Raw genomic sequence first — 288,358 nt, 5'->3', positions numbered from 1 at the left:
TTTAAGCTGCACCAGCCAAAAAATGCACAACGAAGAAGAAAAAAACATATATAAGTCATACCGCACTTTTTGGGGAACTGTATTTTATAAAATCAGAAACCAGGAACCAACATTTCATCCTGAAAGGCAAATAAAGTAATAACAGAACAGAGAACAACAGACTGAATCGGCGTTAATATGTTAACGTAACATATGAACAGTTATTCAGATAATTATAACATAAACAACAGAACATAAGTTTACCAAACTCACGATCTCACTCCAAATCATTAAATCCATTGAATTCGTCATCCTCAGTGTCACTTCTGCTTGACCTCCGGAGATAAACCATAGATCCATGATGTAAACAGAGCACCTCTTCCTCTTCTGTGTCGCTGTCGTCAGACTCAGCATCAGTTCCAGTTAGAATTATTCCGGGCTTTCTGAATCCCGACAGGATGGTTTCGGTGTCATTGAAGTTCAGGCTTTGTCGATTCATCCAGTGACTTCCAGGAAAGTTTCACGGTGCACTCGCCCGGGTGCCGTGAAGTTGTATTCTCCATCGTCAGTTTCCATCAGTCCCTCATGAGTTTCTCGTTCATTCCAAACTTTCTTTCTGTTGCTCGATTACTGTTTTTGGCTGAATATTTCACTATTTGCAGCAAGACAGCAACTTTTTCTGCAGGAGACATGCGCAGTAGAGTGACGTGACGGTGGTACAGGAGTAATAGTCGTACTAGACACTGACACACAAGTTTAGAGCCTCTCATGGCTGTCAGTGTGAAAATTTTAATATATAAGTCGCTCCGGAGTATAAGTCACAGGAAACACCCAAACCATGAAAAAAAGTGCAACTTATAGTCCGAAAAATACGGTATTTTCTTGCTACGGTATTTGTACTTTTACTTAAGTAACAAAATTTAAATCTTTACTACTGATACTTAATAATGGACGTAATCAGCCATAGTATCAGCAAAAATAAAGTACCAGCCTAATACCACTTTTATAATACCTCAGTTATACTTCTTCTTACTACTAGTTAATAGGTTAATTTTTTCTTAATTAGTACTAGTTAGGCCTATTAACTAGTCTTATTCTGTATATCTTTATTCTACACATAATGGGCTATATTAGCGGCTAAAAGAACATGTGACTCTTATACCACAGTACTAATACCTCCTGTACTTCTTGGCTGTGTACTTTGTGTAACTGTGTGTCTGGCGGCTGCAGTTCTTCCTGTTTGCATCTGCGTTGCAACATAGCAGAACATATGAGAGCTGTTTACCAAATAACTGTGAGCAAAGCCGTCCATCTGGAGGAGGGAGCGCGCCCAAATGCATGCTGGGACGCCACGCTGAGCCCGCCGTGGCTAAATTCAATATTTACAGAGGAGGCTGCTGTCAGCACCTGTCTGTTACTGCCAACGGGTGTGTGTGTATGTGTGTGCGTGTGTGTGTGCGTGTGTGTGTGCGTGTGTGTGTGTGTGTGTGTGGTAGGCATAATAGTAGTAGCTTGTAGGTACTAACAACAGTAGTATTAAGTTTTTGCCATTAAATAGATAGATGTAAACATGCAGGTCCTCCAGCCTCTTCCCTTTACAAATCCATTACTGGGAAGAGGTAAATCATCTATTGTAATCCTCTTTTTTTCATGGTTTGGGTGTTTCCTGCGACTTATACTTCGGTGCAAAATGTTCACACTGAAGCGGCGAGAGGCTCTAGTCTTGTGTGTCAGTATCTGCTGCTCCTGTTCCTCCTGTACCACTGTCACTCAGCTCTACTGCGCATGTCTCCTGCAGAAAGAGCCTCTGTCCTGTCTGTATCATGTCAGTCGATTGCACCGTTACTTCTGTACCAATTGAAACAAACTTATAAAGACGACTGAGAAGAATGAACACAAATGCCCCCAAAAAGAAAATCATACTTTTAAGATTTCAAGCTGCAAGTAACGAAATCTGCAGCTGAAAACGGTAATCAAGCAGCATAAAGAAAGTTTGGAGTGAGCGAGAAACTTGTGACACTGGGAGGATGCACCATGAAACTTTCCTGAAGTCACTGGATGGATGGACAAAGCCTGGACTTCAGTGACAACAGAAACTGTCCTGTCGGGATTCAGAAAGGCTGGAATAATTACCTGGTCCTTGAAGAGTTGACCAGGTTTTGTTCACCCTGTGTCTGTGTCTGTCTGTCCACCTGCGATAATTCCACCATTTATGGACCGATTGTCACCAAATTTGGTACGTGGCTCAAGCCCGTGTGCCCGATGTCACAAAAAAAAAAAAGTTTGGTGACGATCCGAAGTCATTTGAGGTCACACGGTTCAATGGAAGGTCACGCTATTATAAAGGATAGGTAATTTCGGCAATTTCTGAACCATCTGTGGGCCAAAATATTCACCCAAGCATCACACAAGTTGGCACACACATAACTCCTCATAAGCTGCTTCTGTGGTGATGAACTGCCCCCACCGATGCCTCATGGGGGACCAGGTTGCTCTCTCTGACTGCGCTTGTGCTAACTGGAACTGTCTCTGATTTTATAAAATAAATTTCCCAAAAAAGTGCGACTTATATATGTTTTTTCTTCATTATACATTTTTTGGCTGGTGCGACTTACACTCCGGAGCGACTCATAGTCCAAAAAATATGGCGAGTGTCCTTTTGTTACTATTTTGCTTTTGCCTTTCCCTTTACATTCCCCATGCTATTCACCTGTTCATGTATTTATCTGTTAATGAGCATTAATTCAAGAAATCAGGATACATACAGTAGCAAACTCCCATGAATTAGTACACTACATTCTAGTTTTTTCATAAAGATTTGAGTTTGTGGAATAGTACGATATATGTAAACGGACCTTTTCATTCAGCTGTAACTCTCACTGAACAACATTAAAGGCGCATTGTGTAACTTTTCTGGTGGAGGGTCCGTCAAATGCTTTTCTCCATGAAGAGGCGACCCCGCTTCCAGTAAAAATTTCATTTTTCTAAGTAATTTTGAGCTACAAAACCACCTGTAATTGGATAAATGTGAAAAGGTAGAACTGCATAATGTCACAAGCAGAGCAATGACGTATCCATGGAAACGAGCAGGTGACAGACCCCAAATTTTAAACATTTTGGTTACTTTACTGCGTTGTTTTTAGATGCCATTTCACTAAACAGAGTCTGGGCTCTAATCGTCTCTTCATGTTGATCACTTTCACATGTGGGCCCCAAATCTGCACAAACAAATCACTTTTATTCACTCAAAGTTGCCAGATTTTCGATGCAAGATGTTCTTACAGTCTGATGTTTGATGTGGGTTTGTGTTTTTTGCCAAAGATATTTTCATTCTTAAAACTGGGAAACGATGACTCTTTGCTTAAACACGAAACATTATGTAAAATCGAGCAAGTTAGGATGATTTCCCTCGACATTTGCTTACTCTAAGTTTTCATAGATTCGTGTTGGAGTAATTTGATGTTGTTCTACATCATCGAGCGCCCAGAAAATGTCTGTTTTCATCTACCCCATATCTCCACCGACCACCACGTTCACTTGCAGTTCTTAAAAAATATTTGACACCCAGTATACACAAGGTTAAAATAATTTCATAGCAATAAAAAAATAGTTTATAATTACAATAAATTCACCTACAATTGGCTGTATTTAAAAAAAAATTCACCCATTTTGTCACCTGTGGAAACTTTGTCGCCTCCAATTTACAAATACCTTAAAAACATATTGAAAATGTATTGGGCCCGGTCAAGCAGAAGTAAACATCAAGGCCAAAAATTCAAGTTAATGCATCTGATATAAAAATGTATTGAACAGATACATATGTACTCTAGTTTATGAAACTGTTGACCTTTTTTCTGTACCATTTTTGGTTCTAAAGTTACATATGTTTTAAACAGACCATGTATGAAACATGGAACAAAAATTATTTCCCAAATTTCAAAGATCTGCAAATCATGTAAATAAATGGATGTATTTCATCGTATCTTGTGTTATTCCATCTTTGAACTGTTGATGAAGGAACATGATTTAAAAAAAAAAAAAAGTATTTAAAATGATAAAAATTTGCTTTGAAGGACTGACATATTTTATAGAAATAGTTTCCTTTCATTTTGAAGTAATATTAAAGTATTCAGAAGAAAAAAGTGACAAATTATGCAAAATCATGCAGCTTCTACTTGTTTGCACGATTTTCCCTCCGTTACCATGACCTTTCTTAATAAAAAATCTCATGACTCAAAAAGTAAGAGGTTTTTCAACCTAATCTTGTACCATATGGTAGAAAACTATATGAAGCAAATATTCAAACCAGTTTGTTAAGGATATGTAAGTGAGAACCAAGAGTTATCACTGTTTGTATTTATTGCCCAAAAAGTGCTGCATATTTCATTCCCTCCGTTACCGACATCAGTTTTTTAATTTTTTGTCAATAACTTGAAAGAATATCACAAGTTTAACTTTACCCTGTTGGAATGTTAACTCTTTCCTACATTCTGATACTTTACTTATTTCAATAGTCCCTCTAGTTTCTGAATAAGAGACATTTGAATGTAAAAAATCTGCCCCTGTTTCCCTCCGTTACCACTTGACCGGACCCATTATCTAATGGTCCTGTTTAAACAAGAACACTTGGAGTAAAAACGACAAAATATTTTATCGAAAGTGCCTTTTGTTTAGACGGTGACGGCGTTTTTGGGGCTTAAAAATGGAAAAATCTGAAACCACCCTCCAGAGTGGAAAAGTTGAATATGCTCCGCCGTAGTGTTTCTGTCTACACTGCCCAAGATGCAAAACTCTGGTCAGATCTGCTCACGTCGTGTACGCATTTACGTCACGTACATACAGTACACAGAAACAAACATGTCGGATCATTTCCATGTGTCGGACCTTCAAGCTGCTCTAATAAACTTACAGGAGACATTCTAACAAATGTCGAGAATCTGCAGCGATACTATTAGTGAACAGAGAAGGATCTGCAATCACCTCTGTCAAATTCTGGATGCACCAGGTCGTCGCAGGAGAGTCAGACGGATATGAACGAGACCTGGAGAACCAGTCAATGGTGGGACGACTTTGTGGAAGGAGGAGCTGATGAAAATGGTCCAAGACTCAAGTAGGAGTAAAACAAAGAGTAACTGTTGAGGCATAACAGCTGAATTATACTTTGATGATTTGGAGTTAATGTGATTAGAAACACACAATATTAAAGTCTGGTATTTTCTAAAGATACCAGATTTTAATATTGTGTGGTTAATAATATTACCTGACCAGCCAATGGGACAATAACTCTCAGCGTCCAGGGTAAAGGAAGTCTGGAAGACTAAACCATGACTAAGCCGTTTTCAGTCCTGGTCTGGTCCCAGTTTCAGTCGCCGTCTCAGTCCCAGCCTCAGTCCAGGTCTGGTCCCGGTCTGATCCCAGTCTCAGTCCTGGTGTCAATCACGGTCTGGTCCTGATCTGTTCCCGGCCTCAGTCCTGGTGTCAGTCCCAGTCTAGTCCCGATCTCAGTACTGGTCTCGATCCCAGTCTAGTCCCGATCTCAGTCCTGGTCTCAGTCCTGGTGTCAATCATGGTCTGGTCCTGGTCTAGTCCCGGCCTCAGTCCTGGTCTCAGTCCCAGTCTAGTCCCGATCTCAGTCCTGGTCTCAATCCCAGTCTCAGTCCTGGTCCTGGTCCCGGAATCAGTCCTGATCTCAGTTCCTGGTTCTGGACCTGGTGTAGTCCTGGTTTAGTCCTGGTTCAGTCCGTATGCGGTGCAGAAGTCCGGCATCTCAGTTTAAGTCACGGAAACGGCAAACGTTTGTTATCTGTTTTTTCCATTCTTCAATTGAAAACTGAAAAAAATTAATCATTATCCGTTTTTTCATTTCGGTTTTGGAGACAAATAATGAAGAAAATAGTAGGTTTTTTCTTAATTTTGGTTTTATATTGAAAACCGAATGAACAAATGATACACGGATTCATGGGCCCTTTAATGTAACTGAGTAAATGTAACTGAGTAAATGTAACTGAGTACTACCCACCTCTTCTTAAGTCTAATTACGAGGCTTTTTCTTTGTCTTTACGTCTGCCTCATGTAAATTCAGCGACAGAGCCCGAATCAATCCTGCGTCTACTAAACACACACAACGCCATCGGACAAAGACGACCTTTTATTTACCAAATCTGCCGTTTCCTGTGGTTTATTTATGTCCCCGAACGCCACACAACTGTCGCCCATTCAAACCATCTGTCTGCGCTGAAAAGACCTGAAGAAGAATGAGCTAGAGGACTAAAGAAAAGCATTATCTCCTATAGGGACGTGTTTAGGGAGAGGAGATACTTAAATCGATGGAGATTCTGCATGGAAAACTAAAACCAACATGTTTTTTAGAATCACTTTGCAAAGATGTTATAGTCTGGAATAATTTCAGATAGTTGTGATTGACAGACAGATTAAAGAGCTCATATTACACTATTTTCTGATCTGTTGTAATGTTGTTTTCTCATCACAAACAGACCTGGAGTTGTGTTTTATTTCATTCTCACATATTTCACACACAAACCTGCGTGATTTTAAACTCCACACATTTTCACTCGAATCATTTGGATGATTTCAGTCCCGGAACTGCCAAACTCTACTGAACAAAAGGTAAAAGGAGCTGTTAACTCAAAAACTACCGCTTTATGACATCACAAGGTGGGACAGAGCATTTTGAGCTTTAGATGTAGGCAGACTAATAATAAAGAGTTACTCAAACAAGTAAGAATGCAGTAGCCTGCAAGTCCTTCTCTGCTATCTGATATATCTGAACCACAGACTGATGTTAATTATATTATTATTAAATAATTCCAAATGTTCTGTCCGGTTCCTTTCAGAGCTTTTCCGGTGCTTGTGCTGCTTCCAGACATGTATTTTCATATTGAAACATTTGACCAATCACATTTCAGCCGTCACTTTTTGCTAGGCAGAGTCAAAGTCAAAGAAGTCTGAGGCCTTTACAATCCGTTCTAAAGGCCCTCGAACACAAAAGAAATGTCCATGAAACTGTTGCTTCAACCAGTCAGATGTTAAGTTGGTATCGAGAGGGATTTAGCAGCGAATGACGTCACTGGATTCAGACCCGCTGATTGGACAGAGAGCGAACCAGCCAAAGCAGAAAACTGCATCTGTAGCGGAACCAGGAATAAACCAGGACTAAACCAGGACTAAACCAGGACTACACCAGGTCTAAACCAGGACTACACCAGGTCTAAACCTACAGGTCTAAACCAAGACTACACCACCAGGACTAAACCAGGTCTAAACTGGTCTAAACCAGTGACTAGATCGAGAGAGAGAACCCCCGAAACAATGGAGTAGGTTTTGCTCTGAGCCCTGTGCGGCTCCGTTCGGCGTGGAGCTGAGCCCCGTGAGGTGCGGAGCCCTGGCCCCGGCGCGGTCCTTTCGTCTGCGGTCACCCGACTGTCTATGCGAGACATTTACATGGACAGTCTGGTGTAATAATAGATTTTCTTCAGGAGTTTTGTGGAGTGGGTGAGACTGTTTTTAGTGGCAGGAGAACTATGACCATTGACATGCACTAGTCTAACACCAGCGACCTCTGCAAATACAAGGACTGGATGGATTTTAAAAAGTGTCTCCACACGTCTCCAACACTCTGGCTCACTAAGAAATGAGGTCCTATGTCCAAAATTCCAAACTGTCCCTTTAATGCCATACTGTGAAACCTTCCAGACAAAGCAATAACATCTCCATTAAGAAAAGCTTAAGGGTCATTTGCACCACCGTTTATTTCTTTTTAAAAACACTGACACCTGTCCCCGTGTCACGTCCTCCTCGTCCTCTCCATCCTTGCCTCCTTACCGCTTGTTTCCACAGACACGGTTACCAAGGAAACCCCTCTGCCGTGAGGTCAGAGGTCAGATGTGGTGCAGGACAGGGCCATCTGGACGAGTGACCCCCCATGTAAACAAACCAGTCCAAAGCCCCAAGTGCACAGAGAGATGATGACAAGGACTCTAGACATCATGTTTTTTTAATTTCACTTTGTATTATAAGGGATTTATGTAGATTTATTTTTACTTTGAAGAAAGAGGAGGTTTTAGCGTGCCATTTGTGCATGTTTAATAATTTTAGCAATCTCTCCCAGGCACTATTTAAAACTTTATCTCTAAGATTCTGTACAATGTTCCGCCCACAAGCCAAATCACCCATGCTGTCAATTCTCCATAAATATACATAAAACATGACACAAAACTGTACACTACAACTTCACAAACCTGATGTCATGTGCAGTAGTTTCATTAGCAGGATGCACTCTGATTGTGTTGTGATAGCGCTCTGAGGGGCACAGGACTTACGATGATCTTCCGACTCCCACTTGGACCTTGGATTTGACGTCCAAGCTTGAAGCGTATTATTATGTTTGGACTACGTGGATTATGATTATGACTATGAAAACACTGCCACCTTAATTAATCTAATTTTAGAAATTTGCACTTCATTTTATGTTATGATTTCTCTTCCGTTACAACCATAGGGATGTTAATGCCTGTTAAATCTTGAATTCTGACTCGGAATCCTTGCTTCGGTCTACTTTTTTTGCCACCGAGTTCCAAGTCGGGCCGTCCCAGGAAAAGGGGCGTGTCACGTGTGTCGCTAGGAAACTTCCTTGGAAAATCGATTCGGAAGGATAATCGAACGCAGGGTTAGCACAAGGAGCAAAGGGAGGGGAGACGAAAGCAAAACTTATAAAACATGTTAATAAATTGTTTTTGTTTAGCATTTTCAAAACAATAGAAGGTAACGCGGTGATCTAGTTACCCCAGAAATAAAATACGCCCTCTTCAAAAAATAGAAACTGGTCTGTTAACATTCCGTTCAATTTAGTGACATTAAACAGTTCCAAGCAGCAGATTTTCATTTGTGTGTTTTAATTGTTGATAAGAGCTAGTGGAGATGGATAGGGGGTAGGTGAAAACTGACATTTTCTGAGCTTCCAAGGCTCAGACAGGTAAAAATGCAGGATCACCCAAACATGCAGAATCCATACAAAATACAACTCTTATCTAAGTAAGTTTATGGTGAGGGAACACAAATATTACATGGTTAAAATCGCATTAAAAGACTTACACAATATGTACGTCTCATTGAATTTACATTATTATACAAATATACTTGCTTTTGAGCACATTAACCTCATGAAACAATTAAATGAGGTCCATGTACCATTTGTTCTTTTGAATTTCAATTACAAGCGAAAAACAATAAAGCTGAAAAACAGTTTGTTATTTCATTATTCCGCTTTGGTGTCAAACAAAAGAAGAAATTTCGACCTCTGTTCAAAAAACTGTCATTGTGTTTCTTCGGTTCAAAAGATTATAATTTGTTTTTAGAGTCAACAACAACAACAACAACAACTGCAGAAGAATACATATATATTACATATGTCAAACCAAGTCATTTCTGGACTATCATTCACAAAAAGAATATACAATAAAACACTTTATCAGTTGCAAAACATTTGTAATTTACAGACATGTTTGCCCTACTTGCAAGGTGTTCTATGTAGTAATGACCAAAAGGCGCCTGCAAGGCGCTTGGCTGAGCATAAATATGTTATCCACACAGCCAATACCAACTATCCTATGGCCAGACACTTCTTGGACTTCCATGACAGAAACCCATTTAATCTGCAGGTACAAGGAACTGACCATATACCAGATTCTTTGCGAAAAGGAAACAGGATTGCAAAACTCAAACAGTGTGAAACCTACTGGATTTATAAATTACAGGCAACAAAATATCGTGGGCTTAATGAAGATTTGGACTTCTCTGTGTTTTTATAACTGCATGGTATATTTTGTATATATTTTATAGTTTTGTAAATAATAAGTTTTTATATTGCCTATCATGTCCCACTGTTTTATCACTTCATCTTGTGGCGTTATTAGGTGGTGTCCACAGGTGAATCTCCACTCCTCCTTTTCCAGGTGGAGCAGCCCTATTGGTGGGTTTTTTGTATTAAATTCACATGATTTACTCTCAATTCTGTTTGTACCCTGAGGAAAGCCATAGGCTGAAACACGTCGGGACTTTGTAAGTTGTCCATTAAGACATGCAGTAAATGAATAAAGGCATTTTATTTTAACCAGTAAGTGCCTTGTTTTTTTTGCATCTTTGTACTGACTTCCCTTCCCAAAGAGCACCACTGAGTTGGATCTACTGTGTATTATCCTCTGGAGGTCCAGGAAGTGCTTCTTCTGAAACCTTTTTTAAACTGTTGAAGAATGTTGAATTAGTGTATAAATACTGTCTATTGTTACACGGTAAAATATATAACTCAAGTAGGAGTAAAAGTGGTGTCTGAAAACGACTAAACATGTGATTTTATAGTAAATTAAAATGTAACCTGCTTTTGATTGTGCCAATACATAAACACAGATTGAACTTTTAACTTTATCTTTGAGTATCATATCACAGAGAGAAAGAGCCCTGGACTGATGTTTGTGAGTTCGTGCATCCAAAGACAAAGTGCACGTGCGGCAGGAGCGTGCACGTGGGGGTCATTATCAGAATCATTATAGTTTAAACTCAGAGCCGCGGGCGTCTGTGCGGAGAACTAAACACTCTCACATGTTCTTCTCACACTTTCGGGCCGGTCTCCAAACCCATATCTCCTACATCCTCTCCCCAGCCCCCTGCAACACTTTAACCTCATCTCCACCTCTTCTCCTGCCTCTTTCTACCTCCTGCCTCCCCTGTGCTGCTCCAGTTTACCCCCTGTTAACCTGAAACATGCACTGGGCCTGACCAAGATCACCGAACTGCTCTCTGGAATGGACTCTGAGTTTCTACTGTCGGACCACACCTGTAGAGAGCGGGTGAGTGGTTAGCGTTCTCATCCTTACATCAAGAAGTTCTAGGTTTGATTCCCAGACTGAACCGGCCTTTCTGTGTGGAGTTTGTATGTTTCTTTGTGTGTCTGGGTGGGTTTTCTTCAGGCTCTTGAGTCAACCCAAAACATGCAAAAAGGTAAAATCCTCCAGCTAAGGTAGTCCCGACTCCTGACCAAGACTAGCTCAAGATCTGAGTCGAATACAAAGAATGAATCTTCCTCCTACACAGCAAAAACTGGAGGGTTAAAATTTTAGGGTAAAATATTTCAGAGTTGTTTTTAACACCAAAAGTGTTATTTTAACTATTTGAAAGTTAAATGGGGGTTGGAGTTGGGGTTATTTGCCAGAGTTGATGTGGTTGAGGTTAATTCAACTTCACTTGGTGTTAATTCAACTTCTCTTAGATTTAATTTGACTCCTCCCATTCACCACTTCAAACTCTTGCGAGAGAAGACCAGTTTGAACCATTTTTACATCATTTCATCTTAAATGAACTAAAATAACGTAAAAATGAAATAAAATAAAACTCCTCTGTGTGTTGTTTAGCTAAATCAGGATAACCCTACAAACTGTTATCCGTTTACTCTCAAAACGTTAATCTAATTCTGGATTTCGGGGTTAAACAGGAACCTTGGTCCAATGTTACTTAATTAACATTTCCAAAAATGTTAAATTAACTCTAGAACAGATTGGACTCATATAAACTCTGAGAAAATGTTAAAATTGATTCTGTGAGAGTCAGTTTAACACTCCACTTTTTGCTGTGTAAGTGTTTAATAAAGTGCATTACCTTCCTCCACCCACTATGTAATGGTGACTGGTGGTGGTTGATGCCAGATTGATGTTTATCACTCTGAATTGAGTTCTACACTTTATCCATCTGGAACAACTCTCACTGAAAGCGTTTAGAAAAAAGAGGCACTTGCAGCAGAATGCCCCGATTGATTGAGTGAACCACCCCAAAGTGCCCACCCACCAGTTTCTTTTTAGCCAATCACAGCAAACCTGTCAAAAAGATGCCTCCAACTTGTGCCAGGTAAAACCAAGACAAGTGTCATGCTGCAGAGGGAAGATGTCAATAAACCAATTTAGCCGGTTTTGCAATACAATTTTGCGCATTAAGGGTGTTATAAGCCACCATCACCATCCACTGCCATGTTTGTTTTGTTCTGTGTAGCCCATAGATTGTATATATTATAAATTTTAATGTTTATGGTGTAGGCCTGGCACTGGGGTTGTCATCATGTTGCTTGAAACTCCTCCCCCTGTGATTGGGCCGACCACTGCTTGGGTCAAATTTAAAGCATACAGCAGGAGAACCTCAAGATAGATTCTCGTGAGTTTGTGAAGTCACAAAAATCCACCTACCTCAAGAGTGTCAAACTCAAATTCACAGAGGACCAAAATTAAAAACTAGGGACTAAGTCGTGGGCCAAACTAAATATTTATTGAAAAATTTTCAAGAACATCTGCATGTTTTCTCTTCTTTCAAGATAAGAAAAGATTTAACATTACACATTAAAATAAATGTTTAATAATAGGTTTTGCTTAAACATTGAATCTGCCATGGTTCATGTTTTGTAGTTCTTGTTTTTTGCTTATTTTGGTGGATCTTTTCCTTTAGTGTTGTGTGCCCTTGGCGTTTTATTTTGGCATTAGTCCTGTCTGCTTGTAGTTTGAGTTTTACTTCCTGTCTGTGTGTTGATTGCCCCGCCCTAATGTGTTTGTGTGCTTTTATACCCCGAGTTCTTCTCTGCTCTTGGTTGGTCCATTATATTTGCCATTGTCTGTGTCTTGTTCTTTCTTGGCAGTTTAGTTTCTATTTTTGGATTTGTTATTAAATACTTTAAAGCAATCCTGCATTTTGGGTCCTCCCTCTGTTTCTACCTGACAGAATCCAGAACAAGCATAATATAAAATAATAACCAACATTTTCATATAAATAATGTCTCTATAGTCTATCTGTAGCTGGCGAGCAGCTCTAATACACTTTGATATTTTCTCATGGTCCAAATATAATTGTATCGCAGGCCAAATTTGGCCCCTGGGCCTGAGTGTGACATGTCTGATCTAGTGTGACAAGACTGTTGGTGCAAATTGGCAGACCGCATTCATTTAATTCTCTCCCAGGTTTGTTGATATTACTCTATTTTCTGATCTACTAGTATGTTCTAATGTCGTCATTTCTTCATCAAAAACATACCCAAATCCTGCTGATCCTTCTTCTCTATTCTATCTTGTGATTTCATGTGGTAGAACAGGAAGTGCTCCACTGGATTCATTTGGACACTCACAATCTCCAATCTCTTCTGAACAAAAGATAAACATTAGCGGTTAACCTGAAAAATACTGAGCATACTGAAAAATTTTGAGCTTTGGAGATGGTAGACAGACTAATAACGCAGGATCACTCAAAGAAAATGAAACAAAACACAATTCCAGGTCTGTCTTTGATGAGTTAACAACATAATAACATGACTTCAAGTTCACAAAGGTCCATTTCACAGATTTCGTCCAATATTTTGATGGAATTTGTTTTCACTTTTTTCTCGGGTGAACTTTACTTGTCCTCTTTAACTTAAGCAGCCTCACATTTAGAAGACCTTTGCACACGGTCCGGACCCTGTGGACTGCAGAGTATAATGTGGTTTTGGCCGAGTCAAAACAAATGAATAAGCTCTCCTGTTTTATGGAGCAGGTCTGCGCGAACACACGGAGCGGTTAGCATCGCATCCACTCACCTTAATGAAGACGAGATCCAGGTGTTAGGAGGTCAGACTCATTAGACAGGACACGGGGCTGAGGAAGAGGAGGAGGACGAGGTGTGAACTAAGCACTGTTGACTAATTAGGAGACAATTTAACAAAGTGTGAGTAATTAAAATGTGAAGTGTCAAAGATGAGAACTTTTACAAAATATACACTGAATACTCACTTTGGACTTTGGATCAGGATCATAAACAAGTACACACTGCATTATAATTAAAAGTTTCAGGATTATGGGTGTGTTTATAAGTGCTTTTCATCAACTTTCCAGACCAGAGGGGAGTTTTACCAACACTGTATCAACAACAACTAGCAAGCTAACCAGCGCAGTTCCTGATTCTGCACTATTGTTCCAAGATCTAGAACAAATCGTTTTAAAAAGGAGCTTCGTTCCGGCTGCTATCGTACTTATGAATAAATTGTAATCTATTTATCTAAAATTGTGTGTTTTTATCATGTTTAATATTTATTGTGATTTTTTTGCCAAGCGTGATGGATGAATTTAACTAATTGTTTATGGAACAAACCATTCTGCACTGGAGCACTGTAACACTTTATTTTGTAATTGTGTTTTTATACGTGTTTTGTGGATGAATGAAATGTGGAAACTGCCTCTCAAATCTGCAAAGCGAATTTACCTACGGGTACGAATAAAGCAACCTAACTATTGTTCCTGACAATATAACGCTTTACAATTAGGACCTGTTTATATTTTATCAGAAGTGCCTTTTGTTTAGACGGTGACGGCATTTTTGGGGCTTAAAAACGCAAAAATCTGAAACCACCCTCCATAGTGGAAAAGTTGAACATGCTCCACTGTAGCGTTTCTGTGTACACGCAAAACTCTGGTCAGATCTGCTCACGTCGCGTACACGTTTACATCACATACATCACAACCTTGTGTCACCACCGAGCCGCCTGGCATGCAAACCCAATCGAATTCCACACACTTTTGCGTCACCGTATGCACGCAGATTTCCTCCCGAAAACGCTCGTCTAAACGCGGAATAAACTTTTGCGTCTTCTGTTCAGACCATTGTTCGGAAGCCGAGAGGGGTCACAACAAATGTTAACGCCGCAACAAATACAAATGCGACAACACAACAAAAAGCCACAACAAACCAAAAAAAGCCACAACGGAAATAACCGCGGGACTCTATTTTAATGCAAACGCCACGACAAATTCAAATGCCGCAACACAAACGCAAATGCCACAACACATTAAAAAGCCACAACACATCTAAAAGCCACAACTGAAGTGACCGCGAGACTCTATTTTCCGACGGACCGATCAAGCGGCAAGTGAAGAAGAAGAACTACAACGTGAAAAGTAAAGGAACGGAGAAGTTGGAAACGTAAGTAAAAGTAATTTATTGTTTTATCATTATTCATTTCACGTTGTAGTTCTTCTTCTTCTTCACTTGCCGCTTGATCGGTCCGTCGGAAAATAGAGTCCCGCGGTCACTTCCGTTGTGGCTTTTTGATGTGTTGTGTCATGTGTGTGGCATTTGCGTTTGTGTTGTTTTGTATTGTTGCGGCGTTGCATTAAAATAGAGTCCAGCGGTCATTTCCGTTGTGGCTTTTTTTGGTGTGTTGTGGCTTTTTGTCGTGTTGTCGCATTTGTATTTGTTGCGGCGTTTGCGTTTGTTGTGACCCCTCTCGGCTTCCGTACCATCATCATATAAACATAACCTGAGATACAGAGAGAAAAATAAAATTCTAGGGCCTTTCAGTGAAGAGTAAATCTTGTGAAACTGAATCCACCTCAGTGACAGCTCCCTCTGCCCTCACCCACTTTACAGGATCAGGTTGGTTTAGTCCTGCTGAGAGTTTAACTATAACCTCTCCTCCGTCTTTCTCTCTTTCTCCTCTACTCTGTAACCCTCTGCCTCCCCTTTTTTCTTACTCTCTCTCTTAAATTTTCTTAAACGAAGACTGTTTTAAATAAAGCTCTGAGGTCCCATTTCACGCAGGTGGCTGGACAAACAAAATAAATCACTCTGGGGTATTTAGTTTTGAAATACGGAGCTCTGTTCAAATCTTGAGTAAACACTGCAAATCTTGTCGTTCTTGGTTCTCAAAGAGGTATTGTGTAAAAATCAATAAAACTCAGCTTTTTACTGGTTCAAAATGTTGGTTGTTTTTAAGAGTTAAGAGAGTTAGTTGACAGTAAGAGTTTCACTATGGAAAATTTGCTTGTAAATTATTATATTGCAGAGGGTTTGAGCTGATTTATTTCTCTGTAAGTACTGATATACATTCACATAAAACAAAAACTTACACAAAAGGCTATTTTCTCTGTGAGTATCAGTTAACTACAGTCAGTGGTAAAAGCTTTGCCATAGATATTATATTTGTAAGAGTCATTTTGAGGTATTTAATTTGTTTTGCAGCACCAGTCAAAGTGTGGCACTGTATTTTCTGTTTAGTCTGTGTAGGTGCGTCCAGGTGTGTCCGGGCGTGCTTATTTAAGGGTTATTTCGGCTACGTTTATATGGTGATGGTCGAACAGAAGACGCAAACGTGGCGTCGCGTCTTCACTTTTTATTCCGTGTTTAGACGAGCGTTTTCGGGAGGAAATCTGCGTGCATACAGTGACGCAAAAGTGTGTGGAATTCGATTGGGTTTGCATGCCAGGCGGCTCGGTGGTGACTCTGGGTGGTGATGTATGTGACGTAAACACGTATGCGACCTGAGTAGATCTGACCAGAGTTTTGCGTCTTGGGCAGTGTAGACGGAAACGCAACAGTGGAGTGTATTCAACTTTTCCACTCTGGAGGGTGGTTTCAGATTTTTACATTTTTAAGCCACAAAACGCCATCACCGTCTAAACGAAAGGCACGTCCGATCAAATATTTTGTCGTTTTTACCCGCAAACGTTCTCGTGTAAACAGGCCCTTAGAGTGGTCTCAGTGCGACAGAGTAGAGGCACATTTTTTAACAGTCATCAATGTGATGGTGTGAGAAATGACAACAGGTGCCAATAAAAGGACTGAAGACACATGAGGTATTGGGCTCTTTACTCTTCTCTCTCTTACTCTGTTCTAACTAGTCTACGATATTGTTGTCAGCTGAAAAGACATTAAACTTTACGTTAATGTGTCAAGTTGGTACATTTGGTATACTACCGGTCAAAAGGTTTTTGAGCACCACACTTTCACACTTCCATTTTTTTTACTGTTTACTGTTGACCAAAACATATTCTAAACTTTTGATTCATGAAAGTGTCCATCTTTGTCAGATAGAACGGCTGAACACACTCGTGGCTCGTTCTTTTTACAACAGAAATCAAATATTATTCAGAAAGTTCTTCCCAAGTCTGTTGCAGAAGTTTCCATAAATGTGTGGCACTTGTAGGTTTCTTGACTTTCACTCTTCTGTCCAGTTCATCCCAAAACCAGCTCGATGGGGTTTAAGTCTGGAGACGGTGCTGGACACTCCATGTTTTCAAGCTTTACCATCTTGTTTTTTTTTCCTGAGGTAGTTTTGACAGAACTTGGACTTGGTGTTTTTGTTATATTTTATCTTTTTTTTAAAACCTCTGTCTGTTCAGTATTTACCTTTGTACCATTTCAAGCTCTTCATTGGACTTTGCACAACTTGAATTGTAATAAATAACTGGAAAAATTAGGGTGTTCTAAAACTTTTGACCGATTTTGGGGGAAATTATTGGAAATGATCTGTCAAAACATGCAACATTAAAGGTGCTGTGCCTCATTTTTACTGTCTTAAAAACACAAAAACTAGTTCATTTTTAAATGGTTTGCAGTGGTCCAAGTTATTCCTCATTTACCTTACACATTCTGATCATCCTGATTCTTCACCACAATGAGTTCTAAGCATTTTTCACAACTTTCCAGACTAGAGCAGTTGGAGTTTTGCCATCACAGTAATTCTAACAACTAGTAGTGCAGTTCCTGATTTTAGGATACTAAAAAGCTTTATAATTAGATGCAGACACTACACCAGACACCAGATTTTGAGCTGTTTATACAAAATACTGCAGCTGTACTGGAGCAAGACACTTAAATGCTTAAAAACGTTGATTCGAGTATTGAACTGATAACTTAAAATGTACTAAAATCAATATAACTACTATTTTAGTCAACCATATTGTATAAGAATCATATTTTTTCCCCAGTATTTCTTGTCATGGCCCTCTGTTTCACATCTGAAATTTGGACATCTTCATTTTCTGCCACTTTACCCCAACATTAACTCTCTCATTAAGCCTCTTCCGCTCTGAACTCTCAAACGTTTTAGTATAAATAGCCTCTCCTTGGGTAACAGAACCTGCCCGATCCGCTCCCTCCATACGTCTGCATTAGACACAGACTGTCCCAGGTCCAAATGTGTGACGCTGAAGCCGACTGTGAGCGATCCGACTGGGGTCAAAGTTCAAGGGTCGTGGAAGGGCTGGGGCAGGTTGTGAGAGTTCAAGACCTCTTATTTACAGAGATGGGTCGACAGATTTGGACTTTTTAAAATCCACCTTAAATCTGTAATTCACTCTGAGTGGTTTAAATTTTTACATTTATTTGGACAGGTTGACATTTTTAAATATTATTTTTATTGTGCATTTTTAAATTAAACAAAAGAACAACAAAACAACAGCACAGCATGTTACCTCAGCAAATGAATAGCATAAGTATTATTTTTATTTTTATGTTATTAGGTTCTTTTTGCAGACCAAGAGTTTGTTTTCATACCTGACATTTTTGACTGCTCACTTTCGTCTTCCTAAGAGTCACGTGATGTTGCTGTGACAGGTTTTGGTGCTGTTTTCCTAAAGGAGGAGGCAGGACGACAGCGCCATCTGCAGTCAGACTTCCTCAGGACAGTATCCCAGGTGTGTGAGAGTAAAAAAGCCCCCTCGTCCCGGTTTATAGTCCCGGGGGCATGTTTCTGTATTTCGATTGCCTCTTTAATCCAGAGATGATGTTTGTTTTCCTCTGTCCCAGTGATGTTTGCTCTGTCCCAGTTCATAATGTGGTTCTGTCTTTTACAGTGTCAGAAATGGACGATTTGGGTTGTTCCTGTTCTGCTTTGTGTTTTGTTGCTCGTGTTTCGCCTTCACTGTTTCCTTCCTTCTGTTATGAAATACCCTGCATGTCCTACAATAAAACATACATCGGGGAAACAGGGAGGGAGTTCAGTACACGAAAAAAGGAGAAACATAGAACAGAATGCGAGATAGTTTTTCTGGCCAGCATCAGGAGAAATCAACATTTTTGTGAGCTTTGTTTACTGTTGTGCTGTTCCACAAAAGGGACCCAGACAGGCGCTTGAGATTGACGTCATGGCTTCACAGCTCTTCACTGATTGGCCCGTGCGCTGTTTACAACTTCTGGGGTTCTTGTAAACTGTCTAGTGTATTCTGATTCCTGACCTAGTTGCTGGAGAGAAATGAAACTGAGCAGAGGCACTAGTTGGCCTGGATCAGCCTAGTTAGAAAAGGCCAGCCACAATCACACAAAAGTACATAACACCAGCTCACTCACCTTACATACAATTCATTTCAGACAGTTCATTGAAGTTCGAAGTCGAGAGTCAAAAAGTTAAACCAACTCAATATAAAAATTATATTGAATATTTAAAAAAATGTTTATTAAAAGGTCTACACCTGATTTTTCCCATGTATCTGAGCAAAATTTGTTTCACCCCACAGATAAATTACAAGCAGCTCTTAAAGGGACAGTTTGGAATTTTGGACATAGATCCTCATTTCCTCGTGAGCCAGAGTGTTGGAGACGTGTGGAGACACTTTTTGAAATATTCCATCCAGTCCTTGTATTTGCAGAGGTCGCTGGTGCTAGACTAGTGCATGTCAATGGCCATAGTTAAAACAGTTGCCACTAAAAAGTCTTACCCACTTCACAAAACACCCGAAGTAAATCTATTATTACACCAGACTGTCCATGTAAATGTCTGTGTTGATAGAATAATGTTTGAAGTAAAACCAACCTTGCATTTGAAGGATTTATGTCTGAGCAGCAGTGAGTTCCTGATAGAAAGCTTGGCAGCGGCGGACTGATATATGAGAAAATAGTCCCTCAACATCCAACAATTCATGCGACGCAAGGTTAGTTTTATTTCAAACATTATTCTATCAACACAGACATTTACATGGACAGTCTGGTGTAAGAATAGATTTGGTTTGGGTGCTTTGTGGAGTGGGTAAGACTGTTTTTAGTGGCAGGATAACTATGGCCATTGACATGCACTAGTCTAGCACTAGCGACCTCTGCAAATACAAGGACTGGATGGAATATTTAAAAAAGTGTCTCCAAACATCTCCAACACTCTGGCTCACTAGGAAATGAGGTCCTACATCCAAAATTCTGCCCCTTTAAGGTCAAAACAAGCCTACTGTGTGTTATCTGCATCTATTTATAAAGCGTTATATTGTCCTTTAGTTAGAAAGTGCAGGTTTGCTTGTTAGTTGTTGTTGCTTTACCATCACAAAGCTCTGATCTGGTCACTGTGAGTTGTGAAAAGCACTTAAAAATATTTAGAATGCTCTGAATGCTCAAGGTAAGTGAGAAACAACTTTGCAAACCATTTAAAATTTGTTCTGTTTTTCACATTTTTCAGATATCTATATAGTAAAAAATCAGGTACAGCTCCTTTTAGCAGCATCTCCAACTTCTCTATTTGAGCCAAAAACTTCAACACCGTCATCGTGTCAACAAACAACTCTCCACAGAACGGCTCACCGGACAGCGGCTCCATCTGCTCCCTGCTCTGCGCGCTTTACTGCAGCCTCCTCCTGTAAACACTGCGTTGTTTATTTGTTGTTATTGACACTTATCTCCCACAGCTCCACATTTGTGCTCCAGGCGGCCGTGCCAAAACAAAAGACGCTTGGATCACGGAACATTTTATTCTTTCGGTGCATTATTTTTTGTTTGGGTGTCGTTTCACGGGGAGTTTTCACTGTTATGGTTTGTTTGCTGAAGACGGGCCATCTGTTGCTACGTCCCAGCAGTGAGGGAATTTATACAGGAATTTTGGATTTGAATTTACGGATATACATGGGTGGAGTAGTATTCAAGTAAGAGTACAGGCTTTGCAGGTCTGAAGTAAGTCTCAAGTCTTTGACCTCAAGTCCGAGTCAAGTCCCAAGTCAAAGACAGGAAAGTTCAAGTCGAGTCTCGAGTCACTGACCCATAAGTCCAAGTCAAATCCAAGTCGTTTGCTTTGAGTGTCAAGTCATTTCAGGTCTTTAAACTAAATATAGCTTAGATTTTTGCAATTTTTATGAATTTTAAACTAAATTGTACTGAAAAAGTCATGGTATTTTTATATAAGAGTATTTATATAGTTGTAGAAATGCAGTTTTCCTTTTTAAATGTTTTGTCAAGATCTTAGTGTGAATCATTACAGTCAGAATAGAAAGAATTCAGATTTTAAAGTGTTTAGTATCAGTTATTTTGTCACGTAGTCTGCTCTGAAATGGAAGGATCATGTTCTATGTAGTTCCCTCTGTTTTATATTACTGTATATACTGTATATTACTGTACTGTACTGTATATTACTGTAGTACATTTGAGGATATCACATCACAGTACTTCAGTTCCTTCCAAAGTAACAAACAGAAGTGGGAGCGAGATGTTCCAGTTTGTTTCTGTAAAACAACTGTAAAGAGAAAAGTATTTTCTAAAAGCATGTATTTTTTTTTTTTTTTGGAAAAACATCAAGTCTTCTCAAGTCACAGGATTAAGTCGCAAGTCACTGAACTTCAAGTCAAGTCTTGAGTCACTGGCCCATAAGTCTAAGTCACGTCTAAGTCGTCTGATTTGAGCTTCAAGTCATTTCAAGTCTTTAAACCAAAATACCAAATATAGCTTAGATTTTTGCAATCTATATGAATTTTAAACTAAATTGTACTTAAAAAGTCATGGTATATTTATTTAATCGTAATTATATAATTGTAGAAATGCAAATTTTTCTTGTCAAAATCTTAGTGTGAATCATTACAGTCAGAACAGAAAGAATTCAGATTTAAAAGTGATGAATAACAGTTATTTTGTCTTGTAATCTGCTCTGAAATGGAAAGATCATGTTTTATGTAGTTCCCTCTGTATTACTGTATTGTACTTTATATTACTGTATATTACTGTAGTACATTTGAGTATCACAGTACTTCAGTTACATTCAAAGTAACAAATAGAGAAGTGGGAGCGACATGTTCCAGTTTGTTTCTGTAAAATTAAGCACCGCGTTTATCAACAGAAAAAAGAAAAGTATTTACTAAAAATATATTTTCTTAGGAGAAGCGTCAAGTCTTCTCAAGTCACAGGGCTCAAGTCCGAGTCAAGTCCCAAGTCACTGAACTTCAAGTGGAGTCTCGAGTCACTGGCCCATAAGTCTAAGTCAAGTCCAAGTCGTGTGTTTTGAGCATTTTGAGTCATTTCAAATCTTTGAACCAAAAAAAGTACCAAATATAGCTTAGATTTTTGATATTTATATAACTTTTAAACTAAATTGTACTTAAAAAGTCATGGTATATTTATATATGAGTATATACGAGTATATATAATTTTTTCTTTTTAAATGTTTCGTCAAGATCTTAGTGTGAATAATTACTGTCAGAATAGAAATAATTCAGATTTAACAGCGCTAAATAACAGTTATTTTGTCATGTAGTCTGCATTGATATGGAAGGATCATGTTCTATGTAGTTCCCTCTGTTTTACTGTATTATACTGTGTATTACTGTAGTACATTTGAGTATCACAGTACTTCAGTAACATCCAAAGTAACAGAGAAGTGGGACGGACATGTTCCAGTTTGTTCTTGTAAAATTAAGCACCACATTTATCAACTGTAAAGCGAAAAGTATTTTGTTAAAACATATATTTTTTAGAGAAACATCATATCTTTTCAAGTCACAGGCCTCAAGTCTGAGTCAAGTCTCAAATCAATGAACGTCAAGTCTTAGTCCATTTTATCAAGTCAAATCTCAAGTCCTAAAAATAGTGACTCAAGTCTGACTCGAGTCCAAGTCACTTGCAAGTCCCCGTCTCTGCAAAATAGGATTACTCTAGGATAAGTTTTGGTAAAAAGAAATGGGACCATACATAATACGTGCCTAAATACATATTTGTTAGTATTTATAAAGTACTTTCAATGCATTTTAAGGCTAAAATTAAGGCTGTATTTTGCAAGTTTTAAGCCATGAACTGTTTTTTTTCTCATTACGGTAGTGGAGATTACAATAGATGTTTTTGTGCATAAACTAAAATCTTAATAAGCGTTAATAAGTGCTTGATAAACACTAACTAAGTGCTAAGTAACAGATAATAAGCATAAAAATAACCACTTAGTTAGTGATTAATATGTGGCACCTAAACTAAAGTGTCACCAAGAAATGTAATAAAAAAAACAACAAAACTTCAGAAATATTACAGTTTGAACTATGGATACAGCTGATGTCGTCAAGTGAAGCTAACTAGAGGCACTGCTCGGTCTGAAGCTCTGTTACTCACATTAAACTTTAATCTGAGTTAGTTTAAACTTTTTAAAAAATGGCCATAAAGAAGTGACTTAGCTCGAACTGCAACATGTGAGCTGAGTTTTCAGACAATATAAAAATGGTTTTGTAATGTGTGCATTGTGTCACCGTGGTAACTGCTGAACAGAGGCATGTAGACACTGGCTCTGTGCTGTCAGTCCCCCCACCGCGATGTCACTGTAAAGTATTAATAACATGCAATTTTTTTGATGAATTATGCGAAGAAATGTGCTCTCTTTGGCGTTCACTGTAAATAGTTCATACAAATGTGAAAAAAAATGAACAACTTTTTGGTGGAGAGTCCGTCACCTTATTGCTTTGCTCAAAATGCTCCACAATATGGCATTAAACATCTTGCATGTTGCATATTGCTCACGATTTCCTTAAGTAAACCTGCATTCTTATTGACTTACATAGGCTCTATTCACGGATACATCACAAACCAGGAAGACGTTTGGAAACATGCGATGACGACTTCCTGTGGGCTCTGTTCGCAGTAGTAAGTCTGACAAAATCAAAGAAAAATAAGAAAATGTCCCAGTTTTCTTCATCTTCATGTCATTGTCGTATTCCGTTATGTTCGGCTAATCAACAATTACAACCACGCCTCAGTTTTCATCATTTCCGCCCTGACACACAACTCCGAGCGCACTGGGTACATGTGATTAGAAGAGATGAGGCTCCAAATTCAAGATTATTCCAAACAGCACATTTTTTACAGTTTTATTACAGTCAGTCAGTGAGCCCCGTGTCGGGAACTACACCTCATTGCATGTTTCCAAACAGGCCCCATCCACACTAGTACATATTCGAGTTGTTTTCGTTGCAGATGCCGTGTTCGTCAACACTAATCCGATCCAGAGACGGAACGATCTGGTGCCGCCAACTCCCACGAATTCATCTGAGTATGGATCTGACCCAACACTGTGTGGACGCTTGAAAACGCTGATACGCTGATGTAGGTCTACACGCCACAAAGTAATTCATAGCCAAAATGCTGAGAGGCTAGAATATATGTCCATTTATATATACGGTCTGTGTGTACGACCTGTAGATGTATAATCTCTGAAAAGTTTAACATGAACCATCTCCAACGATAGAAACACAGAACAGACTCACCATCAGCAGAACACCCCTCTGTCACAGAAAGAACACTCATATTCCACTGAGTCGTGTCCTTTAGTCTGGCAGAAGCTGAACCACATCAGCGCACACTGTTTTTTTGAGCACTCAGTTTATGCAAATTAGTCATGTGGTTTTAAGTTTAATTTCTGTAAAACCTAAACAAATACGCTCAAAGCTGTGTGGATAGTGAAGGATTACGGACACAGAAACGACATGTCTGGACACAAATCATTTCCGATACAGTGATTTGTTTCAATGTAAATGTAGACTTAGCGTGAGTGGGGTCGCCTCTCCACAGATTTGACCTGTAACTTGGCCTGAAAGTGTCACCTGTTTTCAGTTTTTAGTCTAGGATTAATCCCATACTGCGTAACGGACTAAACAAAGCAATAACATCTCCATCAAGACAAGCAGGAATAGACAAAAAAGTTACATAGTGAAACTTAAACAAAAGATATGGACACATTTTTGAATATTTTGTCACAGTGGAAAAATAAGACATCTGTTTCTTGATTAAAACTTAGTAAATGTTTGGTATCAGAAAACTCTTCCGTAGCAACATTGCAAGAACTTTACAATTACTTTACATTTACTTTACAATTACATCATTTTTAATACAAACTAATGTGTCTGGATTGGTTTCGGTGGGTTGCCATGTCAGAGCTTTTGTCCCGGGCCCGGGTCAGTGAATGAGCCCCCTGACCCCCCCCCCCTCCCTCCCTCTCTCACCCTCCTCCCCCCATGTCAAATTAGGCTCGTGACTCTGCAGACCAAACACGAGATTAGTGAGATTAGCTGCTTTTTGGTGATCATCTGGCAAATGGTTTTGAAATTATGTTTTTGCCAATTGCGCACGACAGGAACAGAACAGGAAAATTGAGCAAACCGGACACAGAAAAAGACACTTTATACATCTCATTATTATTATTGGCAGACTTCTATGACTTTTTTCATTTGATTATTTTTTAACTTGTGTTGTGTATTTCATACTGTGAGGCACGTTTTTTGTTTCATCATAAGCAATGATTATTAAATGGCAAATAATAATGAGGAAAATGAAATGTTATTAGATTGGTGTCTGCTGCCATCTGCTGGATAAAACTTAGAATGACACATTATAGATAGTTACTGAATAATTTGGGGTTCTGTTGTTTTATTCAGCTATAAGACAAAGAGTATATGCAGATTGTACTTCTTTTTTTTTTCTTTTTTTTTTAATTGGGTAATTTTGCAGCTCTACAAAACAAAAACAAAACAAACCACAACTACATCGATCGTGAAAGAAAAGGTCCAAGCTAAAGCAAAAGTAGTCTTATTAAACAATGACAAAATTCCAAGAAAGAAAGCAGCGCATGAAAAACAAATTTGCATTTACAACTTCACTTACGACTCACTGTACATATAAGAGACAAAATATAAATTAAAACAAAATTTAATGCATAATTCATTCATTCCAGAGCTCCATATCTTTCAATACATAACAACATAACACTTTATACTCTTTTTTTAAGGCTTCTACACTGTTAGACTTTATAAAATCATCACTCAAGTTGTTCCATAAACTAATCCCTTGAACAGAAATACAGTCACTTTTTTCTTAGTTCTTATCTTCTTCTCTTTTTTTTTTGCTAGTTTTGCCAAGATGCCAGTTTTGATTTGTTTTTTGTTTTTATCATTTATGGTCGTACAAACTAATTTTAACAAAGGCACAAAAGTTTATCATTTATGATCGTGCAAAATAAAAGGTAATGTTAAAGAAAATGTTAAAGAAAAGCATATGTTTGGTCAATAGTCGTGGTTTAGTGCAGATTGTACTGAAATATATTACTCTATTTTCTGATATATTGTTGTTTCCTCTTCACAAACAGACCTGGAGTTGTGTTTTGTTTCATTCACACATTTTAAAAAAAAACCCTGCAGATTTAGGCTGAGTTCTTCTCTCAAACAGAAAACACCCGGTTCCACCTTGTGATGTCATGTGCTAATATAAGAAGTGCTCCACTGTGTTTTTAAACTCAATACACCTTCTCCACAGTGGTCATACTGGCTTGTGTGGTCATACTGGTTTGTCAAAGCCTGATCCTGTCAGATCTCAGAAACTAAACAAGACCAGGCCTGGTTTACTTGGATGGGAGACCTCTGGGAAAATCAGGTGCCACAGTGGGGCGCCAGTCACAAAAACTGTCGTTGTGTCCTTAGGCAAGGCATTTCACCCACATTGCCTAGTATGAAAGTGGAGTGTGTGTTGGTGGTGGTCAGAGGGACCGATGGTGCCGATTGGTTCACTACTACTACTGAATAATGCTGAATAATTCTCTGTAAAGCGTCTTTGTGACATATGTCTGTGAAAAACACTATATAAATAAAAGACTTACTTATTTACTTACTTCACAGATCCGACCTGTAACTTAACCCGGTGGTGTCACATATTTAACACCACTGAGATGACTAACCTTAATTTCAGAGGAACATTCCAGCCAGGTAATAATATCTTCATGGAGACAAGCAGGTGAAAAAGTTACAGTGTTTCTTTAATGTAGTCTGTTTTATTACCTCTTAGCGGTGGGTCTTTGGGCTCTTGTGCTTTTAATGTGAAACGCAGACAGTGAATCCTCTTAGCACCGGCCGCAGATTAGAGCTGGAGAAACAGGCCTTGAGCCGCCGCGCTGAACTCACTGTAAATAAACAGAATGAGAAACACGTTTAACCATGAACGACAGAACACAAAGTGAAGAAGAGGAAGAGGAGGAAGAAGACAGCGACAGTGACTCGAGTGAACAGCAAGGATTCATCTCAAGATTCTTTAACTGGTTATTTTCAGGTGAGTGTGGAAACAAACTCTAGGCCTGTTGTAAGATCCATATGTTAATTTATAAAAACACACTTCTTTTGCTTTAGCTTTTAATTCAGTGTAGACCAGATCATCTTTTATATTCAAACTTTTAATATTGTACTGTATTTATTATTTATTTATTATTATTATTATTATCATTGTTGTGTATTTTTACTACTATATTGTCTTAGGTATACATTTAACTGTACACAACTTTGGTTGCCTTTGGTTGTTTTAAATGTGCTTTATAAATAAATTTCACATTGACATTATAATGTGAATATATTTAAATTTGTAGACCATACATTTGAAAAAGAAAATCTGCTGTAGGCCAATACTTAATATTTTGAACCTACATGTTGAAAAAAACCCAGATTCAAAAGCAAGGTTATGAAGTGAAGCATTGCTGTGAAAGGAATTAATTTGTAGAATCGTCTTGACAAAGAAATAAAAGAATCAAGTACAATAATGACATGTAAAAAACACATAAAATCTAATGCAATGTGTATGTATGAAAAAGGAAACTAAGTTGTTGTGCATAATAGTGAAGGTTTTTGTTTGCAATTGATTAATAATTGTGCCTGAACTGAAATGTACTGACTTGAAATGTTTTAAAGTAACAATCGGTGTTGATGTTTTGTCTTGAAAAGGGAAAAGGGGACAAATAACATAAGACGACTCTTCTTTTTGCTTCTTTTCATTCATTTCTTGTGTGTTTCATGTTGTGACACTGTTGATGTGTTTTTACACTATATGTAGTAGAAGTAGTAGTAATAGTAGTAGTAGTAGTAGTAGTAGTAGTAGTGTATTTTCTTTGATCAATTAACAGAATCATATATCATATTACAATGATTTAACTCAAAAAACAAATTACGCAGTTAATGCATATCAATAAGGTTATTCTATAGACTGAAGGGGTTTAGGCTGAAGTTTAACACTTATTTTGCCAAATCCTATTAAGATATAGAACATATAGATACAAGATGGCTGAACTATTTACCGAAAACAACACAAAAAACCCTCCTCTTTTATGAGAGCAGGAAAAGGAAATGTCCCTGAATCTTTTAGTATACACATACACAATACAGAACACAATCCAATATACGTCGATGTTCATACACACACACACACACACACATACACACACACACACACACACACACACACTACACACACACACACACACACACACACACACACACACACACACATACACATACACACACACATACACACACACACACACATACACACACTGACCCTGTACATGTTAATATTTATGCCTATTGGTTATAAATACACTTAAATATATAAGTATAATTGGGGGTTACAATTAATCTGTAGGTTCGATGGGGTAAAATATGATTAATTGTATTTCTCTATATTTCTCTATAATTTTAGTCTTATATGTTTTTTTTAAATGTGTAAACTGAATATGAATTAAATATATAAACAAATAATACTACTAATAATAAAAATAAATAAATAAAATACGCGGAGAATTGCTTACACGATCTGGCAACCCACACGTCACCTTACGCGACCCATTTGTAGTTTTTTACAGAACAGAGACGCTTCCGAAATGAGGCATTGCGCCGGAATTACACCACAATACTGAAGCTATGCGCGCTGTTATAAGGATCTAACTCCAGCTGTCGTGTATTTAAGACAGAAAAACCTTAATAACACTTCGTAAATCGTTGTTAAATTCAACTAGAGCTAATCCGCGGTGATGTTTTGTTAGCTTAGCCTAGCCGCGTCGCTAACAACATTGCAGTTTTGACAGAAATGCATCACAAAATAACCCCGAGCAAAACGGAGCGACTGAAACCAGGAAGCCATGATGAAGACCGCTCTTTAATTTGAGCTTTGATGGTCATTTCGGGTTTATTTTGACAGATTTCATACGGAATTGGAGCTGTTTTAGAAACGTCCACAACATGTTGAATATACCGACCCAGGCTTTCCCGGCTCCGAGCTCCCAGCAGCGGGTTTCACCGGGAGGATCCGCCGGTACCGGGAGGAACAAGGTGGGTTACGCAGCCACAGACACTGACCGTGTTGGGAAGGTGACTTTTAAAATGTATTCCCCTACAGATTACAGATTACATACCTCAAAATGTAGTTTGTAACGTAATCTATTAAATTACTTAAAATGAGTAACGTAATCTGAATACTTTGGATTACTTTATTTTCTGTAGAGAAGCAAAGACCAGGATGGTTCAGTCCTGGTTTAGACCTGGTTATAGACCTGTTTTAGATCTGGTTTAGATCTCGTTTAGACCTGGTTTAGATCTAGTTTAGAACTGGGTTTAGTCCTGGTTTAGACCTGGTTTCGACCTGGTTTAGCTCTAGTTTAGATCGAGTTTTAGTCCTGGTTCAGACCTGGTTTTAGACCTGTTTTAGATCTGGTTTAGATCTAGTTTAGACCTGGTTTAGAGCTAGTTTAGACCTGGTTTTAGTCCTGGTTTAGATCTAGTTTAGACCTGGTTTTAGACCTGTTTAGACCTGGTTTAGATCTAGTTTAGAACTAGTTTAGACCTGTTTTTAGTCCTGGTTTAGAATCTAGTTTAGTTTCCAGCAATGATTGGAATTTCCCCCCCAAAAAAAGAAAAAAAATGGAGGATATAGCCCGAAATGTGAAAACAGGAAAATTCTGCCGTGTAATCCATTTATTTCAACAAAGTAACTGTAATCCAGTTACCACTCACTGAAACAGTAACTGTAACTGAATACAGTTACTCATAATTTGTACTCTGATTACGTAACCCCGGTACATGTAATCTGTTACTCCCCAACACGGGACACTGACCATGGTTTGTGTGTTTAAAAGCATGAAAATAAACCAAAATCAAGTTAGAAATCATCATTATGTATCATTGTTGCGCTGTTTTCCTATGAGATTTTATATTTTTTATTACTTATTTTTCTATTTTATTTTGACTTGTACGTTTACTTTTATGTAATTATGCCTTATTTGACACCTGTCTCTTGCTCTTTTTTGCAATTTATTTTGAATTTATTACTATTTATACTTTTTACTCTTTGTTATTATATTATATTGTGAAGTGTGAGCTACTGTGTCCAAATATTTTCCCTTGTGGATCAATAAAGTTTGTCTAAATCTAAGTCTAAATCTAGAAATGCTCTATACTACCATAATTTAGACCAGGAGTGTCAAACTCAAATTCACAGAGGCCAAAATTACAAACTGGGACTAAGGCGTGGGCCAAACTAAATATTTAATGAAAAATTTCAACAACATCTGCATGTTTTCTCTTCTTTCGAGTTATGTAACGTTAAACCTTTTCTTATTAAAATAAATGTTTAATAATAGTTTTGTTTAAACACTGAATCCAGAACAAGCAAAATATTAAATAATAACAACATTTTAAATAAATAATGTCTCTGTAGTCTATCTGTAGCCGGCGGGCAGCTCTAATATATAATTAATATGATCTCGCAGGCCAAGTATAATTATATCGCGGGCCAAATTTGGCCCCTGGGCCTGAGTTTGACATGTCTGATTTAGACAGTAATGCTTGGATCAAAACACTCCATAATTTATGTTGATTAGATGTGTCATTTTGTTTGGGATTAGGTCCACAAACTTGCCATTGTTCATCTCATGGCCTGAAGAATCTTTGTATAGTTGTATAGTTGTAGTTGAGTTACTGATCATTTTTTTTTATTCTTAAACTAATTTCTTCTTAGTTAATTTGAGCTGTCAGGGAGGAGACTTCATTAACTGGTTTTCCTTTATGTGCTAAGGCTCAGAAATTACACAGATATTAATCATTAATAAGAACATGTGCAGTTTGTCAATTTAAACTTAGAACTCTACCATAAGATTGCCACTTGTCCTTCTTCTGACATAAAATTTGTCCTCCAGCTCAATCTGAAACTTTTGGACCATGCTATGACGTAACATGAACCAAACCCACTGACAAACTCTTTTCGTTCTTTCCTATGACAGGTTGCTTTGAAGCCGGGCCACAGTTTGATGGACTGGATCCGATTTGCGAAAAGCGGCAAAGATCTGACAGGTTTGAGAGGGAGACTCATAGAAGTGACTCCAGAAGAACTGCAGAAGCACAACACCAGAGACGACTGCTGGACCTGCATCAGAGGTGAGCTTATCTCTCAGGAACAGAGGAGCATGGATAAATGATGATAAGGGAAAATTCAGGATAGAGTGTTCAGATGGATGTAAACAAAATCTTTTTAAGGTTAATTTATACTTTCTATATACAAGCATACTGGCTGGTATAAATAAAATAAAGAAATTCTGCTTTATAGACATTTTAACAAGTGGAGAATACATACATTATGGCTATATTGCTACTAGTAATTTCCATATTGGTGTGGGACCAATTTTTGTTTTTACTATTTTGCCATTTGCCATTATTTATTATTACTATTTTACTATTTTTACTTGGTTTTACTACTACTACACCACTACACCACCACTACTACTACTACTACTACACCACTGCTACTACAATTTTTCCTGTATGTATCAGATATGTCTTCTTAAACAGACTGATTTCCTACACCAAATGCCATGGTCAAACCTTTGTTCAAGAAGGATAACTTGGAGCCCTCGTTGCTCGATAATTAAAGACCCCTGTCCAACTTTCCATTTTTAAGCAAAATAAAAAAACAAACAAAAAAAAAACAGGTAAATTATTTTATTAATTCCAATAATATCAATCCGGTTTTGGAGGACACTTTAACGCCGAGACCTCTTTGGTAAAGATCCTGAATAATATAAGATCCAATATGGTCAAGTAAGTTATAAGACTTAAAATGGAATTAATAGTGCAATTATGGTAAAAATTGTATTATTTATTGTGTTTATTTGTGGCCATACCGGTTTGTCAAAACCTGATCCCGTCAGATCTCAGAAGCTCAGCAGGGCCTGGTTAGTACTTGGATGGGAGACACTGGGAAAATCAGGTGGCACAGGGGGGCAACAGTCGCAAAAACTGTTGTTGTGTCCAAGACACTTCACCCTCATTGCCTAGTATGAAAGTGGTGTGTGTGTGAGTGATGGTGGTGGTCCGAGGGGCCGATGGCGCTGATTTGCAGCCTTGCTTCTGTCAGTCTGCCCCAGGGCAGCTGTGGCTACAGTAGTAGCTTACCACCACCAAATGTGGAGTGAAAGAATAATGAACGGTAAAACGCTTTGGGTATCTCGAAAGGCGCTATATAAATGCAATGATTAATTAATTCATTCATTCATTCATTTATTTATTTATTTATAAGAAAAATGCAATTAGTCATTAATCATTAAACAAGTGAAAAGTGAATTTATGAACCTTATGGTGGAAAAGTGTTCAAAGTTCATCTGAGTTCTGAATTCCTGGGCCTTGCTTTGATTATAAACCTTTGTATATCACAAATATCAATTATCAGCTACAACAGCAGACTTTATCTTTTGATTCCAAATTGAATGAGTCTGTTGATTGTGTTTTCAGGTTTGGTGTATAACGTTACTCCGTACATGGACTATCACCCTGGAGGAGAGGACGAGTTGATGAGGGCAGCGGGCATCGACGGCACAGACCTGTTCGACCAGGCAAGTCTCCATAACACCCAGGAACTCTATAAAACCCAATACTCATCATTTTTACTGATGAATGTTTGTGTCCAGGTCCATCGGTGGGTGAACTATGAGTCCATGTTGAAAGAGTGTCTGGTGGGAAGAATGTCCACAAAACCTGTTATCGCGAATAATGGTATTTAGAAAGAACCTAAATGCATTTGTGGTTCATTGTTTAGAATTTAGTTTAATTTTTATTATTTTGTTTGCAGCTGTTATTGCCCCTCCTCCTGCACCCACCACCCTCGCCCCACCTACCTCAGTCGCTCCGCCCCCAGAGAAAGACGGACGGCCACGGTAATTACGATACGATTTAATATAATTAAATTTAAGGATGTCACAATAAAGTTACAGTGTGATATTTGTATAACTACAGAACCTTTAAGAAACATGTTTTTGTATATTAAATACCAGAGGTGGGGACTTGCAAATTGTGACTTGGACTTGAGTCAAACTTGAGTCACCATTTTTAGGACTTGAGACTTGATTTGATGAAATGGACAAAGACTTAGGACTCGACTTGGACTTGAGCCCTGTGACTTGAGAGTTGACTTGGACTTTAGGCTTGTGACTTGAGAAAACTCGATGCTTCTCCTAAAAAAAATTTTTTAGGAAAGACTTTTCTCTTTACAGTTGTTACATGCGGGGCTGAAATTTACAGGAACAAACTTTAACATGTCCAACTTCTCTATTTGTTACTTTGGATGTAACTGAAGTACTGTGATGTTGTATCCTCAAATGTACTACAGTAATATAAAGTAATATACAGTAAAACAGAGGCAACTACAAAAAAAACATCCTTCCATTTCAGTGCAGACTACAAGACAAAGTAACTGATATTACACACTTTTAAATCTTAATTCATTCTGTTCTGACTGTAATGATTCACACTAAGATCTTGTCAAGATGTTTAAAAAGGAAAAAAACTGCATTTCTACAACTCTTATATAAATACTCATTGTATAAATAAGTACAGTTTATCTTAAAAATCATATAAAACCAAAAACCAAAGCTATATTTGGTACTTTGGTTTAAAGACTTGAAATGACTTGAAGCTCAAAGGAGACGAGACTTGGACTTATGGGGGCAGTGACTCGAAACTCGGACTTGGACTTGTCTGTATTTGACTTGGGACTTGAGTCGGACTTGAGGTCAAAGACCTGAGACTTGCAAAACAGTGATTTGGTCCCACCTCTGTTAAATACACATATATAACTACAGAACCTTTTAATAACCACATTTTTATATTAAATGCACATTTATAACTATAGAACCTTTAAGAACCACATTTTATTTTGAATACACATAACTACAGAACCTTTAAATTTTTGTATTAATACTATGCAAAAATATCTAAATATCAATATATCGTATCGTTTAATGTAATGATACAGTATTCATATCATGGGCTGCTGTATCGATATATCACCAGATTGTTTTTTTTTTGGTATATTTTACTAAATTATTTTGTTAGAGCTGTTTTTGTTAAACAGCTACAGTTTTGTTGCTTGTTTAGAGGAAGGAAACTTGTTTACGCAACAAATTTGACATTTTCACTGTTTTGATGATTAAAATGTTTGTGTTTCATATGAACTTTGCACAAGAAGTGGTTTAAGAAATACTTTTATTATCACTGACATGATTTAGTCATTATTTTTATTGAAATATATGGTGTCAAATCAAAAGTGCACTGTATCGAGGTATGTATCATATCTGCAACTTCGTAATGATACCCAGCCCTATAAAATACACATATATAACTACAGAACTTTTAAGAACCACGTTGTTATATTAAATACACATATTATCTCTTCAATATCTTAGTAGTTTGTGACCTCCAGAAAAAAATCACCGTGATACATTGACCTTAAACTGCCTTGTCTGAATGTATATGTGTAAATAGTGGATGTGGATGTCTCACGTTCTTGGGAGTGGTTTTACTTTATTTGACTGACTGGATGAGTCATTGGATTAATATACTTCTACTTTGTATTGTACATTGTATTTTATGCCCCATTTTTACATCAACCTGGTAGAAATGAGCAATTTTGGCATAATCTGGCGCAAACATATTACCTCTTTTGTCCCTGATAGATAAATAAACAAACTTCACACCAGAGTCCTGCAAAAGTCCATTTTTAGAGACCCGCTCCCACGCAGATCAGCACCACACCCCGCCCGTAAACCCGTTAACATTCCACCCGTTACCCGCCCGCGCCCGTGATAAATCATGCACAGATTAAAAGCTTTCTAACTCAAGCATCCATCAGAATACGAATTGAAAAGTTATGACTTCGAGAATTACAATCACAAAATGAAATTAAACGGTTTTGCTTTCTTCAGTACGAACACAAATTCACAGACGCGACTCGACTGTCATCACTTCACAGGATTTATTTACTGAGCAGAAAAAACATTGATCGAGATGCCGGACTGTTGCGCCGCTCACGCCACGGACTAAACCAGGACTAAACCAGGACTAAGCCAGGACTAAGCCAGGACTAAGCAGGACTAAGCCAGGACTAAGCCAGGACTAAGCCAGGACTAAGCCAGGACTAAGCCAGGATTAACCTAGGACTAACCTAGGACTGATTCCCAGATTGTACCAGGACTAAACCAGGACTGAACTAGGATTAAAACGGGCTCGACCAGGATTAAACCAGAACTGAACCAGGACTCACTCTCGGGAGAGGTCTGGAAGTCTGTTGAGTGACCGCAGGCGAAACCCAAAACCTGACCCGGAGCAGGACTTTGCTTCTATTCCTAAATTTGTGTGTTTCAAGGAGACTTTGTGCAGAATTGGGGACTTTTTTGTGCTTTTAACCATTTTATAGTTGTTTCCCCCTCTCAGTTCTCTCGATGTTGTATTAAGATTCATGCATATTTTTTTTATCTTTATCTTTGTCTTTATGCTGTATTCAAGACATCACCACAACCAGTACACACCCACTGCTCTGCTCTAATTAGTCATACACGTATGATTCAGCTGCATTGTGTACCCAGTTATGCAATTTAAAATGTCCAAAATATAACAAAATGATCCAACAGTGTCACGAATAACTATATAACAGACCAAAGAACAACACGTCCTCTTTAAATTTAATGTCATTTATTAACTCTAAATCATATTATAATTTTATCTTTGTGATTTTGCTTCAGGTACGACTGGTTCCAGACAGATTCTACAGTTCATCTTGTTGTTTATGCCAAAAGAAAGGTGACACACAAAGCTGTTTAATGTCAGTGTTTACATTTTATTTTGTACTAAATGTTTTTGTTGTTGTTGTTTTTTTAGATTCCCAGCTCAGGTTGCACAGTTGTCGATCTCCGAGAGGGCACGTTACGAATTGAGGTTCTTCTGCAGAAAATGTCCTACATGATTAATTTAAGTGAGTTTAATTTTGTTTAAGTTTGCCTTGAACTAGTAGATGTTTGTTATTATGAGAATACAATGTGGAAAACTGTGTAGTATCTGAAAACCACCAGGAAACTTTAAGCTTTGATAAATATTCTTTTATTTTTACTTTCAAAAGATAAAAAAACTACTATCATACTCATATTTCATTTAATTTTGGCTACACGCACTTTACTGTCACTTCTGTTCTCTCAGGGCTCACAGAGGAAGTGGAGGAAAATGTTTCAGGTACGATTCATTTCTTACGACTTTTTAAATCAGTTTGACAATGTTATGGGCAATAAATTGAACCAACAGATTTGTTATTTTTAAATCACACGAGTCTTGTTGATTACAGTTTCACAGTTTGACTTGTTTTCTTATTTGTCGTCAGTTCAAACCGCCTGCTCCGTGGGAAAGATCCAGGTCATGTGTCGCAAACGAACAGCCGGAAAATGGGCGAGTCTCGGTCAGCCGCTCGAGTCGCACAACACATTTCTACGAAAACAAGACAGAGGTGAGACTTAAAATCTGTGTTATTAAAATGTTTATTGATTGATGAAGAGATAAACCATGTTAATTGATGTTTACAAAATCATTATGATAATTATTATAGTAATACATTGGATAAAACTCCTTTTCAGACACTCAAAGCACATTTTTTAGAACAATTTTGTGCATTTTAAGATACTTTTGTAGCCACTGCTGCCCCACAGTGGTACCTACTCTTCTTAGCTGTATTTATGGTTTAGCCACAAATGTACTAAATCATGTTTTCTGTGTTCCAGCGGTGTTTTACAGAGACTGTGTGCTGGTGTCTCAGACTGAAGTGAACCACAACACACAGATTTACAGACTGCAGCTGCCTCCAGGCACCGTGATGCAGGTGCCTGTGGGAAAACACGTCTACCTCAAAACTCACATTCAAGGTGAGGACAGAATATTAACACGTCGCGTTATTACGATACGATTTTCAGGGCAGCCGCAGGGTCTTAAAAGTCTTAAAAAGGTCTTAAATTTCATGTTCCTAAATTAAGGCCTTAAAAAGTCTTAAATTATGTTGCCCAAGTCTTATTTTTTTCACAAAGGTCTTAAATTTCATTAGGCTATTTTTTACAACCGGGAGCAGGGCAATGTTAAAAGGATGGAGGAAAAAAAAACAACAACGTGAAATTATGTAACGTGAATGAACGTCTAATTTGGAGTTTGCGCAAACAATACTTTGGTTTCTGGCGCCGGCGGCAATGAGTAAACAAACAGTAGAGTGGAGGAAGACGTTGGATGGATCATGGGGAAGTGTAGGTTTAATCCACAATGACTCTTAGATTCTACATAAAGTGCTGTAGTTGGTTGGTCATTATTAGAATCGAATCTGGTGTTTTTCGCCTGCATAATGGGTGCGATGTTGGTCTTAATTTTCATTTAAGTGGTCTTAAAAAGGTCTTAAAAAGGTCTTAAAAAACTCTTAAATTTGGGGTAGTCAAACCTGGGTATACCCTGTTTTTGTGCTCTCTCTCTCTCTTTAGACGCAGAGGTGGTGCGGCCGTACACTCCTGTAGACCGGACCCTCTGGACTCCTCAGGATTCAGCTCCAGACTCAGATCTCTACCTCATGATCAAAGTCTATCCTGACGGACTGTTCACGCCTCACCTGCACCGGATGAACCCAGGTAATGTCCGCCACACCGTAAACGTTTGGACCTATTTATGGTTAATATCTCCATTGGTCTGATAGTGTCATTCTTATCACAAGATTGCAATATTACTTAGATTAAACCAGGACTAAACCAGGACTTATGGTCTGATGAGGATCAAATTACTAATTGCAATATAATTACAATTACACAGTTTGCATGATCTTATTTTTGTAGGCCGGATTTCACATTTCATTTACTGATTTATTGAACCAGATAAACTACCGTATTTTCCGTACTATAGTTCATGCTCATAAGCCTCCAACCCTGTCAAAAAATGACTGTGTGCCCCACAATCGAGCGCCCTATACACGAATTTACTCGGGTGTCCCAGCACGACTTCACTAAACTACAAAGCCACACGGAGCAGACAGCAACCGCACAGCGAAACGTACTCGCGGCCACACTCATCAGTCCATGCCGATGAGGAACAGAACGGAGGAACGAACTGAAAAAGCGAGCGCGATGTGCCACTTCTAGACACAACTGAACAACTGAGTCACTGCGAACACGCCGACAATCCGTTGGTCCCAGACAGCACCCTCCCTACACGCCACAACTGAACAAAGCCCAGAGTCACCGTGAATGCCACAAACAAACAAAACCACTCACCCATCACACTGTTGTGTTTCCTTTAATGCGCCTTATAGTCCAGTGCGGTTTATATGTGAAAAAAGTTTGAAAATAGACCATTCAGTGACAGTGCGCCTTATAATCCAGAGCGCCCAATAGTGTGGAAAATACGGTACAATATGATTACAATTACAGATTTTCTATGACCTTATATTTGTTGGACGCATTTCACATTTCATTTTCCGATTTATTGAACTAGAAAATCTACTGAAAACCTGCACCACAAATTGTGACATGAAGTGTGCATAAAAATAAAAAACTAATCTCCCACAGGGGACAGCATCAGTGTGAGTGGTCCTGAGGGCAGCTTCAGCCTCCGTCCCCTTCGTGATGTCACTCACCTGTTCCTCGTTGCCGCGGGAACGGGCTTCACGCCGATGGCCCGCCTCATCCACGCCGCACTGAGGGACATCGACACTATCAGGTGAGCAACGTACAAGACACAAGGACTATTATAGTTAATCATTATTATATATTGTTATTATAGTTAATTAATAACTATAATTTAGATAGAGAGTTTGAATGTTATACTAAGAAATGATCATATTTTCTTCTGCTTGCAGGAAAACAAAGCTTCTGTTTTTTAATCGAAAAGAGGAAGACATTTTGTGGCGGACGGAACTGGACGAACTGGCAGCTACAGATGAAAGGTACACGAGTCAATACAGATCTGGGTTTGAGTAGTTTAATCCAGGTATAATTAGTACGTATATTTATATTTCATGACATTTTTAGCAAAAAAAAACAAAGCATGTGATATAGGCTAAAAATAACTATGTGGAGAATCATTTTTGTTGTTTATTATGACCACTTCTGATCAATACTGACCACTGCTGACTAGAAACACTCCACGAAAGCTGCACTAAACCGGGACTAAACCAGGACCATCCCATGTCAAAACTAAGTCTAAAGCACCCCATGAATACTAATCACTATTACTTCAAGAGCTTCATGTTGTTATAGTAAATGCATTTTAATGTTTTGTGCAGGTTTGAGGTGGAGTACGTCTTGTCGGAGCCGTGTGAGAGCTGGAGTGGAGCGAGGGGCAGAGTGTGCGAGACTTTGCTCAGAGAAAGTGTCTCCAAACCAGACGAGACCAAAAGTTTCGCCTGCATCTGTGGCCCCAGCGCATTCACTGAGATCACTATAGAGTACGTATGTGGTTATTTAACATTCAGCCAAGTGAACAACACATTTTTACTCATAAATACATTAACTGGATATAATTGGTTTGTGTTAAAGACGCTGTACCTGATTTTTACAAGAAAAAAAATAACTAGTTGTTTAAAATGTTTGCAGTGCTCTGAACTTATTCCAAACTTTCATAATGCATTTCTTGCATCCTGTTTATTTTTTATTCACTGCTATAAGTTTATAAATGCTTTTAAGATGCATTGTGTAACTTTTCATGGTGAGGCTCTGTCACCTGCTTGTTTCTTTTGAAGATGTTATTGCTTTGTCTGGAATGTTCCACAGTTTGGCATCAATTTTATCTATCTGTTTTTTATTTTATTACAGGTGTTTTTAACTACAAAAAAAATCTGAATTCTTACTGTGAGCAGATCTGACCTGTGGCATAGTCGTGACTTGGACTCGAGTCAGATTTGAACTCAAGGCACTATTTTTAGGACTTGAGACTAGACTTGATAAAATGGACTAAGACTTGGGACTCGACTTGAACTTGAAGGTCAGTAACTTTGGTCTTGACTTGAGGCCTGTGACTTGAGAAGACTTGAGAAGCACTTTTAAATCTGAATTCGTTCCGTATTCTGACTGATTCACTCTAAGATCTTGTCAGGACATTTAAAAAGGAAACATCTGCATTTCTTCAACTCTTATATACTCTATAAATACTCATATATAAATATACTATGACTTTATAAGTACAATTTATCTTAAAAGTCATATAAATTGCAAAAAATCTAAGCTATATTTGGTATTTTTTTGGTTTAAAGACTTGAAATGGCTTGAAGCAGATGACTTGGACTTGACTTGGACTTATTGGCCAGTGACTCGAGACTCGACTTGGACTTGACTGTATTTGACTTGGGACTTGACTCGGACTTGAGGTCAAAGACTTGAGACGTAATTGAGATGATTTGGTCCCACCTCTGCCTTGTGGTGTTAACGACTTGTCTCCATGAATAGACAAATGTAATTCAACACTGGAGGACATTTTAGGCAAAATAATAACATCTCCATGGTGACAAGCAGTTAACAGGCCCTCTACCAGAAAAGTTACTCAGTTTATCTTTATTTTTTTATCCATACATTGTTTACTGTTCATCTTTTTGCGTAGCGTGACCTGGACTTTCTCTTTTCTTTGCAGTTTGTTGAAGCAGTTGGGCTTTGATGAGCAGGAGCTTCACGCCTTCCTGGGCTGAGCTAAAGATGTGCCTACAATGAGACGAGATTTATTCATTAAAAAAAAAAAGTTTTATATTTCTATGCACAGAGCGGGAGTGAATGGACTGCCACTGCCACCACGGACATCACAAACTGGGCATTTATAAAAAAATAAAATAAAAATCTGTGACAATATGCAACAAGTTTCAACAGGATGTCTGCTCTGCACTTTTGAATATTGTTTTGTGAATGCATTTATTTATCTGAAGAATGCTGCTGTCTATTAAAACGTCATATATTCTGTCTGAGACGTCTGCAGATTCTTGCCTGTTAAATAATTTTAGTGCCACATTCATTATTATTTGTTTATGTTTTATTGTGATGCATTTTATTTGTTATTTTTATTATTTTTGTCGTATTTATTCATATATTTGTGTGAGTGAGAAGCAAAAGTGGAAAGGGTAACCACGATGGACTCTGTCAGGAAAATAAAACCTGTTAAAAATATAAAAGGCATGTATTGAGCTGGGGCTTTGTAGACACATATAATACAAAGAAATGCAGCAAATTAGACTTAAAACTTAGATTTAGACAAACAAGGGAAATTATTTGGACTCACACATTTTTATTTTTTATTAAAATAGCAAAAAGTAAAAAAAAAAATACACAAATGGTAATAATAAATTCCAAATAAATTACATACAGACACAAATATTAGTTTTAATACTTAAATCAAACTAGACTCTATATATAAATATGATAATTTCCTTTTGATTTCTTGAATAAAACTGATATACTGTTTATATTATATGATATTTGTTTTTACTTACTGTACATACATTTATATAATTTATGTCTTACTGATACCAATCTCTTACTATTTTTTATTGCTACTTATTTAGAAGTTTATTAGCTTTTTTTTTTTTTACTCTTTGTTATTATATTATATTGTGATGTGTGAACTCCTGTGTCCAAGTAATTTCAAAATCTGTCTAAGTCTTAAGTCTAAAAATCCATTAACAAACAATGAGAGATACAGGAATACATTAATACCATTCTCTATACAGATGTACAACAACTCACCTTTATGTCACAGATAGTACTCCCTACTACGTCCTTGATCCTCTTGGCCTCCTCAGAAGGTTCCTGCCACAAGAAATTAATAAAATAAACAATGTTCTTAATTTCCTTTTGAACGACAGACAAATGTGTTTAGAAACATTACATTTAGACCCCTCAGTTGAATTTATACAACATGTACACAGATTTTTTAAATGACTAAAACATTTTAGGTCTCTTTTAACAAACTCACAGAATATCAAATGTGAGTAGTTCATTACATTTAAAGGTTGGTGGTTCGATTCCAGCTCTCGACATAAACATTACAGGTTGAGCGGTCAGATCGACTAACCCACAGGTTGACTGGTGTGGTGGTGCCAGCTCCCACAGATGAATGCTGTTGTTGTGTCCTTGGGCAAGACACTTAACCCATGTGTGAATGTGTGTGTGAATGGGTGAGTGGTTCCTTGTTGTAAAGCGCTTTGAAGGTGGAAAGGCGTTATAGAAAAATGTGACCATTTACAAACGGTGCACCACCATCGCCAAGAGGGGCTTTAATTTATTTTTTATTTTTATTTTATTTAATAGTTTTAACATGAAACGTTTTGTCTGCTTCTATTAACAGAGAAATGATTTCTATATGAGATCACTGCTGCCTTAAATTATGTCCACCTACTGTTAGGTGTCATATTGTTTAGTCCTGGTTTTAGACCCGGTTTTAGTCCTAGTTTAGATCTGGTTTTAGTCCTAATTTATTTCTGGTTTAGTTCTGGTTTAGTCCTGGTATTAGTCCTGGTTTAGTCCTGGTTTTAGTCGTAGTTTAGTTCTGGTTTAGTCCTGGTTTAGTCCTAGTTTTAGTCCTGGTTTAGTCCTGATATTAGTCCTGGTTTATTCCTGGTTTAGTCCTAGTTTAGTCCTGATATTAGTCCTGGATTAGTCCTAGTTTAGTCCTGGTATTAGTCCTGGTTTAGTCCTGGTATTGGTCCTGGTTTAGTCCTAGTTTAGTCCTGGATTAGTCCTGGTTTAGTTCTGGTTTTAGTCCTGGTTTAGCCCAAAATGTGAAAACAGGAAAATATCACCATGTAATCCATTTATTTCAACCAAAGTAACTGTAATCCAATTACCACTCACTGAAACAGTAACTGTAACTGAATACAGTTACTCATAATTTGTACTCTGATTACGTAACTCCGGTACATGTAATCTGTTACTCCCCAACACTGTATATATGGGACAGAATCATGGAGTGGTGGAGATTTTAGATCTGAGCGTAACCCAAAAACACAGACACTCCCGGTTTTGTCCAGTGAGGGGCGACACATTCACGCAGCGCTCTTTGTTTACACCAAACACTGCAGAAGCGACCGTAGAAGAAGCCCGGTCCCAAACATGGAGGCGGCCGTGTTCATTCTGTCTCTGGTGGACTGCTGTGCGCTCATTTTTCTTGCGGTCTATTTCGTATCCTTTTCTTACGATGATGGCTGTGATTTGTGCTCACAATTCGGCATCAAGTTTGTGTCATTAGCAGCTTTAATTCTCATGTTTTGGATAGAAATTAGCATCCGGAGCTAGCCGCGTTAGCACTAGCCGCGGCGTAGTTAGCAGCCGCTTTAAACTGCAGCAACTTCTGACAAGGCGTGGTCAAATTCTGCCAAAGTTTAGGTTAAAAACTAAATTTAACATCGGTGCAGGTAAATGGAGAAAGTTTCGAAGTGATCAAGCAAAACAGTAAGAGCAAAAACACGGGATTAAAATGTAACAGCGATCACGAGATTTATAATAAAGTCAAGTCTGTGTAAATGTCATGACTTGTTCTGGATTAGAAAGTGAAAACCGTCTTTGTTTTTGGATTTTCTCTGCATTTCTGAGGTTTAGTGGTCTATTATTGTCACTTGTAATAGCTTGATGTTTATATAAGTACAATATGTGAGTTTTAAATGTTCTTTGGTCTTGGAAAATCTCTGCTTTTCACATTGTTTTCATCCCAAAAGTGATTTTTAAGGTTTAATCATTTGTAATAACTTGTCATTGTGAACTCTAAAGTCTATCCACGTTGTTTCAGTCCAATTCACTTTATTTATAGAGCACGTTTTATAACCGTAACCGTTTCCAAAGTACTGGCTAAGCAAATTAAGGCAATAAAAGAGATAATAAACAGAGTAAGTAATAAAAAAATGAATAAAAAGTGTTAGAGTTTTTGGCTTTATGTATTTAACTATAAAATGTATAAGATACATTTAAATGCAAGACACAGGATCACACAACTCACGCGGTTCAGGCTGGTATCATTAAGAAGTTGCCGATACGATTCATACCTCAATACAGTGCACTTTTGATTCGGTACGATATATTTCAAATCGATTTCATATGGTTCAATAAAAATAAAGGTTAAATCATGTCAGTGATACTAAAAGTCTTTGTTAAACCACTTCTTGTGCAAAGTTCTTATGAAACACAAATGTTTTAATCATCAAAACAGTGAAAATATCAAATGTGTTGCATAAATGAGTTTCCTTCCACTAAACAAGCAACAAAATTGTAGCTGTTGCAAAATAATTTAGTAAAATATGCCAAAAATTACTCTTCGCGATATATCGATACAGCAGCCCACGATATCGATACTGTATCATCACATTAAATGATATGATATATAGATATTTCATTATTTTTCACACCCCTACTCTGAAGTCTGTCTACCTTATTTCAGTCAAATTCTCTTTATTTATATTGCAAATTTTATAAACATAACAGTTTCTGAAGTGCTGCACACACAAACTAAGACAATAAAAGTGAAAATAAAAGAGAGTAATTCATTAAAAAAAACATAATAAAACAATAATAAATAAAAAAAAGTGTTAAAATACATAAAGCTAAAAAATCGTATAAGTGTAAATGTAAATAAAAAACCAAACAACTCCTGTGGTGTTAAAAGCCAGAGAGTAAAAGTGTGTCTTATAATGAGATTTTAAACACTCCACTGTGGAGGCTGTTCGATCATGGGGGGGCGGCCACAGAGAAGGTCCTGTCCTCCTGGTTTTAATTCTCGTTTTAGGGACCACGAGCTGGAGCTGGTCCGCGGACCTCAGAGCGAGCGCAGGGGTGTAAATCTGGATGAGGCCAGTCCATTCAAAGCTTTACAAAACAATAAAATCTTAAAACCATCTCTAAAACGAACAGGAAGCCAGAGCAAAGACGCAAGAACTGGTGTAATGTGTTCTCGTTTTTTGGTTCCTGTTAAAAGTCGTGCCACAGAGTTTTGGACTAACTGCTTTTATGGAGAGTACTTTTACTCTTATTTGTCCCAAGTAGTTTACCTTTCTCCAATAACATATGTCTAGCTCGGGCTGTAGTCGTTTAGTCAATTAATCAACCAAGTTTGTTATTAGTCAACTTATTATTTTATAAAGATGGCAGGAAGAAGAACACATAGAGAGACTGGACAGTTTAAAATCACTTCTTGCTTGAAGTACCTATGACAGGTTAAACTACTAATTATACTAAAACAGTTAAGATAATTAAATTTAATATTTTACTTAAAAGTTTTTTTTTTTATTCCCAGTATAGCATTTTTTAGGTTTCAAATTTAATTTTACTTTACATAAATCTTACAGTTACCTAGCAAATATATAAGAAAATGCTTGTATTTTGTTGAAATAATGTTTAAAATATTAAAAAAAATGTGTTTAAGTGTAAATTGTCGTTTTGGACAGAGTTTTCCCAGTGTGTTCTCATCCATTTGGAACGTTCTAAAATTCACATAGAACATATTTTTCCAACTTTTCTTCACAAATTGCTTCTTGATTGGTGTAAAACTATGATTTATATTGCAACAGGTATTATTCCACCAAATTAAGTCAAAATTTGTTAATTATTTAAACCTTTTGTACGCACTTTATTTCACATCTGCTTTAGTAACCAAGAACCTTTTTCTAATTTTTTTTTTGCTTCAGTCCTAGAAATTAGTTGTGTTTTTAGCTCTTAAAATGTACTCTATATCTACATACTTCAGTGTCATAATTTAGGTGACAAACCACATTTCATTCGATATTTTTATAGTTTTGTTGTGTCCTTAACCATATATTTAGATCATAACTTTGTCTGATCTTGAATGTGATTATATCAATGCAAGAGCCTGCTGCTCCAAACTCAACAAAGTGAGTCAAATTCTCTACAACCTAATACTACATTATTTATCCTTTGTATTGTATGGTGTTTATTCTTATTGTATATTCTTGTTTTTCAGTGGGTGATCCCAGAGATGATCGGCCAGTGTCTGTCCACCATGCTGATGTTGGTGTCTCTGCACTGGTTCATTTTTTTTGCTCAACTTCCCAGTGGCCGTCTGGAATATTTACAGGTAAAATCACAAATGTAACTGCAGTATATTCCATAGTATTTTACATTTTTCTAATAATATAGTTTTTTGATCACTAGTATCTTATATCTGATAATCCTCTGCCGTGTGTTCAAACCCAAAGTTGAGCTTCATTCACTAACGAATAGTTGAAGTATTTTAGAGCAGCTGTGAAGAAACAGTTGTGTATAAGATTTATAAAAAGTTACTATAACAACTCATCAAACAAGAACAAACAGCGATACAAAATCTACAGAGCTGGTGGTATTTAAACAATGTATGTTTTTATTAAGGGTGGGACTTGATTAAAAACATTAATCAAATTAATCACAGGCTTTTATTTAATCTCAATTAATCACACATCAATATTTGCCTTACTCACTTACTCATTTTCTTCCTGAAGCCCGTCATTTGTTCGAGTTTGTTTCTCTGTTTCTACTCGGACCAGAACTGCTCCCACCGGCAGCTCCAGCAGTCTGTTTTCGCTGTCACATGTTTGCATTTAATTGGTGTCATAGGGTTGAGGTGCTTCTGTGATATGAAACTCTTCTCTGCACAGTTTGTAATAAACAACATGTTTGTCAATACTTCCATCAAGTAGTTCTTAAAATAGAAATTTACCAGAGCACTTTCATGCCACGCTCATGGATTGTTGTAGTCGGAATTATGTGCGTACCACAACAACACGGTGCACTGACAAACATTGTGTGTTGTTTGGCAAATTGCGATAAAATGCTTTAATAATTTTTAATGCATTATTTTCTATGTAATTAATTAATCGCAAATAACATGTTAATGTCCCACCCCTAGTTTTTATTTCATTTATACAGGACTAAACCCAATACTTAGACTTAGACCGACTTTATTGATCCACAACGGAAATTACTTGGACTTTGTAGCTCACACTAGAGCCCGACCGATATGGATTTTGTTGTTGCCGATATGAAACCGATATACTGAGAGTTGGAGCTGCCGATAGCCGATATAATCGCCGATATATTTAGTGATGTGAAAATTCACTGTAAATCTTGAATTGTTTAAAAAACTTAGGTTTGGCTCTGATGGTTTTTAAACTGGGTTTATTTAGGCAACATTTATTGTTATTTTGCCTCTTTACATGATATGTCATAGGACTAAAGCAGGTCTAAACCAGGACTGAACCAGGACTGAAAAAAGACTAAACCAGGACTAAAACAGATCTAAACCATGTGTAAAACAGGACTAAACCAGAACTTAACCAGGACTGAGTGTCGGTACTCGGTCTCTATCTCTCTCCCTCTCTCGACCCCAAGATTAGTCCTGGTTTATTTATTTTATCCTGAATATATTTATGCACGTTTTTTCTCTCCTATGCACACGCATATTTTTGAAAGTTTCGTTTTAAGCCGCTGCCGCTGTCAAACTACCAAGAGTCTGCACACGGCGTGAAGAGAAAAAAAGTGAGAGAAAGAGAAAACATGACTCCCAATCCCAATGAGGATCAGGCTCCCCTCGTTCGCTTCAAAGAGCCGGATCTAAGAACAGTTTCGTTCTCGACCGACCTGTCACGAGTAAATAAACAATCGCTATTAGCCTTTAGCCGTAAATGCTGCGCACCGCGGTAATTAATTATATGCGCAAATTTCATCGTTCACACGTCTATTCACAGCTCATTTACATATCAATGCAGGTCCAGTAACAAATATACGGCCAATATAGTCACTTTACAATAGACCAATAGAAAACAGCCTGTTCATGTGTGAGAGCTACAGCAGCTAATCGCTAACCTATAAACAAATGATCAAAACTAGCTTCAAAGTCGACATATTTCCAACACTCACCGCTCACACAGGCTCCTCCTCACATCACAAGTCTGCACTAATAAATGTCCTTTTAATCCAGACTCAAACCGATTGTCCGTAAAAAGAAAATAATCTAAGTGTTGCGCACATGGATCTGTGTCTGCGGGTGTAAACATGAGCACGTGACACTGGGGGTGTGTTCAGGGACAGTACGGACACACACAAATGACTCCACAGATAAATACTGATGCGGAGCCACATATTTGAACATTTATCTGTCTGTTAATTGGATTAAATGAACATAATGTAGAGAGTGTAAGATTTATAATGAGGTATAACATTCCCACGGGAAATAGCGAAATATCGGTCGCTATCAGCAAGTATATCGGCCGATAGCCGATATGCTCCCGGTTGTTCATATCGGCCAACCGATATATCGGTCGGGCTCTAGCTCACACATCACAATATATTACAATAACACAGAGTAAAAAATATTTTAAAAATGGTAGTAAACTTCTAAATAAGTAGAAATAAAAAAGCAAGAGATTGGTATTAACAAGACATAAATTATATAGGACTAAACTAGAACTAGACCCACGAATGTAATAAAAATAAATACATAAAAATAACCAATATGACTAACTAACACTTCATCACGTCAAAGTAAAGCAGTGCTTCTCAAATAGTGGGGCGCGCCCCCCTGGGGGGGCGCGAGGCTCCGTCAAGGGGGGCGCGTTTGACCTCGGGGAGCAGGCTTTTTTATTTTTTTATTTTGATTTTTTTTACTGTCTTAAGGGCCGTTCACATCAAAGCGTCAAAAAACGCCTTGACGCCTCTATTTGGAGCCTTTGCATTTGAGTTTAGACGCCCCCGACGCGCATCTTTGACGCCGTGGACGAACGGGACAAAAATACTTGACGCGCGTCCGTTGCCCTGGAAACAAGAGCCCGGTCCCGGTCTTTTCCCGAAACAATATCAGACCAGACTGAGTGTTTTTATGACATAAAACATCATCGGAGGAGATCGGATCGACGACTGGGGCGTATATATATTTATACTCCACTAATGACACTGGATCAGTCCCGGTCTAGTCCTGGTCTAATACCGGTCTGGTCCTGGTCTAATCACGGTCTAGTCCCGGTCTAGTCCTGGTCTAATCACGGTCTAGTCCCGGTCTAGTCCCAGTCTAGTCCCAGTCTAGTCCTGGTCTAATACCGGTCTGGTCCTGGTCTAATCACGGTCTAGTCCCGGTCTAGTCCTGGTCTAATCACGGTCTAGTCCCGGTCTGGTCCCGGTCTAGTCCCGGTCTAGTCCCGGTCTAGTCCTGGTCTAATCACGGTCTAGTCCCGGTCTAGTCCTCGTTTAGTCTCGGTCTAGTCTCGGTCTAGTCTCGGTCTAGTCCTGGTTTGGTCCTGGTCCGGTCCTGGTGTATTCCTCGCGATCGGCTCGGTGATTGTGGCGTATATATTTATTCTCCGCTCATGTTTGTGGTTCTCGTTCTGGTTCTGGGGTTTTTCTTCCTGATAATAACGTCGCTGCGTCTCTGGATACTCGTCCCTGATTGGTTGACGCAGCGCGTCTGACGCGAAAAGTTCAGCATTTTCAACTTCTTGACGCTGACGCCTAAACGCTGAAGACGCGCTGCGCTGGCGCCAGATTCGCGCCGCGCTGATGCCGAAAACGCGCCGCAAAAACGCAGGACGCTTTAGTCGCGCGTCCACATAGACTTTACATAGAAAGTGGACGCTTTGACGCTTTGGTCTGAACGGGCCTTTAGAATAAAGTGCAATTGCACTTCCACTACATTAGGGGGCAGTGGCGCTCTCATTGGCAGAGTGTGCGCAGGGAGCATTCGCTCGGTGGTGTAGGAGTTTTGTTTGCACTGAGCATGCACGCTTTGCACACAGCACAGAGTTTGAGTATGAAGTGTAGACACGAAGTGTAGCAGACCCTCAAGTGACACCATGAAAACATATTTAACAGGGATGAGAAGACAGGTGGAGAGAGACGGAGATAAAGAGACAAACGAAAATCTCCCGAAAGCTAAGACGAGGAAATATGACGAAGCGTATGTAGCGCTTGGCTTCACTGTGACTACGGTGGGAGACGAGGAAAGACCGGTGTGCTTACTGTGTCTAAAAATGTTGGCAGCCGACAGCATGAAGCCCAATAAATTAAGGCGTCACTTAAATACATTACACCCCAATCACTCTGATAAGCCGCTTGAGATTTTTCAGCGAAAACGTGCCGAATATTGCCGACAATCATCCCGCTTTGTGACTGCTACTTCAGTAAACCAGCGAGCGTTGTTGGCGTCATATAAGGTGGCAGTGTTACGCAGAGGTGTACTTATAACAATTTTATAGACAAATGATACTATCTATAGTCACGCGGGGGGGGGCGGGGCACTGAAGTAAAGTCATTGTTTTAATGTTGACCAAATATTTGTCTGCAGGTACATGAAAGTGCCGCTGGGGAACATGGGAGTGTTTGACCCGACAGAGATCCACAACCGCGGACAGCTCAAGTCTCACATGAAGGAGGCCATGATCAAACTGGGATACCACCTGCTCTGCTTCTTCATCTACCTGTACAGGTACAACACAGACTCTACAGCCGGAGAGGGGACAGGGGAGAGGACACGGGGAGAGGAAAGGGGGAGAGGACAGGGAGAGGACAGGAGAGGACAAGTGAATGAGGAGAGAACGGGGAGAGGACGGGGAGAGGACAGGGGAGGACAAGTGGATGGGGAGAGGAAAGGGGAGAGGAAAGGGGAGAGGACGGGGAGAGGACAGGGAGAGGACGTGGAGAGTGGACAGGGAGAGTGGACAGAGAGGACAGGAGAGGACAGGGAGAGAGGACATAGGGAGAGGACGTGGAGAGTGGACAGAGAGTGGACAGGGAGAGTGGACACAGAGAGGACACAGAGAGGACAGGGAGAGAGGACATAGGGAGAGGACGTTGAGAGTGGACAGAGAGTGGACAGGGAGAGTGGACACAGAGAGGACACAGAGAGGACAGGAGTGGACAGGGAGAGGACTGGGAAAATTGGAGAAATCACATTATAAGTTATATTCGAATGTTTAATGTTGCAGTTGACCAATCACAAATGCAGCAATTATTTATTTATTAATTTTAATGTGGTTTGTACAAAAACAAAACTTCCCGTCTCTTTGGGGTCTTCACTAATTCTTCAGACAATAGTGATGTGGATTCTTGTTTAAATAATTTTACTTTACAATTTATGCAGCTAATGTCACTTGCCCCTAGACTTAGCCTAGAAAGAGAGAGATTTTATCACATTTAATTTAGTTGCCTTGTTGTACCTTTAGTATTTTATGTCTAATTATAGTCTTTTTTAAATTTATTTAATTTGTATTATTATATAATTGTTCCATTATACTATTTATTTTGCTTTACCAAAAAAAAGTTATGTACAAGAACAAGTTAATATTGGTTGAGTTTAAAACCTCAAGATTTAACACAAATTTTGTTAAGTCATTCTCAACATGAAACTTAAAATACATTTCTTCCTCAAACATAATTTGTGTGAGTAAACTGGTGCGCATTACTGTTGGGGTCTGTGGGAAACACTGCACATCACATTATATTACAATAAAACAGTAAAAAAGGCTATTTAATGCTTTAAAAGTAAAAAAAAATTGACTTTTGTATAGTAATAAATGTTTAAGGAAGTCTTATTTTCCATTCTAAGCAATTGATACTGTAAAATGTTTGCAGTGAAACTAATGTGTTTTAGTTTTAATTTTATTTTACCTTGAAATTTATTAATAACTGCAATATTTTTGTAATAACCTTGTTCAGACTTGTCAGAATTAACTGATGGGGATTATGCAAAATCAAGTGTTTGAAGCTTTCTACCGTGTTCTGATGTTGTTCCTTCTGAAGAACATGCCTGAAGAGGTTTTATGATTTCTTTGCATGTTTGAGTAATCTTGTGATGTCTCCCGGGCATTATTTGAACACTCCTTATGGTTAACAGTGCATAAATCTACAAAACCAGAATGACGCTGTTTCTGCTTGGCAAATTTTCATAAATATACAAAAGTAGGACACAAAACAAAACACTACAACTTCACAAACCTGATACGATGTGCAGAGGGATGCTTGCTGATTGTGTTGAAGGGGGAGTGGCTAAAGGAGCATCAAAAAACAAAGGCTATGTTCAGACCGCAGGACTTAACGCTCAATTCAGTTTTTTTGTGAAATCCGATGTTTTTACGAGGTCGTTCACATTTCCAATTAAATGTGACTTGTATGTGATCTCCAGTGTTAAATGTTATTAAACGGCCCAAAAGTGTCCCGCATGTGCACTGGAGACAGGATGACGTCAACCGCAGCGAGCGTGCTCTGTGTTTACGAAAGTTGCCTAAACATGGACACAGCATTGAGCACCTGGAGATTTTAAAGTTGCTGTCGTACCGGAGCCAGAACATGAACAACTTATTTGTTTTAAGGAGGAGCTTGAGAAGGAAGAAGGACGAGGTTTTTGGTCGTGGCGTTGTGGAATGTGTGGGTGCAGAGTCGCAGCAAAGAGTGGAGTGATTGCTCTGTGCTTCTCTGATTCACTGACACAGAGTTCAGACACAATTTTCGTATGACGAGAAGAACGTTTGTGTACATTTGTGACGTGTAGGTGGGATGAATGTGACCTGGCCGTTCAGACTGAAGTCAAATGTCAAAAGATCGGATATGTATCGGTTTTAGGAGCACATATCCTAGTGGTCTCAGTCACATTTGAAAAAATCGGATCTGTGTCGTTCAGACTGTCATTAAAAGATCAGAAACAGGTCGCATAGGGGAGAAAAAATCGGATTTGGGTCACTTCAGGCTGCAGTCTGAATATAGCTTAAGACTATTTAAACATTTATTACTATGTTTTCAGTGAATATAGCTGAATAAATACCCCACAGAAGTATAATTCCTCATCTTTAAACATGTATACCTTCATTTAATGTCCTGTTTCTCTGTGTTTCAGCATGATTCTCGCTCTCATCAACGACTGAGGATCCAAACTCCAAACCGGGTTCTGACGCCTGGGTTTTTTTTTTTCCTCAAACTGCATCTACAGCCTGTGACCGGCTGAGCTGAACAGACTCATGCATTTATACACAAACATCAACACTGTCCATCACACGCACGAGGAGTGGTTCCCAAACAGTGGCTCTGGGTCAAGAAAAGACCCGAAATCATCTAAAAAATGTACAAAAATGTTGAATTGTAAAAAATAAGTGCCATAATGATTGTAGAAACACGCTTTAGAAATGATCTTAACTATTTGAGAACCACTTATCTGTTGTTAAATGTGCACTAAGTAACTTTTCTCATGGGGGACGCCACCTGAAACAATATGATACGATACGATACATATCTCGATACTGTGCACTTTCAATTCAATACGGTATATTTCAAAACGATTCGATACAGTTTAATAAAAAATAAATGCTAAATCGTGGCTGTGATACTAAAAGTCTTTGTTAAACCACGTCTTGTCCAAAGTGAATATGAAACACAAATATTTTAATAATCAAAAGTGTGAAAATGTCAAATGTGTCGCAAAAACAAGTAACAAAATAAATATAAAACCAAAAATAAGAAAACGAAAAAAACAACTGTTTTCTTCATTATTTGTCTCCAAAACCAAAAAGGTTTAGATTTTGTGTTTAAATGAAAAATGGAAAAAAAAAAACAACCATTTCCCGTTTCCGTGACTTAAACTGCGATGCCGGACTTTTGCGGCACATACGGACTAAGACGGGACTAAGACAGGATTTAACTGTTTTCAGTCCTGGTCTCAGTCTTGTTCCAGTCTCAGTTCTGATCTGGTCCTGGTCTCAGTCCCGGTCTGGTCCCAGGTCTTGGTCCCTGTCTCAGTCCCTGTCTCAATCACGGTCTCATCCTGGTCTGGTCCCGGCCTCAGTCCCGGCCTCGGTCCCGGCCTCGGTCCCGGCCTCAGTCCCGGCCTCAGTCCCGGCCTCAGTCCCGGCCTCAATCACGGCCTGGTCCTGGTCTCAGTCCCGGTCTCAGTCCCGGTCTGATTACGATCTGGTGCCAGACTTGGGTCAGACCTGGTTCAGTCCTGCATCGCAGTTTAAACACAAAATCGAAAATTAAAAAAACAAATTATCTCTTTTTTCATTTTGGTTTTGGAGACAAATAATGAAGAAAATAGTTTTTTTTTTTTTTTCATTTTCTTATTTTTGGTTTTATTTTGAAAAACAAATTGAACGAACGATACACGGATTCGCCGTAACAAAATAATTTTGTAAAACACACAAAAAAAATCCTCTTGGCGATATATCGATACAGCAGCCCATGATATCGAAACTGTATCCTCACATTAAATGATACGATATATTGATTTGTCGATATTTTTGCACACCCCTGCTTCATAACCTGGAGTATTTTACGGTATGAAAACAAAATACCTGAACTGCGTCGTAATGCCACACTGTGAAACATTCCAGGCGAAGGGACGTTCTCTCAACTTGAAAGGTTACGTAGTGCACCTGTCCGATGTTTTTGATAATTCACACAAAACAAAATGGCTTCCAATTAGAAACAAACTCCAGCTGTGTGAATGGAGCTCAACATCTGGGACGGGACGTAAAATTTGTTTCATTTTTACATTTTAGACTTGGGATTGTATAAATAATTCATAGTTTAATCACTGACGGATTAACAGAGATGTGAAAATGTTTTTGCTTTGCCACGTTCTGTTGTTTTGTTTATTTTTATTTTGGTAATGGTTATTTTGTTTTACCACATCCTCTACCATGCCTTTAAACTCCAAATATTCAATTTATTTTTATTTTTTTTAAGTTTGAAGGGCACAGTTGAGCTTCATTCAGCGCAGCAAGTGTTTTAAAGTAGCAGTTGAACAATATTATGCTGTACAGTGTTTAATATGTAATTATAAAATCTCATCACAAAGGAACAAACAGGGCTACAAATCTACAAATCTACTGAGCTGACGGGATTTAAACATACGACAATAAAGTCACCAGGCAGAACGTTATGATCAGCAACCACGAGGGTAGGACGAAAACCAGGACTAAACCAGGACTAAAACCAGCACTAAACAAGGATTTAAACAAGGACTAAACCAAGACTTAACCAGACCTAAACCAGTTCTAAACCAGGACTAAAAAAGGCCTAAACCAGGACTCAATTAGGAGTCAACCAGGGCTATTCCCAGATGTAAACTAGGACTAAACCAAGACTTAACCAGCCTTAAACCAAGACTAAACCACAACTCTAAACTAGGACTCAAACAGGGCTAGACCAAGATGAAATAAATTTAAACCAGGTCTAAACTGAGACTAAACCAGGTCTAAAACCAGGTCTAAACCAGGGCCAAACCAAGACTAAACCAGGGCTAAACCAAAAGGAAACTAGGACTAAACCAAGATTAAATACGTTTAAACCAGATCTAAACTGGTTCTAAACTGGAACTAAAAGAGGGCTAAAACCAGGTCTAAAACCAGGTCTAAAACCAGGTCTAAAACCAGGTCTAAACCAGGGCCAAACCAAGACTAAACCAGGGCTAAACCAACCCTAAACTAGGACTCAAACTAAATCAAGATTAAATAAATTTAAACCAGATCTCAACTTGGTCCAAACTGGAACTAAAACGGGTCTAAATCCAGGTCTAAACAAAGACTAAACCAGGACTAAACCAAAACTAAACCAGGTCTAAACTGGGACTAAACCAGGGCTAAACAAAGATTGAATGAGTTTAAACCAGGCTAAACCAGATCTAAACTGGATCTAAAATGGGACTAAACCAGGTCTAAAACCAGGTATAAAGCAGGACTAAGATAGGACTCAAAACAGGACTAAACCGAGATTAAATAACATCTAAACCAGGACTAAACCAACACTAAACCAGGTCGAAACCAAAACTAAACCAGGTTGAAACCAGGACTAAACCAGGTCTAAATTGGAACTAAATCAGGAGTAAATGTTCCTGCAGACTGGGAACATGTCATTTATTCCAGGTCTGAATCAAAAGATGCTCTGACCTGGTTTTCTTGACTGAAATCCTGACCACAGTTTCTTCTTGTAACATATTTAACTTTGAGAACTGAACTCTCACCTGTTGCTGTTACGTTTTACATAACGTTTTCCTTGACTCCAGTTTTTCATATCCACTAAACTCTTTATTTTATTGTAGCGTTTGTACGACGCCGCGGACGAGTCTGTAGCACCGACGCCTTTGTCCCGCTTTATTTCTGTATCAAAGTTTTTGTGACGATTTAACAAAATAAGACGCACTCCATCGCAAAACAACGCAAAAATATGCAGTTTATGGTTTCATTTCAGCAGCGCATGCGAACAAAAAGTTGGGGCTTGGTTTAAGAAGACGTGTACATTTCCTCATTTAAAGGCGCACTACGTAACTTTTTTGTTTCCATAGAGATCTTACTGCTTTTCCACAGTAAGAGGTCATACTTAGGACATCGCATTTATTTTTATTCAGGTGTTGTTAATGCTTAAAAAAACAAAACAATCTTCCTAATTCTGGCTGTGATTGGGCTCGCCTCTCCACAGACCTGTAGCTCATAAGAAAAGTTACACAGTGCGCCTTTAAGTTGTCACATAACTGTATTTAATATTTTTAAGGTTTTAAATATTTTGTCAAAGGAAATGAGTCTTAAAATACTGATAATATTTGAAAAGTTGTGTCGCTGCAACACAACATTTTGGCCTTTTTGTGTTGTCTTTGCCCTCTTTTTTTGCTTGATTTAAAGGTGCATCATGTAACTTTTTTCGGTGGGAGGTCTGAGATGTGCTTGTTTCCATGGAGATGCGATTGCTTTACCTGGCATGTCCCACAGTATGGCATTAAACCAAACTAGTGTCTTGAATTTATCCAATTTTAGATGTTTTATTGTTAAGAATACCTCGGGAAAACTTGCCTCTCCACAGATTTGACCTGTAACTTGACCTGGTAATGGGACCTGCTTGTTGCCATGGAGATGAGTTTAATGTCATACTATGGATTATTGCAAGACAAATATTGGATTGTTACTTATTAGAGCTTGTCTGTTCAAACGTCGACTATGCAACGTTACTGATCGAAGGTCCGTCACCTGCTCGTTTTTAAATTAATTTAAATGCATCTGTTTCCATGGAGATAAGCAGATATGTCTCAAGGCTAAGTTACAGGTCAGGTTTGTGGAGAGGCTATCCTGCTTACTGTAAAAAAAAAAATAAAATGCATCTTTTGTTTTGTTTTTTAGTAATTGGGCAAAAAATGTGCCACAAAATTCTTTTTAGAAGAAAAACAAGTGACTTAATTTATACTTTCTTAGAACTTTGCCCAACTTTTTTTCATTTTATTATAAATTACACATTCATGGGGATATTTTTCATAGTAATTTTCTTTTTTACACTATAATATACATATGTTTAGATCAAAGTGCAATATGGAGCATTTCATTTAACATCAATTATTTAAAGTTGCACTGTCGCTTTAAAATTTTCAGTGTGTGTCTCCGTGGAGATGTTACTGTGGCCTAGAATATTCCATACTAGAGCATTAAACATATCTATCTTCCTGTAAACTCGCAGGTGATGCCACAAGGCCAAGTTACAGGTCAGGTTTGTGGAAAGGCTATCCTGCTTACAGTAAAAAAAATGCAGTTTTTGTTTAGTTTTTTAGTAATCGGGCAAAAATGTGCCACAAAATTCTCTTTAGAAGAAAAATGAGGCGAAATAGGCACTTGCTTTCTACTTTTTAAAAACTTTTTCCAACTTTATTTTCATTTTATTATTATAAATTACACATTCATGGGGATATTTTTCATAGTCATTTTCTTTTTTACGCTATAATCTACATATTTTTTTAGATCCAAATGTAATTTAAGTGCAATACGGGACAGTTTCATTTAACATCAGTTACTTACCAATTTTCAGTGTGTGTCTCCGTGGAGATGTTACTGTGGCCTAGAATATTCCATACTAGAGCATTAAGCATATCCATATTCTTGTAAAAGGTTCACCAGAAGACCAAGTTACAGTAAAAAAAAAAAAGCCACTTTTCTTTTGTTTTTATACCTTTAAATTAATACATGCACGTAATATTTCAATAGAGAAAAGCAGGAAACGGACCCCACCAGAAAACTTATGTAGTGCACCTTTATATTCACTGATTTAAAAACTTGTTTGCTTGACTTTTCTCTTCTAAAATATTGATCAAATGGACGGTTGTGTGTAATATAAGATTATTCATTTTACATATTAACTATAATTTGCCTTATGTCAATGACAATGCAGCAAAACTCTCAATGAAACTGATCGATAGTTGGGAACATTTAAGTTCTATTCATATTTCATTTTGTACTTGGCATTTGTTCATTTCCTACAGTCAAGTATGTTTTGGGCGACATTCCTCGAAACGTGTTTTCAGCGATAATCTTTCTCTCAGCCGTTTATCAAAATGTGAACTTCTCTCTTTTCTGTGTGTGAACTGTTTTACGCAGTATTGTTTTAATTTTGGAAAAAAGTTTCATAAATAAAAATAAATACAGAAAAGTTAGTAGTGTTTGTGTTATATCAAGATTATAACTAGGAAGGAATTTTATCTGCAATTTAAAGGTAAGTAATATAAATTGGTCCCTGTGATTTATCAATTATAATCCTATGCTATAACCTACTGTAAATGTTAAACTTTATGCACTAATTAATTAATAATTGTTTATTTTTTATAAGAATCCATCTGTAGCCCATCCAAGGCTTTCTATCTTACATCAACTCAATTTCTCTGCTATTTTTGTTTTGTAAAATGAGCTCGTCAAAAGAAAAAGGTTGGAAATCCCTGCAGTAGGCTTTGTTGGATTAATGAAAGTAAACATTTTCAGTCGCTTCAAAAAGTTGTAAATATATAAAAAGTTACCCATGATTCAGTCACAAAAGTGTTTATAATCTCACTGAATCTTTAACTCAAAAAGGTTAAATATTTGTAGGTTTGGTTTGGTTATTCCTCAGCGTGAATGAAACACAGCTCGGAGTTTGATGAATAAACAACATTTCATTGGGGGGCAGTGTCATAGTAGTTTCCAGCTTGGATCAAATGTATACTATTGGTGTGTTCTTGGGCAAGACACTTTATCCACCTTGTTTCTATCTGAGTGCAGTGTATGAGTGAGTGACCGCTGGTGGTTGGAGGGGCCAATGGAGAATTAATAAAGCAGAAAACAAATCAAAATATACAGTAAAGTTGTAGTATGTAACGTCTTAGGTAGAAGATCTGCTCTCTGTTTCCACATGGTGTTATTGCTTTGGAATGTTCCACAGTATGACACTAAATACTGAGCCAGGCTGGCGCCACCTAGTGCCTCCGCTCAATTTCATTTCTCTCCAGCGACTAGGTCAGGAATCAGAATACACTAGACGGTTTGCCTCGAAAGTTGTAGACCGCACACCGGCCAATCAGTGAAGAGCTGTGAAGTCATGACATCAAACTCAAGCGTCTGTCTGGGTCCCTTTTGTGGAACAGCACAACAGTAAACAAAGCGTGGAGATGGATGTAGACGAAGACAGACATTCTGTGTTGGCAACGATTCCCGAGATCGAGGATTTAAAGCTGGAACAATGAGAATGTTTGGTGAATTTCATCAAGGGGAAAGACGTTATTGTCCTTCTTCCAACAGGATTTGGGAAAAGCTTAATATACCAGTTAGCCCCGTTAGCAGCACATTACATATGTCACAACCAAATAGCAGCGACTGGTTAAATGAAAAGTGGAAAAATGAAAAAGTACCCGCCTACTGTTGAGTTTCTTCAAAGTGAAATCGGCTGATGAATCAGGCTAGGTTATTTCAACAAGAATTGCCAAAATTATTGGCCTGCGAAATGTCAAATTTTGGGGGAAATCTTGTGTATCTATTTTACATTTATTCAATTGTGTGCTCAAAAAACGTGAATGCGGTCGCCTTTCCACAAACCTCACCAGTAACTTACCTGCGTGATGGTGCCAGCTGCTTGTCCTCATGGAGATAGATGAGTTTAATGTCATAATGTGGAACATTCCAAGCAAAACAATGAAATAAGAAGAAGAAATAGAAGCAAATAATTGTAAAGCTTTTTTTTTTCTTTAAACCCCTGAATACTTTATTTAAAATCTGTTACATGACACTTCTCCTACAGAACATTACAGAACAGTACAATCACTTTTGTAATAACACGGTTAAAATGCAAAATGGCGTCCAACGGTCCGTCTGCAAGCTTTTAGAAAAAAACAACAGTTCCTGATTTCAGTTTCACGCAGGTACCAAAAACAGAGAGAGAGAGAGAAAGAGAGAGAAAGAGAGAAGCCAGGAACACTGCAGTGAAAGAAAAGAAAGGATTAAAAACACCAAAACGTGTTCGGAGAGACGGCCATTTTACACTAGAGTTTGTGAAGACGCGAAAGCTGGTGATACTCGAGAGGCTCCCACTTATTTAAATATAAGGCTCATTTATTTATTTATTCGAATGTTGTTTTGCCAAGTTTTTACGACAAATCCATAGTGTCTTGCCCAAGGACGCAACAGACGTATGTGCAAGCTTGTGATTTGAAACAGTTCGTTTTTGCAAATTGACCTCAGCAAAGCTCAGTTTTTAGAGCTGATGGGGTGAAAAATGTGCCACGAAATTCTCTTTTAGAAGAAAAACGAGGGGCAACAGGCACTTGCTTTCCACTTTTTAGAACTTTGTCCAACTTTCTTTCGTTTTATTGTTATAAATTATATATTCATGGACATATTTCTCATGGTAACTTCCTTTTTTTACGCTATAATATGCATATGTTTAGATCCAAGTACAAATAAAGTGCAAGATGGGACATTTTCTTAACATACATAGTTTCATTTAACATCAATACAGGCATCACGAATTTCAGACTTCCGGTCATCGCTCAATGCATACTGAGAAGGATGTTACGAAAAAGTGAGTATTAAATCGCTGTGTTTTCCCAGTGAGATGTGTTGATTATCAAAGCCGATCTTTTCAAGTCTTTTGAACCATATCGCTTTTGTTTCTGGTTCTGATATTGTCATATTTTAGTTTTGGGATTCAGACATCGTAATTGTGTGATTGTTGGATCCTAACAGCGGAAAACGGGTTGAGAAATTTGTTTGCGAACTTCATAGATGCAAAAGGGAATCAGATGTGTGTGACTGCAAACCTCTGTTCAAACTGTTTCTCTTCCCAACAGAATTGAAAACTAGTGAAAGGTGAAGGCGATGGGCAGGATTGATCCACAGGAAGGACGAAAAAGGAAACCTTTGGCTGCTTAAATCGAGTTTGCAGCGAACATTTTGTATGTGGAGCTCCATCAACGCAAAATCCCGTTTGTTAAGTGAGAGGTGCAGAAGACAAACAGACTGAGCTGCACTTTTTTGTTCTTGTGGTTTTACAGCAACATCAAGTCTCGGTCTCATGCAGTGGAAGGTGTTTCTTAGCGAACAGTTGGTGCCTTTCGCTTTGGCGTTGACTTTTTAAATTCATAACCAAGGTTGAGCGAGGGATCGGGATTTTGCTTCAATGGAGCTCCACATATAAGATGTTCACTGCAAACTCAGGATGATTTAGGCAGCCAAAGGTTTCCTTTTTTGTCCTTCCTGTGAATCAGTTCTGCCCATCGCTTTCGCCTTTCACTGTTTTTCAATTCTGTTGGGAAGAGAAACAGTTTGAACAGAGATTTACAGTCACACACATCTGATTCCTTTTTGCAGTTATGGAGTTTGCAAACTTCCGAAGCCCGTTTTCCGCTGTTAGGACATACAACAACCACACAATTACGATGTCTGAATCCCATAACTAAAATATAACACTATCAGAACCAGAAACAAAAGTGATATGGCTCAAAAGCCTTGAAAAGATAGACTTTGTCAATAGACGCATCCCACTAGGAAATCAAACATGGCGATTTGATGCTCACTTTTTCAGAGGATCCTCCCCAGTATGCACTGCGCGATGACCAGAAGTCCGACATTCATGAAGCAATGCATTTTAAGTTGCACTGTAGCTTTCCAATTTTGAAAGTGTGTCTAGAATATTCCACACTATAGCACTAAACCTGCCCATCTTCTTGTAAACTCGCATGTGTGACAGATCTGTGTAGAGGCGAGCCCGCTTACAGTACACATGTTTTTCAAGGTATTTTTGCGCAATTAAAATGTGTAAACGAGTAATATAGATAGATACGTTTAATGCTGTACTGTGGGAGTTACACCAGAAAAGCTACACAGTGCATCTTTATTAATATCACCGTCTCGTTTGTTTTTGAAGAGAGTTAAAAGTAAAATCTAATAAAAGAGCGTGTTTTCTTCAGTCCTATTGTAATAAGTGGGAGCCTGAAACTTAAAGCTGCCCAAGGGAACATGCCATAACAGAGGAAGTACAGCACAGCTCACAGATATCAGGCAATGATCCGGAGACTTTAGGAAAATCTCTGTACAAGTCCTTATGTTACAAAAGTATTCACAGCACCGACCCCTGCCAACGACACACCCACCCACACGGACACGGGCTCCGCTAAAACTGGCACCACCCCCGACGATGATCCGAGGAAATCTGGGTGGTTTGAACAAAACACACGAGGCTAATATAAATAATAATAATAATATGTTTTTTAGCTGTGGTTGGATCAGACCTTTTAAAATTGTGGTATTTCTCTGTAGTTTAAAATGTTTGTTGAATTTAGAGTCAGTTCAAAACACATTTCAATCTGACTGTACTTGTGGAAGTGTGTAGTCCCGTTATAGACCTGGTTTAGACTTGGTATAGCCATAATTTGGACCTGGTATAGTCCTAGTTTAGACCAGTTCTGAACTGAAGAAGCAGCTTGGATGAGCTGCGAAACGTCTTCAAAATAACTTTTGTCCAGTCAACAAACTGAATTTTCTCCTCGCCATGGATTCTACCTGGACGACTGAGGGATTCTTCACACATCTCGTAGTTTAGACCTAGTTTAGACCTGGTGTAGTCCTAGTTTAGACCTGGTGTAGTCCTAGTTTAGATCTAGCATAGTCATAGTTTAGACCTGATATAGTCCTAGTATAGACCTGGTATAGTCCTAGTTTAGACCTGGTGTAGACCTAGTTTAGACCTAGTATAGACCTGATATAGTCCTGGTTTAGACCTGGTGTAGTCCTAGTTTAGACCTAGTACAGTCATAGTATAGACCTGATATAGTCCTAGTATAGACCTGGTATAGTCCTAGTTTAGACCTGGTGTAGACCTAGTTTAGACCTAGTATAGACCTGATATAGTCCTGGTTTAGACCTGGTGTAGTCCTAGTTTAGACCTAGTACAGTCATAGTATAGACCTGATATAGTCCTAGTATAGACCTGATATAGTCCTAGTTTAGACCTGGTGTAGACATAGTTTAGACCTAGTAAAGACCTGATATAGTCCTAGTTTAGACCTGGTGTAGACATAGTTTAGACCAAGTATAGACCTGGTATAGTCCTAGTTTAGACCTGGTGTAGACCTAGTTTAGACCTGGTATAGTCCTAGTTTAGACCTGGTATAGTCCTAGTTTAGACCTGGTGTAGACCTAGTTTAGACCTGGTATAGTCCTAGTTTAGACCCAGTAAAGGCCTGATATAGTCCTAGTTTAGACCTGGTGTAGACCTAGTTTAGACCTGGTATAGTCCTAGTTTAGTCCTAGTATAGACCTGGTTTAGATCTGGTGATACTCACAAGGACAAATAAAATAAGAATGTACTGTAGGTGGTAATCCAGGACTAAGCCCAATTCTGAACAACGGGTACCGAACTCTCTTCCCTCTCTACCAACCAGGCTGCCAGGAAGCTAGGAATCTGCACCTCCCCAAGAACAGAACTTCCCAAAGAACACCTGGACTTAGACCTCCCCCTCCCCAATCCCCCAAAAAGACCAGACATATCAGACTCAACCTGACTCGTGATATATTTGGTCCACGAGATCATATCAAACATGTATTAGAGCTGCCCGCCGGCTACAGATCGACTATAGAGACATTATTTATTTTAAATGTTGTTATTATTTTATATTATGCTTGTTCTGGTTTCAATGTTTAAGCAAAACTATTATTAAACATTTATTTTAACAAGAAAAGGTTTAACATTACATATCTCGAAAGAAGAGAAAACATGCAGATGTTGTCGAAATTTTCCATTAAATATTTAGTTTGGCCCACGACTTAGTCCCAGTTTTTAATTTTCTGCGAATTTGAGTTTGACACTCCTCCACTAGACCCACATAAGAAACTGCTTTGTGTTCTGCAACATTCTGCTGTTTCTTATTACTGCTGCTGATACTTGATCTGACTTGAAATGCACTGAACTGTACACTAGTGTTTTTAGCTTAATTTATTTATCTATGATTACTGTGGTGCAGGTCGGGTCTCCAACCTGTAGTTAATTTCTTTTGACAGATAAAATTAGTAGCTCTTTGACATTTTTGGGTTTATGAAGATAGATCACCAGAATAAAAAGGTTGGAGATGCCTGCTGTAGTGGTTAGAGATGATGTTATTTGTTGTATCTGTGCACATGGGACAGAAAGAAACGTTATTTTGATTCTTTTGTATGTCTAGTACATGTGAAGAAATTGACAATAAAGCTATTTGTTTGTGGTTCTTATGGTTCTTGTCAAACAAAATGCCTTTAAAAATGCACAGGCAGGATCCATATCGTTCAGTCTTTTTTTTTTTCACAACAAGCTCCTAAAATTGTTAGGATTAAAAGGTGTTTGAACTGAACTAGAAATAAAAGGCAGATAGATACAAACTCTTTAACCAGGTCTAAACCAGGACTTTCACTTGAAACTACTTAAATAATTCTTTGAGCATTTTGGTTTGCATGAATGTAACATTTTCACAATTTCGTTCCAACCCCCGTAGAGTTTTTGGTCATTATTTTGACCTTAAAATTAAAATCGGAACAGGTGCCAGTTGTAGCGGAAAACAGAGCAACGGTGAAATGCATCTAAAGACCAAAGCCAATCGTGACCAAACAGCAAGAAATATTATAAATAAAACTGCTCTTCTATAATATATATGTGTTTTTTACATACAGACCAGCTGCATGCTATTTACAATGTGCAAATTACAAATACAATTACTATTTTTTTTTTCCTTAAGGTCATTTTGGGGCATCAAATTAAATCTTGGGACACTCGCTAAAACCCATGATCAACAATTCAAGGCTGTTGTTTTAGATCAGATGAAAGAAGCTGATTAGAAAATGAATACATACAAAAATAAATACCTTTTATATACTTAAAATGTAATAAAATTCATCTTATTAATAATTTCTTGAATAAACCATCTTCATGTTTTTTACAAATAATATTACTCCAATTAATTCATAACTTCATAGTACTCTTATGTCACCTTATTTATTCTTAGCTGGAATATTCCACAGTGTGCCCTTTAAGAAATCTACCTCCATGGACACAAACAGGTGACTCCACCAGACCAGAAGTTCCTGGTCAGATCTGTGGAGAGGGAAGCCTGTTCACAGTAAGACTGCATGGTTTTCAAGGCATTTATAAGTGGTGAAAACACATATAAATATATACCGTATTTTTCATACTATAAGTTGCACTTTTTTTCATGGTTTGGGTGTTTCTGCGACTTAGGTGTGATTTATATATTAAAATGTTCACACTGACAGCCAACAGAGGGCACTCTAGTCTTGTGTGTGAGTATCTGCTGCTCCTGTTCCTCCTGTACCACTGTCACTTCGCTCTACTGCGCATGTCTCCTGCAGAAAGAGCCTCTGTCTTGCTGCAAGTAGTAAAACATGCAGCTGAAAGTGGTAATCGAGTAGCAGAAAGAAAGTTTGGAGAGAGTAACCGGGAGGGTGCGCCATGCAAATTTTCTGGAAGTCACTGGATGGAATCAACAAAACCTGGACTTCAGTGACACCGAAACCATCCTGTCGGGATTCAGAAAGGCCGGAATAATTCTAACTAGAACTGATGCCGAGTCTGACAACAGTGACACAGAAGAGGAAGCGGCGCTCTGTTTACCTCCGGAGGTTGTGGAGTTGCTCAGAAGTGACACCGAGGATGAAGAATTGAACAGATTTAGTGATTTGGAGTGAGATGAAGAGTTTGTTAAACTTGTTCTGTTCTGTTGTTTATGTTATAGTTTATCTGAAGAACTGTTCATATGTGACGTTAACAGTCTGTTGTTCTCTGTTCTGTTGTTTTTACTAGAACTTGACTTTCACAAGGAAATTGTCAGTTCCTGGTCTCTGATTTTCTAAAATAAATTTCCCCCAAAAAGTGCAACTTAAATATGCTTTTTTCTTCTTCATTCCGCATTTTTTGGTTTGTGCGACTTAAACTCTGAAGCAACTTAGTCTGAAAAATATGGTAAGTGTAATGCCATACTGTGGAATATTCAAGGCAACGCAAAAACATCTCCATGGAGACAAGACAGTGCCAAACCCTCCACATTGCACCTTTAATATCATGTTAAAATGATCAAAACTTGTAGTGATAATGGGTAAGTGTAACAATCAGAAATAGCCCAGTGGCGTAGTTTGTCTATTTTTAACAATTTCATTAACATAATTTAGACACATAATAGTAATAATAATAAATAATAACAATAATGATAATTTGTCTTTACTATTTATCATGGCACAAAATTGTCTTTTAATAAGTCACGTTGAATTGGCTTTGGTCTGTTTACTGGATATGAAAAATGTAGGCTACTTAGTTTGAAAAATATGGACGTTTTTTCATGAGTGAGTGTGTCCTACCTAAACTGCACCACCCCAAAACAAACTGAAACAAACAAAGATAAAAATCGAAAAGCAAAAAATCCAAATAAATACATTTCATAAACATTTCAGCAATCCAAGAAAACAGACGCCATGAAACGCTACACTGAAGAAAAAAACAAACAAAAAAACAGACTTAGAGCTAAAAGCGTAAAGGTGTAACAGGAAAAAACAACGCGCAAATAAATAAATAAAGGTCAAAGGCCAAAAGGAAAAGCGTTTGGTTCAAATCAGGCAGCGAACGACAAAATCATGATCCAGTTTAGTGCAAAGTTCAGATGGACGCAGGAAGAGCAGAGGCCACGTGGAAAACAAATACTAGAGACGTCACCATATCAAGTCTTAGTGTTATGATAATTGTGAAAAGAAACATCACGATTTTATGATTTTTTTGCGATGATTTAGACCTGGGAATTCAAACTGGTTTCACTCTGTATTTTTTTTTATAACAATGAGCCGCATCTTGATCTAGAACCAAGCAGGATCGTCCAGTCAGATTTGTTTATTTCACTGACGCACGTGAGACCAAGGAGCTCACGGGTCTTTTCATTTTTCATTTTTGATCTGTCATGTTTTTCAGTCGCTCGAGATATTTTTTAATCTCTTTTTTCATCATAGGCAGCCTTTTTTTTTTGATCGGTTGGACCATGAGTGTCTCTGATTGGCTAATCCACCTGTCAATCACTGAACTCTGAACTGAGAGATTTACCAGTGGGCTCTATTCACGCTTACGTCACAGAACTGGAAGACTTTTGGAAACATGCGGGCTTTGGGCTTTGTTGGAGATCCTAACCCTGCATACGATTATCTTTCGACTTCCACTTGGACCTCGGATTTGACGCCATATCCGATCTTGAAGCGTATTATTATGTTTCGCGTGTCGGACTACGTGGATTATGATCATGACTATTCCCTCATCCACTTTAATTTTTAATTTCATTTTAATTTTTTTTTATTTTTGACATTTGCACTTCTTTTTATGTTATGATTTCTCTTCCGTTACAACCTTAACGCCTGTTAAACCAAGTATTTTTTCAATACTGGCCTCACCACAACACTGACTATCAAACCCACAGGCAGTGACATGGAGAACTGTCATTTAAACCACCAAAGTGTCCAGACACAATGAAAACACTTCATATTTACACATCACAGTAGGCAGAGCTATCTTGGATTCTGACTCGGAATCCTTGCTCGGTCTGCTTTTTCCACCACCGAGGTCCGAGTCGCTCCGTGTCTCAAGGCAACTTCCTCGGAAAACCGATTTGGAAGGATAATCGAACGCAGGGTAACTGAGAAAATTGCCTGGTTTTCTTTATCTAGATGTCATTGTATTCTTTCTTTTTTGCTTTTATAACTTGCCTATTAATTTGTGTTTTATAATTTATCTAATTTTATTGATTTATTTTTTTTAAAGTCACGCCCCTCATGGAAGTCTTTGGCAGGTTGTGAAGACACTGCTGCTGAATCCACGGTTTTATCACATGCTGAGTGTCGTAGCTACACTGGAAGTCGTAATCCGCATGTTTCCAAACGTCTTCTGGTAAGCGTGAATAGATTGACCCAACGCAGATTTTCATAAAGTACTGAAGAAGTGAGTATTCTGGACAAGACGAGAAGTTAAAATCTTGGTTCTGTGCTCCCATTTACACTGTAATTTACACAGTAGCTCATTAATTTTCACTGTCCCTATAATAAATACTGTCTTTCATTCCCATTAAGCACCATTATCAAAATTGGTGAATGAAAAAGTAGAGTTAATGCCACATAAAGGAACATTTTTAAGAATAAAGTTTGAATTGAATCAACTCGACTCGTGACTATTCAATGTAGTGCTTTGTTTCAAGTGCAGGGGGCGCTCTTCATGCACAAAAAGCAGTAAGAATCAGGCAAAGTTGCACGTCAGCGCCAGTTGTGATCAGTTCCTGCCTCCATCTGAACTCAAATGTAGTGACATCTTATACAAATGTAATTTCTCTCGAGGCAACATGCTCAGTCATTGCACGTCAAAGCAATGTAAACCAGGGACCAAAAACAAAACAAAAACATCTTTAAAAGCATTTCAATTTAAAAAGTATTTCTTCAAGTGGCCGATACATCCTTCAAATACGCTGCGAGTAGATTCTCATGAGAGGTCCTCCATTTTCTGTGGAGATTAAATAACATTGGTAATAAATATTAGGATTTGGGTGTTGTGGTCCAAAGGGGAGGAGGCGGGTCTTTCAAAAATGGGAGCCTGACATCAGTGTTTTGATTGGTTCATAGTTTTGGTGACTCCCTTTTTTTATGTCCCGCCCACACACGAGCCGCTGTCCAATGGCTGTTCAGAAAATTCGTCCCTTTGTCCAGGTGTCAGGTGAGAGAAAAGTCTGAGTGGTAGAAGCGACTATCAGCTGTCCATGCTGCAGCACTCTATTACAAAAACAAGTTTAGCAAAAAAAAATATTCAGTAAAGTTTATGATTAGAGAGAAATGGCGTTACTATTCTGAGGTAAGATGTGTAAGAGGTAAGGTGTGTGTGTGTAAGATGACATTTTTTTAATTTAACTTTTCCATAACTATGATAAGGATTCAAATTTGTATTGAACTTTATGGTGAGATTTTTTATCAAGAATAAAATAGACATCACCATCTCCGTTCATGCTGTGTGATGACAGTGTGCGAAATACTCGTCAATATTCGGGGGGTCCTCATCTCCGAAGTGTTGAGCAGAGTTGTGATCACCTTGAATGCACAGATTTGATTGGCTAAGTAGTGTCATGATTGGTTTGTATGTTCCTTGGTTGATTAATACAGTTCTGTAAAGTTTAGAGTCTAAACTGAATAGGCCCTGTTCAGTTGATTCAACTTATAAAATAAACCGCATATAGCCTCGTGTGAGAAATGCTGCAGTCGGACTAGATCCTGACCCAGTGAGAGCAGCTCTGGTTCAGGCTGGAGCCGGGAGTCGTGCACGGAGGACGGACGCTCAGAACAATATATAATGAACCACACTGGATTCACGCTTCTGTCTGGATGCTTTACACCACCTCGGAACCAGTCGTAGTCGAGCACGGAGGACCGGAGCAGCCGACCCAGACCTGTAGTCCACAGGGCATTCTCGATATCCCCGCACAAAAAACCCAGCGCGCAGACCACGGCAGGGAACCTCTCATACCCAGTTCATAGCGCACTGGTCTTGCGCACCACCATTTGGAAACAGGACATAGAGGACAGATCTACCGAACCAACTGACTAACGCGCTCAGAGGACGGAACAAGACCAAGGACCGGACCCCCAATCCCGTCCTGAGGGGCTTTGAGCTACAGTGAGTTCTCCTGTGTCTTTACCGCTTTTGGCTGCTGCTGTTAACCTGACCTCAGAGTTTCTGCTCCGGACAGATGTGCGGTGAGTTGCGTACAAAGTTCTACATGTTGCTCTTTTATTAGTTCATAATGATAACTTGAGATGAGGTTGACCCACGGTGTTAAGGAGGAACATATTAATACCTGTGATACCTTTCGCATCTGGAGGTACCTCTGTTCCCCAAAATTTGAGCCCCCTCAAAATTTTGCTTTTGAGGCTTTTTAAAGGGGTGTCATGGGTTAATCCCCCCTGTATTTCGCACACTGTGGTGGTCGCTGACACCTATTGTACCCTGCATGTTATCCAGAGGTTTCAGAGTAAGTCATGTGACTGAAACTGATGAATAGAAACATGCAGTTTTACAGTAGGAATCATGAACCAATATCAAAAAGCCTTAAGACAAATTATAGGAAATGTATTTGCCCTTGATTCTGTAAGTTCTCGAGTGGCACCATATCTTTTCTCCACTATACAGCATAATGTTTAATACTTTTTTTCAGTTTGATTCCATAATCATGATTAACCCACTGAAACTACTTTTTGACACTGACAAAAAAAATGTAGGTTTCTCATGCACATGAATTAGCATTAGATTCCATACAGTTATTATTATGATGTTCCCACATACCACTTAGGCCCTCTGCTTCAGGCAGGTCCATGAAAGGAGCGGGACCCCAGATCCGGACCGTTCCGTCATCAGAGGCGCTGGCCAGGAGCCCGGGCACCGCGGGGTTCCAGCTCACACAGTTCACTGTCCGAGTGTGCCCGCTCAGCTCCGCGATGGGCAACTCACTGCGACGGTGCCACACGTACACTTTGTGATCTGAGAGAGACACAGGACACAGGGAAATGAACTCTGAGCCGAACTATTAAAGGGGCCGGATCTGAGTTTTTCCCATGTATACGAGCAAAATAGATAGATACATTATTGATCCCGAAGGATATTCCAAATCTGTCTTGTCTGATCCAATTTTAAGGCATTTTATTGTCAGAATCAGAAAGTGCATTACCAGTTGTTAGCTTTACCTTGACGGCAAAACTTAACTCTGAATAATTAGGATCCTCACATAAATTAAGTGAAACTGCAAACAAACTAAATTGGACCAATTCAGTTTTTCTTACGTTTTTAAATGTGACAACAGTAAATGATTTGAGCAGTTGTGTTGCTTGCATCACTTCTTCAGATATAATTGAGTTTTTTCCAATCATTGAGATAAAAATTATAAATATCAGGTGTCACATTTTGCCTTCTACTTAATTGACTTCAAATAACTTACTTTTACTTCAGATATTTCTTCGATTACAACTTCATGCTTCTACTTCTTCTTTATAGCATTATGTTGAACTTTATAACACTTGATAAATTCTCTTGTCTTGCCTTCGCTGCCGCTGGCGATGAAGTCCTCGTTGTGTCCCCCGAAGCAGGAGTGGATGGTGTAGAAGCCCTGGGTGACACCCTGGTACTTCCTCAGCAGCACCCGGTCCTGCAGGTCCCAAAGGTGCACGCCCTGAGTCGCCACGTTCAGCAGCGCCAAGCGGCCGTTTTTAGAGACGGTGAACGACATAATGGGATGGTCCTCTTGCACTCTGAAACACAAAAGCCAAGTGTTGATTTGAACAGATGGAATTTTTATGTTGATAATAAGTAACCTGGCTGATGATAGGTCAAAGTATGTCTGTTACTGTTTGTTATGGTTCTCCTGAGTTTTTTTTTTTTTTTTTTGCTCCACAATGTTAATAAAGGGTCAGTCCATATGAAAATAGCTGCCACCTCAGATTTGGCTGAAAAACTTTCTAAAAATTTCTAAAGCACTGTAGCCACAAATCTCCAATTGTCTTCTCTTATAACAAGCAAATAGTGTTTAAGGCTATTAAAGGTAACTGAAGTCCCTAAGCTCCACCAAAAATTACCTGTGAGCTCATTTTCAAAAATTCGGAGCGGCAACCATATGTGAGATTTTGCGGGCCCACAGCGCCAATATTACCAGACAGATACCCAATCTGTGACCAAGAATCTACAATAATACACATGTTCAGCTTCCTAGCTCTATTTTTCATGAAGTTATGGTCTCTCAAACATGTTTATAAATTAAGGATTCAGAAAAAGTGAGCACGGCCCCAAAATTTCAATGGGCCGTAACTGAGGAACGACTCAAGGGACTGAGCTAAAATTTGAGATTCTTTCATTTGGTGATTTTAGAAATTTTTAGAAAAATTTTCTGCCAAATCTGAGATGGCTCATAGGGGAGATTTCTTGAAAATGGCAGATTTCATACGGACTGACCCTAAAGTGGTGGTAGTAGTAGGAGTATCTCACATGTTTCTGTCAGTGAGGTCCTCAAAGTTGTAGCCTCTGATTCGTTGGTGAGTGTCTGAGGCTAAAACTGTGCGTCCGTCGCTCAGACACCACAGACACTGCACCCGCACCCCCTCCCAGGAGTCCAGCAGGTTTCCATCCAGGTCCTGAGAGTGACAGGAGAGGAGGAGGAGAGATACAGGGGAGAAAGAAAGAGGGAGTGGAGCAAGAGAAAATTGACATTAACTTTAAAATTGCAAAAACTGTAGTGATTATTCATTCAGTGGCCAAACTTTACCATCGACCCCTCGACCGAAGACCAACATTCATGAATTAATTGTTCTGAAGGAAATAGTTCGGAATTAAATATTCCTTGACTTTACATTTTACCTTTGCTCACTTTTTGATCAGAGACACAACGTATTTACATCGACCGGGCTACCAGATTTTTGTCATGTCTGTTAGTCATTACGCCACGGACACAAACACGATCCAAACTTTTTTCACAGTGGTTTCGATGAAAATGAAAGTAACTGGAGAATTCTCATCACGCTTTAAGGAATGTCGGAAAGAAATGAAAGTGCTCTAAATATTTGAGTGCAGAGAAACAAATCTATTACAGAGTGTCTCAATCTTTTTTAATTGATGAATCTCTTTCTTTTACAAAATATTATAATATTATGAACAACCTGAAACTTTAAGAAAAATGCAATTTCAACACAAAGTTTTAACATGAACTTGTCTGCAAATAGGAATAAGTCCATTTTTGTTGTAAAATCCTGCACTCGGCTCCACTTTTCTCATGTTGGACATTTTTCTGATGAGGGTGTCACGGTCAACAGTCAAAACGATCGTCCTTTAAGAGCGTTTGGAAAGAGACAAGTCTTCATTTGTGCTGCTCTGGTGGGAGGGGCCACGTACAGAGACACTGGAGATGCTGCTGTGATAAACACCACAGAAAATTACCAATATTTTAATAGAAAATATCATTAATATATTTTAATAGAAAATCAGCTGAGGGCCAGATTAAAGTTCTTGGAGGGCCGGATCTGGCCCCTGGGCCGTATGTTTGACACCTGTGGTTTACATGATCAAGGAATAAATTAATTCGGCTTTAAAATCGGAATAAACCACCCACTTACATTGGAATACGTTTAATAATCATTTTCATTAGGAATTAAGTGTTTACATGGTCTTTTTAAAGCGGAATTCATTTTTATTCAGAATGTAAAAGTTTTATTCCGAATTAAAACTCTCATGTAAATGTGACAAATGAGTTTCTACTACACCCTGCTAGATCCCGCTGCCCCACTGTGGCACTGATATTCCCAGCGACCTCCCATCCAAGTACTAACCAGACTCAGCCCTGCTTCGACTGTGCTTAGACTGTACTGACCCCCGGTGGCAGAGTGCATGTATCTGTACCTCATAAACACTTCAGAGCAGATTTCTGATACTCACACATTGGTAGAACTGTCCACGCTGCCCCCCGGTGACGAAACGCTTGCCGTCTGGGTTCCACGACACGCTGGTCAGACTGTCCTCGTGAGACTGAGACATTTTGGTCCGTAACTCGCCCGTCTGCTCACACAGGGGGAGAGAGATTACATTCTTAGATCACTTTCAAAGGAGGAAAAATTTGTATCTGGCAACCGAAAATGAAAAGCTCATTCTGCTTTCTGGTCAGTTTAACAATCAGGACTTTTACATAATCATAAAATGCTTTCACAGTTCTTAAAGCTGCACTTTTCAGGTGAGGAGCCAACATGGGTCTGTCTTTTTTGCATTGTCTGGAATGTTCCACAGTATGACATTCAAAATTATGCAGATAACCTGGATTTATTGAAATACGTGCATGATCTGATTGCTAAAGAAATATTTGGGCTGATAATCATCTGCTTGTCTCCAATGGTAACATATAATTTATATGCCAAACTAAAGCTGTGCAATTAAAATGAATTTTGATCATGATTTTGATTTGTGTGATCTCAAAACTCACATAATCGAGTTGAAACGAGCTTAACAAAGTTTATTTGGGATATTTTTTTATATAAATAAGTATATTTATTTTATTTTTTTAAATGTAGAGATTGTAGAACAGCTGGATATATAGTTTATTTTAGATACTTTTATGTTTTTCTGTACCTTATTTTTATTAACTATATTTTATTCATTTTATGTTTTTACATTGCAAAACTGCTCTAAGGTACAGATTTGTAGCCTGTATTATTATTTGTTAGTTGTTACTTACACTGGATTTTAAGATGAGCATGATGGCTCAGAGTGTGGACTGACTCATTTCTGTGGCCACAAGTCTTCCCTATCCACACAGTTTTGAGCATATTTGTTTACGTTTTATAGAAACAAAACTTAAACCACATGGTTAATTTGCATAAATTAAGTGCTCAAAAAACAGCTCGCTTTTGTGCACTGATGCGGTTCAGCTTCTGTTGGACTAAAAGACACAACTCAGTGGAATATGAGTGTGACAGAGGGGTGTTCTGCTGATGATGAGTTTGTTCTGTTCTTCTATCACGTTGGAGATGATTCATGTTAAGCTTTTCAGAGATTATACGGTCGATTATGCGTACGATCATACACATAGACTGTTTATATGAATGGACATATATTCTAGCCTCTTAGCGTTTTGGCGCTGAATTAGCCTACTTTGCATAGAACTACATCAGCGTATCAGCGTTTTCAGGCGTCCACAGGGTGCCGGATCAGATTCGTACTCAAATGAATCCGTGGGAGCATGTGGCACCAGATCGTTCCGTCTCTGGAGCTGTTTTCAATCGGTTTAGTGTGGACGAACACTGCATCCACAACGAAAACAACTCAAACATGTACTAGTGTGACCAGAAAAGTTACACAGGGCACCTTTAATACATAATACACTTACAATGTCGTATTACAATGTTTGGCCTGGTGCCTTGTGGGTAGAGAAGGTTTTAATATTTTGTCCTAAAACAACATCATCTCTTTTTCCTTCTTCTTAATTCACATTTCTCTCATTTCAAAGCCAAAAGCAACAAGTACAAACAACATGATTTTGTGTCTAAACCAGAAACTGAATAAATGCATGAAGAATGAGATCGGTGCTGTGACGCTTCGAGAATAAAAGAGTGAGCGGTTTGTGGATGAAGTGTGGACAGATGGGACACCATAGCCACATGACAGGTGGTTGGTGGAGAGCTGGGGCGCGTCCCATTTCTCTGCACCAACTCCTCAGAGCCTCGATTCCTTCACTGTAAACCCCCACAGCCCCGAGGAAAGAGGCGAGAGGAAGCTTGTACGCTACTGATACTTCGTCATCAACATCCCCTGGGAGTGTGATGCTAACTGTAGGCTCGGCTCTGTCTCAGTTTTATTAGAAAATTGACTTAACTGGAACTACAACGGGAGAGATGATTCATAAAAACAAAACCACGAGCGCTCGTACTCATATTGTGTTTTTTCTTTTTTTAATCTATGCATTGTTCCACCATTAGAGGTCACTGTTGGGCAATTTACTTTAAAACTGTAATGTGTTATTTATTATGACTTGTTACTGTCATTTCAGAGTAATTTGTTACATTACAATATTAGTGTATTTAAAAATGTAAAATATTACACGACTATTGCAGCACTTTTAAGTTACTCTCACCAAAATAATGTGTGAAGATGCTGAACTTTTGCGCCGTATATGGACTAAACCAGGACTAAACCAGGACTTAACCAAGGACTGAAACAGGAAGACTGAAGCAGGACTAAACCAGGTCTAAACCAGGTCTAGACCAGAACTGAAGAAGAGCTGAACCAGGACTGAACCAGGACTGAACCAGGTGTAAACCAGGACTAAACCAGGACTGAACAAGAGCTGAACCAGAACTGAACCAGGACTAAACCAGGACTGAACCTGGACTGAACCTGGACTGAACCAGGACTGAACCAGGACTAAACCAGGTCTAAATCAGGTCTGAACCAGGTCTAAACCAGGTCTAAACCAGGTCTGAATTGAGGACTGAACCAAAGACTGAACCAGGACTGAACCAGGTGTAAACCAGGTCTAAACCAGGACTAAACCAGGTCTAAACCAGGTCTAAACCAGAACTGAACAAGAGCTGAACCAGGACTAAACCAGGACTAAACCTGGACCAGGACTTTGAATCTAGGACCGCCCCCGAGAGAACCCGTGGAGCAGGTGTCCGCAAAGCTCGATCGGGCATCAGCTGCGATTACCCCGTGAGGTGCCTGATGGTCTACGTGGGCGCTCCTTGTTCGGAACTGTAACGACGGCATTTCACCGCTGTTGATATCGCGACGATTTTAGCAAATTTTTACGAAGAAAAACGAAAAACCCACCATTTCAATCCGGGTAAAAAAAAAGCAATGTGACGTGTTAGTGACATTTGTACCGAGTAAAATATTACCATTTTTTCCCTGTAATGCCGAACATTACTGCGTTACAGAAAAAAACAACGCATTACAGTAACTCTCTACTTTTATAACGCGTTACTCCCAACACTGTTAGAGATACATGTTGAACACCCCCAGCACGATGCCACTGCAAAGTATCAATTGGCTCTCTGCTCAGACTGACAGCCGAGGAAACAGGAGGCAAGTGCAGAGAAATGGGATGCGGCCCAAGACACAGACAGCCTTTGTTGTGAATCAGGAATAAATCAGCACTTGGTAACTGCAGATTTGAGCTTCGTGAATTTACATCTCAAGGCTGGATTCTTTAAACTGTTCACTTCCAGCAGGTTTTACATTTGAGGCGCAGTAAGAATGAAAATACTTATATCCACTAGCAAAGGGGATAGAAAACATGTTTGAATGTCCACTTGATGTACACACACGTATGTTTTTAGGTTTAAAGTATTGTACAAACTCATTCCAAACTTTGCATTTGGATTTCTCTGTAATTTTCAGTCCAATAAAAACACAAAATAAAAATGTTTGTGGTTCAGGCACCCTGCTCTTTATGCCTGAAATATGTCTGTTTATGTTTTCAATAAGATGGAAGAAAATAGAATCAAAAATCAAGATCAGTCAATATGGGGAAAAGAAATTGTGATTCTTTTTCTTACCATATCGCCCAACCCTTTTTCTATTCATCAATGATATTGTGTGTCTGGGTCTCTTTAAAGGGTCTACAGTAAATCTCGAGCATGTTTTGGACTCTGGAGGAAGAAATTCTACTATTTTATGTGTTAAGACTATTTTCTAAGTCTTGGTTATGTTCATCAGTCAATATCAATATTCAAATCAATATAATCAATATTTAAAGACATTTTTATTTTGTTTGAAAAGACAAAATAAAATAGAATTGATACTGATTATTATTATTATTATTTTTTGCCATATCGCCCAACCCTAACCAGATATTAATCATTATATTATTAGTCATTTGAGCAGGACAACAGGACAAACAGATTATATAATATTAAATAAACTACTATTATTAAAACTTCTATTTTATTAAACATGAAAAAGAGTGTTATAGCTGTCATTCTGATACTGAAACCAGTTTACATGCATCACAAATTTTGGACTTCCGGTCATTGCGTAATCCATACTGGGAAGGATTTTCCGAAAAAGTGAGCATCAATCCGCCATGTTTGTTTTCCCAGTGGGATGCGTCTATTGACAAAGCAGATCTTTTCAGGCCTTTTAACCATTTCACTTTTGTTTCTGGTTCTGATATTGTCATATTTTAGTTTTGGGATTCGGACATCGTTAATTGTGTGGTTGTTGGATCCTAACAGCGGAAAACAGCTTGAGAAATTTGTTTGTGAACTCCATAAATGCAAAAGGGAATCAGATGTGTGTGACTGCAAACCTCTGTTCAAACTGTTTCCCTTCCCAACGGAATTGAAAAATAGTGAAAGGTGAAGGCGATGGGCAGAACTGATCCACAGGAAGGACGAAAAAGGGTAACCTTTGGCTGCCTAAGAAATCATCCCGAGTTTGCAGCGAACATTTTGTATGTGGAGCACCAACAAAGCAAAACCCCGATTCCTCGCTCAGCCTTGGTTATGAATTTAAAAAGTCAACGCCAAAGAGAAAGACACCAGCTGTTCACCAAGAAACACCTTCCACTGCAAAGAGACCAAGACGTGATGTTGCTGTAAAACCACAAGAACAAGAAAGTGCAGCTCAGTCTGTTTGTCTTCTGTACATCTCACTTAACAAACAGGATCTCGCTTTGATGACGCTCTGCATTTATGGAAGTTTTTCATCCGAACTTTTTCCGAAGACAGTAATTGAAAAGACTCTCAATGTACGAAATCGGTTCTATCCAGTAGTTTAAAGAAACATTAATAAACGTGATATATTCCCGGGTGAATGAGCTGCTGCGTTACCTGCACGTTCCACAGCCACAGTTCGGAGCAGTCGTCGGGGCCACAGGCGATGAGGTAAACGTCGTCAGGACTCCAGGACAGATATGACACGCCGTACGCATGACCCTCCAGAGTCTTCAGCATCTTCAGACTGTGAGTCTCCTGCCACACAAACAACAAACCGACTATTATAACACGTTAAACAAGACAAGAATGCATTAAAGAAGACAACAATAACATAAGTAAATCACATTGCCAAACTTCATCGTCATTTATAAACCACAATACTGATCTTACAACAGTTCATGTGTGACTCAACATCTTAAATTTTCAAATAATTTTAACTGAGGAGACATTTTCAGAGAACTCAAGCCTCAACTGCAGCATTATTCAAACATGCACGAATTAATCAAAACACAACTTGAGTGAATTAATGATAAGAAAACACTTGCAACAAGGTTAAAAGCTCATTAAAGTTGATTTTGCATAATATGTCCCCCTTTCAAATCAGTCAAAAACCAAAAACATTCTATTCATTAGGTCTAGATTATCATCAAATAATATCAAACTACTAAATACCTTAATCCGTACTGCTCATAAAGAGATCCATGTTGTGATTTTAAGTAGGAATGCACCGATATGATCCTGGTATCGGATATCAGCACTGATTTTGGTGGATCGGATATATATCAATATTGGTTCAACCATATTCCATTTGGGCCAATAAACTTGTTTAATTAGATGATTTATTGGTCAATGTTGGACCAAAATGTCTCATAATATTAAACTTTTTACAAAGCTGTTCTGTTATTACAAAACACATGTGGATAATTTTTTACCTTATTCTGTTTACGTTTAAAATATCGACATTGGTATCAGAACAGAAAAACCTGGATCGTCTCATTTGAAGTGGTTTTGACACATTTAGGTCTTTCTTTGCCCAGAGTAAAGAGATGCTCGGCTCACCAGGTCGACCTGCCACACGATGACGGTTGTGTCTTTTGAGCCTGTGGCCAGTTTAGTTCCGTCGTTGGAGAATTTACAAAACCAAACCTCGTTACAGTGTTCAGTCAGGATCTGCTGAGTGTAGCACGGGAACTGCTTCCTAAAAATAAAAAATAAACAAGGATTACTTATATAGTTATCAATACATGTATCAAACAATAGGTCATATGTAGTAGTGAGTAAGCTGAATATTAGAAAATGACTGGAGCTCAACAGAAACATTGATTTTTCCCATAGATTCTTTCAAAAAAATCTAATATTAGGAATTCAAGAGACTGACCAGTTATGTGATGACTAATATCCATAACTTGCATGTTCAAAAAGCACATTTAAAGCGCAAGATTTGGCCAGACCAGACCAAAGACCAGACCAAGTTTTCATAATAACTGCAGTTACTTGTTGCAGGTGTGGTCGAGCAACAGAGTCCTGAGACTAGACGCCAGAGCAGACCAGATCAGAGACCAGAACAGAGACCAGAGCAGAGACCAGAGCAGAGACCAGAGCAGAGACCAGAGCAGAGACCAGGGCAGAGACCAGGGCAGAGACCAGGGCAGAGACCAGGGCAGAGACCAGAGCAGAGACCAGGGCAGAGACCAGGGCAGAGACCAGAGCAGAGACCAGAGCAGAGACCAGAGCAGAGACCAGAGCAGACCAGAGCAGAAGACCAGAGCAGAGACCAGGGCAGAGACCAGAGCAGAGACCAGAGCAGAGACCAGAGCAGAGACCAGAGCAGAGACCAGAGCAGAGACCAGAGCAGAGACCAGAGCAGAGACCAGAGCAGAGACCAGAGCAGAGACCAGGGCAGAGAGAGACCAGATCAGAAACAAGAGACAAGACCAGAGCAGACACCAAATTAGAGACCAGAGACGAGACTAGAGACGAGACCAGAGATCAGAGACCAGAGACCAGACCCGAGACTAGAGACCAGAGACCAGACCAGAGAAAAAAAGCAGAGACCAGAGACAAGACCAAAGACGAGACCAGAGACGAGGCCAAAGCAGAGACCAAAGCAGAGACCAGAGACTACAGCAGAGACTAGAGACCAGAAAGCAGAGACCAGAAAGCAGAGAGCAGAGAGCAGATCTAGTTTTCATATGATTATAAAAACAGATAGATCTATTAGAGTTACCGGCTGCAGGTGTGGTCGAGCAGCAGAGACACAGAGTCCAGTCCTGAGACCAGTTTGGTGTTGTGGTACAGACAGCGCTCCCTCTGCAGCTCCACGGCCTGTTTGAGCAGAGTCTGGAGCCTCCGAGGGGGCAGCATCACCGAGGGGGGCAGGTACGCTGTGGACACAAAACAAATCTTTATAAAATGCTTCACAATCATTATTAAAGTCCCTCATTTCCATACAACCACACACAATCATCCAACACACACACACAGGACACAGTCAGAAATCTGCTTGCTTTTACAAAAACTTGGCACTAGATAACTTTTCTGGTGAAGGGGATTTCATGCTCGTCCCCATGGAGATGTTATTGCCTTGCCTGGAATGTTCCTTGTTGTGACATAAACTTTGTCACACCGGTTTTATTTTGGGCAGGCATCTTTGTTAGTGAGACGTGTTTACCTTGACATGTTTTCGCTGTGAGCTGCGAGCTGTGAGCCATCCTCAGAGTTGTCACCGTTCTTGGTGGTGATGTGTCAGACACACATTTTCAGCAGTTCATATTAACCGAAAAAATGACTATTCGACTACTACAATAATCAATTGTAACAGATCTAACTATAGGCACAACCTGTCCTGCATTTTTGGGAGAACACAGGATGGGAGAACATACAAACTCCACACAGAAAGGCCCTTTTCGCTGTGAGCTGACGGTACCACCCACTCAGACACCATTTTATCAGGATTATTGTGACACTACTGTTCAAATGTTTTAGAACACCACATTTTTACCAATTGTTTTTACTGTTTACGGTTTAGTGTTGACCAAAACGTATTCTAAACTTTTGATTCATGAAAGTGTCCACCTTTGGCAGGTATAACAGCTGAACACACTCGTGGATTGTTCTTTTTACAATAGAAATCAAATATTCTTCAGAAAGTTCTTCCCAAGTCTGTCGCAGAAGTTCTCATAAATGTGTGGCACTTGTAGGTTTCTTGGCTTTCACTCTTCTGTCCAGTTCATCCCAAACCAGCTCCATGAGGTTTAGGCCTGGACACTCCATGTTTTCAAGCTTTACCATCTTGTTCTTTTTTCCCAAGGTAGTTTTAGCAGAGCTTGGACTTGTGTTTTGTATCTTTTATCTTTTTTTAAAACCTCTGTCTGTTCAGTATTTACCTTTACACCATTTCAAGCTCTTCATTAAACTTGCATGACTTGAATTGCAATAAATAACTGGAAAAATTAGTGTAGTGTTTGTAAACACAACCTATTGTTTGTGTCGTGTAAATCAGAATCACTCACTCTGTAGTTTGTCCAGGAGTTTGGTCCGAGACGCGGTGCCTTTTCCCTCCCAGTCGGCTTTGGCTCGGAGGTCCTCAGCGTGACTGCACATCAGGTACCTGCACAATACAATAAATACAGAGTTTATATACCTTTTAGGACCTGTACTATATGATACACATAACATTTTAAGATCAGTGAACTGAACCAGAACCAAACGAAGTGTAAGTCGAGCAGGAATATCAAAATTACTGGGTTAATCTTTATTATTATGTTTTAAATAATTTTATTGATTTTATTTATTTATTTATTGCTATTTAATGGGTTTTGCTTTTATTTAACTTCTCTGGTGTCAGTGTTTTAGGGCTGGCTCGGTTAAATTGAGCATACTCATGCTCTGTTGTTTTATTTATTGTCATCTGCACATCTCTATGCAGCACTTTGGAAACTGTTTTGTTTACATTTCCATGGAAACAAGCAGAAAGAGGCCCTCCTCCTGGGCAAATAAGAGTCAGGTTTGTGGAAATGCAAGTTGATTCAGAGTAAGAGACAGAAGACACATGTTTTCTGTGTTTTTCAGTGCAACATACTCAGCCAGATTTCTTGCAATCTTTTAGCTACAAAATTAGATACCGGCTTTAAGTCATTTTAATCCTATCTATACTCCAAAAAAACCCAAACAAACAAACAAACAAACAAACAAAAAAAACATGTATGACGAAAAATCTGTTTAAACCATGTTAACTTCACTTTCTTACTTTCTTTCACATGTATTAACAAGGGTTATGAATGAACATTAGGAAATTCCATATTGTTGTTGTCATGGTGTCAATATTTGTCAATCATGATGTTCTAACCCAGGACTAAACCAGGTCTAACCCAGGACTAAACCAGGTCTAACCCAGGACTAACCCAGGACTAAACCAGGTCTAACCCAGGACTAAACTCGGTCTAATGCAGGACTAAACCAGGTCTAATCCAGGAGGACTGACAAAGTTTTTAATTTGTCCAGCTCCTAGCACTTTGAGGACAAACTGTTCTCTTTCTGCCCAGTTTCTCTCATCTTAAGTCTCACAAAAAGTGCCCCTAAAGTGCCCTGTATTACTCAGCCCTGCAGCTACAGTGACTCATATTTGCCACACTTTAAAAAAAAAATCTTACTACTATTTTCAACAGGGCTCCTCAAACAGTCGCCCCCGCTGCACCAGTGCTCAGCATTTAACACCAGAGCCCTTCATTTACAATGTGCAGGACAACGTGTTAGCAGTGATATGGCGGTGAATAATATATGATAAATGGATAGAAGAATATATCTGACTCTATTGTGTGTTACAGTGAATAAACCTGCAATGGGAAAGGAAATGTGCATTAACTTCACTAAATGTATGTAACTTTCTGGAGGCGGTATGTCACCTGCTGACCCTGCACAGCAAGATGGAGTTTCGAGATATTGTGACTTCACAAACTCTTGAGAATTGGCAGGCTCCCAGGCCAAGGTCAAAATGCCAACTGACATACTTCTGCCTATTTTGGTGAAAACACAGACTAGTTTGTGAAAAACATGCAGAGTGAAGAGCTTTGTGCATTTGTGAACAGGGAAGATGTCTGTGCTTTGTGCTGGATGTAACAAAACTTTGATTTTCCGACTTGTTCTGATGTTGTGACGCTTCGACCAATCAGATTCAAATACTCGTCACGACGTTCCACCTTTTCCCAGTCACGTCCAGCGAGTCCAGACTGATAATGTGTAGAACTCAATGTATGACACACACATCACACCTTCATGATTTCATGGAACATTCTCCATGGATATAGAAAAGTTTTACTCTGTAGCCAACTGGAAAGATTATGGCCAAAGAACAAAATTTCCATGGGAACAAACAGGTGGAGGCTGCCTCCAGGCCAAATAAGAGGTTTGTTGAGAAAACAAACACATGCTTTTATATTAGTGTAACTGTCATATCAGTTATTGATGAAACAAGCTCCAAGGTAACGCTGAAGGAGGGGCCTGAGACTTTGAGAAAGTCAGCTTTCCTCTGGCTCAAGACAACAACAAACTGCTCTGAGAAGGGGATTTTGCTTTACTCTTCATTAAAAAACAAATGTGCAATGACATCTTTCTGTTTTCTACTACAGCTGCAGGATTTGGGAAAATATGCAAGTGTGATTTTTCTCTCCTGCAAGTTATGTTTCAATAATAGTATTCTGTTCAAAGAATGAACAAAAATACTGAAATCTGAACTGACAGACTGATACAAGAATCACATTTCAGAACATATTTGTTCTGAAAACTACAAGGTTAGCAGTTTTTATGCAAAATAAGATATTTAGCATTTTGTGGAGGAAATTGTGGTACTGAAAAAAACAACAACAGTGATTTGTAAAATGTTTTTGATTACATTTGTTTCTTTTGCAATTAATCTTGCAGCCTAAATGGTTGCTGTTAACTGGAAAACACTTCATGACATCACAAGGAGCAATTTTGAGCTTTGGAGATGCAGACAGATTTACTCAAACATGTGTGAATGAAAAAAAACACAACTCCAGGTCTGTTATTGATAAAATATCAACATTCTAACATGATTTAAAACACACAAGAATCAATTTTACATAATATAAGAGCTTTAATATTAGTTGTGACTGACCCGCTGAGCACGTGTATCCTCTCAGTGTTGTACTTCAGAGGAGTGAGCTCGGCCCTCAGAACCTGCAGAGCCTCCAGAACCTTCCCGTCCTCCAGGAACTCCAGGTACTTCTGCTGCAGCAACAGGAACTTCATCCTCTGCAAACGCACACGGACACAATTCAAAAGGGGTTTACATTCAAAGAGTAGGTCACGATAATTACTGTTCATGTACAAAAAAAATCCTTCTGTCTCCCGGAATTGAACCAGATGAGCTCAAGCCACTGTCATTGTTTTTTTTTAATATATATGTCTATCCATCTATCTTAGTCAATACATGATAGATGAAACAGTCATGTTTGAGGGTCAATATTAATCATGGGCACATTTTTACAGTAGCAGGACATTTTTGGATGTTTTTCTGTACAATATAAGTTTAGGATAAGGTTAAATTATGAACTTAAATTATGAATTTGTTACTGAAATGTTGCTTTCTGCTTATCGAGCATATAGAGAATTGGACTAAAGGACTGTCAACCATAGCAATCGACTCCAGTCAAATGAAGCTCACTGAAGCCACAATTATAGGAGTGAATTCGAAGCCGAATTTCATATTAAGAATAGGAATTTATTTAGCAAAATAAAAACACCAGGATTATGTAGAGCTGGTTAATACGAACATTTCAAAACCAACACAACGATGCTCACTGCAGCGGTTATAAAGAGAGGGACAATTTTTCTATGTAAAAAGTAAATTAGATCCGGGTCAGTGGAGCCAGAAGCAGCCCCATGCTCAGTAGTAGATAACGGGTTTACCTCATGTCTTATTTATTTATGTTATAATTTTTGGTGTTTTGTTTCTTAAGACAATTATCCAATCAGAAAGCAGAACAAGCCATAAATGAGTCTCTCGTTTGGGTTGCCAGTTCCTACACCTAAATCCAGTCGGTTTAAACCTAAAAGGCGTCTCTCTGATCTGAATCATCACTATCTAAACCCCAGTACCTACAAACAATCATTAATCAGGGCTAGTTTTACAGCTCAGTGAATTCTGGAGGTTTCATTTGAGGCTTGAGCTGTCGATACACTGAGAATGTGTCTTTTATCTGCAGGTTAGGACAGTGGCAACCAAGGTTCAGTTGTGTTATTTTGTCCAGTCCAATCCACTTTATTTCTACAACACATTTTATAAAGAAAGACTGTTTCCAAAGTGAAATAAACCTATAAGAATAAATATCTTGTTGTGGAAATCTTGTTGTGAATCATTTAATGTATGCAGATGATTTGGTTTCAGTTTAGTTTTCAGTCCGAGCACCACTGGTCTCCAGCAGCTACTTAACATCTGTTCATCTTACAGTGTGGAGCATGATCTAAAGTATAATGCAACCAAGAGTCTGGTCATGATCTGCAGGGCCAAAGAAGATAAGCACATGAGATTTCCTGACTTTTGCCTGTCAAATGTTGTGTTGTCTGTTACAACAAAAATTAAATATCTCGGGCAGATCATCACTGCGGACATGACAGATGATGATGATATGTATAGACAGTAGGGATGGGCATTCGATGAAATTTTCTTAATCGATCGTCCGAAGAATTAATGATCGATTATCAATTAATCATTGACGTTTTTATATTAAAATTATCATCATTATTATTACTATCTGCACTAATCTGCATAAATAAATTCAACTTGACGACATATAAACCATAACCACTCTAGAGCCACATCAGCCCGTTTGACATTATAATATGTTTAATTCAGTTTTGCGCAACTCTCACAGAAACAAAACTTAAAACTGCATCACTAATTTGCATAAACTAAGCGAAGATAAAAATACAGCTCTTATGTCGCTGATGCGGTCAACTTTCTGTCGGATTAAAAGACATGACTCAGTGGAATACAGGTTAGTGTGACCAGATTTGCGTTTGTCAAAACTTTTTCCCACTGGACACCGAAACATATGTGCTGCTTTATACACTGTGCACATGGACTCACATGTCCCGACCGGAACGGAAAGCCTGGAATTTCTTGTCATCATCGTTAAATACGCATATGCACTTCAGTACGTTGCAGGTGGACTGACTGTTTGTGTCTCGCTCCTTCTGAGTGCAGAGAGCTACTTGTACGGACCTCCGTTTGGTCACACTACCCACAGCAACCTACATTTGGTTTGTTGATTAAAATTAACATAATCGATGAAATTCTTAATGATCAATTATTGATTAAATCGACTAATAATGCCCATCCCTAATAGACAGTGTAGGATGCTCTATGCTCAGGCAAATACTTTTATGCGTAAGTTTGGTTCTTGTACAAATGAAGTAAAGTTGTTATTGTTTAAATCATGTTGTTCACCGTTGTACACAGCTCACCTCTGGACTAATTATAAAAAAGCCAGTTTGCAAAGACTGCAGGTGCCTACAATGACGCTTTACGGTGTTTTTGAGGAGGCCACGATGGACGAGTGCGACTGAAATGTTTGTTACTGCACGAGTGAACACTTTGCAAGCTGCACTAAGAATTTTAATGTACAGTTTTATCTGCAGACTGAACAAATCAGACAATTAAATAATAATGTCACTCACAAATCTGAGATTCAGTGCAAAAAGATATCAGTCCAGTATGTGGAGACTAGGGGTGTGCAAAAATATCGGAATATCGATATATCGTGTCGTTTAATGTGATGATACAGTATTGATATCGTGGGCTACTGTATCGATATATCACCAAGAGTATTTTTACGTGTGTTTTACTAAATTATTTTGTTACAGTGCTACAGTTTTGTTGCTTGTGGAGTGAAAGGAAACTCATTTATGCAACACATTTGACATTTTGACACTGTTTTGAGGATTAAAATGTTTGTGTTTCATATGAACTTTGCACAAGAAGTGGTTTAACAAACACTTTTAGTATCACAGCCATGATTTAGCCTTTATTTTTTATTGAACTGTATCGAATCGATTTGAATTATATCATATCGAATCGAAAGTGCACTGTATCGGTATATGTATCGTATCGCAGCCTGTGTATCGAGGTATGTATCGTATCGGCAACTCCTTAATGATACCCAGCCCTAGTGGAGACACTGGTGTGGTTGTCTTTTAAAAACATGAATGTTTATTGTGTTTGTATCGTCACTGTTCTTGTCTGTTTTATAAAATGGACCATGAGTCTGGAATAATAAAGATGATGATGATGAAATAAATAAAATCAATAAAACAAAACAATAATAGACACAGAGGACCCCACAACTCTCGTGAGAATAAAAGTGGGCTACACCGTACTTTTTTTAAATGTTACTTACCACAATAGCGCTGGGAGAATGCATCAGCGCCTTCAGCTCGTTCAAGTCACTCTCAGCCTGAAAGAAACCCCAAAAAACTAACAATTATTTCACCTTTCATTTATTTTATTTGTAAAGAAGCAGTCACATAACACAACACGACAACAGAACAGATCATTTATCGATTCACCCTCCGTGCAAACACATGGCCGTAATTCACAAATATCGGCACGTTTGGACGCATCATTAATCTCCACGCGGGCAGGTTAATAAGAGACAGATGTTTGGTTCAAGGTGAGACATAAAAATCTAAAAATAACATCACATGACTTTGACCTAACAGAGCAAGGGCATTGTTCTCCCTGATGTGATAATATTATTTCAGTTTCAGTCATATCTCGGGGCTTTAGGACATCGCATTCTTGTATTCGTAAAGGTCTCATATTACGCAAAAATAATTTCTTTAACTGTTCAAAAACAAACCTGGGATTGTGTTGTTTCTCCTCTGTGTTTTTAAAGTCCATGCGCCTTCACTGACTCATCATAAATCTCATAAATCTGATCATTTAGGTGGTGAAATCTTCTCTTATTAATGATAACCAGCTTTGATTCTAGTTACTATTTTTAGTCCGGTTTAACTGCGTCAAAATAATCCCCACTGTTCTCAGCAGAGGGCGTGTTTCTGTCGTTTGTACAATACACACTTACTGTCAGTGTTGGGGAGTAACAGATTACATGTACCGGAGTTAAGTAATCAGAGTACAAATTATGAGTAACTGTATTCAGTTACAGTTTCAGTGAGTGGTAATTGGATTACAGTTACTTTGTTGAAATAAATGGATTACACGGTGGTGTTTTCCTGTTTTCACATTCTGGGCTAAACCAGGACTAAAACCAGTACTAAACCAGGACTAAACCCGGACTAAACTAGAACTAAAACCAGGAATAAAACCAGGACTAAACCCGGACTAAACTAGAACTAAAACCAAGACTAAAACCAGGACTACACTAGAACTAAAACCAGGACTAAACCCGGACTAAATTAGAACTAAAACCAGGACTAAACCAGGACTAATCTAGAACTAAAACCAGGAATAAAACCAGGAATAAAACCAGGACTAAACCAGGACTAAACCCGGACTAAACAAGAACTAAAACCAAGACTAAAACCAGGACTAAAAACAGGGCTAAACCAGGACTAAAACCAGGGCTAAAACCAGGACTAAACAAGAACTAAAACCAGGACTAAACCACGACTATACCACGACTAAACCAGGACTAAACCAGGACTAAAACCAGGACTAAACAAGAACTAAAACCAGGGCTAAACCAGGTCTAAACCAGGACTAAATCAGGTCTAAAACCAGGTCCAGGTCAATATGACACCTAACAGTGGGATGGACATACTTTAAGGCAGCAGTGATCTCATATAAAAATAATTTCTCTATCAATAATATTTTTAATCTGGTTAAATAAAGTCTGGGCTTTTTATTTCTTTTAGCAGAGAAAACACCTCATGTTAAGATTTCCTAGTATTTGATTCTTTACAGTAAAACAAAAGTCTGTTCATGGAGACTTGAGCTCAACAGACAATTTGAAGAGAACAAACATGAATTTTCAGGATGTGGTTGGTACGTTCATGTAGTTTTAAAAAACATGACAATATCAAGTAATCCAAAGTATTCAGATTACGTTACTCACTTTAGGTAATTTAATGGATTATGTTACAAACTACATTTTGGGGTATGTAATCTGTAATCTGTAGAGGAATATATTTTAAAAGTCACCTTCCCAACTCTGCTTATTGTTGACTATTACATTTTTCCAAGGCCTTCGCAGTGAAATTAGACAGTTTTGACATGTTTAAATAATGATATAAAAATCACCGCGATGATTTTTATGACTGTCATTAATCAAATTTTGAGTAATCGGATATTGTTTTTGACCTGAGCGCTACTTTTTTCTTATATATATCATTATTTCAAGTTACAACACAATATTGGGAGTATCAAATGTATTTAGAAATGCCAGAAAACGCATAATAAATAAGATCTGAGATGGGAGCATGCGCATTTACTATATTAGGAAAACGTGTGGGAGGTTGCAGGACAATTGTGGAAAGAAAACTACGTCAAGAAATGCTTATTATAAAAGAGAGAAACATCAACACATGTGAAATTTGATCTACCACCAGGGGGCGCTGCTCACCTTGTCCCACTCTCCCTCCATGACGTGGTTCCGAAACTTTGTGGCTGAAGGATGCTCCAGTCGACAGCCGGACTCCTGCATCAAGAGGTCCACCGTCTGACTGCAGGGACAAGAATCACATTTTAATACAAGAGTTTTTAGATGATACTGTCGAAATAGTAACCGTAACATGATGCTATCTGCTCATTTAACATCCGCAACAGAAAAAAAAAATATATCCAGTAAAGGGACAAGACACAATTCCCACAAGTCGAGAAGAGACACGAGACTGGGTCCATGAGAACAAAACAAGACGAGATTTTGATGTAATTTATAAATAAATTGCGTAATCTAGTTCATAATTTTGGCCTAACATTTTAGTTGTTTTTGTCATTTTATTAATTGGTGATACACGTAGGATTCGGCAGCATCGTAGTCATTTTGGTACAATTAAAAAAAAAAAAAGTCTGCTACTTGCTGCTTGCTTTCCATTTGCAGCTATCCATCAGAGGTACTGCAAACTTCACAACTCTTTGTTGTGAAGACTTTACGACAACATTGTTTTAGGTGAATATTGAGATTTAAAATGTCCAAAATATAACATAATGATCCATGGGTGTCACACACTCAAGTACAATAAGTCTTCTTTAAGTAAAATCATGGACCATTACCCTTTAATTAACTTTCAAAACATTTTATTTTTATGTTTAGTTGCTTTTAGGTGTGGGTAGGTTGTGGTGGGCATGTTCCACCAGAGGCCCCGAGGAAAACCCAGGATGAGAACAAGATAAGACGAGATTTTTATGTAATTTTGGCCTAATATTTTTGTTGTTTTTGTTGTCATTATATTTATTTATTAACATTTTATTAATTGGTAATACATGTACAAAAAAAAAAAAAAAAACTCTGCTGCTTGCTACTGCCATTTGCAGCTGTCCATCAGAGGTTCTGACAACTTCATGACTCTTTGTTGTGAAGACTTTAAAGCACCATTGTTTTAGGTGAATATTGACATTTAAAATGTCTAAAATAAAACATAACAATCCACAGGTGTATATAAAAATAGCAACAAACAAAATAGGTATTTTTTTTAAGTAAAATCATGGACCATTATCTTTTAATTATCTTTCTAACTCAAAACATTTTATTTTTATGTTTAGCTGCTTTTAGGTGGGAGTTGTGACGGGCATGTCCCACCCAACACCCCGAGGAAAACCCAGGACGAGAACAAGATAAGATGAGATTTTGATGTAATTTGTAATAAATAAATTGTGCAATCTAGTTCATAATTTTGGCCTAACATTTTTGTTGTTTTTGTTGTCATTATACCATTGTGTTTTGGAAATAGATCCTCTCAAAAGGTGTAACTCACCAACACTTATTCCTTTTTTGTCCAATCAGAATGTCCACTCCTTTTCGAGAAATGTGCTTTTCTGTTGTTTACAATGTGTATGTAGTATATATGATTATTTTTTCTCTCTTGGCACAAACTCAAAATAAAAAACAATCAACCAATCAATGTAAAAACACATGGGGGGAACATCACAAGATCTTTTTCATCTTGTGAGCACAGTCTTGTGACAGTTTTATATCACAAGATCTTGTCCCATCTATAACATCCAAACAACCACACTAAACATTTTCAGGAAGATTTATTTTACAAATACTGCAACCTCACTTAAACATACACACCCATTTAAAAATTTAACAATAGATTTTTAACAGTTTTCCCCTCTAAACACACAATATTAATTATAGTAAACAACCGGGTGCAAAATGTATGCTTAAAAACTGCTTATTTGTCAAGTTTTAGAAGTGAACTAAAGTGCACTTCACGGCCATATTGTCCATCTCTATATCAAAGTCCAGTCATAACCTTTGCGCATCTCCTCTGCAGTGTCTGGCTCCGAACCACTTTATCTAATGTCATTTCCAGTGAAAACAGCAGCACTGCACAAAACACTGGCTCTGCACTCCAAAGTTTTGCTGACAAAGTTAGAACTCGACTAAAAACAATATATAAAGTTAAGTCTGGGGTCAGTTTGGTTTAGTCCTGGTTTAGTCCTGGTTTAGTCCTTACCAGCTGGACCTGGTTAGTTGTAGATACTTTTTGTGGTCAAAGTCAAATTTTATTGAGATTTTTTTTTCTCTCTCTTTAATTGCTTATTTTCACGACGCCAAATTGCCAATCAACTCCCACTGACTACGGCCACCGCTCTGTTCTGTACCAATTTTATTTTACTGATCAGTGATACATGTAGGATTTTGCAGCGTCTTAGTCATTTTACTACAGATAAAAAAAGCCTGCTGCTTGCTACATCTTTGCCATTTGCAGCTGTCCATCAGAAGTGCCGTCAACTTCACGGCTCTTTGTTGTGAAGACTTTACTGCAACACTGTTTTAGGTGAATATTGAAATTTAAAATGTCCAAAATATAACATAATGATCCACGGGTGTCATAGACTCAAATACAATAGGTCTTCTTTAAGTAAAATTATGGACTGAGGAAGTTGGACTGCAGATGGCGCTGTCATTCTGCCTCCTCCGGTAGGAAGACAGCGCCAAAACCTGTTTAAATCAGCTGAGAGACATGCCACAGCAACATCACGTGACCACTCTGAGGAAGACCGCTAATGAGCAGTCGAAACTGTCAGGTACGAAAACAAACTTGGTCTGAAAACATAACCTAATAACAGCAATTATCGGAAGACCAAATGAACCTCATTAGACTAAACTCATGGAACATTATCTTTTTAAAACTCAAAACATTTTATTATTTTGGGTGGGAGTTGTGGCAGGCATGTCCCACCAGAGGCCTCGAGGAAAACCCAGGACGTGCTGGAGTCTCTGGGCTGGCCTGGGAAGTGTCCGGGGTGAAGGAAGTCTGGGAGTCCCTGCTTAGGCTGCTGCCCTGGCGACCAAACCCCGGATAACGCAGAAGAAAATGGAAAGATGGATAGTTGCTGTTAAGATTACAGTTTTCTCAGATTTTGCAGTGGTGCTTTTGATTTTTGATGCTTGATTGTGATATACTGTGCATCTCACTTTAGAGTTTTCTTAAATCTTTCTCTGTGCGTTTCATACCTGCTGTGATTTGTCTCTGAACTCCTTCCATTAGCATAATAACGTATATGGATGATTTCACTTCAGCCAATTTGCCAAATGACTCTAAGTGCAACGTGATTAGAGGCGCGGTGAGGGCCGTCCGGACGTGACCCCGGAGGTTGGCGGTAATTAGCATGTTAGCTTTCACTTTGGCGTTGATATACAGATGAGGTAGGCCACTGTTGTTGCGGCTGAAAACAGGAATTACTGGAGAAAAGTGCCTACTCATGCATCATTATGTGCTCACAAGAGGAGTGCCAATGACTGTGTTCATTCACCTTTAAAAGTCTATTGTCTGAGAATGATATCATGGAAATATTTTACACAATGCACATTCACAAAACGACTGGTAACACTTAATTAGGTTTAAAACAGGCCAGGGTGAGCTGCCATTTCTTCTGCGAGAATTGCCTCATTTTACCATTTTAATACAAAAAAGAGCTTACATAGCCCAGTGAGTTTTATCTGAACAAGTCTAACCACTTAAAAACCTTGAAAAACTTTTGGTACTGTTAATTCCTGCTTAATAACAGTTGTTTCTTCATGTAGTCTGCACTGACAACACCAAAGGATCATGGTCTATGTAGTTCCCTCTGTTTTTTAGCGAGAGGTGCACCATGGCAAGTTTATTTATTGTATAGCACAATTCATACACAAAGTAATTCGAAGTGCTTTAAAGATTAAGAAAGACACTGAAATCACAAAAAAGACCTAAAAAAAGAAAAGAAAAAAAAAGCAAACCAAGAAAATAAAAAAATAAAAAAAATTATAATAAAATAAAATAAAAAAAAATATATGAAAAAATTATGAATAAAAAATAAAAATAAAATAAATAAATATATAAATACATAAAATATAAATAAATTAATATATAAATAAATAAATAAATGATAAATAAAAGAAAAGAAAAATAAGAATAAAAGACAAAAAAGACATAAAAGCAAAAGGTAATTCGATATGTTGTGAGTAGGGCTGGGAATCATTGAGAAGTAGTGGATACGATACATATTGTATACGTATCTCAATACAATGAGCTTTCGATTCAATATGATAAATTTCAAATCAATTCGATGAGGTTCAATAAAAAATAAAGTCTAAATCATGGCTGTGATAATGAAGTCTTTGTTAAACCACTTCTTGTGCAAAGTTCATATGAAACACAAACATCTTAATCATCAAAACAGTGAAAATGTGAAATGTGTCACATAAATGAGTTTCCTTTTTCTAAACAAGCAACAAAACTGTAGCTATAACGAAATAATTTAGTAAAATATACCCAAAAATACTCCATACAGCAGCCCATGATATCGATATAGTATGATCACATTAAATGATACAATATATAGTGATATTTTGATATTTTTGTACAGCCCTAATTGTGATGACCCATGATATTATTGTGAAATTTTTGATGATACGATATTGCGATATTTAGGTTACTCTTATATTATAGATTATAGATTATAGATTGATTAGATTAGATTGCTCACCTCACGGTCTTGTTACTATGACGTGTCTGGTCATCTGATTTAAACAGACTTTGCTCTTTGTGTTGTAAGTGTTTTGTGTTGCATTTTTTGTATGAAGAGCGCTCTATAAATAAAGCTTAATTGATTGACTGATTGACAGACTTTGGTGCTGTCTTCCTGCCGGTGGAGGCAGGACAACAGCGCCCTCTGCAGTCCGACTTCTTCACTAAGTAAGTTATAAAATGGCGCAAACAACATTTGGAGAAAGGACAACAAACAGACTACAAACTAGGACTAAAACAGGACTGAGTGTTGGGACGGGCCCGAAGGTGTGCCCGTGACCCCTCCCTCTTTCTCAAGTCCAAGATTAGTCCTGGTTTAGTCTTGGTTTAATCCTGGTTTAGTCCTGGTTTAGTCCTGGTTTAGACCTGGTTTAGACCTGGTCTAGTCCTGGTTTAGATCTGGTTTAGTCCTGGTCTAGTCCTGGTTTAGACCTGGTTTAGACCTGGTTTAGACCTGGTTTAGACCTGATTTAGTCCTGATTTAGTCCTGATTTAGATGTGGTTTAATCCTGGGTTAGACCTGGTTTAGACCTGGTTTAGTCCTGGTTTAGTCCTGGTTTAGTCCTGGTTTAGTCCTGGTTTAGACCTGGTTTAGACCTGGTTTAGACCTGGTTTAGTCCTGGTCTAGTCCTGGTCTAGTCCTGGTCTAGTCCTGGTTTAGACTTGGTTTAGACCTGGTTTAGACCTGGTTTAGTCCTGGTTTAGTCCTGGTTTAGACCTGATTTAGACCTGGTTTAGACCTGGTTTAGACCTGGTTTAGTCCTGGTGATGTTCAGTGATTTAAAAGTCTGGACTATAAACCGAGACGAGGGGGCCTTTTTTACTCTCACACACCTGGATACTGTCTTAAAGAAGTCGGGCTGCAGATGGCGCTGTTGTCCTGCCTCCACCGGTAAGAAGACATCGCCAAAATGTGTTTTAATCAGCTGACCGGACACATCACGGCATCAGCATCACATGACCACTCTAATTTAACGAATTTAACAAGCCTCAAATGCAGGATTACTCAAACACGTGTGAATCAATCAAAATACAACACTGAGTCAGCGAATGATGAGTTAACACGATTAAAACATGATTAAAAGCTTTACATCACGTCCCCTTTATCAGCAAAATTATAAGTGGTTATCTGTAGTTCCCTTTTTTTGCTGCTCTGGTCCAAAAATAACTTAAAGTGTATTTTTTATTAGCGGTGATTAAATGTGGTTTATTCGGGGTCATAAATATTGAGCGGCAGAAGCTCAAGTGTGATACATGATGATTATAATTCGTGTGACAGATGCTGAGTAACATCGGCCATAACATCAGCAAGAAACCAGGGCTAAAGGAGGACTAAAGCAGGACTAAACAAGGACTAAACAAGGACTAAACCAGGACTAAAACAGGGCTAAACAAGGACTAAACAAGGACTAAAGCAGGACTAAACAAGGACTAAAGCAGGACTAAACCAGGACTAAAACAGGGCTAAACAGGGCTAAACAAGGACTAAACAAGGACTAAAGCAGGACTAAAGCAGGACTAAACAAGGACTAAACAAGGACTAAAGCAGGACTAAACCAGGACTAAACCAGGACTAAACAAGGACTAAAGCAGGACTAAACCAGGACTAAAACAGGGCTAAACAAGGACTAAACAAGGACTAAAGCAGGACTAAAGCAGGACTAAACAAGGACTAAAGCAGGACTAAACAAGGACTAAAGCAGGACTAAAGCAGGACTAAAGCAGGACTAAACTAGGACTAAACCAGGACGAAACCAGGACTAAACTAGGACTAAACCAGGACGAAACCAGGACTAAACCAGGACCAAACAAGGACCAAACAAGGACTAAACAAGGACTAAACAAGGACTAAAGCAGGACTAAACCAGGTCTAAACCAGGGCTAAAGGAGGACTAAAGCAGGGCTAAACAGCAGGACTAAAGCAGGACTAAACAAGGACTAAACAAGGACTAAAGCAGGACTAAACAAGGACTAAAGCAGGACTAAACAAGGACTAAAGCAGGACTAAACCAGGACTAAAGCAGGACTAAACCAGGACTAAACAAGGACTACAGCAGGTCTACACAAAGACTGAAGTAGGAACAAACCAGGACTAAACCAAGACTAAACCAGGTCTACACAAACACTGAAGACTGAAGTAGGAATGAATCAGGACTAAACAAAGACAAAACCAGTTCTACACAAATACTCAAGTAGGACTGAACCAGGACTAAACCAAGACTAAAAAAGGTCTATATAAACAACAAAGAACCAGGACTAAACAAGGACTAAACCAGGAGTAAACCAAGACTACATCAAGACTGAAGACTGAAGTAGGAATGAACCGGGACTAAACCGAGACTAAACCAAGTCTACACAAGACTGAAGACTGAAGCAGGAATGAACCAGGACTAAACCAAGACTAAACCAGGAGTAAATCAGAAATAAACCAGGACTAAAGCAGAATTTAACCAAGACTAACCTAGACTAAAGCAGGACTTAACCAGGACTAAATCCAGGCTAAATCAGGACTAAATCAGGACTAAACCACAACTAAACAAGGACTAAACCAGGACTACACCAAGACTCAAGACCAATATAGAAATAAACCAGGACTAAACCAAGACTAAACCAGGTCTACACAGAGATTGAAGACTGAAGCAGTAACAAACCAGGACTCAACCAAGACTAGTCAAGGCTAAACCAGGACTAAACCAAGAATAAACCAGGTCTACACAATGACTGAAGACTGAAGTAGGAACAAACCAGGACTAAACCAAGACTTAAGACTGAAATAGGAATGGACCAGGACTAAACCAAGACTAAACCAGCTCTACAGTAAAGCTAAACCTGGTCAAACCAAGAATAAATCAGAAGTAAACAAGGACTAAAGCAGGACTTAACCAGGACTCAAGACTAAAAATAGGAATGAACCAGGACTAAACCAAGACTAAACCAGGTCTACACAAAGACAGAAGATTGAAATAGGAATGAACCAGGAATAAACAAGAACAAAACCAGGATTAAACCAAGACTAAACCAGGTCTAGGGAAAGACTGAAGACTGAGGTAGGAATGAACCAGGACTAAACCAAGACTAAACCAGGACTACACCAGGACTAAACACAGGACTAAACCCAGGACTAAACCAAGACTGAAGACTGAAATAGGAATGAACCAGGACTAAACCAAGACCAAACCAGGTCTACACAAAACAAAAGACTGAAGTAGTAACAAACCAGGACTCAACCAAGACTAGTCAAGGCTAAACCAGGACTAAACCAGGACAAACAAGGAGTAAATCAAGTCTAAACCAGGACTGAACATGGACTAAAGCAGGATTAAAGCAGGAGGGAACTGCAGACCAGAACTAAAGCAATACTAAAGTAGGACTGAAGCAGGACTAATCCAGGACCAAACAGGACTGAACTCGAAATAAACCTTGACTAAACAAATGCAAAGCCAAGATTAAATGGATAAAACCGCATATTGAAATAGGTTTAATTGTGTCTATTTTTAAACCACTGTTGCCAACTCAGAGTCAGACGCTTAATCCAAGTATTTAAATATGAAGTGATTTTTAAATATTTGGATTAAGGACATATTGTGACACAACACATTATTTTTAAAGGAGCACTATGGAACATTTTAGCGGCGGAGGGTCTGACACAGCAACACCTCCTCGTCTTTTATTGCTTTGCCTGGAATGTTCCACGGTATGGTATTACACTTTTACAGCCTATAACTTGCATTTATTAAATTACACGAGTTACACACAGACCTGACGTGTAACTTGGTCTTTGGCTTGTCTCCATGGAGATAAATAAATGTAATTCCATACGACAGAGCATGAGATCTCAAGACAATGGGGATGTAACGAAGTCCAAATCTCTCGGTACAATATTTATTGCGATATTTTGGATAGTTTAGGCTAATATAATTGAAGATAGGACACGTTTCTGCTTTTAAAAGACCTTGAAAAGTTTTTGATTTGAATTATTTCCATCATAAACCCAAGAATTCAAGTAAAAATGTATTTCTTCATGTTGTATGCACTGAAATGAATCATGGGATATGTAGTTCCCGATGTTTATAAGCTGTTGTTTCTATAAAATTTAGCCTGATGCATCAGACGGTTTCACTTTGTGGAAACTGTCTGACCTCGCAGCATTAGGATTTGTTCACTCGATGGTAGGCGGGTGCTTTTTTTATTTAACCAGTTGCTGCTATTTGGTTGTGATGTATGTAATGCTCCAAATCCCGAAGGACAGACATGTCAAACTCAGGCCCAGGAGCCAAATTTGGCCCACAATATAATTATATTTGGCCGGCGAGATCATATCAAATTTGTATTAGAGCTGCCCGCCGACTAAAGATAGACTATAGAGACATTACTTATTTAAAAATGTGTTATTATTTTATATTCTGCTTGTTCTGGATTCAGTGTTTAAGCAAAATTATTATTAAACATTTATTTAAATAAGAAAAGGTTTAACATTAGATATCTCAAAAGAAGAGAAAACATGCAGATGTTGTTGACATTTTTCAATAAATATTTAGTTTAGCCCACGGCTTAGTCCCAGTTTTTAATTTTGGCCTCTGTGAATTTGAGTTTGACACCCTTGCCATAGGAAGAAGGACAATAACGTCTTTCCCCTTGATAAAATTCACCAAACATTCTCTTTGTTCCAGCTTTAAATCCTCGATCTCGGGAATCATTGGCAACACAGAATGTACATCTCTTCCCTGATTGGCTGGTGCCCGAACTCGCACTTCCGGGGTTTATACGAACCGTCTAGTGTTTTCTGATTCCTGATCTACTCGCTGGAGAGAAATGAAATTGCGCGGAGGCACTAGGTGGCGCCAGCCTGACTACTATAAAACCATGCATTTAAGAAAAAGGACATTCTGATATTGATATAATCTATATATTGTGACAGCCCACGATATTGTCATGAGACTTTTGACGATGCGATATCATGATATTTTGTTTATTGTTACATCCCTACAAGACGATGTAAAAAGTTAATCAGTACACCAACCTGCAATGCCCCCTTAGTATTACCCTAAAATAAACTAAATAAAGTATGGCCAAAACCCAATCAAAACAAACAATTATCTTAAAGATTCGATATTACTCAGAATTTATTACTCTGAGCTTTAAGTCGTGATATAATGGTGTTATGTCATCATAAACAAACCTGGAGTTGTGTTTCATTCCCACGCGTTTGCGTAATCCTTTAATATTTGTCTGTCTACATCTCCACACCTATAAACAAAATGCTCTGTTCCACCTTGTGATGTCATGCAGTGGTTGTTTTCAAGTTAACCTATAATTTACTTGTACGTTTAGTTCAGTAGAGATTGGTAATTCCAGGTCTGAAATTATCCAAATGAATCCAGTGATGTTGTGTGGAGTTTAAAAAGACAAAAGGAGCATTTCCTGTATTACAACATGACATCACGAGGTGGCACAGAGTGTTTTCCGTTTGGGAGAAGAACAAAGCTCAAAAAAATATGCAGGATTTGCGCGTTAATCATGTGTGAATGAAGCAAAACACAACTCCAGGCGTGTTTTTGATGAGGAAACAACATTAAAACAGAATAAAAAAATTACTCTTTAAAAGAAAAGCCACGCATGAACATAGAAAAACATTTCGGACTACAACCATGTCCCAATGTCAACCCAATGACCCCAGGCCCCCCCGGCCCCCCCTCCCCTCGCACCGGGGACTTACTTGAGCCCTAAATCGTGTAAATGTTGTCCTATGAGCCGGATCACATCTTCTTCGGACTGGGACAGGCGCTTTTTCTTCTTCCCCGCCGAGGAGACGTCGATCTGCGGGCTGCTGCTCAGCTCGCTCGCCGCTGTCACTCCATTGTTGTTATTGTTGCTCACGGAGTTGCCATTATTGTTGGAGGAGACAGGCGGGAGTCCATTGGCAACCTCTCCCGCTGTCGAGTCGCCGTTCTGGGCTCCGTTGCGGCATGACAGCTCGGTCTGCCGCTCCTGCCCGGTTCCAGTTCGCTTGCATTTTCCCGACACCGCGACTTTGAACGCTGCGCACCGCTTCGGAGAGGGACGACGCGGGCCCGACTCACTGACCCAGATGCAGCCGAGCGAGAGCGCCTCCACTGCGGCCAAGTCTCACCGTGTTTACCCGCCGCTTTTCGACGCGGAGCACGGAGCAGCGGAGGCCCGGGTTACTCCGAAGCCCGCATGATGTGGGATCGCGGGGTTCTGTGCGCTGTCAGGGCCCGTTTTTACGCACAGAAGTGGCCGGATCGCGCTTGTTATTGTTGCGCTCGCAGACAGCTGCAGCCTTGTTATGGACATACGCAGTGACGTCGGCGGAAATTCCTGCACGTTTTGTCCAGGCGCTGCGTCACCTCCAGGGGGCGCCACTGGACCGCGTTATAAACATAGATCTATAATAAAAACTTGTATTATACATTTTTTTTTTTATATTTTATTGTAGTATATATTATTTTATATATTCTTTTTATTTATATGTTATTTTATTATATGTTATTTTTATTATTTAATTTGATTATTTTTATTTAATATTTTTATCTAATGTAATTCTAATCAGCTTCATAAACACCACAAAAATACAGTATATGTAGGATGACCAGACTTTTATTATTTTATTACTTATTTATATTTTATTTTATTAAATATTATTATTTAGTTTTTATACACTTTTTAAATATATATTATTTTATATTTTATTTTACTTTTTATTATTTTATTTTATTATGATTTTATTATAGTTTTATGGTTTTAAGGGGGCAAAATTTGCACAAATTAAAGCTTCATTCTACTCTGTCATGTTCATAAACACCACAAAAATACAGCATATGTAGGGTGACCAGACATCCCTATTTATACACGCTTGTTATTTATTTTTTATTTATTTATTTATTGCATTTTATTATATATTATAATTTTATTTGTATTATTTTACTTTAATTTTTTTATTTATATATAATTTTATATTTTATTCATATTTTATGTTTTTTTTAACTTTATTATTTTATTTTATTTTATTTTATTATGATTTTATTACAGTTCTGTAGTTATAAAGGGATGTCCAGTTTTGTAAACAGGTAAAATATGTACAAAATAAAGCTTCATTCTACTGTGTGGCATTTTGGAGCAAGAGTGCAAAATTGTGAATATCAGCCATAGACTCTATGGCATAGAGTCTAATCAACTTCATAAACACCACAAAAATACAGCATACATAGGGTGACCAGACATCCCTATTTATACACGCTTGAACACAAAACACTAAAAGTCAAATGGATTTCTGATTTTTAAACTATAAAATGAAGAGGCCACAACATTTGTGGATGAAATGGTTTGATTTTATGAAGAGGAGACACCACATTCACTTCAGTTTTTCCATTTTCTCAGACACAATTCCTGTCTCTCCAAAGTCCAAAGTGGTTACTGTTATCTCACTTTAAACTGATTTCATTGCTTCCTATTCAAACTAGTACAACCAGACGTCTCCATTTACCCGAGACAGCCCTGTGTCCCCTGTACCAGCAGATTTATCAAAAAACACTGATATGTCACAGTTTTATACAAGAAATGTCCCAGATGTCCTTATTTTTGACCAATCTGATCCCTGTCAACAGTAAAGAGAGGCATAAACTGTCATTTGTTTTGATAAAATCCAGAAAAGCTGCTTAAAAATGACCAAAACACAAAGAAAAAGTGACTATACTGACTCACATCAGTGCCGAGTGCAGAACAATTTTCCTTAATTACACACTCATTTCACAATTTTATTATTACAAACTAAACTAAACCAGACATGACCCAGTTTTTTAGTTTGAAAATCTGGTCACCCTAAGAAAATATGATTATTATACATGAATCATTTATCTCAGTACAAGTTTAGAACAGGTTGAACAACATGTAAACATGAAATCACAGGTCTAAACAAGAAAATATAGGGCTGGTTGCATAATACATAATTGTAGGCTTCTCTATGCAAATGATTGGTATTATGCAAATTTGGTGGTATGCTTGAATGAAAATAGAATAGACACTATAAATGATTCTTTTTAGCTTGAAAATAAGAGTCCTGTGCACCCATTTAAGAGAAACTAAGGATTAGAACTTTCTACAATGTGACAACTGAACTTACTGTAATAGAAAATAAGATTAATTTGTGGTACTTTGTCTGTTTATGTCTTTAAGATTTAAGGATGTGTTCATACTTGCACACACCTCATCAAAACTGGAACTAAACCAGGACTAAAGCAGAACCAAATGAACCCAAGTGCAAGCATTCATGGTCCACAGTGGATTAAAGTAAAACTGTCATTAAAAAACATACATGTGGTTTTGTTTCTTCTTATTTTTTATTGATCTCACCTTAAGAGGACATACAGTATAAGTTAAATCAAAGAGGGCACACGAACAGAATCTCTTCAACTTAAAGAAAGACGCAAACCTCCTTCAAACCAGCCTCTTCAAACTTCAAATAGGACCCAAAACCGGGAATAAAACTCAGACGAACTCGGATCGATTTGAGCGACGGGACGGTGTAGTTCTGCTCTTTCACCACTGTCGGCGCTGTCTGTCCTTTTAGTGTCAGAAAATAATAAGTTAAGCAGACAGCAGGAGACGTGGACCACTGGGACCATCCTCCTGCAGATTTGACTGACTGTTTCACTTTTTGGAGACAAACCATGTAACTTTTCTGGTGGGAAACATGTTTGTCTTCATGGAGATGACATTGCTTTGCCTAGAATGTTCCCCAGTATGTTAAAGGTTGTATGGAAGATTTTCAAATGAAAGAGAAATGCAGTGACAGTTTTTCAAATGTTGCGCTTCGCTCCTCTTCCCCTTCTCTTCTTCTTTCAGTGACATCAAAAACAGACTTTCTTTTGCAGTGAACTGGTCGTGGATTCTTGTCTGCAGTTACAACACACTTTGTGCAAACTGAGAGGAAGCTGCAGTTCGAAAAAGACGCTAAGAACCGCTGTTTTGGTTGAGTAAACAGCATCAGTGCATGAGAGGCAAACTTAAACCACGTAATCCCCACGCGCCGGCAAGTTGGTGACGCTAGAAACGTAGGGAGTTTGACTGACAACCCAACAACCAATAGATAAAGAGGTAGCCTTGTTATCTATTGGTTGATGTTTATCTGCCCCCACCACGTCCACAGCTGATGGATTTTCATTCTTTTTTTTTTTTTTTTGTCATCATAATTACAAGGCTGCTGCATCTCTATAATTCTATTTTGAACTTTCATCGACAATTTGAAACAAAAATAATCCTCCATACAACCTTTAAACTCACCCATCTCAGTGCTGAAGTAGGTACCGTATTTTTCAGACTATAAGTCGCACTTTTTTTAATGGTTTGGGTGTTTTCTGCGACTTATACTCCAGGGTGACTTATATATAAAAAATTCACACTGACAGCCGCGAGAGGCTCTAGTTTTGTGAGTCAGTATCTGCTCCTTCTGTTCCTCCTGTATCGTAGACCGTAGAGATGAGTTATCTACGGTGATTTTACAAATAAATTTCCCCCAAATTTGTGTAATTTAGGGGCTGTCCACACGACAAAGTTTTTTGGTCAAAACAGAGAAGTTTGTTTTCGTTTTGGTCATCGCCCACACGGAGCCGGCGTTTCGGGTGGACGAAAATTGAGTTTTTTGAGAACGGGTTCCAGAGTGGAGAAATCTGAGAACTCCGGCGCCGCGTTGTCATGTGGCTGAGTAAAACCGCAGCTTTGGGACAACGATCGTCGGGGTCCTCTGATGCAAAAACAGAAAAACAAAACAGCTATATTTCTGGGATACATCTAAAATAGGCTAAATTACCTTAAAGTTTAAAAAACGGTGCTGAGATCTGCTCCGTTGTCATGTGGATGTGTATATTTATTGATCCGGCACGTGTTTTTTTTTTTTCAACCCGCAAAGAAAAAAATCCAGGAGCGTTGTTGTGTGGACATAGCCTTATAGTCAGGTGTGACTTTTATGTTTTTTCTTTTTCATTACACATTTTTTAGCTGTTGCGACTTATACTCCAATGCGCCTTATAGTCTGAAAAATACGGTATTGATGGCATTAGACCAAGTTACAGGTCAGATCTGCAAGACAAGCCTGCGCACAGTAAAGTTACATGTTTGTCAATATATTTTAAAGCAATGACAACAAGAGTAATTGAATAAATAAAGACTGTGGGACATCCCAAGCAAAGCAGCACCATCTCCATGGAGACGAGCAGGTGAAGCAGAAAAATACTACGTTATATGGTTTTGTAAATATCTGGTTTCTTGAGTCGACAGTGGTCAAAAAATACATTGTACATTTTTCATATTCCAATTTACAAGTCCATTTTACCAGTGATAGATTAAATTTTTTTTTTTCTCACCAAAATATCTGACTTTGAAAACAAAAATATAATGTTTTGCAACAAATATTTGTCAGTGTGTTGCTTCTGCTTGACCTATTAACCACACAGAAAGAGCTTTTAACCATGTTTTAATGCTGTTACCTCCTCAAAAACAGACCTGGAGTTGTGTTTTGTTTCATTCACAGGTTTGAGTAACTCTTCATTATTATTATTAGTCTGTCTATGGCTCCAAATCTCAAAATGCTCTGTTGCACCTTGTGATAGTAGTTTTAAAGTTAACAGGCACCTTTTTTCCTTTTCTTTAGTATAGATTGGCCAAATTATTCTCATGAAGGTGAGTTTAAAAAACACAGTGGAGCACTTCCTGTATTACCACGACATCACAAAGTGGAACAGAGTGTTTTCAGTTTGAGAGAAGAGCTTCTAACACCTAAATATGCACTGTTTGTGTCAACAAAATTCATGTATCATTTGTTCATTTGTTTTTCAATATAAAACCAAAAATAGGAAAATGAAAAAAACAATTTTCTTCATTATTTGTCACCAAAACCAAAATTTAAAAAACAGATAATGATTTGTTTCTTCAGTTTTCGATGTTGTGTTTAAATGAAGAATGAAAAAAAACGGATAATAGCTGATTTTCGTTTCCGTGACGAAACAACAATGCTGGACTGAACCAGGACTGAACCAGGACTGAACCAGGACTGAACCAGGACTGAACCAGGTCTAAACTAGGTCTAAACAAGGACTGAACCAGGACTAAACTGGTCTCAGTCCCGGTCTCAGTCCTGATCATCCGCTAGTCTATGTGGGTGCACCTCCGGGCCTTTTCCGATACTCCTGGTTTAGACCTGGTTCAGTCCTGGTTTAGACCTTTTTTAGACCTGGTTTAGACCTGGTTTTGGACCTGGTTTAGTCCTGGTTTAGTCCTGGTTTTGTCCTGGTTCAGTCCTGGTTTAGACCTGGTTCAGACCTGCTTCAGTCTGAAACGAAAAACGGTTGTTATTTGTATTTTTCCATTCTTCATTTAAACACAAATTCGAAAACTGAAAAAACGAATCGTTATCTGTTTTTTCATTTCGGTTTTGGAGACAAATAATGAAAAAAATTGTTGTTTTTTTCGTTTTCTTATTGTTGGTTTTATATTGAAAAACGATTAAACGAATGAAACACGGATTCAACAACAAAACAACAAGACAACTCCAGGTCCGTTTGCGACGAGGAAACAACATTATAACACAGATCAGAAAATATCATAATACAGGCGTTTTAAAACCTTGGACAAAAACCAAAGAATCAAATACAGAGTCGCCACGTTATTTTTCAAAGTGCTTTTTTGTTCCCAAGCCTGAGATTTCTTACAGTAAACAGCTGTGGTCCGAGCTTTGGCATTGAAGCCGGTATAATTATTATTATTTATCATTGGCACTTTTCACACATTTTCATTGTGTAAGATAAACAAAAAGCGTCACCCCATAGTATTTCTGTAATAAATAAATCTGCATAACCATAACACTCTATATTTACACTGCGTTTTCTGTCCATAAATACAACTAAAATGAAATTACATTATAAAAATACAGTTTAAAGGGGAAGAAAGAGAGAAAGAGAGAGAGAGAGAGGGAGGGATCTATTGCACTTAGCCCATTTTCAGCTCACGGCAATGGGCTTCACGATCGGCACAGACCCCTAAGACTTCCGTAGGCATTCTCAATATTTTAAATGGTTCAAAATACAATGTTAGGACATAAGTATATTTAATTTTTTTTGTGAGATGTAGCTATTGTCTGGCTAAGAGTGGAAGGAGAACAAAACCTACTTTCTTTTTGTGCTGGAATCTCAAAATTGTTAAAGTTAAAGGTTCACCATGTACATTTTCTAGCGGAGGGTTCGTCATTTTCTTGTTTCCATGGAGATGCTATTGATTTGTCTTGAATGCTCCACAGTTTGGTATTAAACCGATTCACTCAAGGTCAAGTTAGATGAGTCAGATCTGCGGAGAAGTGACGACGCTTACAGGAAGAATGCATGTTTTTCAAGATATTTCTATGGAGTAGGAAAGCTTTCAGAAATATTTGTGGGCATATTTGTCTGTAGTTGAGCATAAAATAAATATTCTGTAAACTCGAGAATGAGTCCAGTCGTACGTATAATGTGTTGTGTGAATTTTATCCATCAGAATATGAATTGAAAAGTTACAACGTCAAGAATTACAATCATGAAATGAAAGTTTACGATTACGCTTTCTTCAGTACGAATACTGTCATGGTTTAGTCCTGGTTCAGTCCTGGTTTAGTCCTCCTGGTTCAGTACTGGGATCAATCCTGGTTTAGTACTGTGTTAGTACTTTTTTAGTCCTGTGTTAGTACTTTTTTTAGTCCTGTGTTAGTCCTGTTTTAGCCCTGGTTCAGTCCTCTTTTAGTCCTGGTTTACTCCGGGTTTAGTCCTGGTCTGGTCCCAGACTCAGTCCTGGTCTAAGTCCTGGTTTAGTCCTGTTTCAGTCCTGGTTTAGTCCTCCTAGTTCAGTCCTGTCTTAGTCCTGTCTTAGTCCTGTCTTAGTCCTGTCTTAGTCCTGTCTTAGTCCTGTCTTAGTCCTGTCTTAGTCCTGGTTCAGTCCCGGTTTAGTCCCAATTTAGTGCCAATTTAGTCCCAATTTAGCCCTGGTTCAGTTCTGGTTTAGTCCTAGTTCAGTCCTGGTTTAGTCTTCCTGGTTCAGTCCTGGGACCAGTCCTGTCTTAGTCCTGTCTTAGTCCTGTCTTAGTCCTGTCTTAGTCCTGTCTTAGTCCTGTCTTAGTCCTGGTTCAGTTCTGGTTTAGTCCTAGTTCAGTCCTGGTTTAGTCCTCCTGGTTTATTCCAGGTTCAGTCCGTATGCGGCGCAAAAGTTCGGCATCTCGATCGATGTTTCTTCTGCTCAATAAAAAATGCCGTTGAAGTGATGACATATTTTTGATATTTTTGACAGTCGAGTCACATCTGCAAATTCGTACAGAAGAAAGCGTAAATCATAAATTTTAATTTCGTGATTGTAATTCTCAATGTCGACTGGACTAATTCCCGAGTTTACGAATATTTTTTTATGCTCAACTACAAACAAATATGCACAGATTTCTTTTGTACGCACATGAATATTTCTGAAAGTTTTCCTACTCCATACATTTCTTTTTGCAATCCACTTAACATTTAATCACTCTTTGACAAATACAATCATACAAAAAATTACATCTCCATGGAGACGAGCAGGTGGCGTCGTCCCCCTGTCAGAAAAGTTACCTAGTGTCCCTTTAAAGCAAGATAATCACAAATACGTCAAACCTCAACCTCACTGTTTAAAGAAGCCGCAAATATTATTAGTTAAATACATTATTAGTTATAAATAACGTCATAATTTTGCACTTTTGGATTCGTTTACGATCTTTGTGCAACACTTGAACCTCAAACTCGCTGTTCAAAGTCGTTTCAAGTAACTTCAATCCTCCCGGACTTTGTAATACTAAAAAAATTTGAAGGTTCTGTTGTCTGTTTTCCTTCCACCATAACTTCATAGCTGTGATAGGCACTTCCACTTTATACCTTTATAATTTCATGAACAGTCCTCTCTGTGCTACAATCTAAAACCAATCTCCTACATTCATCAACACGGAAAATAATCTCGTGTGTCCTTAAACGCCTTCGTGCTTCGACCTCGGATCGGTTCAAAACAAGCTGAAAACTTCCAGTGTTAAAGTTCCGCCCACACGCACACGTCTGTCCACTGCGATCGACACATTTTAAACACCTTAAGTTATTCTGTATTTGTGGAAAGATAGAGCCAAGGTTACACAAGCGTTGGACAGTTTCCTTGAAAAATGATAAAATGAGGTTTTTATGAACTCTAAGATTATTTTTTTGGTTTTGAGATATGACAAATTACAATATCAGGTTTATTGTCAATGTGAAAACTGTCAAAAAAATGAGAAAATAAAAAATATATATAATTTAGTCTGGATAATAAAGGTACTCGATGATATTTCGCACTTTTGTGGTTAACTGCAGCTGAGGCCCGATCGCGGTTTGCGGACACCCTGCTCTACAGGCTCAGGGTTCTCTCAGAGACGGTCCTAGAGTCCAAGTCCTAGTCCAAGATGAGTCCTGGTTTAGTCCTCGTTCATTTCTGGCTTAGAGCTGGTTTAGAACTCATTCAGTTCTGGTTTAGTCCTGGTTTAGTTCTGGTTTAGTCCTTTGTTCAGTTCTGGTTTACACCTGGTTTAGACCTCGTTCAGTTCTGGTTCAGTTCTGGTTTAGTCCTGGTTTAGTCCTGGTTTAGGCCTGGTTTAGGCCTGGTTTAGGCCTGGTTTAGGCCTGGTTTAGGCCTGGTTTAGGCCTGGTTTAGGCCTGGTTTAGGCCTGGTTCAGTCCTCGGTCAAGACCTGGTTTAGACCTGGGTCAGCTCTGGTTTAGTCCTCGGTTCAGTCCTGGTTTAGACCTTATTTAGACCTGGTTTAGTCCTCGGTTCAGTCCTCGGTTCAGTCCTCGGTTCAGTCCTCGGTTCAGTCCTCGGTTCAGTCCTCAGTTCAGTCCTCAGTTCAGTCCTCAGTTCAGTCCTCAGTTCAGTCCTCAGTTCAGTCCTCAGTTTAGTCCTGGTTTAAACCTGGTTCAGTTCTGGTTTAGACCTAGTTCAGTCCTAGTTCATTCCCCTTTAAAGTTCTGGTTCAGTCCTGGTTCAGTCCTGGTTCAGTCCTGGTTCAGTCCTGGTTTAGTCCTGGATCAGTCCTGGTTCAGTCCTGGTTCAGTCCTCCTGGTCACAATACTACACCACCCTAAAGGAGAACTGAAAAGATAATGGGAAAAAAATCATTATATTAATCTATTTTTGTCCAAAAAGTTACATACTGTGACTTTAAAAATAACATAATAGACTCATATTGAACATTTTAACTTTGCCAACAAATTTTTGTCTTCTAGAATACAGATTGTACAACTGGGACTTGCACTATATATGACTTGAGTTGAGTTTTGTTATTATTGCGAAAGGAAAAGTTTAAGGATCGGTCTATCATTCCACAAATAGAAACAAAAACGTACATCATTTGAAGTTTTAAGCTTGGCATTGTGAATCACTTTAAGGAAATATAACTCTTCTATTACGACCTCTTGGCATGTTTTACCATTTCTGCTGGTCCTCAAAATGGCAGCCCGTGTCTTGCGAATGGTTAAGGAAACAGTGGTCGATTGGTTTCAGTCCGATTTCAGGAAAGTTTCAGTTTTATTGTCTGTTATTTGTATGAAAATTATTGTCTTTGGGCGGGTTCTTCAGTCCTTAGCTGTCCACCACCTGATGCGGCAAAGTAACAGAGGAGCCGTTAATGAAGGAGCCCTGTTTGTCCCGCCCCTTTAAGAAGTACGTGAGCAGTTCGCCTTTGCCTTTGACAAAAATCGGCCCCCGACGAACGAACCGGAACCCGTACTCCTTTAGGATGTTGTAGCAGTCCTCCACCACCTGAGGGCGACAAACAAAATATATTAAAGCAGGGAAGAGGAAGAGGTGTATCGTTCGTTCATTCGTTTTTCAATATAAAATCAAAAATATGAAAACGAAAAAGCAACTGTTTTCTTCATTATTTGTCTCCAAAACCAAAATGAAAAAACAGATAGTGATTTGTTTTTTTCAGTTTTTGATTTTGTGTTTAAATGAAGAATGGTAAAAAACGGATAATTTGTGACTTAAACTGTGACGCCGGACTGAACCAGGACTGAACCAGTACTAAACCAGGACTGAACCAGGACTGAACCAGGACTGAACCAGGACTAAACCAGGACTAAACCAGGACTGAACCGGGACTGAACCGGGACTAGACCGGGACTTAGACCGGGACTTAGACCGGGACTTAGACCGGGACTTAGACCGGGACTTAGACCGGGACTTAGACCGGGACCGGGACTTAGACCGGGACCGGACCAGGACGGGCCAGGACCGGACCGGGACCAGACTGGGACTGAGGCCGGGACCAGATTAGGACTGAGACCGGGACCAGACCAGGACTGAGACCAGGACCAAACAAGGACTGAGACCGGGACCATTATTCATTTAAACACAAAATCGAAAACTGAAAAAACAAATCATTATCCGTTTTTTCACTTTGGCTTAGGAGAAAATTGTTGTTTTTTTGTTTTCTTATTTTTGTTTTTATATTGAAAAACAAATGAAAGAATGATACACAGATTCATTTAATTAAATTGGTGTTTTTTGGTTGAAACGGCCCATTTACAATTTTAACACAGGAATATAGGTTTAGTTATGTTCCACTTTAAACTATAGACTTAGACAAAATTTACTGATCCACAAACATATAAATGGTAATAATAAATTCTAAATAAGCAGCAAAAATAGCAAGAGAAAGGTAAATGTAAATGTACAAATAAAAATAAAATGGAAAAATAAGTAATTAAAAAATCTCAGCTAAATACAAGAGGTCGTAAGGGGGAAAAAAAGTGCAAAAATGTTATGATTGACAGGACACAGGGTTTTCTACGTCCAACTCATGACTCAAAGTGGATTTAACCTTGGAACTAAAAGAAAACTTCACTTATCTCCCACTGAAAAACTAAAGCCTGTGGTGGTTTTCATCCAAACCTGTATATTGCCCATGACTCCGGTGGACTCCATGCGACTGGCCACGTTCACAGTGTTTCCCCAGATGTCGTAGTGAGGTTTCCGGGCACCGATCACTCCAGCCAACACCCCCCCTTTATTTAGACCTGAGAGAGGACGCATTTAAGAAAAAAAAATAAATAAATACTAGTTTAGTTTGAACAGTTAAAGCTTTTTTATTATCTGAACAAGTGTAAAGTGTCTCTATGTCATTATATTTATATGTGCAATAGTGAAAATACATAACAATTCGATAATGATGAGGGTAAAATGTTAACTTTAACTAGAGATACAATGACAGTATTAAAAAATATAATTAAAAGTTCCACATTACACTATTTTCTGATCTGTGTTATAATGTTGTTTCCTCATCACAAACAGACCTGGAGTTGTCTTAGAACAGAAAATTACCCTTACTAGGGCTGGGTATCATTAAGAAGTTGCCGATACGATACAAATCTCGATACACAGGCCACGATATCATATCTCGATACAGCGCACTTTCGATTCGATACGATATATTTCAAATCGATTCGATACGGTTCAATAAAAAATAAAGGCAAAATCGTGGCTGTGATACTAAAAGTCTTTGTTAAATAACTTCTTGTGCAAAGTTCATATGAAACACAAACATTTTAATCATCAAAACAGTAAAAAATGTCAAATGTGTCGCATAAATGAGTTTCCTTTCACTCCACAAGCAAAAAAACTGTAGCTCTGTAACAAAATAATTTAGTAAAACACACCTAAAAATCCTCTTGGTGATATATCGATACAGCAGCCCACGATATCGATACTGTATCATTACATTAAATGATACGATATATCGATATTCCGATATTTTTGCACACCCCTAACCCTTACAGGAAAATGTAAAAATGGGTAAGGTAGAAACCCGAGGAACTCCGACTGAATATATTAAAAGTCCTTTATTACATGAAGGGACGTGTTTCGACGATCCTGCTGGTCGAAACACGTTGGGGTCCCTTCATGTAATAAAGGACTTTTAATATATTCAGTCGGAGTGCCTCGGGTTTCTACCTTACCCATTTTTACATTTTCCTGTTCCAAGACCACTGCCTTAACCCTCGTAAAACACCTGTACTGATACTTTTTACTCTTTTAAGATGCAGTGAAGTGCTCTACCGCTCTTGTTTTATCTAACGCATCAAGACCTGGAGTTGTGTTTTGTTTTGTTTCAGTCACACACATTTGAATGGACAAAGTCTGCATATTTGGGCTTTTTTTCTCAAATAGGAAACAGTAGTATTACAGAAAGTAGAATGTGGAATGCCTAATAATCAGTGTTGGGGAGTAACAGATTACATGTACCGGAGTTACGTAATCAGAGTACAAATTATGAGTAACTGTATTCAGTTACAGTTACTGTTTCAGTGAGTGGTAAATGGATTTTTTTTTTTTTGGTAATCCCACTAAACCAGGTGGACACTAAACCAGGTCTAAACTAGGTCTAAACTAGGTCTAAACTAGGTCTAAACTAGGTCTAAACTAGGTCTAAACCACAACTAAAACCAGGACTAAAACCAGGTCTAAACTAGGTCTAAACTAGAACTAAACCAGGACTAAAACCAGGCCTAAACCAGGTCCAAACCAGGTCTAAAACCAGGTCCAAACCAGGTCTAAAACCAGGTCCAAACCAGGTCTAAACCAGGTCTAAACCAGGACTAAACCAGGACTAAACCAGGACTAAAACCAGGTCTAAACTATGTCTCAAACAGGATTTAACAGGACTAAATCATGCTGTGTGGACCGTGTCTCCTCTTGCTCTATCAATAATATTTTTAATTTTTTAAAGTAAAGTCTGTGCTTTTTATTTTCTTTTAACAGACAAAACATCTTATGGGAAGATTTCCTGGTCTTTGCTGCTCTACAGCAAACCAAGTAATCCAAAGTGTTCAGATTACATTACTCACTTTAAGTAACTTTATGGATTCCGTTACAAACTACATTTTGTGGTGTGTAATCTGTAATCTGTAGGGGAATACATTTAAAAAGTCACCTTCCCAACACTGCTAATAATAATGGACTACTCAAACATGTGAGAATTGAACAAAACACAGCTCCAGGTGTGTTTTTGATGCATTGTAACATGACTTTAAGCCATGGATCTATTAAATAACTGGATAGGGTGTTGCTGCTTGTAGCTGCCTCGAGCTGATGTAGTGGCCACTCACTGGTGCTACAGCGGAAAAAATCCCCTGGGCTGAGAAAGGATTTTTCTCATATGCCGCAATGTAATCACAAACTGCTCATGTTCAGCTGACAGGGCACCTTCAACTTTCAAAAATGTCGATGTTGTGGCAATTTTTACCTATTTTTAGATCATAAACTTTTTCTCAGCTCAAAATCCTTCAGCTGTCTTAAAAAACGCTTTCTAATCGTTAGCTCTGGCTCTGCTCTGCTCTAGCTCCTCTCGCTCTGATTGGTCAAAGCGACCACGTGATACACAAGACCGTGCTCCGTGCGTACGCTCGCATGTGCCTGCGGGAGAAAAGAGCACTACTGTGGATGCTCAATCGACCCGGAGCCACTGGAAGTACCTCACTGGGTTAAAGGAGAATCTGGAGTCATGCGTCATTGAGCTCGGCCTATTGACTTGACCCCAGAGCTTGGTTAAAGCTCACAATCATCAAAATCCACCACATCCAGGCCCCATCCTCCCTCTAAGACCTGCTGCACCTCCACACCTCCTCCATCCCGGTCCCTCTGCTCCTGTGACGCAAACCTCCTGTCTCTCCCTTGCAGGACCGAGCTCCGACCCTGGGGACATGGAGCCTTCTCTATCACCACCCCCATCCTCTGGAACTCACTACCTCAGCAACTCTGCGACTGCACTGACCTCACCGCCTTCAATAAAACTCTCAACACCCATCTGTTTAGAATAGCTTTTAATGCTTAACTTTTCTCAATATGATTCACTGCTTTAATATTTACAGTACTATTTGCTTATTGCTCTTTTGACCGTCTTTGAGTGTCCAGAAAAGCATAATATAGGACCTTTAAATAAATAATAAAAATAAATATAGTCTGTCAAAAGTGAAATCTTCAGTCAGTACCTATTCGTAGCATGAAGTTGTTGAAGGACTGGTAGTTGATGTTCATGAGCGTGACTTTCATGGCCAAAGCGAAGTCTGCGAGGTCGGCCAAATGCTGCCAGCGCTCGCGGTCCGTCAGATCCTCCTTCTGATCCAAACAAAAACAAAACAAACAACAAACTCATTACAAACAACTTCAGAACAGACACGAGATGCATAAAGATCCCATAGACTGCACTTGTTTTTCGAACTACTATAACTTCAGCATTTCTTGAAGTATTAATCTATTGTTTATGTTTTGGAAATAACCAGTGGTGGATGAAGTATTAAATTTTGTTACTTAAGTAAAAATACAAATACAAAAGGTAAAAAGTTATGGCGGAGTGTATTCAACTTTTCCACTCTGGAGGGTGGCTTCAGATTTTTTGCGTTTTTAAACCCCAAAAACGCAATCACCGTCTAAACAAAAGGCACTTCCGATAAAATATTTTGTCGTTTTTACCCGCAAGCATTCTCGTATAAACAGGCCCTAAAAGTAGTATCAAAGTACCTGTTTAAAAATGCACTTTAAGAGTAAAAAGTAAAACTATTTTGCAGAGATTTTTAGAATTAACATTAACAACAGTTCACAATTAAAGGATGAAATACAGTGATTTTGAAAAATAATTTGGCAGATTTTAAGTGATTCAACTGATTTCTTATTTTTCCAGCTGCTTTTGTGTGTTTGGTTTGCTCAAAGTTCAGACAAGAAACTCCAAATTAAATGTGCTAAAAAAATGTAAATAAAAAGTCTCAGGATTTCCTTTGATGCAACGTTATACCATGCATTTTTCTCGTGTCCAAAAGTGGCCGACTACTGGTCTGATGTGTTTAATACAATATCGCAGATTGTTAAAATGACATTATTGCTGGAAACCTTGTTAATTTTCCTTGTTTACATCAGAAGTATTTAGTAACCTGACATCAGCCCAAAAGCAGTTCATTTCTTATTGTCTTATTAATGCTAAGAAATTACTCTTAATGTAAAATGTGGCTCCGAGATCTTGTTAACATTTTACATCTAGAGAGAATACGATATTTGTTAAAGGATAAACTAATGTCATTTAAGAAAGTGTGGCAACCTTTTATTTATTTTTTAGAATCTGTAACTATGTGAATAACATCTCCAAATTCACAGATATATGTTACTATGTTTGTTCTCAGTTTGTGAAATTTATTTTTATTTTAACTTTTATATACCAAAAAGTATTGAGCGCTGGTGATCCTGGGTCCGGTCAAGTGGTAACGGAGGGAAACAGGCAGATTTTTTTACATTCAAATAGCTCTTATTCAGAAACTAGAGGGACTATTGAAATAAGAAAGATATCAGAATGTAGGAAAGAGTTACACTCCAACAGGGTAAAGTTAAACCTGTGATATTCTTTCAAGTTGTTGACAAAAAATTAAACTCATGTCGGTAACGGAGGGAATGAAATATGCAGCACTTTTTGGGCAATAAATACAAACAGTGATAACTAGTGGCTCTCACTGTTACTTACCTGTTACTTTTTGAGTAATGAGATTTTTTATTAAGAAAGATCATGGTAACGGAGGGAAAAGTAACGGAGGGAAAATAGTACAAGCAAGTAGAAGGTGCATGATTTTGCATAATTTGTCGCTTTTTTCTTCTGAATACTTTAATATTACTTCAAAATGAAAGGAAGCTATTTCTATAAAATATGTCAGTCCTTCCAAGCAAATTTTTATAATTTTAAAATCATGTACCTTCATCAACAGTTCAAAGATGGAATAACACAAGATATGATGAAATACATCCATTTATTTACATGATTTGCAGGTCTTTGAAATTTGGGAAATAATTTTTGTTCCATGTTTCATACATGGTCTGTTTAAAACATATGGAACTTTAAAACCAAAAATGGTACAGAAAAAAGGTAAACAGTTTCATAAACTAGAGTACATATGTATCTGTTCAATACATTTTTATATCAGATGTATTAACTTGAATTTTTGGCCTTGATGTTTACTTCTGCTTGACCGGGCCCTCCTGTACAATTTGAATTGTGCTCCCTTTTTGGCTCAATAAAAATATTATGACTAAAAAAGCCTCAGCCTTTTCAGCAGGACTTGCATTATAAAGAAAAATACCTTTTACTTTTCAGCCCAGATCTAAAATGTAGAAAGTAGAAAGTACAGATAGCTGCTCTCAAATGTAGTGAAGTAAAAGTAAAAAGTATCCATTGTATAATTTACAGTTGTGTAAAATTTGTACTTACTTCTGTACTTTGTTACCTTCCACCACTGGAAATACTTAAGCCTGTTGGCCTCTTAAAGTGAATATATTTGCATGAAACTAAAAACATCAATGTGCATCAAAATAATGAGCGCACAAGAGGCCATGTGAGTTTAGAGTTCTGAGAAAGACAGACCAATTTACCGGACATGCATGAAAGAAACAAAACATAACTACCGTAAATATAATATAATACAGTGTTTCTCAAATGGTGGTTCAGGTGCTCCTTCAGACGGTACTTGAACAGCTCTTCAGTTTGTGGGTTTGCCTAATTTAGAGTTAATTGTCTCCACTTCTCTGTCCTCCTTTGGATAATTGCTTGTTTAGAACTACAGTGGAAATGATAGTCCACTTTTAGACCTGGTTTCACCCCGGATTAGACCTTGAACAGTCCAAAACTTGATTCAGATCTGGTACTACTCAGAAAGACAAACTTAATCTTTTTGGGAAAACATTGCAATTGTAATGGAAGAGGTATTTGGCTATAAAATACACAATGACGCACGTGTTATGTACTTGGGCTCGTTGCATAAAAACAACATTCGAACAGAGGACTTCCATTTGTTTAAAGTGATGCTCTTGGCCAGTAAGAAAGTAATAAAAAGAAATTGGCTGAAGGATGACTCTTTAAAATTACAGCGATGGACAGATAATGGAGGAAATTTATGGGATGGAAAAAATAACCTATTATTTGAGACTGAAAGCTGGTAAATTTTAAAAGCGATGGTCCAAATGGTCTATTTACAAAACCCACTCGAAAGTATGAGGTACTTTATTTTTCTATTTTTTTGTAGATCCCCACAGACTGACTGTTCTAAAATTTTGAAAAAGCACAATTAAAAAGTAAAAAAAGAAAAGAAAGACAAACCTACAACTAGATTATAACATGGTGAAAAGCTAAAAAGTGCAAACCTTGACACATGAGTATCCATTGGAGACGTCTGGAGTGACCCCGGACGCTGCCATGTACGTGCTGCCGATCGTCTTGATTTTAGTGATGCACCGAAACTGAGGCTCATCCAAAAGCTGAAAAAACAGACAGAGAAAATATATATATTATAAGAACAAGTTACCTACAAGTTATCTACAATATGGCTTCAAGATAGGTTACAGGTCAGATCTGTGGGGAGGTTACGTTTACACTGAAACGAACCATATCGCGTATTGGAAACGATTTGCATCCAGACACGTCGTTTCTGTGTCCGCAAGCCTTCCCTATCCACACAGTAACGCAAAAACTGCCTGAAACACTAGTTACATGACTAGGCTGGCGTCACATCATCACGACGTCACGTGGGCAGTAAAAACAAGGAAGTGGAGCACCGTGTCTGAAGTTGCAGCAGCCGATTTTGAGCTGAGGAAGATGGCAAGTGTGAAAGTAATAAGTAGTTCTAACTCCTCCACTGTTTCCCGTTTGTCTCTGATTGGTTTAAACTGTTTTCTGCAATAGCGTCACACGACCAATGCCACAAACCCAACGTATCAGGAAGGTGCAAGTCAAAGTAACGTGGTCCAATAAAGACGCAACTAGAGCTCCTACATCAGCGTATCAGTGTTTTCAGGTGTCCACACAGTGCCAGATCAGATCTGTACTCAGATGGATTTGTGGGAGCTGACGGCACCAGATCGTTCCATCTCTGAAGTCGTTTTCCATCGGATTAGTGTGGACGAATACTGCATCCACAACGAAAACAACTCGAATATGTACTAATGTGGACAGGAGTCGTTCTATGTAATAAAACATTTGCAATTAAAGATTAGGGATGTAACGAAATCTCTCGGTACAATATTTTCACGATATGCATCTCACACTACGATATATACTTTTTCCTCTTAAAATGCCTTAGTTAGAGAACTTGAGAACTAAGATTTAAAAGTGATTATAACTGTTATTTCTTCATGTAGTCTCACTGAAATGGAGCAAAGGATCATGGTCTATGTAGTTCCCTCTGTTTTTTTTGTTTGTTATTGCTGCACCATAACTCTTAATTTAAGAGAAGAGATTTGTAATTCAATATATTGTGATGGTCCACAATATTAGTGTGAGAATTTTTGACGATATGATGTCACGATATTTTGGTTATTGTTACATCAGTATTAAAGATAACTATGAATAATGTCATACTCTGGAGCATTCTGAGCAAACTAATAACTACTATATGGAGATTACAGAAGGCTACAGAGCACTTTTATATATTATTCTATTCTATCTGTCACACAGTTAACATAAAATACAGGGGGAATAATGAATGTAGCTGAAATCATATAATCTAAAACATATGTCGTACACTGTCGAAGTCTGAGATGATTTCGTTGAGGAAGCGCAGACACTCGATGCCTCCGTTGTTGATGCTTTCCTCGGTGTAAAAATCAGAGAAGTTTGGGATGGAAGCGAACATGACTCCAATCTCATCGTACGACTGACTGTACAGCTCCTGCAGAGGCAAAGAAAACCCAAATCCACTTTAGAAACTATTTTGTTGATAAAATGTGCTATATAAATAAAGTGCTACATTTATAAAGATAACATTAAAAACAACAAAAAGTATAAAAAAAACCAACAGAGGGTATAAATACTCATTTTACCCCCGCCAATCCTAAAATACTAAATAAAATAAATAAAAGCCATAAAATAGCAATAAACAAATAAAATCAATAAAATAATATACAAATTAAAATTAAATAAATACATTTAAAAACACAGAGGACCATACAACTCATGGGATCAGAGTCAGAGAGTAAAAGTGGGTCTTTAGATGAGACTTAAAACACTCCACTGTGGGGTGTTCATGAGTTTAGGGTCACAGAAAAGGCTCTGTCCCCCCTGGTTTTAAGTCTGTTTAATTTACTACCAATCACCTGACAATTATCTACGGGCCAGAACCACCAGACTCCTGAACAGTTTTTATCCTGATGTTGTTAGGCAGATCAATTCTGTCAGAAACCCTGGACACTAATGCACCTTACAAAATAGCACTGACTTGGAAAGCACTTTAGAAAACAGGGGCAGGTGGGGGCTGTTTTTAAAGACTGTATTTGACATACGTTATTTTAAACTATTTATTTCTATTACTATTTATGTTGCTGTTGAGTTGGACCTGAGTGCTGTGTTTCGTTTCTGTGAGTTTTTTTAATACTGAAATGACAAATAAATTCTGATTTTGATTCTAAAAATCACTGCAATGCTCTATGAAATAATGCACTTTGACTTCAATTGAATGCTTTTGCCTTCATTAGCAAGAATCTGTTCGCTTCATACTGTGATAACTACACAGATTTTCCAATTTCCAAACAGGGATTCAGTTTTCCATGTATAAAATAACAGGAGAAATGCCAATGCAAAGGTGCAAAATGTTAAACAAATATGAATAAAACCTATTATGTATTATGGTCATGATAATTACTAGGTCAGACATGTCAAACTCAGGCCCGGGGGCCAAATTTGGCCCACGAGATAGTTTCAAATATTTAATAGAACTGTCCCGCTGGCTGCAGATAGGCTACAGAGTAGAGGTGAGATCGGGCCTAAAAAATCCAGCCCGACCCGACCCGGCCCGCGGGTATTAAAACCCGACCCGGCCCGAGCCCGACCAATTAACTTGATTTGCAGGCCCGAGCCCGAAGCAAACCCGAAATGTCATATTTTATTTGTGACTCGGGAGGAGGAGCAGTGCTCAGCGTCGAGGTGCCAGTCTTTTTGCTCTCGTATGAAAGCAAAGCGCCACATTCAGCGAAGCCAACGCAAGTTTCTGTAGCATTTTCAACAATCAATTTGAAGCTTTTCCACACCTCACTCTTACCGGTGCGTGTTTGTCTTTTCAGTTCTCCTGCCTTTAGTTTAACTTCTTGCTCCTCCATATTGGGGACACCAGGTCAAAATAGATGCAGACTTGCGGAGGGGAAGATGATTAAATGAAGAGGGGGCGTTCACGTGCGCAGAGCTCTGGCTCTGCGGATCCTGTTTAGTAGTTAAATAGCAATTACATTACATTACTTCTCTGTTTTATCCATATTATTTATTTTATAACAAGTATTCCTTAGTTTAGTATCCACACATCGTTTTAGCATACATTTTATAAACATATATTTATTTGAAGCCCGAGCCCGACCCGACCCGAAGTAATGATTGACATTTTAGACCCGGGTCGGGCTTGGGCTCGGTCTTAAGATCTTACCTCTACTACAGAGACATTATTTGTTAAAAAAAAAAGTTATTATTTTATATTATTATATGTTCTGGATTCAATGTTTAAGCAAAACTATTATTAAACATTTATTTTAATAAGAAAAGGTTTAACATTAAATATCTCAAAAGAAGAGAAAACATGCAGATATTGTTGAAATTTTTCAATAAATATTTAGTTTGGCCCACGACTTGGCCCCTGTTTTTAATTTTGGCCTCTGTGAACTTGAGTTTGACTCCCCTGTACTAGATAATTATAGAAAGAATCATATTTTTGAAGCTCAATACTTATTGTGTACATTTTGTTTACACTACCTTTTCTTTTTTGTATAAGATTTGATTTGTAGAAAGTGAAATCTATGAAGTCTATGAAATCTATGGCTCATTATTGACACTAAAAACTTATTTTAGTTTTTCTCTCCAATATGGTTCATTTACAGAGGGTTTAATGGGAGTACGACTGCTTTAGGAAAATTGTGTCAGTGGTAAAAAGTAGTTTCAGTATTTTTCTGTATTGTGATATTTTCTATAGCAAAATAACATAAATCTGACTATGTATATTTAAAAATACACATTAGACACATAAGAATGTCTACCTCGTCTCTCTTCTTGGAGCCGAGGAAGTGTCTGGCCACGTGCTCTGGCAGCATGTTTGTGACCAGAGCTTCGTTCCAGCGTCTCATCTCATAAACCTTCTCCTTCTGCTCGTGAACCTCGATCTTCCACAAAAACAAAGTCCGCGCCAGTTTCTCCACCTGCAGCAAAGATAGTTGCATTTAATGCCATACTGTGGGGCATTCCGGGCATCTCCGTGAAGACAAAAATACAAAAGCAGAGTCAAAGCAGAGATGCAAAACTTACGTGTCTGGAGAAATAGTAGAAGCTGACCATCATAATGAAGATCATAACGGTCATGGTGAATTTGGAGGGAACCAAGTTTGGGCTGCAACAAAACAAAAGGAAATAGTTTAAATCAATAAAAAACAAATAAAAAAATTTAATCTGAGTTTATAAATGTTGATCTGATCAAACGTTACCAAATGAATATTATTTTTTGGGCAGTGGTCAACCAAAGAAAAAAAAAAAAAAAACCTGACTAAAACTTTCAAAAACTTTTCAGTACATCTATGGTCTGCCCCAAACTTTGCTGTCAAAAGACCAAAAGAGAGACCACAGGAGCTGATTCACAAACAGTATGTACACAAGGAAACTCAAGGACATTTCCAATACGTGGCTCATGGACCAAATGCAGATCATGGGACTCTTCGTTCTAGCCCAGCCTGACAGTGCCCTCAATTCTCCGAAATTATATACATGAACTGGAAATGTCTATTACTTCCATTGATGTAATAAGTAAATATTTGCATCCTTCTCTTGTGCATACAGTTCTTAGTCATGATTGCTTATTAGAAGTTAATTCATATTGTGGACCAATGCACGCTAAGAGCTACAAGATATACACTACCCGACCAAAAGTTTTAGAACACCACACTTTTTTTTTTTTCTGTTTACAGTTTACCGTTGACCAAAACATATTCTAATCTTTTGATTCATGAAGGTGTCCACCTTTGTCAGATATAGCAGCTGAACACACTCGTGGCTTGTTCTTTTTACAACAGAAATCAAATATTCTTCAGAAAGTTCTTCCCAAGTCTGTTGCAGAAGTTCCCATAAATGTGTGGCACTTGGGTGAGGAAACTCATTTCGAGCGCTTGTATCCATGATCTCGTCCTTTCAGTCATTACCCAAAGCGCATGACCATTGGTGAGGGGAGGAACAAAGACTGACCGGTAAATCTCTCTTCACCACAACGGTCCGATACAGCGACCGCATCACTGCAGATGCTGCACCGATCTACCTGTCAATGTCACGTTCCGTCCTCTCCTCACTTGTGAACAAGACCCCAAGATACTTGAACTCCTCCACTTGAGGCAGGGACTCTCCACCCACCTGGAGAGGGCAAGACACCTTTTTCTGGTCGAGAACCATGGCCTTGAACTGCAAACCGCCCCAGTGCACACTACAGGTCCTGGCTTGATGAAGCCAACAGGACAACATAGGGTGAGGAGTTCAGTCACACAGGAGAAGCTCGGAGTAGAGCAGCTGCTCCTTCACGTCGAGAGGAGCCAGGTGAGGTGGCTCGGGCATCTGTTCCGGATGCCTCCTGGGCGCCTCCGTCGGGAGATGTTCCGGAAGGAGGCCCCATGGAAGACCCAGGACACGCTGGAGGGACTATGTCTCTCTGGCCTGGGAATGCCACGGGGTTCCCCCGGAGGAGCTGGAGGGCGTGTCTGGGGTGAAGAAAGTCTGGGAGTCCCTGCTTAGACTGCTGCCCCCGTGACCCAGCCCCGGATAAGCGGAAGAAAATGGATGGATGGTGTGGAACTTGTAGGTTTCATGGTTTTCACTCTTCTGTCCAGTTCATCCCAAACCAGCTCGATGAGGTTTAAGTCTGGAGATTGTGCTGCTGGACACTCCATGTTTTCAAGCTCACAGTCTTGTTCTTTCTTCCTGAGGAAGTTTTGGCAGAGCTTGGACTTGTGTTTTGTTATGTTTCATCGGTTTTTTTTTTCGTTTTTTTTTTTTAAACCTCTGGCTGTTCAGTATTTGCCTTTGTACCATTTCAAGCTCTTCATTCGGCTTGAATTGCAATAAATAACTGGAAAAATTAGGATGTTCTAAAACTTTTGCCCGGCAGTGTACATATACATTGTTTATATAGCAAGGATTTTAGTTAATTTTTTGCCTTAGAACAATGTTTTCTTACTCTAAATGAAGTAATCCTACATCCTAAATTTGAGTTGGGTCATTGACTTACATCGTAAACCACGTTCCCGCTGTGGTTACCTGTACTCCTGGAAGCGCTCTTTGTCGTAGCGGTCAAAGATGTCCCTCCAGCTGTAGATGTTGACGATGCCGGTCGCCGCCGTGATGAGGAGCATGAGCGTGAGTTTGACCATGTGACTGACCTGGACCAGCATCGTGGTGGCCATCAGGGCGAGGACCGCGATGTAACTGTAGTACTTTGGGTTCTCGGGACATCCCCCTCGCCCGGGCCCGGAGGAGGGGGGAGGGAGCGGAGAGGAGGGGGTGGATGTGGGGGAGGAGAGGTCTGACGCAAGAGGTAAACAGCTCAACTGCACACAAGAGAGAGAGGGAGAAAGGTTTTATCTGCCTTAGGACAACAGATGAAACAGATAGCACTATTGCATAATGTTTTTGTTCTTAATTTTGTACGTTTGACCAGTGCGGCCAGTGTTTAGAATTCTGGTCTGAAGGTCCCAGCGGTTGGGCGCAGAGCTTACATGTTCTTTTTGTGTTTGAGTGGATTTCCTCATCAATAAAAACATGCACATTAGGCAAATTCTCAAGCCAGGTACCAGAGGTGGGAGCCAGTCAATGTTTTGCAAGTCTCAAGTCTTTGACCTTAAGTCCGAGTCAAGTCCCAAGTCAAATACAGGCAAGTCCAGGTTGAGTCTCGAGTCACTGGCCCAAAAGTCCAAGTAAAGTCCAAGTCTTCTCCTTTGAGCTTCAAGTTATTTCAAGTCTTCAGATTTTTGCAATTTATGTGACTTTTAAGCAAAATTGTACTAAAAAAGAGCATTTAGAGTTGTAGAAATGCATTTTTCCCCCCTTTTTAACAAGAGCTTAGTGTGAATTATTACGGTCAGAACAGAAAGAATTAAGATTTAATTAAGATTTTGTCATGTAATCTGCACTGAAATGGAAGAATCATGTTCTATGTAGTTCCCTCTGTTTTACTGTATTGTACTGTGTATTACTGTAGTACATTTGCATGTCACAGTACTTCAGTTTCATCCAAAGTAACAGAAGTGGGAGAGACATGTTCCAGTGTGTTCCTTTACAATCCAGTACCTCATGTATCAACTGTAAAGAGAAAAGTATTTTCTAGAAACATATAATGTATTTTTTTTTAAGAGAAGTGTCAAGTCTTCTCAAGTCACAGGCCTAAAGTCCGAGCCAAGTCCCAAGTCACTGAACTTCAAGTCCAAGTCGAGTCCTAAGTCTTAGTCCATTTTATCAGATCTACGTCTCTCTGGCAGCAGGAGACTATGGACCAGTGGACTCACTTGGTCACTGCATCCAACAGATCAGTGTGTGGATGAAAAACAACTTTCTCCAGCTAAACTCTGACAAGACTGAAGTCATAGTCTTTGGTCCACAGAAACAAAGGGACAGTGTCAGCAGTCACCTCCAGTCTCTCTCTCTAAAACCTTCAAATCAGGCAAGAAATCTAGGGGTAATAATGGACTCAGACTTGAACTTTAACAGCCACATCAAATCAATAACATCTGCAGCCTTTTACCATCTAAAAAACATAGCAAAAATCAAAGGTTTACTGTCTAAAGCAGACTTGGAGAAACTTATCCATGCGTTTGTCTCCAGTAGGTTAGATACTGTAATGTTCTGCTCACTGGTCTCTCCAAACGAGCTGTGAGACGCTGCAGAACATCCAGAACGCTGCAGCTCGGGTCCTTACTCGAACTAGGAAGTACGAGCACATAAGTCCTGGTCTCAGGTCTCTGCACTGGCTCCTGTGGCTCAGAGACTTTAAAGCAGCTCTGCTTGTACAAGTGTCTCCATGGCCGAGCACCAAAGTCCATCTGTGACATGTTAGTGTCGTATGAACATCTCACACTCTGAGGACCTCAGGGACCGGCCTCCTGCTGGTGCCCAGAGTCACGACTAAACAAGGGGAGTCAGAGTTTCAGGTTCATGCAGCTAAAACCTGGAACAGTCTTCCTGAACATGTGAGACAGGCCTCTTCAGTGACGCTGTTTAAATCCAGACTCAAAACATTTCTGTTTAACTGTGCATATAACTGAAAGGTTTTCATTCTGCACTCTTCTCTCCAATTTATGTCTCTCTTTTTTAATTTTAATCTTCATGACTATTTATGTTTTGATTTGTTTTTATTATGATTTTAATGTATTTCTTATTCTGTAAAGCACTTTGAATTACTTTGTGTACGAATTGTGCTATACAAATAAACTTGCCTTGCCTTGCCTTATCAAGTCAAGTCTCAAGTCTCCTAAAAATAGTGACTCAAGTTTGACTCGAGTCCAAGTCACGACTTGCAAGTCCCCACCTCTGCCAGGTACTACTGAGCAAGAAGAGGAGCTCACCATGTCCACGATGTCGGCCAGAGTGAGGATGATGATGGCCGTCATAGCCCAGGTGTTTCTGGCCCAGCGCGTGTGGTCGATCCACGTGGAGAAGGACACCAGCTTCTTTGGGAAAACCTGCAGACAAATACACTTTCATTAGTCATTTAAAAGTGCATCCAAGGGGGCAATAGCTGAGAACCATTTGCCCAGTAACCTTTGTGTTTAGATTTTTGGGTGGTATAATAATAGGCACAACATTACAGCCACATAACTTTAAGTTTGGTCCAGGGCAGGGATATGAAACTCAAATTCACAGAGGCTTAAACTAAAAACTGGGGCTAAGTTGTGGGCCAAACTAAATATTTATTGTTAAATTTCAACAAAATCTGCATGTTTTCTCTTCTTTTGAGATATGAAATATTAAACATTTATTTTAATAAGAAAAGGTTTAACAATAATTTTGCTTAAACACTGAATCCAAAACAAGTATAATGTAAAATAATAACAAAATTTTAAATAAATAATGTCTCTATAGTTTATCTGTAGCCGGCGGCAGCTCTAATACATATTTAATTTGGCTGCAACAATGGCTGCCAGATAAGCTTGCTATTATCTGATATTATACAAGAATGATTAAATACAAGAAAACTATTTGCATTGTCATTACGGATGCAACAATAACCGAAATATCGTGATATTGTATCATCAAAAGTCTCACAATAACATCGTGGGCTGTCACAATATATCGAATTATAAGTTCCTTTGCTTAAATGCATTGTTTTATAGTAGTTCCAGCTCATAAACATCGGGAATTACATATCCCATGATTCATTTCAGTGCAGACAACATGAAGAGATGCGTTTTTTACTTGAATTCTTGGGATTATGACAGAAATAATTCACACCAAAATCTGTCAGGGTATTTTAAAAGCAAAAAAGTGTCCTATCTACAATTATATCAACCTCAAATCAATATCGCAATAAATATCGTACCGTGACACGCATATCGTGATAATATTATACCGAGAGATTTGGATATCGTTACATCCCTGACATCTTTTGATTAAATCTAATGTCATTTATCTCAGCAGGGAAGCATAAATTGGAGGGACAAGTTAAATACAAAAACAGTCATAAACTGGAGGGACAAGTTAAATACAAAAACAGTCATAAACGTTCTCTTCTAAAAGTAATTCTGGCTTAAATCTGATTTCATTATTGACCAGTAACATCCTGTAAATGGAGGTGTTGTATCTGAAGCCCGAGGGAGGCCACAGTTGTACAGTAAACGTGACCGCCTTCCGCCTCACTGCCTCAAACCGGACCGTGTAACGCAAGCTGATGTCTGCTGACTGTCGGACGTTTTAATCTGAAACTATATTGACTTCGCTTCCAAACGCCCGCGGCTTTATTAACAGTGACAGCGCATCTTCACACCCCCCGTCAGCGGTCCGCCATGTTGGATTTTGTGCGGGGGGGGATCAATACTGGCCCAGCTCCCGTGGGACGTATCAATATATCCGAGTTTCCACAAACAGGAAGGGCCCAAAAGCGCAGAGGGGGTGCCAAAAAATAATGAACAGACTGGAAGTGAGTGCACAGGGTTTTCAACAATTCAGGGTTCAAGACAGGACTGAAAAATGAACCTGGACCACTCCAACTGAAATAAATTATTACGGTAATTATAATTTTATGAATGCTATTTTTTTCATATTTTTATTTAGAATAGAGCAGGGGCGTCAAACTCAAATTCACAGAGGGCTAAAATAAAAAACTGGGACTAAGTCGTGGGCCAAATTTATTTAAAAAAATTCAAGATCTGCATGTTTTCTCTTCTTTCGAGATATAAAACTTTTCTCATTAAAATAAATTTTTAATTTTGCAAAGCTTTGGGGGCAGGAGTGTTACTTCGATATACAAAAATTGTGCAGAATTGTCCTTTTGGTGCTCTTCAGTGTAGGGACCAGTCTCAAATACAAAGTAGGAAAAAAGTGAGGCACTCAGAAAGTACAAAATAACCTTTAGTACCACATGGCAGATAAAGTTAAAATCACATCTTAACACACACATTTTAACTTTATCTGCCATGTGGTACTAAAGGCTTTTAATTATTTTGTACTTTTTGAACGCCTCAGTTTTTTCGTTCTTTTTAAATGTTCAATTTATTTTAATTTATTTAATTTTGCTTAAACATTGAAACCAGAAAAAGTATAGTATAAAATAATAACAACATTTTAAATAAATAATGCCTCTATAGTCTATCTGTTGCCGACGGGCAGCTCTAATACATGTTTGATATGATCTCGAGGACCAAATATAATTAAATCGCGGGACACAGTTTGACATGTCTGTTTATATGTGTAAAATACAAATATATTGAAAATAAAAAAGGTTTAATACTTTTAATAACTACACTTTTAAAAGCCTTAAAAACATGAACAAAGACTTGATTAAGGGGTTAGAGTTAGAAGTTAGTTAATCATGAATTAAGTAGTTACTAAACCTGAATCCTTCTTAAAAAGGTTTGGCATTATAAGTACTTTTTATTTCGGCCTAAACCCTTTCAGCCCGGATCTGTGGGATTGTAGTCTATGTTTTGTTTTGTTTTGTTCTGTTTTGTTTTGTAGTGCTGCAAAATGACTGAATAAAACTACTACTACAAAAAAAGAAAAGGTCCTAATTATAAAAAATTGGCTCTGAGTTTTAAGCCATGTTATAATATTGTTACTTCATCAAAAACAAACATACCTGGAGTTGTGATTCGTTTCATTCATGTTTATAAATCTATATTATTTGTCTGTCTACATCTGCAAAGCTCAAAATGCTTTGTTCCACCTTGTGATGTCATGTAGTGGTAGTTTTCCAAGTTAACAGCTGCATTTACCTTTAGCACAGTAAAAATGGGCAATTCCAGAGCTGAAATTGTCCAAATGATTCTAATAAATGTTTATGGAGTGTTAAACGTCAACGGAATTCTTGACATCACAAAGTGGAAAAAAGAAGAACTCAGCCTAAATACAGTTTACAGGATTAGTGAATTAAACATGTGTGAATGAAATAAAACACAACTCCAGGTACAGTATGTTTAGGGGATTGCAAAAATATCAAAATATCTATATATATCGTATATCGTATCATTTAATGTGATGATACAGTATCGATATCGGGGGCTGCTGAATCAATATATCGCCAAGAGTATTTTTTGGTATATTTTACTGAATTATTTTGTTACAGCTACAGTTTTGCTGCTTGTTTAGAGGAAGGAAACTCATTTATGCAACACATTTGACATTTTCTCTGTTTTGATGATTAAAGTGGGCGTTTCATATTAAATTTGCACAAGAAGTGGTTGAAACAGTTTGAAATATATTGTATCAAATCGAAAGTGCACTGTATTGAAATATGTATCATATTGTTTAGGTATAGAGGTATGTATTGTATCGGCAACTTCTTAATACCCAGCCTTAACTATGTTTGTGATGACGAAACAACATCATGACCTAGATCAGAAAATAGTGTAATATGGGCCCTTTAATAAACAATTTCTTTCTTATAAATCAAGTCTTTTTAAGGTTTAGTTGTTAAAGTGGTTGGCAAATGTTAAATCATTTACATAGGCTCATATTGTTGGATTGTGTAATATTTGAAAATTTTTTTATTGTTGTGCATCCATTTAAAAGAAACACAAGTCAAACGTGGTTACTGAAGACTATATCAAGTTATAAAGTATCGTGCGTATATTAAATACTGAGATTATATATTTGTTTGAATATTGCACATTGAGTTAATGCTTAACCACTGAAATCTGATATATATGTCTAAAGGTACCACTGTGTGAAAACATATGTGGTTAATATGATTAACTGAGATTCAGGAGCAGGACCACGCCTCAGCCGCCCTCTCCTCTCATCAGCCAACCACTCCTCCACCACGCCTCTAATTTCCCAGAAGCCTATATATAGCAGCCTTTCCCATCATCCCTGTTGGTCTCGGCTAACTCGACCCCACCCTCCCATCCACTATTTTGTCTTTCAGTCATAAGACGCCTACAGGGTGGGGGTCCCATTCCGGCTGGGCCAATTGAAGACTGAGACGGAGCCCCCACCCACAGTCTCAACCCAGCCATCTCTGCCCCGCTTCGTACATTATCAATAAACTTTTTCGCCCTATGCCGTTGTTAGTGTGGTCCTAGCTAGGGAAGTGTTTTTAAGGTAATCCCTTTGCAGAGATGAAGGTTGTGCACTTTTAAGGAAATTCTTCACAGAGCAGTTGCAGTGGAGTCGTCTTGGCTGGCACCGAGCTTAAATAGACTTGAACGTAATTTAAACCTGGCTGTCATCCCTTCACAGTAAAGGAAAACGGAGATGCTTCAGAGAGGATCCAAGGCGTGTACCTGCTCAACATATCATTTGCATATTCATACTGATGTTTTATATTTCTGGGTTGAGGGAAACACAGGCGTTGAGATGGCCTACAGCTACACGGGACTTACATCAGGCGATCAGGGGCAACGATTTGACCCAGAGCTCTGTACTAGAATTGTATCGAATAGGGAATACATTTTTGTGATTTTAATTGATCGATTCCAGTTGTTATTTTCTCCGATAGACCACGCTAACATTACTTAAAAAATTAGTACTCAAAATATTCTACTATAGTATAGGGTTTAAAAATGTTTATTTAAAAATGGGAGAGGAAAAAAAAGAGGAAGAAAGAGAGAAAAGGAAATTAAATTATGAACTGACCGTAATGTGTCAATGTAAGGGGGGCCTAGTGGTGTGTTTATGTTGCACTACCACATTACTTTTGTTTAATTTAGCCAAATTTGTGTCGGCGTGTGTGGTCAGAAAGAAATAGGGGCTTTTTTTTTGTTTTGTATTTGTTGTGGTTGTTGCTTAATGTTTTTGTGTTTTGTTTTTTTAACTGTTACATTCTGTTGTCCTTAATTTAAAAAAAAAATCTAAAAAATCTACTACTAAACTTGGAACACATTTACTTTACAACAAATACTTCTAAAACTACTACAACTAATTGAATAGTACCACCACTACTTGTACAAATACCCATTACTAAACTAAGTACTTTGTCGAGCTCAAGTTATTTTCACTTTTTATCAAATCACATTGAAAACAACAAAAAGCTTTGCAAAAATAATTATCTTTTTGGCTTGTTCAAAATTATACTGGACCAGTGTGTTGTTTATGTGGCCAATTACCCCGAACAATCTTAAGAGCACTTGAATCTGAATCCACTTAACCAACTACAAAGTCATTCATTCACAATTTGCATGTTTTGATTTTGGTCGAGAGGCTTGTTTGATGTTTTTGGCTCTATTTAAAATCTGTAAAAGTCTCGTGGCATGTTCACTGACCCTGGGAAAGATGGCCGCCAGCGAGCAGATGGTCAGGATCAACAGCAGAACTTCTCCCACTGCAAATGTGATGTAGTTCGCAATCAACCTTTCACAGAAGAGAACAGAAAAGATTATTCAAACTATCTGCTGTACACTGACGGTGGAGATGCACAAAATGAATTCAAAACTGCAAAACCTAAAAACTGGAATTAAAACGGATCTGAACCAGGACTAAACCAAGACTACAAGCGAACAATGCACATATAAATTGAGATATGGGGTTCTTGTATTGTTTTAGCAGCTCAAATTTCAGTTTCCCCATCATAAAATAAAGGCCGCAGATTTGTAATTTATGTTTTCATTTTATGTTTTCATCAAATTCCAGTGTAGGATGTGAATACTCTGGGTTTCCCCAGGTTTGACGAACCTAATTTTTTTTTTAAAGACCTTTTTAATACCATTAAATGAAAATTAAAACACCCCAACAACATCACGCCCATTATGCGGGTGAAAAACACCAGATCCAATTCTAAAAATGACCATTACTCAAACAAATAACAAAAAATACTTTTATTATAAAATTGCATTTTCGCACGATTGTGAACGATAAACTTTTTTGCCTTCGTTAACATTACTATTAGTTTGTACGACCATAAACGAAAAACAAATAATCCTTACATTGTTTCATTCACATTGTCTGTTTCGCACGATCATAAACGATAAACTTTCGTCACTTTGTTAACATTTTTATTAGTTTGTACGACCATAAACGGGGGGGGGGGAATATATATATATATAAAAAATAAAAATAATTTTACAAAATAAGAATGATGAAGAAAGAAATTTCTAGTAGAGATTTTGGTTTGTAAAATATTCGTCGCGAAGACTTTAAACAGTTCAACACTGCAAACCTTTTAAAAAAAGAGTACAGACTGTTGTGTTTTGGAAAATATGGAGCTCTGGAGTTGACGAATTATGCATTGAGTTTTGTTTTTTTAATTTATATTTTGTCTCTTATATGTACAGTGAGTGGAGTTGTGAATGCAAACTTGTTGTGCATGCGTTTGGTGCCTTTAGTTTCAGCTCGGACTCTTCCTGTCATGACCTATGTAGTCGTGGTTTATGTTTTGTTTTTGTTTGCTGCAAATGATCCTATAAAATATTAAACAATAAATAAAAATAAATAAAATCGCATTTAGAACTCATTTACAGTCGTATGTATTGCTTGTAAAATGGCCAAAAAATGATTTATAACATTCTAACAAGACAAACTGAGTATTGTTTATGCATACTCAAAATTAGACGTTCATTCAAGCTGTGATTGTGATTTCACGTTGTTTTTTTTCCCTCCCTCCATTTAACTTCGCACTTTAGCCTGGTTGAGTAAACAAAAAAATAGGCTAATTAGACAAAGACCTTTGTGAAAAAAGACTTGAGCAACATAATTTAAGACTTTTTAAGGCCTTAATTTAGGAACATACAATTTAAGACCTTTTTAAGACTTTTAAGACCCTGCAACTGCCCTGATACTCTTACCATGGGAATATTAAGGCTTTACAAACCAGTTCTGAAACGCATGATTCTTATATCTGTTCAGCAGTTTTTTCTTAAATGTTAATGCTCTTGGGTGTGTTTAAAATGTGAATATAATCTTGTTTTTGAATAATAAAATGACTCATAATATTGCAAATCCATTTACAGTCCCATAGTTTGAGTGCTAAAGATGCCACCAAACATTTTTATCACTATTTGATTTGTATGTAGCTCAGGGGTCTCCAACCTTTTTCCTCCGGTGAGCTACCTTTACAAAAATAAAAATGCCAAACAGCTACTACTTTTAGCAGTCACAAGAAATTCAGCATAGGAAACCTTTCAATTTGGAACAATTAAATACCTATAAAACAATATGTGTACCGTATTGTGTGGGCTATTAGACACACTGTCATTAAATGGTATATTTTCAAACTTTTTTCACAAATAAACCGCACTGGACTTTAAGCGAAACACAACAGTTGGATGGGTGAGTGGTTTTGTTTGTTTGTGGCGTTCACTGTGACTCTGGGCTTTGTTCAGTTGTGGCGTGTAGGGAGGGTGCTGTCTGGGATCGCTGGATTGTCGGCGTGTTCGCAGTGACTCAGTTGTTCAGTTGTGTCTAGAAGCGGCACATTGCACTCGCTTTTTCGGTTCGTTCCTTCGTTCCGTTCCTCGTCGGCGTGGAGTGATGAGTGTGTCTGTGGGTGTTTTTGGCTGTGCGGTCGCTGTCTGCTCCGTGTGTGTTTGCGTGTTCTGTGGCTTTGTAGTTTACTGAAGTCGTGCTGGGACACCTGAGTGGATTCGTGTATGGGGCGCTCTGGATTGCGGAGCGTGCAGTCGTTTTTGATGGGGTTGGAGGCTTAAGAGCGCGTCTAATAGCCCGGGAAATACGGTAATTCAGAAATCTGAACTAATTGGAAGGGGGTGGAGATCTACGAGTAGCTCCTGAGTTACAAATTGAGACCCCTGATCTAGATACACGAGTCAGGTTATCAATACAATGTTTTAAACCTCAAATGAACAAAAACTAATATTTCCTATGTTATTTTATGGAAATGATCAATAGATACAACATTTTATGAGGTGTCAAAAGGCTGCTATAGGCCTTGAGGGGGTCAATAAATAACAGTGGACGTCTTAAAAAAAAGTCCTTGAGCAGACTGCCCGCTGTATACCACAGGCTCTTCTAGTAGGTCACATGTCAAACCCCCTCGTTTGGTGGCCCTGATCATTCTTCAGGCGAAAGACAAACATCCGGTGCTGTCAAATATCTGGAATGGACGGCTAAGGGAAGGAAAACCCCCACAGAAAACCACTGGGAGTCTCCGGGGGTTGAGCGCAGGGCGAACAGCTCTATCTTGGAGAAATAATCTGTTACGGAAACAGCCACGAAGATAATCTCCTCAAATGGAGAGACATTGCTGCCCTGCATGCCAGACGCGTAACAGACAGAAAGTAAGAAAAAGATTTTATTCACTTACAGCAAGAGCCAGTCTTTTCCGATATGCTGCGTTCTCTCTCTTAAATCCATGACTAGACCTGGTTTAGTCCTGACCCACCCGTGTGTAATTACTACCTGCTCGTAATAAGCAATACACGTTCATATGCTGTAAAAAAAAAAAAAAAAAAAAAACATGGAAAACTGCACTAAAAAATCCGCAAAACAACGAGACCGCGAAAGGTGAACTGTGATATAGGAACTGTACAATGCTGTGATATCATCTGAAAGCTGACATAACACAGCACTCTGGAGTAGTGACATTTATATTGATTGACTGGTGTGTGCTGTAATGTGAGGGTCATGTCGTTAGAACTTGTTATTATATTGAGCAAAGCTGCGTCCCTGGTGAGTGTGTTTGTTTACCAAGGATCTATGAGGGCCTCCATGGCTGCAGTGAAGAGCAGAACAGCACAAGAGCAGCAGAAGGCGGCTCCACTCTGCTTCTCTTTCTCCACAGAGTAACGTGTCTCCAACTCCGGATCCACAAAGCGCAGAGAAAGACTATTCGTGTGCTTCCCCTTTAAACTGAAAGAACAAAACATGACAGGTTAGATTAGACAGGTCTAAAATTTTGTGCCGTTGTTATCATTATTATTAGTTTGTACGACCATCAGGGAGCATCATTTGCTCAACTTTTTGAAAAAAATTTTGAAAATCAATCTGTACCTAGTATCAATATTTTACATTTGCCAAAACTTCCGTGAGAAATTTCATGAAATTCTATTGATGTTTACTGGGTCCACTAGGCCTTTGGAAGCCTTAAATCTGATCTGAAAAATCTGTGTTTCTTTAACAGTGTTGGGAAGGTTACTTTTAAAATGTATTCTCCTACAGATTACAGATTACATACCTCAAAATGTAGTTTGTAACAGAATCCATTAAATTACTTAAGGTAAGTAACGTAATCTGAATACTTTGGATTACTTGATATTGTCATGTTTTTTAAAACTACATGACTGTACCAACCACATCCTGAAAATACATGTTTGTTCTCTTCAAATTGGCCCTGGTTTAGGTCCTGGTTTAGGTCCTGGTTTAGGTCCTGGTTTTAGTCCTGGTTTTAGTCCTGGTTTTAGTCCTGGTTTTAGTCCTGGTTTTAGTCCTGGTTTTAGTCCTGGTTTTGATCCTGGTTTATTAATGGTTTAGTCCTGGTTTTGGTCCTGGTTTTGGTCCTGGTTTATTAGTCCTGGTTTTAGTCCTGGTTTTAGTCCTGGTTTTAGTCCTGGTTTTGGTCCTGGTTTATTAGTGGGTTAGTCCTGGTTTAGTCCTGGTTTTTTTTTGGTTTTAGTCCTGGTTTTTAGTCCTGGTTTAGTCCTGGTTTAGTCCTGGTTTTAGTCCTGGTTTTAGTCCTGGTTTAGTCCAAAATGCGAAGACAGGAAAATACCTCCATGTAATCCATGTATTTCAACAAAGTAACTGTAATCCCATTACTACTCATTAAAACAGTAACTGTAACTGAATACAGTTACTCATAATTTGTACTCTGATTATGAAACGCCGGTATATATAATCTGTTACTCCAACACTGTTCTTTAATAACATCCTTAACCTTTCTGGAAAGTTGAGTTTACCAAACCCTGAGCCGTTCCTGTCACTGAGATGCAATCAGTCTATGATCACTACAGAAAGAACAAACTTTATGTCTCTCATTTCATCTTTGGCCTTTGTGGATATTGGATAATTATGAAAAAAAAAAAAACACAAAATTTGGACAAAATTGTCATATCTTAGAAAGTTATGGAGATAGAGATACCAAAAGATGCACAATAGCAACATTTATATTCAACTTTCATTGACACCATGGCCCTAAATTGATTATTTTTTAAGTTATTTAAGAAAAACAGATTTTTCTGCCAGAGCTTTATGGACACTGTTAGGATGGAACTTAAGAGTCTTAGTGGACCCATTAGATTTTATTCAATTCAGCTAATATTCCACAGATTTTCTTTTATTTGGTATTGTCACATTTTAAAATTGGGCACAAGTTGAATTTCTGACATGGGGACAAATGATGCACCCTAACAACTATAAATTAAAACCAAAAATCTTCTTACTTTTCAATCTTATTACTATTTACTTTGTATGTTCATAAACGATAAACTTTAGTGCTGTCTTCATCTCTGTTATTAGTTTGTACGACCATAAACGAACACAAAAATCCCCAAATTTTACACTCTCATTACTGTTTATTTTTGTAAGATCATAAACGATAAACACCAGGTCCCAAATATGTACTTGTACATACCCTTGTTTTTGTTTTGTTTTTTGTTAGTGTTTAGGGATGGGCGTGATTAGTCGATTAATCGATAATTGATCATTAAGAATTTCGTCGATTTCGTTAATTTTTAATCGACAAACCAAATGTAGGTTGCTGTGCGTAGAGTAGGGTGACCAAACGTCTGTTTTTCCCCGGACATGTCTGTTTTCCACGTCCTGTCCCGGCCGTTCTGTTTTTTTTTTCTTAATAAAGTGATGCAAATGTCTTGGTTTTCATTTCCTTTCATTTAGGCCATTAAATTGAGCGGCTCTTGTAGCTCTTTGTGCTCTCAGAAGGAGTGAGCAGACACAAACAGTCGGTCAGTCTGCAACATGATGAAGCACAAATGCACATTTAACGATGACTTGTACAAGAAATTTCCCGCTTTCTGTTCCGGTCGAGACAAGTGTGAGTCCATGTGCACAGTTTATAAAGCAGGCACATCTGTTTCGGTGTCCAGTGGCGGTGCCAGGGACCTCAAAGCACCAGGACACCGAGAAACATGAAAAATCTTTGCCAGGTGAGAGTAGCTCAATGTCGATGACGAGGCCCCACCTCCCGCCCCCCGTACGGTGTCCTGGTTTTGACAAACGCAAATATGGTCACACTAACCTGTATTCCACTGAGTCGTGTCCTTTAGTCCGACAGAAGTTGACCACATTAGCGCACAAGAGCAAATTTTTTTTTCTTCCGTTAGTTTATGCAAATGAGCCATGCGGTTTTAAGTTTCGTTTCTGCGAGAGTTGGGCAAAGCTGCATTAAACACATGATAATCTCAAACGGGCTGATGTGGCTCTAGAGTCATTACGGTTTATATGTCGTAAAGTTTAATTTATTTATGCAGATTAGTAGTGCAGATAGTAATAATAATGATGATAATTTTAATACAAAAATGTTAATGGTTAATTGATAATCGATTGTTAATTCTCCCGACAATCAATTAAGAAAATGTAATCAAATGCCCATCCCTGTTAGTGTTGTTGATTTTGTTTTACCTTGCTCAAATAAAAAAATAAATAAATGAAATTAAATGCTTTATGCAACTTTGCTTTGTGCAACTTTTCTGGTGGCTTGTCTTCTTTGAGATTATACTGCTTTACTCAGAATATTCCACATTTACATTTATTCATTACAGGTGTTTGAATTGCAATGAAAATACCTTGAAAATACATTAATTCTTACTGTGTGTGGACTTATCTTTGCACAGATCTGAACTGTAACTTGGCCTGATTACATCTCCACGTCGATTGATATGTTTAAATTGCCTGTATTTTGTTATTTTCTGATCCATTATGATGTCGTTTCCTCATCGCAAACACACCTGGAGTTGTGTTTCATTTCATTCACACATGTTTGAACACACAAACCCTGCAGATTTAGGCTGAGTTTTTCTCTCAAAATAAAAACACTCACTCCATTCACCTTCACTAGAATGATTTGGATAATTTCAGCCCTAGAATTGCTCATCTCTATTGAACTAAAAGTAAAAGGTAAAGTGTTTTGAGCTTTCTAATAATAACGGGTTACTCAAACATGTGTGAATGAAAAAAAAACACAACTCCAGGTCTGTTTTTGATGAGGTAACATTCTAATATGGCTTAGAGCTCGTGAGAATAGCGCACCTTTAAGCATTGAATTTAAAGTAAAAGTGGACTCCTCTGTGAGCCAAATTGCCCTCAGAAAACCCCAAATAATAACGGAAATCCAGCGTGGGAAAGTGGGACAAACTATTCTAACATAATGCCCTTAAATAGACTGAAGGTTAACACACATTTTATTTTTAAAAGATACACCGTGTAACTTTTCTGGTGAGAGTTTTGGGGGTTTTTTCCATGGAGATTTTACCGCTTTGCTTATAAAACGTTCCACAGTCTAGCATTAAAGTCAAATCTTACATTTAATCAAATACATATGTTTTTATTACTGAAAAATACATGAATTTAATTATATAAAATACATAAATTAATGATACAATTTCTGAAACGCCCAGTCTAGAAGTCAATTCATCAGAGGAACATGAGCTCAGAATAAACCTGGACTAAACTACAAACCATGACCAAACCCGGACTAAACCAGGACTAATGTACACAGTCAGAGATATTAGGGATGCAACAATAACCGAAATATCGTGATATCGTATCGTCAAAGTTCTCACAATAATATCGTGGACCATCACAATATATCGAATTACAAGTGTCTTTGTTTAAATGAAGAGTTATGGTGCAGCAATAGTGAAAAAAGACAGATGAAACTACATAGACCATGATCCTTTGCTCCATTTCAGTGCAGACTACAAGAAGAAATAACACTTCTAAACACTTTTAAGTCTTAGTTCTTTGGATTAAGTTTTGTCAAGGCATTTTAAGAGGAAAAAGAAGCATATTAACAGTTTTAGTCGCAATAAATATCGTACCGTGAGATGTATATCATGAAAATATTGTACCAAGAGATTTGGATATTGTTACATCCCTAATTGTGAGCCTCCCCACCATATTGTGAGCTTTTCCATGAAATCGCAATAAATATCGTACTGTGAGGATATCGTATTGTGAGACTTGGATATGGTTACACCCCAAATAGACATACAAAGATAATCCATGTTATTCTGCCCCGCTCATTTTTGTCTCTAAATGCTCCTAAACCGTGCTTTTTGTGGTGGCACTTCTGGTTAATTGGGGATCCCGTTCATGTCAATGGAGAATTTAGGAAATGTTTTGCATCTTAAATCTGATATAAAGTCGGATTCATTTGTGTAAAATATTCAGTTTCCGTGTGCACCAACAAGAAAACATTCCACCAATTCTCTGGGAAGTTTTAAAACGGCTTTATCGTCCATATTGAACTTATTTACTGTCAAGATCAACCCCATACAAAATAATACTACCCGAACAATGACAGCGGCGCGCACGGCAACTTCTGGAATAAGGTGGATAGCTGGTTAAATATCCATCATATACTCACGCCTGCACAGTCTCCCTCTCCAGCAGAGCCTCGTTCAACAGTTTGTTCAGCTCCTGCTCGTTTTCCTGAGCGTCGATCACTCGCTCCGCCAAGTCCCTCAGACGCAGCCTCCTCCGCGGGTTTGGGAAAGACGGGTTTACCACCTGCAGGCGCAACAACTCAAAATATGGAAACCGAAATAATACTGGCACAGGCAAAATTGTATTTTGGTGTTATGGTACAGCGAACGTCCACAGAATATAAAATTATACGTTCTTCGATTTGGTCTTCCAATACTTTATGTTATTAGGTTCTTTTTTCAGATCAAGAGTTTGTTTTCATACCTGACAGTTTTGAGTTCTCCTTGCAGAGTCTTCCTCGGAGTCACGTGATGTTGCTGTGACGTGTCCATCAGCTGATTTAAACTGGTTTTGGTGCTGTCTTCCTACCGGTGGAGACAGGACGACAGCGCCACCTGCAGTCCGACTTCCTCAGGACAGTATCCCAGGTGTGTGAGAGTAAACAAGCCCCTCATCCCGGTTTATAGTCCTATGGGCATGTTTCGGTAGCTTGATTCATCAGCTGGTTTTACTTCGTTTCACTTTGTACAAACCGTCTGACCTCGCAGCCTTAGACTTCGTTTGCTTGACGGTATGCAGGTACTTTTTATTATTTAACCAATCGCTGCTGTTTGGTCTTGGGCTAACTGGTATATTAAGCTTTTCCCAAATCCTGTAGGAAAAAGGGCAATAATGTCTTTCCCCTTGATGAAATTCACCAAACATTCTCTTTATTTCGGCTTTAAATCCTCGATGTTGGGAATTGTTGGCAACACAGAATACATGGCTTTTCGCTGATTGGCTGGTGCCCGAACTTGCACTTCTGAGGTTTTTGTGAACCGTCTAGTGCACAGGTGTCAAACATATGGCCCGGGGGCCAGATCTGGCCCTCCAAGACCTTTAATCTGGCCCTCAGATGATTTTCTACTAAAATATTTGAATTGTATTTTCTATTAAAATCTTGTTAATTTTCTGTGGTGTTTATCATAGCAGCGTCTCCAGCGTCTCTGTATGTGGCCCCTCCCACCAGAGCAGCACAAATGAAGACTTGTCTCTTTCCAAACGCTCTTAAAGGACGATCGTTTTGACTGTTGACAGTGACACCCTCATCAGAAAAATGTCCAACATGAGAAAAGTGGAGCCGAGTGCAGGATTTTACAAGAAAAAGTGAATTATTCCTATTTACATACAAGTTCATGTTAAAACTTTGTGTTGAAATTGTATTTTTCTTAAAGATTTCTGTAATAAATTTGTGTTTCTCTGCACAAATATTTGAACTTATTGTTATTTTTGGGGTTTATATGACATGAGTTTTCTGATCCGGTCCCTTTGGAATCAAAGTAGGTTGGATACGGCCCCTGGTCTAGTGTATTCCGATTCCTGACCTAGTCGCTGGAGAGAAATGAAATCGAGTGGAGGAACTAGGTGGCACCAGGCTGTTTCGGTATTTCGATTGCCTCTTTAATCCAGCGACGGTGTTTGTTTTCCTCTGTCCCAGTGATGTTTGCTCCGTCCCAGCCCATAATGTGGTCCTCTCTTTAACAGCTGATTTGAGTTGTTCCTGTTCTGCTTTGTGTTTTGTTGCTCATGTTTCGCCTTCGCCGTTTCCTTCTCGCATTCTGCCCTATGTTCCTTTTTTTGTGTACTGAACACCCTCCCTGTTTCCCCAATGTGTGTTTTATTGCAGAGCATGCAGGGTATTTCGTATATGACGTTACATTTGCTCTTGGTCTATTTTGTCTTTTTACTCTCACACACCTGGGATACTGTCCTGAGGAAGTCGGGCTGCAGGTGGCACTGTCGTCCTGCCTCCTCCTTTAGGAAGACAGCGCCAAAACCTGTTTAAATCAGCTGAACGGACACATCACAGCACCATCACGTGACTCTGAGGAAGACCACAGCGAGCAGTCGAAACTGTCAGGTATGAAAACAAACTCTTGGTCTGAAAAATGAACCTTATAACATAAAACTACAGAATTTTAGGGGTCAAGATCATTCAGTTAATCGATAATCGTAAACAAAATAACACTTCAAAACAACTACTCTTGAATTAGCGTTAATGAAGCATGCAGAAGGACTTAATTCATAAAGAACAAATAGTTTATAAAGAATAATTCATTCTTAATCACTACTAACCAGAGGTGGGACCAAGTCGTTGTTTTGCAAGTCTCAAGTCTTTGACCTCAAGTCCGAGTCAAGTCCTGAGTCAAATACAGGCAAGTCCTAGTCAAGTCTCGAGTCACTGGCCCATAAGTCCAAGTCAAGTCCAAGTCGTCTGCTTTGAGCTTCAAGTCATTTCAAGTCTTTAAACCAAAGAGATTTTTTGCAATTTATATGATTTTTAAAATAAATTGTACTTAAAAAAAAAATCATAGCATATTTATATAAGAGTTGTGGAAATTTAGTTAATTTTCCCTTTTTAAATGTCTTGACAAGATTTTAAAGTGAATCATTATGGTCAGAATAGAAAGAATTCAGATTTAAAAATGTTTCTCCAAGTCACTGACCTTCAAGTCCAAGTCGAGTCCCAAGATTTAGTCCATTTTATCAAGTCAAGTCTCAAGTCTTAAAAATAGTGACTCAAGTAATTAAAAAGTCCCCAACTGTGCTTCTAACCCCAACTCTAACCCCTTAGTGAAACAGTTACTAAGCCTGAATCATTCTCTGTTCATTGAGAAGTAACTCTTTTTTAAGAAAAGAGAAATGAGAAGTAATCGATTTTTATTAACGCTGTCGATGGTGTCGTCATTGTCAAACCCAATTTGCGCTAAAATGACAAATGCTACTAAAACGCACACAGTTTAGTAGCAAGAAATTTAATTAACGGTGAGATATGCAGTGTTGGAGAGTAACAGATTACATGTACCGGAGTTACGTAATCAGAGTACAAATTATGAGTAACTGTATTCAGTTACAGTTACTGTTTCAGTGAGTGGTAATTGGATTACAGTTACTTGGTTGAAATAAATGGATTACACAGTGATATTTTCCTGTTTTCACATATTTCGGGCTATATCCCTTTTTTTTTTTTTTCCCCGGTAATTCCACTCATTGCACTAAACCAGGTCCAAACCAGGTCCAAACCAGGTCCAAACCAGGTCTAAACTAGGTCTAAACTAGGTCTAAAACCAGGTCTAAACCAGGTCTAAACCAGGACTAAACTAGGTCTAAACCAGGTCTAAAACCAGGTCTAAACCAGGACTAAACCAGGACTAAACCAGAATCTAAACCAGAACTAAACCAGAACTAAACCAGAACAAAACCAGAACTAAACCAGGTATAAAACAGGACTAGAACCAGGTCTAAACCAGGTCTACAGGATTTAACAGGACTAAATCATGCTGCATGGACCGTGTTTCCTCCTCTTCTATCAATAATATTTTTTATTTGGTTCAGTAAAGTCTGGGCTTTTTTTATTGCTTTTAGCAGACAAAACATCTTATGTGAAGATTTCCTAGTCTTTGCTAGTCTAGAGCAAACCAAGTAATCCAAAGTATTCAGATTACATTACTCACCTTAAGGTAACCTAATAGATTCCGTTACAAACTACATTTTGGTGTATGTAATCTGTAATCTGTAGGGGAATACATTTTAAAAGTCACCTTCCCAATACTGGAGATATGTCATACAGAATGTTTGTTTTTGTGTGATCTGGATTCAGTGAAATGGTTTAAGAGTTTTTTTTTTTTACCCTTGCATCGAGCTCGTCCGGCTCCTCCGGGGTGGTGCAGCCGGTGTTCACGTTTCCGTTACATTCTGTGGTGTTGATGAGCAGAGGAGAGTTCCCATTGGACGAGGTCACAGACAGCTTCTAAAGACATAATCAGATCATGACAAATGTTAATTAGATTGGTTCAGTGTTAGGTTTTCTTCAAGTCAGTCATTTGTTTCATCATTTGCGAATTGACTTGTACGTCTTGAGTAGATTGTATTACAAACAGGCAATATTTCAGATGTATTATACTAGTAGGTATGAAAATTTAGCTAGTATTTTGCACCAATATTATTTTAAGCTGTGGCAGTCTGTGTGTGCTCATGTGTTATTCCCAGATTGTCCTTGGTACATCAGATTTGTTTTGTTGAACAGAGTAACGGGTAAAAATGGAAACAGAAGAGGAGCGACAGTAGCTCAGTTGGTACGAGCTTTTGTCCATTGATCAGGAGGTTGGCAGTTCGACAGAAACATCAGTTGAGCGGGCAGATCCACTGACCCACAGGCTGGCGGTGCGATTCCAGCTCCCACAGCAAGACACTTTATCCACCTCGTCCCTGGTGTCTCTGTAAACTGGTGTATGAATGTGTGTCTGAATGGGTGAGTGGTTCCTTGTTGTAAAGCGTGAGTGACTTGACGGTAGAAAAGCGCTGTATAAAAAAAGTGACCATTTACTAGGGATTGCAACGACATGGTTTTCCTACGATTCAATATGTATCTCGATACACGGGTCACGATATCAATTCGATTTCAATACTTTTTAAGATGCAAAAATAGAAAAATCTCCTGTAGTTTTTTCAGCTTTTTTTTGCTTATAATATAATAACACTATGATTAAACATTACATACATTACAGCACAACAACTGTACAGTTATAGTTTATATGTGAAGTGTTTTAGTTCATTTGGTTCAATGATTTACAGCTCAGAATTTTGATTCAGTGTAAATAAGAACAGAGCTTTCTCAGGCTGTTTTATATTTTATCATATAGCCAGTCTACTGTTAATATAGAGCGGTAGGGGAGTTACACTATCAGACTTTTCCTTTTTTGATGATGTCTTGATTATTTCTTTTCCTCCCGAGTCTCACTGTGTGCACACGCCTGTATCCGTGCTGTTCTGCCTCCTCCAGCAGAGACAGACAGTAGCTCCTCCCACACTGTCCTGCTACAATCTGTGACACACTGCGCTCTCCCATCTTCTTTCTGGACACTAAAACTATGATATATTACATAAAAATGTCTCGACAGACCTTATAAAGTCTGAGATCACGTACACCATGCACATACGAGCGCATTTGATTGAAGCCAATGTAAAGCTAAAAGCGATTCTTAAGTATTTAAAAGTTAATATATTAGTTATTTTCTGGGTCTATAAACGTAAAATAAAAAGTGACTGAAAGATAAAACTCTGCTCTGTTAGAATATTTCAGCTCTAAATCCCTATGGAGCTGTTTTTCTCCTGCATCTGAGAAGGACGCTGCAATAACTTTTCCTTTCGGACCAAAATAAATGACAACGCAGCGTGCATGGAGAGACACGAGCATATCGACACGTGTATAGAATCGTGAGACCAGTATAGAACGATTTGATATTTTATTGAATATCATTGCATCCCTACGATTTACCAAGAACAATCAGGCTAAAAATGTGCATATATCTTTTTGATGACGCAACTAATTATTTTATATCCACATGTTTTGTTCTTATTGTGAAAACTTTAACTATTCAAAATAGGGATGGGCATTCGATGAAATTTTCTTAATCGATCGTCGAGAGAATTAACGATCGATTATCGATTAATCATTGACGTTTTTATATTAAAATGATCATCATTATTATTACTATCTGCACTCCTAATCTGCATAAATAAATTCAACTTTACAACAAATAAATTGTAACCACTCTAAAGCCACATCAGCCCGTTTATTATAATGTGTTTAATTCAGTTTTGCGCAACTCTCACAGAAACGAAACTTAAAACCGCATCGCTAATTTGCATAAACTCAGCGAAGATAAAACTACAGCTCTTGTGTCGCTGATGCGGTTCAACTTCTGTCGGATTAAAAGACATGACTCAGTGGAATACAGGTTAGTGTGACCAGATTTGCGTTTGTCAAAACCAGGACACCGTACGGGGGGAGGGAGGTGGGGACTCGTCATCGACATTGCACGACTCTCACCTGGCAAAACTTTTTCCCACTGGACACTGAAACATATGTGCTGCTTTGTACACTGTGCACATGGACTCACACTTCTCCCGAACGCAACAGAAAGTGTGGAATTTCTTATACAAGTCATCGTTAAATATGCATATGCACTTCGGTACTTTGCAGACTGACCGACTGTTTGTGACTCGCTCTTTCTGAGTGCAGAGACACATGTACTGACCCCTGTTTGGTCACACTACACACAGCAACCTACATTCGGTTTGTGGATTAAAATTTACGTAATCGATGAAATTCTTAATGATCAATTATCAATTAATCGACTAATCATGCCCATCCCTAATTCAAAACTCTGGATGTTCAAATCTTGTTATCGGCAATTATCAGTTATGAGCCACAGCAGAGAGACAATTATCAGATATCGGCCTCAGCTCAAGATACTCAATATCAAACCATCTGCTGATTTATTACTAAAAGTTGCACTCACGACTCCGTTGATGCCGTTCTTGCCCACGGGACCCTTGGGCACCACCACCAGGTAGGTCTCGATGCCGCGCTCTCGCAGATAGTCACAGCGGTCGCCTCCGTTCCCTGGCTCCACGTCGAACTCTCCGTGCAAACACTCCATCGTGCTCTGGGAAATGTGCACACGCCTGCGAAAGGAATTAACAATTAAAATAACAAAATTTCATATGAGAACACATTCCATTCCAGAGAGTGTGATTGACAGGACGATTAACAATCCGTGTATCATTCGTTTATTCGTTTTGCAATGTAAAACCAAAATAGGAAAATGAAGAAACAACTGTTTTCTTCATTATTTGTCTCCAAAACCAAAATTAAAAAACGGATAACGATTCATTTTTTCAGTTTTTGATTTTGTGTTTAAATGAATAATGAAAAAAACAGATAATGGCCGTTTCCCGTTTTCGTGACTTAAACCAGGTCCAGGACCAGACCAGAATCAGACCAGAACTGAGACCAAGACTTAGACCGGAACCAGACCACGACTGAGTCCGGGACCAGGGCCGAGACCGGGACTGAGACCGGACTGACCGGACCGGGACCGAGACCAAGACCGGAACCGAGACCGGGACCGAGACCAGACCAGAACTGAGGACCAGAATTGAGACCAGACATTGAGACCAGGACTGAGACCAGGACTGAGACCAGGACTGAGACCAGGACTGAAACTGGGACCAGACCAGGACTGAAAACAGTTTAGTCCTGGTTCAGTCCTGGTTCAGTCCTGGTTCAGTCCTGGTTCAGTCCTGGTTCAGTCCTGGTTCAGTCCGTATGTGGTGCAAAAGTCCAGCATCAAAGTTTATGTCACGGAAACGGGAAATAGCCATGTACACGTTATCTGTTTTTTTCCATTTTTCATTTAAACACAAAATCAAAAACTAAAAAACTAATTGTTATCCATTTTTAAAATTTGGTTTTGGAGACAAATAATGAAGAAGACTGTTGCTTTTTCTTTTTCCTATTTTTGGCTTTATATTGAAAAATGAATAAACGAATGATACACGGATTATTAACCAATCAGAGAGACAATGGTCCATTTGTGTCAAAACAAATATTGCAGCTTAAAAGTAAAAAAGGAGGAAAAAATAACACAACTGATTGAGAAACAGCATAGTTTTTTTTTTCCACCACAATGTTTGTTTGTTTTTTTAACCAGGACCAGACCGTGAATGAGACTGGGACCAAGACCGGGACCAGACATGTTATATATATTTTGAAAGGAGAAGTCTTCTGCATTTGAGAGACGTGCTATAAATTCATGACTGTGGTTCAATCTTCCCAAATTAAAATGCATATTTTTATATTTTTACACACTTTGTCCAATTTTACAGGATGTAGAAGGGACTGACTGGTTGGGCAATGGTTTCCCCAGCCGCACTGAAGGAAGGGCCAAATGCAGATAACAAATGACCCAATGTTAAGTGTAGCTGAACGTTTAGATTCTGAGATAAAGCCCTCCTCACCCAGGGATCCCTCCGGCCTCCATCTTGTTTGCCACAGTGACGTCCGTGGACCAGACGTCGTACTGCCATCGCTTCTGCCCCAGGACTCCCCCCAGCACGGTCCCGCTGTGCACCCCCACACGCATGTCCACGTCCGTCTGGGTCTTCTCCCGCACATACCTGGAAATACAGTTCACAGCTTTCGACCAAAAACCAACAAAACACATTTAAGTTCATGTTACACCTTCAAAATATCACTGCGAACTTAAAGATGCACTTTCTAACTTTTCTGGTGGAGGGAAATGTTGCTTTCCACAGTATGTCATTTAACTTATTTATGTTTGTGAAGTAACACTACCAGGACAAGTTACAGGTCAGATCTGTGGAAAGTGGTGACTCTGGTCACAGATAGAATGTGTACACAAGTTTAATGCAGACCTAGGCAAAAAACTTTGGGCAAAATTTAAGATATAAACACTTAAATCTGTCAGAAAGTTACTTAAAAGTAGTAAAACTAGAAAAGCACTCAGAGAGCGCAGACCTCCGCCAAGGACTACCCCCATTTTTTATATAAATTGCGATAAAATCAGTCTTCTGGATCAGATCCGGATCAGCCTTTGGAATATGAAAGAGGATCCCATTGTCCATCCCTGAGTCAAATTTCATGGGGTTTGGTCAATAATTAACCGAGATATTGAGAAACAAAATTTTTGGCCCCATTTACCACAATGTTAACTAAAATTTCAAAGTGATCCAGAATCCAGGATTTCTTCCGGATCACCCCCAAAATGAAATCAGTTCTTCCTTTTCACATTTCCAACAAATCCTGAAAATTACATCAAAATCGGTCCATAACTTTTTGAGTTATGTTGCTAACAGACAAACAAACAAACAAACAAACAAACGCCGGCAAAAACATAACCTCCTTGGCAGAGGTAATTAACAGCCCATGCAGCAAGATAATTTTACTTAACACTTGTTTTAAATTATCTTAAAACAGTGTTGGGAGTAGCAATTTATAAAAGTAACAAATTACTGTAATGCGTTGCTTTTTGCTGTAACACATTAATGTGGCATTACAAGGAAAAAAATTGTTATATTTTACTTGATACAAATGTCAATAATTTGAAGTGGTGGGTTTTTCGTTTTTTTTTTTCATACAAATTCGTTAAAATCACTGCGATATCAGCAGCGGTGATACGTTAAAGTTATGGTTCCGAATGTCGGGATGGGCCAGGAGGTTGTGCCTGCAAAGACCGTCAGGTGACTGCAGGCGGAAGCAGGAGCAACCTCCGGGCCCGATCACACTTTGCGGACTCCCTCCTCCACAGGCTCGGGGTTCTCTCAGGGGCGGTCCTAGATTCCAAGTCCTAGTCCAAAATTAGTGCTGGTTTAGTCCTGGTTTAGACCTGGTTTAGTTCTGGTTTAGACTTGGTTTAGACCTGGTTTAGATCTGGTTTAGTCTGGTTTAGTCTGTTTAGTCTGGTTTAGTCCTGGTTTAGTCCTGGTTTAGTCTGGTTTAGTCTGGTTTAGTCTGGTTTAGTTTTGGTTTAGTCTGGTTTAGTCCTGGTTTAGATCTGGTTTAGATCTGGTTTAGTCCTGGTTTAGTCCTGGTTAGTCTGGTTAGTCTGGTTTAGTCTGGTTTCTGGTTTAGATCTGGTTTAGTCTGGTTTAGTTTTAGTCCTGGTTTAGTCCTGGTTTAGTCCTGGTTTAGTCTGGTTTTCTGGTTAGTAGATCTGGTTTAGACCTGGTTCAGTCCTGGTTTAGTCCTGGTTTAGTCCTGGTTCAGTTCTGGTTCAGTTCTGGTTCAGTTCTGGTTTAGTCCTGGATTAGATCTGGTTTAGATCTGGTTTAGATCTGGTTTAGTCCTGGTTTAGAACTGGTTTAGTCCTGGTTTAGTCCTGGTTTAGACCTGGTTTAGACCTGATTTAGACCTGGTTTAGCTCTGGTTCAGTCCTGGGTTCAGTCCTGGGTTCAGTCCTTATTTAGACCTGGTTTAGTCTTGGTTTAAACCTGGTTTGGTCCTCGGTTCAGTTCGTATACAGCACAAAGGTTCAGCATCTTCGTTAAGCATTTTGGCCCTCCACAATATTTTCTGTTTCTCATGTGGCCCCATGGAAAAAAATAATTGCCCATCCCTGGTTTAATGCCCTACTGTGGCACATTCCAGGCCAAGTAAATATTGTGGCAGACTCTTCACCAGAAAAGTTACGTAGGTCAGCGTAAAGGAAATATGTTCCACTTGACGATATTTAACCTCTGTAGCGTGAGTGTGAGATGTACTCTTATGCCAAAACACACCAGCAGCATCACCACAGCTTTGACAAATGATTATTGATTTCCAACTATTGATTTAATTTCCTTGTGTTTTATATATTTTCACAGAATCTAATGTGAACTGAAGTGAGAGGGCAAACCAGTACAACAAGTGCATATCCAACTTTACTTTAGGCTGAATCTCATTACCCAAAACATCAATTTCAATCTGTGGCTCGGATCAATGAAGCCCACGTGACTGACACCAGATGGCGCCGTCACCCCCCAGAGACCCGGGACACTCACGAAATGGCCTCGACCATGGCCAGGCCCATCATGAATGGAGCAGGCCGCGTGGTCCTCCCTGTAGTCCGGCAGACCACAGATGCAGTAGTAACAGTCGCCCAAGATCTTGATCCGCAGCTGGTGGTATTTCTGAGGAGAGGAAAAAATACAGCAATTAATCAAAAAAAATAAACGTTTTTTGTTGTTTTTTTGTTTAGTTTTGTTTTTTAATTGTTACAGATTAGAGATCTTTGAAGTTCTATTTATGGCAGACATGTCCAAACTACGGCCCGTGGGCCAAATGCAGCCCTCAGACAAATTTTTCTTGGCCCTCAGGCTTCCAGGTGAATTGGCCCAAATTACCTTACATCAATTAAAAGAACTTTGTACTGCAAGTTTTTGGAAAATCTAACTTGATAAAGCTAATGTTTAATATTTAGTGTGTGGTTTTAAGGTTCTTAGAGTGAGCCATCAGTGTTTATTCATGCTAAAGTGTTAAACATGCACATGTACTATGATTGAGCACCCCTGATTTATGGACTTGGACACCCCTGATTTATGGACTTCTGAATCTCTGGTTTCTGACTAATGAAAATAATAATTCAAATCTAAATATTAGGGTTGGGCAGTAACCAAATTTAAACCTTAAACCTTTAAACCTTCTCAGGATTTTACCACGGTATACCTTATTATCATATTACCAAAATGTTTTAGTACGACTTTGGTAAACTACAAAGTCTATGCTTATGACCTGCAGATTTATAATCTCTGAAAAGTTTCACATGAACCCTCTCCAACGTGATACACACATAGAACAGACTCAACATCAGCAGCACATCCTCTGTCACAGAAAAAACACTCATATTCCACTGAGTCGTGTCCTTTAGTCCGACAGAAGCTGAACCACATCAGCAGCACAAGAAGTGAGCTGATTTTATCGGCGCTTACAGTTCATGCAAATTAGCCACGCGGTTTAAGTTTCATTTCTGTAAAACGTAAAGAAATGTACATCTGAAGCCAAAATGCTGCCAAATTGCAGAAGTACAAGTATTTTTTTGGGGACCAACTCGCTTGCGGCCGGACGTGCCATGTTGTCTTGGTCACGTGACAATGGAACAGAACTAATCAAGCGTCATCTCCCCACGCAGTTAAAAGAAACATTATAGACACTATTAGTTTTAAATCGTGATGGCATTAAACTGAAAACACAAGCACACATTCATCTGTGCTGAGCAAATAAATTTAAGCATCAAGAAATTATAATATTATACTAGGTCCTTAAGCGCTGCAGATTTTTTAAATGACGGTAATGAAACTGATACCGTTGCTACTTTTTGATACCGCGGTAAACTGTAATACTGTATTACCACCCAACCCTACTAAATATTATACACTTTGAAAGAGTAAAATCCAGAAAAGTTTAAATTAATATTATTCAAATGTTTGTCTAGGGTCTCAGTCACTAAAATAAATTATAACGTTGAATTTCTTTTTAACATTTCTTTTGAAAATACAGTGTTATCGACAAGCTAACTTATACAATAAACATTCAAAGAGACAATTTTTATTGTATTTGGAATAAATGGATTAAATATATCACCCCAATCAGAAAAGATTTCTTGTAACTTCTCCATTTCTGGTGAAGATTTGTTATATTTTATTTTACACTATATAACACATTATTTTTTTGATGAGTTTTGTTTCTGTAAGCGCCCCTGTTCTTGTAAGTAGTTTAGTTTTTCTTTTCCTTCTTTTTTCTTGTTTCTTTTTGTTTGGTTTTGGTTTCTTTTTGTTTGGTTTTTTGTTATAAAATTGGAAAGATCACATTTGAACTGGAAATCTGTAATGTGTAAATATTTGCTTGCTCCAAATAAAAAAAAGAAAAAAAAAAAAAGAAAAGAAAATGCAGAATTATCAACAGGAAAAACTGGCTCTTGTGCCCATCTGGGAGTAAGACGTCATCAAGACATCTACAATTGGAAAACCACCGATATCAGAGCGAGTAGAAGCTCAGTGGCAATACTAGAGTTGCAGGTTTAATCCCTGCTCAGACCTGTGCATGTTGGTGTTTCCTTGGGCAAGACTTTCTATATTAGTATGATGAGGATATCACGGTAATCTGACGCACCATAGACACAGTTTGGCAGTCACATCTGTCAATTTACCTCTGGGCAGATATGGCTACAGAAGCAGCTCACCACCTCCAAGGAAAACTGATCAAGGAATGAATAATAAGCTGTAGAGTACTTTCACTTTTTGGATGGTGCTATATACAAATGCATGAAACTTAAGGCCACGACGCAGAGAGTCTGTGTCGAGTGACGTGCATCTTCGAAATGTTCTAACTACACATCGAAACGGCGCAGATAACAGAACAAGTTAGGCAGACAATAAAGGCTGTGATTTGTCCTCTCTACCACCGCTCTACATACATTTCTTGTGCTCAGCTTTCCTTTTTTTCAATATACATTGAGAAATAATGTGTTTAATGCAGCTTTGCATATATTTGTTTACATTTTACAGAAACAAAACTTAAAACCGCATGGCTAATTTGCATAAACTACAGTATTTTATGGGCTATTAGACACTCTGGATTATAAATCATTAAATTGTCTATTTTCTAACTTTTTTCACAAATAAACCGCACAGAACTTTAAAGGAAACACAGTTTCATGGGTCAGTGGGACTTTGTTTGTCACATTCACGGTGACTCTGGGCTTTGTTCAGTTGTGGCGTGTAGGGAGGGTGCTGTCTGGGACCACTGGATTGTCGGCGTGTTCGCGGTGACTCAGTTGTTCAGTCGTGTCTAGAAGTGGCACATCGCACTTGCTTTTTCGGTTTGTTTCTTCGTTCCGTTTCTCGTCAGCGTGGAGCCATGAGTGTGTCTGCGGGTGTTTTTCTCTGTGCGGTTGCTGTCTGCTCCGTGTGTGTTTGCGTGTTCTGCGGGTGGTGCGGCTTTGTAGTTTACTGAAGTCGTGCTGTGACACCCGAGTGGATTCGTGTACAGGGCGCTCTGGATTGTGGGGCGCAGTCGTTTTTTGATGCGGTTAGAGGCTTAAGAGCGCGTCTAATAGCCTGGAAAATACAGTAAGCTGAAAAAACAGCTCGCTCCTTGTGCTGTGACGCGGTTCAGCTTCTGTCGGACTTAAAAAGGACACGACTCGGTGGAATATGAGTGTTCTTTCTGTGACAGAGGGATATTGTACTAATGTTGAGTCTGTTCTGTGCTTTTATCATGTTGGAGATGGTTCATGTTAAACTTTTTAGAGATTATACGTCTGCAGGTCATAGGCACAGACCGTATATATGAATGGGCATATATTCTAGCACAGACCTTGACGGAGATCGATAAATCAAAAACAACAGCGAGAAGGCGACAGTGGCAGTGTGCGTTGAGTCGACGCAGAACTATACGTCACCCTTTACAGTATATATTTCAAACAGATCCATCTTTCTTGTAATATACAAAATTATTTTCTATTCAAACACAAATAAATTAAAATAAATAGACTTGGACATTGGGAACTTAAGTGCACCTGGTTTTGGTCGGAGCCGCAGGTGCAGCGACACACAGCAGCTGCACCTTTTTATTACAACACTAAAAATACTTAAACCAGCACAGATTTCAACAACAAATCAGAGACGCGCAATAACCATCTGCAGCACTGACACTGGTGAACACTGAAAATAAGGTTTGGGGTTGAAAATGATTTGAATTTCATACCATATTTATTTTGGATCAACATAAAATACATAAAGATACAATATGTAACTTTTTGGTGGAAGGGTATTTTACTTACTGCAGCCAGTTTGTCAAATCGAGCAAAAAGTTCGTTGAGGAGTTTGACGAGCTCCTGAGCGCTGCAGGACGAGGAGAGCTGAGTGAAGCCCACGATGTCGGCGAATAAAATACTGAAAAGACAAGCAAACGAATTATTTCCCTTTGGCTCAACACGGCTAAAAATAGAATAAATAATGTTTAGTAAATTGACTGGAGCTCTATTAAAGTATAATCTGAGTTGATTTTAACACAATCTGACCGTAAAGAACAGACTTAGTTTGAACTACAACAGGTGAGCAGTTTTGGATTGTTAAACAAGTTTCTTGTATTCATCATACTCTCCTGAAAATGTGTTGATTAAATCCATTTTGTGTTCTTTTCTTAAGTTTTCAAACTATCTTAAAACTTTTTTTTTGTCACCAACGTAACTGATTGCACCATAGACATACATGTAGAACAATTCATGTATCATTTGTTCATTCGTTTTTCAATATAAAATCAAAAATAGGAAAATGAGAAAAAAAAAACTATTTTCTTCATTATTTGGCTCCAAAACCAGAATGAAAAAACGGATAATGATTTGTTTTAATTGAATAATGGAAAAAAACAGATAACGGCTGTTTTCCGTTTACCTGACTTAAACTCTGATGCCGGACTTTTGCACCGCATACGAACTGAACCAGGACTGAATCAGGACTAAAACAGGACTAAACCAGGACTGGTCCCGATCTCAGTCCTGGTCTGGTCCCGGTATCAGTCCCAGTGTCAGTCCCGGTGTCAGTCCCGGTGTCAGTCCCGGTGTCAGTCCCGGTGTCAGTCCCGGTGTCAGTCCCAGACTCAGTCCCAGACTCAGTCCCAGACTCAGTCCCAGACTCAGTCCCAGACTCAGTCCCGGTGTCAGTCCCAGACTCAGTCCCAGACTCAGTCCCAGACTCAGTCCCAGACTCAGTCCTGGTCAGGTCTCGGTCTCAGACTTGGTCTCAGTCCCGGTCCAGTTCAGGTCTGGCTCCGGACCTGGTTCATTCTTCCAGGACTCCAGAACCGAGACCGGAGTTTAGTCCTGATTTAGTCCTGGTCTCAGTTCCGGTCTCAGTCCTGGTCTCAGTCTTATTCTCAGTCTCTCCCGGACTCAGTCTTGGTCTCAGTTCCGGTCTGGTCCCGGACCTGGTTTAGTCCTGGTTCAGTCCTGGTTCAGTCCTGGTTCAGTCCTGGTTCAGTCCTGGTTCAGCAGTTTAAGTCACGGAAACGGAAAGCGGCCGTTACACGTTTTGTCCATTATTCATTTAAACACAAAATCGAAAAGAAATCATTATCCGTTTTTTCATTTTGGTTTTGGAGACAAATAATGAAGAAAACCGTAGTTTTTTTTCGTTTTCTTATTTTTGGTTTTATATTGAAAAACGAAGGATACTTGGATTGTAGAACACCCCCAGCGTGACAAAGTCTGATGGTGTTGTCTCGTACCTGACGTTCTCGTGCCGGTACATGTACATGGTGTTGAACTGTTGCATCTCCTTCTGGCTCTGCTCTTTCTTCATGTCCTGAAGCATCTCGTCTGCGATGTGCTTTGGGAGGATGGACAGCAGGAGGCGCTCCTACAGGGAACAACAGATTGATGACAGATGAGTTTGACTGGACTAATCCACACAAAAACGATCAATAATAATAATAATACTGTATTGGATTTCTACAGCGTTTTTCCAAGAAACCCAAAGCCGTTTCCAGTTTTCCGGAGCTGTTCAAATAAACCAAATTAGTATTCTGAACACATCCAGGGGTTCCAAAGTAATGAAAGGACTAAACCAGGACTGAACCAGGTCTAAACCAGGACTAAACCAGGACTAAACCAAGAGTAAACCAAGAGTAAACCAGGACTAAACCAAGACTAAACCAGGACTGAACCAGCACTAAACCAGGACAAAACTAGGTCTAAACCAGATCTTGACCTTGAGAGCGAGAGAGAGAACCCTGACCCCGGTGAAATGATCCAAATGATTCTAGTGAAGGTGTATGGAGTTTAAAAACACAGCGGAGCACTTCCTGTATCACCACATGACATCACAAGGTGGAACAAAGCATTTTCTATTTGAGAGAAGAGCGTTTGTGTTTTAAACATGCAAATGAAACAAAACACAACTCCAGGTCTGTTTTTATAATAACATATAAGTCTGTGCACTTAATTGAATTTTAATCACGATTTCGATTTGTGTGTCAAACAATCTCCAAACTGATATAATCAAATTGAAACGCTAAAGCTTAACAAAGTTTATTTTGGGATTTTTGTATATAAATAAGTATATTAATTTCATTTTTTAAATGTAGAGATTGTAGAACAGCTGGATATATAGTTTAATTTCGATACATTTATGTTTTTCTTTGCCTTATTTCATGTTCAGAATATGATTTATTCATTATATGTTTTATACATCGCAAAATTGCTCTAAGGTTTATATTTGTAGCCTGTATTTATTTTCAATTTGAAAGTTTTGTGCAAATTATGAATAACAAAGTGTTGTGTTTTGGGGTTTTTTTGAGAGAGAAATGCTGAATAAATGCATCGTGTAACTAAAAAATAATCATTTGTATAATCTTGATTTCAATACTGACCAAAATAATCGTGATAATAATTTTTCCATAATTGAGCAGCTCTAAAAACATCTGAAAATGGTGTTATATGAGCCCTTTAACACTTCAAAATAAAATAAAATGTCTTTTAAATTGGTAAAAGTCCTCAAGCATGAAAAATCTAAACAGGAAGTTGAAAACCATGGTTATTTTCAGAACATGTAGGCCTATTTAGTTACTTCCCAACACTGCGGTAAAAATACAGGTAAAGACAACTTACAACATCACATACATTATAAAAAAAATTTAATAAATTCACAAATTCAACCCGGCAGTTTCTATTTAAACCTAACACTTCACTCATTCAAAAACACTTAGGAAAAAATGAAATCCTCACAGACATCTCCATATCCTCCTCCAGAGCCGACCGTGATTACTGATGACATCGCCGTCTCGCAGGGCCAGTTGCCACGGTAACGCCGTCGGCCAATCAGAGCGCCCGCCTGCCTCTCGACTCCAGCGCCGTTAGCCTCATTAGCATTCGCCGAGTTAGTTATTAGCATTTCCATATTTCTTTCAATGCAAATCAGTGGAAATGAATTTAGCGTGTGGTTCATTCTGCCGTGTGCTTCAAATCATTGACAAGTGCCGGAAAGTTAAAGAACGGCATCTCAGCGGAATAAAAAATAGAAACTAGCAATGCCTGAAGTTAATTGGTGATTGAATGTCGTCTGCAGAGAATTTTATCGTTTACGTGGGTCTAGTAGTGGCTGTAAAACCAGTTTAGATCCACAAACATCTTCTGAAATGCATGTAAGTGTTCATATTTCATTATTTACAAGTGTTATTATCACGTACATTGAACACAAAACATGAAATTTGAGCCCACACCGTCAATGAATCATTCTGCAGTAAATGCTTGATCCAGTGAACCACAAAGCTCTTTACTGGCCAATACGTGCATCACAAATTTCGGACTTCTGGTCATCGCGCAATGCTGGGAAGGATTTTCTGAAAAAGTGTGCCTCAAATCGTCATGTTTGTTTTCCCAGTGGGATGTGCCTATTGTCAAAGCCGATCTTTTCAAGGCTTTAGAACCATATCGCTTTTGTTTTTGGTTCTGATATTGTCAGATTTTAGTTTTGGGATTTGGACATCGCAATTGTGTGGTTTTTGGACGTCCTAACAGCGGAACGGCTCGAGAAATGGGCTTCGGAAAGTTTGCGAACTTCATAAATGCAAAAGGGAATCAGATGTGTGTGACTGCAAACCTCTGTTCAAACTGTTTCCCTTCCCAACAGAATTGAAAATAGTAAAGGGTGAAGGTGATGGGCAGCATTGATCCACAGGAAAGACCAAAAAGACTGCCTAAATCAGGCATGTCCAAACTATGGCCCGTGGGCCAAATGCAGCTTTCAGACACATTTTTCTTGGCCCTCAGGCTTCCAGGTGAATTGACCCAAATGACCTTACATCAATTAAAAACTTACTTTTTACTGCAGGTTTTTGGAAAATCTACCATAATAAAGCAAATATTTAGTATTTAGTGTGTGGTTTTAAGGATTTTAGCATGAATAAAGATGGATCGTCTAACTTGTTAAACATGCACATATTTCAATTATTCACTGTACTGAGCACCAGTCTACAGCCCTCGATCGGCCCTCTGCTTCGTCTGTGTTTAGATATGTGGCCCTTGATGAAAAAAGTTTGGACACCCCTGACCTAAATCATCCTGCGTTTACAGTGAACATTTTGTATGTGGAGCGCCAACAAAGCAAAATCCCGATCAACCTTGGTTACGAATTTAAAAAGTCAACGCCAAAGCGAAAGGCACCAACTGTTCATCAAGAAACACCTTCCACTGCAAAGAGACCAAGACGTGATGTTGCTGTAAAACCACAAGAACAAGAAAGTGCAGCTCAGTCTGTTTGTCTTCTGTACCTCTCACTTAACAAACGGGATTTTACTTTGTTGGTGCTCCACATACAAAATGTTCGCTGCAAACTCGGGATGATTTCTTAGACAGCCACAGGTTTCCTTTTTGGTCCTTCCTGTGGATCAATCCCGTCCATCGCCTTCGCCTTTCACTATTTTTCAATTCTAAATGCTAAAGAAACAAAATTCCCATGGAAACAAGCAGAAAAGGCCCTTCTCCAGGCCAAATAAGAGTCAGGTTTATGGAAATGCAACCCTGATGTGAGTAAGGACGCATGTTTTTCAATAATTTCCGGTGCAATAAACACATTAATAATAATAAAATAATAAATAATAAACAACACACACACAAAACAAGTATTACTATGTCAATTTTGGGGTTAAAAAGTTGCACAGAGGGGCTTTAAAGAGCTCTTATGTATGTACAAAAACAAAATTATTATTAATTTACGATGACAAATGTGTTTTTGTATTGATAATGGTAAATAATGATGTTCTTCTGACCTGCTGCTGGCTCTGCTCCTCCAGGTTGAGTTTGACCTCGAGTGACTGCCGCGCCTCCAGAAAAGCCTTCCTGTGTTTACGGTCGGCCATGTAATACGACATGATGCCCACCGTGATGGAGCACACGTAGATCACCACGTTCGCCAACAGCTACACACACACACACACAAAAAAATACACAAATGGTTTCAGGGTTAATATTTACTCTTTGTACGTTTTTTGGTTCTTGTACATAAAAATCTAAACCAGAACGAAAACCAGGACTAAATCAGGATTTAATGAGGACTAATCCAGGTCTAAAACCATAACTAAACCAGGTCTAAACCAGGTCTAAAACCAGGACTAAACCAGTACTAAACCAGGACTAAAACCAAGACTAAAACCACCAGGACTAAACCAGGGCTAAAACAGGATTTAACCAGGACTAAACCAAGACTAAACCTAAAACTAAAATTAGGACTAAATCCTGGATTAAACCAGGTCTAAACCAGGACTAAAACCAGGACTAAAACAGGATTTAACCAGGACTAAAACCAGGACTAAATCAGGTCTAAACCAGGATTAAACCAGGACTAAAACCAGGACTAAATCAGGTCTAAACCAGGACTAAAACCAGAACTAAAACCAGGACTAAAACAGGTCTAAACCAGGACTAAAACAGGATTTAACCAGGACTAAAACCAGGACTAAATCAGGTCTAAACCAGGACTAAAACAGGATTTAACCAGGACTAAAACCAGGACTAAATCAGGTCTAAACCAGGACTAAAACCAGGACTAAATCAGGTCTAAACCAGGACTAAAACCAGAACTAAAACCAGGACTAAAACAGGTCTAAACCAGGAATAAACCAGGATTTAACCAGGACTAAAACCAGGACTAAATCAGGTCCAAACCAGGATTAAACCAGGACTAAAACCAGGTCTACATCAGGTCTAAACCAGGAGTAAACCGGGTCTAAACCAGGACTAAAACCAGAACTAAAACCAGGACTAAAACAGTTCTAAAACAGGACTAAAACCAGGACTAAAACAGGATTTAACCAGGACTAAATCAGGTCTAAACCAGGATTAAACCAGGACTAAAACCAAGACTAAATCAGGTCCAAACCAGGAGTAAACCGGGTCTAAACCAGGACTAAAACCAGAACTAAAACCAGGACTAAAACAGGTCTAAACCAGGACTAAACCAGACGGAGGGTTTGCAGATTTCATTGCTTTGCCTGGAATGTTCCACAGCATAGCATTAAAAATATACAGCTTTTGCATTTATTTCGTTTTTGGTTAGGGATTATACTGCTCAAAATTACCTTAAAAAGATGCATTCTTACTGTACTTGGGCTTATTTTTCCGTAGATCTGACCTATAACGTGGCCCGGTTGTACCTTCTTCTCAAGCCGTTTGCTCAAGATGAATACACTGTGGAATATCCTAGGCACAGTAATGCTATCGCCATGGTGACGAGCAGGGGAAGTTACACAGTGCACCTTTAAAGTCTACTATGCATAATTAAGTGATTTATTGTTTAACAAAAGTGAGTGGCGACTTCCTCTCCGAGTTCCTGTTCCTTTAGAGTCGACCTGGTTGGAGTATTTGGTTATGGGCTGGTTAAATACTGAGCAAATACAGTTTGTTTGTCCAGTGCAACAAAAGCTGAAGTGATGAAACAAGATGCAGGAACCAAGCACGAAACCAGTTTGACACAAAGAGGGATTCAGTGTAGGAGGAAGTTCACAATGTTCTGTGGTTGGGCCAGTTTTTGTATGTTTTGTTTATCTGTAAAATTACCCTTGTTTATTTGCCTGAGATCCAGAATACACACTCCTCCAACACATCGGATCACCGGGAATCTCCCTAATTTACAGATGGGAGTGATTGGCAGGTGGATTAGCCAATCAGGGACATGCATGGACCATTAAAACAAATATAGCTGCTTATGAGGAAATAGAAAGGAAAATAAATCACGAGAGACATCGCGCATTTCTGCAGACTCAATGAGCAAAGCACTAAATTTAGTTCATCTGAGGTGAGAGAAATGTGATTTTGCTGATGTTGATAAATGATGTGTGACCTGTGAGCTCCTTCATTTCACATGCTTCACAGAAAAAAAAAAAAAAAAAGATCACGTTTGGACAGGCTCAAGACATGACAGAGGGAGTGGTGACCAGACTGGTATAAAAAATACAGAGATGTCATTCTGGATAGGCCAGGCAACATGTTTAGATGGATTAGGGATGTTTGATTTCTTGCTTAACGAATACAGGCTCTTGAAATAAACAATACACTAATGCAGGTTTCTCCAACCACTGGTCTGGGGCCCAAAACCGGTCTATGGGCCATCTGGTACCTGTGTGGTACAGGATTTTGACCCTGCGGTGAAGTAACCCTATGGTATGTTGACCATGGGACCAGAATCCTATTAGGGTATGTTGACCCCCTATATAAAATTTATAAAAATTGGTGATGGGCAAATGAGACGGAGCTCTGGAGCAGGTCTCGTTCTTTCTGAAACAAATCGCTCCAAAGCACTGCCGCGGAGCTCGTCTCGCAGCAGTCGCTCACGTGACCAAAGTGTGGAAGTGTCGGTCCCTCCCCCGACTGCTTCGCTCTGAGTGTCAATCGCTTCAGTGTATCGAAGCGTTTCATTGGCTCAGCGAATGTTCCAGATTGCTTCAGAGTGTTCAGCGCACTTCTGTTGTTTGACAAGCGTTAAACTGCTACAGTATAAAAGATGCACTAATATTTCTTAAAAATGTTGGGTAGTGAGGAGTATTGTGTGACGTTAGTGGTGATTTTTGTGACTTTTGGCATTTGTTTCATTTTCGATGGCATCTGCAAATGGAAAAAAGCGATCCATGGTTTGGGATCACTTTGATCTAATTCCACTTAACAAGGTAACACCTATTTTCTTATTTACAGCTGCTCTTTATGTTGCTCTTTACATATTATTTAAAATCATCATTATTATTGTTGTTGTTAGGTACGGTGTCACTCTGCACTCAAGTATTGTCTTACACTAACAATTAGAGCCCGACCGATATATCGGCTGGCCGATATTATCGGCCAATATGGGCACCTGGAGACATATCGGCTATCGGCCGATATGCTTGCTGATATGGGCCGATATTTCACGTGGGCATGTTATACCTCGTTATAAAGCTTAGACTCTCTACATTATGTTCATTTAATCCAATTTACAGACAGATAAATGTCCTAATATGTGGCTCCGCATCAGTATTTATCTGCGGTGTAATTTGTCTATGTCTGTACTGTCCCTGAACACACCACCAGAGTGACGTCACTTCACTCACGTGTGTTTGTTTACACCCGCAGCCGTGCGCAACACTGAGATTATATTCTTTTTCGGACAATCGGTTTGAGTCTGGATTAAAATTACATTTATTAGTGCAGACTTGTGATGTGAGGAGGAGCCTGTGTGAGAACAGGCTGTTTTCTATTGGTCTATTGTAAAGTGACTACATTGGCCGTATATTTGTTACTGGACCTGCATTGATATGTAAATGAGCTGTGAACAGACGTGTGAATGATCCACATTTATGCATATAATTAATTACCGCGGTGCGCACGTTTTTACGGCTAAAGGCTAATAGCGATAGTTTACTAGCTAGGAGTTATGGGTCGGTCGCGATCGAAGCGGCTCTTAGAGCGAACAACTGGAGCCTGCTTCTTACTGGGAGCCGTGTTTTCTCTTTTTCTCACTTTTTCTCTTCAAGCCGCTTGTAGACCCATAGTTTGACAGCAGCAGCGGCTGAAAACGAAACTTTCAGAAATCTGTGTGGATAGGATAAAAAAAAAGTGCATATTTGGCTGCAGTTCAGCATAAAATGAATAAACCATAACTAATCTTGGGCTCGAGTGCAGGAGAGAGATAGAAACCGAGTCCCGACACTCAGTCCTGGTTCAGTTCTGGTTTAGTCCTGCTTGCAACAAAACAATCTCAAGAGTCGCTTGGGAGCCGAAAGAGCCAGCTGCTTTAGTGAGCCGAGCCAAAAGAGCCGGTTCTCCAAAAAAAAACAAAAAACGGGAATACCCATCACTAGTAGCTAGAATGTGATGCAAAAATGCCATTTGGCCAATCTACTGTATGTAAATATGATGTAAAGAGTCAAAATAACAATAAAAGTTGCCTAAATAAACCCAATTTAGCAACCACTAGAGCCAAACCTAAGTTTTTTAATCAATTCAAGATATATATCGGTGATTATATCGGCTATCGGCAGCTCTAACTTCCATTATATCGGTTTCATATCGGCCACAACAAAATCCATATCGGTCGGGCTCTACTAACAATACTTCATCGATGCTGAGACACCTGCGTGACAATGGTTAAATTTGTCCACTAGAGGTCAGTGTTTCTCCGAGGCCTCAGACACGTCGAACCATTTGAGACAATATTGCGAATGAGGTGTCAATGCTTCACGAGGCTCCATTCGCCCATCACTAAGAAAAATCTATTAATAAAGAACTTGAATTCTATAGAAAAAGCTTTGAATATTAATACTATATCTGCAAATTAAAACAGATTGACATAATTAACCCCCCAATATGTTTATTATAGTTATGATGATGTAAAGTAAGAAGTAATGCTAGTTGAATATTGACAATGATCTATTATATATAAAGGAGGTCAAAATCCAATGGCTATAGAAATATTACTAAATTCAAGGTCGTTATCCTCACAAACCATTGCCTAAACTGACATTATGATTAAAGATGATCTGAACATAGCAAAATAAAAACCACAACAATGTATAATACAATATAAAAAGTGACAAGATTACTATGTACATGCAATTTTAACACTACGTTACATTTCGTTATCCATCAAAACATTCCTTAAAATACCTTAAAAGAAAGTGAATATAGCATATATAATAATGAATATAGCAGTATATAATAAAAGTAAATTACATGAGAAATAATGATCATATAAGTAACTACTAAAGAAAAAAGTAAGGAGAGTCAAAATCCTATGGGGGTCAAAATACTATCTCACACCAGCAGTAGCTCAGTTGGTAGAGTGTTCATCCACTGATGTGAAGGTCGGTGGTTCGAATCCCACCAATGAATGCTGTTGTTGTTGATGTGTCCTTGGGCAAGAGGCTTAATCAACCTCGCCCCCAGTGTCTGCGTACACTGGTGTGTGAATGGGTGAGTGGTTCCTTGTTGTAAAGCGCTTCGAGAGCCTTGAAGATGAAAAACCGCCATAGAAAAATGTGACCATTTACCCACAGAAAAATAAATGTTATGAAAGCAAAGGAATATTATATATATATTTGAAAAGAGGTTTATTCCTATTTTGTACCACCATATTTATGTGTTTTACTCTTAAACTACAGCACAAATTAACCCCGTAAACAGTAAAATGTATTTTTTATGCATTTTTTGCTGTTGTTACCGGTCCCGCTCCCTGCAGCTGTCCCTGAAAAATGTTTATTTTTGGGTTGGGGACAGTGATGCCACTAACGCGCTGCTTAATAACTGTAGTCCAACTACTTTTTTCAGGGACGAGTCGTCTAACGCAGTGCTATTTCCAAACCAATAGTCAAATCTAATCTTATCTAATACACTGTGCGTTACCTTTTTTGAGTTTCAGGGTGACGTAGGTTACTTATTTATTTTTATTTTTTGGAGACATGGGTTATGTGACCCCAAAGATTGTATAAATCGTCTCTGGTGACACGTTTCCTATGATGTTACGTCATCTCCGCTCCACCACGAGTCAGATGTAAACAACGGAGGGACAGAGGTACGACTTTTGCAGCTGGAAATACAAACATTATTTTGATTTTATTTCAGCTAAAGATGGCAACATAAAGGTTCATTGTTCACTCTGTGCTGGCGACAAAGTGTTGTCTGCCTTCAACAATACAACATCAAACCTAAAGAAACATCTAGAGACACAGCACGGCACAACCACGTTAACAGAGCAGGTCCCACCTGGTGCACAGAAAACAGTAATGAAAAGTAACTTGTACTCTAACTTAGTTACTTTTAAAAGCAAGTAGTCAGTACCTTAACTAAGTTTAAAGAAGTAATCAGTAGTCAGTAGTCAGATGACTATTTCAAAGTAACTATGGCAACAGTGGTTGGGGACCACTGCACAAATGGACTGTGGAGGCAATTTTAATAATGGATTCCTCCACAATCAGAATAAGGAAAAATCGCCATAACAATTAACAATTTAAAACTAAATATTATATCTTTGCTGGTCCCTCATATACACTAAAGCTTTTCCAGACACTCCAAGTCTCTTTACAATTTTGAATTATTCATTCACTCCACACTTGTTGGTGTTAAAATACTGTAACCACAGCTGCCCTGGGGTGAACTGACAGAACTGCCGCCCTGATCACCACCAATCATTCATCCAGTCACCACATTATGCATAGGAAACAGTGTCTTGCCAAAGAACACAACAACAGTTTTCAATGGTCTAAGCGGAAACTTGATCCATATATTTTAGATGAGGAAACAAATAAAACAATAATGGCCTTTTATGGTTGTCCAGCCACACCACAAAATCTGGCACTAGTGATTTAACCAGCCCCATCTCATAAACACTCCAGGCCTGTAATCGTGTTAAATCTTCCTTTTGGATTTATGGCTGGTTTAACTCATTGGATTTGGCAACTCAGTGTGAGAGCTCATTCTGATTTCTAACTGGATGTTTAGCTTGAGAATCGAAATACAAAATGTAAACAACAATTTTACGTCTTTGTCAAAATCCTATGATATTTTTTGTGCTGCATTCAAACTTTAAATTATTATTTTTTAAATCCCAGTTCAGTCCTGATGTAGACTCCTGTTCTAGGACTGGTTTAGTCTCTGGTTCAGTCCCTGGTTTAAGTCCCTGGTTTAAGTCCCTGGTTTAAGTCCCTGGTTTCGTCCCTATCTTAGTCCCTATCTTAGTCCCTATCTTAGTCCCTATCTTAGTGCCTGGTTCAGTCCCTGGTTCAGTCCTTGGTTTAGACCACAGGTGTCAAACATAAGGCTCGGGGGCCAGATCCGGCCCTCCAAGACCTTTAATGTGGCCCTTGGGTGATTTTATACTAAAATATTTTAAATGCTGAAACTTAATTTTTCTTAAAGTTTCAGGTTGTTCATAATATTATAATATGAAAGAGTTCATCAATTTAAAAAGATTTCTGTAATAGATTTCTCTGCACAAATATTTGAATTTATTGTTATTTGGGGGGGTTTATATACCATGAGTTTTCTGATCTGGCCCCTTTGGGATCAAAGTAGGTTAGATACAGCCCCCGGACCAAAATGAGTTTGACACTCCTGGTTTAGACCCTGATTTAAGTCCCCGGTTTAAGTCCCCGGTTTAAGTCCCCGGTTTAAGTCCCCGGTTTAAGTCCCCGGTTTAAGTCCCCGGTTTAGTACTTAGTTTAGACCCTGGTGTAGTCTCCGGTTTAGTCACTGGTCTCGTCACTGGTTTCGTCCCTGGTTCAGTCCCCGGTTTAGTCCCCGTTTTTGTCACAGTTTAAACGATTTTGTTGTGTGTATATTCTCACCTGTCGTCCCAGCGAAGCTCCTTGTATATCCTCTTGCTGCTGTTGTGCGATTGTGACTCCCAGCACCAAAGTATGGACCCCGCAGGACACCGTCGTGATCAGCACAATCGGCGTCAGTCTTAGCGGCAAAGTCAAGAAGAAGGAAAAGCTAAAAAAAGCTTGCCATCCAACTGTATCACTGGCCTGGTGAAATCTGGCATAGTTCAACCCCAAATAACAAAAAATCTGAGCTGCGATGAGCACCCAGAGCGCATAGGGCACGACACGCCTGGAAACCCGATCCGGCAGCAGCCCAAATCGACACAACAAGTACAAAACAATATCTGCGGCGAGCCCAAGCGACGCTACCAGCACAGACGCCAGCTTGTCACTCGTATACACCACTGCGCACATTACAATTACATAGCTGTCAAAAAGAGCGGCGAAAACGACCAAAACCAGCAGCGTTTCGTGTCTCTGCCGTCTGAAGTAGGTCTGGTACAGGTTTTCCAGAGACTCGGGGGCGAAGGTGAGGCGCATGAATCGGGGGAGGCACAGACAGCACCCCGAGCTGCGGACGGTCACTTCGTGGGTGCGTCCGACCGCCTGTCCCGGGTCGGAGGGCAGGGTCACGGAGCAGTCGGCTGAATACTCCGCAGAGTACTCCGGCTCCGAAAATGCACGGTTACGAGGCATGGTGGTGTAGGAGGGAGGGGACAGCGAGTCAGCCTGAAAGACAATAAAAAAATGCAAGTTTGTTTTAGAAATTTAGTAAAACATGATGGCGATTCTCAGCTTTCTGATTTTATTCTATGTAAGTTAACATTATTTATACAGCGCTTTTCATAGGCCATGTTCAGACTGCAGGGCTTAATGCTCAATTCGGACTTTTTTGCAAGGTCGTTCACATTTACAATTAAATGTGACGTGAATGTGATCTCCAGTGTGAAATTTAAATGCCCCAAAAGTGTCCCACATGAGCATTGGAGGACACAACAACGTCGATAAATAGTTGCTGAAACAGATGGGTTTTAACATTCTTGAATTTTACAGGCGGGTATGCGGGCGGGTAGTAAATACACACGTTAGGACTAAATCAGGACTAAACCAGGACTACACCAGCACTAATCTTGGACTTAAGAGGGAGGGAGAACGCCTAGCCCGTGGAGCAGGGTGTCCGCAAACTGCAATCAGGTGACGGCTGCGCTTACTTTCATGGGGCGAGGAGTTCAGCGCCTGTCCTTTCGCCCGCGGTCACCTGAAGTCTACGCGGGCGAACCTCTGAGCCCGTCCTGACAGTGAGTCTTGGTTTAGTCCTGGTTCAGTCCTCCTGGTTCAGTCCTCCTGGTTCAGTCCTCCTGGTTCAGTCCTCCTGGTTCAGTCCTGGAATCAGTCCAGGGTTAGTCCAGGGTTAGTCCTGGTTTAGTCCTGGTTTAGTCCTGGTTCAGTCCTGGAATCAGTCCTGGTTCAGTCCTGGTTCAGTACCGGAATCAGACCTGGTTTAGTTCTGGGTTAGTCCTGGTTTAGTCCTGGTTCAGTCCGTGGCATGTGGTTCGGGATCTCATTCAATGTTTCTTCTGCTCAGTAAATAAAGCCTGTGACGTGATGACAGTTGAGTCGCGTTTGTGAATTCGTATTGGTACTAAAGAAAGCATAACCGTTTCATTTAATTTCGTGATTGTAATTCTTGAAGTCGTCACTTTTCAATTCATATTCTGATGGATGCTTCAGTTAGAATGCTTTTAATTTGTGTGTGATTTATCACGGGCACGTGTGGGTAACAGGTGGAATGTTAATGGGTCCTGGCAGGTGCGAGTTCAATTTTGATATAATCATGGGTTAACGGGCGGGTGTGGTGCTGAACTGCGCAGGTGCGGGCGGGTGCGGGTCGCCAAAAATGGACCAGTGCAGGACATCACAGGCAGCAAGCATTCTCAGTGTTTACAGAAGTCGAATAAACGCTGGGCTTGTCCCCCAAAATACGGTCCAGTTCTTTGTAAAATGGACAAGTTACACGTCCACGGCCGCTTTGTTTGTTTGAGTCTTTAGCCTCCTTGTATTTGGCTCGCAGGCTCTTTATTTTTCATTGACATTGGAGCCAGTTCCGCCTGTAGCCGCGCTCTGGCATTTCTTTGGCAATCATTTCAAAAACCGCCCAGTTCCGATAAGACCCCTCCACTTTGGCCTGAACACAGTGATCACCCCAAATTTTAATTAACTCTAACCTCGCTTTCCCTCCAATGACGAGTCTCCGAGCCTGACGTGTAGGTGGGATGAATGTGACCTGACCGTTCAGATTGAAGTTGCATATTAAAAGATCAGATATGTATCAGGTTTAGGAGCATATATCTAAGTGTCCTGGGTCGTATTTGAAAAAAATCTGATCTGTGTCGTTCAGACTGTCATTAAAAGATCAGATACAGGAGCATAAGGGTGAAAAAAAACTCGGATTTGGATCACTTCAGGCTGCAGTCTGAACGTAGCCATAGTCCTATAATTACGAAATGCTTCACTGTAAAAGTGTCATCAAAAGAGGTGTGCAACAATAATACAGTCAATATATCAATGAAGTTAAAATGCTTCCTCAAAAAGTTAAGTCTAAGGTGCTTTTTAAACACATCCACAGTCTGGCATCAAATGGAGACAAGCAGATTGACTCCACCAAACAATAAAATAATAAAAATGTCTAATTGATGAACAAATGCCAGATAGCCAAGTTTAAAATGACACCATGGAACAGTCCGGGCACACCAATCAGAACTCGAGCAGGTGATGTACCTTGCACCAGAAAACCTAATATCGCACCTTGAAAGCTGAGATTTTCAAACCGTGAAAGGAAAAAGTCATTACAACAGACCAGTCTGCTCTGGTCCCAAAAGTCACGCACTTCTGTTTTTGCAACACGCTTTTACTGCGTTTACTCAGACTGGTTTTAGACCTCTCAATTATCCCGACATTTTAGATTATTAAGTTCAAAACTGATCACTGACGATTTTAAACGTTCAAATCTCATTTCTATTAACAAAGTGATCAGATTTGACATAAGCAAGGTTCCTGCTCTTTTTCACTGACAAAATTTTTAAAATTTTTTTCATGATCTAAAGTGAATTTTCCATGACTTTACAGCACCTACATGTGTAGAACTGATCAGACTTTTAGGGCTAAATATGAAATCTTAACCCTTTCCACTCACCTTATGGTTTGGTATTAGGGATGTAACGATATCCAAGTTTCACGATACGATATCATCACGGTATGAACCTCACGGCACGATATTTATTTTGACATCGAGGGAAAGCTCACGATATGATGGGGAGGCTCACGATTAGGGATGTAACAATATCCAAATCTCTTGGTACGATATACATATACTCTCACGGTATGATATTTGTGATATTTCGTGGAGGCTAAACAGCTAAAACTGTTAATATGCTACTTTTTCCTCTTAAAATGCCTTGACTAAATCCAAAGAACTAAGACTTAAAAGTGTTAGAACTGTTATTTCTTCATGTAGTCTGCACTGAAATGGAGCAAAGGATCATGGTCTATGTAGTTCCCTCTGTCTTTTTTTTTTAGCTATTGCTGCACCATAACTCTTAATTTAAGCAAAGAGACTTGTAATTTGATATATTGTGATGGTCCACGATATTAATGTGAGAACTTTGACGATACAGTATCACGTTTTATATATATATTTTTTAACATTCAGAATACTGTCAGTGCATTTTATTGTCTCTTCTAAATAAAAGGCGCAAACGTTCGGACATAATCATAATAGTCTAATGATTCACAGAATGCTGTAGTTGTGAGAAAGAGAAAATAAAATTCCATGACTTTTATTAAACGTTCATTGAATTTACAAAATTCCATGACTTTTCGAGGCCTGTAAAATGTTATTTTCAATTTCCATGACTATTCCAGGATTTCCATGACCGTGGGAACCCTGCATCAAAGGATACTATCTCAATTCTTGTTTTGGAGATATGAAAATTAGAATATGAAGTTTATCGTTTATAATTTAAATAATAAAAATTAACAGAAATTTCTAGTGTAATCAAATTTTATACTTTTATGTTTTATGACAGGCTTGAATCTCAACTAAGACATTAAGAGGCATGAATTAGCACATTTCAAATTCATTGTTAAAATTATATTAAAAAATACAAAAACACAAAATAAAAAATAGTCGCAGTTCTTACCTGTTGAACCCAAAAGAAGCTGTTTGTCCAACTTCAGATCCTCTTCTCCATCTCCCTCCTCATCTCATTTCCTCCGGTTCTCTCATGTGTGCGACAACAACAAAATACTCGCGCCCCAGAGTTTGTCCGTCAGGCCTGTGGTGCGTTCGGACGTCTCCTCTGTTACATGTTCAAAACAACGCTATTTAATCCTGTGTCCTTCGAATGCACCGCTCCTCTTCTTCCGGATCAAATCTCATTCAGCATTTTGAATACACTGTCCCAATTACTTTCACATTTGGGTTGTATCATTTTTGTAGTAGATATCTGGCTTCTCTTGGTGCCCTGGTTTTCACTGGTTTGGTCCACGACACTTTGGGTTGTTTGAGGTCCAACGTTCTTCATTGTCACATCTCGAAAAGCCTAAAAAGAAGAAAGAGAATTCATTAACGTTTAAAGCGGCTACCAGATATTGTCATGTAATAAAAGATATAAATACATTTTAAAAAGGGTCAAAGTGAGGCGGCATTGTGCTGTTTACATCTAATTTTTATCATCTGCAAACAAAAAAGTACTGTCAGCATGAGAAATGTTGATTGTTGTTGTTTGCATTTCCACTTTTGCCTTGGAAAATTGTGAAATAAGGTAAATAAACTTGATTAAAAATGAACTACTTCTGTTTTTAAGACCGTAAATATCAGGTACAGCGTCTTTACATGCACCAAATAAATACAATGTACAATGCAGAGAGAAGGTGGTGATGGTTAGACAAATGTAAAGAAATGTCCGAGCGCGGCTACAAACGGTCCTGGCTCCAGTGTCAACGAAAAATAAAGAGTCTGCGAGCCAAATACAAGGAGGCTAAAGGCTCAAAGAAACAAAGCGGCCGTGGACGTGTAACCTGTCCATTTTACCGAGAACTGGACCGTATTTATAGCCTGATTCAAACTGTCTGACCTCGCAGCTTTAGGATTCGTTCGCTCGACCGTAGGTGAGTACTTTTTTTTATATAACCAAACGCTGCTATTTGGTTGTGACGTATGTAATGTGCCAAATCTCGTAGGAAGAAGGGCCCTTGATAAAATTCACCAAACATTCTCTTTGTTCCGGCTTTAAATCCTCGATCTTGGGAATCGTTGCCAACACAGAATGTCTGTCTTCGTCTACATCCATCTCGACCGCTTTGTTTACTGTTGTGCTGTTCCACAAAAGAGACACAGACAGACGCTTCAGTTTGACGTCATGGCTTCACAGCTCTTCGCTGATTGGCCGGTGCGCCGTCTACAATTTCCGGGGTTCTTGAAAACTGTTAAGTGTATTCTGATTCCTGACCTAGTCGCTATAGAGAAATGAAATTGAGCAGAGTGGCTCCAGCCTGGAATGGGGATGGTGGCTTAGTTGAGAGGTTTCACAACTTTGTACCATCTAGTGTCACTGGGGCTGGGAATCACAGAGTCTGTCACGATTCGATACGAAACACAATACAATATTATCAACAATAATAATAATAACTATAATATAGCTCAATATTTCTCGAAAAAACAGGAATTCTGACTGTGAGCAAGGCTGCAGCTCCGCAGATCTGACCTGTAACTTGGTTTAGACCTCATAAAGACAGAAAGGTTTAGTGCCATACTGTGAAACATTCCAGCCAAAGCAATAACATCTCTACCCTCCACCAGAAAAGTTATGTAATGCGCCTTTAAACCTCAACTACATTAAAAAAGATTTCTATTGGACATAATATCATCTGAATATTGTTATCAGGATCCTCGCGGCATCCCTTTTTGTCCCTACATCTTAGTGATTTGTCTTTCTTGTTTGGGGTGTGTAAGTTTGTCCTGTTTTAGCAGCTGCGCTCTGTGTACTCTGCCTTTAGTTTTAATGGAGCTGAGCTCAAATGTGCAGCTGCCAAGGCCTGAGCTGTGTCCTCTGTCAACAGCACACAGAGCTGTTTTAAGCCACTGCACATCACCACAGGGCTAAACATTATTCACGATCATGTGAGAAATACTGCCCTGTTAAGTAAAGTGCATGTCACAGTGTGTTTTTTATATAAATAGGCCAGTCACAGTAACAAACTTTGAAGTGTGATATATCGCTACAGACATAAACTGTGATAAAGCATAATATTAAAAATACTTTCTGTTCCTGGTGCACTAACAATAATGTAGGATAATCCCAGTACTGTATTTTCCAGACTATAAGTCGCTCCGGAGTATAAATTGCACCAGCCAAAAAATGTGTAATGAAAAAGAAAAAAACATATATAAGTTGCACTTTTTGGGGGAAATTTATTTGATAAAATCAGAGACCAGGAACCGACATTTCATCTCGAAAGGCAAGTTCTAGTAAAAGCAATAGAAGAGAGAACAACAGGCTGTTAATGTCACATATAAACAGTTCTTCAGATAAACTATAACATAAACAACAGAACAAGTTTAACAAACTCTCCATCTCACTCCAAATCACTAAATCCACTGAATTCTTCATCCTCTGTGTCACTTCTAAGTAACTCCGAAGGTAAACAGAGCGTCTTTTCCTCTTCTGTGCAACTGTGACTCAGCATCAGTTCCAGTTAGAATTATTCCGGCCTTTCTGAATCCCGACAGGACGGTTTCAGTGTCACTGGAGTTCAGGCTTTGTCGATTCATCCAGTGACTTCCAGGAAATTTCATGGTGCATCCTCGCGGTTCCTGTGAAGCTGTGTTCTCCATCCCCGCTTTCCGTCAGTCCCTCACAAGTTTCTCGTTCACTCCAAACTTTCTTTCTGCTGCTCGATTACCGTGTTCAGCTGCAGATTTCACAACTTGCAGCTTGTAATCTGCAAAATATGAGTTTCTTTTTGGGGGCATTTGTGTTCAGTTTTCTCAGTTGCCTTGATAAGTTTGTTTAAATGTTAAACTGTTCAGTGCTGCAGAAGTAATGGTGCGATCGACTGACATGATACAGACAGGACAGAGACTCTTTCTGCAGGAGACATGCGCAGTAGAGTCAAGTGACAGTGGTACAGGAGGAACAGGAGCAGCAGATACTCACACACAAGACTAGAGCCTCTTGTGGCTGTCAGTGTAAAAATTTTAATATATAAGTCGCACCAGAGTATAAGTCACAGGAAACACCCAAACCATGATAAAAAGTGAAACTTATAGTCCGAAAAATACAGTAAATAGCTAAATTAAGCACACTATAGCTCAAATCTTATCATATAAAAACAAAACATCCCAAATCTCCCCACTTTTATGGAGAAAATGTGCACGATACATTTTGAAAACCCAAAATATACAGTTCCAGCTTTCATGTATTGAATGATAATTGATATATAAATAATCATAACAGGCCTATTCATAGTTTTAATGTCTGTTTCTGTCTTATCTATCTTATGGCATGTCCTGTTTATGGGGGTGAGTAACATGGAAAAAAATGCACATCCCTCAGTTTAGATGTGATAAGGATTCATGTTTTCTTAGTGTCTTTACATAGAGAGAACTAAAACCATCTGCTGTTTCTGAGCGTTCAACAACAGCAACAAAATTCTTGCGTCCCAGAGTTTGTTTGTCAGGCCTGTGGTGCATTCATCTGCAAATAAGAAAGTAACAGTGAAGTGCGCTGTTAGCATGCTAGATGTTGGTTGTTAAGGTTTGCATTTTTGCTCTTGCCTTGAAAAATTGTGAAATAAGCTTATAAACTCATTGCACTGTTTATTAGGATGTCAAGAATACATATAGCAGTTATTATTAGAAATGTCGCGATATCGTGTCATCAAAGTTCCCAAAATAATATCGTGGACCATCACAATATATCGAATCGAAGTCTCTTTGCTTAAATTAAGAGTTATGGTGCAGCAGTAACTAAAAAAAGCAGAGGGAACTACATAGACCATGATCCTTTGCTCCATTTCAGTGTATAATACATGAAGAAATAGCAGTTCTAAGCACTTTTAAGTCTTAGTTCTTTGGATTAAGTCTTGTCAAGGTGTAACGATATCCAACTATTTTTTTCCATGGGGTAACATGAGAAAAAGAAAATATTGTGGAGGGCTGGGCCAACATGCTTAACTCAATTCTCCATTAAAACAACAACAACAAAAAAGTAAATCTTTTTTTTGACAAGCTGGTTAGACTGGTAAGAGTTTATAGTTTATGTTAGGACTAAGTAATAAACAAGTGAGGTTGCCTTACAAAAGATGTCATTAAATAACACCTCTAAAATCACAATCGTCAAGGTTCTCACAATAATATCGTGGACCATCACAATATATATATCGAATTACAAGTCTTTTTGCTTAAATTAAGAGTTATGGTGCAGCAGTAACTAAAAAAAGCAGAGGGAACTACATAGACCATGATCCTTTGCTCCATTTCAGTGTATAATACATGAAGAAATAGCAGTTCTAAGCACTTTTAAGTCTTAGTTCTTTGGATTAAGTCTTGTCAAGGTGTTTTAAGAGGAAAAAGTAGCATATTAACAGTTTTAGTTGTTTAGTCTCCACAAAATATCTCAATAAATATCGTATCGTGAGATGTATATTGTGAAAATATCGTACCGAGAAATTTGGATATTGTTACATCCCTAATCGTGAGCCTCCCCACCATATCGTGAGCTTTCCCACGATATCACGATAAATATCGTATCGTGAGATTCATGCCGTGATGATATCATATCATGAGACTTGGATATCGTTACAACCCCTAGTTATTATACAACAATTTTTTTCCATGGGGTAACATGAGAAAAAGAAAATATTGTGGAGGGCTGGGCCAATATGCTTAACTCAATTCTCCTTTAAAACAACAACAACAACAACAACAACAACAAAGTAAATATCATTTTTTTGACAAGCTGGTTAGACTGGTAAGAGTTTATAGTTTATGTTAGGACTAAGTAATAAAAAAGTGAGGTTGTCTTACAAAAGATGTCATTAAATAACACCTCTAAAATCACAATCGCCAAAGTTCTCACAATAATATCGTGGACCATCACAATATATCGAATTACAAGTCTTTTTGCTTAAATTAAGAGTTATGGTGCAGCAACAGCTAAAAAAAAAAAGACAGAGGGAACTACATAGACCATGATCCTTTGCTCCATTTCAGTGCAAACTACAAGAAGAAATAACACTTCTAAACACTTTTAAGTCTTCGGATTAAGTCTTGTCAAGGCATTTTAAGAGGAAAAAGTCGCATATTAACAGTTTTAGTTGTTTAGCTTACACAAAATATCACAATAAATATCGTACAGTGAGATGTATATTGTGAAAATATCGTAATAAGAGTTTTAGATATTGTTACAGACCTACCAGTATTGTATCTGTGCATGAAAATAAAACTCAAAAGAGAAATTTTAATACCGTTACATCCCTATAGGCCTGATAGATTTACCACAACATACTGTATCACGTTAATAATGCCTCTGATTTACGTAGTGGCCTCAAAGTTCCTCACATTACATTATTCATTCATTCCCCAAACTCACTGAGAAGATAATTCTGTGGGCCTGGCTTCTCTGGGCTGAACTGCCGGAAACGTGTCTGCAAATCTACGGAAACTGCCTCTCCGGATGTCCGCCGACCATCAGTCACACGGCGCGCTCATTCATACGGGCGTAAACGCGGGGAGATGTCTGGACACAGAAGCCTGCGGAGGACCATATGGCGGAGAGACCATAAAGAGTGTCGCATCTGTCACATGTGAGCTTTATTACTGTAGTTATTGTACTTATTGAATCTGACCCGACTTCCACGCTACAGCGACACTACAACCAGAATCACAGAACGAAGACTGTAAATGTTTTGATAACGCATGGGCAGAGCAGTGTCAGGTACGCGAGAGATAAAGTGTTGCACGGACGTATGGGAAGTAAATCCATAATAAGCAGATTTGGTGTCTGTTTTTTGTCTGTTTTAAAATGTTTTATGGACAATCCAAGTCTGAAATGCTGAATTACCTGTAGTAACTAGGGGTGTATACGATATCGTCACGGTATGAACGTCACGGTACGATATTTATTGCGATATGGTGGGAAAGCTCACGATTAAGGATGTAACAATACCCAAATCTCTCGATATTTTCACGATATACATCTCATAGTACGATATTTATTGTGATATTTTATGGAGCCTAACAAAACTGTTGCTACTTTTTCCTCTTAAAATGGCTTGACAAGACTAAATCCAAAGACTTAATATTGTTTAGAAGTGTTATTTCTTCTTGTAGTCTGCAAATGGAGCAAAGGATCATGGTCTATGTAGTTCCCTCTGTCTTTTTTTAGCTATTGCTGCACCATAACTCTTAATTTAAGCAAAAAGACTTGTAATTCGATTCGTTCGATCGTTACTGTTACATCCCTAGTAGTAACATCAAATTTAGATTTTAACTCCAGGTATGTTTTTGATGAGGAAATAATCAGGGGTGTAACAATATCCAAGTCTCACGATACGATATCGTCAGAGTATGAACCTCATGGTACAATATTTATAGTGATATCGTAGGAAAGCTCAAGATTATGGATGTAACAATATCCAAATCTCTCGGTACGATATTTATTGCGATATTTTGTGGAGGCTTAACTGCTAAAACTGTTAATATGTGACTTTTTCCTCTTAAAATGCCTTGAAAAGACTAAATCCAAAGATTTATAATCTTGTAATAAAGATCTTATATTATACAAAATGATCTCTTGTGTGAGCTTTTAGACATGTTATATTGTTGTTACATACGCTTGAGTTCAATCCTTTATTATTAGTCTGTCTACATCTCCAAAGCTCAAAATGCTCTGTTCCACCTTGTGATGTCATGAAGCGGTAGTTTTCAAGTTAACCAAATGAAACAGCAAAACTCCAGGTATGTTTTTGATGAGGAAATAATTAGGAGTGTAACGATATCAAAGTCTCGCGATACGATATCGTCACGGTATGAACCTCACGATACGATATTTATTGTGATATCGTGGGAAAGCTCACGATATGGCGGGGAGCCTCACGATTAGGGATGTAACAATATCCAAATCTCTCGGTACGATATTTTCACGATATACATCTATTTTGTGGAGCCTAACAAAACTGTTGCTACTTTTTCCTCTTAAAATGCCTTGACAAGATTTAATCCAAAGAACTAAGACTTAAAAGTGTTTTAAACTGTTATTTCTTCTTGTAGTCTGCACTGAAATGGAGCAAAGGATCATGGTCTATGTAGTTCTCTCTGTCTTTTTTTAGCTGTTGCTGCACCATAACTCTTAATTTAAGCAAAGACACTTGTAATTCAATATATTGTGATGGTCCACGATGGTTCCACCTTGTGATGTCATGAAGCGGTAGTTTTCATGTTATCTGAATGAAACAGAACAAAACGCCGGGTATGTTTTTGATGAGGAAATAATCAGGGGTGTAACGATATCCAAGTCTCACGATACGATATCGTCACGGTATGAACCTCACGATACGATATTTATGGTGATATCAATGGTGGGGAGGCTCACGATTAGGGATGTAAAAATACCAAAATATCTCTGTACGATATACATCTCACGGTACGATATTTATTGCGATATTTTATGGAGCCTAACAAAACTGTTGCTACTTTATCCTCTTAAAATGCCTTGACAAGACTTAATCCAAAAACTTAAAAGTGTTTAGAACTGTTATTTCTTCTTGTAGTCTGCAAATGGAGCAAAGGATCATGGTCTATGTAGTCCCCTCTGTCTTTTTTAGCTGTTGCTGCACCATAACTCTTAATTTAAGCAAAAAAACTTGTAACTCGATATATTGTGATGGTCCACGATATTATTGTGAGAACTTTGACGATATCTCGGTTATTGTTACATCCTTACAAATAATAATTAATTATGCTTATTAGTCCTTTAATCAAAATAAGCACTTCATAGTATTTATTAGTGGTGCTATTTTCGTGCCAGTAGGTTGCATTTCCTAAAAAACTGCACTGACACAGGTTGTGGCTGCCCTAAGCTACCTGGTTAAGTACATGTCATTTCCCCATTTCACTTATTATAATACATTTTGTCCCCATTTGAAGATTATCCTGCTAGACCACCACGTTTTACACCCAAACATCCATCCAATATCGCACACAGCGGCCTAAATACAATCCCAACACTGTGACATCGTGCTCAAATGTATTGCTTTAAATAACGGCCTGTCGGAGATTAAAAAAAATGCTGATTGTGGCCGGTTTTGGGGACGATTCTTACGCGGCATTACAATAAGCCATGACTTGCAGGCCTAATAGAAAAATTGAGCTACATGTTGCGCGCAAAGCATCATGGAAACAAGCACATACAGCCGAAATAACGCTGAGATTCACCGCTGATGTTGGATACAGGTAGTGCGATCAGGGACGGAGCAAAGCGCTGCGTAAAATGGCTTAATACGCGGAGGTTTTGTGACTGAAAAAGCCGCTCTAGCTCCGATGTGGATTAAGGCTCATTGAATGCGATTAACATCTTGGTTTACCTCCAGATGCTGAGCAGAATCCCGTCATCTCGCCGTCCAGGGAGCCTCGTGAGTGGGGAGGGGGGGGGGCCGCTCGGTCCCCGGGTAAATTACGCACGGATATTTCCACGGTTTTGGCACGGTTTGGTTCCGAACGGACGGGTTAAGTGCACAGCTGAGAGACAAGACACGCCAGAGAACCGAACCTGCAGACCACGGCTTGAGAGCTGGGTGTTTTCAGCTGGAGACACGGAACACATTCACTGAGAAGTTACACGGGAGGGAGGCGGCAACCACATCCGGTTTCCTGACACAATAAAGTGCAGAAAACTCATGTGGCTGTTTATTTATTCATTCCTTCAGTCATTTATTTTGTGGATTCTTTGCTGTAATGCGATTTTTATTCCAGTAATAGAAAAAATTAAGTTCATTTTAATATCTTGTCACTAGGCTACTCAAGATTAGGTCTCCTGGGGATCTCACCTTCAAATTTGAGAAAAAAAACAAAACAAAAAACAATAAAACTGTCCTTTTCTAAGAGGATTACTCATCATACTCCCAAAATTGACTCCTGTGAGCAGTAAGTCATGTTATAATGTTGTTACCTCCTCAAAAACAAACTTAGAGTTGCGTTTTGTTTCATTCACACATGTTTGAGTAATTCTTTATTATTAGTCTGTTTACACCTCCAAAGCTCAAAATGCTCTGATCTACTTTGTGATGTCACGTAGTGGTAGTTTTCAGCTACCGTTTAAGTTTTGATCAGTACACAGAAAAAACTGGAGGGTTAAAACTTCAGGTTAACATATTTCAGAGTTGTTTTTAATAGAAACAGTGTTATTTTAACTATTTGCCAGAGTTGATATGGTTTAAGTTAATTCATCTTCCCCTAGTATAATTCTGCGAAATTAATCGAATTTTAAAATCGAGATTTTGGTTTGTGTGTCAAACAATCGCCAAACTCATATAATCGAGTTGAAACAATTTAAAAGCTTAACAAAGATTATTTTGAGGTTAATTTTTTTTTCTTTGCCTTATTTCACATTTAAAGTATATTTTATTCATTTTATGTTTTTATAGTATAGGTACATATTTGTAGCCTATATTTAATTTCAATTTGAAAGTTATAAATTATTAATAATAAATATTTTGTTTGTTTGTTTGTTTTTTTTTTTTTTTTTTTGAGAAAGAGAGAGAGAGAAATGCTGAATAAATGTATCATGTAACTAATAAATAATTGTTTGAATAACTGTGATTTCAATATTGACCAAAATAATGGTAATAATGATGTAGCCCTACACTAGTGTTAATTCAACTTCCCTTAGTGTCAATTTGACTCCTCCCACCCACGACTTCAAACTCCCGTGAGAGAAGACCAGTTTGAACCAGTTTTGTACATAATTTCATTTTAAATGAACTAAAATAAAGTGTAAAAATAAAACACCTCTGTGTGTTGTTTAGATAAATCAAGATAATCCCTACCAAGTGTTATTCATTTACTCTCAAAACGTTAATATAACTCTTGATATTGGGGTTAAACAGGAACTAAATTAAGTAAATTAAAAGTTAAATTAACTCTAGAACAAATTGGACTCATATAAACCCTGAGAAAATGTTAAAATTGATTCTGTGCGAGTCAATTTTAACACTCCACTTTTTAGAGATGGACAGTTCCAGAGCTGAAATCATCCAGATGATTCTAGTGAAGCTGTATGGAGTTTAATAACCCAGTATAGAGCACTTCTTGTATTACCACATGACATCACAAGGTGGAACAGTGTGTTTTCAGCCTGAGAAAAGACCTCAGCCTAAATTTTCAGGGTTTGTGTTAAACATGAATGAAACAAAACACAATTCAAACACAATATTATAACGTAGATCAAAAAATATTATAATACTGACTATATTAATTGATCTGTTTATGCCTTTGTGAATTTTATTACCTTAATATTAATTTCAAAGATTAAAGGCCAGTTGGCTCTGAGAATATGTGTGGCTACAGTGGCTTGACTGGTGCACACTGTTGCTGCGCCTTTAGGCAAGACACTTCTCCCGATCTCCACACGCGTATGAAAGACACTGTTTGAGGGAGTAAATGTCAGAAATAACAATTGCCATGCACAATCCAGCTTGTTGTGTATGTTTAATGTTCCAACCAAAAAAAAAATACAAACGTGTGTGTAAATGAAAACAACCAACTTTCAGTTCTGTGAGGTTTGACTGTGCTTTTATTTTGTAGCAGCTTCCGGTTTCGTGGTCGTGTGTTTGGTGTAACTTGACAGGTGCATCTCCACATTTTGTGCCCCTGTCTCCGCCTCTTCTCCCCCTGCTCTGAGGGAAAGAGAAACAGAGAGAGAGAGAAACAGAGAGAGGGTGAAAAAGAGAGAGATGGAAGAGGAAGAGATGAAAGAAAAAGAGAAAGAGAGAGCACAGACTGGATTTTATCTAAAAAATACAGTCTAAAGTGGAGAAAGAGTGTGAGAGAGAAAAGGAATGAGAGTGTGTGTGTGCATGTGTGTGAGAAAGAGAATGAAAGAGAGAGAGAGAAAGCAGCACGTGACAACATCCTGGTTATCACTGTTTACAAAAGCCTTACTCCACTAATAACAAAAAAAAAAAAAAAAAAACTCACTCTTAGCTTTCGAAGAATACACAACACTCTTTGACAGGTAACAATGGCGAAGAAATCAGTCCATTATCATGAATTGCGTAGGTCTTTATTTTGACTGTTTGTAAAGATAAAAACTTAAGATAAAATTGACAAATTGTAAGACATTTTATCTCGTTTTAAGTTTATTTGCTCCGCTGGGAATCTTAGTCCAAATACAGTCACTATAGCTTATAATTTCAGGTGACTGTAACTTTTCTGGAGGAGAGTACACACAATTTGTCCACATTTGTTGATTTCAGACCTGGAATTAACAATCTCTACAGAGCAAAAGGTAAAAAGGAGCTGTTAACTTGAAAACTACCGCTTCATGACATCACATGGTGGAGCAGAGCATTCTGAACTTGGGAGATGTAGACAAATTAATAATAAATAGTTACTCAAACACACGTGAACAAAACAAAACACAACTCCAGGTCTGTTTTTGAGGAGTGTATGACTGTTACTTTTGACTCTAGTTTTGTGTGTGTTTTAATTCCTTTCTTGTCTTGTGTGTGTGTCTAGTTCTGTAGTTTAGTTCTGTTTCATGCCTTTTTTATTTTGTCACTCGATTCTGTTTGTAGGTTTATATGGTTTTACTTTGGGACACTTTAGTTTTAGTTTGTGTGTGTGCCTTAGTTAAATCACTCGTTTTTGTGTAAACCTGCTTGACCCGTTTTTGTGGCACAAAACTCGTATGTTAATCCTGTTGTTTTGTTTCTTAGTTTAGGTTATATTCTGTATATATTTTAGTCTGTTTTGTTAATTTACCTGTTACATCCCTGTTTATTTATTTATTTATTTATTCCATTTTACATCTTTGGTTGTTACTTTCCTCACCCCAACGAGCCGGGTCGTAACAAATTGAGGGCCCGTCCGGGATCGTAATATCCAGTACCACCATAATAAATTGGTAATTACACATTAATAGGTTTGTATTAGGTAAGTTTTTCCAATTGGCTTGTTTTTTGAAATATTGTGTTGGTGATTGGGTGGGGGAAGATTGCCAGTTTTGCTTGTGGCTGTTGTTTGAAGGTTGTTGTATGTGCAAAATTGTGCCTTGTGTAGGTATGACAGAGAATAGGACCTTTAAAGTGCACTGATCAGAAGGTTGGCGGTTTGATTCCAACTCTTGACATAAAGATCATTGGTTGAGCGGTCAGATGCACGGACCCACAGGTTGGCAGTTGTCTGTGCGCACTGGTGTATGAATGTGTGAGTGGATCCTTGTTGCAAAGAGCTTTGAGTGCTTTAGAGGTGGAAAAGCACTATATAAAAATGTGACCATTTACTATAACTTTGACAAGAACGTTCCACAGTATGGCATTATACTTATTCATCCTGCATTTAGTCAATACAGGTGTTTTTACAGCTCAAAAATACCTTGGAAAAATTTTTCATTCTTACTGTGAGCGTGGTCATCTCTCCACAGATCTGACCTGTAACTTGGTCTGGTGGAATCATGGAGATGCATTTAACACAAAGTGTAGACCAATACAGGTCAAAAACATCATCTACATCAAAGAATTGCCAAGAAAGTTAAGTTAAAGAGGAACATTGAATAATCCAAATCGTCATTAAGACCCGGATGTCATGTGGCTTTTAAGGTTACAATCCATAAGTTTTCTTTTTTAGACAATTGTCAACTTTTTAAAAATTTTATATGCTTCTCCAACCTAGAATGTCGTCATTGTTAAAACATGTTTGTGGTGTTTTATTTGAAATTTGAGTTAATGTAAGGACTCCTTGAAACAAATTGTCTTTGACTGTCCATCTACAAGAGTGTGACAGTTGTACTAAGATTTGAATGTGTTGCTTCCAGAGTCGTCTACAAACACAGAGTGACGTCCAGAGCTCTGCTGGAGCTGTGGGGAAGTTCATGAATGTTACAGCTGATGTTTCAGGAAAAAGGAAGATGTTTGAGAACCAACAAAACACAGACCACAGATGAACAAAGTAAGTAACTCAACTAAAATGATTTTAAACAGTTTTTTCTGCAGATTACAGTTCTAATGTTCTTGTGATTCTGTTCTGGTCCATTATTGTAGTAATAAGTGCTTTAAATGTATTTAAACATGTACAACAGAGTAGATCATCAGAATATAATCATCATGTCTTATTCTGTGTCCACAGGCAGAGACCAGAGCTTCTTCACTGGAATAAATCTTCACACTGTCCAGCTCCAAACTGTGTGTCTCTGTACTTGTGCTCTGTGTGTGTTTGATTCTGTTTAAGACATTACAGAACTGTGAAAAACTAAAGACTGTTTTTGTATTATTTTACAGTATTAGATCAGTTAAATTAAATTATACAGACTTATACATTTCATGATAAGGTAACATAAGATAAATCTGCATATTCAGCATGATTTGATCAAATTTCATCAACATGAAAAAGTGACGTTCATGTTCTGAGAAAAATATGTGTAGAGAGGATCAAAATAAGTTTCAAAGCCTAAACATAATTTTATTGCATGCAACCGCTGTCCATGAACTTTTTTACGCAAATCCAGCGACCTTTTTTTTCAGTGAAGTTGGTGCTCTTTGCAGCAAATGATGGAGGTTTTCTTCATCTGACAGACCTGGAGTTGTGTTTTGTTTCATGTTTAACACACAAACCCTGCATACTTAGACCGAGTTCTTCTCTCAACTGAAAAACAATCATTTGGTTGATTTCAGACCTGGAATTAACAATATCTACAGAACAAAAGGTAAAAAGTAGCGGTAAACTTGTAGACTTGTAAGATGTAGACAGATTAATAATAAAGGTTTACTCAAACATGTGTGAATGAAACAAAACACAACTCCAGGTTTGTTTTTGAGGAGGTAACAACATTTTGACACAGCAAGACATAATATGAGACCTTTAAAGTGCACTAAAACATTTCAGATATATTTACGACAACAACTTTCATCATGTACGTACTGTGAAAAGTTTTATAATCTAAAAATGACCATACACTCTCATATTATAAGTGCAGAGTGTTACTGAGGAGCGTGTTCAGATTTGACAGACGGTGCAGTGGTCTGTTCATGTTTCGATTGTTCCGCTCAAACTCACAGCTCAGATCAATAACAGCCTTGGACCGACTCCAGCCTCACCCACCGCACGGGTCAAGGGCAACACGGAAACATCAGATTATTAAAGGTGCACTGTGTAACTTTTCTGGTGGAGGACGCTGTCTGCTTTACTCTATTGTTTTGACTTGACTTGAGGAAAACAAGCTCACTTTGTTTTTCATGGTGTTTTTATAGTTTAATGTAATTCTGTAATGGACTTTTATAGAACAACATCTAAAGAACATCTCAGTCCGGCATTTGACTTGATGAGGTGAGTGAAATCTTTTAGTAAAACATGATCATTGTTATGACATACTATGAAACTTTTTTTTTTTTTTAGTAATGATCCAAAGGACGAGATCACAGATACAAGCGGTCGAATTGACTTTCCTGCGCAGGGTGTCTGGGTGCTCCCTTACAGATAGGGTGAGGAGCTCGGTCACACGGGAGGAGCTCGGAGTAGAGCCACTGCTCCTCCACGTTGAGAGGAGCAGTTGAGGTGGCTTGGGCATCTATGCTGGATGCCTCCTGAATGCCTGAGTCGGGAGGTGTTCTGGGCATGTCCTACCAGAAGGAAGCCCCGGGGAAGACCCAGGACACGCTGGAGGGACTATGTCTCTGGGCTGGCCTGGAACACCTCAGGGTTTCCCCGGAGGAGCTGGAGGACGTGTCTGGGGTGAAGGAAGTCTGGGTTTCCCTGCGTACACTGCTGTCCCCACGACCCGGCCCTGGATAAGCAGAAGATAGGAGATGTGGTGTGATACAGTACACCTTCTTCCATAACTAGCAACCAAAATGTTAATTATAAACGCCAACACTTGTGTAATTTACACAATAATGAGGCTAAAACAATGAATGACGACATCTTTATTTTTTTCATCTTTAAACTACAAAAAACATGTCTTGCATGTAAATGGTCCCTGCATTATTATCACTTTATTGATCCACAAGGAAAATTATTTGGACACAGTAGCTCACACATCACAATATTATATACAGACCTGAACTTTCTCAGGAATTAGAGTCTACTCACGCTCTTCTTCTTCACAGCATTACTGTTGTTCCATCGACTCTGTTTCACTTTGTATGGAAAAAGTGTCATCTCTATATCCCTCACTTCTGCAGTTTGGCTCCTCTTTTTGCTCCTCATCATCACTCACTCTTCCTAATATGAGACTTGACTCCAGATTTGCTCCTATAACTGTAAGATTCGATGAGCTTCATTTGACTGGAGCCTTAGTCCACTTCTTTATACAGTCTAAGTGTGTGACATACAGTATATTCTGTTGTCAAACTCAGCGCTACATCTTGTGTTTTTGTACTTTTCCACACAAGAACCCACTTAACTGATGTAAAACTATGAGAAATGTAAATTACTACAAACACAATCCCATTTTAAAAAGTAATAATTCGAAAAAATATTAAAACCTGCTGTCTTATGCACTTTAAAGGAGCACTGTGTGACTTTTCTGGTGGAGGATTCATCAAATTATTGCGATTGGTTTGTCTGGAATGTTTCACAGTATGAGATTAAACATTTCCACCAAACCAGACCAAAGTTACAGGTCAGATCTGTGGAGAGACCGATCCCACTCACAGTCACAAAGCCTGTTTTTTTGAGCTATAAAACCACCTTTAATTGAATAAATAATACACTGTGAAACATTCCAGGCAGGTGACGGACCCCAAACCAAAAAAATAATCTCATTTTCAGTCACACTGGATCATCAAAAACCCCAAAATGAGGACACCATTTTTCCCAAACATTCCCAGGTAAAATAAAACTCCTCGACAAAGCACACTTGTTACATTCAATTACATTTTGGGACATTTGGCCATTTGGAAAACCACCCATTTCCATTTTCAGATTAAACATGTAAAACTGCCTCCACCCTTTCCTAATCTGGCCTAATCTCCCAAACACTGGTCCCGACTTAATCCCACCTGTAATCCACTGGCGCTGCCCCTTTCACGAAGAGACGCTCGTATGATAATTACGTCTGTTCTCAAAGTTAATCTTGTTTCAGCATCATTAGGGAAAATCACTGTGAATTTAATTAGACGCAAAAAGCACAAAACCTCAGAGGAGCGGGAGTTTATTTAACCCTGTCCCAAAGGCGAGAGGTGACAGAGGAATCCATGCAGCAGTCAGATAAATTAAAGTTGAAGGTGCACTGTGAAACTTTTCTAGAGATGTTTTGGAAAGTAGTTTGTTTTAATTGTTCAAAAACAGACATTCCTACCTTGGTTTTGCCTTTCCACTGAGCTGACCTGTAACTTGGTAGTCCTATATACCTGCTTGACAGTGTTGGGGAGTAACAGATTACATGTACCGGAGTTACGTAATCAGAGTACAAATTATGAGTAACTGTATTTGGTTACAGCTACTGTTTTAATGAGTTACTTTGTTGAAATAAATAGACAGCGGTATTTTCCTATTTTCACATTTTGGGCTATTCCCCCCCTCTTTTTTTTTTTTTTTTTTGGTAATTCCACAATACCAACAGAGCTACTGTTTGAATTTTATGTCTTATGTCATATTCAGTATCCACTTTGCTGCAGATTTGGAGGTTTGAGTTGAAAGTATGTCTGTGCTCAATGCTTAAATAAACATCTATTAACATTATGATGGAAAGTTAAAACTGCTAAAACCCACAGGAGATAGTTAAGTTTTATACCATACACCCAAATAAACTTTTGGCCAGTTGACAAATTGAATTTCTCCTTTTGCCAGATTTTCAAAATTCAAAACTGGGACACACCAGGGTTGGGATGGTTTGTTTAAAGAAAATGAAAGTGTGAAAAAAGTGCTTTACAATATCCATTCTTGACTTACTTTGGTCGAGGGATTTCTGTTAATGTATTTTTTGCCTCATGGTCAAACATTGATTTTCTGTAATTTAGCTAAAGAAATATAAAAATATACAAATATAAAGTCCCCCTCTTTATTGGTGGATATGAAATTGGTCAAAAATAGGGACACCTGGGACATTTCTTGGAAAAAAACTGGGACAAATCAGTGGTTTTGGATAAATCTGCTAGGACGGCGCACATAGAGCTCAAAACTGGGACTGTCCCAGGTAAATAGGGACGTCTGGTCACTCTAATGATGCATGATGCGATAATTAATATTAACCCTCTCCAGGCAGGCGTTGTAGATTTGCAACAGCTAAATGCCAATTACCTACTTACTCCAACTCCATATTTTATGAGCTTTTTTTTACTCAGGAACCTTTTTTCCCATCCATGCTGATAAACGTGGACGATGCAGACTGTGCAAGAACGGCTACACACAAACAACCTGCCAGAAGTGCAAAGTACTTTTGTTGTTTACAAAGGATAAAAATTGTTTCTTGGAGCACCACACGAAAAAGTGATGTTATTCTGCCACTGTAAAGCTGTTACACTGTGCTTTATGTTTTCATTGTTATGAAAAGTGGTATACACATAAAGTTAGCATTCATATCATTTTCAGTCTTCAGTGTTAATTTATCACACCAGACCAAATCTGCAACATCCCAGAATGCATTGGATGTGAAGGTCTCTCTCTCAAAAAAAAAAAGTCAGGATTGTATATTACTACCCCATATGATCATTTTCCCCAAATATCAGATTTTTTCCTGTTACTAAAATTTAATTTGAGCCTGAGAGGGTTAACTTAGACTTAGATTTAGACTTAGACAGACTTTAATGATCCACAAGGGAAATTAGACACAGTAGCTCACACATCAGATTAAATATGTAAAATTGGCCTGAAAATAATTTCTGTTCAAATATAATTCAAAATTTCTTGGAAACAAAGTGGATCTGTTAAATAAAAAAAATGTAAAATTATTTCTTCAAAGTAGCAGTTCTACGTTGTGACCAGTAGGTGTCGCTGCGCTCTCCCCTCGCCCTCTGCGCCGAAGCGAAGAAGTGCGGTTTATTTACGAGCTGATTCAAAAAGAGAAATGAAACAAAAACTCACATTTCTCTGCGAATAAAACGCACTTTACCGAGTCCTCCGCTTTTCATCAACCGTGAGTACATTCCGATCACAATGCCACAGATATTTATCGTTGATGTTTGTGGTAAAAGTGTTTAAAATGCAGGTTTGTGTTTTTGTGTCTGCAGCTCTTCTGTTCTCGCGTAACAGCGTTATGTCACTTGCGGCTTTAGTACAACAGATTTCGTGGATTTTAGCTCGAAAAATGACGATATAAAGCTTGAAATAACGTAGATGCTTTTGTTTGATCTACATTCGTTTATATATTCCAAACGTGTAGAGCTTTTCTTCATATCTTCGCCTACATTTCATTTACTAGCTATTATTTTAAAGTTACTGTAGTTCCTATTTTCTAATAATGAAATAATAATATAACTAGACTGGTAAACATTTATTTTATGCACATGACATTACTCATTTGCAAACCAAGACTGGAATCTCTGTGTTTTTATACACATTTTTAAAGTGTGTTTGTATTCTGCAGGAAGCAAACCAAATCATTAATGAAATATTCTTTATTTGTTATGCCTTGTTTTGGGGGAGAGTGATATGCCAAAAAAAAAAAAAAAAAGTATAGGTATGATCACAGTTTTATAGAACAGAGGCAAGATTCTGATCTCGATTTGGTCACAGTTTATGTACACGAAGTTGCTTTAATGTTGAAAGTTAATGATAACTATCTGCTTCTTTTGAGAGTTCTTACTTTACTGTGATTGGTTAAATCCACCTTTCACTCACTCAGAGCGTGAAGGAGGCTGAACGGTAGAAAATTAGGTCTGTGTTTATTGCCATAGGGTTCAGATCACAAGCTGATGAGCAAATTACCCATAAAAACTGCTGTGAAGTCCTGATTTAATTGGTAGCAAGTAGAGCTGCAATAATTAATTGGCCAATTGTGACTAGTCGTCAGAGTTTTATTTTTATTTTTTTTCTGGATCTGAAATACACAGACTCAAAACACATTCTACAAATCTTTTTATAACAAGGCAGTGGCATTATTAAATGAAAATACCAGAGTTTGGGACTTGCAAGTCATGACTTGGACTCGAGTCAGACTTGAGTCACTATTTTTAGGACTTGATAAAATAGATTGGACTTGGACTTGAGCCCTGTGACTTGAGAAGACTTTCTATTCTGACCGTAATGATTCACACTAAGATCTTGACAAGACATTTAAAAAGGAAAAATGTGCAACTTATAGAAAGACTTGTATATAAATAAAATATACCATGACTTTTTAAACACATGTTTAGTTTAAAATTCATATAAGTTGCAAAAATGTAAGGTACTTTGGTTTTAATGACTTGCAGCTCAAAGCAGACAACTTGGGCTTGACTTGGACTTATGGGCCAGTGTCTCGAGACTCGACTTGGACTTTCCTATATTTGACTTGGGACTTGACTCGGACTTGAGGTCAAAGACTTGAGACTTACTTGAGACTTGCAAAATGACGACTTGGTCCCACCTCTGGAAAATACCAAAAAAGAAGAAACAATTGTCTTCATCAAAGTACTCCTTATTTGGAAGTTTCTCTATCTAGAAACCTTCAGTCACCATATTTACATTGTTTTATGGTCATTTTTTTTTTTTTTTCCAAGTGTTCACTGTGCAAAATAAATCATTGTTAGACTTGCTGACTAATTGAAAAAGGAATTGCTGACTCGTCCTTGCAGCCCTAGCAGCGAGCAACACTCATGTATGGCAACAAAAGAGCCGGTTATGACCTCAAGCGACCACTAAGAGTCACTGTAGTGTTCGTCTTTGTAGAAACAGAAGCTTATTGTGAGAGCTTGAGTGAGGTAATACAATATAAATGCATTATATTATCTTTTGTGTTTGTGTTTATAGGTTTCACGATGTTGACCTGTGACATTTGCGGTGAGGAGCTGCTGCTGGAGGAGGACCTGAAAACTCACCTGTTACTTAGCCACCTGGAAAACAACATGCACTGCCCCCTCTGCTCTCTGTCCGGGGTCTCCTACGACGAACTGAGCCTTCACATCAACTCCGCACACCCCGACAACCAAAACAAGACCCCCACGAGAACGAAAAGAGACGAAGCCAGTCCAGAGTCCTCATCTAGCCCAGATTTGACTCAATATTTGCCAAGTCCTGAATTATTCGCGTCTTCAGATTGCAGCGGTGCAGACAGTGACATTTCATCTACCTCTAGTCCTTCTCTAGTCAAATCTAAAGCATGTGGTAATAATAATAACATGAATTTGGACAGTTCAGGTTTGAGTCCTTTGAGACAGAACATTCATAAAGTTAAGAAGCACAACAGTGAAACTACAGGTGGAGCGGACAAGAAGAAAAGAATGAGCTCTCCGTTGAAAGGTGAGTTGAAGCAGGACTAACTAAACAGTACCTGGTTTTACAAAAAGCTTGGCCAAAATTTAAGATCCATCCATCCATCCATTTTCGTCCGCTTATCCGGGGCCGGGTCGCGGGGGGAGCAGCCTAAGCAGGGACTCCCAGACTTCCTTCACCCCAGACACGTCCTCCAGCTCCTCCAGGGGGACCCCGAGGCGTTCCCAGGCCAGCCGAGAGACATAGTCCCTCCAGCGTGTCCTGGGTCTTCCCCGGGGCCTCCTCCCGGCGGGACATGCCCGGAACACCTCCGAGGGAGGCGCCCAGGAGGCATCCGGAACAGATGCCCGAGCCACCTCAACTGGCTCCTCTCGACGTGGAGGAGCAGCGGCTCTACTCCGAGCTCCTCCCGTGTGACTGAACTCCTCACCCTATATCTAAGGGAGCGCCCAGCCACCCTGCGGAGGAAACTCATTTCGAGCGCTTGTATCCGCGATCTCGTCCTTTCGGTCACTACCCAGAGCTCATGACCATAGGTGAGAGTAGGAACGAAGACTGACCGGTAAATCGAGAGCTTCGCCTTTCGACTCAGCTCCCTCTTCACCACAACGGTCCGATACAGCGACCGCATCACTGCCGAAGCTGCACCGATCCGCCTGTCAATCTCACGTTCCGTCCTTCCCTCACTCGTGAACAAGACCCCGAGATACTTGAACTCCTCCACTTGAGGCAAAGACTCCCCACCCACCCGGAGAGGGCAAGCCACCTTTTTCCGGTCGAGAACCATGGCCTCGGACTTGGAAGAGCTTCACACTCGGCTGCAAACCGCCCCAGTGCACATTGCAGGTCCTGGTTCGATGAAGCCAACAGGACAACATCGTCCGCAAACAGCAGAGATGAAATCCTGTGGTCCCCAAACCGGACCCCCTCCGGCCCCTGACTGCGCCTAGAAATTCTGTCCATAAATACAATGAACAGAACCGGTGACAAAGGGCAGCCCTGGCGGAGTCCAACATGCACCGGGAACAGGTCTGACTTACTGCCGCAATGCGAACACAGCTCCTGCTCCGGTCATACAGGGACCGGACAGCCCTTAGCAAAGGGCCCCGGACCCCATACTCCCAGAGCACCCCCACAGGACACCACGAGGGACACGGTCGAATGCCTTCTCCAGATCCACAAAACACATGTGGACTGGTTGGGCAAACTCCCATGAACCCTCGAGCACCCTATGGAGAGTGTAGAGCTGGTCAGTGTTCACGGCCAGGACGAAAACCACACTGCTCCTCCTGAATCCGAGGTTCGACTATCGGCCGGATTCTCCTCTCCAGTACCCTGGCATAGACCTTAAAGGCTGAGAAGTGTGATCCCCTATAGTTGGAACACACCCTCCGGTCCCCCTTCTTATACAGAGGACACCACCCCGGTTTGCCATCCAGAGGTACTTCCCCGACCGCCACGCGATGTTGAAGAGGCGTGTCAGCCAAGACAGCCCACAACATCCAGAGACTTCAGGTACTCAGGACGGATCTCATCCAACCCGGAGCCTTGCCACCAAGGAGCTTGCCAACCACCTCAGTGACTTCGGCCAGTGATGGATGAGTCCGCCTCCGAGTCCCCAGCCTCGGCCTCCTCCTCGGAGGACGTGATGGGATTGAGGAGATCCTCAAAGTATTCCTTCCACCGCCGGACAACGTCCCCAGTCGAGTCAACAGCTCTCCCCCGCACTGTAAACAGTGTTGGTGAAGAGCTGCTCCCCCTCCTGAGGCGCCGGACGGTTTGCCAGAATCTCTTTGAGGCCGTCCGATAGTCCTCTCCATGGCCTCCCCGAACTCCTCCCAGCTCCGAGTTTTTGCCTCCGCGACCACACGGGCTGCAGCACGCTTGGCCCGCCGGTACCTTCAGCTGCCTCAGGAGTCCCCGAGCCAGCAAGGCCCGATAGGACTCCTTCTCAGCTTGACAGCATCCCTTACTTCCGTGTCCACCACCGGGTTCTGGGGTTGCCGCCGCGATTCGCCCACAGCTCCATGCATGACAATAGAGGCCGAGAATGAAGCCCACTCGGACTCCATATCTCCAGCCTCCCCGGAATTCCTCCCGGAGGTGCGAGTTGAAGGTCCCTCTGACAGAGGGCTCCGCCAGACGTTCCCAACAGACCCTCACTACACGCTTGGGCCTGCCAGGTCTTTCCGGCTTCCTCCTCCACCAGCGAACCCAACTCACGACCAGGTGTGATCAGTTGACAGCTCAGCCCCTCTCTTCACCCGAGTGTCAAGACACGCGGCCGGAGATCAGATGACACGACGACAAAGTCGATTCATCGACCTCCGGCCTAGGGTGTCCTGGTGCCATGCACTTATGACACCCTTGTGCTCGAACATGGTGTTTGTTATGGACAAACTGTGACTAGCACAGAAGTCCAATAACAAAACACCACTCGGGTTCAGATCGGGAGGCCGTTCCTCCCAATCACCCCTCTCCAAGTGTCACTGTCGTTGCCCACGTGGCGTTGAAGTCCCCCAGGAGAACAACGGAGTGTCGGTGCACTGTCTAGTACCCCTCCCAAGGACTCCAAGAAGGCCGGGTACTCTGCACTGCTGTTCGGCCCGTAGGCCGACACCACAGTGTGTCCCCGACCCGAAGGCGCAGGGACGCGACCCTCTCGTTCACCGGGGTAACTCCAACACACAGCGACTGAGCTGTGGGCAATGAGCAGGCCCACACCAGCCCGCCGCCGCTCCCGCGGCCAACGCCAGAGAAATGGAAGTCCACCCCTTCAAGGAGTTGGGTTCCAGAGCCCAAACTGTGCGTGGAGGTGAGGCCGATATATCTAGTCGGTAACGCTCAACCTCCCGCACAAGCTCAGGCTTTACCCCCCAGCGAGGTGACATTCCATGTCCCCAGAGCTAGTCTCCATGTCCGGAGATCCGGTCGCCGAGGCCCCCGCCGTCGACTGCTGCCCAATCTCTCTGCACCGGCCCCATATGGATCCTCCTGCGGGTGGTGGGCCCACGTGAGGACGGCCCCACGTCGCTCCTTCGGGCTGATGGGGGAGGCTACCAGGCGCTCGCTGGCGAGCAACCCCAGGCCTGGCTCCAGGGTTGACTCCGGGCGAGGCACACTCATCATAGGGGCTTTGAAGTTCTTCGTCTGACAAGTTTTAAGATATAAACACTTAAATCTATCAGAAAATGACTTAAAAGTAGTGAAAGTAGTCTGTCCATGCAGCAAGATAATTTTACTTGACAAATTATCTTAAAATAAACGACCTCTAGACTAGATTAAACAGTTTCAGAACTAGTAAGTAGGTAATAAATCTGAAAATGAGATGAAAAACCTGAGAAATCTGAAGCTGTATTCACGCTCCTGGTTTGGTCCTCGCACACCTGTCACAATAACAAATTTTGAAGCACGATATATTGGTACAAAAAACAGTGCGATACGAGATCATATTGAAAATATCTTGTGCCAGTTTTGCAATTTCTGAATAGGCAGTACTGTAGTATTAAAGGTTCTGGATTAGTTAAAGGCATTCATTGTGAAACTTTTCTGGTGGAGGGTCCGTCAAATGCTATTCTCCATAGACGGGTTATTGCTTTGTCTGGAATTTTTGACAGTATGACATTAAACCTTTCTATCTTCATGAAGACCAAACCAAATTACAGGTCAGATCTGTCAGAATGCCTGTTTTTCTAAGCATTTCAGAGCTATAAAACCACCTGTAATTGAAAAAAATGTAAGGTAGAGCTGTTTAATGTCATACTCTTGGACATTCCAAGCAGAGTAATGAGATTTCCATAGAAACAACAAGGTTACTGGCTCATTATAAAAAAGTTACACAGTATACCTTTAAAAATTGACTGTTGTGAGCTTTAAGTCATGTTATAATGTTGTTTCCTCCTCAAAAACAGACCTAGAGTTCTGTTTTGTTTTATTCACACATTTTGAGTAACCCTTTATTAAGAGTCTGTCTACATCTCCAAACCTCAAATGCTCTGTGCCACCTTGTGATGTCATGAAGTAGTAGTTTAGTAGCTCCTTTTAATCTTTTAATTCAGTAGAGATTGTCAATTCTAGGGCTGAAATCATCACAAATGATTGTAGAAATTTATATGGAGTTTAAAAGCACAGTGGAGCACTTCCTCTATCACCACATGACATCACAAGGTGGAACAGAGTGCTTTCTGTTTGAGAGAAGAGCTCAGCCTAAATATGCAGGTGCAACTCCAGGTATGTTTTTGATCAGGAAACAACATTATAACATAGATCGGAAAAGTAATGGTGTAATAATTATTTGTTCTACTCTAAGTTATTGCATAAAACTAGCAAAAATCTCTCCACTATTACAAATAAAAAGTACACCCAATAACTTTTGAGCCCCACCTATCTTATATTGAACGATAAGTCGATACAGTAGTTATCGTGACAGGCCTAGGTCCAGGTTTAGTCTGAGGTTAGTCCTGATGTAGATTTAATTTGGTCCTGTTCTAATTATGGTTTAGTTCCAGGTTTAATCCCAGGTTAGACCCTATTTGATGCAAGTGTGAATGCAGCTATAAGGTTGTAACTTTACTGCAGCTCTTGTGGGATGCAGTGGACATTACTTTGCAGTTTATGTCATCAATATCTCCTGGGGATGTGATGCAAACTGAAGGCACTGCTCTGTTAGAAACACAAATTTGACTTAATCTAATGTTTATTTTAACACAATCTGACCTGAAAAAACTTAGCTGGAACCATAAAAAGAGAAATGATTTGTGCGCTTAAACAAGTCTAAAGTTTAAATTAGTTTTGTATTTGAGTTTTCAGATCTTAAATCTTTTGTCTGTATTTGTGTCACCATGGTAACTGCTGAACACTCCCCCAATAGAGATAAACGTAGAACAGTGCCCCCATTGGTGTTATTCTCACGGATCTGAGTAAAGCATATTTCCTTGTGATCACCAGAAAACGCTCAATCGCACTTTGTTAAGTTCCTTTATTCTCTTTTGACATGGTTAGTTCCCACTGTCGCCTGCAGAGGGCGCAAATGTCATATGGAACTCACTGGAGGAAGCGTCTGTTTGGACTTTTTCCATTCATATGTTTTATTTAAGTGCTGTAATTAAGCCACAAAATAAGTTTAGCTGTTGAAACAGGTGGTGTTACATTAGAATATGCTGTGTGTTTAGCTCTGTCTGCTGTATAGGTACTCCCTGATTGAGACCTTTGTTTATTTTGCTCTAATTAAAATCACAAATACCATACCTTTCTCCACAAACAACAAACTCTTTTCTTATTCTGCATAAAAACTGCTAAACCTGTATTTTAGATCTGTACAATGATAATTCTTGTATTAGTTTGTCAGTTCAAATTTCAGTTTTATTGTAAATTGTCCTGGAACAGAATACTTTTTTTAAAACATACTTCACAAATCTAATCGCAGTTGCCTCTTGTTGTTGTTTCAGAGAGGCGGTTTGTGTGTCCCATGTGTGCCTGTGTCTGCACCGACTCGTTCAGCCTCCAAGAACACGTGGAGCTGCATCTGGATCCTGCGTATACTGCACAAGGTACAGCACAAAAACCAGCTCATTGTAAACTTTTTGGTTGGGGGTCACCTGCTTGTTCTGTGGACATGTCATTGCTCTGTCTGGAAACTTCCACAGTATGACATTAAACAGCTTTATCTTATTTTTATTAAAGTACAAGTAGTTTTATAGCTCAAAAATACCTAGAAAAATTAGAATCCTGACTGAGTGGGGTCGCTTTTCCACAGATCTGACCTGTAATTGGTCTGGTTTGGTCTCCATAAAGAAGGAAAGGTTTAATACCGTACTGTGAAACATTCCAGACAAACAATAATAATTCTAGGTGAAAATTACCTGACTTTAAATACAGTTGCATAAAGATACATTCCTCACGTAGGCCGTTTTTCTGGCTCTTGTCTTGTATCATAAGAGAAAAGGCTGTGCAATCCACCAAAACGGTGAAATACAATGACCATTTAACACACGTAATATGACTGCCTTAATTTATATTTCTTATCTTTATGAATATGGAGAAAGAGCAGGAACAGGACGCACAAACCAAACTCCTAAATGCGTCCCATGTGTTCGAGATAAAGTCCATTCTTCTGGGGAACAAAAGTTATAAGAACTCGAAAAGGAGTGTGTTGTAACTCTGCTGCCACGTGTCTGTCCCGTTAACGGTCCTTCGTGTTGATGCTCTGTTAAAGCCAAATGGAGCGAATTATCCCCTGTTCAGAGAAGCGGCCCGATAGCCTGGTTCATCAGCCGGGTTCACTTCGTGGAAACCGTCTGACCTCGCAGTGTTAGAATTCGTTAGCTCGACAGTAGGCGAGTACTATTTTTCATTTAACCAATCGCTGCTATTTGGTCGTGATGTATGTAATGCGTCGCTAACGGGGCTAACTGGTATATTAAACTTTTCCCAAATCCCGTAGGAAGAAGGACAATAACGTCTTTCCCCTTGATGAAATTCACCAAACATTCTCTTTATTGAATTGAATCGTTGACAACACAGAATGTCTGGCTTTTTGCTGATTGGCTGGTGCCCGAACTCACACTTCTGGAGTTTTTGCAAACCGTCTAGTGCAGGGATGTCAAACATACAGCCCGGGGCCCTCCAAGACCTTTAATCTGGCCCTCGGCTGATTTTCTACTAAAAGATTTAATTTATATTTTCTATTAAAATATTGGTAATTCGCTGCGGTGTTTATCACAGCAGCGTCTCCAGCGCCTCTGTGCGTGGCCCCTCCCACCAGAACAGCACAAATGAAGACTTGTTTCTTTCCAAAAGCTCTTAAAGGACGATCGTTTTGACTGTTGACCGTGGAAAGTGGACACCGAGTGCAGGACTTTCCAAGAAGTTTCAGCTTTAAACCCTCGATGTCGGGAATTGCTGCCAACACTGAATATATGTCTTTTCGCTGATTGGCTGGTGCCCGAACTCCCACTTCCAGGGTTTTTGTGAACCATCTAGTAGTGTATTCCGATTCCTGACCTAGTCGCTGAAGAGAAATGAAATTGAGTGGAGGCTTTGGCTAGCGGCCTGATCCAACCGAACTGAACCGTGTGTTCCTGTGCACTCTTGGTCCGTGGTTTCTTCTGGCGCAGACACCTGCCGCCGCACCACAACCTGCTGTTTTTGAACTGAATCTATAAAAGTCTATAAAAGTTCACATTCGATCTGGATCAAACAAGCAGACTTTAGCACTTTTCTGGTCTGATTACGCCCTTAGTCATGGTTTAGTCTTGTTACTGTCCTGATTTAGTCCTGGGTTTGTTCTTGGTTTAGTGTTTTTTCAGTTCTTTTTCCACTCTTCTTCCAGGCTTCCAGTGTCCGATGTGCTCTGTCGCTTGCTCCGATAGCTTCTCTCTTCAGGAACATGTGGAATTACATTTAGAGCCCGGGGCCTCTGTAAACGGTGAGTTAGATCCTACATTGCTGGGCCATCATACATATCCTAGAACGTAGAAATACCAGTTTCTTCTATCCGGTTTCTTCTCAGCGAGTCCTGGTTCAGACCTTAAACTGGCCCGCAGGCTTCAGGAGGAGGAGGAGCAGATGAGGAGAGAGGAAGAGGCAAGAACGGAGAAAGAAGAGTTCAAGAAGCTACAGGTGAGGCAGTATTTTTGCATTTTGGACATTGGTTATTAAAATCTAAAGTTTAAAACATATTCTTTCTCTCTTTGGATCATGACACTCTGTTAAACAATTACAGAATTCTATTAAAGAAAGCAGCGCGTGAACATTAAGTTTATGTTACAGTTTCATCTAATTACAGTTTCTAGGGCGTCAAAGGATCAGATTGTTTTACCCGTATGTGATCTGTAAATGATTTGTTCGTGTCAGTGTAAGCAGCTCAGTTCACTCAGTTTCATTTTGTGATAAAATATTACAAAAATTGTGCTGTTTTGGTTAGTTTATAAAGTTAGTTGCCAGTACGATCAGAACTGCTGCTCTACATGGAGACAAGGAGTGGGAGACACGGGGAGACACAGAGAGACATGCGGGGATACAAGGAGACATGCGGAGATAATGCGGAGACACAGGGAGATGCGGGGAGACATGCAGAGACACAGGGAGACACGGGGAGACATGAGGAGATACGGGGAGATGCGGAGAGACATACAGAGATATGCAGAGACATGGGGAGACATAGGGAGACATAGGGACAGGAGACACAGGGAGACGTGGGGAGACACGCTGAGACAGGGGGAGACGCGGGGAGACATGAGGAGACCCAGGGAGACATGGGGAGACACAGAGAGATGTGGTGAGACATGCAGGGAGACATGCGGAGACACAGGGAGACATGGGGAGACACAGAGAGATGTGGTGAGACATGCAGAGACACAGGGAGACATGCGAAGACACAGGGAGATGCGGGGAGACATGCAGAGACACAGGGTGATGCAGGGAGACACGGGGAGACATGCGGAGACACAGGGAGACGCGGGGAGACATGCAGAGACATGGGGAGACATAGGGAGACATAGGGACAGGAGACGTGGGGAGACACGCTGAGACATGAGGAGATACGGGGAGACGCGGGGAGACATGCGGAGACGCAGGGAGACACAGGAAGACGTGGAGACTCAGGGAGACACAGGAAGACATGTGGAGACTCAGGGAGACACAGGAAGACATGTGGGGACTCAGGGAAACACAGGAAGACAGGTGGAGACTCAGGGAGACGCGGGGAGACATGAGGAGATACGGGGAGACGCGGGGAGACATAGGGAGACATAGGGACAGGAGACGTGGGGAGACACGCTGAGACAGGGGGAGACACGCTGAGACGGGGAGACATGAGGAGATACGGGGAGACATGAGGAGATACGGGGAGACATGAGGAGATACGGGGAGACATGAGGAGATACAGGGAGACGCGGGAGATATGCGGAGATGCAGGGAGACATGCGGAGACACAGGGAGATGCAGGGAGACATGCGGAGACACAGGGAGATGCAGGGAGACATGCGGAGACACGGGGAGACGCGGGGAGACACGGGAGACACGGGGAGACGCGGGGAGACATGTGGAGACTCAGGGAGACACAGGAAGACACAGGGAGACATAGGGAGATGTGGAGATGCGAGGAGATTCAGGGAGACATGCGGAGACATGCGGAGACATGTGGAGACATGTGGAGACACGGGGAGACATGCGGAGACATGTGGAGACACGGGGAGACATGCGGAGACGCGGGGAGACATGGGGAGACATAGGGACGCACGGGGAGACAATGCATTGCAGTGAACAATTAGAATGCCTGGAATGAGTTAAAAAAGTGATGAATAGTTGGATCAAGTTGGACATGGCTCACATCTAGGTATTTCCTTCTTTTTGAGTCTTTTTCACCTTTTTAAAACTGTTCTCCCGTGTCCACGCTGTTTGCAGAAGCAGTTTGGCCTGGATGGCAGTGGGGGCTATCGTAAACAGATGGAGCAGAGACTGGAGCGGGCTGTGGCTCGTGGACTCATGGATCCAGCCGAGTTTCACAGTAAAAGAGCAGAGATGATGGAGGCTTTAGCCACAGGGCAGGACGACGGCCAGACCAGGACTCAGGGTACGGGAACAGGACAGACGTGGGGCTCTGTTAAACATACAGAAACAATATTATTTTATTTAGAGATAGACCAGTATATCAGTTGGACGATAGTTTCACTTTTTAGCATATCTGATATCAGCTTTAAATCTCCTGCACAGGCCAATATCTGGTTTTGTCCAACCAGCTGTCTAAAGAATATGCTTAAAACTTTACTCTGAATACATAAAAACCTGACTACACAACTGTCTTATGGATTTATGTTAAAAATAGAATAGAATAGAAGGCCTTTATTGTCATTATGCACAGTTCCTCCTTCAAAGTGCAAAATAACAAACAAACAAACAGTTCTCAGTGCAAAGTTGAGTTCACTGTGGTGACAGCTTTGGGAAAGAAACTGTCCTTGAGTCAGTTTGTTCTGACTGGTATGGACTTGAAGCGCCTGCAACAGGTTGAAGAGGTGGAAGTATGTGTGTATTGTCCTTTATGATGTTCCTCGCTCTGCTGAGACAGTAGGAGTTGTAGATGGTGGATATGGAAGGCAAAGGGCAGACAATAATTTCCTGTGCAGTGTTGGTGACCCTCTGTAAAATAAGGCAGTGAATGAGTCTGTCGTAAAGTTGTAAAGTGTAGTAAAGTAAAGTAAAATTATAAAACATGAGGAAAATAATCAAAATCGGCCTTACATATCGATTGAAAAATATCGGCAAAGCTTATCAGATTCTAAACATTCACTGATGTCGGTCAATTTTATTGAACCTTATGGAGTTTATGCTGTAGTCAAGTTTTTGGTGTTTCATTTTTAACAGTGAGGGTGATTAGGCATGCACAGTATGTCAAAAAAAATTAAAAATTAAAAATCACAGTTTTCTTTAAAGCCAGATCGCAATTTTGTTTTTCATCAGGAGTTTGAGAGTTCACTATTCACTGTGATTGGTTTATTCTGTGTGTCATTCACTCTGTAGCTGACCAATAAGAGAAGAGGGTGAGGAAAACTTGTCTGTATTTGAGCTTGAAATGCATAAAATAAAGAAATAGTGAATTAAGACATCAGCAAAAGCATGAGATCACAATTCAATTTTTATTGCTCTGTCCTACTCAGTTGTAGCCAGGCTGGTGCCACCTAGTGCCTCCGCTCAATTTTATTTCTCTCCAGCGACTATATCAGGAATCAGAACACAGTAGAAGGTTTGCAAAAACCCTGGAAGTGCAAGTTCGGGCACCAGCCAATCAGCGAAAAGCCATATATTCTGTGTTGTCAACGATTCCCAACATCGAGGATTTAAAGATGGAATAAAGAGAATGTTTGGTGAATTTCATCAAGGGTAAAGACGTTATTGTCCTTCTTCCTACGGGATTTGGGAAAAGCTTAATATACCAGTTGGCCTTGTTAGCGGCGCATTACATACGTCACAACCAAATGGCAGCAATTGGTTAAATGAAAAAACGTACCAGCCTCCCGTTGAGCGAATGAATCACTGCGAGGTTAGACGGTTTCTATGAACTGAAACCGACTGATTAATCAGGCAAACTCAGTTGTACTCCCACTACAAACCCATTGTGGTCTCAGAAAGAGCCTTCCTTGTGCATAAATTGTCTTTATTTTCGATGGAATTGATGTGAGTTTATGACGTAGGTAGAGGTATTCCATTTTAGAACTCAACATTATTCCTGTATTTCCAACTTTTTGGTTTCTCTTCACAAAACTTTGATGAGTGTTTACCTCAGATACTTTCCTACCAAACCAGGAGAAAGAAAGAAAGAAAGATACGACGTTGTTGCTGTGATCTGAAAGCCAGTTTTAAATCCCTGTGTCTTTTCTGCAGGTGTGTTGAAGGTTTTATCAGAGCATTACCAGTCTGAGGCCAGAGACTGCGCGCACGTTTGGCTGTGCGCAGACACCGACCACTTCTGCTCCTCCGAGGGGGACCGAGGCTGGGGCTGTGGCTACAGGAACTTTCAAATGCTGCTGTCCTCCCTGCTCAGGCTGGAGGAGTACGCTGCTGTCCTGCCAGGTACTAAAGAAATATAATCATGTAATGCACAATAATGTCAGGTGTTTGATTTGACTGTCCCTGCTAACACTGTGCCCTTAGTAACGTTGTTTTTCTTTCAGACATGACAGTGCCCAGTATCCCTCGGGTGCAGGGTCTTATCCAGGAGGCCTGGGGCGAGGGGCTGGATCCACGCGGAGCCTCTCACTTTAACAACAGACTCCAGGGAACGAGAGCCTGGATCGGAGCCACGGAAATCTACAGCCTGCTCACCTCTCTGCATGTCAGGTGAGGCGGGACTAAACCAGGACCAGGACTGAACCAGGACCAGGACTAATCCGTGTATCATTCGGTCATTCGTTTTTCAAAGAAAATGAAAGAATAACAGCTGTTTTCTTCATTATTTATCTCTAAAAACAAAATGAAAAAAAAAAGGGATAATGCTTTGTTTTTTCAGTTTTCGATGAAAAAAATGTTTAACGGTTGTTTCCCGTTTCCGTGACTTAAACTGTAATGCCGGACTTTTGCGCCGCATATGGACTGAACCAGGACTTAACCAGGACTAAAACAGGTCTAAACCGGGTCTAAACCAGTTCTAAACCAGTCGCAGTCCTAGTCTCTGTTCTGGTCTGGTCCTGGTCTGGTCCCGGTCTGGTCCCGGTTTCAGTCCTGGTCTGGCCCTGGTTCGGTCCTGGTCTCAGTCCTAAACCAGGACTAAACTAGAACTGAACCAGGTCTAAACCAGGTCTAAACCAGTTCTAAACCAGTTGTAAACCGGTCGCAGTCCTGGTCTCCGTCCCAGTCTTGTCCCAGTCTAAAACAGGACTAGCACAGGTCTAAAACAGGACTAGCACAGGTCTAAAACAGGACTAGCACAGGTCTAAAACAGGACTAGCACACGTCTAAAACAGGACTAGCACAGGTCTAAAACAGGGCTTAATCCAGGTCTAAATCAGGGTAAAACAGGACTAAATCAGGTCTAAAACAGGCCTTAACCCAGGCCTAAACCAGGTCTAAACAAGGTCTAAACCAGGTTAAAACAGGACTAAATCAGGTCTAAAATAGAACTAACATGGGTCTAAAACAGGTCGTAAACCAGGTCTAAACCAGGGCTAAACCAGGGCTAAACCAGGGTAAAACAGGACTAAATAAGGATTAAAATAGAACTAACACGGGTCTAAAACAGGTCTTAACCCATGTCTAAACCAGGGTAAAACAGGACTAAATAAGGTCTAAATCGGCACAGAAACGGTGCTCTCTGGAAATGTGTGAAACATGTCCTCCAATGTGTTAATTGAGGTTTAGATTTTTAAAATAAAATTTCCAGCAAAAGTATAATTTTCTTATTACCTTAACTCAACTCTTTTTGTAGCATTTTAGATTTATCTAGACTAAAGTACTGACCGAAGTACCAATTTATTAAAAAGTTACTAAACAAAATGTAATTGGGTAAATGTAAATATTGTGAAAACTACGTGCGGGTTTAGTTGGACTGTGGTATTTTAAGCAAAGTTCAAGCGTAAGACACGACTCTTTTTGTTGAGTCTAGACTCTTTGTGCTCTTTGGATTAGCCGCAAAACTGATAAAACTACAAGAAGAAGAAGATAACCAAGCACTGCTGTCAACAAATGTGAAATAATATTGATTAAACGTAGCGCACCTTAAGCTGGAGCTGTGACATTAATGGAATGTAATCGTCAATGATCAGGTTGGGTGATTTTGATTGTTAGGTCTACAGTCCTCTCTCAGTAAAAGCTTGTCCAAATAATTTCCCTTGTGGATCAATAAAGTTTGTCTACGTCTAAGTCTGTTGTGTTTTGGAGCAGAGTTCAAACTGGAGAGAAAGACTTTTTGTTTGAAAAGGCAGTTCTCAAAAGTAAATCTTGTTTATGTCCAGGAAATACAAAATGGCTTTATATTGTTTGACATTTTGTATTTATTTAAGACACAATTAATAAAAAAATGGGCATTTAGCTCAAAGATATAATTATTATTGTGTTGTCTTGTTTTATTATAAAGTATTTAGTAGGGCTTAGTGTCATTAAGAAGTTGCCGATACGATACATACCTCGATACATAGGCCACGATACGATACATATCTCGATACAGTGCACTTTCGATTCGATACGGTTCAATAAAAAATAAAGTCTAAATCATGGCTGTGATACTAAGTCTTTGTTAAATCACTTCTTGTCCAAAGTTCATATGAAACACAAACATTTTAATCATTAAAACAGTGAAAATGTCAAATGTGTCGCATAAACGAGTTCCCTTTTGCTAAACAAGCAGTAAAACTATAGCAGTTTAACAAAAAAATGTAGTAAAATATACCACAAAATTCTCTTGGTGATATATCGATACAGCAGCCCACGATATCGATACTGTATCATCACAAAGATATGATACTATTCATCGATATTTCCATATTTTTGCACACCCCTAGTGTTTAGTTGGCCTCATTCATCAGATGGTTTCACTTCGTGGAAACCTCGTCTGACCTTGCAGCATTAGAATTCATTCGCTTGACGGTAGGTGGGTACTTTTTTTCATTTAACCGATCGCTGCTATTTGGTCATGATGTATGTAAAGTTCCACTAACGGGGATAACTGGTATATTAAGCTTTTCCCAAATCCCGTAGGAAGAAGGACAATAACGTCTTTACCCTTGATGAAATTCACCAAACATTCTCTTTATTCCATCTTTAAATCCTCGATCTCAGGAATCGTTGACAACACAGAATATATGGCTCTTCACTGATTGGCTGGTGCCCGAACTCGCACTTCTGTGGTTTTTGTGAATCGTCTATTGTATTCCAATTCCTGATCTAATCGCTGGAGACAAATGAAGTTGAGTGGAGGCACTAGGTGGCGCCAGCCTGACTAGTATTTAGTAGTAGTAGTAGTAGTAGTACTAGTTACGTAGTAGTAGTCCAGTTATGTTATTGATTAGGAAACAAGTAGGGTGACCAGATTTTCAAAATAAAAAAACTGGGACACCCCCTGTTTATGGCGGTTGGTAATAATACAATTGTGAATCGAGTGTGTAATAAAGGAAAATTGTTCTACACTCGGTCCATTCACGACTAACATGTGTCAGTATAGTCACATTTTATTTGTGTTTTGGTCAGTTTTAAGCAGCTTTTCTGTATTTTGAATAAACAAATGACAAGGTATGTCTCTCTTTACTGTTGGCGGGGATCAGATTGGTTAAAAATAGGGAAACCAGGGACATTTCTTGTATAAAACCAGGACAAATCAATGGTTTTGGATAAATCCATTGGGACAGGGGACACAGGGCTCAAAACTGGGACTGTCCTGAAGAAATAGGGACGTCTGGACACCCTACTTCTATAAACAACATTATAACAGAAGTCGGAAAATTATGTAATAGTGGCACTTTTAAATAAGTCTCCATCTACAGTAGGCGTTTTAATGTTAACATGCTTTTATTCACCGTCGTTGCAGGGCTCGTATAGTGGACTTCCACCAGCCCACCGGTCCTGGAGACACACACCCGCGGCTGTTCGAATGGGTCAAACAGTACTTCAGCCGGGGTCAAAACAGCGGCAGACTCCCCCCTCGGATCATCCACACCAAACTACCTCCGCTCTACCTGCAGCACCAAGGTTTGAGTCACATCACTTGCAGTAAAATCCACTTTCATTTAGACTAGAGCTGGTATTAAACAACACATATGATGCAACATTGACTTTTTGAGTTTTTAAACATTTTAGATTGTTGTGGCGTTATCAAAAACACACCTGGAGTTGTATTTTTACTTCATTCATGCTTGTTAATCCTCTAATCCTGAGTTGTCGCTCAGTTCTCATTTTGCCAGTTTTGTTGTGTCACAGGTAAAACTTTGGACTTTTCCCACACATTTGTTTAAGTCTGTAAAACATCACCAGACTCATTCTACAGTCAAACTGTGTCCACAACGAATGCATGGCTCTAATAGTGGAGCATTCACAGGGAGAACAAGGACTCCGTTTGTTTATTTTGTTTATTGTTTAGCACCAACGCCCCAAATGCTGATTCATCTGACCTCGCAGCATTAGGATTCGTTCACTCGATGGTAGGCGAGTACTTTTTTTATTTAACCAGTCACTGCTATTTGGTCGTGACGTATGTAATGCACCGCTAATGAGGCTAACTGGTATATTAAGCTTTTCCCAAATACCGTAGGAAGAAAGACAATAACGTCTTTTCCCTTGATAAAATTCACCAAACATTCTCTTTGTTTCGGCTTTAAATCCCCGATCTCAGGAATCGTTGCCAACACAGAATGTATGGCTCTTCGCTGATTGGCTGGTGTACGGACTCGCGCTTACAGGGTTTTTGCAAACCGTCTAGTGCAGGGGTGGGCAAACTACGGCCGGGGGCTATATGCGGCCCTTTAATCTTCTTAATCTGGCCCACCAAAATTGATAATAGCCAGTGTTTTTCAAAGTAATTTCAGTAAATAGTAAATATCGTGGGACCTGAAAGACAGATATTTTGTTGTAATGCTTTGTAATGATTTTCATTTATGGGATATTTCAATAACAATGGATATTTTCTACATATCCCATGTTATGTTTTTCTCTTATGAGATGGATTACCAAAAAACTCCATCCATCTGCTCCTGGTCCGGCCCTTCTGTCAAATTTTAAAACCCTTTGTGGCCCTAGAGTCAAAAAGTTTGCCCACCCCTGGTCTAGTGTATTCTGATTCCTGACCTAGTCACTGGAGAGAAATTAAATTGAGCAGAGGCACTAGGTGGCACTAGCCTGGCTACGCAAATGCCTCACTTGAAACAAAGATGTGCATTGTAAGTTAGAAAATGTGAAATACTTATCCCATGGTGATCAAAAGCTGATTTAAAAAGATGATTTAAAGCCGAATTAATGCATTTGTCCTTTAAAAGTCGGGGCCAATTTAGAGATTTCACCAGTAGTCATTTGGAAGCTGTTTTTGCTTCGTCAGGTTAGTGCCACCTCGTGCCTCCGCTCAATTTCAACCTCGAAAGTGCAAGTTCGGGCACCAGCCAATCAGCGAAGAGACAGAGGATTTAAGGCCGGAACAAAGAGAATGTTTGGTGAATTTTATCAGGGGAAAGACGTTATTGTCCTTTTTCCTAAGGGATTTGGGAAAAGCTTAATATACTACCAGTTAGTCCTGTTAACGGCGCTTTACATACGTCACGACGAAATAGCAGCGATTGGTTAAATAAAAGTACCAAGTATCCGCCTACCATTGAGCGAACGAATCTGAATGCTGCGAAGTCAGACAATTTCCACAAAGTGAAACTGACTGATGAATCAGGCTAGTTTTAGCTACCGTCAAGATTAGAAAAGAGAGCACTGAAATGTCTACAGCGCTCTACTACAGCAAGTTATTGATACTTTCTTTGCAGCTGATCAACTTCCCTTGGTGGTGCGATGCTAACTGTAGGCTCTGCTCTGTCTGAAGCTCTGTTACACATGTTAGATTGTGTTCAAAAAGATCAGATTAAAGCCTGAACAAAATGAGTTGACTTGGCAAAAAAGATCTCACTGGTTGTAGTTTCAGCTGTTAAACAAATTGCCCTCAAAAAACATTACAGACACAACAAGACAAAAAAAACACTCCAACAGATCCATGAACAACTGTGTTGATTGTAGGCTCCTGAAAATGTGTTCTTTAAATCTATTTTGTATTTTCCTTGAGTTTTCAGACTGTTAGAAAAGTTTTAAGACAGTGTTGTTGTGTTCTGTTGTTGTGTTGTGTGAGTCACCATGGTAACTGCTGAACATTCCACCGTAGGCACACATGTAGAACATCATTTTTAAATAGAACCCTGCACTCTGCGTATATACTGTAACTGAATTCTAGCTTTTCTTTTTTCATGATTTGTGTCCAGGTCACAGCCGGACAGTGGTGGGGCTGGAGCAGAAGAGGAGTGGAGCTCTCTGTTTGTTGATCCTGGATCCTGGCTGTTCTTCCTCGGATCTCAGACGAATTTTCAGGCCAGATTCGGTAAACGCTGCGCTGCGACAGATGCGCAGGTTTCCCTCTGGACTCAAGCACAAGCAGTACCAGCTGGTGGCAGCAGAGGGCGTCCTCTCTGAGCAAGACAAACAGGTCAACATGTGTTTTTATGTCCATCAGTCCAGAGACCTCAAACCAGGAGGCAGGATTAAACCAGTTCTAAACACAGACTAAAACAGGATTAAACCAGGTCTAAACGCAGACTAAAACAGGATTAAACCAGGTCTAAAACAGGACCACACTAGGTCTTAAACAGGCTAAATCACAAAAGCAGTTCTAGACCAGAAGGTCTAAAACGGGACTAGACTAAAATTATCAGACGGGCTGTTCTTGCCACCATTTTGAGGACTTTTGACCAGTCAGACCAGCTCATTGATTACCCATAGGTTTGATTAAATACGACTACAACTTCTGTTTACACTCTAGTCCCTCTGGCCAGGTGTAAACAAACACTGAGGTCGTTTTTACATTTTACTCTATCTCTGTACTAACCCTAGTGCACACAAAATTTTGTTCAGTTTACTTAATGCAAGCACGAACTCACAAAGTCTTTTTGAAACAAACGCCGACAGACCCAGGCTCACCTGTAGACCCACTCAGCCTCACCTGTACAGACAGACCCACTCGGGCTTTCCTGTACAGACTCCCCTGTCAAGCGCTCTCATAGCAGCTGTTTAATACAAATCAGAATGTGACTGTCATGTTCACATTGGCCCAAGTTCACTTCTCTCTGAGCAAATGCTCATCGACATAACTTGTGCCACTGTGAAAATGACAATAGTTCTATATTACACCAAATGGATTTTTGTGAGCTTTGAGTCATGTTATAACGGCATTACCTCATGAAAAACACCTGGAGTTGTGTTTTGTTTCATTCACACATGTTTAAGTAATCCTTTTATTATTAATCTGTCTACAAGCTCAAACTATTAACTGAAGGTGTTCCACCTTGTGATGTCATGCAGTGGTAGCTTTCATGTTAAGGGCTACCTTTTACCTTAGTTCACTAGATCTAAACATCTAAACATCTAAATCTAAACTATATCCACAACAGAATTTATAACGGATCTAAATAAGAACTAAACCAGATCTAAAACCAGAGTAAACAAGGTCTAAGCCAGGTCTAAACTGAGACTAAACCAAGCCTAAAACTGGATTTAACCAGGTGAAAACCAGGTCTAAAACAGGTCTCTGGACTAACTGCTTTTTGCTGAACATTCTTCTGATGTAACATCACTCACACTTGTTGTTTTCTTTTGACAGGTTTGTGTTTTGAATTCAAAGACATTACACGCCGAGCGGATCCCGTGACCAGATCCTCATTCATCTCAGCACAAATATGAAGCTTTTATTTATACTGTTTTAATTGTGTTGTTTACCTAAATAAATGTCTTTTGTCTCTCCCTGTTCCTTGAAAGAGAGTGGTGCATTCTGGGTAAACCTTGAGGCCACTGTTTGTAGACCACAGTTAAAACCAAACCTCAAGAGGAGAAATCAGCAGGATGGACTTTACTCTATATTATTAAATTTGTTTCATTGTTGTTGACCAAAATTTCATTTCCCTCAGGATCAGTTAAGTGTGTCTATCTATCTGTCTATCTATCTATCTGTCTATCTATCTATCTATCTATCTATCTATCTATCTATCTATCTATCTATCTATCTATCTATCTATCTATCTAGTCTAGATCTCTGTCTAGATAGATCTAGATGATAGTCTGTCTATCGATATATAGACTAGATATAGATAGACGATAGTCTATCTGTCTATCGATCTGTCTATCTGTCTATCTATCTGTCTATCTATCTATCTATCTATCTATCTATCTGTCTATCTGTCTATCTATATATCTATCTGTCTGTCTATCTATCTGTCTGTCTATCTATCTGTCTGTCTATCTGTCTATCTATCTATCTATCTATCTATCTATCTATCTATCTATGTCTATCTATCTGTCTATCTATCTGTCTGTCTGTCTGTCTGTCTGTCTGTCTATCTGTCTGTCTGTCTGTCTGTCTATCTGTCTATCTGTCTATCTATCTGTCTGTCTATCTATCTATCTGTCTGTCTGTCTGTCTGTCTATCTATCTGTCTATCTATCTATCTGTCTGATCTATCTGCTCAAAAGTCTTGTCCAGTCCGCTCCAGTTTTGCAAGTAACATTTCCATTCAGTTTTCACAGACTTCAAAAAATTCCAATATCAAGAGTGCAAAGACATCACAGAGGCTAAGCAGCTACATGTTAACTAAAACACTAAAACACAAGATCCAATAAAATGTTTTAAGGTATTACAGTGTGTGGGCTATAATACCATATGTATATATAGCCTACATATAATACATATATAGTATATGTACAGTTTTGGCCTACCGCAAAAATAATACTTAATAGTTTTAGAAATAAATTCGCACAAATGAAAATCACAACAGCACAAACTAAATACAAAGTTTTCATATAATTTTCTGCCTGTTTTGAGGCTATTTAACATTTTGAGGGGCTGGATGACGTCATCGGATGAAAATAAAACTGCTAATATCTTAAGAACCAGAATCACAGAAATTGAACTTTTTGCAGCACAAAACAGCACAAGTGAAGCACAAACATTGACACCATTTTAGAGCATTTTTAAGCTTCCTGGGGACTGGCTGACCCCAGTTTGGCCTATAAAAGAATTGTTAATATCTTAAAAACTAAAACAGCACAAACAAACGTTTTTGCAGCAAAAACGGAGCAGAAACGGTTGACATAGTTTTGCTGCAGGTTTGTGTTTGATGGGGCCCAACTTCACGCAGATTCTGCAAACAAAGATCCGCGGAGGGGGCGGGGCGTGCTGGACGTGGTTAAAGGTGCGCGCCAGCCCGCGGTCCCTGCAGGACTCTGGAGGCGCACGCACAGGTAACAGCGCTACTTTCTTTATCTGTTGACTTATCTGGACATTTACTGCCATTCACTATTTCAAATGGTCATTATACAGCGGCTTATGAGGGTTAACAAACAGAAACAGAAAACGCACACCAAGATTCCTGCAGAGGTGCAAATGCAAGGAGTAGCCAGATCAGGGTGAAAAAATGCATAGCACACTCGGTTGGCCGATGTCCAAATACTATTTTATTAACAAAATAACGTTTCGGCAAAAAAAGCCTTCATCAGATACTTTTTGTCTTGGACCACAGCACACAAAATGGTTGCCAGCCCAGGTGCCCATATACCCACTCAATGAATGGGTTAACAAACATAATTACGTAAGGTTAATATAGCCTAGCCACATTGACTGTAAATAATTCAGCTGTCATTGATTGTGATTGTAAATGTTTCTACATTTTATTCTGTTTATCTGCAGTTATCTAGCAGATGTACAGAACGTCTGTCTCCTGGAAAAAAACTTTCGTAGGCTATAATGTTCCTAAACTTTGGTGTAGAGGCTCGATGTCTCGCTGCGAGCAGCCTGTCCCCTCACTCTGGAGATTCATCATTGGAATATGTTGATTTACTGCCACTTTATAAAGATGTAGGATAATTGGACACATGTAGCACAAGTCCATGTCGTTACTTGTGGGTCGTTTTTGTTTTATTGTTTATATTTTTGTGAGGATGAGCAGTTCTTGGGTGGGATGGACGTCCATAATGACCATTTCCAAAACGCAAACCACAAATTCAGAACATTCTAAACTAAACATTAAAGTTCACAAAACAAACCTGCCTGAATCAGTTTTGATTGTTCAGTTTTATTTGATTTGTTGGTGTCTATAAACTCACTAATGGTTAAATGTTGTAAGCTTTAGTCATGTTGGAATGTTGTTACCATCAAAACAGACCTGGAGTTGTGTTTTGTTTCATTCACACATGTTTGAGTCATCCTGGATTATTAGGACCTTGTGTTTCACGTTGTGATGTCATCAAGTGGTAATTTTAAAGTTAATAGTTGCGTTATTTTAAACCTCAATTGAACTGATTTACTCGTCAAAACATTAGAATAACCATAAGTTGTTTTCGTTTTACTTTTTCAGCTGAAACGGCTACAGAAAGTCTGCAAAGTCTTCTGATGTGCCAAGAAGTGAAGACGTTTCAACAAGGCAAAAACAATAAATGTAGCTTCAAAGTTTGGTAATTCCAGGCTTGAAATTATTCACATGATTCTTGTGAAGGTGTGTGGAGTTTAAAAACACCTCTATCACCACTTAATGACATCACAATGTGGAACAGGGTGTTTTCAGTTTTACGTACGACCCTGGGTATGTTTTCAATGAGGAAACAACATTACATATGCAAACACAGATGAAAATGTGCATAAAATCATACAATATACACATAAGTGTGTTTTACTGCACATGTTGAGTAGTAGTGATCGGAAAGTTACAGAAAGTTCTGGATTCATTACAACAAGCAATTTTTAGTTGAACAAAATTTAGATTTGTTGTGTTTATTCTGTGTTTTCCAGGTGGATTCAAGTGACGTACACAGAGAAACACCTTCTGGAACAAAGTTGGATCAGCTGATTTTTGGAGACATGGTAGAAGAGATGAAAAACCTAAACCTCGGGAACAAAGAGAAGCTGTTGCTTGATTCCACTTGTAATGTACAGCTCCATTACATACTGTACCACCTGCTCAAAATGTTATTTAAAGAGACAGTATTTCACTTTTTGGCCAAAACAGACTAAAATAAAAGCATGTTTTTTTCATTATGGTTGTGTTTATAGCAATAGCAGTGAAAAACATGCATCCTTACAGTGAGTGGGCTTGCATCTCCACAAACCTCTCTCTTATTTAGCTCCTGCTGCTTGTCTTGATAGAAACGTTTTTCCTATAATTATAATATTCCACAGTAGGGCATATTTATCTCCATGGAGAAGTATGGTTTTCACTTTGTAATCCCATGGAATCATGCCTAAAGTACTTTGACGCTCAAACTATTAAATCCATAAATATTACTCCTTATATTACGAGGCTCACAGTCACCGTCAACCTTCATTTGGTCAAAAATGTTTTCAAAAAGTGTCAGTGTACCATAGAAATATTATAAATAGAAAATACAAATATACTAATTGTCTGAAAAATGTAACGCTGAGTTGTTGCCTACTAAAATAATCGTTAGTTGCAGCTTTTTATCTGTGTCTGGATAACCCTATTGTAAAGTCAAATGAACCACAGAGCCATGTTGTTCTAAATGTCCTCCTCCTCTTTAGACTGGGACACGAATCCGGCTCTGTGGCGATACCACGGCTTTCCGCTGGTCGAGGACGTTCATCTGCCTCATGAGATAGAGCAGATCAGGGACCTGGAGATCAGAGACTCGGACGTGTTTGTCGTCACATACCCCAAATCAGGTAAAGCCCTATTCACACAGGATAAATATGACATATGGACCTTTGGTGATTTGTAATAATTTGCCAACCAAAGATGTCTGTGATAATACTAGTCCCGTGCGAATCTGCATCTCAGTGTTTGCTGTTGTAATTGCGCCTTTTCTATCACTTTCTTTTCGTTTCTTCTTTCAATCTCTGTGTCAAAGTCAGTCAAATAGAGTCATTTACGAACTTTGCTTAACCTGTGCGAATGCTTTGCACGTAACACAGAGGTGGGGCGGTAATTTGCAAATTACCAGACGTCCCCATCCATCCATTTTCTTCCACTTTATCCGGGGCCCGGTCTTGAAGGCAACAGTCTGGGGAGGAAGGCCCAGACTTCCCTCTCTGCACATACTTCCTCATTGATTGTAACGATATAGCAGACACAAGTGCAATATGTCCACCTCAATGCCCACAGTGTGATCTGACAGCAAAAATCACAGAGTTATCTTTAAGAATTTTTTGTTTAATTCCATGACTGTTTTGTGTGTGTTCTGTGGTGTGTTCAGGGACCTCCTGGATGCAGCAGATCCTCTTGTTGCTCCTGTCCAAAGGCGATATCGAGTCCGTCTGTAAGAGGTCCGTGTATTCAAATTTTGAACTGATGAGCTGGATTGAAGTGCGGCAACAGGTCCAGAAGTTTATCAATGCAGAGTCTCCACGCTTCAGTTTGTCCCACCTGCTTTTCGACATGATGCCCACCGCTCTCGGCCAAAAGAAGGGGAAGGTCAGTCGCACACGCCTGTGAGCATTATACCACGGCTATAAACTGAAATGTCTCATCTGTGAGTTTGAAAAGTTTGTCCACTGTATGAAAATGTGTCAAATATTAGTTATGTCATGGTTTTAAATGGAGCTCGTCCCTACATTCAGTTGAGGATGTGTTTACCAGTTACCAGTGGTGGTCCTACACTGACCCCCCGGGATCACTAACTCCCTCAGCAATAAAGAGTGAGAAAAATGGATTTTTAATTTTATTTTTTTCTAGCGCTCATGCCGCCCCCCACAAAATGCCACTCCGGGCGGCTGCCACTCCGGGCGGCTGCCCTGTCGGGCCTGCCACTCCGGGCGGCTGCCACTCCGGGCGGCTGCCCTGTCGGCCCGTGCCTAGGACCAATTAGACACCGGAATTCTCACTGACTGTGGTATAACGAATTTTAAAGCATGACTGTTAGGTGCTGGTGCCCATTTGTGCATCACGTTGTGTGTAGTTTATATTTGTGTGTTTTGTGGTGTGGCTGGTCACACTGTAAATAAACCTCGTATCTGTGGTGCGCCCCCTTGTGCTTGCACTTCCTTGCTCGCTGCGCACCGCCTCTCCCTCCGTGCACCGCCTCTCCCTCCGCGCACCGCCTCCGCGCACCGCCTCTCCCTCCGTGCACCTGGGGCACGTGCTTGTCGCCTTGCATGCTCCACTGCTTTGGCTGCTGCTCGGTGCAGACCACACCAGGCCTGCTGTTAGCTGCACTTAGCCTTTTGTGTTCTGTTTTCGCCTTTTATTAGTTAGTTTGGGACGTTTTTTTCTTCAGGTTAGCAATGTCAGCAATGGGCCGACCCCGTACAGGGCCGCAGAAGCCGGTGTCACACCCTTTTGTTCTGTTTGGCCGGTTGACCAGGTTCACCTTTCTGTTGTTACTTTGTTTTTGGGCACAGGAGGAGTTTCAGCGTTCTTTAAAGTAACTAACTTAAAAAGAAAACTATTTAACTTTTGTAACCCTTTTGACTCCTGTGCCTTTTAATATGTTGGACCCACCTGGGTCGTAATGTATTTATTGTTACTATAGACTCAAGAAGTACTCAGTTTTGTTACTTAAGTAAAAATACAGATACCAGAATAAAAAAAATACTTGATCAAATTTAAAAACTACGTAAGTCCAGTACTTTACTACTTTTACTTCATTATGGTCCACCACATGCTTTCCATAACTGCTGCTGTCAGGCTCTTCATTTTGCTCTTAAAACATATTTAATCATATTAACCCACGCTGCAGGATCCTGTTTTTTTATTTTGTGTTTATTTCATGTTTTTGTTTCATTTTTCTGTTGTATGTTTTTTGTTGTTTTATGCTGTGATGTTGTGTATTTCAGGTGATCTATGTGGCCAGAAATCCCAAAGACATTGTCGTGTCCTACTACTATTTCCACAAAATAGGCAGAATATTGGAAACGCCCAAGAGTTTTGATGACTTTTTTGACAAGTTCCTAAATGGAGAAGGTACTAAATACAATTCTATAGTTAGTTTATATTGTAAAATGTGCCACTGTCTGTCTTGCTTACAGGACAGACTAGGTAGACTAGACTAGTCTCTTGAATCCACAAAAGCTCACCCTTACTGTTTCTAATTGCTTCTACTAAGACCGTCATCATATAAATGTAGCCTATTACATGTTTTTCCCCCAGGGCTGCATATACAATAGATCTATACTGATGCAAGACACATTTTGTTCAAATAAATGTAAAAAAAAACCAAAAACGTGTACAGGTCTTTTAAATAAGAAAACAACTTGAGTTTAAGCTGTCAGTTTGTAATGTGACTGTTGTGCGTCTGTTGCAGTGATGGCAGGAAGTTGGTTTGATCACATTAAGACTTGGTATTCTCACAGAGATGAGCTGAACATGCTGTTCATCACTTATGAAGAAATGATCATGGTAAGAAAAATCTACCATTTTTAACATGAAATTTTATTTGGGAAAAAGTGCACATGAAATGTGGCTCATTATACTGTACAAACACATTTTAAACTTTACAGCGCAAATGAGATATTGCACATTTGACTGAAATGTAGTTAATATTATTATATTTAAAGGTCCAATATTATGGGAAAAATGACTCTTGTGAGCTCAAAGTCATGTGAGAATGTTTTTACCTCATCAAAAACATACCCAGAGTTGTGTTTTGTTTCATGCACACATTTGAGTAACTCTTTATTATTATTCTGTCTACATCTCTAAAGCTCAAAATGCTCTGATGAGCACTTTTCACAAATTTCTGAGACCAGAGAGAAGGCCAGGTTGTTTAATTTTATTTGTGGTAAAAGTATCTTTTGTTGTTTTAGGACCTCAAATCTGCAGTGAAGAAGACTGCAGACTTCCTGGAGATAGAACTGACCGAGGATGAGCTGCAGAACGTGGTGAAGCACAGCACCTTTGAAAACATGAAGCAGAATCCAAAGGCCAACTATAAAAATATGGCAATACTGCTGGACAGTACCCAGGGCAGCCTCTTGAGGAAAGGTACAACCTCTTCAATCGTGAATGAATAACTGACGGTTTAACAGCAAATCCCACCATAGAATTCTGACCTGGCTTCATCTAATTTTAAAGGTCCGTGGCTTTTGGCCATGTTAAAAACACACCTGAAGTTGTGTTTTGGTTCTTTCACACATGTTTGAGTGATCCTGCATTATTAGACAGTCTATATCTTCACAGAGTATGGGCCTAGGTTCTTTTAAAGTGCCTATGACTCATTTACTCACATAACACACTTAAGATCTTTATATATTAACCTCAAAATCTTACATTTTTCTTCCACTTTGGCAATTTTTTTAGATGAAAAAAAAAATCCTAGTTGGAAATCATGACATTAGTTCCATAACTTATCAAGCAACACTGTTGTACACTGAGCCAAAACGTCTCTAAAGTACACAGGAATTTGACAAATTAAAATATAATAAAACACCTTTATTTGGGTGAAACAATAAAGTGTCAAAAATGTATTTCTTGTAATGTTGTAAATTGTGCCAAACTTTTTTAATAGATTTTCCCTCAGCATGATGTCATCAATATATATATATATATATATATATATATATATATATATATATATATATATATATATATATATATATATATATATATATATATATATATATATATATATATATATATATATATGTTTATGTGAAATTATGGGAAGAAGAACCAACTCTTCATTCCCTGGTGATGTGATGCTAACTGTAGGCTCTGCTCTGTCTGAAGTTCTGTTCCTCACTTGAATGTTGTGACGACATGTGAACACAACATATTTAAACACAATATATCACTTCTGTCATTCTTTTAGGAACTATTGGCGACTGGAAGAACCACTTCACTGTTTCCCAGAACGAAAGGTTTGACAAAGTCTTCGAACGAGAGATGAAGGATTTCCCTGTGTCATTTATCTGGGACATCAGAGACAACTCGTAATCTACAACCTTTTGTCCAGTCAAAACCAGAGCATCATGGGAAAAAAACTACACAGACTTGCAAATTGGGTATCTTGAAAGGTGCATTTATATAGCACCTTCCAAGATACCCAAAGCGCTTTACAGTTCATTATTCAGTCACTCTACACTCAGTGGTGGTAAGCTACTACTGTAGCCACAGCTGCCCTGGGGAGACTGAGAGAAGCGAGGCTGCCAATCTGTGCCATCAGTCCCTCCGGCCACTGCCATCACTCACACACACACCACTTTTATACTAGGCAATGTGGGTGAAGTGTCTTGCCTAAGGACACAATGACAGTTTTTTTGCCACTGGCACCCCCCTGTGGCACCTGGAAATTCCAGTGGTCTCCCATCCAAGTCCTACCCAGGCCCGGTCTGCTGAGCTTCTGAGATTTGACAGGATCAGGCTTTGACTGTATGGCCACAATTCTTCTGCAGATTTACCTAGTTTGCTCTAAAATTACCACACAAAAAAGCACTAGAAACAGCAAATAACACTACTAAAGATGCACCGTGTAACTTTTTTTTTCTATGGAGATGTCAGTGCTCTGCCTGGAATGTTCCACAGTGTGACATTAAACAGCTCTACTTTACATGTATTAAATTACAAGTGCAGGTTTTATAGCTCAAACATACCTAGAAAAAGAGGCATTCTGAGTGTGAGCGGGGTCGCCTCTCCACAGATCTGACCTGGAACTTGGCCTTGTTTAGTCTCCATGAAAATAGAAAGTTAAACATTCCAGACAAAGCAATAACATCTCCCCAGAGACCAGAAAAGTAGCACAATGTACCTTTAAAAAACACCATTAGTTTAGTAGTAGTTTTTTTTTTCTTGTTGTGGTTTAATGCTTACGTTCACTTTAAAAACAGCATTGAAAACTGCTTTGCAGTAGCTAGTATTTTGATACATATTCTTCTTTATAACCTATATGATAATTTAACATTATTTTCCAAAAAAAGATGGTTTAAGCAGTAATTTAGCTCCCTGCCTCGTTTCCATGTCAGCCATTTTGTGACATGCACAGTCCTCGGCTCCAGGGTCGACTTGGGCTTGGTTCCACATCCACAAATGTTGGTCCTAGGCAGTGTTGGGAAGGTGACTTTAAAAATGTATTCCCCTACAGATTACATACCCCAAAATGTAGTTTGTAACGTAATCCATTAAGTTACTTAAAGTGAGTAACGTAATCTGAATAGTTTGGATAACTTGATATTGATATTGATATTGATACTGGTTTTAGTCCTGTTTTTTTGTCTTAGTTTAGTCCTGGTTTAGTCCTGGTTTAGTCCTGGTTTAGTTCTGGTTTTAGTCCTGGTTTTAGACCTGGTTTAGTCCTGTTTTTTTGTCTTGGTTTAGTTCTGGTTTAGTTCTGGTTTAGTCCTGGTTTAGTTCTGGTTTTAGTCCTGGTTTTAGTCCTGGTTTAGTCCTGGTTTAGTCCTGGTTTAGTCCTGGTTTTAGTTCTGGTTTTAGTCCTGGTTTAGTCCTGTTTTTTTTTGTCTTGGTTTTAGTCCTGGTTTTAGTCCTGGTTTAGTCCTGTTTTTTGTCTTGGTTTAGTCCTGGTTTAGTTCTGGTTTAGCCCTGGTTTAGTTCTGGTTTTAATCCTGGTTTTAGTCCTGGTTTAATTCTGGTTTTAGTTCTGGTTTTAGTCCTGGTTTTAGTCCTGGTTTTAGTCCTGGTTTAGTTCTGGTTTTAGTCCTGGTTTAGTCCTGGTTTAGTTCTGGTTTTAGTTCTGGTTTTAGTCCTGGTTTAGTCCTGTTTTTTTTTGTCTTGGTTTTAGTCCTGGTTTTAGACCTGGTTTTAGACCTGGTTTTAGTCCTTGTTTTAGTCCTGAGTGTAATCCTGGTTTAGTCCTTGTTTTTGTGCTGGTTTAACCCAAAATATGAAAACAGGAAAATACCGCTGTGTAATCCATTTATTTCAACAAAGTAACTGTAATCCGATTACCACTCACTGAAACAGTAACTGTAACCGAATACAGTTACTCATAATTTGTACTCTGATTACTTAACTCCGGTACATGTAATCTGTTACTCCCCAACACTGGTCCTAGGGATGTTAATAATCTGGCAAAGTTTCATGCTTGTAACATAAAGGTGAACAATTGGGCACTTTTTTGGTCCTTAACAGCTCCACGAATAAAGAAGGAGGAAAATAACAAAAGGACGACAGCAGCAATAAGTTTTAAGAAGGATATAAAAAGTGTTGTAACTGTCCTGTGTGAGAAAAGTGTATAAAGTGTGTGATGAGGGGATTTACAGCCTTAAAACAGATATAATAATTGTAAAATATAAAGTTGACTAGACGCAGATGTAGTCGATTGCGGGTTATTTTTAGAACGTAACCCCCGCAATAAACGAGAGACCACTGTATTGAGATTGCTGTGTGTTTGTTGTGTTGTTGTATTGTGAGTTTGTTCATTTCTGGTTCACAGACAGTGCGTGTGTGTAAAAGAAAATTTAAATGTTATGTTTCATTGTTGTGTAAAACTATTGTGCTTTATATGCAGTGTTGGGAAGGTGATTTTTAAAATGTATTCCCCTACAGATTACAGATTACATACACCAAAATGTAGTTTGTAACAGAATCCATTAAATTACTTAAAGTGAGTAACATAATCTGAATACTTTGGATTACTTGATTTGCTGTAGAGAAGCAAAGACGAGGAAATCATAACGTTTTGTCTGATAAAAGAAAATAAAAAGCCCAGACTTTACTGAACCAAATTAAAAATATTATTGATAGAAGAGGAGGAGACACGGTCTGCACAATATGGTTTAGTCCTGTTAAATCCTGTTTTAGTCCTGTTATAGTCCTGTTTTAGACCTAGTTTAGTCCTGGTTTAGTCCTGGTTTAGCCCAAAATGTGAAAACAGGAAAACACCACCATGTAATCCATTTATTTCAACAAAGTAACTGTAATCCAATTACCACTCATTAAAACAGTAACTCATAATTTGTACTCTGATTACATAACTCCAGTACATGTAATCTGTTACTTCCCAACACTGTATATATGTTGATCTTTCAAAAGTAATAAACTGGTGAAACATAAAAAAAAAAAGAAAGAAAAACATTTTTTTATGCAAAATGAGTGAATTATCACAACTGGACCTTGACCTGTTAGAGGTGAGGAACACCATTGCACTAAATATTGATAGAATAGTTAGTAATGCAGTTAGTAATTAAATATTAACTTGTTTGGATTTTTCTGGTTTCAGACATCTTTTGGATAAGTAAACATGCACTGGGTCAAATTGACCTGACAAGTAAACATAACAGGAGAGTTAAAAAGTTACTCTTGTAAAAGTAATCCGCCATGTTCAGATCTGGAGTCAGGCTCGGTCAGGACGACTGTAGCTGGAGGAGTTCTGCATTGTGTGCGTTAAACTGCAACTTAAATTTATTTTAGTAGTCGACCAGTCAGTGATTCATTATTTGATCAGTCTATTGTACACTGAAACTTTTTAAATACATTATTTGCCAAATAAAAGTTGAAATATAATGACTGAAGGCCTTTAGCTGGACAATATTTAAAATGAAGTGTATCAATTGGGGAAATGAGAAATGGTTTCTTATTTTGTAACATTTTAATTTAATAATGCCACTGTCTTTGTTATATAAAGGCACATGTGTTTGAGTTTGTATAGTCCAGAGAACGATTTTAATGATCAAAATACAAACATTCTTTATAGCTGACTAGTCACAATTCATTGATTAATCCAGGGGTGTCCAAACTTTTGTCATCAAGGGCCACATTTCTAAACATAGACAAAGCAGACGGCCGATTGAGGGCCATAGACTGGTGCTCAATACAGTGAATAATTGAAATATCTGCATGTTTTACACGTTAGAATGAGTCATCAGTCTTTATTCTTGCTAAGATCCTTAAAACCCACACTAAATATTCAGTATTCCCTTTATCAAGGTAGAGTTTCAAAAATCTTGGAGTAAAAAGTAAATTTTTCATTGATGCAAGTAATTTGGGCCAAGTCACCTGGAAGCTTGGGGGCCAAGAAAAATTTGTCTGAGGCCCGCATTTGGCCCACAGGCCATAGTTTGGACATGCGGAGATTAATCATTGAAGCCCGATTTTGCATGCAAAGCAATAAACTCTCCATGGAGAGAAGCATCTGACGGACCCTCTACAAAAAGTTACACCATGCAGCTTTAACATTTGAGTGAGTTTTAGAAAGTTACATTATAATTTCACTTTAAGCCACAGTCTGTAACTTTTTAGCCAAGAAACTGAAAAAAAACAAACAAACAAACAAACAAAAAACTATTTGAATTTGGTTGTTTTAATTTCTCTGAGTAACTGTGAAGGGCCTCCTCCTGTTTGTGTCCATGGAAATGTTGTTCCTTTGGGTAATCTTCCACAATATGGCATAAAACGTTTCATGGAGAATGTTCCAAAATATAGTTATAACTTACAATTTCAATGGAATCTTGCAGGTGATGCACCACATCCATAAAGTTACACACTGTACCTTTAACTGTAAAGGATTCAAAAGGATTAAACTGTGATTTAAAATAGATTTAGAGGAACATTCACATAGTCCTGCACTGTACTGTTCCTCTCCAGATCTTTCAATGTTTCTATTTTATAACTATCCGAAAAGTGGATGCTTTTTACACCACTGGTTAAATCCTCAAAACACATAGAAGTTCACTCTGGGCCCCTGCTCCAAAAATAGTGATGATGTGTGATGAGGAAACAACATTATAACACAGATCAGAAAATAGCGTAAATTATTTGAAATAAATTATACTTAAAGGGCCCATATTGCACTGTTTTTATATTTGTAAAACATTTTAATTTAACACATCAACACCAAAACCACTAAAATCAAGATAAACCAATGGAAACTCAAGCTTGTACAGTTCCGTTTGGCTGTTTCCTCCTGACGATGTCTGATTTGAGTTCAGATACATTTGAAGAGTATTTTTATCAGTGTGTGAGGCCTCACTTCTCCAGTCGCCGCAGAGAAGACAAAATGTCCGCCGTCTGCTCTCTGCTTCTGCTCTCTCTGCTGCACATCTCTGGTGAGTCCTGCTACACCAAAATCAACTTCTGGATTACTTGATTTGCTGTAGAGAAGCAAAGACGAGGAAATCATAACATAAGAAGTTTTGTCTGCTAAAAGACAATAAAAAACCCAGACTTTACTGAACCAAATTAAAAATATTATTGATAGAAAAGGAGGAGACATGGTCCACACAACATGGTTTAGTCCTGTTAAATCCTGTTTTAGTCCCGGTTTAGACCTAGTTTAGTCCTGGTTTAGTCCTGGTTTAGACCTGGTTTAGACCTGGTTTAGACCTGGTTTAGTCCTGGTTTAAACCTGGTTTAGACCTGGTTTAGTCCTGGTTTAGACCTGGTTTAGACCTGGTTTAGTCCTGGTTTAAACCTGGTTTAGACCTGGTTTAGTCCTGGTTTTAGTCCTGGTTTAGACCTGGTTTAGTCCTGGTTTTAGTCCTGATTTTAATAATTTAAAGGGACAGTTCAGAATTTTGGACATAGGGTCTCATTTCCACATTGCTTTTGATTTTATGTGTTTTTTAAATGCGGTTATTGTACTCGATTCTTTTATTTCTTTGTCAAGACGATTCCATAATTTAACTCTTTTCACAGCAATGCTTCGATCCATAACCCTGGTTCTGAATCTGTTTTTTTTTTTAAAGATACAGTTAGGAATTTTAGACAGGGCCTCATTTCCTAGTGATCCAGAGTGTTGGAGACATGTGGAGACACTTTTTTAAATATTCCATCCAGTCCTTGTATTTGCAGAGGTCGCTGGTGCTAGACTAGTGCAAGTCAATGGTCAGAGTTCTCCTGCCACTAAAAACAGTCTTACCCACTCCACAAAACACCTGAAACAAAACTATTATTGCACCAGATGGTACAAAGTGAATGATAAATCGGACTACAAAACTGTGGTGCTGTAACAAAATAATTTAACACAATATACCAAAAAATACTCTTGGAGATATATCGATACAGCAGCCCTTGATATCGATACTGTATCTTCATATTAAACGATATGATATATCAATATTTTTATACTTTTGCACACCCCTAATAAACAGGGTTTGTGTTAAACATGTGAATGAAACAAAACACAACTCGAGGTCTGTTTGTGAAAACAACATTATCACATAGATCAGAAAATAATACCGTTAATACCTTGTGGTACCAACCAAAGAAAAAACATCTCCATGGAGACAAACCACAAGAAAAGTTACATATTGCACCTTTATATATTTAATCAAATATAGCATTGATGGATTTAGTGTGTAAGACAAAATGGTATATCTTTTCAGATTCATCTGCAATGGACTTTCTGATAATGTGATGAAAAAAGCTACAGATTATTATGATTATTACTCATTACTGTTTATTTTGTACGATCATAAAGGATAAACTTTTGTGCCTACGTCATTTCTATTATTAGTTTGTGCGACCATAAACGAAAACAAAATTCCAATTCTTAAAATTTTCATTCTCATTACTGTTTATTTTGTACGATCATAAACGATAAACTTCGTGCCTACGATAACATTATTATTAGTATGTACGACCATAAACTAAAATATGTTTCTGCATGTATGTATATGTGTGTTATGCATATGTGTATAAACATTTATATTGAGTATATGTACTGGATATCTGTGATGCATATATGTATGTATGTACATATGTGTGTACATGTATATGTGTGCCTGTATATATGTATGTATGTATGTATGTATGTATGTATGTATGTATGTGTGTATGTATGTACGTGTGGATATATTTTTGGTCATATCTGGGTATATTTCTGCATAATGACAGGTAGTCACTCCAAAGGTGATATAAACTGTAAGTTTTTTAAACTTCATTCTACTCCTTTTGAGCACCTGGTCCCAAATATGTTCATGTACATATCACTATATTGGTTATTGTTTTTTGAATTTTGTTGTACCTGGATCAAACAAATAAATAAATGAAATGAAATGATTACCTGCAAGTTTCTAGTAATTGCTAGCGTTTTTGAGCAACTCATTTTTTGTTTAGCATCACTCATCCCTGTTTTTCTTTTGGTTTCATCTGACAGAAGGACAGCAGATGTTGGTGGTCCAATCTGGAGATGTGGTCACTCTGCCCTGTGGAAATGCCTCTTTAAAGGCCTGCTCCAACATCAAATGGACCCACAATAAGAACGATATCATTGTAGATAACCAAACTCACTCCCCCATCTCTGCCCCACCAACTTCCACCGAGTTCATGTCTCCATACTTTGATGATTATATAGATCATATAGTTAGCCCCCGCAGACTGAACCTGACAGAGACGTGTGGTCTGCAGCTTGGAGAAATGGAGGAAGAAGACACTGGGGTCTACGCCTGCACTGAGCTCAACCAAACACTGCCCAGCTCTGAGTTCTTCCTGTCTATGGTCACCTGTGAGTATTCAGCCGTTTTAGTTTTTAACCATTGGCCAGCTGCATGTTGTCCAGATGTCCTTATTAACCTGGGACAGTCCCAGTTTTGAGCTCTGTGTCCCCTGTTCAGCAGATTTATACAAACCCATGTCCCATCTGAATCCGTGTGTCATTCGTTCATTCGTTTTTCAATATAAAACCAAAAATAAGAAAACGAAAAAACAACAGTTTTCTTCGTTATTTGTCTCCAAAACCAAAATGAAAAAACAGATAATGATTCGTTTTTTCAGTTTTCGATTTTGTGTTTAAATGAAGAATGGAAAATGGTCCCGGTCTGGTCCCAGTCTCACCGCATATGGACTGAATCAGGATGGATCCAGGTCCAAGACCAGACCGAGACCAGAGCAGGACTGTGACCGGGACAGAGCGGCTCTGGTCCTCCGCGCTCAAGAACCGCGTCTGGTTCCGAGGTGGTGCAAAGCATCCGACTGACGCATTCACACCAATGAAAATGAATCGAACTAAGAGCTTTTGGTTCAAATGGACCAGGTCCGGGACCAGACCGGGACCAGAGCGCTACTGAGACTGGGACCAGACCGGAACCAGAGCGGGCCTGAGACCGAGACCGAGACAAGACCAGGACCAGACCGGGACCAGACCGAAGGCTCAGAGCCCACGGCAGGGCCGGAGCTCGAAGCTGAGGCTCGGACCCCGTGGAGGCCCGGAGTCTGGTCCCGGTCTCAGTCCCGCTCTGGTCCCGGTCTGGTCTCGGTCTCAGTCCCGCTCTGGTCTCGGTCTGGTCTCGGACCTGGATCAGTCCTAGTTCAGTCCGTACCCGGTGCAAAAGTCCGGCATCGCAGTCACTGAAGTCACGTAAACGGGAAATGGCCGTTATCCGTTTTTTCCATTCTTCATTTAAACACAAAATCGAAAACTGAAAAAACGAATCGTTATCCGTTTTTTCATTTTGGTTTTGGAGACAAATAACGAAGAAAACTGTTGTTTTTTTCGTTTTCTTATTTTTGGTTTTATATTGAAAAACGAATGAACGAATGATACACAGATTCATCTGTCCCAATTATTGACCAATTTGACACCTGTCAACAGTAAAGCACATATTCAAATTTGTTAAGATAAAATACAGAAAGCCCTACTTGAAAATGACCATAAGCAGTTCCTCAGATTCTGACTGACACAAGTGAAAGAATGGACAATGTTACACGCCCTTTTCACAATTTTATCTCTACTAACTCTACCAACCTTTAAAACCAGTTAAAGGGCCCATCTCATGCTAAATAACGCTTTTCACATTGTATCTTCTGCACATAAACAAGCACAATTTGGGTTTTGGAACATTCATTACACAATAATCTTACTGATTTCTTGGAGTCAGTCACAGACCAGGAACTATGAAAGGCCATCTACTGCTCATCCCCCCGCCCGTCCTGAGAAAGCACAGGCTCCGCCCTCCAAACGTGACGTAGGCTCTGAGTGAGCCGCCCTTCCTCCGTCCATCTCAGGGAGGGAGGGGGAGACAGGCGTGCACCCTGATAGTGGTAGGAATATACTTTTATTCATCATGGCGATACAGCGCGTTCAGCCACATGTGTTGGACCTGGAATCGGACGAGGACTTTGAGGTGCACGAAGCTCAAGCACCGCGTCCACATCAACTGAACATTACTGATTGGCAAAGTATTAATAAACACTAGTAAATAAACTTATAATATCGTGTTCACTGCAGTGTAGAACAATGAGCTTATGCTGTCGCTTTTGTTTAGGTGTTCATGTGGGAACTGTCAGCCGATGTGGGGTGGAGGTGGGGCAGAGGCGGTGGAGTGGTGGACAGGGGCGGGTGTGAAGCTCTTTCTGCCAAGTCAAACATGTCATAGGCGTCATCGTTGTAGCAGCTTTAGTTCGTTGTCATGTGGGAGGGTGGCAGAAATACACTGTAATTTGTAAAAAAAAAAAAAAAAGCCAAATCAATCTAAAAACCACTTTGGCGACAAATACAAGGCCCACACATCACTCTTAGAAGGTAGAAATCTCTGAAAAGTTGATTTTGCATGAGGTGGGCCCTTTAAAGCAGAACTAAGGAACTTTCATCGATAGAGCTCCCCCTGCTGCTCCCTTATGAGAATACTCTTAGAGGGAACAGACTTTTTTCTTCACTTTTCTTTGTTCTTTCTTGTGGAAATAAGGCAGTATAATCAATTACAAACACATACAATGCTGCCAAATAAATTTCCCAAGGGTTTCCCGTGAGACCCCTCTTCAGGTCAGTGTCGGCCATACTGCACCGCTGGTTTTCCACAGAGAGGCAGAGGGAGATGCTTCAAACACCCCAAAAATACATATTTAACTGTCACAGGGACTTAAAAAGATAAGTAATAAAATAAGGTTAGTTTTGGTTTAGGAGTTGTTTTCACTGCACATAATGTTGTATAACAGGGATTTCCAACCTTTTTCCTCTGAGCTTCCTTTACAAAACAAAAATGCCAGAGGGCTACTCATTTTAGCGGCTGTAAGAAATTGAGATTATTATAAGAACAAGGGTGAGCCTTTGGGTACAGTTAGATGCCTATAAAACATAAACCATTGTCCATTTATTAGTGCACAAAGTTGGGCTTCAAATGATACATTTAGAATAGTAAAAGGCATACAATTAACCAAATGTTTGTTATTCAGCACAATGGTGTAATTCTGAAACCCCTTGGTGAGGTACTTGGAAGGAGGAAGGGAGATTCCTGACTTAAATGTATTGTGCTTAATAACTAAAATCGGATTTATTACCTGGTCCCCGAAGGGTTGACCAGGTTTTATATTCGCCCTGTGTGTCTGTGTGTGTCTGTGTGTCTGTGTTTGTGTCTGTGTCTGTGTTGTGTGTGTATGTCCACTCGCAATAAGTCCGCCATTTATGGACCGATTGTCACCAAATTTGGTATGTGAGTCAAGCCCCGTGCCTGATACCACAAAAAAAGTTTGGCAATGATCCGAGGTCATTTGAGATCATGCCATTACAAAGGACAGGCAATTTCGACAATTTCTGAACCATCTATGGCCTAAAATATTCACCCAATCATCACACAAGTTGACACACATATAACCGGGGTACACTGGATGTTACAGGTTGAAACCGGTCAAGGTCACTTGAAGGTCATGGTAACCAAGGTCAAATATGTGTTTTTGGTCATAACTCTGCGAAGGATCGAGCTAGAGCAAAGAGAGTGGTCTGAAAATCTCAGAAAAATTATTATCTATTTATAATTCTATGCATTTGTATAGTCAAATATTAATCGTTTTCGAGATAATCACTAATTATTACAGTTCCTTTCTCTTTTAGTGTAGCCGTTAAAATTCTAATTGGAACATAATTAAATTGCATTTCTTGTTTTTCTGGTGATACACAACACACTGATCTACAGTCACACAACTAACATACACACAACTCATGAAAAATGACATTTTGGTTACACACTAGTAAACACAGACATTGTCATGTGTGACCAGTGTCACACAAATGTTCTTGGGCCTGTACAGATACACACATTACATTGTGGATATAACGATCATATAATATGGGCTGGACTCCTCATAAACTGCTTCTGTGGTGATGAACTGACCCCACTGATGCCTCATGGGGACCAGGTTGATATCTCTGATTGCGCTTGTTTCCATTGTAAATGTGCCATTTTGATGTCTAACTTGTGCACTATGGGTAATGGTTTATGTTTAATAGACATGTGACTGTACCTTGTCTAAAACTTGCCATAGCTCTTCTACTTTTTCAGTTTTTTGCAACTGCTAAAATATGTTTGCTTGGCTCTTTGACATTTTCATTTCATGAAAGTAGCTCACCAGAGGAAAAAGTCTGGAGACCCCTGATATAGACAGTGGGTTTATGAGTTTTTTATGTTTACTTTACATACTAAAAGCTACAAACTTCTACAGAAATATATTTTAGACATATAATATAAATAAATAAAATATATAAGAAATAGCTAAATTCACTTTCTTAATAGGATAGTGCATCATGTAGGGCCCATCATGCACTATTTTATTTATCTATGTCATAATGCTGCTTCTTCATCACAAACATACCTGCATTTTGAGCTTTGGAGATGTAGACAGGATAATAAAAATGAAACATATGTGAATGAAACAAAACAATTCTGGGTATGTTGTTCTGAGGTAACAGCATTATAACATGGCTTGAAGCTCACAAGAGTCAGTTTGTGTAAGGACCTTTATACTTTCACCCATATAATGACAAAAACCTCCATATTATGTCCCTAACCTTTAAATCTTCTCAGTTTTAAACTATAGTTCAAACTCCTGGGGATGTAAGGTCAAATCGCATGATGAAGGTGATTACTGCACTTTCACCGTGAGGTTGCTGGTCCAGGGTTCGGATCAGAACCAGAACCAGAGCCGGTTCAAGTTCCAGACTTCAACATGCTCAGCTTCGCTGACATTCACCCCTGGTCCTTCAAGTCCAAGTGTGAGCTGTGAAGTGACAGACCTTAATCACAACCAAGTCTACATCTTTGGGGCCAGTCCAGAAGAACCGGAAAGAAACCAGGCCAAAGGTGAATACAGTTTTCATATATAGATTATTATTGATGCTTGAAGCTAACTGAAGCACTTCTCTGTCTGAAGCTCTGTTACTGAAATAAAACTTTAATCTGATCTTTATTTTAAGACAATCTGACCAGGATTATGATTAGCATTACCATGACAATCATTATCACTGCCTGAACCTTACCTGAGTTGTCCCCGTTTTTCAGACTGTACATGCCCATATACTTTGGTACAACTTTTCACTACTTTTAACAAATTAAATTTTTTATGATTTGTTCAATCAAACTCTGTATTTTAACTGTAAATAACCATTAGTGTGACTTCAACAGACAGAACACAAAATGAACAGCTTTAAGAGTTTGATGAGTTAAATTAAAAAGGTGGAGAGTACCAAATCAGGCCGTGACAATGGTCATACTAACAACCAGAGGCGGGAACTTGTAAGTCGTGACTTGGACTCCAGTCAGATTTAAGTCACTATTTTTAGGACTTGAGACTTGACTTGATAAAATAGACAAAGACTTTGGACTTGACTTTTACTTGAAGGTCAGTGACTTGGGACTTGACTCGGACTTGAGCCCTGTGAATTGAGAAGACTTGATGCTTCTCCTAAAAACATATATGTTTTTAGAAAATACTTTTCTCTTTGCAGTTGATAAATGCAGTGCTTAATTTTAAAGGAACAAACTGGAACATGTACATCCACTTCTGTTTGATACTTTGAATGTAACTGAAGTACTGTGATGTGGTATCCTCAAATGTACTACAGTAATATGCAGTACAATACAGTACAACGCAGTAAAACTGAGGGAACTACAAACAACTTCATCTTTCCATTTCAGTGCAGACTACATGACAAAATATCTGATATTAAGCACTTTTAAATCTGAATTCATTCTGTTCTGGTCGTAATGATTCACACTAAGATCTTGTCAAGTCATTTAAAAAGGAAACATTTGCATTTCTACAACTTTTATATAAATACTCATTTATAAATATACCATGACTTTTTAAGAAATTTCTTTTTTTTTTTAAAGTCATATAAACCGCAAAAATCTAAGGTATATTTGGAGCTTTGGTTTAAAGACTTGAAATGACTTGAAACTCAAAACAGATGACTTGGACTTGACTTGGACTTATGGGCCAGTGACTCGAGATTCGACTTGGACTTGCCTGTCTTTGACTTGGGACTCGACTCGGACTTGGGGTCAAAGACTCGAGACTTATCTGAGACTTGCAAAAACAGCGACTTCATCCCACCTCTGTGAACAATAACTAGCATGCTAATATTAACTCAAAGGAGGATGAAAACATGAATACAGTTTCTTTAAATTAAAAATTAAATAAAAATACTCAAAATGCAGAGGGTCCTATACCACCGTTTGGGAAATGAAAGATGTATAAGTTTAATGCCATAGTGTGGGACATATTCATGAGACAAGTAGGTGGCAGACACTCCATTAGAAAAGTTACATAGTGCACCTTTAAAAATTACAGCATGTCGGCAACAAATTCAGTTGTTTTTCATTATAGTGTAGGGTTTAATATGTTTCTTTCTCTCCACAGACCCTCTCTCTGTTGTAATTGTTCTGATGCTGCTGATACGCTCAGTGGAGCTACTGATGGTTTTTGTCACCATGGTGACACTGCTCAGAGGTCAGGACTTTAACATTAAGTCACATTTGTACAACTTTTCTGTGTCTAACGCTGTCCCTCTGTACAGTGCACGCCCGCTGCAGTTCTGCTGACAACCACCAGGTGAGGAAATAAAAAATAGTCTTACAAAAAAGAAACTCAACAGAGTCTGTGTCACAAACCAGGAAGACGTTTGGAAACATGTGATGACAACTTCCGGTGTAGTTAGCGACACTGGGCTCACCGAACATGGATCTATTAAAACTGACTGTGATCAAACCCACTGAAGTAAATGTGATCAGTGGTAAAATGAAGACTGCACGTACGTGCTGTTTGGAATCATCTTGAATTTAGCGCCTCATCTTTTGTAATCGCATGTACCCAGTGCCCAGAACCCAGTGTGTTTGTGATGAGGTAACAACATTTTAACATGGCTTAAAGCTCATAAAAATCTATTTTGTGTAATAACCCCTGACCTTTAATGCACCAGTGTAAAATGTCTGCAGAAGTACATTAGCAAAAAGAATGCACACAAGACTCTAAGGGTGTGCAAAGGTATCGAAATATCAACATATCATATCTTTAAATGTGATGCTATCACATTATTGATATCGTGGGCTGCTGTATCGATTTATCTCCAAGAGTCTTTTTTGGTATATTTTACTAAATCAGGGGTGTCAAACTCTAATTCACAGAGGCCAAAATTAAAAACTGGGACTAAGTCTCTATTGAAAAATTTCAACAACATCTGCATGTTTTCTCTTCTTTTGAGATCTGTAATGTTAAATCTTTTCTTATTAAAATAAATGTTTAATAATAGTTTTGCTTAAACATTGAATCCAGAACAAACAGAATATAAAATAATAACAACATTTTAAATAAATAATGTCTCTATAGGAGAGATCTCCAACCTGTAGCTCAGGAGCTACCAGGAGCTCTCCACCTCCTTCCAAGTAGCTCGCCAAGGGATTTCTGAATTATACATATTGTGCTGAATAATATAAAAAGCTCAAATTTGATAGAATAAATACATATTTCCTTTGTAAATGAATAATTTTGACGCCTAATTTTGTGCTCTGATAACTGGATAATGAGTTATGTTTTATAGACATATAACTGTACCTCATCTTCAGCTCACCATGGCTCTTATATTTACAACATTTCTGGCGACCACTAAAACTAGTAGCTCTCTTGCATTTTCATTTTACCAAAAGTAGCTCACAGGAGGAAAAAGGTTGGAGGCCCCTGCTCTATAGCCTGTATCTGTAGCCGGCAGGTCAGCTCTAACACATATTTGGCATGATCTTGCGGGCCTGCGTTTGACATGTCTGTACTAAATTATTTTGTTACAGAGCTACAGTTTTGTTGCTTGTTTAGTGGACGGAAACTCTTTTATGCGACACATTTAACATATTCACTGTTTTGATGATTAAAATGGGCATTTTTTCATATGAACAGCACAAGAAGTGGTTTTAAGGTTTTTAGTATCACAGCCATGATTTAGCCATTATTTTTTATTCAACCATATTGAATCGATTTGAAATATATTGTATCGAATCGAAAGTGCACTGCACTGAGATATGTATCGTATCGTGGCCTATGTGTCGACATATGTATTGGCAACTTCTTAATGATACCAGCCCTACAAGACACAGTACAGCACAAGAGCTTGTGGCAATATATAACAATTTCCAGAGACCAGAGTTTTGCGGTGACAATAAAGCATGTCAACTAGCATGCTAATACACACTTCCTGGTTATCAGACAATAAAACACTTTATCATTAGATGCAAAGAGTGTAATATAATGTGATGTGTGAGATACTGTGTCCAAGTAATTTCCCTTGTGGATCAATAAAGTCTCTATAAGTCTAAGTCTAAGTCTACACAGTGGACTTATTTTGACTTCAAGAGCTGCTTACAATGCATCTGTTCTGGGGAAAGACAGATTTTGTTCAAAAAACATACGAAGCATAAAATTCCTGTATTTTCTCTCCAGGTTTATGAGAACATCTGAGGTTTTCAAAATAAAAGCCCGAGCACCAGGATTGAGAGGTCTGCGGTCCGAGTGCACTTCATCTACAGGAGATAAAATATATTCACTCTTTTGACTTTGACTTTGTTTCCGAATGCAAATAAAGAAGCTTCACTGTATTTTTCCAAATCTACGTTATAGTTTTGTTTTTTTTTTTCATTCTTGTTTGTGCGGATCATACGTTTAAATATTTCTTTCAAAAACTGTAAATTTCCAATAGGCCCTTTCCCTCCAGCTCCCCCTCCCAGTACCTCAACAAAGCACATCTGAATTATACAGAATGTGTCACTATAGTTATTGTGTGCCATGGAGGTGTTATTGCTTTGTCTGGAATGTCCCACAGTATGGTATTAAAGCTTTCTATCTTCATGGAGACCAAACCAGACCAAATTACAGGTCAAATCTGTGGAGAGGCAACCAAACTCACAGTCAGAATGGCTGTTTTTCTCAATATTTTTGAGCACCTGTAATTGAATAAATATAAATGTAAAGTAGAGCTGTTTAATATCATACTGTGGTAAAGGAGAAATACAATTTGTCAACTAGACATGTTTATTGAGGTCGAAAGCTATATATATATATATATATATATATATATATATATATATATATATATATATATATATATATATATATATATATATATATATATATATATATATATAGTATTTTATCAGTGTATGAGGTTTCACTTCTCCAGTCACTGCAGAGAAGACAAAATGTCTTCAAAAAGTTTTGGTGTGATCAACTGACATGATACAGACAGAACAGAGGCTCTTTCTGCAGGAGACATGCACAGTAGAGCCAAGTGACGGTGGTACAGGAGTTATGGGTCCACTCACTACAGTGCCTACACCTTCTCTCACACCTTTTGTGCTGGTGGCACAGAAAAAATGTCACTTTTCACACTGATTCGGACAGAGTCAGTGTGAATCGGACAGAAACAATACTTTGGGCATAGTTCAAATGTTCCATTTGGATTTATTACGTTTTATTACAAGTGGACCTTTTGAGTTTATAGTTGAGTACCCCTGATACAGAGAGTGAATGAACAGAGGGAGGATATAGAGATGCTGTGGGAGGATCAGGGAATGAGTGGCGGCTGTGGGAAAAACAGGGAGGAAGCAAAAGAAGGGCTGGACTCTTGGCAACAACACGTCACTGTTGAAGTTACTCGTCTCATTCAAGTCGACCTTAGTTTACTTGACAAATAATGTGCTTTTTTCTCACTGAAAGTAACTGTTACTTTACCACAATCATTAAGATTCACAAATCTGTAGCTGTGAGTAAAGTAAACGAGCTGAATGCAAGTGAACCCTAGTGTTAGATTTGACAGTGTACATGACATCATCAAGTGGAACAGAGCATTTTGAGCACTGGAGATGTAGACAGACTAATAATGCAGGATCACTCAAACATGTGTGAATGAAACAAAACACAACTCTGGGTTTGTTTTTTGACTCACAAGAGAATCAGTGAGTCAATGTGAGTCAATTTTGGCATTAAATGACCTTTAAATATAAAAATGTCTAATCTGACCATAACATGGACCTTTGAAACCAGTGGAAAAGATTGTTGTTGCTGCTGTGTTCTTTTTAAATTTAAAACAAAAAAATAAAATAAAATGAATTGAATAATAATATTAATAGATAAATAAATAAATCAACACTTGACCAAAACCACATAAATCAAGATTAACCAATGGGACATGCCTCGAGCTCGTGCAGTTCCGTTTGTGTGTTTCCTCCTGAAGATTTCTGATATGAGTTATAGATACATATATAGATAGATACATTTAAAGGAAAAGGAGTATTTTATCAGTGTATGAGGCTTCACTTCTCCAGTCACTGCAGAGAAGACAAAATGTCCGCTGTCTGCTCTCTGCTTCTGCTCTCTCTCATGCTGCACATCTCTGGTGAGTCCTGCTACACTGTGAAAGTAAATCTGTATGAACTGACTGTATCTTTGTTAATGACTTTTAGATTATTTATTTTATATTATTTTTAATTATTTTATATGACCAATATGTCATATCATAGCAGTAGTATCTGTGTAAGATTTTTTATTAAAACTCTACTAAGTAACTTTATCAGAGGGTTCCATGCTTGTCTCCATGGAAACAGTTTTCATTTGCCAAAAACCTCTTAATTTTGCATTTTTTGTGATATTGGGCAAATTGTGCACATTTATGTCAACTTAAACTAGAAAAGCGCTCAGAGAGCGCAGACCTCCACCAAGGACTACAGTCCCCCTCATATTAATTGTGTTTTCCATAAATATTTGTCTCGTATCTTTCAATTTGGAATATGAAAGAGGATCCCATTGTCCATCCCTGAGTCAAATTTCATGGGGTTTGGTCAATAATTAATCGAGATATTGAGAAACAAAATTTTTGGCCCCATTTACCACAATGTTAACTAAAATTTCAAAGTGATCCAGAATCCAGGATTTCTTCCGGATCACCCCCAAAATGAAATCAGTTCTTCCATTTCACATTTCCAAGTCCATAACTTTTTGAGTTATGTTGCTAACAATCAAACAAACAAACAAACAAACAGACAAACGCCGGCAAAACATAACCTCCTTGGCGGAGTAATAAGAGCGCGGCACGCGTCATTAAAACCCCGTCTCCTCTCGCGCACTGCTAACGATAGATCCTGTGGATAAAGATCCGCTGCCTGTCATGTTTCAGCTCTGGTGCCGCTCTCACTGCTGCCATAATCCTCTGCTTGCCTCTAGAGTTGTGAAGCTTGATGATAACAGGCTGAGGATGTGTACCTTGTCTGCCGGAGCCCCGATGTGCGCGATCCATCTTAATGCGCGTCACAGCTCCGGCACCGGGGCTCTTGTCAAAGCCGAGAAGTGAAGGGAGCCAGGCTTCGAAAAACTGTAGCGGGCTCGTCCTCTCCGTACCCTCTTTCAGGTTGATAATGCGGATGTTGTCTCGCCTGCTTCTGTTCTCCATGTCATCCAAACCTCTGGCCATAGAAGCGATTCTCTTTTCGGCATCAGCCAGTCTCCTCGCCAGCTCCGTAACGCTGTCTTCTGCATCCGAAACTCGGGAAGGTGACTTTTAAAATGTATTCCCCTACAGATTACAGATTACACACCCCAAAATGTAGTTTGTAACGTAATCCATTAAATTACTTAAAGTGAGTAACGTAATCTGAATACTTTGGATTACTTGATATTGGCCTGGTTTTAGTCCTGGATTTAGTCCTGGTTTAGTCTTGGTTTAGTCCTGTTTTTTTTTGTTTGTCTTGGTTTAGTCCTGGTTTTATCCTGGTTTTAGACCTGCTTTTAGTCCTGATTTAGTCCTGATTTTAGTCCTGGTTTTAGTCCTGGTTTAGTCCAGATTTTAGTCCTGGTTTAGTCCTGGTTTTAGTCCTGGTTTAGTCCTGGTTTAGTCCTGGTTTAGTCTGATTTTAGTACTGGTTTAGTCCTGGTTTAGTCCTGGTTTTAGTACTGGTTTAGTACTGGTTTAGTCCTGTCCTGTTTAGTCCTGATTTAGTCTGGTTTAGTCCTGATTTTAGTCCTGGTTTAGTCCTGGTTTTAGTCCTGGTTTAGTCCTGATTTTAGTACTGGTTTAGTCCTGGTTTTAGTCCTGGTTTAGTCCTGGTTTTAGTCCTGGTTTTAGTACTGGTTTAGTCCTGGTTTAGTCCTAATTTTAGTCCTGGTTTTAGTCCTGGTTTAGTCCTGGTTTAGTTCTGGTTTTAGTCCTGGTTTAGTCCTGGTTTTAGTCCTGGTTTAGTCCTGGTTTTATCCTGGTTTTAGTCTGGTTTCTGGTTTTAGTCCTGGTTTAGTCCTGGTTTTAGTCCTGGTTTAGTCCTGGTTTTTAGTTTAGACCTGCTTTTAGTCCTGATTTAGTCCTGATTTTAGTCCTGGTTTTAGTCCTGGTTTAGTCCAGATTTTAGTCCTGGTTTAGTCCTGGTTTTAGTCCTGGTTTAGTCCTGGGTTTAGTCCTGATTTTAGTACTGGTTTAGTCCTGGTTTAGTCCTGATTTTAGTCCTGGTTTAGTCCTGGTTTTAGTACTGGTTTAGTACTGGTTTAGTCCTGGTTTTAGTACTGGTTTAGTCCTGATTTTAGTCCTGGTTTAGTCCTGGTTTTAGTCCTGGTTTAGTCCTGGTTTAGTTGGTTTTAGTCCTGGTTTAGTCCTGAGTCCTGGTTTTAGTCCTGGTTTAGTCCTGGTTAGTTTTTAGTCCTGGTTTAGTTTGGTTTAGTACTGGTTTAGTCTGGTTTTAGTCCTGATTTTAGTCCTGGTTTAGTCCTGGTTTTAGTCCTGGTTTAGTCCTGATTTTAGTCCTGGTTTTAGTCCTGGTTTTAGTCCTGGTTTAGTCCTGGTTTTAGTCCTGGTTTAGTCCTGATTTTAGTCCTGGTTTTAGTCCTGGTTTAGTCCTGGTTTAGTCCTGGTTTTAGTCCTGGTTTAGTCCTGGTTTAGTCCTGGTTTTAGTCCTGGTTTTAGTCCTGGTTTAGTCCTGGTTTTAGTCCTGGTTTAGTCTGGTTTTAGTCCTGGTTTAGTCCTGGTTTTAGTCCTGTTTAGTCCTGGTTTTATCCTGGTTTTAGACCTGCTTTTAGTCCTGATTTAGTCCTGATTTTAGTCCTGGTTTTAGTCCTGGTTTAGTCCAGATTTTAGTCCTGGTTTAGTCCTGGTTTTAGTCCTGGTTTAGTCCTGGGTTTAGTCCTGATTTTAGTACTGGTTTAGTCCTGGTTTAGTCCTGATTTTAGTCCTGGTTTAGTCCTGGTTTTAGTACTGGTTTAGTCCTGGTTTTAGTACTGGTTTAGTCCTGATTTTAGTCCTGGTTTAGTCCTGGTTTAGTCCTGTTTAGTCCTGATTTTAGTCCTGGTTTAGTCCTGGTTTTAGTCCCTGGTTTAGTCCTGGTTTTAGTCCTGGTTTAGTCCTGGTTTAGTCCTGGTTTAGTCCTGGTTTTAGTCCTGGTTTTAGTCCTGGTTTAGTCTGGTTTAGTCTGGTTTAGTCCTGGTTTTAGTCCTGGTTTAGTCCTGGTTTAGTCCTGGTTTAGTCCTGGTTTAGTCCTGGTTTTAGTCCTGGTTTAGTCCTGGTTTAGTTCTGGTTTTAGTCCTGGTTTAGTCCTGGTTTAGTCCTAATTTTAGTCCTGGTTTAGTCCTGGTTTTAGTCCTGGTTTAGTCCTGGTTTAGTTCTGGTTTTAGTCCTGGTTTAGTCCTGGTTTTAGTCCTGGTTTAGTCCTGGTTTAGTCCTGGTTTAGTCCTGGTTTAGTTCTGGTTTTAGTCCTGGTTTAGTCCTGGTTTAGTTCTGGTTTTAGTCCTGGTTTAGTCCTGGTTTTAGTCCTGGTTTAGTCCTGGTTTTAGTACTGGTTTAGTCCTGGTTTAGTCCAAAATATGAAAACAGGAAAATACCTCTGTGTAATCCATTTATTTCAACAAAGTAACTGTAATCCAATTACCACTCACTGAAACAGTAACTGAATACAGTTACTCATAATTTGTACTCTGATTACTTAACTCCGGTACATGTAATCTGTTACTCCCCAACACTGATCGTGGTTATTAAGCCTGGCGGAGATTTTATCTTTTTGGTTAGTGCCAGCATTAGCAGTCGTCAGCTTTTTTGTTTGAATTTTCATTGGTCTCGACATAGTTCAGCGTCCAAAAAAAAAAAAAAAAAAAACTCCAATAAAAGTGTTAGAAAGTACTTAGTTTGTATCCGTATTGCTGATATTGGTAGTCACGCGTATTACATCTTAATCAAGTTAGGGTGGGTGCGGGAGCACAGCGAAAACACGTCCTCTCGCAAGCCATGTTCACCCGGACGTCCACAATAAGATTTTATGTTTGTGCTCCTATTGTATTTATAGCCTGTATAAAAGAGGTGTGTGATCTTGAGCTCTGTGTGCTTTACAGAAGAGCAGCGTTTTTTTGTGGTCAAACATGGGGACAATGTGACCCTGCAGTGTGGAAATGCGTCTCTGACCCACTGCACTTGGAATGTTGAGGACGACCACAACTCTGTTGTCCTCGCATCAAAAGTCCGGACCAGGAGGTTATCGATCCGTCCTCCAGTTGTGGTGACCCAAGTAATCAGACATTTTGAAGAATTTAAGTCCTGTGAGCTGCAGATCCAGCACCTGACAAAATGGGACGCCGGAGTGTACACCTGCACCCAGCTCAACCAAACACAAGTCAGCTCTGAGGTCAACCAAACAAAACTTAGCTCTGAGGTCAACCAAACACAACACTTCTTCCTGTCTGTGGTCACTTGTGAGTATTTGCCATTTCAATTCTCTTTTCTTGGTTCCTTCTCCTTGATTCCTGTCCTCGATCCTCCATTTTTCAGCTGTCAATCAAATGTGTCATATTAAATGTCCCAAAGTTTAGAGGAGACAAGGGAAGGAAAGCAGAGAGGAAACATAAGTGAGTGTTCAAGAGGCACACCCCCGATAAAATAATCAAACTGTTTTTGTCTCACAGTGAGGAGTTTGTGTGAGTCCAACAGCACCACAGCAAAACATGACATATTGAATCATTCTGAATATGACATTAAAACTAATAAAACATAAGTTCAAACATGTTTATGACAGCAAATGCATTGGTCTGACTTTGAATTAAAAATCATAGAATAAAAAATAAAAAATAAATCCTTAGTATAGTCCTCACTATATGGTCACTTCGGAGAGTGCCAGAGCCTGAGGAAAGATTGTCCCATTCACCGTCTGCTCCTCTCTCCTCTCCTCCCTGTGTCTCCTCTGTGGCTGGGACTTCCTCACCCATTTCTTGCAGGCAAAGAAAACTGAAATGAGCATAGATCTATATTTAGACCTAGAGCACATTACTGCACATAATATTACACTTTCTTTGTGGAGTTTGCATGTTTCTCCCCGTGTCTGGCTGACTACGAGAGCTTTTAAGAGGGTGTATTAGGCTAAATCTACTTTTTTTTTTGCCCTCTCACAGGAACTAGTCCAGCCCTCCCTCCCTCCTTTCAGTTAGGTGAGAGCAGAGACGAGCATCAACAACAAAACTGAAAGAAATTAAAATCTTCAACAAGAGAAAGAAGTGATTTATGTTTTAGCAATTAATACTAATAAGGTTGATGGTTTATAACATGACTAAAAGCTCACAATAGTCAATTTTGTGTAATAAAAGACCTTTAAAGGATGGCATTATTGAAGTTTACCTCAGCCAGTTTCACCCATATGGGAAAAACAAATATATAAATAAGTAATAATATCTATGGTTCTTACTTTTCGCACTTCTCAGTTTCAGATAAAGGTTTAATGTCGTCCAAAACCCTGACCTGTGATTTCACACCGTACGATGGGCAAAAAAATTGCGGACACCTGGTTAAATGGCGGGTCCAGGGCTCGGATCATAACCAGCTCACGTTTGTGACTTCTCAGTGCTCGGCCAGGGTGTACCCTGTGAGTCCTTCAAGTCCGAATCTGAGCTGTGAAGTGACAGACCTGAATCGCAACCAGGTCTATGTCTTTGCAGGTAAGGACCAAGACGAAACTAAAATGTTACAGTTTTCATGTTAATGCAAATATTAAACTACAAAATTTTACTCTTTGTGAATCTGAGCAAACGGAGATGCCCAGGGGAACCAGACTCAAGTCCAGACTGAGAACGAACCTGAAGAATCACAGGGTAACCTCTTCGACTCTAATGGTCCTGGAAGAAGTAAGTTGATCATGTTACAATTTAGTATTTTGGTTTTCAAGATGATGAATCAATCATGAAGCAGAATGAGCCTCACTCTCTTATTCGAGTTGCCAGTTTTAATGTTGAAATCCATTTGTTTAAAATGTTAAAGAGACTGTCTCTGATCTGAATCCTCACTGTCTAACGCCAACACCTCCAGCCAATCAGTGCCTCTGCTGCTGCAGTATATGCTGTCCGTATACTGAGAATGAGAAATACTTTTATGTGTCCTATGTGCAGGTTGCAGCACAATCCCAGGATCAGTACATGTTACATACAGTTCTTTTAAAGAGAGTCCAGCTCAACTTTTTACCACTAAACTGTGTAAATGACATTATAATAACAACAATACTTTTGGCTAGTCATTTTGTGCAAACTTATTTTGCAGTTTGGTGTATTTTTAACTTGTGTTTTCTGTCAACAGTGATTAAACACTGCTACAGTTGAAGAAGTGTTTATATCTAAATATTCTGCCTCCACTAGCGTTTCGGAACTAGCTTTACAGATAGCGAACAGTATTCTCAATAAGCACCCAGGAAGCCTCTTGCTGTTTTGGATATTTACTGAAGGTTGACTGTAAAACTGTAACATACAAAAAATAAATCCATATTACAATTTTATCTTCACATTTCAACAAACAAAGAATAATCAGAGCTATATAAAACAACATAGGGCAACTCAACAATTCAAAATATATACAACAATATCAACAACATCACAAAAAACATCTATACAACAGCCAATTAGCATCATGCTAACATCAATAGAAATCTCCTTAGAAAGGCTAACGCTACTAGCATATTACATTTTATCAGGGATCTCAAAAATAAAACAATTCAAAGTGCCTCATAGAGTGAGTTAGTATGTTATGGTGTTACAATACTCACAGACAGATATTTCTATAGGCCCAAAAACAGTTCACAGGAATAAAAAACTGACAAGAACAGCTAAAACAAAAACACTGGCAGAAGACACTGACAGTTGACACTGGCAGTTGAAAAGCCTAAAACAATATGGCAGCTATGGTAGCTGCAGTAGACAAAACAGATAAAGTCAAAACTATTTATTTATTTATTTTTATCAACTGAGGCAGAACACTAAATTTCATTCTTGCTCTTCTCTCTCCACAGACCCTCACCCTGTTGTAACTGTGCTGATGCTGCTGATGCGTTCAGTGGAGCTACTGATGGTTTCTGTCATCACAGTGATACTTTTTAGAGGTCAGACTGAGATTTAACATTAAGTCACATTTATACAACTTTTCTGTGTCTAATACGTCCCTCTGTACAGTGCACGCCTGCTACCGTTCTCTGAACTACCGCCAGGTGAGGAAAGTCCCCATAAAACAGAACACTTTTTTGTTTCACACTGGGGGGTTTACTGCATATAACCCAAGTCTATGGAGGAATGTTCAGCAGTTACCATGGTGACACAATGCACATATTAACAAACAAATTTCCAGTTAGAATTTCCAGTTAATGTCAAACCCACCAACTGAGATTTTACTTTGCTAAATACTAAACTTGGTGTTAATTCAAAACTATTCTAAAGCACGATATAAGTATATCCCTGTTGTTGTCTCTTTTGTTTACTTTTTTTTTGGCTAATACATATCTATGGTCATTTTGTATGTCTTGCCAATCATAACATACTGTTTTATACATTTTGTATTATTATTTTTTTGTGAGCAAATTTGTTGTTAATGTCATTTTTGTAAAACCCACATGAGAACAATTATTATTATTATTATTATTATTATTATTATTATTATTATTATTATTATTATAATTAATAATAATAATAATAATAATAATAATAATAATAATAATAATTTGTGTTATTTATTTATTTTTCCCCCCCAGGTGTCTAAGAGGACCAGACAAGTTGGGAAAAATAAAAATCTGAACACTAGGGTTGAGGAGTCCCTGGTCTGAGTCAACGTTATAAAAATATGTTTACTCCAGCAGCTTTTAATCTGTTGCATGCTTTTTTTTTTCAGCAAATAATGCAAATAAAGATGCTTTGCTCATCATTCAAACACGTGTTCATTTATTAACCCTTTTTTAATAGAAATAATAATAATGGATCTTTTTTTTTTTGACACTCAAAGTCACCGGTAATAATAATAATAATAATAATAATAATAATAATAATAATAATAATAATAATAATAATAATAATAATAATAATAATTTTTTAAATTTTTAAAAAGGAAAAGAAAAAAAAAGTCGCCGGTAATTTTTTTCGTCAACCTCCCAGACTAAACTAGCTGATAGGCGTGTGAAACTAATAAATGTTTAAACTGTGTGATATTTAATGCATAAAAATTAGGTAAACGGTTTATATCAATTAATTAATAAAAAAAATATATATATATAAATAACAGCTCCAATATTGTCTGAGTCTTAGTAATAAAAGCAAAACCACTCAGAAACCGAGCCAGACCAAAGTAGTCGACTCGAATAGCACGCAGCCTCGTACTGTACTGACATGAGTGTAGCGGCGTGATGGTGGATCTCCGTCCCAGATAACCCGAAAAACCTTAAAAAAATGACGGACTACGCCGAGGAGCAGAGGAACGAGCTGGAGGCCATTGAGTCTATCTACCCGGACTCTTTTACAGGTGCGAGATTTAAGCAGAAAACCCCCCTGAGCTAGCACGGTTAGCATCGGCGAGCTAACAGTGACGTTTCATAGCAGAAGCAGCTCAGAAAGTGAAGGAAAGCATGTTCGAGCTAAACTGTTTTAATTCTGTATTGTTAAACCTAATAGTGCATACTGATTCATACATTTCTATAACTTGACTTTGTCTTCTTGGTTGTACAATTATTGCACATATAAGGTGACCAGACATCTCCATTTACCCGGTACAGTCCCAGTTTTGAGCCCTGTGTCTCCTGCCCCAGCAGATTTATCCAAAACCACTGATTTGTCACAGTTTTATACAAGAAATGTCCCTATTTTTGGCCAATTTGATCCCTGCCAATAGTAAAGAGGGCTATAAATTGTAATTTGTTTAAGTAAAATAGTGAAAATTTGCTTAAAAATGACCAAAACGCAAAGAAAATTTGACTATACCGACACACTGTTCCGTCAGATTTATCCAAAACCACTGATTTGTCCCAGTTTTATACAAAAAATGTCTCTATTTTTGACCAATTTGATCCCTGTCAATAGTAAAGAGAGGCATACAATGTAATTTGTTTAGATAAAATACAGAAAATCTGCTTAAAAATGACTAAAACACAAAGAAAATGTGACTATACTGACACACTCTCCCAGCAGATTTATACAAAACCACATTTTTTTTTCCGTTTTATACAAGAAATGTCCCTATTTTTAACCAGTCTGATACCTGCCAACAGTAAAATGAGGCATAAATTGTAATTTGTTTAGGTAAAATGCAGAAAAACTCCTTAAAAATGACTAAAACACAAAGAAAATGTGACTATACTGACACACTCTCCTAGCAGATTTATACAAAACCACACATTTTTCCTAGTTTTATACAAGAAATGTCCCAAGTGTCCCTATTTTTAACCAATCTGATCCCTGCCTACAGTAAAGAGAGGCATAAATTGTAATTTGTTTAGGTAAAATAGAGAAAATCCGCTTAAAAATTACCAAAACACAAAGAAAATGTGACCATACTGACTCATATGTTAGTCATGAATGGTCTCTGCATAACAGTTTTCCTTAGTTACACTTTCGTTTCACAATTTTATTATTACCAACCACCAAAAAAACAGCGTTGTCCGAGTTTTTTATTTTGAAATTCTGGTCACCCATTAGGGCTGGGTATCATTCAGAATTTACCGATACGATATAGTGAGCTTTCGATTCGATACGATATATTTCAAATCGATTCGATACGGTTCAATAAAAAATAATGACTCTGATACTAAAAGTCTGTGTTAAACCACTTCTTGTGCAAAATTAAAATGAAACATAAACATTTTAATCATCAAAACTGTGAAAATATCAAATGTGTCCCATAAACAAGTTTCCTTCCTCTAAACAAGCAACAAAACTGCAGCGCTGTAACAAAATAACTGAGTAAAATACACCAAAAAATACTCTTGGCGATATATCGTTACAGCAGCCCACGATACCAATACTGTATCATCACATTAAACGACACAATATATTGATATTTTGATATTTGTGCACACTTCTTTCACCCTATGCATACAGCGTACCGTATCATCAACTATTATTGTTCTTTAAATAAGATGTCAGATTATCTCAGAAAAAAAATGGATTTGCAGTTGACTTTCTAGTACTTGTCACTGAAATGCAGTTGCAAAGTGTTTCATCAGTCCAAAATAAAAACAAGTCTTCCTATCTAGATGCCCTGCCAGATAAATTGCCATAAACGTTTACACCCATAGTGGAAGGGCGTGTTAAACTAGACACTAGACACAATTTCTTATGTATATCAGCTATATAAACATGTATCAAGTAATCAGAATAACTTTTCAGAAATTACATTTAATTAAGCTATTATCAATATAAGCAGACTTTCATACCAGACATGTTTTGAAAAGGGATTTTAAAAGAAATGTGTGAGATATCTCATCTTAAGACCCATTTTTATTCTCTGGCTGTGTGTGGTCCTCTGGGTCTTTTTATTTATTTTATTTCATTTATTTTTAATGTATTTTATTGGTTTTATTTATTTTTTGCATTCTATGATTTTGCTCTTATTTTATTTTACTGGTTTTATTATTTTAAGACTAGTATGATTAAATCTGAGTGTTTATTTTATCATTTTATTATTGCTGTTATTATTATGTATTTGTGAAGCACTTTAGAAATTGTTTGTTTGTGAAATGCGCTATGTAAATAAAGTGGATTGGATTTGATATATTTCAAAATCATTCACTTTTTCTTAAGGATACGATATGGATTATTATTGTTATTTTTAATATTTATCTTGCCGTTGTGGCCGTTAATCTATAATTGAAGATCGCGATATTAAGCTTCTGAATTAGTACAGATCGAGCTTTATGTTAAATTTTAGTGAAGTTTGCGAATTAACTTATTGCTTATGTAAAAATAATGATAAAAAATGTATTTATATGGGACATAAACTCACTTGTGAATTTAATGTTTTCACTTATTTAGTCAAAAATACAAATCTGATGCACAGAGGACAAATTGGGATACGTGGGCAATAAAAATATCAGTGCCAAATATCAGTGGAAATCCCTACTTTTTCTGCGTTTAGTGTTAATTGCATTGCATTTATTGTCATTGGAGTTTTTTAATTCACTAAATCAAGCTCCCTGTTTTGTGTTTTTTAGTCCTTTCAGACAACCCCACAAGCTTCACCATCACAGTCACGTCAGATGCTGGAGAGAATGGAGAAAGTGAGTATTACATCTTTTAAATGTTTCTGAAAAAATCACGAATGGTTCGATATGATTTTTTTCAGCTGATACCAATATTCAGTATTTTTCACGATTTTGTGGATGTGTGATAATCGCTAATATCAATTTTACAATTCATGGCAAGGTCCACAAACTGAAGAAAAGATGTGTAGCTAAAGAAATATTTAATTCTGTCAACTGGACAAAAGTTTGACAGAAGTAAATTTCTGCTGTGAAACCTACCTGGACGACTGAGGGTTTGCACAGACAAGTTGCGGTTCACTTTGCAAATTAACGTAAATATAGACTTTAGAGATAAAACATTACATTTGTGTTATATGGAAATAAAAATACTGTGGTGATAACATAGCTCTGCCTTTTATGATCAGTTAGTAATAGCAGCCCAGTGTTGTTCGTGTACAGAGTGAGTGACAATTGTTTGTTTACAGCGGTCGAAACCTTGCTTAAGTTCACATATGTGGAGAATTATCCAGACGAGCCCCCGCTTTGGGAGATTCAGTCACAGGAAAACTTAGAAGACGGAGATGTAGAGGAGATACTCGCACTATTGCAGCAACAGGTGGGTCCCTCTGCACAAAATGATCAATGAAATCAGGGCTGTACAATATATCGCAAACGTATCGAGATCACAATGCTGAATGAGACAATCAATATTGCAACATACTGTATTTTTCGGACTATAAGTCGCTCTGGAATATAAGTCGCACCAACCAAAAAAGTTGTAATGAAGAAGAAAAAAAACATATATAAGTCGTGCTGAACTATAAGTATTGTATTGTATTTTATAAAATCAGGGACCAGGAATCGACATTTCATCTTGAAAGGCAAGTTCTAGTAATAAAAACAGAACAGAGAACAACAGACTGAATAGGCGTCAATATGTTAACGTAACATATTAACAACTATTCAGATAACTACAGCATAACAACTGAACATAATTTTACCAATCTCTCCATCTCACTCCAAATCACCAAATCCACTGAATTCTTCATCCTCTGTGTCATTTGTGCGTGACCTCCAGAGGTAAACAGAGCGCCGCTTCCTTTTCTGTGTAGCTGTCGTCAGACTCAGCATCAGTTCCAGTTAGAATTATTCAGGTCTTTCTGAATCCCGACAGGATGGTTTCGGTGTCACTGAAGTTCAGGCTTTGTTCATCCATCCAGTGACTTCAGGAAAGTTTCATGGTGCATCCTCCTGGTTGCTGTGAAGCTGTGATCTCCGTGCCCGCTTTCCACCAGTCAGTCACAAGTTTCTCGCTCAATCCAAACTTTCTTTCTGCTGCTCGATTACTGTTTTTGGCTGAGTATTTCACCACTTGCAGCAGGACAGAGGCTTTTTCTGCAGGAGACATGCGCAGTAGGGCGCCAAGTGACAGTGGTACAGGAGGAACAGGAGCAGCAGATACTGACACACAAGACTAGAGCCTCTCACCGGTGTCAGTGTGAAAATTTTAATATACGTAGTTGTAAGTTGTACTGGAGTATAAGTCGCAGGAAACAATCAAACCATGAAAAAAAATGCGACTTATAGTCTGAAAAATACGATACTCATTATAACACCACGTCATCTGACAAAAATGCATGTTAAATAAATCTGATTTTATTAATAATTGTCCAAAAATATTACGTAAACCAGGAGTTTGTCCTGGTTTAATAGTAATAATAATTTGAGTTTCACTAGTAAAGTAAAGCATGCACTTTGTTGTTTTAATGTAACTGAAATGATTAACAACCTTATCACATTTTGCAAAATATTTCAACACTGTGCAGCTCTGATAGTATCTAATATGAATACTTGTGGTTAAAAAGTCTGCCTATTATTGCCCATTATTTAATTCTAAGCTCTACTGTTTTGAACAGTGTAGTTCACATATATTTCAAATTAAATATATTTATGCAAAAAAAAAAAAAAAAAAGTTAAATTTGTAACACTGTTATCATTTCGCATTGACCACACTGATCTGCTTGTTCCTCAGCTTTTGTCATTTGTTTTGAATATTTCATGTGTTTGCTCTAAACAGGCTGAGGAAAACTTGGGCATGGTGATGATTTTCACTTTGGTCACAGCCGTTCAGGAGAAACTTAATGAAATTGTGGACGCCATAAAAACCAGACGAGAAGAAGAGAAACTACGGAAAGAGAAGGAGGCAGAGGAAGCAGAGAAGGTTTGTGCAGAGAGGAGACAGGAGGAGTTTTAACCTCACAATAATCTAACATAGATCAGAAATTGTGTAATACAGGTCTTTAAAGATGCACTATGTCACTTTAGCGGTGGAAGGTCTGAAACTTTCTTGTCTCTACTGAGATGTTAAGACAAGCAGTTTTTTTTTTCTTCAATAAAAATGGCTATATTTCAATTTGTTTTACTGATCTTTTTTTTTTTTTTTTTTAATTACATGTATTATTACTATTATTAATCACATGCATTTGGGAACATTTCGAATAGATACTGTAACTGCTTTTTATTATAGTATGGTATGGTATAGTATAGTAGTATAGTATTTCAGTATATTTTCATTATTGTTTTAGCTCTGCTTCAAATGTGTTTTGACTTATGACTTGTTTTCTGTTTAATTGTCAGAAAGCCTTCCAAGGCACAGTGGTCACAATAGAAAACTTTTTGGCCTGGAAAGCCAAGTTTGAGCTGGAGATGACAGAAATCAGGAAGAAGAGGCAGAAAGAGGAGGAGCAGGCGGGGAAAAACAAACTCACAGGTAAATTAACTCATCTTTACAAATTTGAAGGTGCTGTACAACATTTTTACTGTCTTAAAACATGAAAAACTGAACTTGTTCATTTTAAACAGTTTTTTTTCTAACTTTCCTTATCCTGATTATTCACTGTGCTGAGTTTATAAGTGCTTGTCACAACTCTCAGACAACACAGCAGAGTTTTGTGATGGTAAAGCGAACAACAACTAGCATGCTAAAGCGCACTTCCGTCTGTCAGTCTGCATTTTGACTGGAGATGCACGAGGGAATACTGGTGCTGATCCATGAAAAGTGAATCGGTTATCGGCTTCCAGTGATCGGTTCAGCTGATATCCTGGTTGGACACATAAATTGATCTAATAAGACTGTTTACTGGTCGTAGTCGCCCAGAAAGTCTCAGAATATTTGATGCTTTGTAGTACGGAGTAGTTCTGTCTTTACTTGTGAGATAAATAAAAGCTACAAACAGCTCCTGCACCCATGTGACTAAATCTGACAGGGACGCCATGTTGGCAGTGGTCAGTTTGCACCAATTCCGCTTTTGGAGTTTTTGTCATTAAAGGAAATCATAGACAAAGATTTATTATAAACACTAATCAGATTAAACATGCGTGACCCTAACCTGGCACTAGTTTGATTTTAAAGTATAGTCTATAGTAGGGCTGGGCGATATGGAGCAAAAAATATATCTGGATATATTTTGTTATACCTTCATATCTGTACAGGAAACATAACCCCCCAAAAATTACTACAAAAACAAATCCGACAAATTCCACAAGGTCCTTTTTTTACTGAAGTGCAAAGAGGCAGTTCTTATAGGAACAAAGTGCCTCTGTGGCATTTAAAAAAAAAAATGCTGTAAACGATAACCAGAACCATGAGCTCCTTCAGCAGATGAAGCTCGGGAGGTTCCTTATTTTAATAGATCCATGTTCCTCACCAGCGGTAAGGAGCTGTGAGGCATCCCACAAGCCACTGCAGATCAAACCCAACATTTCTAAACACTATTGCACAAGTTATAAACTGCTGCAGGTTATTAATTAAAATGAAAATAAATTTTACAACATTTACAACATTGTTTTCAGGAAAATAAAGTCTGTGTTTCGTCCATACTCTGGTAATGGCTGATATTGGGTTTTGGCGAATACTAACTAGCTATATAATCGGAATCGGACTAGGAGTTCAAAAATTTTAAATATGAACTTTGCAAAATCTTTTCAAATAAAATGTAAATTGTGGCTTGTTCTCTCTGTAGGAAAGCAGCTGTTTGAGCGAGACCACAACCTCGACACGTCTGACATTCAGTTTCTTGAAGATGGTAAGACTTTTGTTATTTGTCAGTGTAAAATCTGCACCAACATCTCTATGCAGACACACTTAAGTGGACTAAATTGAACTGTCAGATAAAAAAAAGAAAAGAAAGAACAAAACAAAAAACAAACAAACAAAAACAAAACATTAGAGGGACTTTAAGTAAGATTTTCATTTAAAATTCGATAAACATATTCCTTTCTTTTTTTATATAGCTGTTTGAATCAGAATTACAATTGTTCAGTTCTTAGTTACAAAAACATTGAACATAATGGCCAAATCGTTTGTTATAATTTGGTGTTTTGGCTGTCAGTATTATCCAATCAGAAAAATGAAAGAGCTTCACACGAGTCTCTCAGTTTCAATGCTGAGAAAAGACTGATCTAAACCCCGGCCGCTGTATTACTGCCAGAATGTTCTTTCACACCTCCATACCATTAATTGTTCAAGGTTTCCACGGTCATGGAAATCCTGGAAAAGTCAAGGAAATTGAAAATGTCATTTTCTAGGCCTGGAAAAGTCATGGAATTTTAGTATCTCTTTCACACAACTACACCGTTCTGTTAAGTTCTCATGAGGCTGTTATGATTATTTCTGAACATATATGCCTTCTGTTTAAAAGAGACAACAATAAATGAATAAAAAACTAAAATCTCAAACCATAAAGTGAGTGGAAAGGGTTAACATTTCAGATTTATGCTCTATTCTGCACATGTAGGTGCCGTAAAGTCATGGAAAATTTACTTTTAGGTCATGAAAAAGTGAAAAAGAGTGGGAACCCTGATTGCTGAGTTCAGTTTTTTCTCTAATATTGTGTAACTGAGCTCTTAAAAGAAGTATTGATCATTAATACTTAAATATTGAGCCTGAAGGAAATTCAATTTGGACCTCTTACACAACTGCAGGACTCCAGAAGAAGAAAATATGACTGTAGACTTGGCAGCCTTCAGCTTTACTTTGTTTGACACTGCTATCCTGACGATCCCCCACGTTTTTTTTTTTTTTTTTACAGCTAAACCGTTCCTTTACATCAAACTGAATACATTTCTGACTTTTTTTGTAGCTGGGAACAACGTGGAAGTGGACGAGTCTTTGTTCCAGGATATGGAGGACTTGGATTTGGAAGATGATCCAGACTTTGACCCCTTGGAGATGGGAAGCGACGAAGACTGAAGGACTTAAAACCAGAGCTCCCTCTTCAAACCAGTCCAATGCAAAAACTCATTTATTTTCTAAAGACTCTGCAGCAAATGGAAATACCTGCCTAACAACGTACGCAACAGCATAATCACATTTATTACATTTTTATTTGTATCAAGATGGCTGAGCAATTAAATTTAACAAATACTGTAACATGTGGTGTGCTTGCTCTATTTGTTAATGACATAATATGACCAGGAGATGGCGCCAAAGTAACAAATGTGAAAGTGAAAGATACTACAGCACAGAAATTCACTGAGCAGTTAACGAGTAATTTTGTGCCTTCAATCAAAAACAAAAGTCTGCTATTAATTAGATCATTTACTTTCAGAAACGAATGCAATTACAGAACTAGAACCACACAAATGGAAATACTGTTTTACATTTTACATCAGTGGGCACTCCAATCAAGAGTACCAGAGTGTCATCCAAATTTAGAATTCTGAAATATTCTTCTTGCAATAAATGTTTGCTCATGTATCACTCGGTTTCAGATGACAACAGAACATTTTAAAGGCCAATGGTGCAGAGTTTAGTTTATTTTAGTAACACAGTGACTTCTTGGTCCTGACAGGTTTAACCCAGTGACACTGAAGGATGGGTCAAATGCAGAAGATTAGGAAAAGTACACTTAAACTTTACCTTAAAATCTATTATAAAAACAAGCAAATTTGCTGCATGACGTCCCAAAACTTATCATCAGTAAGATTCATAAACACCTAAGTGCGCTTCACACTGCATAGAAAGTTATACTGATCTGTGATATTGTGTACAGTTTTAATTTGCAAGTCTGTGTAGTTTTTTCCCATGATGCTCTGGTTTTGACTGGACAAAAGGTTGTAGATTACGAGTTGTCTCTGATGTCCCAGATAAATGACACAGGGAAATCCTTCATCTCTCGTTCGAAGACTTGGTCAAACCTTTCGTTCTGGGAAACAGTGAAGTGGTTCTTCCAGTCGCCAGTAGTTCCTAAAAGAATGACAGAAGTGATATATTGTGTTTAAATATGTTGTGTTCACATGTCGTCACAACATTCAAGTGAGGAACAGAACTTCAGACAGAGCAGAGCCTACAGTTAGCATCACATCACCAGGGAATGAAGAGTTGGTTCTTCTTCCCATAATTTCACATAAACAGTTCTAAAATACAGTGATCCCTTGTTTGTCGTGGGAGTTACGTTATAAAAATAATAAGTCACCTTTATATTTTACAATTATTATATCTGTTTTAAGTTTGTAAAACCCCTCATCACACACTTTATACACTTTTCTCACACAGGACAGTTACAACCCTTTTTGCATCCTTCTTAAAACTTATTGCTGCTGTCGTCCTTTTGTTATTTTCCTCCTTCTTTATGTAACAAACCAAAGAGTCATTTATTCCGTAATGGAGCCTACAGCGCAGAGTCCTGCACGGGTCCATTTTTGGAGACCCACACCCACGTAGTACAGGACCGCACCCGCCCGTTAACCCGAGATTATATCAAACTTTTGCGCTGCCAAGACTAAACCAGGACTAATTCCAGGACTGAAACAGGATGACTACACCAGGACTGAACTAGGACTAAAACAGGACTCACTGCGGAGTCAGGGTTCTCTCTCTCATGTTCAAGACTAGTCCAGGTTTAGACCTGGTGTAGTCCTGGATTAGTCCTGGCCCAGTCCTGACCAGCCCGTGTGTAATCACTACCCGCCTGCATACCTGCCCTTGCTTGATAAGTTATGAAAGTGATGTCATGATTTTCAACCAGGATTTTTTTTTTCCATCTAAAAATTGCCAAAGTGGGAGAAAAATGTAAGATTTTGAGGTTAATATATAAAGATCTTAAGTGTGTTTAGTGAAATGAGTAAATGAGTCTAACCGCTCATAGGCACTTTAAAGGACCTAGGCCCATACTCCGTACAACTTCACTAGAATCACTGGGATGGTTTCAGCTCCACAACTTGAACACCACTACATGACATCACAGGGTGGATGTTGTGAAGATATAGACTGTCTAATAATGCAGGATCACTCAAACATGTGTGAAAGAACCAAAACACAACTTCAGGTGTGTTTTTAAGGGGGGAACAACATTATAACATGGCCAAAAGCCACGGACCTTTAAAATGAGATGAAGCCAGGTCAGAATTCTATGGTGGGATTTGCTGTTAAACCCTCAGATTACAGTTATTCATTCATGATTGAAGAGGTTGTACCTTTCCTCATGTAGGTGCCCTCGTTATTGTCCTTGAGCAGGAATTCTTTTATACGGGGCATTTGGATTCTGCTTCATGTTTTCAAAGGTGCTGTGCTTCACCACGTTCTGCAGCTCATCCTCGGTCAGTTCTATCTCCAGGAAGTCTGCAGTCTTCTTCACTGCAGATCTGAGGTCCTAAAACAACAAAAGATACTTTTACCACAAATAAAATTAAACAACTAGGTCTTCGCTCTGATCTCTGAAATTTGTGAAAAGTGCTCATACACTAATAGTGGTGAAAAATACTCAGAACACTTAAAGTAAGTGAAAAACAGCTTCACTGTAAACTGTTGAACAAGTTCTGTTTTTCACAATTTAGGACAGTAAAAATCAGGTAATACAATTAAACAACACCAGTGAAGAGGCTGCTTGTGAAGATTTTGTTTTGCACCAAGAAGCTCTGGGCTCTAAACCAGTATCTGTGTCATCAATACACAAAACTCCATCCAAAATTAAGGGACACTTAATGCACAAAGAGCACATTTTTGTGAGGTAACATTTATGGAATTACCTCTCCGTGCGTCATATCTGTTGCCTGTATCCAATCAGGAAGTAAAATTATAACCTTCACCAAAATTGTCAAAGTAGGAAAAACTAGGCAAGTAAAATGTACTAAAGTCTTAAAGAGAGGGTATTTACTTCTATGAGGTATTAAGAGGTTGCAAAGTTACTGAAACATGCACGAATGACACCTGAAACCTCTTGAGACAAGTTTTTGAACAATGTTATAAGAAAAATCTTCTTTTCAGTGTTACCCGCTCTTTAAAGGGTCCATATTGAGCTATTTTCTGATCTGTGTTACAATGATGTTTTCTCATAAAAAATATACCCAGAGTTGTGTTTTGTTTCATTCACACGTGTTTAACAACCCTACATATTTAGGCTGAGTTCTTCCCAAACACAGAAAAGTTTCCTTGTTCCACCTTTTGATGTCATGTGGTAATACAGGAAGTGCTCGACTGTGATTTTAAACTCCACACACCTTCAACTAGTTAACCTGTAAACAACCACTTCATGACATCACAAGGTGGAACAGAGCATTTTGAGCTTTAGAGATGTAGACAGAATAATAATAAAGAGTTACTCAAATGTGTGCATGAAACAAAACACAACTCTGGGTATGTTTTTGATGAGGTAAAAACATTCTCACATGACTTTGAGCTCACAAGAGTCACATTTTTTTCCATAATATTGGACCTTTAAATATAATAATATTAACTACATTTCAGTCAAATGTGCAATGTCTCATTTGTGCTGTAAAGTTTAGAACAGTACAGTACAGTATAGTATAATGAGCCACATTTCATGTGTTTTCTCAAATAAAATTTCATGTTTAAAATGGTAGATTTTCTTACCATGATCATTTCTTCATAAGTGATGAACAGCATGTTCAGTTCATCTTTGTGAGAATACCAAGTCTTAATGTGATTAAACCAACTTCCTGCCGTCACTGCAACAGACGCACAACAGTCACATTACAAACTGACAGCTTAAACTCAAGTTGTTTTCTTATATATAGGACCCGTACACAATTGTTTTTATGCATGTATTTGAACAAAATGTGTCTAGATATATTGTAAATGCAGTCCTGGGGGAAAAACGTGTACTGTTAGCATGGTAGTAGTTGTTGTTAGCATTACCGATGGAACAAAACACCTTCTGGTCTCTGAAAGTTGTGAAACCCGCTCAACTCATTGGTGTGAACTGAGGCGCCTGCAGGATTTTTTGGGAAAATATGCACGACCAAGTAGAGTACAGACCCTCCACTCAGTCTGCACTTACACCTGACGCATGAGCACGTTTCTCTCTTCTTTCACTCCTCTCCCATCGGACGTTCGCAGTGTTTCATTCAGTAAGAGAGCGATAATCACCACTACATGTGTTTGGCACTATATTGTTGTGCACAAGGTTACACGCTTTTATAATATAATAAAGGAGGAGACGAGTGTCTCTCCGGCATGTGAGAGCGGCCGAGCGCTGCGGCTACCAGCTAAAAACGGAAACATGCCACTAGCTTTTGGCCATGGAGGAGGAATATCAGTCGGCCTCAATGAAAAAACGCCTCAGGAGGCGGAAGCATTGCTTAACCAGCACTGTTTACAGTGAGGAGGGAAGAGCTGTTGACCTTGACTGGGGATATTGTCAGATGGTGGAAGGAATACTTTGAGGATTTCCTCAATCCCATCGTCACTTCAGAGGCTGGGGACTCGGAGGTGGACTCGTCCATCATCCTGGTTGAAGTCACTGAGGTGGTTGCAAGCTCCTCGGTGGCGAGAAAAGAGACATTAAGCTGAAATGAGCGCATCCGGCTGCAGTAATATCCTACGGCTCTTGTGTTGATTCACACACTGGCTAATGGCGGCTACTTTCGTCTAAACCTCCACACAGGAGAGTGTGAGGAGAGACACAACGCGGTGACACAAACTCAAGGGCCGGTCACACTAAAGTGTCAAAAAACGCCTTGACGCCTCTATATGGACGCCTTTGCATTTGAGTTTAGACGCCCCCGACGCGCGTCTTTGACGCCGTGGACGAACGGGACAAAAATACTTGACGCGCCCGTTGCCCTGGAAACAAGAGTTCGGTCCCGCTCTTTTCCCGAAACAATGTCAGACCAGACTGATAGAGACTTTAGTGTTTTTATGACATAAAACATCAGCGGAGGAGATCGGGTCGACGACTGGGGCGTATATATATTTATACTCCACTAATGACACTGGATCAGTCCCGGTCTAGTCCTGGTCTAGTCCTGGTCTAATACCGGTCTAGTCCCGGTCTAATCATGGTCTAGTCTCGGTCTTGTCCTTGTTTAGTCCTGGTCCGGTCCTGGTTTAGTCCTGGTCCAGGTCTGGTGTAGTCCTCGCGATCGACTCGGTGATTGTGGCGTATATATTTATTCTCTGCTCATGTTTGTGGCTCTCGCTCTGTTTCTCTGGTCTTGCTTCCTGATAATAACGTCGCTGCATCACTGGATACTCTTCCCTGATTGGTTGACGTGGCACGTCTGACGCGAAAAGTTCAGCATTTTCAACTTCTTGATGCTGACGCCTCAGACGCGCATCTAGACCGCTGACGCCAAAACGCTCAAGACACGCCGCGTCGACGCGAGGTTCGCGCCGCGTCGACGCCAGATTCGCGCCGCGCTGACGCTGAAAACGCGCCGCAAAAACGCAGGACGCTCTAGTTGCGCGTCCACATAGACTTTACATAGAAACTGGACGCTTTGATGCCTTGGTGTGAATGGCCCTTCAGACAAGCTGGGACCGCAGCACCCGCTGCTGCCGCCGGGACCTGGGGTCACTCACTCACTGCTCTATCCACCACTGCCAGCTCGTTTCTGGGTGTAAAAGTTTCACCTGGGCATAGCACAGAGGGCTTCAGTCTACCTGGTGCCTCAGTGCTGATATGAACTGACCGTAACTTTCAGATTTAAGTGGGATCAAGACTAGTTTTACAACCAGCTCCTGCATTTGCATGTTGATCTTTTCATATTGGACAACACACTTTTGGAGACAGAACCAAGACAGTGGATAGAGGATACACTTTGCTTCAGTCCCCTGGAGAAGGTAAGAGGCTTGTTTTCGTTAGTTTTGGGTAAATCTGAGGACGGAGCCTCACAGGTAATTAGTGCATAAATGAGCTTGTGGGTGCGACTGAGCTGCTTTGATGTTCAGCCGTGTGCTGTAGGAGCGGCACTGATGCCGTACAGTATGTTTGTGTTGTGACCGTAGCCTCTTATTGTAGTTTTGCTGATTGGGGCTGGGTGTGTGAGTGGTGTGTTATGTTGTGCGCTGCGCTACACACTTTGAAAGCTCGTTGTGGGCGGAGCGGGACTGCACAAGGTGGGAGCAGGCGGTTAGGATGATAAACTGCAGTCCCACAAGCTAAATATGAGAGTAAAGTAAAGTATACAAATGATGAGTGTATGCATATCATGCATAATTTGTGCTGGATATTTTATTTGTCATTAATAAAAAAACATTTTAAGCAACAAACCGTCCCCCCTCTCGTATGCTACGTGGAACGTCCTCCCGTTCCTTACGCCACGACAGTCTTTCCTCCTGTACATCACGCAGGCTACGCCACTAAACCAGAACTAAAACAGGATTTAAGCAGGACTTAACCACAGCATCGGACCACTGTGCCTCCTCCCAATTCCTTTCCGCTTCTGTGTTTGATAGAAATTAAGAAAGTGAACGTTCCCATCCTGCGGGACTTGTGGGCGGGAGCAAGACAAAATATTGCAGATGCAGGCAGGAGTGGGACTGAAAATTACAATTCTTTGTGGGAGGGGGTGGGAGTGGGACTGAAAATTCTGTCCAGCGCAGACCTCTACTTTGGACCACTGCAAACAGTTTCCAGTGAACTAGTTCTGTTTTTCACATTTTAAGTGAAGTGAAAATCAGCCTTTGCGAATGAGCCTTCTCGTAGATATTCAGCCTGAACCTTTGCATCTAAACTAATATGGCTGCTTATGTAGAAAAAAAATAAATGGAATAAATTAATCTCATTGCATGGCTCTGTCAGAGTTCGGTCTGAGCTGCTGAGAAGGACTGGGAGAGGTTTTACAGAATATCCAGAGAAAACCTGGATCCTCTGGATCAAAATTTAGTAGAAGCTATTAGCAACAGTAAAGGTGAGCTTTTGTGGATTCAAGAGTCTAGTCTACCTAGTCCCTCCTGTCCTGTAAGTAATGTGGATAGTGGCACATTTCACAATCTAAACTCATAAAATTGTATTTAGTACCTTTTCCATTTATGAACATGTCAAATAATTCATCAGAAGTCCTGGACGGTTTGTTTAATTTGATCATTTTGTAGAAATGGTAGTAGGACACGAAGATGTCTTTGGGATTTCTGGCCACATAGATCACCTGAAATACACAACATTACAGCATAAAAATGAAATAAAAACATAAAATGAACACACACACGCACACACAAAACCTAACCTAACCTGGGAGCATTCACCAGGCATTTCACCCATTACACAAATAAATTCAGTGAATATAGTGAGGTCTCAGGGGATCCATACAATGTTGCGTGATAATGATGATTACAGCTTTTAGAGGATCCCATACCATCATTTGTGTGACCTCTCCCATGTTATTTAATGAAAGAAATTCTTTAATGTCTTCTTTTAGGTTTTGTTTTAATTTAGGATATTCTTGAATAGACACTGTGTGGGCAAGAATAATGTGTACAGTTCCTGCTATTAAGATGCAATTCTCTCCAGACGTCAATAATTCCCAGTTCTTTCATCAATGAATTGACTTTTTTAGTAAGTGTGTTTTCTTGAACAGATACATTTGACACTACTTGACATCTAGTTTAGGATTCAATCTAATATTAAAATCTCCTCCACAAATTTCCACTTCCTGTGGATTTACCATAAGATCAAAAATGTGTTTGTTATGCTCTTGTGCTATGTGCTCTTTGTTGGTTGCACTCCTAACTTCAAACCACTTGGTCCTCCTACTGACCCGTTGCTGGTTTGAGAGGAAGCCTCCATACCTTGTGGGATTGCAGGGCCCTCAGCCATGATGATAATACTATTAGTAAAGCACTCCCCTCTCCAGTCCCCTCCTTGACCCGTGTTCATAGTACTCAATTTAAATCTGGTGCATTATTTCTTTTGTGACTTTAACCAATCAGGACTTGTTTCATTAACCTTGGGTCAAATATTTTTTGGGTGGGGAGGGGGGGTTATAGTGGTGGGATAATGCTCACAGGCGTGTGCTACTGACCTTCCCCTTCTTTTGTCTGAGAGCGGTGGGCATCATGCTGAAAGGCAGGTGGGTCGTACAGAAGCGTGGAGATTTTTCTTTGATAAACCTCGGGACCACTCCCTTGAACTCCATCCAGTTGACCAGTTTACCAAGTGGATACTTAGCGACGGCCTCAATTTCGCCTTTGGACTGTAGCAAAAAGATGATCTGCTGCATCCAGAAGGTCCCTGAACGCACCACAGAACACACACAAAATGGAATTCATCAAAAAATTCTTAAAAGTAACTCTGTGATTTCTGCTGTCAAATCACACTGTGGGCAGTGAGTTGGACAGGTTAAAGAAGACATATTGTGCTTGTGTTGCACAATATAATATAATATAGTTAGAATCAGTGACACTGTTGGATCATGATGTTATATTTTAAAGGTGCATTGTGTAACTTTTCTAGTGGAGGATCCGTCAAATGTTTGTCTTCATGGGGATGTTATTGCTTTGTCTGGAATGTTTCACAGTCTGCTATTACACCTGTCTTCATGGAGATTAAACCAGGCAAAGTTAGAGGTCAGATCTGTGGAGAGGCGACCCCTCACAGTCAGAATGCCTATTTTTGTATTTTGTATTTTTTTTTTGAGCTATAAAACCATCGGTTATCAGTAGCGGCTGGTGAATAGAGGGGGCACTCCCTAACTTCCATCCATCCATTTTCGTCCGCTTATCCGGGGCCGGGTCGCGGGGGGAGCAGCCTAAGCAGGGACTCCCAGACTTCCTTCACCCCAGACACGTCCTCCAGCTCCTCCGGGGGGACCCCGAGGCGTTCCCAGGCCAGCCGAGAGACATAGTCCCTCCAGCGTGTCCTGGGTCTTCCCCGGGGCCTCCTCCCGGCGGGACATGCCCGGAACACCTCCCGAGGGAGGCGCCCAGGAGGCATCCGGAACAGATGCCCGAGCCACCTCAACTGGCTCCTCTCGACGTGGAGGAGCAGCGGCTCTACTCCGAGCTCCTCCCGTGTGACTGAGCTCCTCACCCTATCTCTAAGGGAGCGCCCAGCCACCCTGCGGAGGAAACTCATTTCGAGCGCTTGTATCCACGATCTCGTCCTTTCGGTCACTACCCAGAGCTCATGACCATAGGTGAGAGTAGGAACGAAGACTGACCGGTAAATCGAGAGCTTCGCCTTTCGACTCAGCGCCCTCTTCACCACAACGGTCCGATACAGCGACCGCATCACTGCCGAAGCTGCACCGATCCGCCTGTCAATCTCACGTTCCGTCCTTCCCTCACTCGTGAACAAGACCCCGAGATACTTGAACTCCTCCACTTGAGGCAAAGACTCCCCACCCACCCGGAGAGGGCAAGCCCCCTTTTTCCGGTCGAGAACCATGGCCTCGGACTTGGAAGAGCTGATCTTCATCCCAGCCGCTTCACACTCGGCTGCAAACCGCCCCAGTGCACACTGCAGGTCCTGGCTCGATGAAGCCAACAGAACAACATCGTCCGCAAACAGCAGACATGAAATCCTGTGGTCCCCAAACCGGACCCCCTCCGGCCCCTGACTGTGCCTAGAAATTCTGTCCATAAATACAATGAACAGAACCGGTGACAAAGGGCAGCCCTGGCGGAGTCCAACATGCACCGAGAACAGGTCTGACTTACTGCCGGCAATGAACACAGCTCCTGCTCCGGTCATACAGGGACCGGACAGCCCTTAGCAAAGGGCCCCGGACCCCATACTCCCAGAGCACCCCCCACAGGACACCACGAGGGACACGGTCAAATGCCTTCTCCAGATCCACAAAGCACATGTGGACTGGTTGGGCAAACTCCCATGAACCCTCGAGCACCCGATGGAGGGTGTAGAGCTGGTCCAGTGTTCCACGGCCAGGACGAAAACCACACTGCTCTTCCTGAATCCGAGGTTCGACTATCGGCCGGATTCTCCTCTCCAGTACCCTGGCATAGACCTTACCGGGAAGGCTGAGGAGTGTGATCCCCCTATAGTTGGAACACACCCTCCGGTCCCCCTTCTTATACAGAGGGACCACCACCCCGGTTTGCCAGTCCAGAGGTACTGTCCCAAGCTGCAAGACAAGCCCCACAACATCCAGAGACTTCAGGTACTCAGGACGGATCTCATCCAACCCCGGAGCCTTGCCACCAAGGAGCTTGCCAACCACCTCAGTGACTTCGGCCAGGGTGATGGATGAGTCCGCCTCCGAGTCCCCAGCCTCGGCCTCCTCCTCGGAGGACGTGACGGTGGGATTGAGGAGATCCTCAAAGTATTCCTTCCACCGCCGGACAACGTCCCCAGTCGAGGTCAACAGCTCTCCCCCCGCACTGTAAACAGTGTTGGTGAAGAACTGCTTTCCCCTCCTGAGGCGCCGGACGGTTTGCCAGAATCTCTTTGAGGCCGTCCTATAGTCCTTCTCCATGGCCTCCCCGAACTCCTCCCAGCTCCGAGTTTTTGCCTCCGCGACCACACGGGCTGCAGCACGCTTGGCCCGCCGGTACCCGTCAGCTGCCTCAGGAGTCCCCCGAGCCAGCAAGGCCCGATAGGACTCCTTCTTCAGCTTGACAGCATCCCTTACTTCCGGTGTCCACCACCGGGTTCGGGGATTGCCGCCGCGACAGGCACCACAGACCTTACGCCCACAGCTCCGAGCAGCTGCATTGACAATAGAGGCCGAGAATGAAGCCCACTCGGACTCCATATCTCCGTCCTCCCCCGGAATCCGGGAGAAGTCCTCCCGGAGGTGCGAGTTGAAGGTCCCTCTGACAGAGGGCTCCGCCAGACATTCCCAACAGACTCTCACTACATGCTTGGGCCTGCCAGGTCTTTCCGGCTTCCTCCTCCGCCAGCGAACCCAACTCACAACCAGGTGGTGATCAGTTGACAGCTCAGCCCCTCTCTTCACCCGAGTGTCCAACACACGCGGCCGGAGATCAGATGACACGACGACAAAGTCGATCATCGACCTCCGGCCTAGGGTGTCCTGGTGCCACGTGCACTTATGGACACCCTTGTGCTCGAACATGGTGTTTGTTATGGACAAACTGTGACTAGCACAGAAGTCCAATAACAAAACACCACTCGGGTTCAGATCGGGGAGGCCGTTCCTCCCAATCACCCCTCTCCAAGTGTCACTGTCGCTGCCCACGTGGGCGTTGAAGTCCCCCAGGAGAACAATGGAGTCCCCGGTCAGTGCACTGTCTAGTACCCCTCCCAAGGACTCCAAGAAGGCCGGGTACTCTGCACTGCTGTTCGGCCCGTAGGCCGACACCACAGTGAGAGACCTGTCCCCGACTCGAAGGCGCAGGGACGCGACCCTCTCGTTCACCGGGGTGAACTCCAACACACAGCGACTGAGCTGTGGGGCAATGAGCAGGCCCACACCAGCCCGCCGCCGCTCCCCGCGGCCAACGCCAGAGAAATGGAGAGTCCAGCCCCTCTCAAGGAGTTGGGTTCCAGAGTTCCAAACTGTGCGTGGAGGTGAGGCCGACCATATCTAGTCGGTAACGCTCAACCTCCCGCACAAGCTCAGGCTCCTTCCCCCCCAGCGAGGTGACATTCCATGTCCCCAGAGCTAGTCTCCATGTCCGGAGATCTGGTCGCCGAGGCCCCCGCCGTCGACTGCTGCCCAGATCTCTCTGCACCGGCCCCATATGGATCCTCCTGCGGGTGGTGGGCCCACGTGAGGACGGCCCCACGTCGCTCCTTCGGGCTGAGCCCGGCCGAGCCCCGTGGGGGGAGGCTCGGCCACCAGGCGCTCGCTGGCGAGCACCCACCCCAGGCCTGGCTCCAGGGTGAGGCCCCGGTGACGCCAATCCGGGCGACGTAACTGGCCTTGCTGGTACACTCATCATATGGGCTTCTGAACCGTTCTTCGTCTGACCCGTCCCCCCGGACCTGTTTGCCTTGGGTGACCCTACCAGGGGCATGAAGCCCCCGACAACATAGCTCCCGGGATCATTCGGGCACTCAAACCCCTCCACCACGATAAGGTGACGGTTCAAGGAGGGGCACTCCCTAACTTGACCTAGGTAAATGAATTACGTTGTTATTTTGTATTTGGCTATATGGAGACACTGGGGTCCGGGGTTTGCCGCTGGCTGCTCTAGCAGTACACTTCTGGAGACAGAGCCAACAAGACAGCAGATAGAGGATACACTCTGCTTCAGTCCTCTGGAGAAGGTAGAATGGTTGTTTTAGTTAGTTTTGGACAAATCTGAAGATGGAGCCTTGCAGTTAAATAGTGTGTAAATGAGCTCGTGGGTGAGATGGAGCTGCTCTGGTGTTCGGACGTGTGCGCTGTTGGACCGGCGCTGATGCCATGTGTTCATGTTGTGACTGTAGCCTGTTATTGTAGATGAGTTTGTCTTGTTGACGTTGTTGGGACTGGTTGTGAGCGGTGGATCAGGTTGTGCTTCTCAAACACAGTGCAAGCGTAGGACAGGTGACTGATGAAATATAAGACAAATAATTTATATTCATTCAAGATATAGTTCAGCCAAGAGTGAACAAAATGACTGTATGTCTTTGGCATTCATTATTATGCAGGTATTACAGCTTGTATATGATATATCCATGGAAACAAGCAGGACCCCCAACCAAAAACATAAAAAACAAACAAACAAAAAAAACAAAGATAAAAACATTACAAACACAGTGCACCTTTAAAACACAATACTGATCTTAAAGAAACCAATTAATTGACTTCCCACGCTTGTAGCCCAGGTTACATAAACTGATTAAGTATAATTTTCTTGATTTCTAAAGTGTGTTGTGGCCGCTATGTTTTGTTATTGTTTATTCGATCAGCTGACGTGCGCCTGCTTAATTGTATATAGGGACACACGTGTGAGCGCGCGCACGCCACCCCAATTCACCGCTGTGCCGCTGGCGCTTGTTCGGGACCTAAAGAGACGTAAAACGGATTATTACCTGAACTGAACTGATCTGGACCACGTAAAAGGTGCTGAGGATCAGGTAGTCAGGACCCAGCTCTACCCGGTGAGATTCATCCATGTACTCTGCCTTAGTACGTTTATTGAGGTGTGCCGCACGAGAGCGCGCGCCGCCGCTGCAGCCCTTTGGATGTACTTTTTTTGAAGATCGCTAATTTGGGAATTTATAAGACAATGAACCATATCCTACGATATACGTACAGAACAGACTCACCATCATCAACGTCCCTCTGTCACAGAAAAACACACATATTCCACTGAGTCGTGTCCTTTAGTCTGACAGAAGGTGAACACAAGAAACTGTTTTGTTCAGTGCTAACAGTTTATGCAAATGAGCCATGTGGTTTTAGGATTTGTTTCTGTAAAAAGTAAACAAATATGCGCAAAGCTGAATTATATGATCAAACGGGCTGTTGTGGCTCTATAGTGGTTATGGTTTATATGTTGTAAACTTGAGTTTATTTATGCAGAAGATTTTAATCTGCGCAGTGGATCATAGCTCCTTATCACTGGTTAGGAACCTGCGGAGCTTCCTCTGCTAAAGGAGCTCATGGTCGTTTGTAAGCTCATGGTCGTTTGTATTTTCCCTGTTTTATTACATTAAATTTAGTTTATTTGTTAAATTAAGTTAAGAAACTGGTATACTCCATTTGATCATGTAAACAGGGATATGAGTATCCTGGTTTCTAGGTGCGCATGTAAACGCAGTATCCTGAATACTGCATAACCAGGATATGGCTAATAACTGGGATACTGATGTGCATGTATATGCACTCACTGTAAATACAACTTCAGAGGGTAAATGAGGGAGAAACAACTAGAACATGGTTAAAAGCTCTAAAAAGCTGATTTAGTATAACAGATCAGCTTTAAAGACAAATCGGGTGAATATTTACACAAGCAAGATACTTCTAGCAGAAAAGTGCCATGGTGCACCTTTAAAATTAAAATTCTGTTTGTTAAGTGTCCTGATTTGGGCTCTACTTTGATGTGTGATGACTTCTTCCTCAAATCCATTGGTTTCACATAAGCAGCAGAACACATGAGTCAGAGAACTCCACATTAAACATGTCTGACCTTGAATGGTTCCAGCAGGACACGAGACTGCAGACCTGGACTCCGGTGATGATAACATTGTTCAAGATGGGGTATTATGCTAGATAAACTTTTTTTTTTAGCATTCTACCATTTTATAACATTGTTCCCTCATCAAAAACAAGTCTGAAATGGTTTTCTGTATCATCCGTGCATGCTCGAGTGATTTTGCAGTCTCTCAATTAAAGCCCCTTCTCAGTTATTGTATGATACGGCGTCACGTTGTCTAAGGCTCTGCTCACAAACCTACGTCACCAGGAAGCTTTTTATTTTCTACCTTTGCCCACCTGAGCTTCCATCTCACAATGTTGAATATTTAAATATTTGTTTACAAACATTTAAAGTTTTTTTTTTTTTATCGTCTTACCTGATTTGGGGTATGTGACGACAAACACATCTGAGTCTCTGATCTCCAGGTCCCTGATCTGCTCTAGTTCATGAGGCAGATGAAAGCCCTCGACCACCTGAAAGCCGTGGGAGTTCTGTAGAGCCAGACACTTGTCCCAAACTAAAGAGGAGAAGAACATTTAGGACAACATGGCTCTGTGGTTCATTTGACTTTACAATAGGGTTATCAATACACAGATATAAAGCTGCAACTAACAATTATTTTAGTAGGCAGACAACTAGTATATTTCTATTTGTAATATTTCTATGGTACATTGACAATTTTTGGATGCGTTTTTGACGAAATAAAGGTTGACGGTGACTGTGAGCCCCGTAATATAAGGAGTCATATTTATGGATTTAATAGTTTGAGAGTCAAGGTACAGTATGTCCCTTTGTGGAGGTAGGACATCACCTGTATGATTCCATGGGATTAGAAAGTGAAAACCATACTTCACCATGGAGATAAATATGCCCTAATGTGGAATATTATAGTTAAAGGAAAAGTATTTCTATCAAGACAAGCAGCAGGAGCTAAATAAGAGAGAGGTTTGTGGAGATGCAAGCCCACTCACTGTAAGTGATGCATGTTTTTTACTGCTATTGCTATAAACACAACCATAATGGAAAAAAACATGCTTTTATTTTAGTCTGTTTTGGCCAAAAAGTGAAATACTGTCTCTTTAAATGACATTTTGAGCAGGTGGTACAGTATGTAATGGAGCTGTACATTACAAGTGGAATCAGGCAACAGCTTCTCTTCGTTCCCGAGGTTTAGGTTTTTCATCTCTTCTACCATGTCTCCAAAAATCAGCTGACCAACTTTGTTTCAGAAGGTGTTTCTCTGTGTACGTCACTTGAATCCACCTGGAAAACACAGAATAAACCCAACAAATCTAAATTTTCTTCAAGTAAAAATTGCTGTTCGACATTGTGATGTCATTAAGTGCTGATAGAGGTGTTTTTAAACTCCACACAACTTCACAAGAACAATTTGAATAATTTCAGGCCTGGAATTACCAAACTTTGAAGCTACATTTATTGTTTTTGCCTTGTTGAAACGTCTTCACTTCTTAGGAGGTTAGTTTAGTTAGTTTTGGAACATTAGTTAGTTTAGGAACATTATAGCCTATGAAAGTTTTTTCTAGGAGAGAGACGTTCTGTACATCTGCTAGATAATTGCAGATAAACAGAATAAAATGTAGAAACATTTACAATCAAAATCAATGACAGCTGAATTATTTACAGTCAGTGTGGCTAGGCTATATTAACCTTACATAATTATGTTAATTAACCCTCTTAAGCCAGTGTATAATCAGCAAATAAACTTGTTCTCTGATTTCTGAGTCAGAAAAAGTTGCATTAACTGTTGTAAAACTGTACTAACACATGAACAACACAATGAATCCCATTTGAAATAGTAAATGGCAGTAAATGTCCAGATAAGTCAATAGATAAAGAAAGCAGCGCTCTTACCTGCGCGTGTGCCTCCAGAGTCCTGCAGGGACCGCTGGCTGGCGCGCACCTTTAACCACGTCCCTCCCCCTCCTCCTCCTTCGTGGATCTTTGTTTGCACAATCTGTGTGAAGTTGGCCCCCATCAAATGCAAACCTACACAAAAACTATGTCAACCGTTTCTGCTCCGTTTGTGCTGAAAAAGTTTCATTTGTACTGGTTTAGTTTTTAAGATATTAACAATTCTTTTATAGGCCAAACTGGGGTCAGCCAGCCCCCAGGAAGTTTAAAAATGCTCTAAAATGGTGTCAATGTTTGTGCTTCGCTTGTGCTGTTTTGTGCTGCAAAAAGTTTCATTTGTTCGAGCTTTGCCCCCAAGATGTACATCACAACCGCAATATAAAGAAATGGGCAAAAGTTATAGCCAGGCTGGCGCCACCTAGTGCCTCCGCTCAATTTCATTTCTCTCCAGAGGCTAGGTCAGTAATCGGAATACACTAAACAGTTCGCAAAAACACCGGAAGTGTGAGTTTAGGCACCAGCCAATCAGCAAAGAGCTATACATTCTGTGTTGGCGACGATTCCCAAGATCGAGGATTTAAAGCCGTAGCAAAGAGAATGTTTGGTGAATTTTATCAAGGGGAAAGACGTTATTGCCCGTCTTTCTACGGGATTTGGGAAAAGCTTAATATACCAGTTAGCCCCTTTAGCGGCGCATTACATATGTCACGACCAAATAGCAGCGATTGGTTAAATGATAAAAAGTAAAGTGTGTTTTATATAAGGTAACACACTTCTAACATGCCTTAAGTTTCACAAGAGTCTATTCTGTGTAATATAGGACCTTTTAAAATCTTAAAAATTAGTCCCTTGAATCATGCAATGTCATCTTCTCTCCACTTGAGGGCACTGTTGCACTGTTGAAAGATCAGTGGTATTGTAGAAACAGTTTACAGTGGTCAATGCCCATACACATAGACCTGCTTTCACCTCCCTCTCTCTCTCTCTCTCTCTCTTTTATGTCATCCCTCCTCTTTCTCGTCTCTTTTCCTCTGTCTCTCTTTTTACTCCACCTCATATCTGTTAAACAAAAACAAACAAACAAACAAAACCAAAACAAAACAAAAAAACAGTTTTTATCTGACAGTGACAAAAATTTAATCTAAGCTCTCTCTATTCTTCTCTCTATCCTCTTTCCCATCCTCTCTTCTCTCTATTTCCACCTACTTTCCTTCCCCAAATCTCCATTTCTCCACACCTCTCTTGCTTCTCTCTTCTGACTCCCTCAGTTTCTACTCCATTTGAGCTGCAAAAAGTTTCATTTGCGCTTTTGTAGTTTTCTAGATATTAGCAATTCTTTTATAGGTCAAATTGGGGTCAGCCAGCCCCCAGGAAACTTAAAAATGCTCTAAAACGGCCCAAAATGGTGTCAATGATTTGTACTTTGTTTGTGCTGTTTAGTGCTGCAGAAAGTTTCATTTGTACGATTATGGTTCTTAAGATATTAGCAGTTTTATTTTCAGCCAAATAGCAGCGATTGGTTAAATAAAAAAAGTACAGTCGTCCCTCGCTATATCGAGCTTCACCTTTCGCGGTCTTGTTGTTTCGCGGATTTTTTTAGTGCAATTTTTTATTTTTATTTTGTTTTGTGAAATATCTTAAAAGGTTCGTGGGAAGTAGTCACAACCAGGCAATCACTATTTCACATCAATCAATGCCAGCACACAATGAAGCTAGAGTAAACGTGTCTGTCTATTCCCCGCTTAACATTGTTACAACAAGCTAGAATAACTGTGCCTGTTTATTCCCCGCTCAATAATTGTTACAATGAAGCTAGAACAAATGTGTCCGTTTACTCCCCGCTTAACATTGCTACACACACAATGAGGCTAGAATAAATGTGTCCGTTTACTCCCCGCTCAACATTGTTACAATCATATCAATCAATCAATGGGTTTAAGCATCAATCATCATACTAACTGGCACATAAGAAAATGAAACTCACCGTTGACACTGGGCTGGAGAGCCAACAACCCACGGCAGAGTGGCTTAAACCCGGCTGGGCGTTCGTACGCAACCCGCAGCAGACTCTAAAGTGGGTGCTTTCCCTCCGCCTCTATATATTCTCTTCATGCACCTGTGCGTGCAGAGAGGGCCAGTCTCCACCGCGCACACATACATGGAGGCGCATTCCTGTCCCATGTCCAGTCTTTTGAGACTGGCAATGGGGCAGGGTGCCCTGTCTTTCGTAAACACAGTGTCCTTGGCACAATCCCCAACTAAAAGATAGCGAGTTGTATAAGCATTATATTGACTTCGTGCAGGCATGCAGGCCTAGTGAATTGATCTCAGGACCATCTTATATGTTCCCACTACATATTTTTTAACAGTATATGAACGTGTACTGCGTATTACGGGCGGGTAGTAATTACACGGGTGGGTCAGGTCTAAACCAGGACTAATCTTGGACTTAAGAGAGAAAACCCAGAGTAAGGTGTCTGCAAAGCGCGATCAGGCAATTGCCGCTCTTGCCTCCGTCAGGTGTGGAGCTGAGCCGGTCCTTTCTCCTGCGGTCATCTCCGAGCCCGTCCCGGCAGTGAGTTCTGTTTCAGCTCTGGTTTAGTCCTGGTTTAGTCCTAGTTCAGTCCTGGTTTAGTCATCCTGTTTCAGTCCTGGAATCAGTCCTGGGTCTTGGTTCAGTCTGTGGTGTATGCAGCGCAAAATGATATAATCTCAGGTCCTGTACTACGCGGGTGCGAGTCTCCAAAAATGGACCCATGCAGGACTCTGCGCTGTTGGGCTCCATTACAGAATAAATTAATCTTCGGTTTGTTATATAAAGAAGGAGGAAAATAACAAAAGGACGACAGCAGCAATAAGTTTTAAGAAGGATGTAAAAAGGGTTGTAACTAGGCCTGTAACGATAATCAATAAATCGATTAATCGTATGATAACTTTTAACGAGCTTGATAACTTTTCCAGCCACGATAAATTCTATTTGCAGCTTGTTTGTTTTCCTCGCTCTCTCTCGCTCTCAGAGAGACTGAATGTTAGAAGGTTTCTATCGCTCTGATTCCTCTCGTTTAACAAGCGTAATGACGCTTGAACCAAGTGCGCGCGTTGTCTGAGTGCAGAAACACAAGCTAGCGCGCCTCTGTCTGTGCAGTGTTCTAGCAGCACAAGCTAGCGCCACTGTCAGAACCAAAACAGTTCATCGTGGAGCGACAAAACAAGTCACGATGCCGAATCAACACAAGTGAACGGGACACGTGTCAACAGCCACATGCGTCAAATGCAGCGAGCGCACAAATGACGAGAAGAAATGTCTCAAACCCCAACAGCCGACATAAACCCAAAGTGACAGAACTAGCCTAGCGCCCGGGAGAACCCGAAATCCCGAAACCGACACGACACCAGACAGAAGAGAGACTCCCTCATAGAGAAACAACATCCTGTGTCTCAGGTTAATACGAACACTTCAAGACCAAAATGACGAGGCCACAGCAGCAGCCAGAGAGACGAGACTCAATATTCCAATGTAGGTCAATCACTAAAATAACTTTTAAGGACAATTTTTTTTACAGAGATTTAATAATCCATTTTACTTAATGCTTTGGTTGTATTTGGTTCAGCAATGGTTTATTCAAGTGCATTTTTGTGAACAAGTCCTTGCTGTGAGCCAGACACATTAGGCTATTCCTATGTTAAGTCTCTTTTATTTAGGCCTATTGTTTTTGGTTGTCTTACAGTTCCTGAGTTGAATGTTCTTCAGAAAGTCAGGTTTATTGATCAATGAGAGGATGTATTTGCATTTTTATTCCATGGTCATTATATTAGTTGAAATTGGTCTCAAAATGTCAATATTATCATTTATCGCAATAAGTTCTTGGTCAATTAATCATCCTGCAAAATTTGTAATCGTTACAGGCCTCGTTGTAACTGTCCTGTGTGAGAAAAGTGTATAAAGATTGTGGTGAGGGGTTTTACAGCCTTAAAACAGATATAATAATTGTAAAATATAAAGTTGACTACTATCGCGGGTTATTTTTAGAACGTAACCCCCACGATAAACGAGGGACCACTGCACCCGCCTGCCGTCGAGCGATTCTGATGCTGAGAAGTCAAGGCGGTTTCTACGAAGTGAAACCGTCTGATGAATCAGGTTAGTCATCCGACCTCTCAAAATGTAAAATAGCTTCAAAACAGGCAGAAAATTCTATAGAACCTTTGTATTTTATTTGTGCTGTTTTATGCTGTTACAATTTTCATTTGTGCAAGTATATTTCTAAAATTATGAAGTATTATTTTTGCGGTAGGCCAATATTGTACCCCCTCCTCTTTCTCTCTCTCTCTTCCCTCTCTTTTATCCTCTTTCTCTCCTTCTTATACCCATCCCTCCGTCCTGACAGACAGTGTTTTTTCACAGAGCGCTGTTAACTGCCTGATTGAGACGGGAGCGCTCTGTTTTCCTACTCTACACGGAGGATGTAAATGCACCAGTCGAGGGTCTAATGAAGGCTTCGTCCTCTCCTGTCACGCTGACTTTGGGCCCCGTGTTCGCCGCCGCCGGATCCCCCCCCACCTCCCTCCCTCTTTTCTCTTTCTCTCTCCTCTCTCTTTCCTTTTCTCTCTCTTCCCCTCTCTCTATGTCCCCCTCGCACTTTCTCTCTCTCCCTGTCTTCACTTCTCTCTTTCTCTCTCTTTCTCTCACACTCCTCTTTCTTTTTTCTTTCTCTCTCTCTACTCTCTTTCTTTCTTTATTTCTCTCTTTCCCCACTATCTCCTCTCTCTCTTTCTCTCCCTTAACTCCCTGTCTCCCTCTCTTTCTCTCTCTCCCTGTCTTCATCTCTCTCTTTTCTCTCTCTCCCCTCTATCTTTCTTTCTTTCTCTCTCTCTCTCTCTTCTCTCTTTCTTTCTCTCTCCCCGTTCTCCCCTTCTCTCCTCTTTCTCTCCCCTTTCATTCTCTTTTCCCCTCTTTCTCTTTCACCATCTTCTCCCCTCTCTCTTTCTTTTTCTCCCTCTCTCTCTTTTTCTCTCCCCTCTCTCGTTCCTCTTCTATCTCTCTCTTCCTATCGTCTCCTCTCTTTCTTTCTTTCTTTCTTTCTTTCTGTCTCTCCCCTTTTTATCCTCTTTCTCTCTCTTTCCTTTTCTCTTTCTCCCTGTCTTCACATCTCTTTCTCTCTCTCCCTCTTTCTCCTCTCTCTTTCTTTATTTCTCTCTCTCCCCCCTCTCTCTATGTCCCCCTCTCTTTCTTTGTTTCTTTCTCTCCCTGTCTACACCTCCCTCTTTCTCTATCTCCTCTCTGTCTTTCTTTCTCTCTGTCTCTCTCTCTCTCTCTTTTCCCTTCTCTCCTCTTTCTCTCCCCTTTCATTCTCTGTCCCCCTCTCTTTCTCTCTCACCATCTTCCCCCCTTTCTCTCTTTTTCTTTCTCTCTCTCCCCCCTCTCTCTTTTTCTCTCCCCCTCTCTTTCTCTCTGTCTCTTCTCCTCTCTCCTCTTGCTATGTCCCCTTCTCTTTCTCTCTCTCCTTGTCTTCACCTCTCTCTGTCTCTCTCCTCTCTCTTTTATTCTCTCTTTCTCTCCGCTTTGTCTCCTCTATCTCTCTTTCTCCCCCCTCTCTCCCTCTCCCCCTCTCTTTCTCTCTCACAGTCTCCCCCCTTTCTCTCTCTCTCTCTCTATCTCCTCTCTCTTTCTCTCCCCCTCTCCCTTTTCTCTCCTCTCTCTCTGTCCCCCTCTCTTTCTCTCTGTCTGTCTCTTCTCCTCTCTCTCCGCCTCTCTCCTCTTTCTATGTCCCCTTCTCTTTCTCTCTCCTTGTTTTCACCTCTCTCATTCTCTCTCTCTCTCCTCTCTCTTTCTTTCATTCTCTCATTCTCTCGCTCCCCCTCTATCTCCTCTCTCTCTCCCCTCTCTTTCTCTCTCACAGTCTCCCCCCCTTTCTCTTCTCTCTTTCTCTCTTTTTTCTCTCTCTCTCTCTCTCTATCAGTCTCCTCTCCTCCTTTTCTCTCTCTCTCCCCCTCTATCTTCTCTCTCTCTCTTTCTCTCCCCCCTCTCCCTTTTCTCTCCACTCTCTCTCTGTCCCCCTCTCTTTCTCTCTCTCTGCCCTCTCTCTGTCTGTCTCCTCTCCTCTCTTTCTTTCTCTCTTCCTCTCTATCTCCTCTCTGTCTCTTTTTCTCCCCCTCTCCTCTTTCTCTCTGTCTGTCACTTCTCCTCTCTCATTCTTTCTCTATCTCCTCCCTCCTCTTTCTCTCCCCTCTCTCTATGTCTCCTTCTCTTTCTATCTCTCCCCGTCTTCCTCTCTCTTTCTCTTTCTTTCTCTCCTCTCTCTCTCCATCTGTCTCCTCTCCTCCGCTGTTAGCCTCGTCCTCCTCCCCCCGCTCCCCCTCTCGGGCCTCTCCCGCCCCCCCAGCAGAGCGTCTCATTCTCATTCATTTATGTGCAGATGCAGAAGTCTGAGCGGAAAAGCAGCTCCATCACAGATAATTGGTCCGACCTTCTTTTTGATACCACTGCACCTTCCGCGGAGGTCGAAGCGCGCCTTTATTTATTTATTTATTTGTTTTTTTTTTTTTTTACATTTGCAAGAGTAAAAATACCTTTACTCTTTTGAGATTTAGTCATTGCTATGAATTATTTGGAAGCACGAATCATAACCGAGCATGAGAAATTGTGTTATGTCAGATGAACGTGTTTTGTGAGCGCTTCTGACGCCCCCTTGTGGTCATCTATGGACGTGTGACCTGCAAGAACTTCATTTTAAGATGATTTGGAACGCCTTCTGTCTTCATTACCATCATTTGTTTTATAATTACATTTTGTTGTACATTGCAAAAGCCTCAGTTAAAGTGTTTTGATTTATTATATTCATCTGCATTTGAGTCATTTTCACTTGGTTAATTGTGTGTAGAAATATGTAATGCCTCACTAGTTTCGCGACAATTCTGAAAGCAGAATTTTGTTTAAAGTGACATTGCGTAACTTTCTTGAGGTGCTCGATTTTATGGAAATAGGAAGGTATTTTGGGGACTTCTTGTGTGAGCAGAGTAACCGTTAAAAGTTAGGTTGATATACTGAAAAGACACAAAGTAAAGACAGCAACAGTTCACAGTGAAAAACAAAAAACACTGCAAAAAGTTACATAAAAACCCAAAGATGGCAACAGTCGGCAGAGGAAAAAGGTTTGTTTTATTTGTAAATGTGTATTTGAGCAACTTGAAAATGATACTTGTAAATCAGACATGTCAAGCTCAGGCCCGTGGGCCAAATTTGGCCCACAATATAATTATATTTGGATGGCGAGATCATATCAATTATGTATTAGAGCTGCTCGCCGACTACAGATAGACTATAGAGACATTATTTATTTAAAATTTTGTTATTATTTTATATTCTGCTTGTTCCGGATTCAATGTTTAAGCAAAACTATTATTAAACATTTATTTTAATAAGAAAAGGTTTAACATTACAGATGCAGATGTTGTTGACATTTTTCTTTTTTTGTAATTCTTTATTTTTCTTTTTTAAAGTTGTATGAAAAAGACAAATACAATACAGCCTGTGGGTGTGCCTTTGATGCTTACAGAGGATGGATTAATTAAAAGAAATATAATAATAATAATGAATAATAATTATTACAGCCAATTGCAAGAAAAACAAAGTAATAGGTCAAACAAAGTTCGGTCTCACAGTATTTATATATTCAATCCACCGTTTCCATTTGCTTTCAAATTTGTCTTGTTGCAGTCTTATGTTAAAAGTAATTCTCTCCATCTTAAAAATATCATAAACAATCTCAAACCGTTCATCCAGTGTTGGTACTTGTGTTGGATTAAGCCATTTCCTGGTTATAGCTTTCCTAGCAGCTGCACTCAAAATCTGGAACAGGTATTTAGATTTATACATCAGGAAACACAAGTACATTGTTTCATGTTGAAACGATATGTCAATACAAAACACAGTTTCTAATGATTTGTGAATTTCTCTCCAAAATGGAACAATATGAGGACATGTCCAAAATATATACAAATGATTTGCCTCCAGTTCACCGCCTTGCCTCCAACAGTTTGATGATTTGGTGTAGTGTCTTTCCTGGACCAGTGTTTTAAAGAACCTGACCAAATTCTTCCAACAAAACTCTCTCCATATTATTGAGTTAGAAGTTTTCCATTGTATCTCGCAGAAGTCTTCCCAATCCTGATCAGATATAGTCAGATGTCCCTCCTTTTCCCATTTTTGTTTCGCATGGTGTAGTTGTTGACATTTTTCAATAAATATTTAGTTTGGCCCACGACTTAGTCCCAGTTTTGAATTTTGGCCTCTGTGAATTTGAGTTTGACGCCTCTGTTGTAAATTAAGTAACAGTGATCATATGAGCATATTGTCATTTCTGGTATTTTGTTCTTCTCTAGCTCTTACATTTGTTTTGTGACATGGAGCAATTAAAAGTCATTTAACTGTCAGTTCTGGCCTTCTCAATTTGACTGGATGCTATAATATTAAAACAAAATATCCCTTTTTCAAAGTTTAATTCCCACACCATGCAAATATGTTAAACTCTTTTCAACTTCACACACACAGGTATATTTATTTTTTACATATACATTCATAAAAAGTTATAATTTTCTGCATTATAAAATATACATAGGTTACACTTACTAATAAAATAATTACTTGGGTAGATCAAATGTATTATTTTAAAATAAACTTGAAAACTGATTTTATTATTAAAGCCGCGTGAAACTTGTTGGTTTCTTGTTTTTGTGGCGATGTCATTGCTCTGCCTGGAATGTTCCACAGTGTGACATTAAACAGCTGCACCTACATTTAGTGGTTGTATAACTCAAAATAACCTAGAAAAACAGACATTCTGGCTGTTAGCAGGGTCACCATAACCCGGTCTGGTTTGTTCTCCATGAATAAGCAAAGCTCTGACACCGCACTATGAAACATTCCAAACAAAACAGTAACATCTCCATGAAGACAAACATTTTGGCAGACCTTTCACCAGAAAAGTTACACAATGCACCTTTAACTAGTAAATATATTTTGTTAATAATTTCTGGAATTAAATTTGATCCCAGTCCAAAGTGGTGCAGAGGCTACGCAGAGTTTATCATTGACAATGTTCCACTTTAACTGTTCAGATTTCAGGGTCCATAAGTAATCCATTTAGGAGAGTTTCACGCTTGAGTAAAAGTTTGTGTGTGAACGGAGGAGGCATGATGCAACCCCAATGAAACTTCTTCAATATTAGTTTACAAATATGAGAGATGAGGATGACACTGGGTGAATCAGACCAGACAGAGACACATGAGCTTGTGCTGAAAAGTTCGAAGTGACAAATATTGACAGACTTGACTTTTAAAGGTCCTTTATTACACAAAACGGGTTCTTGTGAGCTTTAAGTCATGTTAAAATGTTATGTCATCAAAACCAGTCCTGGAGTTGTGTTTCATTCACATGTTTTGAGTAATCCTTTATTAAAAGCCTGTCTACATCTCCAAAGCTCAAAATGCTCTGTTTCACCTTGTAATGTCATGAAGCGGTAGTTTTAAAGTTAACAGCTACTTTTATCGTTTCTACAGTGACCGCATACTTAAACAAAGGGAAACATTTTGGATTCACAGTCTCCAAACTTTAGCTCCAAAAGGACTCAATGATGATCTGTTTGTAGGCATTAGTTATATCATTAGGTCTGTCGCTTCTTTGGCTTTATATGGGCTACATTGTAAGATCCATTGTATGTGTATATATATATATATATATATATATATATATATATATATATATATATATATATATATATATATAATGTGTTTCTCACCTTCCACGGTGGTTGGTCTCTCACCCTCATTCAGCTCGGGTCCTCTACCAGAGGCCTGGGAGCTTGAGAGTTCTGCGCAGTATCTTTGCTGTTCCCAGTACTGCACTTTTCTGGACTGAGATGTCCGTTGTTTTTCCCGGTATCTGTTGTAGCCACTCTTCCAGTTTGGGGGTTACAGCCCCGAGTGTCCGATCACCACAGGCACCACTGATGCCTTTACTTTCCAGGCTCTCTCCAGCTCTTCCTTGAGCCCCTGGTATTTCTCTAGCTTCTCGTGTTCCTTTTTCCTGATATTACCATCGCTTGGTATTGCGATGTCAACCACCACGGCTCTGCTCTGTTTCTTATCCACCACCACTATGTCTGGTTGGTTCGCCATCACCATTCTGTCAGTCTGTATCTGGAAGTCCCACAGGATCTTGGCTCGGTCATTCTCCACAACCTTTGGAGGTGTTTCCCACCTTGATCCTGGGGTTTCCAGCCCGTACTCTGCACAGATGTTTCTGTACACTATGCCCGCCACTTGGTTATGTCGCTCCATGTATGCTTTCCCTGCCAGCATCTTACACCCTGCAGTTATGTGCTGGACTGTCTCAGGAGCCTCTTTGCACAGTCTACACCGTGGGTCTTGTCTGGTGTGGTAGATCTGGGCCTCTATTGCTCGAGTGCCCAGGGCCTGCTCCTGAGCAGCCAGGATCAGTGCCTCTGTGCTGTCCTTCAGACCAGCCCTCTCAAGCCATTGGTAGGATTTCTTGATATCAGCCACTTCAGTTATGTTCCGGTGGTAGTAAATCTCACAATTTGCAAGTGGGACGTTGTGCGTGATTTTTCTCCATGTTCTTGGGCTGCTCCCTCTCCTCCAGTGCACCCGTCTCAAGTAACTGATGTGCAAAGTTCTCATTCTTTTATATCATTTCTACAGTAGAAACTAGCGGTGTAATGGTACATATATTCGTGACAAATCGTTTCCGTAAAGGACGTTCAGTTCGGTGCAGGGCTGTGGACGAGTGAGGTCACGCAGTCTGTGTGTTTACATTCCCTCACTACATGTGCAGCGGCACAGAAGTTTCAGCTCTTTAATATTTTGTAACAATGTTTTAATTTTGTTTTGTACATTATAAAAGCACAATCACACAATCTATCAGTCATGTACATAAAAAAAACAAAAAAAAACTATTACAGATCAACCTAGTAATTAGAAAATTAAGTTATAACCATCCATACATTTTTTCCCCCAACCCAAATATAAGCTCTTTAATATTTAATATAAAACTCATCCATGATTGGGGTGTCAGTGTTTCCTGCAGCGCTTTATAGTTAGGACGGCCGTCTTGACAACACTTGCCCCCCGCCATTAATTATGTCCTTTTGAACCACATAAATCCTCGCAAAGCTATGCTTGTCGCGCCCCGGCCCACACTTTCTCCGGCACAAAATCTCCCCACCCCCCGTACCCACGACCTCTGTCCATGGTGAAAGGGTATTTTCAGCCTCTGGGGACTTTACTCCACTTACTGCAGACAATGTGGACAAGTTGATTTTTCTGGCCAAAAATATAAAGTTAAACTAGTGCTGCGATTTACTTTTTGAAAAGTTTTGTTTACTGTTTACAAGGAATTTATTTTTTATAATATTTCACACATTTGTTGCTTATTTGAGAATATTTTATTTAACTTATTAGTATTACCAAGCAGCACTTTGCATTTATTTTATTTTCCTGTTTGTATAATGTTAAAACTAATTGTTGGTTTAATAAACACGCAATAAACAGTAAAAGTACACAACTGTGATTTTGTTTACCGTTACACTCCTGATAGAAACTCAGAATCAGAATCAGAATTTATTTGTCATTTCAGTATAAAAAAATACACAGAAACGAAATACTGCACTCAGGTCCAGGTCAACAGCAGCATAGATAAGAATAAGAATAAATAGTTAAAATATTGTGTGTCAAATACAGTCTTTAAAAAACAGCCTTAAAAAAAAACAAAAAAACAGCCCCCACCCACCCCCGTTTCCTAAACTGGCATGTATTTTCTGTTTGAGAGAAGAACTCAGCCTAAATCTGCAGGGTTTGTGTGTTAAACATGTGTGAAATGAAACAAAACACAACTCCAGGTCTGTTTGTGATGAGGAAACGACATTATAGCACATCAGAAAATAACGTAACATGTGCACTTTAAACCAGAAAAACATTATAACACATCAGAAAATAACGCACTATGCACCTAATATACCTCAGGCTTATCTCTCCATGCCACGGATCATACTCAGCGCTGCCCCCTGCTGGTTCTCCCTCTCTCTCTCCATCATTTGTATTCAGTGTGTGTGTTTTGCACTTGCCCGGTCGCGTGGAGGGTGTCTGGATGCTGTTTGAGAACTGTATACCCCACTTAGCTCTGTATTTATATTAAATATTAAATCCAATTTAAATACAAAATGACCATATGAAATATTAAGTGGCAGAGTAAATATTTAATGGAAGCCCTTTACCATAGGCCTGTTATGCTCATTACTATGCACTGCTCCATGAACAGCCTGTTTCCCCCGGGAGGTGTTCTCTGTGTGAGTCCAGAGCTGCAGCAGGGGGCGCTGTTGCTCTGTCACTAAACACAATTCCACTGAGCAAAACAAGGTGGAGAAGAAATGCAGTGGTTTATTTCGTTTATTAGTAAGCAGCAACACCCTCCAGTTATTTTAATAGATCCTTGATTCAAGCAAAGGAACTTGTGATTCGATATAAAGTGACAGGCAACGATATTATTGTGCGACATTATTGTGATCATGATATTTCAGTTATTGTTACAACCCTAATGTACTGTAGACTGTAATAAGTTAAACACTGACCAAATAAAAACACACAAACATGAACATTCACACATGTCTGAGCAACTCTTTATTATTAGTCTGTCCACCTTTCCAAAGCTCAAAATGCTCTGCTCCTCCTTGTGATGTCATTAAGTGGTAGTTTTCATCAAGTTAACAGCTCCTTTTACCTTTAGTTCAGCAAAGATCGGCAATTCCAGGTCTGAAATGATCCAAATGATTCGAGCGCAGGAGTATGTGGAGTTTAAAAACACAGTGGAGAACGTCCTATACTAACACGTGACATCACAAGGTGGAACAGTGTTTTCCATTTGCAGTGTTGGGGAGTAACAGATTACATGTACCGGAGTTACGAAATCAGAGTACAAATTATGAGTAACTGTATTCAGTTACTGTTTCAGTGAGTGGTAATTGGATTACAGTTACTTGGTTGAAATAAATAGATTACATGACCGTATTTTCCTGTTTTCACATTTAACCAGCTCTAAACCAGGACTAAACTAGATCTAAACCAGGACTAAAACCAGGACTAAAACAGGACTAAAAGACTAAAACCAGGTCTAAAACAAGGACTAAACCAGGACTAAAACCAGGTATAAAACAAGGACTAAAACCAGGACTAAAACCAGGTCTAAACTAAGGACTAAACCAGGACTAAAACAGGACTAAAACCAGGACTAAAAAAACCAGGACTAAAACAGGTCAAAACAAGGACTAAACCAGGACTAAACCAGCCAGCTCTAAACCAGGACTAAAACCAGGTCTAAAACAAGGACTAAACCAGGACTAAAACCAGGACTAAACCAGGACTAAAACCAGGTCTAAAACAAGGACTAAACCAGGACTAAAACCAGGACTAAACCAGGACTAAAACCAGGTCTAAAACAAGGACTAAACCAGGACTAAAACCAGGTCTAAACTAGATCTAAACCAGCTTTAAACCAGGACTAAACCAGGATTAAAACCAGGTCTAAACTAGATCTAAACCAGCTTTAAAACAGGACTAAACCAGGACTAAAACCAGGTCTAAAACAAGGACTAAACCAGGACAAAAACCAGGACTAAACCAGGACTAAAACCAGGTCTAAAATGAAGACTAAACCAGGACTAAAACCAGGACTAAACCAGCTCTAAACCAGGACTAAAAAGGACTAAAACCAGGTCTAAACTAGATCTAAAATAGATCTAAACCAGGACTAAAACAGGTCTAAAACCAGGACTAAACCAAGACTAAAACAGGACTAATCCAGGAGTAAATCATACTGTATGGGCCGTGTTTCTTCCTCTTCTATCAATAATATTTTTAATTTGGTTCAGTAAAGTCTGGGCTTTTTATTTTTTTTTAGCAGACAAAACTTCTTATGTTACGATTTCCTCGTCTTCGCTTTGAATACATTTTAAAAATAACCTTCCCAACACTGTGCATTTGAGAGAAGAACTCAGCCTAAACATGCAGGATTTGTGCATTAAACATTTGAATGAAACAAAACACAACTCCAGATCTGTTTGTGATGAGGAAACATTATAACACAGATCAGAAAATAGCGTAATATGTGCCCTTTAAACCAGAAAAACTCAAGATGAATAAAGTGTTTCTCAGAGTTACAAGCCAGTTTAAACAGGGAGTCATTTAAGCGTGAACTTAAACCTGGTCCAGTCTCTTCGGCGGGTTCGGGGAGCGGTGTAAGATGGATGTGTTCCCGCGTGGAGAGAGAGGACTGCACAGGGCTTGTACTTTGTCATCATAAAAACGCTCACTTTGGGTCTGACTCGAGGTACCTTCTGGCCATTTCACATCTCATTAAGGTCAACTGTGTGATCCACTGCCTCCATTCAAACTCTTATTGGGCTAAACGCTTTGTGAACTTTCTCGAGAGTTTTGTTTTGGCTTGAAATCTCGACTTCAAATAGAGAAAAATTGTCAGAAATATAACGCCAGTACTTAGAAAGAGGACACGCTGAGAACTACAGTATACTTGATTTATGGACTTGTACTGCAGTTTTGCCAGGACACATTTTTTGAAGGATTTTTGCATCAGATGTGTTGAAAATAATTCTCTAAAGTCTTGTCAAATCACATTTCATAAGCGTCAAAGGTCTTTTTAATTCACGTCCACAGTAGTCGCCTCACAGGGCTTAAAGATGCACTGTGTAACTTTCCAGATTCTCTCCATGGAGATGTTGCCTGGAATGGTCCACAATAGTGTTGTAGTCAAGAGTGCACTAATCGAGACCAAGACCAGTCCGAGACCACAGGGTCCCGAGACCAGGACAAGACCAAGACCTCAGAGAGTTGAAACCGGGACAAGACCAAGACTTTTAAAGGTCAAGACCATATCAAGACAATCTTTGTCATTTCCTACATTTATTTGTGTTTTACAGTAATTTTGGCACATATATTATATATGCTTTTATAATTTCTATCTCCATTTTATCTGATTAAATGATCCCGGGAGCTATGTTGTCGGGGGCTTCATGCCCCTGGTAGGGTCACCCAAGGCAAACAGGTCCGGGGTGACGGGTCAGACTAAGAACGGTTCAGAAGCCCCACATGATGAGTTTGACACAGAGGTCAGCTACGTCACCTGGAATGGTGTTACCAGGGCCCCACCCTGGAGCCAGGCCTGGGGTTGCTGCTCGACAGTGAGCGTCTGGTGGCCGGGCCTTCCCCCACGGGGCCTGACTGGGCACAGACCGAAGGAGCGACGTGGGGCCACCCTTCCGTGGGCCCACCACCTGCGGGAGGAGCCATATGGGGCCGGTGTAAGAAGATCTGGGCAGTTGAAGGTGAGAGTCTCGACGACCAGATCTCTGGACATGGAGACTAGCTCTGGGGACATGGAATGTCACCTCGCTGGGGGGGAGGAGCCTGAGCTTGTGCGGGAGGTTGAGCGTTACCGACTAGATATAATCATCCTCACCTCCACGCACAGTTTGGGCTCTGGAACCCAACTCCTTGAGGGGGGCTGGACTCTATTTCTCTGCCGTTGGCCGCAGGGAGCAGCTGATATACGACACGTCACCACCAACACAGAGACAGTTGTGAAGATGCAGCAGCAGAAACATGTCAACAAGGTAAATACACTTTACTGCATTGTCTTGAACCCAAGAAGTTAAAGTATAAAAGAAAGAAACACATTTTTCTTTTTTCTTTTTTTGACACTTTAAACATGATTTCAACAAAGTAGTTCTTTTTGAACAATTTTATTTGTCAAATAATAACTCCTGTGCATATTAGAAGAGTTTTGGTCCAGTATATCACACAGCTGCAAGGTAAAATCTTAAATATAATGATGTGTTTTAGTCAAATGAGTAGTCCAACCTATAGGCACTTTAAATCTTCTAAAAACTATATAGTTAGGTATAATTTCATCAACATTCTCTGAGGGTGTGATGCTAACTGTAGGCACTGCTCTAACTGTAAGACGCTCTATCCCTATATCTGCAGATCTGTAGCTCTGTAGCGATCTGCATTTGCCGTAATCTTCTCAGATAATTCAGCAGATGAGGCCCGATCTTGTATGTCTCTTTAGGATAATAATGAGCTGACGCGTAAATCTCCTCGATCCTTCTGTTATTATTATTATATTTCACCAGCACTCTGTCCTGGTTGCTTTTGGGATCCTTGGGGTTGTAGTACTTTCCGAACGTCGTAAGGCAAATTTTCTGCTTGAGGATAGTGTAAGTTTCCCAGCGTGAAATATGTATATTGTCTTTTGTCTTTGATCGGTGGCAGGAGTGGGTCTCGCCCGTGGTTTGTAAACTCGTGAAATCCGTATTCTCCTTTATCGGGGCGACACAGAGCTACCATGTTGTTGTCCAGACAGGCTTTCACGTACCATTTCAGCAGGGGGAGTCCGTGCCGCGGCGGGGGGCGACCGAAGCCGCTGTCCTGAAGAGCTCTGGGGGAGTCCAGGGTCTTTATGTTGGAGGAGGAGACATTCACAAGTAGGAGCAAGCAAAACAGACAGGTAGACATTTTGAAGGAATCTGTGGGAAAAAATCAGTATGAGTAACACAGAGGAGAAAGAGTTTGACCATTTAAATGTCCGACATTGGGCAAAAGTGACTCTTGTGATGTTTAAGTCATGTTAGAATGATTTTACTTCATCAGAAACACACCTGGAGTTGTGTTTTGTTTCATTCACATGTTTGAGTAATGCTGTGTTATTAGTTTGTCTACATCTCCAAAGCTCAAAATGTTCTGTTCCACCTTGTGATGTCATGAAGAGGTAGTTTTTTCAAGTTAAGAGCCCTTTACCTTTTGCGCAGTCAAGATCAACAATTCCAGGGCTGAAATTATCCAAATGATTCAAGAGAAAGTGTGTGGAGTTTGAAAACATAGTGGAGCACTTCCTGTATTATCACAAGGTAGAACAGAGTATTCAGAGTACGGGTGTAACAGTTCACAAAAATCACAGTTTGGTATGTACCTCGGTTTTGAGGTCAAGGTTCGGTTCATTTTGGGAACAAAATCCAAAACCATTTGCTTGTTGTTTATTTTTGTGTTTATTAAACCCACAAATTGTTTCAACATTATACAAACGAGAAAATAAAATAAATGCAAAGTGCTGCTTGGTAATACTAATAAGCTAAATAAAATATTTTCAAATAAGCAACAAATGTATGAAATATTATAAAAAATAAATTTCTTGTCAACAGTAAACAAAACTTTTCAAAAAGTAAAGTGCAGCACTAACAGTTCCAGCATGAAGTTTTACTCAGTCTTCATATTTTTAGCCAGAAAAAAAAACAACTTGTCCACATTGTTTACAGTAAGTGCAGATCTGCTGCACTTATTATGTCCCCAGCGACTGAAAATACACTTTCACTAGAGACAGAAGTTGTAGTTGTAGTTTTGTGAGGATTCACGTGGGTCAGAGGGACGCAGTCAAGGCGGGGGTTAAGTGTCGTCAAGGCAGCTGCCCTAACTATAAATCGCCGTGGAAAACACTGACACCAAAATCATATAGACGAGTGAATATTAAAGAGCTGAGCCTTCAGTGTAGCTGCACAGTGACGATGTCGTGACAGAATGTAAACACACACAAACTCAAACAAATTCACTCGTGCACAGCCCTGCACCGAACCAGACGTCCTGTACTGAAACGCTTCCGCACAAATACATGTTCCATTACATCCATAGTTCAGAGTGAGATAAATATGCAGAGTTTGTATGTTAAACATGTGCGAATGAAACAAAACACAACTCCAGGTCTGTTTTGGATCAGGAAACAACATTATAACACAGATTTTTTTTAAGTTTAATATGAAATACCCAACTTTACTCCCAACTGTCATAAAAATCATAATTTGTGTAAAACATTTTATTTGATCGTTTGCAAATTTGTGTCACCACATGAGACTTTGGCTTTGGAAAGGTGATCTACTCTACTTCACTTCTGAGTCTGAAAACAAACAAACAAAACAAACAGTTCTAATGCTTTGCTACTTCCTAAAAATCATGCATATGAATTGAACTAAAGATGTAGAGCCAAACTGTGCAACATTTAAGACAAAAGACTTGGTGTGTAACTGTGTAACTTTTTCGTCGGGGGTTTGTCAGCTGCTTGTCTTCATAAAAATGTGATTTCTCTACCTGGAATGTTCCACAGTGTGACATTAAACAGCTCTGCCTTACACTTATTCAATTACAAGTGTTTTTATGCCTCAAAAATACCTAGAAAAACAACCATTTTGTCCCGTAACTCAGCTTGGTTTGGTCTCCACGAAGATAGAAAAGTTTAATGCCACACTGTGAAACATTCGAGACAAGGCAATGACATCTCCACGGTGAAAAGCATTTAATGGACCCTTCACCGGAAAAGTTCCACAATGCATCTTTAAATTAAATAATTGCTTACCAACATTTTGACACACATCCTTACTTTTTTATCTCGTTACACACCAATCCAAGCGTTTAAAAACTGGACACGACATCGATGCACAAGCGCATGTTTTCCTCACAGATAAAATAACGTCCATATTATATAAATGTGAAAGAAAAACAGTTTATTTTGAAGTGTTTTGTCTCTTAAAACAAATGCTTTAAATTAATCATCCAACTCTCTCACAAAAAACAAAATCTAGTAAAGTTAAGATCATTGAATTAAAATTTTTATCATGATTTGAGTAAATTTCACTTGGCAAGTAAAAATATCTGCCAGTGGAATAAGATGTTTGTACTTAAAATATGAAAATACATCTTGCTACACTTAAAATAAGTAAGACAAACAACAACTTTTTGCACTTAAAGTAAGAAACAAAATCAAATGTTGCTCAAAACACATTTATTCCATTGGTAGATAAATTTACTTGTCGACTCAAATAAAGTGAAATGTTCTTAATTTAAGTAATTTTAACTTACCTAGATATTGTTTTTTTTTTTTTTTTCAAGTGCACTGCTTATCAAAATAAATAAATAGATAAATAAAAAAATTTAACACATTTATCAGTGAATTATTATGAAACTCGTCAAATATTCACATGTTCAAAAACCTGGTATAAAAATAAAGACGGCAGTGGAATTATCTGGCAGTGGAATAAGATTTTTGTACTTAAAATATGAAAATACATCTTGCTGCACTTAAAATAATAAGAAAAACAACAACTTTTTGCACTTAAAATAAGAAACAAAATCAAATGTTGCTCGAATTAAGAAAAACACACTTATTCCATTGGTAGATAAATTTACTTGTCAAGTTGAATCGACCCAAATAAAATCAAATGTTCTTAATTTAAGTCATTTTAACTTACCTAGATATTGTTTTTTTTTTCAAGTACACTGCTTATCCAAAAAATAAATTAATTAATAAAAAAAAATGAACACATTTATCAGTGAATTATTATGAAACTCCTCAAATATTCACATGTTGAAAACCCTGGTATAAAAATAAAAACAGCAGTGTAATTCTCACCTTTCTGATGTGACGTGACAGGTCCTGGCCGGTGCAGCGCTGTCAGCCTCCGCCGTGTGAAACCACAGGGCTCAGTGATACTATATATTTACACACAGACTCTTCATTTCTCTAAAAGGGGAAGTGCTCAGTGTTTGTCAAGAGCTGAACTGGTTTTACTCATGAGAATTGTGGAGATGGTAACGATAAACCACAACAGAGAAGTATCGGTTTTACTAAAGGGACAGTCACTTAGAGGCGCGTAATTCGGGGGAAATAGAAAATTAAAATCTCAATTCAGAACATTCTCCAGGGAGATACACAGGTTTTATATCATACTGTGGAAGATTATGGCCAAATTAACAATATCGACATAGAAACAAGGTGATAAAATGGAGTCAGGTTTGTGGAGATGCAAGCCTGTTTAC

At 39.3% G+C, this 288,358-nt stretch overlaps 10 protein-coding genes and 1 pseudogene across 14 annotated transcripts; 7 read left to right on the top strand and 4 right to left on the bottom strand.

The window, feature by feature from the left end:
- Positions 1–28,651: 28,651 nt before the first annotated feature.
- On the top strand, positions 28,652–41,076 carry LOC110159120 (cytochrome b5 reductase 4). The gene is made up of 15 exons (XM_055164201.1): positions 28,652–29,126; positions 31,073–31,226; positions 32,577–32,677; positions 32,753–32,837; positions 32,914–32,998; positions 35,861–35,918; positions 35,997–36,090; positions 36,312–36,344; positions 36,490–36,612; positions 36,884–37,024; positions 37,622–37,765; positions 38,696–38,846; positions 38,986–39,072; positions 39,412–39,573; positions 40,752–41,076. The coding sequence occupies exons 1-15, from the start codon at positions 29,037–29,039 to the stop codon at positions 40,804–40,806; spliced, it is 1,563 nt and encodes a 520-aa protein (XP_055020176.1). The 5' UTR covers positions 28,652–29,036; the 3' UTR covers positions 40,807–41,076.
- A 2,122-nt stretch (positions 41,077–43,198) lies between these two features.
- cnih4 (cornichon family AMPA receptor auxiliary protein 4) lies at positions 43,199–53,548 on the top strand. The gene is given in 6 exon segments (XM_020923689.2): positions 43,199–43,285; positions 45,913–45,981; positions 46,071–46,142; positions 46,144–46,184; positions 50,418–50,558; positions 52,962–53,548. Coding segments are annotated over 6 exon segments (420 nt in total). The 5' UTR covers positions 43,199–43,216; the 3' UTR covers positions 52,990–53,548.
- Positions 53,549–61,735: 8,187 nt separating this feature from the next.
- LOC110159127 (WD repeat-containing protein 26) lies at positions 61,736–100,972 on the bottom strand. 2 transcript variants are annotated; one of them, XR_008633452.1, is made up of 14 exons: positions 100,565–100,695; positions 90,234–90,333; positions 88,047–88,103; positions 84,764–84,900; positions 82,140–82,237; positions 80,855–81,011; positions 79,687–79,825; positions 78,742–78,882; positions 73,856–73,975; positions 72,416–72,561; positions 71,477–71,685; positions 70,727–70,921; positions 63,092–69,165; positions 61,736–62,948 (listed from the first exon to the last, which is right to left on the bottom strand). XR_008633452.1 is itself a non-coding variant. In XM_020923685.2 (13 exons), exons 2-13 carry the CDS (start codon positions 90,312–90,314, stop codon positions 69,143–69,145), a joined length of 1,503 nt encoding a protein of 500 aa, XP_020779344.2. In that variant the 5' UTR covers positions 90,315–90,333; positions 100,565–100,972; the 3' UTR covers positions 61,736–69,142. The 2 variants fall into 2 exon arrangements, 1 of the variants encoding a protein (XP_020779344.2); XM_020923685.2 differs by having other exon boundaries at positions 61,736–69,165; positions 100,565–100,972.
- A 2,246-nt stretch (positions 100,973–103,218) lies between these two features.
- Positions 103,219–179,696, bottom strand: adcy3a (adenylate cyclase 3a). Its single transcript, XM_055163795.1, is given in 23 exon segments — positions 103,219–110,684; positions 111,819–111,943; positions 114,914–115,040; positions 118,098–118,211; positions 119,474–119,620; positions 121,965–122,123; positions 122,230–122,311; positions 124,216–124,505; positions 126,516–126,632; positions 131,868–131,955; positions 135,247–135,408; positions 140,102–140,244; positions 143,831–143,950; positions 146,505–146,670; positions 148,006–148,164; positions 150,547–150,578; positions 150,580–150,675; positions 154,326–154,437; positions 155,771–155,901; positions 159,311–159,460; positions 166,850–167,557; positions 171,028–171,429; positions 179,474–179,696. Coding segments are annotated over 21 exon segments (3,375 nt in total). The 5' UTR covers positions 167,525–167,557; positions 171,028–171,429; positions 179,474–179,696; the 3' UTR covers positions 103,219–110,504.
- A 9,361-nt stretch (positions 179,697–189,057) lies between these two features.
- zufsp (zinc finger containing ubiquitin peptidase 1) lies at positions 189,058–210,417 on the top strand. 3 transcript variants are annotated; one of them, XM_020923682.2, is made up of 11 exons: positions 189,058–189,177; positions 190,992–191,480; positions 196,901–197,002; positions 198,784–198,879; positions 198,964–199,073; positions 200,859–201,027; positions 202,833–203,021; positions 203,123–203,288; positions 206,467–206,627; positions 208,883–209,103; positions 210,274–210,417. In XM_020923682.2, exons 2-11 carry the CDS (start codon positions 191,000–191,002, stop codon positions 210,319–210,321), a joined length of 1,743 nt encoding a protein of 580 aa, XP_020779341.2. In that variant the 5' UTR covers positions 189,058–189,177; positions 190,992–190,999; the 3' UTR covers positions 210,322–210,417. The 3 variants fall into 3 exon arrangements, with proteins under 3 accessions (XP_020779341.2, XP_055020239.1, XP_055020238.1); XM_055164264.1 differs by having other exon boundaries at positions 189,078–189,249; positions 190,992–191,345; XM_055164263.1 differs by having other exon boundaries at positions 189,079–189,249.
- Positions 210,418–211,233: 816 nt separating this feature from the next.
- On the top strand, positions 211,234–221,523 carry LOC110159123 (amine sulfotransferase-like). Of its 2 annotated transcripts, none has more exons than XM_055164336.1 (8): positions 211,234–211,907; positions 213,451–213,583; positions 214,198–214,338; positions 214,869–215,086; positions 216,448–216,574; positions 216,915–217,009; positions 217,417–217,594; positions 218,421–221,523. In XM_055164336.1, exons 2-8 carry the CDS (start codon positions 213,520–213,522, stop codon positions 218,543–218,545), a joined length of 948 nt encoding a protein of 315 aa, XP_055020311.1. In that variant the 5' UTR covers positions 211,234–211,907; positions 213,451–213,519; the 3' UTR covers positions 218,546–221,523. The 2 variants fall into 2 exon arrangements, with proteins under 2 accessions (XP_055020311.1, XP_055020310.1); XM_055164335.1 differs by lacking the exon at positions 211,234–211,907 and adding an exon at positions 213,025–213,157.
- A 2,034-nt stretch (positions 221,524–223,557) lies between these two features.
- Positions 223,558–234,368, top strand: LOC129411877 (uncharacterized). The gene is made up of 6 exons (XM_055164117.1): positions 223,558–223,608; positions 225,660–226,007; positions 230,299–230,574; positions 232,133–232,222; positions 232,290–232,324; positions 234,200–234,368. The coding sequence occupies exons 1-6, from the start codon at positions 223,560–223,562 to the stop codon at positions 234,215–234,217; spliced, it is 816 nt and encodes a 271-aa protein (XP_055020092.1). The 5' UTR covers positions 223,558–223,559; the 3' UTR covers positions 234,218–234,368.
- A 1,722-nt stretch (positions 234,369–236,090) lies between these two features.
- Positions 236,091–243,843, top strand: LOC129411818 (uncharacterized). The gene is made up of 7 exons (XM_055163914.1): positions 236,091–236,150; positions 240,113–240,469; positions 241,469–241,702; positions 241,790–241,888; positions 243,040–243,129; positions 243,200–243,234; positions 243,772–243,843. The coding sequence occupies exons 1-7, from the start codon at positions 236,099–236,101 to the stop codon at positions 243,841–243,843; spliced, it is 939 nt and encodes a 312-aa protein (XP_055019889.1). The 5' UTR covers positions 236,091–236,098.
- Positions 243,844–244,367: 524 nt separating this feature from the next.
- rwdd1 (RWD domain containing 1) lies at positions 244,368–252,676 on the top strand. Its single transcript, XM_020923688.2, has 7 exons — positions 244,368–244,532; positions 247,216–247,281; positions 247,731–247,861; positions 249,323–249,466; positions 249,883–250,015; positions 251,268–251,330; positions 252,387–252,676. Exons 1-7 carry the CDS (start codon positions 244,460–244,462, stop codon positions 252,494–252,496), a joined length of 720 nt encoding a protein of 239 aa, XP_020779347.1. The 5' UTR covers positions 244,368–244,459; the 3' UTR covers positions 252,497–252,676.
- LOC110159131 (amine sulfotransferase-like) lies at positions 252,601–270,615 on the bottom strand (annotated as a pseudogene).
- An 11,480-nt stretch (positions 270,616–282,095) lies between these two features.
- On the bottom strand, positions 282,096–288,084 carry si:ch211-198c19.1 (uncharacterized protein LOC100151013 homolog). Its single transcript, XM_055164024.1, is given in 3 exon segments — positions 282,096–284,676; positions 284,678–285,024; positions 287,952–288,084. Coding segments are annotated over 2 exon segments (564 nt in total). The 5' UTR covers positions 285,014–285,024; positions 287,952–288,084; the 3' UTR covers positions 282,096–284,448.
- Positions 288,085–288,358: the final 274 nt, after the last annotated feature.

Source organism: Boleophthalmus pectinirostris, unplaced genomic scaffold (genome assembly GCF_026225935.1).
Source record: "Boleophthalmus pectinirostris isolate CB_2022bp ecotype Guang Dong unplaced genomic scaffold, ASM2622593v1 HiC_scaffold_6, whole genome shotgun sequence".
In the NCBI taxonomy this organism is placed as follows: domain Eukaryota; kingdom Metazoa; phylum Chordata; class Actinopteri; order Gobiiformes; family Gobiidae; genus Boleophthalmus; species Boleophthalmus pectinirostris.
Note: the sequence above shows the minus strand (reverse complement) of the source record. Positions and strands in the feature narration are given on the sequence as shown.

Bases quoted from the DNA above. Each gene is read 5' to 3' on its own strand.
- LOC129411818 (XM_055163914.1), top strand. From the start codon at position 236,099: ATGTCCGCTGTCTGCTCTCTGCTTCTGCTCTCTCTCATGCTGCACATC. The intron at 241,703-241,789 runs GTAAGGACCAAG...TGTGAATCTGAG, and splicing joins CCAGGTCTATGTCTTTGCAG to CAAACGGAGATGCCCAGGGG. The intron at 243,130-243,199 runs GTCAGACTGAGA...CCCTCTGTACAG, and splicing joins CACAGTGATACTTTTTAGAG to TGCACGCCTGCTACCGTTCT.
- rwdd1 (XM_020923688.2), top strand. From the start codon at position 244,460: ATGACGGACTACGCCGAGGAGCAGAGGAACGAGCTGGAGGCCATTGAG. The intron at 247,282-247,730 runs GTGAGTATTACA...GTTTGTTTACAG, and splicing joins TGCTGGAGAGAATGGAGAAA to CGGTCGAAACCTTGCTTAAG. The intron at 247,862-249,322 runs GTGGGTCCCTCT...TGCTCTAAACAG, and splicing joins TCGCACTATTGCAGCAACAG to GCTGAGGAAAACTTGGGCAT.
- LOC110159127 (XM_020923685.2), bottom strand. From the start codon at position 90,314: ATGCAGGAGTCCGGCTGTCGACTGGAGCATCCTTCAGCCACAAAGTTT. The intron at 88,104-90,233 runs GTGAGCAGCGCC...GGTTTCTTTCAG, and splicing joins TGGAGGGAGAGTGGGACAAG to GCTGAGAGTGACTTGAACGA. The intron at 84,901-88,046 runs GTAAGTAACATT...GTGCGTTTGCAG, and splicing joins ATTCTCCCAGCGCTATTGTG to AGGATGAAGTTCCTGTTGCT.
- LOC110159120 (XM_055164201.1), top strand. From the start codon at position 29,037: ATGTTGAATATACCGACCCAGGCTTTCCCGGCTCCGAGCTCCCAGCAG. The intron at 36,345-36,489 runs GTACGATTCATT...ATTTGTCGTCAG, and splicing joins AGTGGAGGAAAATGTTTCAG to TTCAAACCGCCTGCTCCGTG. The intron at 39,574-40,751 runs GTACGTATGTGG...TTTTCTTTGCAG, and splicing joins TTCACTGAGATCACTATAGA to TTTGTTGAAGCAGTTGGGCT.
- LOC129411877 (XM_055164117.1), top strand. From the start codon at position 223,560: ATGTCCGCCGTCTGCTCTCTGCTTCTGCTCTCTCTGCTGCACATCTCT. The intron at 223,609-225,659 runs GTGAGTCCTGCT...TTCATCTGACAG, and splicing joins CTCTCTGCTGCACATCTCTG to AAGGACAGCAGATGTTGGTG. The intron at 226,008-230,298 runs GTGAGTATTCAG...AAATCTTCTCAG, and splicing joins CTTCCTGTCTATGGTCACCT to TTTTAAACTATAGTTCAAAC.
- zufsp (XM_020923682.2), top strand. From the start codon at position 191,000: ATGTTGACCTGTGACATTTGCGGTGAGGAGCTGCTGCTGGAGGAGGAC. The intron at 191,481-196,900 runs GTGAGTTGAAGC...TTGTTGTTTCAG, and splicing joins AATGAGCTCTCCGTTGAAAG to AGAGGCGGTTTGTGTGTCCC. The intron at 203,289-206,466 runs GTGAGGCGGGAC...CCGTCGTTGCAG, and splicing joins CTCACCTCTCTGCATGTCAG to GGCTCGTATAGTGGACTTCC.
- LOC110159123 (XM_055164335.1), top strand. The intron at 213,584-214,197 runs GTAATGTACAGC...CCTCCTCTTTAG, and splicing joins GCTGTTGCTTGATTCCACTT to ACTGGGACACGAATCCGGCT. The intron at 217,010-217,416 runs GTAAGAAAAATC...TTGTTGTTTTAG, and splicing joins CTTATGAAGAAATGATCATG to GACCTCAAATCTGCAGTGAA.